This window comes from Labrus bergylta, chromosome 3 (genome assembly GCF_963930695.1).
Source record: "Labrus bergylta chromosome 3, fLabBer1.1, whole genome shotgun sequence".
Lineage (NCBI taxonomy): Eukaryota > Metazoa > Chordata > Actinopteri > Labriformes > Labridae > Labrus > Labrus bergylta.
Window position 1 is genome coordinate 22,946,534 of NC_089197.1, and position 216,113 is coordinate 23,162,646.

General features: G+C 38.9%; 9 protein-coding genes and 1 long non-coding RNA gene across 14 annotated transcripts; 8 read left to right on the plus strand and 2 right to left on the minus strand.

The window, feature by feature from the left end:
• Window positions 1-10,838: 10,838 nt before the first annotated feature.
• On the plus strand, window positions 10,839-24,094 carry LOC109975377 (calretinin). Its single transcript, XM_020625801.3, has 11 exons — window positions 10,839-11,035; window positions 18,284-18,360; window positions 18,942-19,031; window positions 19,329-19,409; window positions 20,552-20,608; window positions 21,201-21,278; window positions 21,736-21,791; window positions 21,880-21,919; window positions 22,587-22,640; window positions 23,252-23,323; window positions 23,496-24,094. The coding sequence occupies exons 1-11, from the start codon at window positions 10,942-10,944 to the stop codon at window positions 23,610-23,612; spliced, it is 816 nt and encodes a 271-aa protein (XP_020481457.1). The 5' UTR covers window positions 10,839-10,941; the 3' UTR covers window positions 23,613-24,094.
• Window positions 24,095-29,599: 5,505 nt separating this feature from the next.
• Window positions 29,600-40,941, plus strand: got2b (glutamic-oxaloacetic transaminase 2b, mitochondrial). Its single transcript, XM_020625592.3, has 10 exons — window positions 29,600-29,760; window positions 33,175-33,331; window positions 35,489-35,617; window positions 35,701-35,760; window positions 35,850-36,011; window positions 36,338-36,442; window positions 36,666-36,816; window positions 37,542-37,707; window positions 37,814-37,964; window positions 39,803-40,941. Exons 1-10 carry the CDS (start codon window positions 29,678-29,680, stop codon window positions 39,923-39,925), a joined length of 1,287 nt encoding a protein of 428 aa, XP_020481248.1. The 5' UTR covers window positions 29,600-29,677; the 3' UTR covers window positions 39,926-40,941.
• A 562-nt stretch (window positions 40,942-41,503) lies between these two features.
• Window positions 41,504-51,794, plus strand: slc38a7 (solute carrier family 38 member 7). The gene is made up of 12 exons (XM_020661130.3): window positions 41,504-41,605; window positions 42,625-43,070; window positions 44,060-44,113; window positions 45,239-45,383; window positions 45,867-46,008; window positions 46,100-46,198; window positions 46,344-46,401; window positions 46,495-46,609; window positions 47,121-47,268; window positions 47,891-48,090; window positions 49,413-49,464; window positions 49,693-51,794. The coding sequence occupies exons 2-12, from the start codon at window positions 42,816-42,818 to the stop codon at window positions 49,793-49,795; spliced, it is 1,371 nt and encodes a 456-aa protein (XP_020516786.2). The 5' UTR covers window positions 41,504-41,605; window positions 42,625-42,815; the 3' UTR covers window positions 49,796-51,794.
• A 138-nt stretch (window positions 51,795-51,932) lies between these two features.
• Window positions 51,933-60,223, minus strand: si:ch211-122f10.4 (Cathepsin A-like protein). Of its 2 annotated transcripts, none has more exons than XM_020661114.3 (11): window positions 59,914-60,223; window positions 56,417-56,528; window positions 56,196-56,333; window positions 55,955-56,113; window positions 55,633-55,724; window positions 55,060-55,144; window positions 54,814-54,966; window positions 54,591-54,739; window positions 52,929-53,091; window positions 52,745-52,834; window positions 51,933-52,640 (listed from the first exon to the last, which is right to left on the minus strand). In XM_020661114.3, the coding sequence occupies exons 1-11, from the start codon at window positions 60,081-60,083 to the stop codon at window positions 52,557-52,559; spliced, it is 1,395 nt and encodes a 464-aa protein (XP_020516770.1). In that variant the 5' UTR covers window positions 60,084-60,223; the 3' UTR covers window positions 51,933-52,556. The 2 variants fall into 2 exon arrangements, with proteins under 2 accessions (XP_020516770.1, XP_020516777.1); XM_020661121.3 differs by having other exon boundaries at window positions 54,591-54,736; window positions 59,914-60,222.
• Window positions 60,224-63,600: 3,377 nt separating this feature from the next.
• Window positions 63,601-68,668, plus strand: LOC110005860 (transcription factor E2F5). Of its 2 annotated transcripts, XM_020661138.3 has the most exons (10): window positions 63,601-63,767; window positions 64,218-64,374; window positions 64,656-64,765; window positions 65,050-65,205; window positions 65,504-65,547; window positions 66,429-66,493; window positions 66,571-66,886; window positions 67,055-67,102; window positions 68,136-68,180; window positions 68,451-68,668. In XM_020661138.3, the coding sequence occupies exons 2-10, from the start codon at window positions 64,219-64,221 to the stop codon at window positions 68,564-68,566; spliced, it is 1,056 nt and encodes a 351-aa protein (XP_020516794.1). In that variant the 5' UTR covers window positions 63,601-63,767; window position 64,218; the 3' UTR covers window positions 68,567-68,668. The 2 variants fall into 2 exon arrangements, with proteins under 2 accessions (XP_020516794.1, XP_029138756.1); XM_029282923.2 differs by lacking the exon at window positions 67,055-67,102 and having other exon boundaries at window positions 68,451-68,543.
• A 3,247-nt stretch (window positions 68,669-71,915) lies between these two features.
• On the plus strand, window positions 71,916-86,801 carry LOC109975460 (stereocilin). Its single transcript, XM_020625849.3, has 28 exons — window positions 71,916-73,020; window positions 73,400-73,424; window positions 73,512-74,061; window positions 74,487-75,371; window positions 75,462-75,524; window positions 75,608-75,733; window positions 75,894-76,060; window positions 76,148-76,334; window positions 77,214-77,329; window positions 77,608-77,740; window positions 77,834-78,016; window positions 78,297-78,335; window positions 78,418-78,594; window positions 78,940-79,089; window positions 80,016-80,074; window positions 80,251-80,374; window positions 80,525-80,607; window positions 80,704-80,839; window positions 81,292-81,482; window positions 82,600-82,690; window positions 82,792-82,963; window positions 83,127-83,296; window positions 83,545-83,700; window positions 83,803-83,945; window positions 84,277-84,425; window positions 84,660-84,757; window positions 85,868-86,015; window positions 86,208-86,801. Exons 1-28 carry the CDS (start codon window positions 72,033-72,035, stop codon window positions 86,294-86,296), a joined length of 5,598 nt encoding a protein of 1,865 aa, XP_020481505.2. The 5' UTR covers window positions 71,916-72,032; the 3' UTR covers window positions 86,297-86,801.
• Window positions 84,770-95,423, minus strand: LOC136178591 (uncharacterized). Its single transcript, XR_010665972.1, has 2 exons — window positions 94,357-95,423; window positions 84,770-85,999 (listed from the first exon to the last, which is right to left on the minus strand). It is a non-coding gene; the product is annotated as an uncharacterized lncRNA (long non-coding RNA).
• On the plus strand, window positions 87,644-168,487 carry furina (furin (paired basic amino acid cleaving enzyme) a). 3 transcript variants are annotated; one of them, XM_020625981.3, is made up of 16 exons: window positions 87,644-87,816; window positions 98,499-98,806; window positions 130,165-130,263; window positions 135,777-135,872; window positions 138,820-138,948; window positions 139,231-139,307; window positions 146,608-146,696; window positions 151,828-152,000; window positions 153,130-153,342; window positions 155,820-155,920; window positions 156,915-157,018; window positions 157,247-157,364; window positions 160,547-160,726; window positions 160,837-160,961; window positions 162,603-162,725; window positions 163,689-168,487. In XM_020625981.3, the coding sequence occupies exons 2-16, from the start codon at window positions 98,597-98,599 to the stop codon at window positions 164,294-164,296; spliced, it is 2,445 nt and encodes an 814-aa protein (XP_020481637.1). In that variant the 5' UTR covers window positions 87,644-87,816; window positions 98,499-98,596; the 3' UTR covers window positions 164,297-168,487. The 3 variants fall into 3 exon arrangements, with proteins under 3 accessions (XP_020481637.1, XP_020481642.1, XP_065809066.1); XM_020625986.3 differs by lacking the exon at window positions 87,644-87,816 and adding an exon at window positions 88,043-88,360; XM_065952994.1 differs by lacking the exon at window positions 87,644-87,816 and adding an exon at window positions 90,763-90,881.
• Window positions 168,488-170,609: 2,122 nt separating this feature from the next.
• fes (FES proto-oncogene, tyrosine kinase) lies at window positions 170,610-185,220 on the plus strand. Its single transcript, XM_020661034.3, has 18 exons — window positions 170,610-170,979; window positions 171,569-171,742; window positions 173,372-173,468; window positions 173,607-173,790; window positions 174,767-174,904; window positions 174,996-175,115; window positions 175,288-175,410; window positions 177,291-177,486; window positions 178,596-178,676; window positions 179,513-179,722; window positions 180,093-180,215; window positions 180,425-180,478; window positions 181,334-181,452; window positions 181,589-181,683; window positions 181,871-181,994; window positions 184,395-184,552; window positions 184,675-184,797; window positions 184,932-185,220. Exons 1-18 carry the CDS (start codon window positions 170,755-170,757, stop codon window positions 185,072-185,074), a joined length of 2,487 nt encoding a protein of 828 aa, XP_020516690.1. The 5' UTR covers window positions 170,610-170,754; the 3' UTR covers window positions 185,075-185,220.
• Window positions 185,221-198,975: 13,755 nt separating this feature from the next.
• On the plus strand, window positions 198,976-203,829 carry rhcga (Rh family, C glycoprotein a). The gene is made up of 11 exons (XM_020625668.2): window positions 198,976-199,274; window positions 199,602-199,794; window positions 200,632-200,782; window positions 200,882-201,029; window positions 201,152-201,318; window positions 201,407-201,544; window positions 201,795-201,931; window positions 202,153-202,277; window positions 202,481-202,554; window positions 202,659-202,732; window positions 202,836-203,829. The coding sequence occupies exons 1-11, from the start codon at window positions 199,049-199,051 to the stop codon at window positions 202,867-202,869; spliced, it is 1,467 nt and encodes a 488-aa protein (XP_020481324.1). The 5' UTR covers window positions 198,976-199,048; the 3' UTR covers window positions 202,870-203,829.
• Window positions 203,830-216,113: the final 12,284 nt, after the last annotated feature.

Here is a 216,113-nt window from a genome sequence, read left to right on the forward strand (position 1 = left end):
TGATATCACACTGACAATGATGTCAGACTGACAAATTTTTATCGAGGGGGGCTGGAACCGAGTGTTACATGCAGCTAATGCTACAGCTAACAGGAGGATGTAGGAGAAGTCGCGTTTCCGCGGACTTTGAATTTTTGCACATAGATGTGCCTAAACATGCACAGGACACATGGAAAACACACTAAAGGGCATATAAAATCAGAAAAAGCATAATATGGGACCTTTGACTGATGATGAACGATGATCTGTTATCCACTATTTAGTCAAATAAGTCTGGATTTGCATAAACTTTTTTGCAGTCATTAATGTTACTCAGAGAACATTTTCTACCATAACGTTGGTGATCCCTCACTATAACGCCACGATGAGATTTACATTTGTACATTTTTTGACATTTATGATTACATTTCCACTGTTTTAGCTGTACGTTGAGTTCGTTTCACAAATGTTAGCATGTCACTGCGTACATTTTGAACACCTTTAGCCTGATCCAGAAAACTATTAAAAGCAGCACAAATAATAAACCAGTTCACACACAATGGTCTTATTTTTCTGGCATGATTTTAATAAAGTACATGACAAAGAAAAAAAAATCATGAAGAAACTGAAGTGTTGGATGATTTTGTCCTTGTGGAGTGTGAATTTAAGTAAAGGATGACAGTAATGCTTCAGCTGAATGAGGAACAGAGAGGAAATGAACACACCACTAAGCAATCACAGAGAACATCTGCTCTCTGTCACAGCGACACTGCAGCAATGCAAACGAGTCCTTCTCTCTCCCTCCTGCAGCTGTTGTCTGATGACAAACCGTCTTTGTCTCTCATATAGACGGAGGATTGATCATCTGCAAGACAGATAGAAGACCGATCAATCTCTGAATTAGAAAAAAACATATATGAGCCATGTCACACCTGATGTTGTATACAAAAAACAACTCTTTTACAGTTTAAACTGGATAACAACAAATATATAAAAAGAAAATACCCCTGGAGAGTGTCTAGGGAAGTCACTGTCATAGCTTAAGGCTTTAAAATGCACTGCCCAAAGCAAAGCCTTCTGAGCTGTGCTGAACAGTCACTGATAGTGAAGAAGCTCAGCTATTTTCTGCAGTATTAGAGGAAATATAGAAATGGGAAATACTAAGAGGACCGCAGATAAGAAAACTGAACAGTAAAGATGTAATCCTGCAGGAATGTTGACTGGATGTAATATCAAGTAAGATAAAAACGTTCCTGCTTTTATAGACCGTTAGTGCTGCAGGTAGTGTTTGATATGATAAGTATACACTGAGCAATACAGGTATGTATTTTATCATGCAACTGTACAGAAAGAGAATACATTGTAAAATATATAAGGGGTGCATTAATTAATGCAATTTCATTTGAGTTAGAGCGATGGTTTAACATGAAGCTGTGGACTGTTTTGGTGTCAACAGGGAAAAATTAAAAAGTCATCACAGGAGGAAAGAGGAATTTAGGGTCACAAATCTGTCACCATGGCAGCTGTTTTCTACTCATAAACAACAACAACCAATTAACCTCTGACACCCGGCCAGAATTGAAGTGTCAATGCTTGTCGATTCTTGGAAATATTGCAGTTTAGTTCCTGTTCTAATGGCTGGTTTTATGGATCGAGTATGTAAATCATGTTCGATAGTGTGAGATTTATTGTCAAAGCAAAATGCTTTTGGGTCTTGTCTTCTTAAAATGCTAATCAGTTTAAACTCTCGTTGTGTCTGGCACTCCTGCTTTTCTTTCTGATAGTGTTGTGCAGAGAGGAAAGAGCAAAGAAGGCAAACAGAACACACAGCCTTTGTCTTTCACATGTTTTATGTCTGCTCTCACACAAAGTCCAGGTCAGTCAACTTCTTGATTCTGTGATTCTTTTAAATAACAGCCTTGATACTGTGCACATGTTCTCCATAACTATGTAGCACTGATGCCTCCAGAAATACGAGAGGCCCAGTGTTTGGAGTAAATAAACTTTACACTGAACCAATAATCATTATTGTCTATGATAAAGATTTTTCCATGTTATTGCTTCTGGACGAGATTCTAATTTGTCAAATGTTTAATCAGTTTATAGTTGACAGATACTTAACAGACTTAACGATAATATTGAAATGTTTCTCATAATAACGCCATGGTCTAAGACATTCCTCTGCAACACAATTACATTGTCTATTTTTAGTGATAATAATGGAGACATATTACAAAACCTCTGCAGAAAACAACACATCATCTCCTGATGTTTAAGTTAATAATCATATCTACAGACTGCATTAACACTCATTGTGCTCTCTGTCAAGAGGTCGTTGTTCTAAGTGAATGGAGAAAGGGATTATTTAACTCCATTGATTTTTTTTCTGCAGCCCACTGATTTCAGCAGAACTGAAGGTTTTTTTCACAGCCTGATGATTCACTGATGCAGCTCAGATCAAAGACTCTCAATGTGTGTCTTTGGTTTGGACGTCTGATGTAATAAGGAGCTGAGTATTACAGTCTCAGTGCTGTGGGTCAAACGCAGGAATTTGAGTAATTAACAACACAATTAATTTATTTTGAAGCAGTTCTTTAGTGAAAAAAACGCTGAATAAATGCTGTTGAGTTGTAAAAGAGAACAATTGGATTATAAGAAAGATACTTTTAAGTGTTCAATGAAAATGCATTGTTACACTATGTCTTTATGTTTTAGACATTTATTATGATGGATTTAAGCATAGAAATAAGGTAACTGATGACCGCAAGAGTCTATAAGGCAACTGAAACTAACAATGTTTCAAACATAAAGTAGTTTTACATCTATTAGATAGGCTTTCAGCTGATATTTTAAATAAGTTTCCATATTTCTCTGATAGGATGAGAATTTAAAAAAAGAAAGACTCAATTATTCATCCCCTTGAACACTGCCCAGTCTTGTTGAAGAACCAATAGCTCACTGTTTTCTATTCAACATTTTCTGTTTAAAACACAAAATGAAGCCAAACATACACATGCGAAGCTGACAAAACAAGTGTGTGAAGCGGCTGAGTGTTTATGGGTCACACATGTTGTTCAACATGACAGCTGGATTATGTCCCATATGGCCCGCATTGCTTTGAATTTAATTAGACTAATTTGTTTCAACACAGGAACTGATCTCATTGACTGTTTCTTCTAGCTTGAATAATAATGATCAACTCTTAATTGATCAGCCATTTTTAGTTGCTGTAAACTACACCAACACAATTTAATTTCCTCCCCAGTGAAACTGAACTGGTTTGGAGGGTGTCTGAGGCTCTGTTCAGACTGCATCAAATCAGATCCAAAAACAGATCTCTAAAGCTTTCACACAGTATGAAGCAGCTTCACAGATCCCTGTCTGGTCACATGATATGAACATCATCACCAGAGGTGTCAAAAGTATTGACATTCCTTGTCCAGGTAGAAGTATAGATACTGGGGTTTGAAAAGACTTCTGTGGAAGTTGAAGTATCAACTCAAGCTTTTTACTCAAGTAAAAGTGTAAAAGTACTGGTTTCAAAACTACTTAAAGTATAAAAGTAAAAGTAATGTAAGGGGAAAAAAGCTTAGGAATGTAAATTTATTGGAATGTAAATGTACAAACTTGGGACATTTCGCTCGAGTTCTCTTGAGTCTCTGCCACTGACATCTTGGTACTAGGCTACATATGTCTGCTATTTCCTTGCTGGAGTGTGAGGTGATTTGTGTCATGTGCAGGTGCGATGGATCGCGTACAAACCAATAGGGTGTCGGAATGGTATATGTTTATACTTCTCATCCAACCACGATCAAATTCACTCTATCCGGATGGTGCGATTTATTTGGATACGTTTTTTTCTTTTTGGGTTTTTTTTTTAACGATGACAAGCAGGAATGAAAACAATGAAACAGGAGTAACGAGGCTATTTTTAAAATGTAAGGAGTAGAAAGTACAGATAATTGCGTGAAAATGTAACAAGTAGAAGTAAAAATTTTACTTAAGTAAGGTAACAAAGTATTTGTACTTTGTTACTTGACACCTCTGGTCATCACTCCCTCCCACTTGACCATGGTGAATTTTACTAATATCTCCTGATGTGTTGGCATGCCCTGCCTTCACGAAAAATGTGACTGTTTGCGTTCTCACATGCAGCTCATCCTGAAAATGTTAGCATGTTCATAAACACCATAAGACGGACGACCACAGTTCTATGTGAAATTGTCAGCCGCCAATTCAAGTGTAGAGCTGAATTCTGACAGTGTTTCATGTGACTCAAAAGGCACTTTATAACAGTGTTTCATCAGCAAAGGGATCCACACTTGGGTGCGATTGACTTGATCCAAAAGTGCATTACATGTATTTTGATTTGCTTTCCAGACTATCCAAAGTAAATCCTGATTCAGTCCAGATCTGCTACAAATGAATTGGGGCAGTTTTACTGACAGAATGTTTTTCTGCTTTTACATTTCACACTACAAATTATTTAAAACAGCCTGTAAAGTTGTAGTTCCAATAATATTAATGAATAGATAAAACCCTTTATTTATGGTTGATATATTAATACAATTCATTTACTATGGTTTCATGGCATTTACAGTGAATATACATTCAGTGTAAATATAGTTCATTGGTCTCTGTCTGACTCAGTAGTTAGCTGGAGGGCACATCAATAGAGCGCTGCTCAACCCGCTGAATTGAATTGACTCAATAAAAGGGATTGCCTGTACGACAGGGGGTTGGGGTGCAGAGGGCACAAATCAGGCCTTGGGGACACTTGTTGTTGGCATTTCATATGAGCGAGCACACACACACACACACACACACACACACACACACACACATACACACAGCCCAGCCCTGTGAGGATATGTTTGCTCAGGTATGTATACTGCTTTTATATGTGCATGTGGGAGTGCTTGTTGTGCTTCAGTGCATTTGTTTATAGAGGGCTGTCAACACACAATGATTCATGTCATCTCTGAGCTCCAGTGCATAGACGTCTTTTCCCTGCATGTGTGTGATCCATGTTTGTCTGCACAGATTCATATCTTTCTCTGAAAAACACAGATGATGAAGAGTGGTCAGAGTTGGACATGATGGCTTATGATGGAAATCTGCCTGTGATGAAGACGTTTCAGGAGACACATGAGGAGAACGGAGATGACCACAATAGGGGTGCACTGTATAAATGGTGCACATTTTCCGCCTTGAGATTGAGTATTCATCTCAATTTATTGTATCTAAGACCTTGATTCCGTTGAAATGGAACAGAATCCAGTATTATCTGGAGAGATGGGGCTTATTGCAACAATCCTGATCACTGATTTATTGCTTTAGAAAATCAGACTGCAACCGTTGCACTTAGGGTTCCTCTGGCCTCAAAGTGACCTTAATATGCAGGATTGCATTAAGACAATTGTGCTACCTAATACAGACCTAGTAAAAGGTACTGAAAGGGACCTATGGTACTGAAAGGGACCTATGGCATTTACATCATCATTTTGGTAAATTAAAGAGCATCTCAGCTGTGGCAGGTAATCTACCTTTGTCACATTAGTAGTGTTTTGTTTTTTTTAGCAACAAGAAGCTTTCTGGTAAATGGTAAATGGATTTAAGATTGTATAGTGCTTTTCTAGACTTCTTAAAGCTCTTTTTACACCGCAGGTCACAACAACCCATTCATACCCGTTCACACACTGTGAAGAGAGGCTGCTATGTAAAGTGTCCATCAGTATTATCTACTCCAATTCATACACAATCACAGAAGCATTGCGAACAATTTATGGTTCATGACACTTCGACATGTGGTTGCATGAGCTGGGGAAAGAACCCCTGTTGAGAGATTGAACCACATCTGCCTAATTTTAAATATTTCAATTCGATGGACTAAAGTTGGTCGGTTAAAAGTTAAAAAGGAATAATGTCACCATTTTGGAAACTCTATTAGCTCAATTTCTTACTTTATCATTGATGAGGATAATGACATACATTTAATATTCAGCCAGTTAGCATAGCTTAGCATTAAGACTGTTAACAGGGGATAACATCTAACCTAACCTGATTTACTTTAAATTGTTTGACATGTTGTGACATATGCTGCCTTTTTCTTTTTAGACGTTTAACAATATATGAAAAATAATAAGCTTAAGAGGTGTTTTAGGTATATTTTGTTAGTTATTGACAGATACATGCTCTGCTCTAGTCTAAGCTAACCAGCTGCTTGGTTTAGCATCAGAGTTCACAGACATGAGAGTGGTTAACTTTTTCTTTTTACTCTTATTGCATGCTTTCTAGCTCACTTTCATTTATGTGTGCTTGACTTTTTCTTTAAATGTTTGGTTTTTGGAATCCATTCTGCCTCTCGGCCTCGTTGCAGGGCTCACTGTTGCATCATGAGAACAAATAATCACTCGTCGTCTCAGGTGACATTATTACTCGTGGAGTTGTTTTGGTGGTTGAAAAAAATGTGCTCAGCATCTTAATTGTTCCCAACGGGATGGCATACAGGGAGATGTTTTTCTCCCCCAAACCATTCAGCAACATAAAAAATACAATTTTATCATGTGAAACTGGCTGTCAAGCTTTCAAGCCTAATCTGTGAAATGCTAAATGGTGATGTTTGGGTCACATTGTGCTTGAGTTCGGCTCAGTTATCTCAGCAGGAGGCTGCAGTGTGATGTTAGCTCAGCTGCTTTTATCTGATATCATTTCCCTGTACAAATGGCATACAGTAAATGATGATGCTGTTTTTTTTTCATTGTGTGGTGTTTATCAGTTCCAGTGTTCTGCAGAGAAATTATCACAACATTATCTGCAAAACACACAAAAAAAATGGATTCTGCTTTATCTATTTTCAGCATTTCCCAACTCCAATAGTTTCTATGTGTGTTGTTCACACTACAGTCCACATTGTGCCTCTGATAAAAATGACTGATTACTGCGATGATGCTCCCTGTCACTCTAATTTACACAAACCCCACACTCCCACTCAGACTTCTGCTCAACCGTGTTCAACCGGGAGCAAATGTCTCTGCATGGCAGTCAAACCCAGAAAGCCTAATCAAATGTACATGCACCCTTCCACACAAATAATCGCACACTGTGATATTCATTCTTACCAACAATATGCTAATTTGGGGTTTATTGTTCTTTTCAGTGTCATAATGCAGTTTTGGATTTCTGTCAAAGTTGCGTCACTTCAGTGAGCAGGACTTTGATGTGATTTATTTTTTCATCCCTCAGCTGATATGTGATTGGCTGCATGCTGAGAAGTAAGGGATTGTAGAGTTAATGATGACAGGTGGATGATACAAACAGCCTGATTGCACAGCCTCCTGTTTGTGTTTAATGTTTCTTGATTATCTCTGTTGTAAATAGTTGGTGTAAGAGGTACCGTAGGTAGATTTGGTTTACAGTAAATGAATCGGCCTCCTTTCACATACAAACGACAGCACAGCACAGGATATAAAACAATGAAGTGACAACAGTGCTCAATATTAAGGGAATAGCCCTTAGGAAAAAGAAGATCACAAAACCCTTTAGTGAGAATAAGACTAATAAAAACTAGATAAAAATATACCATGGTAGGTACACACAATATGAAAGTAAGACTATACCACCATGAGCCATCAGTTAAAATAACACATCTCATGTGCGTATTGTACGCATGTTGTACGCGTATTGTATTTGCAATGATCTGCATGGAGTTATACTTTATAGCCCGATGTTGGCAGTTTTATGCATTGTGTGTGGAAAAGCAGGACTATAACATTCAGTTTTCTTCTTTTTTAGTCATGGTCAATATTCATCAATACTACTGGAAATAAACATCCACACTGTGTGTATGGATTTCCTTTGCATCACTTAAAGCTTCTTCTCCTCAGATCGAGCTGCCCTGAAGCTTCCTTGTCCCTGATAGTTTATTAAGGCTGATTTTGGTTGTTTCTGTGATTGTTCTGCTGGGCTCTCCTCAATGTTCTTCTCTCTGACCTGGGACATTATGTTTCAAACTCACAGTCCTGCTTGGATTTTTTCTGATGTCTTGAAGGGCTATTCATTTTTCCTTTTTTTTAAACCAAGGATTACAATCGTTGAGGAGATAACCAAAATGTATGAAAAAACGGAGTAAAAATTATGAATATATATATATATATATATATATATATATATATATATATATATATATATATATATATATTTATAGATAAATGACTGACTATTTTTTTTCTGAAATTGCAATTGTATAATATCCAAAGCCACTAAAAGTTGATATGAGGGCATCATAACAAAAAAAAAAAATTGCTGCCCAGCCCCCACACCCTCAAACACTGTCTGGCTCCATGGCAGTCCTATCATGTCAGGTGTAGATAATTTGCCAGGTGGGTCATCTCTTTGGCTCGCGTGCTGCAGATTGATCAGAAATGAGAATGAGGCACAAATAGATTCAACCATGGCCTCATGCTGGAGGAAAGTCTGCTGCACGCAAACATGAGCGAGGGGCTCATCGGACAGCTGCTGTCCTGAAACACACACACACACACACACACACACACACATGCACACACGCACACACACACACAAACGTACCCATAAAGGGTTATTTCTTTAAAAATAAATCTATTTTGGATCACTGTGAGTCTTTAAGAAAAGGGATGAGGTTGACAAATCAGCTTTAGTTTTTATAGGCACTTTAAGCTGAAGGATTTATTTAATCATTACAAAATTATTGCTTGAACACATATCTATTTTCTTAACATTTACACAGAGAGGGCCACAGCAATTTTAAAATCAAATTCAGACTATTTAATCTTGGATTGTATTTGAGATTACCTTATGGACAGGGTAGCACAGAAAGATTGATCATTGATTCAAGCAGGACAGATATGTTTGAACAGCCACAGACACTGGTGTTAAAGTCATCCAACAGTCACATTAATCCAGAGCTCAACTTGCAGCAAATAAGTCTCCAGTGTTTAGCTCAATAATGGTATATTCCAGATTCAGCCAATGTTCATTAAGTCTGCACTCTGATAAAAGGTTAGTATATTATTATGATTAAAATAATCAGTTCTTTCAATATATAAATGCGTGCAGGATTTATGCACTTGATCCTTGATAATTCTGCTTAACACCAGAGATGAGAGAAATTGTCGCTGCCTTTCAGAAAATTAAATCAAAAGTGACTGAAAAGCCTCTTAATACCTGCTCGCCTGCACCGTCCCGCTATCCTGCTTTCTCTTTCCATTTTAATTATCAGCTTTAAGCCAGTTTTAACTCATCTCAATTTGAATGATATATTTAATACAACATTAATAGGATTTCATAATTTCCCATAATTTGCTAACCACGCAATGCACAGTGACTTGCATGCAAATCTAACATCACAGCTGTCTCCTTCTGTTTTAAATTCATATATGTATGTGCATTGTAATGTTCATACACCTGCCTGTCTGCATGTGCAGCACGTGTATGCATCAAATGTAAGTACATGAGAGTGTGCATGTTCATTTCCCCTTGACAACTTTCCACTGTGAGAGGTTATCAGGTATCCATTAACATCTTTGTTCTCTATCCTTCATTGTGCCTCTCTGTTACTCATCCCATCACTTTAACTTCAACACGTTGAGCAGAGAGCGCTCATAGCTCTGCAAACAAATCCTATAAACTCCAATTATTATTCATACAGTTTAGGCTTTATGATGGGAGTTGCTATAAATAACTCCCCCTCGCTCCCTCCCCCTTTTCTGTCTTTCCGCATTCACATGCTGTAGTAGTACTTTTGCACTTATTCTACACACACACACACACACACACACACACACTCACACACACACACACACACACACACACACACACACACACACACACACACACACACACACACACTCACACACACACAAACACTTATTATCTGCCCTCTCTAACTCTCTCTCTCTCTGTTTTTTGTTTTCTTCCTCTCTGATCAGCCACACAAAGCTCTGCAGGGAGAAGATATAGTGTATTCTTCTTTTTCAGCATTCTCTCCATCTGAGCTCCCTCCCCCTACCTCAGCACCAAACCATACCATATATAACATCTTGTGAGGACAAAACCAGGGAGGGAGACGCACCACAGCAGGAGCGGAAGATGAGAAAAAGATAGGATGAGCGAGTGGCTCACCCTGCAGAATGAACAAAGCTGTAGAGGTGATTTAGTATAGCTGTTCAACATTTAAGCTGCTGCTGGATTTACGCCAAGTGCAGGTTCGATTGACCAAGGAGACTGAGTGCCCCTCTGACCTCCATGGGCAAGGAAGAATGATGAAGAGTGTGAAAGGTTTAGGGAGGGAAGGGGTGAAAGTAAAAGCTGAGAATTAAAGGTTGAGTCTAACATCTGATAAGGTACATGCAGGAGTGAATAACATAAGTGATTTGGAAGATAAATGTGATTATAAGATGCACATGACTGCACATTTCTACTGAGTTTTCTTCCAGAGGTGTTGTGACCCCTGGGATGTTAGGGTATTCAGGCTTATTTGATAATTCACCATGCACAGAGCTATACTATTTGAAGAGACAGGTGTGACAGATCCCATAAGATCTAAGCAGGGCGCGCTGAAGGATAACTAGTTTGATGTAATTTTCTTCTCACGGGAGCAGCAGGATTGGAGGACGTATAATGACCCTGCTGTGAAGCATGCAACATGGACAACAGTTAACAGTAACTCATATGTAAAGGCCAGGAGAGCCTTTCTACTCCTCCCTCTCCTTCTCAAACCTCCTACTGTAATTGGTCTACTGCATGCAGCCTCTCTTCACGCTGAGGACGCCCCCGTGTGGCAGGCAGAAGAAGCGCGCACGCCGCGGGGGGTTTAAAAGCCTGAACTGACGAGGAGCAGACCACAGTACCAAGGAGCTCCACACCGGGAAAAGTTTACCCCCAACTATTCCGCTCGACTGAAAGGACGGAGAAACAGCAGAGATGGCAACCCAAGCCCAGCAGCCGCCTCACCTGCACCTGGCTGAGCTCACTGCAGCGCAGTTCATCGACATCTGGAAGCATTTTGACGCAGACGGTCAGTGTGCAAAGAATTTCCAGTCTAAGGAATGCGGAATTAATTAAGAGAATTAAGAGTTAGAGTTTATTAGATGCTAAATGTAATACTGTTGGAGACATGTTTTATTTTTTAATAAAACATGTTGTATCTGTCTGTTTGTAGATAAAGTTAAATTATTCTTTCAATAATCGTGTGAATCTATTCTAAAAAAAAATGCAGCTTGAACATTAATAGTAATATCAGTAATTGCTTCTAGAAAACAATGCATTCGCTCCAAACTGAATGTCACATTTTTTTGGTAGCTATTTTAATTCAGCCTTGCAGATTTACTTGATTTTTTAAAAAGTAGGCTGCTTTGTGTTTTTGCAGGAAACCCTCATAATTGACATGTCAGTTATGCATTTTTTTTTTTTAATTGTTTTATATCATTTATTTTGGGGCATAAATATCTCTGGGATACTTCTTGTTATTTCAAAACTGTGATAATGATTCCATCAGATTTGAGTCATTGAGAGGAGGCTGGAAATGATGGAGAGGAAATAGAGTGGGGGGAAAGAGGAGAGAAAAGAGGAGAGATGGGGGTGTGATAGAGAAGAAGAATGAGAGGGTGAAGATGTTATGGGGAGGGAGGGATTAAATGATGCAGAGAGGAGGGAGGACAAAAGAGAGAGAGAGAGAGAGAGAGAGAGAAGGAGGGAGAGGCATGGAGGAGAGTGAGAAGGAGAGAGGAGAGTGGTGATTTCTACTGGAGTTTACTGGGAGGAGCTTCTCAATCTGGGAGCTTACTGGGAATTAACTGGATGGATGGGGAGTGTGTGTGTGTGTGTATAGGAGGAGGGGAGATCAAATCATGTACAGCTACTGAAAAAAGACAATGAATGCATAAAATGGAATTAAAGTATTAAAAGAAAAAGTTCTCACCAGCAGCTTTTCCAGAGCCTCTGGATTTAAAGAGATATATTATTATCCCAGATGCTCAGAACAACATCTGCTTCTTGAATCATAATTACAACTATTTGAATGATATTGTGATGTTCAATCTATATGCGTTTGAGCTTAAATGATACGTGGTTTTGATGAGTTCCTTTTTTATAAGTGAAAAAAAAAATCGGTTCCATCGTCTGAGATGTTAATATCAATCAAGGGGTTTATTTTTCACATATAATGTACAACCACAATGATATGTAAACACACAAACCCTTTAACTTCTATATTAAAGAGTTTAAACAGAAAAGGACTCTTACCAAATAATTACGCATGATTGGTGTGTTTCTGTTTGATAGGCAGACTAAAGCGTGATTCTCCTAGATTTAGTTTTTGCAGCGCCTCGTTATTTTCTTTATAACAGGGTAGAGCACAGCCTGCTGTATGTTCAGGTTATTTGCAGGAATAGAGATTACACATGAGGGGTTAACTGAAATTTACTCAAGCGTCTCTAACATCTAAACTGCACACTGAGCAAACTGAAGCTCTCCACCTACAGTATAGTGTCAGTCTGTGAAGGGGGCCATAATTTCCCCCTACATTTCACATGGAGTCAACAAAAAGCTGCATTGTAAGACTTATATTCAGGAGAAGATTGTCATTCTAACACCAACATGTCAGACCCTCTAACTTCTTCAGGTAGACTTTTAATTCTTGTTTGTGGTCTGGCCACATCATTGTTGTCAGCAAACTTGATGCAGAGGCGCTGCTTGTCAACAGGCAAGGCAGGCAACTGCTTGGGGCCCCAGACCAGTAGGGGCCCCAGAGGCCTGACAAAATGTAAACTAAAGCAGCCAGCCATAATGTGCAAATTTTTCAATGACAGTAGGAAAACTTCCTAAGGGAGCCCCATCTGACAGCATTCACTTTCATTGCCCTGCTGAACACTGGTTGAACGGCCCCCCAATTGATTTGTTTTTGCCTTGGGCCCCAATGGACTCTAGAATCACCACTAACTTGATGATGTTGCTGGAGTTAAAATTGTTTACATTCAGTGTGTACAGGGAGAATAGCAGGAGGCTCAGAACAAAGCCCTGAGTTGCTCCATTGTTAAGAATAAGGTATGGAGGAAATTGTGTCTCCCATGCTTTGGGTTAGAGTGAGGGCTCAAAGCCAGATCCCAGAGCTTACAGTGAATTTAACTAAATCAGCTGTCTTATTGGATTTGTTTGTTTTGTTTTATGATATAAACTTGAATTTCTTCGACTCTTACTGTTTGCGATAACGTTGGATCTTTTTTATAAACTGTTAATGAGTATATTCTTAATCAAAATATAAATTCTAGCTGTTCAAAGGTTAAACAAACGGGCAAATAAATTTAATTTAGGGAGGGCTGAAATCATTAAAAAAATGGAAACACTTGAAATAAGTGAAAAAATCACTGAATATTAGACACAAGTACAAATAATTTGAAAGTTGTGGTCTTGCTGTAATTGAGTGCACTTTAAAGCTATTGTTTTGAAATTACTATAACTGTTGTAGCGCCCATCTGAATATGAGCAAATCAATTGTACCTCTTGTACAAACTGAAAGCTCGTACATCCTTTGATAAACCCTTTCAAAACCATGTGAAATGGTCTTTATTTAACAATACAGCCAAACGCCGCTGTGTTCTCCCACATGTTTATAAGACAGCCTAACTGCAGACCCCCTGTTTCCATTAATGTTCTTTTAATTTTATCACATCCAAAGTTTTATTATTGAAGTATTTCTTGAGACTAAGCATCTAAACCTTACCCCTCACATTAATTTGGTAGTTGTAGATCAAAAGATGGTCGTCCTATTAATCTTTCTGATGAGTTTTTTTGAAAAGCAAGTATAAAAAATTCTGTCACAGGCAAGACATCATAACTCTTACTAGTTCTGAGGAAATTTGACTGTTAATCTGTCATTTAATGGGCAACAGAGCGAGACACATGATCTGAACAAATAACAAATTTAGTCTCACACTCTGATGAAGAAAAAACAGTCGACAAACTAATCAGTGCTTAATTAATAACAAACTGCTCCGCCCTCTGAGGCTGCAATATTTTTTCAAGTCACATCTTCAAGGAGCTCTCGGAGATATTCAGTTTAAGTGCTCTGCTCAAGGGCTGCACACTAATGAGGGTGAAGAAACCAGAGATAATTACTTCCTTACCTAGAGGGGCAGATCATGGACTGGATTACATAAACAACAACTCTGTTGGTTTTTAGGGCCAAAAACTTTGAATAAAAGATACAACTTCCTCTCAAGTTTTCACATTTAGAGCTTTGCCTTCATCTTCTGTCATGGAAAACCTTTTATATAATCATAATATTTCCATGTGTATAATTTCTAATAAGAGGCTCTGAGAACACTCAAGGTCAAGTTCTGCCTGCTCTCTGCATCCACGCTCAACATGCTGAACCTACTGCCAAGACACTGAGTCTTGTATGTTTACAAAAACAAGTCTGCACAGACATATGTTGAATACAAATTGTTCACAAAAAAATAAAGAAAACGAACAAACAAAAATAAAGAAAAGAAAACACCAAACTGGCAGGAAAGACTTCAGGGTTTGCACAAGGCCAGATTAATAATCAAATCCCCTAGGCTAACTTGAACTATAACAACCATCTCATACTAACCTCTCTGAATTGCAAAAAATCAGAAGAAAGCTTTTTTAAACAATAAAGGCAGATAAACCCCTATGCTTACATCAATGAACTGCTTGTTGAAGCTTCATCAAAACACACTGCTTAGGTTTGTCACAAAATAACACCAGATATCTTACACTGCAGACATACAAAAAGCACCATTCAGTTTGACATCAGGGCAGAATGAGAGAGTCTGAAGCACTGTCATGGGATGATTATCTCCAGCTCCTGTGATTAAGCAGAAAAGCTTCAGGTGATGGGAGAGCTCTTAGAGGTGAGGCAATATGGAGCAAGAGGGTGTGGCAGACCTGCAACACAAAACAAAAACAAATCCCAGTCAGAGGACACAGCACATGCATTCTTCGACATCCTTTTTTCAGTGGTGACCAGACCTGTTTATTTAAAAGACTAAAGAAGCTAAGAGAGCTTGTGGAGAGCAACAAACTTGAAAGCAATTCTCAGTCTTAAAAAAAGAGCTATGAGTAGTTTTCTTTGAGGAAAAGCCAATAACTACCCTGTATCACATGTATGTCCTGCTGTTTTATTTTGTAGTTTTTTTGCACCGGAATGCAAACCTGTTTATTTTTTTTTTTGCTGTGAAGTTTCCTATTTTCATATCGGGCCTAATCAGGATTTACTTGTGGCCACTTAAGGAGCTGTGGTTTTTAGCATCTCAACAGTGTCTTGATCCTTCAGTCCCAGAGATTGCAGCTTGGGCTACTTGGCTCTGTTTCTAAAACACTAATCACAACTTTTGGTGTTGAGCATGGTTTTGCATTTGATTGTCTTCTTTCTTTTATTTGAGAAGTACTTTATAACATCATTAATGAATGAGCTGTGCTTAGAGGAGATGTCTGACTGGAAAAAATAGAAGTTTCTCCCACAGAAATAGTCAGACTCAAAGTATCCCAGTCTTCTGTCCACTCAGTGTAAAACAGTCTATTTTTGGGGATGTGTTGGGGATGGATTGATGCATCAAGGCTGCAACAGGTTGTTGTCTTGACCACATCTGCAGAACAGCAGTGACTGACTGAAGCAGGGCTCTCGTTGGCTGCAGGGGAAATAGGACAGTTGGAACAAGATATAATCTTAAGGAAGATTTCCAGCATCAATATGATCCCTTGAGGGCTTTTCTTGACGCAACACGAGTCACGTGTTTTTGGCATGATTATTTTTGTTGGGTCTAGTCATTATGAGTTTGGCAGCTGGATTGTTTTCAACATGCCAGGGAGCGATCAGCAGTTGAGTGGTGTTAGAAAATGTTTCTGGAAGAAGAAGGCTGCATCTGCCCAGTGTGCAGTGGTGCGCTCCATGTGGCAGCTGAGATTTGTAATGCTGTTAGACTCTTGACAGCAAGCCCCAATGAACTGAGAACATTGTTGTGGGACTTTATTGCACATTCCAAGATTTGAACACACTTATACTCCACAATATCAATCTTTATTTGTATAGCACCAATTCATTACAAATGTTATCTCAACACACTTTACAAAAGGGCATGTAAAACACCTTACTCATTGTTATTTTAACTACGAATAACATGGACTACATTATCTGGTTATTGCTTTAGTGACCACGTTGTACTGTATTTAATCATCTGTTTCAGCTCTGGAGATTGGAATAATTGTAGAATCCAAAACAGTGAACTTGTTTTTGTCAGCTGGAAAGGTCAGCTATAGGAAGTAAAAGTCAGTTTAGATATTATTTTGATACTCTCAATCTTCCTGTACCCCACTGTACAGAATAAGCTGTTTGGAGCCAATAAGCAACTCACATGCAGCGATCAGTATTGGTAATATCAATACTTTAGCCCAGACTATGATATCTAAAAAAAACAATTGGGACGGATTGGCATGAGATTTTATCCAAAAATGAGTGTTCCCGAGAAGAAAAATACTATTTGACTTTGATTATCCCCAGACTTTTGTCTGGCACCACCTAGAGGTTGTTAGTTGATAACTTGATGACTAATAAATGGATTCCATGTTCTTGTCTCTAACAAGTTTGGTAATCTCCAAACTTTCCATATATTGGATCATTAGACTTGTACTTTTAAAGATAAGGATAAAGATAAACTTTATTGATCCCCCATGGGGGACATTTTTGTGTTACAACAGCTCTAGAAAACAGGAAGCAGGAATATAATTATTAAAATGATTTGACCAAATGTCTAAAAGCTGATTATATTACCATCATCCTTGTGCTGCAGTTTGCATTTAGTAATAATTACCAATTCATAATATTGCTTATATGCTAATCTAAGCAGGAGAACATGGTCGACGATAAACACATGCAAACAATAATGTCCATCTTATGAAACATGATATACATTTAAAGCCTTACCTTGTTTTTTGCTGATTTCATTTCTTACAGTTTTTCAAAGGAACAGTTTATACAGAATTTGATTGAACAGCTGTTCAGGGATAATCAAGCCATTACTCAGTTTGATTGCTCACCAATGATAATATATTCTTTTCAGTTTCAGTTTGAAAAATGAGAGAAAAATGAAACTAAAGCTGATTGTACAGTCATACTGAGGTCCTTGTTTCCACACACATAGCGTTGTGTTAGTACACTGATTTGTTAATATCTAAACAACAAGCTCAACCCAAGCACAGATGGTGACATGGAGCACCTATGACATGCAGTGATCAAATCAATCTGTGCAGGGAGATGAGGAGAAGCAGGGAGGCGGGAGGACATGATCAGGCTGTAGACGATGAGAGGATAAGAGATTAAGAGATGAAGAGGGGCTGGATGTATGCACTTTATGCTATGAATGTGAGTGTGTTATTCAGAATAAAAATAACAATTTGGTTATGGTCTAGTTTCTTTATGATAAAATACACAACCCCCCCAATCCCCACTGGTACTGTAGACAGATGGGACTCGTTCTTTTGATTAAAAAGAGAGTACTGAGTGTCCTATATGTTTCCTCCAACTCAGTAAATGATTATATCAAAACATCCCTGTTCATGTGGCTGTCCAAGAAGTTCAAATCTAAACACAGGGACAGAATGCCCCAATAAGCATCAATCTGCCCACTTTCACCCTCTTAGGCTAGAAAAGCCTCATTATACTGCTTACACTCCAACTGCACTGCTGGGCTCGTGTGTTTTGTTTTCTTCTGCTGCAGCGCATCACTGAATCTCCACAATCACTGCCACTGCTTATTGCCAACTTGGCTGAGATATATGGAAGAGGATAGACCGTAATCTCTAGATAAGAACTTGTTTTTGTGTTGTGTTCCTCCAGTTCATCAAAGTGAGTTTTCAATTAAAAGTTTTCAGTTTTGTGTAGATGATATAGGGCACGTGATAATCTGATATCCTGCTGTTGTAGCACTCCACGCTTTACTCTAGACAGAAATACTGAGGACCCAGACTTCTGTTTTGACTTGTACACCAAATACTCATTCAAGTACAGTTGTAAGCATATACAAATAGTGTATACAGTCAAGGGAAGCAGCTCGTAATGCGCAATATTGGGCCATTTTACAGAAAACTACAGACTGGTTTTGAACTGTGGATTATAGGCAACTGCTCCAAAATGTAAACCCACTGTGATTTTCAATCTTTTAAACAAATCTCTTTTAACTAAATCTAATCTTTTGAACAGTCACAAAGCTTCAGGCCACTTAAAAGCTTCATTGGTGCCCCACAGGAAACGGTTACATTGAAGGGAAGGAGCTGGAGAACTTCTTCAGAGAGCTGGAGAGGACCAGGCGAGGAGCTGGCGCGGTGAGCTTCATGTTACTTACTTTATTTTATTCAAAGTGACATACCTGTGTTTAATTCATACCTGTTCTTTTTTTTACTGTTTGAGTTTTGACTTCAGTCCACTTTCAGTCTGTTATTTAACAAAATGAAACAAGGACAAATTCATCAAAACTACCAAGGCAATGCTTTCTACTGGAAATTAAATTTACATACCATTAATTTGTTCAGCAAAATATCTTTTTGATAGGAAATATAAATGATGAGACATTTATCAAGCTTATGTTATCTGTAGGGCCTGAACATAAAGAAATATTTAATTAATACAAAACACTTACCAAAAAAATAATAATTTTTTTCCAATTGGAAACCTTATCTTTAACCTTATAGTCATTCAGTTTCATTGAAAAATTAATTTCTGCCAACATTTAAATTATTTCTGGGAAAACGGGTTGGCTTTGTTGACATATTTAAATTAGGTTTCAACTTGTGTATTTGTATGAGTTTAAAGCTGTATTACATTTAGGTTTATCTTGAAATATATGTATGTAAATAAAGCTCTATTATCATACCTCTTTTTCATCTGTGACTGAATGTGGTTGCAGGAGCCTTCACATGCTGCGTTCACAGAGAAGATGAGGGAGTTCATGGCTAAATTTGACAAAAACGCTGATGGGAGAATTGAAATGTCAGAGGTGAGAAAACCATTTGAAATAAGTTACTTCCAGATCATTCTGTAGAGACACTGTACATCAAAAGCCTTCTCAGCCCATAGATGCAGTAACCTGTTGTATTATTTTTTTTCTTTATCGTCATTTTGGATCATCTTGAAAATGTACCTATGGTTATACAGAGTTTGCATTTGAAATCTTTCCTTTGTTTGTAGTTATAGACCTGCTTTTATTGTAAAGTGTCTTGAGATAACATTTGTTTTGAATTGGTGCTATGCAAATAAAGATGGATTGATTGATTGAATATCTTCCACTGTGTAGCTGGCTCAGCTTTTGCCCACAGAGGAAAACTTCCTGCTTTGCTTTAGAGAATTTGTCGGATCCAGCGCTGAATTCATGGCAGTAAGTTTGTTTACATTCATCTGTGTCCCTCACTTTAATTTTGTCTCATGTCATGCAATGTGTACTCATTGTTACATTGAATGTGGTATGGTATTGAATCGTATGGTATTGTGCTGTATTTCATCAAAACGCATCGATCACATGGTATTAAACTGTATCTTATTGTATCATATCGTATCTGAGGTATCCTTTGGCATCATATGGTATCATATCAAACTAGACGTCTTCTTTTTCTCTCTCTAATTTAAGAAGTTTTTCACCAACTGCTGAATTTCACTGAGCTTAGTCATCTCTATGCCTCAAGCACTACCATCACAGTTCCTCCTATGGGACACATGTTCAGCTGCCGCACAATTCCTTCTGTTTCCCAACTAAGTTAGGACGACTTGTTTGTGTAGAAAAATTCCAGTGAGGGTTTAAATTGTTCATTTACAGATTGGATCTTGTGTCTAAAACTCAAACACCAGAAATGCACTTTTATTGTTCAGAGTCATGCCTGATGGCATGAAGAGAAATTAAAATGAAAAAGTCCAATAAACAACTTAAACAAACTGGATTCACAGTTTATAAAAACTCATATTTTAAATTAACAGATAAATACAGCCTGCTGTAAACTACACATAGCAGGACTAACCTTTTAAACTAAACTTATCGACATGCAAACAGCAGCATACATATTTGACACTTCTGTGAAAAAGCCACACTCCTTCCTCGGTTGTGTATGCTGAAATAATTTGAGAAAAAATAGTGAAGTGTCACACATCTGGTCCTCTGTGTTTCCTAGTAACATACCCACATTTGCTGAAAACCCTCCTGAACCCAAGCCCGAGGAGGGTTTTCAGTGGTGTGATGTTCGGGCTTCTCTGTAAGTTTAAAGCTATTCTCAGACAGCCATACATTATAAATGGAGCACAGCTTTCTGCTAGTGGAAGGTAGTGAGTGCTGGAGGGGGCTTAGGAATCCATCTTTGATAAGAGCTTGACAGACTATATTTAAACAATATCAGATGAAACCCTTGTACCACTGTCATTTGTCTTGGTTTTATTTTTTTCCACATGACAGGTACAGTATATTATGTATGATAATGTGGTGAAGGTATTGCACATTTCCTGTACTGTAACAGCATCCATCTTCTCCTGCAGGCCTGGAGGAGATATGACTCTGACCGGAGTGGATACATTGAGTCGAATGAGCTGAAGGTAAAACACATATGTCAAACTCTGCAATGTGCTAATTAATTGATGCAGAATCATTTGAACTACATGCCAACAACACAGCTGCTCTGACAGCAGTACAGCACTGAGGTTTCTGTCATTTAGGAAATCATGCTCACTCTGTTCCACAGCTGACCTATGAAGTATTAATAGTACTCATACACATAGTAATCAACAATCTGTAGCCAGGCACTAACATTTTAAGACTCTGTCGTTTTAGTTGGACGTTATCAATGCACACATGTTCTGTGTCTTAATGTATGGGTGTATATCAAAACAAAAAGGAATGGAGATAAAAAGGTGATATATGAATGTGTATTTTTATTTGGTAAAGAATCTGCTGGATCTTGTTTGAGAAGACGATTAGCTTCAGTGTTATGCTGAAATTGGTCCTTACGTACTCACTTTGATCCTGCATGTGTATTTGGCTCTCTGTTTCAAAGCGTCTCACATGAGAAACAAATATATTAAACTAAAAAATATAAATATATTATATATATATAAAACATATTTCACTGTGACTATTAACTTTCAATCACAATGCTTCATGTCATGATGTTTTTCCTTCTCTACCCAGGGTTTCCTTTCAGACCTGCTGAAGAAGGCAAACAGAAACTATGATGACAAGAAGCTCAATGAGTACACAAAGACAATTGTGAGTATCTTCGGGTGTAGAGTAATTTGTTTTATTGTACTCAAAATCATAACTGCAAGAAATAAAAGGTCAAGAGTTTGATCAGAAACCCAAACGCTTTTATTATCTATATTACTATAAACACTGACAAGAGTAAGGAAACTCGTAAAGGTAACTCTATGCAAAAAGTTTGAAACGGTTTCCACACACATAGCACATCACATCAACAATGTCCATACATTTCTAAATAAAATAACTTCACACCCCTAAAGGTTTCAATTTATAGTAAAAAAAAACAGCAGCATCTGGGTTTCCCCTCAAGCTTACCTGTAGTGCTGCACCAACATCATTGCTGCCTTGTAACTGAATATTTTAACATATAATATGTGTGAATAGGACCATTAATAAAAGTATTCAAATACTTTTCTTTTGCTGTGGTTTCTCTGATAAATTCTCTGCTAATCTTCTCTTCATGCAGCTGAGGATGTTTGATCTTAATGGAGATGGTAAACTGGGCCTCTCTGAGATGGCGAGGTGAGTGTGTTATATGATCTGTTTGTACATTTGAAATCTCTACATTTCAAAAGACTCTAACAAGATGAAACTTATTTTTTCACCACAGGCTCTTGCCTGTCCAGGAAAATTTCCTGCTGAAGTTTGAGGTAGGAATGAACTTAAATTGAGGACCTCTAACTCTGAAACAAAGATGTCACACGACACAGGTTATGACATTATTGTATCACTAGACGGTTATCATACTGAATGGACATATGGGACAGTGGAACTAATGTGTTTTTACTTATGTAAAGGCCTTCAGGAATTAAATATTACATCCTTTTAAAGTCAAAACAGGATAGGTCCTCTGGTTTACAAACAGCTTTTAATATCTATAGAAAAATGTATTTGATATTTGATAGTTCAAAGTCATGTCCTGTGGGTTTGTCACTTTAAGAAGAAAAGTAGTTTATCGCAAAAATCCACATATTGGTATATTCTTAGCTCGAAGGCATTTATGAATCTCATAGCCACAATGTTTTACGTTTGGAAGCTTTAGAGTTCAACATTTGTTGCCCCGTAATCTGGTCATACATCCCGCATGTTTCTTGTCATGCGTGTTCTCATACTGACACGGTAGCCTCAGTGAACAGACCCACAATTCCTTTGGGACAGAGGATTAGTCTGTCCAGTCAGGATTAACTCAACTCTAGTCCCAGTTATCATAATCTGCGTGGATTAATATCAGTTCTGGATCTGGTGCGGCTTTTAATGCTCTCTAGACATATCTTGTAGTTTCTAACAATTTTCCCTCTGCCTCTTTCTTTCACACAGGGTATCAGGCTCACTGTGAAAGAATTTGACTCCCTCTTCACCTACTATGATAAGGTGAAAACAGCACGCTTTTCATTGTTTGCTTTTATTTTGCTTTATCTCTACAGAACATGTTAAGCATGAAATTATTATTTTCTACAGACTGTGTAACTGATTAGGCACTGATACTTATACTACTTATATGTTTAAATATAATATTTACGGCTGTCCCAACGAGTATCTGAATTATGTTGAGTTTGAATCTTTGCTAGCAGCAAGATGTAGATTACCATACTGACACCATGGATGAGGAATTTGATACCAATATATTGGGTGATATCTTTCTTAGATCTATTTTCAATCTGTAGAGATAGATCAAAATATAGATATACACATTTATTGCGTTGATCCCTCAAATGCAGATGAAACCCAAATACACTTGTGGAAAAGATAGACAAGACAAGATGGTCACTGAACTGGAAAGTATCTGAGCATGGACGTGCATCACTGCTTGACACTCAGGAGAGTGTATAAAAAATGATCCATGCCCTTCTTTCACATGTGCTGAAAAATTGGGCATTTGAAACCTGACATTGTAAAGGTTGTTAGCGTGGTTGCAGAATCTCTAGCCTTGTTTTCACATTACATACTATATTTCCAACCTTATGCTGTCTCTCTCTCTCTAGGATGGTAACGGGTACATTGATGAACAGGAGCTGGATGCTTTGCTGAAGGACCTCTGTGACAAGAACAAATTGGTAATGAATAGTTAGTCTATTGATTGATCAGTTCAAGGTTATTTTCCCACCTGCCAAATATAGAGCAGAGATGGAACAGCTGCCTGAGATGTCTCTGCAGTATACTGTATGTTTTCACCATCCACAGAGCACTTTATAGACATATGTGTGTCTCCTGTGTTGTTTCTGTCAGGACGTCGACTCTACAGGGTTGGTGGACCACAAGAAGAGCATCATGGCTCTGTCTGACGGAGGGAAACTGTACCGCACTGAGCTGGAGATCGTCCTCTGCCGGGACTCCGTACTGTGACCTCCTTGCCTGGAACCCTGACACCTTCCCTAGCCATCTCCCCACAGCCTCCTCCATCCTACCTCCTATTGTAACCTGGTGCATGTGTGACCCTTAACCACGCTACACAACTTAGAGTGAAAACAAAAGTGCTCCTGAAAGCCAACAGTGTACCGCTGGCCCTACAGATTTAGCTTTCTTCCCCCTTTTAAAATTTTTTTTTTTTATGTTACATGCATAACAGTGAGACAGCTATAGGATCACTACAGGAATACATTTTGTGTTTTTATTTATTTGACTTGTATGCATTTGTATTTTTGCACTTATCTATATGTGTTCTTCGTCCATTTAATTTGAAATTAATATTTATGTTCAGTAGAATTTGTTAATTTATTTCTGTTTAATTTAATATGATCCTGTTTTATTTTATGAAGAGGCGTGTACTGTTGTATCAAAGACATATTAAAGATATAATGAGAGAATGAATAAATATAACATGACAACTCTTGTCCCAGTTTTTCACTTGCATTAAATAGTCATACTTCTCATCTAAACCCTGTTGTGTTACACCTGAGCTCTTAGAGGGATCATTTTAATTGTGCCACTGCTTCTACGGTGAACCATGTGTTTAATCTTCATTCTCAGCGCCTTGGAAAAAAAGATAATTCCCCCTCTATTCTGAGAGTTGTGTGGTTCCCGTGAAGACTGCAGATGCCCAGAGCAAGAGTGTTTTTCTCCAGAGTGCTCCACCTTCACTTTCTAATCTCCTGGTAACACAAAGTGTGATGTCGAAAAAGCTTGTGCTGCTCCATTTTTCATGGAGGAGACTCTCTGAAGCCCCTGTGCCACTTTGAGATGAAATGAACTGAGCAGGACAAGCTGAGCGATGCAAGACAACAAAAATAAAACAGGGTGATTGTCTCGCTCTCTCCACAAGTATACAAATCTGCTACAACACACTAGGAGAAAATAAGACATGACAACACAACATTTGCACTTTTAAATAATTGAAATATGTCGCCTTTCAGGGAAATGTGTGTATTTGATTCTCCGCAACCACACCGGAAAAAACATATTCTCTGTTTCTACTTCTATGTATAATATATGAAAGATTACATTTCTTTATTCTAGATTATATACAGAAGTTTGAACATTCACCATTAATGGAAAGCACAAAAGGCAGTTCTTTTTACAAGATGCTGCTCTAGTTTATTCCTAAAATTTGACTTATTCTATTTATTTTTACAAGAAAAAAGTAAATACCCCCATATTTCAGCATCATGGAACAGTCCACCTTCCATCAATTAATAATCAGCTCTTTCATCTTTAATTAAAGCCACTATCTTTAAAGCACAAACTCTCACACACACTCTTACTGCAGTCACACACACTCTCACACACACACACTCACACACTCACACACTCACACACTCACACACATACACATACACACACACACAAATACACACACACTGACACAATGAGCTGTAGTTTAGGCAGTTAACTGCTGACAACAAGAAAAAAGAGTTATATCCGCTCTGATTCCTTCACAAACATCAGTGAGAGAAATGAGACAAGCGAGAGGAACAGACAGATGAGCTCCCCGTCGTTATTTACCCCAACTGTAGTCGTGGCTGCACTAAACCCATGATGTGTGATGCTGTTCCAGGTTAGCATTTCTTGCGCCTTATCTCTCTTTTGAAAATCACTTTACTTGCCTCTCCTTTTCAAAATACCATAATGTTGGCTCTGAAATAATAAAAGAAAATTCAAATGCTATAAATATTACATTACTTGCACTAGAATTTTACACACACACAAAAAAAAACAGATCTCATGGGTGACTTTTTAGTCACTGCAGTGTTTTCTAAGATATGAATATTATTCTATTCCCCAAGATATTATATGCAAATATTTTTGATATTTTTGGATCTCAGTCTAATTGTGTCTGTTTTTCGACAGACACTTGGGACAATCTTCTTTTTTCCCCTCTGTTTCTTAGCGAGAGAAATCAAAGAAATCATATTCCACCATCCACCTGAAAAACTAAAGTTAAAAAAAAATTGTACCCAGTTCTCAAGTTGTTTCCAGCATTTGTTGCATAAAGTGTTTGCTCACAATGTTGTCATACCACACCACCTAGAAAAAAAAACCAAGACAAAACAAAAAAAATAATGTGCCTCTGAGTCAAACAACATTTTCCATCATAGCTCGGTGGCCCTTAAGAGTATTAAAAATAACGTCTTATTCAGTTAGATTATATTATATAGTTTTATTTCAAGTTGGGTGTGTGTGTGTGTGTGTGTGTGTGTGTGTGTGTGTGTGTGTGTGTGTGTGTGTGTGTGTGTGTGTGTGTGTGTTGGGTGTCTCAACCGGGGATTTTACAGAAAAAATTGGTTTGATGTGTTTGTGAAGCTTTGAGGATCACTGTTCATAATGGCTGTCTCACCAGTGAAGATCCAGTTGCTGTCTCACACCCTACTGATCTTCTCTCAGTCGAAGCACACTTCCACCAAACCTTAAGAAACTCAGAAACCATCTGTTATAACCTGAATCACAGACATAACAAGAGGAGAGCAGAGGATTCTATATATTTTCTGATTATTGAGTACTGCTATGGATGTATTGTGTTTTTTTTTACATTAAAATATTGTTTTATGACATCTTGATAATTATCTCAGATGACACAGTGTATAAAAACATAATATACTTGATCAATCTTGTTTCTTTTAACATAGAGATAAGTACTACATACTACATACTACGTACTACATACATAGAGATAAGATTATATTTCTTTCTCTTTTTCTCTTTAATTCTATTTATTAAAGATACAGTACATTAACCTAATAAATGCTCTTTAAGAGGAAAGCTAAGAAAAACTAAGATATGAAGCACAGTGAGAGACAACACACAAGGCGCACAGCCCACACTGTCAAAAATGATTACTGTGATTAATGAAATGTTATGTCTCGTGGTTTAGTTCTACTGCTTCACATCATTATATCATTACAGCTGTCTGTTGTCTCTCAAACTATTAACCCTCAACTATCAACGCTGTGCAGTGAAAAGCAGTAGCCGAGAAAATGAAATGTACTTGTGTTCTACTGTGAGCTTCATGCTAGCTTAATGTCAAATACATGGATGCAGATGTGATATAAATGAAAATAATAGTAAGTGCATCCATACAGTCTATACTGTAAAATGGGGATGAAACAAGCCTGTTCAACCTTCAAGTTAAGCTGTGAAACGTCACTCAGCATTACAGTCAGAAACACTTCTCTCTTATCAGTTTATCCCTTATTCTTTATTTGTGCTGCTCTTTTATTTTTAATGCTTCTTTCAGCTCTGCTCAATTTCTCCGCCCCCCCCCCCCTTCATCACTATTATACTGTCATTAATTTCTTTCTTTCATTTCTTTTTCAAACGAAAGAAGAAAAAAAATGCACATAACAAGCTGCTGAATAAACTGTGGAAATTACAGACAAAATGTCAGACACAAATCATGATTGTTTTTTAACGTTGTGTTTTCAAATGTCATTTTTCCCTACCATAACTGGCAGGTTTGTTGGTAGTGTCCATATCTCGTCCACCCATTGGCAGTCTCATGTGTGAGACTAATGCATGTCTCGCTCTGCCACTGTGTAGAGTTGCCAGTGAGGTACCTGTCATGCTGCAGAAAAAACGTTTCATGGACTTCCAGGCCCTGTTGTGTGATGCTGTTTCAGGTAGTTGTGCCAGACTGACAGTAGGTTTGCTGTTTCTGTCAACTTGTATGACTCTGAAAGTGAGAACATTCATGACATCTATCTTTGCTTAATGTGGCAAAGACAGTATACACACATATAAAAAAGGACAGAAAATACACTTTTACCTACTACTTCCGTGCGTTAGAGGCTATGATGAGTGTAAGGTGCTCTCCTCATTTAATGCTGGATTCATTTCATGTCTAATCTGCTGACACAGTAAATGTTGAATAAAATCTTAAGGATGTCTCCATCTGGTGGGAGGTTGGGGGTAAACATGTGCTTGGGCAAATAAGAAGCCAAAATTATTGACAATTTCCTGAATTGGTTTGGGGAAAAATTCAGCATTTCATGTCTTGAAACACTAATCATGACCATTGCATAAAAAAAGTTAAATTTGACCTACATGCAGATAGGGATGTCATTGACATTTGATAACAATCATTGAATCAATTAAATATATTACTAAAGAAATTTAAAAACAACAGCAATTGTGAAAGATAAAATAATGCACAAAGGAACCACAGCAACCATTCCGCTTTATGTTCAGATAATCAGGAGAAGTCTCAATAGCACACAGGATGAAGATCACTGGCACATAAATATGAGTGGAGCGAAAGAACCAATTGCAGCTTGAAGGATGATGTCGTTTCTACTGGGTAACATTGCCCTCAAGTGGACATATTGAGTCACTGCGGAATCCCATTCTTCCAGGGGATTTAATTCATTCTAACATCTAGTACCTCATAAAAATGGTCTTGTAGATTTATTTTTCTGTTAATGTTTAAACTAAACTTTTTGAAATCATATCTACCTCATAGCTTGTTGTATTTTAGTTTAATTTTAGAACATGTACTTGTTTAATACAGATTTTATTTTAGTGTGCTTTCTAATCTCTGCTTCCTTATAAACTACATTTAATCGAGTGGTAGACAATTGGGAGTTTTATCATTCTTGTTATTTTAGTAGAAGTTCATATGAGAAAACAATCTTTGTACTTCATTGCATTTATTTGATAAATGTTGTTACTTGTGAATCTACAGATTTGGAAAAACAATATTTAATTTAAAAAATCTTAAAATCAGGGACAGGGGTTGCAAATTAGCCAAGGCTAGAAATATTTATGCATGGCATCTACTTTGTACTTAACATATGAAGCAATGTTTACTGCATGTGTCCCTGTTAAATAAACGAATAATAATAATATATAAAATATTATATATCACTATAGATTAAGATACACTGACGTAGGTAAAGTAACTTTACTATGCAACATTAAATTGACAGGCCTAGATGTATTATCAAGATTGTCATGCAATAATAGGCATAAAAATGTTGGATGGACTTTGATATTACGATTACTTTTGGTCAGTTGTTTTAATAATTGATTCAGGCACAATTTTTGGAACACACAAGTTAAATTAATGACTCGATTTTTTAACATGCTGTTTTATACTTTCTTTGTAACGTCTTAATACCTCTTACGTTTTTAATATCATGAAGACATCATTATGCAAATTGATGAGTAAAATTAAAATAAACAAAATGTTATTGGATTTATGTTTGGGGCTTTCCTCTCCTTCCTTTGCTGCATTCTCCAAACAACTTTAGTTTAAAGATTAGCAGTCATATTGTAATTTCAGGCCTTCGTCGTGGGTCTAATATATTTGAAATTTTTATTGGAGGGATGGCCCCTTGAGATGCACCATCTCGTTTTCAAGGGGGTCCTCTACACAAATGAAAAGACAAAAAGAAACATTACATAGAAAACATTACAAGACATTAACATTCACACATACACAGAGCTCTACCACACCACCAACCCCTCCCTCACCCACCTAGAGATGCAAATATACATGCAGATATAGATGCAATAGTTAAGTTAATAGAGATACACCGGCCCTAGTTTCCAACGCAATTCAATGCAGTGATGCAAAACAGACATGCAATGCAATGCATGAAACATGAATGAACACATTTGTGCAGCTTAGAATATAAAGACTGTGTCAGACATGAATTACTTCTCTAGTGATATATAATATAGAAACCATGTATACATTTTACATACATTTTAGCAAGAGCTCATCAATCCACATAACAGAATCACCAGCACTAAAAACAGGAGCAAGCTGTTTGCAGATAAGAGAGGAGAGCTGTCTTGAAGAGGTGAAAAGAAGAAAAATTGATCTAAGTGACGCACTCGCTCACCTTCTATAAAACATTCATGGTACCGCTCCTCTGACGTCAGCGCGTACAAGCAAAGTGGCGCCGTCGTCGTCGAGCCTGCCCTTCACATCCGTCCACATCCTACCAGGCTCAGCTCCCAAGCGCAGCACAGCAATGGCCCTGCTCAAGTCAAACAAGGTGATCCTCTGTTTGGGAAACATTTCCCCATCCCTGGGAGCTTTTTCCACCCGCAACAGGTAAAATACAAAGAAATTACACGCTCGAAACCAAAGGACATGGAGACTTTCCTGCACAGTAACTTAGTCTGGGTATTGTAGCAGCGTGACGTGACATCAGTCTCTAATTTGAACAGCAGTCAAACTCGTCATTTATGGGTAAATGTGAACAGTTCACTCAGCAATCAAACTCATGCTAAGATTGAACAGCTCTGAGATTATCTCGCCTATATCAGCTGTGTTAAATAGACAGGGGTCAAATGGTTTGTATAGGCCCGGCGTGGTGTGTGAGGTTAACTAGTGTGGCGTGAGCACAGATGCTAATGTTCATTTAGATTTGTAGGTAAACGTCACAGATTTACTGACTGCACCTGTTGTGATATACATCCTCGTGTTGACCTTAGAGGTAACTTGATGGAGGTAATTTATCACTGAGGGTCGTTTCTGGTGAAAGTCACGCTGGTTTGTCAAGACGTCCCAGTTAATCCCTTCGCAAGGTGTGTAGAAGTGATCGTCAGTGTGTGGCTCGGCAGGTGAAGATGTGGTACAAATAATACATGTTTAAAACGGGCTCGTTGACTTGTTTCCTTTTTTTCTGAGGCGTCTTCCTCCAGGATTTTGCAGGGAGCGCGATTTGGAAACCTGTTTTTTCACCCCGTGCAGTTTGAGCTTAGCGACTTGTCGTAGTCGGTGAAGTCCTTGCGAGTTGATTGGCTGTCGTGTTCCGCCTTTGATCGCTGATTGGCTGATTTCTAGCAGCTAACGTAGCCATGGTTGTCCTTTCAGGGTCTGCTTGGAGGGCAAATTTGTTTTAGATTTACTTCGGCGCATTTATTTACAGACACAATTTTATATGTGGCTCTTGTAAATGTTGACGTTGTTTGTAACTCTCTCTGTGTATTTGTTATTTATTTTTTTCGATCCACATTGCTGTAACTTTGGGTTTGGTTTGTGCTATTGCTATCAGGTTTCTGTGTGGGCGTGTTACAGCGTTTGTTCCTCATATCTCATATTGAAACGCATTGTCTGCTTTCAAGAATAACATCAAATATAATAGGTATTCTCCCCAGAATTACTAACCAATTGTTTCAACAGTATTTGGTTGGAAAGGAAAACACCTTTTTCTTTCTGCCCTGTAACATGAACAAGGCCTCTTGTCTATTGGTCACTGATAACATGTCAGTCTCTGATGTTTGTGTAAATGCTGAAGTTTAGCTGTTCAAAGGTTCTGTGTACATACACTTGGCAGCTACGATCAGATCCATTGAACCCACATGCACTTACTTTCTGTAGCATCTTTGCTATAGTCACTACTCCTCACAAGTAAAACTCCAACAATACATTCACAATGTATAGAACATTAGAGTTACTTTATTCATGGCCATATAAATATAAATATTTATCTATGAGTAGATTACTATTTTACTTCTCTGTATAAACAATATCTTATCTAATCTTGAACTGTGAAAGTTTATAGCATAGTTGTCACAACAGCATTTACATTACACCATAAAGCAGCTCACTAAACTACAGTGTACATTATTTACTTATGGAAGTAATTCATGTCTGACACAGTCTTTATATTCTAAGCTGCTCTAAATGTGTTCATTCATGTTTCATGCATTGCATTGCATGTCTGTTTTGCATCACTGCATTGAATTGCGTTGTAAACTAGGGCTTTAAATGTGAAATCTACTGCTGTAAGTATCTGTGCTTCAGGATTAAATAGTGTACCTCAATCTGTAAAGCTAAACTATTTTTAGAATAGTATGAACTGAGTCCAGAGCCCGTACTTCTTATCATTATATTGGACAGCATATGTGCGACTCTTGCCCTTTTGCAAAGTGTTCCCTCCTAAATTTAGCTGCAAAGTTTAGATGATTTACAAAGTAGAAGAAACCTGAGACAATGTGTGAGCAGCAGTGCAGCGAGGCTCACAACTTGCAACAACCTTCATTAATCAAACAGATTTCTGATGGAATGCATTTAATGTGTTTGTCTAAAGAACAGAAGGTTACAATGATAAGAATATATCAAATACTGAGCAGTCCTTTAAAACATAGAAGCCAAATATCCAGCTGCAAAGCCGTAAGCTGGTTTAACAAGCCTTTAAACACCAATGAAAACAATTTGCAGTTTATTTGTAAAAAGTATTTTAATAACATTTAATGATTTTCTTCATAATGTTGACTGAGATAATCACTCAAAGAAGCTTTTCTTTTTTGGCTTCTTTAAACCATGATGACCAACACTATGAGCAGATGATGACTCAGATGTTTTTTCCAGGATATCACTCAAAGAATAACTACAGCCTGAAACATTTGTGCTAATGTGCCTGAAGTGTTGGGTGTTTTGCCTTGTATGCTTTTGCCATCATATACCAATATTTTCTCCAGAAACATTATTTTTTGACATTATATTTTATGAGAAATTGTTGCATTTGATGTTATATTGACACCTACACCAGTGTAAAGACTTTCAATAAGAAAGAAACATTTTTAAAACAATTGAAATGTTTTAAAAGTTATTCTAATGAAACCTGATGAAATATTTGATATGTTGTAGTAGCAAGTCGCAATTTGTTTAAATGTATTTAAACAGCCTTACCACATGCCATCTACATGGTGAGCTACAAATTGTGCCAGACAAGAGGTTATGAGGTCGGAGTGTCTTTAACGTCTACTCCTTCCTCTTCTCTAACTTCTGTGTTTGCACAGGTATTACTCATTTGGTTTGTTTGTCAGAATGGTTTATTAACAACATTACAGTTAGTGCGTTTATGAGAATAAAAACTATATATACACAACTTTTCAGCTTTCAATAACTTTGTCTCGCAGTGAGCAGCATGAAACACACACAACTTATTTTGATTATTGTATTGAAGAGGTTGGCAAAGAGTAAAAAAAGGGTAACACATGGTTTACAAAAAGGGCTTTCATAAATGTAATTATTTGAAATTACACATACTGTTGTTCTTTTATTATGGTAGAAGTTGGGACTTTGTGAACGCAGGAGTAATGACATAAGCAGTGTTTTTTTATGCCCAGATTATCTGTTACTCTTGTTTTTGGACTCTGGACCCTCTGAGTGGATATTGATGTTTGTTTCATGAAACACATTGAGTGCCCACTGAGCATGTGTTTCTTGTGTGCATTTATGTCGGTGTTTTCTCAGGTCACATGAGGAGTTAAGCTCACGCATTAAGTCTACACTTGTTAACCAGGAGCACGGCTAAGACGGACATCACATTACTGTAACCAGTATCACCTAATGCCATGTAATGTTAAGAAGTAGCACATGTCATGACCTTTTGTAAAGAAAAAATCAGTTCTTTAGTGCTGTACACTCCGATGAAGTGTTCAGTAAACTCTTGACTCTTTCCACTCTTTGTCATCCTGCCCACATCAACGTTCATATGATTTTGTGTCTTCGCAGCTCATGGTGGGGTGGAGTGCAGATGGGACCCCCAGATCCCATCCTGGGAGTCAGCGAGGCCTTCAAGAAGGACTCCAACCCCAAGAAGATGAACCTGGGGGTGGGAGCCTACAGGGATGACCAGGGCAAGCCCTTCGTGCTCAGCTGTGTCCGCAAGGTATGACCCAGCCCAAGCAAAAAAAAAAAAAAGAAATCATAATAGGAACTTGAGTTATGATTGAAATCTGAAAAGCAGTGGTTTTCAACCTTTTCGCAATAATAACACAATAAAGTGACAGTCCAGTCATTTCTCACTGTGCCACAGATTATTAATTTATTTTTTCATTGTGTGATCTTGAAACCGATTAAAACCTGAGAACGTCTGTGCACTGAGTACCCTGTTTGTTATTCACTACCTCCTGTCCACCCTCCTGTAACAGTGTGGTGCTGAAGCCTGGAGCGGCGCACGAATTGATTGACCGACCAACATCACAATTCACTAAGCTTGATTTCTTCGCCTCCTTGCTTTTAGTGTTTGTAAATGCAACTTTTGTCCCTGTTCTTTTAATCAAGAGTCAGAGGAGATACGATAACCACGTGACAGTTAGCCAGTTAGAGAGAGATTTTGTAAGATTTCTAAAGTTGTTCTGAAGAAGTTTTCTAAGAAGACTCTCCGTCAGATTCACCAACGTGTTCTTAAATTACTGATTAGTTCGCAGCTGTTTTTAACTACTTGTGTCCGTAAGTTGAAAGCATGTGCCTGTTGTTCCCAATTAGCGTAGGTAACTGCCCACTAATGCCCATAAAAGGGCATGAGTGCAGGATGCGTGCAGGGCCCTGCAGACATATAGAAAGAAATGCTGGTGGTAGCAAAAAATAATGTTGGGGAGATGGCTAACAGAGTGCGGAAGATGGCGCCGACAGAATACTGGACTCCTAACGGAGAAGAAACTGTTGTGAAGTGGAGGTCAGGAGAAAACAAGCTGTTTTATTCAGCAGTGTATGTAATGGTTACACAGGAACACACACACTAAAAAGACGCATGGGATGCAATAAACTCATATAATAAATAAATGTAGTGAATTTAAATGTCATGTGTATGTTTAAAAGACCACTGTTAAGTATTGTATTAATTATGGAACAAAATATTTAAAAGTAAAGCCTATAATATTATACAACTGCAGATTTCAATAAAATGCAATAGCCAGTCATGTTGACCGAGCCATTCAGCACTCAGATGTGCATTAGAGTGCTCCCGAGTGTTAGTAAATTCTGTTCTTACCAAATAACAAATCACCCATAAGAAAACATTGATGAATCCCAGAATCTCCTTGAAAAGTTCATAAGTAGGATTTAAGAACACATTTGTTCTTAAGAACGGTTCCTGAATGAGGCCCATTGTTTTTAAGAGCTCAACCCCTGAAACCACCCCTGTAAAGGTATGGCATAACAGCCTGTTTATTGAAGACGTGTAAGTTGATCACACACCTCTAAACTCTTTCCTTAATCGATTATTTATTGGCTACATTTCTAAAGCCAAGACCCTGAGGTTTAGAATCACTGCTCAAAAGAACCGTAGTACACCACTATTATGTGATTTTATTACTTTGGAAATGGAGGGATTACTAAGGTCATTTGATTGTTAATTGTTTTGAGCTCAGCTTCTGCGACCCTTAAAACCTTCTGTGTTCCTGAATCTCTAAGCATTCACTTAATTTGGGTTCAAACATACATCTCAATGATTTTTCTTGTTGCCTTGTAACCATGAGAATGTGTGTTATGCCTATTGATTAGTGTTAAACGTTCATGTATGTTATACAAAGCATGTAGTACCAGTCAGAGGTTGCAAGTCTTCAGATTTTTTTACAAGTCGACAGTCATGTGGTAATAGTCAAGTCGATGTCGAATAGTCGTTGATGAACTTATCAATAAAACCACATGAGAAGGTAATGCTTCTTCCAACTAGCAAAGATATTTATATGCAAAACTTAAGGCATATGCTGCTGCGAGCAGACAGTTACAGACCTGTAAAGAAACAGGAGGTTACAACAGCTACAATAAAGTATGCAACAATAACACCTGTGCTACAATTCCCTTATTAGTGAGTGCTAAGAAAAAAAAGTCAAACTTGGGGAAAGAAAAAAATGTTAGGTAAACAAGTGTTTTTGTCTACACACTGTCATAGTCCTGCTCAGTCACAGTTTTAGATTTTCTCTCCTGATAAGCGATTAGTTGACATGAGGCACAAAGCATCATCACACAGCTGTAAAGTCAACCTCTAGGACCAATCAAGGACAGTTGTTTTGTCTTAAACCCTGTTGATTTCCTATTATAGGCAGAGGCTATTATTGCATCCAAGCAGCTGGATAAGGAGTACCTCGGCATCACTGGTTTGGGAGAATTTACCAAGTCTTGCGCCCAGCTTGCTTTCGGTGCCGATAATGAGGTCCTGAAGAGCGGCAGGGTGAGTTGAGTGTTGTTTAAACCTCTAAACCTAGGTGACAGTTTAAGGCCCAAATAGATGTGAACTCTCTGTCCTCCCCACAGAACATCACCGTCCAGACCATCTCAGGAACCGGATCTCTGCGCATTGGAGCCAACTTCTTGGTGAGGACTTCTTGATTTCGTCACTTAGCACAAACAAACCTTTAGTTCAGTCTGGTCATCTCTAACCCGATCTTCTCTTTCTGTCACAGGCTCGATTCCATGGAGGTCCACGTGATGTGTACTTGCCCAAACCCTCCTGGGGAAACCACACACCTATCTTCAGAGACGCTGGCATGCAGCTTAAAGCATACAGATACTACGATGCTTCCACCTGCGGATTTGACTTTAAAGGAGCTCTTGAAGACATTTCTGTGAGACATTAATGATGATTTAACGAGGAGGACGGAGGGATATGTGTGGAGATGATTAAAAAAAACTCAGGGTTTTCTGACAGCTAGTTTCTTTTTAAATGATATTGGATAAATGAAGTTAAGAATCTTTTATTTTCAATTGAAAACATAATCATAAGAGTATTTAGTTGATTTCCTAGACAACACGTGACTTTCAGTTTAATTTGTGTTTAAGTTGTTAACTATTTTCAACATAGTCACCTGGTCTGTGGTTTGTTTTGGGAAGCCTTCAAACTCACAGTCTGTTATCTATGTTGTAGGGTTGACTAAATATTTTTCTGCCACAGAAAATCCCAGAGCAGAGTGTGATCCTGCTGCATGCATGCGCTCACAACCCCACTGGTGTTGACCCAAAGCCAGAGCAGTGGAAGGAGATTTCTGACCTTGTCAAGGTGAGTGTGAATCCTCTCTGTTAAGATTTGTGAAAATGTTGCACTTTACCGTTTTGAGAAAGTATCAGGACGTGTTTATCTCATAGTCTGATGTCTCTGACAGTTCAAGTTTCAATGATAAAGCCTGTAGCATATCTATCTGTTATCTCTTGACACATTGTTAACAAGTCATGTCCGTCTGCGTTATTCTCCTATCTGCCTTCTCCTTTTTTTCACGTTGTAGAAAAGGAATCTGCTCCCGTTCTTTGACATGGCCTATCAGGGCTTCGCCAGTGGAGACATCAATCGGGATGCCTGGGCTGTTCGCTACTTCATCGAGCAGGGACACAACGTCCTTCTGTCCCAGTCCTTTGCCAAGAACATGGGGCTCTATGGTCAGCTTTTTAAAAAATTAAAATATAAGTTATGACAACTTAAAGTTAGTAGGTTTTAACCTTTTTGTAATTTGTGATATTTTTTTCAATGCAACAAAATCTATTGAAATAAAATTGTATGTTACATAATGAGAAACAATTTTCATTACATCAACATGTGTTGTAGCTAGAGTTAATTTTATGCAAGCCACAGAGAAGCAATAAAACTAACGAAAGTCTTAAAATCACTGCATAATGTGAGACAAAGAAGTTAATCTTCACTTGATTGGTTATCACTGCCAGTTATACGATTTTAACTCAGGATTTTCTCTCCAGCTTTGAGTGGGCAAATAATAATTAAGAATTAAAAAAAAACTGTTTAATAATGTAAGAACATTGATATTCAGCATTATAAAAAAGTTCAGTCACAGTGAGACACCATTCACACTTTACAAACCGGTTAAGGCTCATCTGTTTTGGGTATCTACTCATGTCATGTATAAACTCAAAATGTTCTAAAACACACCTTACTGTTTATAAATGTACAACATGTTTATCTGACTGTTCAATTCTAACAATGTGGTGAGTCCATAATTATGCTTTGTGCTTATTCTTTCATTCATGATGCCTTCTCCTCATTATTGAACTTGGTTTAAGGCATGATAATGAGATTATCAGTTTCAGCAGCTTTACACAAACTCTTGTCAGAAATGAGTTTGTAAATATGTGTATGTTATTATTCCCAGGTGAGCGTGTTGGAGGCTTTTCTGTGGTGTGTAGCGATGCAGAGGAGGCGAAGAGGGTCGAGTCTCAAATCAAAATCCTCATCAGACCCATTTACTCAAACCCGCCCATGAATGGTGCCCGAATTGCTTCAACCATTCTCAACACACCAGATCTGTACTCACTGTGGTATGTGCTTTTTTGTTTTCTTTTATTTTTTGTAAAAACTCTAAAGGCTCAAGTATCCCTCTTTCACTGATTTCTTGATCTGTCTCCGTGCTGTCACTGATCCCAGGCTTGAGGAGGTCCATGGTATGGCTAATCGTATTATTAAGATGAGAGAACAGCTGGTGGCCGGTTTGAAGAAGGAGGGCTCCTCCAACAACTGGCAGCACGTTATTGATCAGATCGGGATGTTCTGCTTCACTGGCCTCAAACCAGAACAGGTACACTTACATTGTCTACTTATTTTACCACAGGGAACAAAAATGTAAATTTTCATAATTAAAATTGTACGTAAATACTTAAATGAAAAACTCAATCCAGCTCTAATATCTGTCAGTGTTTCCCCTTTCATTATATTAAGGGGTCCCGCCCCCCCGCCCCCCTTGAAGCTCAAGTAAAACAAAAATAATAATAATAATTTTGTTTATTTATTTATTTTTTTGGGGGCTTTTTGTGCCTTTTATTGTAGAGATAGGATAGTGGACAGAGTCATAAATCAGGGGAAGAAGTCATTTAAGGATACCTTTCTGATAGAAAAGTACAGCTGTCATTAAAAGTAACGCATGAACACCAAGATTCCTTCAAGTGTTTTTGTGTCGGTGTGTCTATTAAAAATGAAGCTACAGCCAGCAGCAGAGATCCGTAACCTCGTAGGAATGTTTGTTGTGTGGTATCTGTTCAAAGTTTCTGTAATACATTAACGATTATAATGTATAAATGAGTAAGCTTTAAAGGTGCTGATAGGTACCTTTTTTTTAAAGATTAAAAAAAAAAAAAAAAAAATGTAATGCCTAGTTCACCAGCTTGGATCACTGCATTAGAAAATGAATCCATGGTAACATTCATTTTAATTAAACACATACTCAGGAGCATTTACTTTGATATTATAATTTAGTATCAGTGGAGTTGCCTAGTCTCATCAAAGAGCTTGTGTTTTCACTTTGATCAGCTCTTCATTGAAAGTGGAAGGAAAAACATCGTATTTCAACAGATTAATGTACAGAAAGAGAGAGTGCTCATATTCTGGAGTTGTTACTTGGTACAAATAATAAATACCTGGTTGATTGATGTTTCTCTCTGTACATCTCATATACAGTGTTTGTAAATAAAAAGTTGACTAACTGAGAGTTTACTGATTGAAAGAAGTTTTTCTAGGCTCCTATCAGTCTTAACTCCTCAGCTCAACACTTCTTGGAGTAGAACAGTGTTTAACTAAATGGTGGGCTGCTGCCCCCTGGTGGGCGTCAAAAGGTCCTCCACCAAGTATGATTTTAAAAAAAAAAAAAAAAAAAAAAAAAAAAACTTTATTGATGAATTCATCATGAAGTAATCCTTACCCTGATCACTATGGTCATTCACAACTTCACACATTGAAGATTAGGTGAATGAAGAATTTTTTTCTTTCATTTTAATTATTTTCTTGTTTTGTGATTCTGGCAATTGTGATCTGAAAGAGAGCTGATGTCATGAAGTGTAATTGTCCCCTCAGTTATGTAGAGAAACTACAGATTTACACATACTGAAATGTATCTGCATTAAATGACATCCTCTGAAATACTGCTAATGCTACAATAAGTAGCATTTACGTGTTAAAACTTCTAACAACAAACAGACTTGGTAATCAGTCCTACACAATGCATTATTGGATACAAGGCATGACGGACTGTCTCTCCAGACTGAAGAGTCAACTCAGACCTGACAAGTATTAAGGCAGTCAAACTTAATGCAGTCCAATTTTTGTATTTGTCTTCTTTCATATGTAGAAGATCAGTATTAACGATCGATAAACTAACAGACAACTCCCTCTGTATATTCCCCTCAAATGTTGAAGACAGCTTAAGGGGGGAGGCACTGTGAGCAGATTGAAGTTGTTAGTGCATAGTCACTTCAATAAAGTGGAGAATAAATAATATTTGAGGAGTGAAAATATATAATACATATGATATGATATATAACCTATAATAAAATAATTAGTGTTTCTTTCATATGTTTAAAAGCCTGCTGCTGTGATTTTTGTTGTCTAAATATTGATGTGTGGATTTGTTTATTTGTCCTGCAGGTTGAGCGCCTTACAAAGGAGTTTTCAGTGTACATGACCAAGGATGGCAGAATCTCAATGGCAGGCATTTCCTCTGGGAACGTTGGTTACCTGGCACAAGCGATCCATGCAGTCACAAAGTAGAGTGGACCCTGCCGAGGAAGCTACAAAATCAAAGCAGACGTGTTAAAAGGAGCTTTGTGCGTCACTTATTCTGTCTCCTCCATTCCACCTTTAGAAAAGATTTATTTAGTTAAACATTTTCTTGATTGGATATTTTAACTTGGAATGGCTGCTGCTGAAAAACAGTTTAGTTTGTTTGTCTCTTTTTTTTTTTTTTTCTCAACATTTCACTGAACAGCTTCCCCTGCCACTCACTCTAAAACATCAAAGAACAGAACTGGGGATAATATAAGGCTGATAATTTGAGATGGCTGTTGTCTTGTGAAAGCCTGTAGGAAATGTGAGTTCTTTTTAATTTAAATGGTTGGGTTATAGCACTTTATGAGCTTGAAAGCACTGTTTTATTTCAAGATTAGGATTCTGTTTTCCCTCAGTTAATCAATTCACTGCTGGCTGTTCATCTGAGCTAATCAATCACTCAGCAATGTAGTCTCCTGATTACTTTACTCCTTTTATTCAGCAGGATTTGTCAACTGTTTGAGGTGTCTATCTTAATCACATGTCAACAGTCTCTCAGTAAGTTCCGTCTAACACCTGATTGAAAACAAGCACACAGACCAAAAAAGAAGTAAACTCAGAAGATTAAAATGATCAATACCCTGAACTATTTCCTCAATTTGTTTTTCCACTACTGTCCCAGAACATCCTATTTCTTAACCACCTTTTCACAATGGAGTCTTTATATTTGGTACAAATACAAATGTCTCTGTTTGGTTGATAAGGTGAGTGGAGTTCCTGATTGAGGTAAACATTAGACGGTTCATAAAGAAATGCGGTATACACATGCTTCATATTTTCTCAGACTTCCTGATTTACTGAATGTGTCTGTCATTGAGAGTGTTACACAAGTGGCATTTACAAATGTGGGGGTTGCCACAAGTCTGCCTATACTACCATGTTTTGCATTCTGTCAATAAATAATGGATCAGTGGTTATGTACCTTATTGAACAAACAATAAATGGTAATAGAGTCATGATCTGTTCTAATGTGTGTGTTTTTTGTACCTCCATAAAATGTCAATCTAGCTGATTTTAATTGATAGACTTCATAATTAGAATAATAATAATAATGGGAGATGTCTTAATGCTCATCTTCAAAACTTGTAATGTAATAGATTTTCTTTTAGTAAAACATAAGCGATGATTTTGAGAAATGCTCCTCATTCAAATTTACAAGAGTACATCTGGAGCTGAGCCTCAAAATCCCACTGAGTCATGGACACACAGAAAGCCCACCACCACTTGAGACACTCATGATTTGTGCTCAGATATAAGACCATCATTTATATTTCTTAGTATGAAAAAAGTGAATGAGGTGGGATTTGCTCCAAAGATGAGTTACTGATCCTTTGTATATAATTTTTATTATAAGATTGTATTCAGATGCTAAAGCCAGACATTAGACATTAAATACATAGGCTGCTGGTCTTTTTTTTTTTTTAAACCAATGACACACAAGGGTCTTCCCTCTTAGAAATAGAGTGCCATTACAAACAACTACAATACCCACAATTCTAAACAACCGGAAGAACAACCAGAACTCCAGTCACGTGACAAAGTGTCACATGATCCTTTGCTTTGTAAGCGCTGGCCAAACAGACAGTGGTCACCTGCGCTGGAGGAGGCTGAGTAACTCTCAAGGTACAGTTTCTAATTATCAGCACTTTTTTTTTTTTTTTTTTTTACCTTGACGAGATTACAGCGGATATAAAATGTATAGAAATGTTTATATATGTGTTTTATTTGGTGTGAAATGAGCGTGGTTGTATTTTGTGATCAGCTAGGTGTAACCTTTTCGAGCTAGCTATTGTAGGAAACAAAAGCCAAAAGCTTTGGCTGCGTTGACAGATGTTATTGTTACGTAAAAGAAAAGAAAAGCAACAATCTAATGACATTTAAAGACGGAGTGGTTAAACAGTACGTTTGTATGCACCTGAATGAGTGTTTAAAATAGGCTAGATTAAGTTAAACGAGGTCAGGTCTTCATCCTATATTAACTTCAGCTGTAGTTCTTCTACATTATCTTTCTGCATTATTAAAGCTTCTTATGGATTTAACAGGAGATCATTTATGTCAGCGTTGACGGTGAACTCTGTGCAGTGTGCCTGTTTGATTTGAGGATGTCTCCATTACTAGTCCTTGTTGCACTTTTGAGTTGAAACTGCCTTACAAGCTGCCATAGTCTTTGCTGGTTGAAGGAATGCACTCCTCAGTCCTCACACATCTACACTGGTAATGTATCAGGTCAGGACTCGCTCCTCACTGTGGGTGTTTGCTATTTGAAGATAAGATAGAAATAAACGAAAACTTATCTTCAAGGAACCACAGGTGCTTCAAGACTCTACAGAGAAACTTTGATATTCCCAAAATGACATTGTGGGCCAATGGCTTGATTTCATCAAAAAAGTAAATGCCCACCCGTTTACCATAGATGAGAAGGATGGGCTATGTAATCAGTTGATGTGTTTTCATGGATGGAAACAAAATTGACGATTAAGCTTGGGACTACTGGTTCTGCAAGAAAACACTGGAAACGTTTTAAAGATGCTCTCCTCACATGTGTTTACAACGTAGGCTTAATTCATAGGAGCACTTTATTTGTTTAGTTTTTTTGTTCCGTGCAAGAACATCCAAATGTAAACTAAAATATTTCATTACAGATACCTGCATGGCTCCACCATCAGACTGACGCTGGTGATAACTTTGAGAAACATCAGCTACCTCCTGAGGACCGAACATATCAACTGCCATTGACTTTTTCATCAACTTACTCCACTTGGATTCAGAAAGTTTGACACTCATTTTCTGGGGTCTGTAAGGCTGAGCAGACCGAGCTTCAGCCTGTGGACTCATGGCGATCAATGCCGATGCGGAAGACTGGGCGGGAGTTGGGAGTCATGACTCTGGAGAACGGGCCTGGCTCTTGCAGAGCCCCAGTGTGGATTCTATCCCAAATCCTGAGATGGAAAGAACAAGGAGCGGGGGGGTGTCTTCCTTTGGAGCAGTGTTTATTGTAGTGAATGCTGCCCTGGGAGCTGGTCTACTAAATTTCCCTGCGGCCTTCAACATGGCGGGAGGAGTAACTGCAGGAGTGATGCTACAAATGGTGAGGACACTATATATTCCCCCGTCCACAGGTTGTATTTCACCTCCAAACGGCCTCTTCCATTGTTTGTATTTGTTGTAATCACTCAGTTTGCGAGTGAGAGTAAGAAACCGCAGGATAATTCTGCTCCCATAAAAACCGTGTGAATGATCAACACTTTGTTATCTTGAGACCTGGCTGGTAAATTTGACAAACTTGATAGTTTTTTTTTTTTTTCAAATGAGTCGCTGAAGGGTCTTCTTGAGTGATGATTCATATAGGGCGATAAATCTAGATTTTCTAGATAAAGATTTGTGGACAATCGTGATTTTTCAAAAATTAAAATTAAAATGTTCTCTTCAACTTACTCCTCCCCTCCCCTTCGGGCCCCCGTAGTACACATCCTCCCCGCTCATTTACTTCCTACAGAGTGCCCCCAGGTATGTGGTAACTAAGTGCAAGTATTTTGCTGAAGTTTCTTGGCCTCATCTATACTTTTTTCTGTGCACTTAAACTGCATAGAGCTCTTTAAAAGCCAGGTTTACAGTCTACACTTTAACTTTGAAGGAGAGATCCAGGTTTCTGTATTCATCCTCGAAGGGTAATTCAGTTTGCTTATGTTCAATTTCACTGATAAAATAAAAGCAAAACTTGCTTTTAGTAATTTCTGTCATTTCCAGTTCTTTTATAGAAGAAGAAAAAAAAAATCATAAATTGTGTTTGGTGTGGAAAAGTCTGAGTCTTATTTTTAGACCATCCCGGCATATATCAGAAACATACATGCAAGGACAGATATACAGATATTCATTAATGTGCACATATTGGTATATAATTTGTAAACTGGTATATTGGTCAGGCTCTAATTTCAGTCAGAGTCTGGCTTTCATAGTAGGAAAACACCACTTTTCACTAGATGTTTAAGCAGGAAACTGCTCACTGATCGAACGTATACACAATCTATACAAAGGATAAGAAACTGTCATGTGACGTTTCCTGTTTCTGTGTTTCAGTTCATGCTGATCTTCATCATTACTGGACTGGTGATCCTCGGATACTGCTCAAAGGTTTGTGTCGGATTCTGCCGTGCCTAAAGTTTTAATTTACGTCTTTAATTTACTTCTTCACTTGTTTCTTTTAACATTTCATCCACTGTGTCCTTTAGCCTTCTATTTCAGACTCGTTTTCAACCAATTCAGCATTTTCTATGCTAAGCACTGGTGACATAATTGGAACAGTCTTGTGTAATGAGTGGTTTTAGCTAGTGTGTTGCAAAAATGCTCACACTTTCACTTCCTGGTGGCTCAGACTCAGTGCATCTTTCAATATCATTGGGAAAAATAAACAGGACTCCATCCATTGTTTTGAACAAAAAAACAAAAACATCTGATTAATTTATTTCTCTGTAAAATACATCCACAGTTTGAACTTTGTCCTGAAGCATTGGGGAATGGCTGACTCCGCAAGTGGCTGGACTTAACGGCCTAAGGCTAAAACTTTTTTTTGTAACCAGACCTTAAACAAAGATATCAACCCGGCTCCTTCTGTGGGTTAACTTGAGACACACCTGCTCGGATTTTGAGAGTGGCCATATGACCCTGAATCACTTTACAAATAGCTAAATAATGTCAGTATTCTCATTTTACCAGCCTGAAATATCATAAGCAACACAATGCCAGAAAACAAATACACTGGCAATTATTATACTCTAAAGTTCTCTTTTATTTGAGCTGGTGTTTTAAAGTTCACCACTGCACTGTTACAATATAAGCTTTACAAGTCTGAAGTCACATGAGCTTTACAAGCAGAACGCTGTGCTTGGTTTTTGCAATAGTTTGCAAAAATAAACAGCTGAATGAAGCTGCTGTGGGAGACTGGTGACAAAATAGGTAGCTGATCATAAGAGCGCTGTTTCTGGTAGATTTCTGTTTTTAAGACCCAGTGTCAGACTGTTGTGTGATTCTGAATCTGATATCCCTTTTCACAATGTGTTAATGTCCCATTTCACAGTGACAAACCTGACAGTGACTGATCAACCCAAGTGTTAATATTCATAAACTTGACTGTATAAAATGAAGCCTACACCGTCACACTGCACCTCACTAATGCACAATCAACTCTAGGGACAATAAGCATACATTTCTACTTAAAGACACACTTCCACTTCTGAATCTTCTTCCTGGTTTCTGCAGGTCAGTAATGAAAGCACTTATCAGGAAGTAGTTCGAGCTTCTTGTGGGAAAGTCACAGGAGTCATATGTGAAGTGGCGATTGCTGTCTACACCTTTGGGACTTGTATTGCTTTCTTTATTGTCATTGGAGACCAGCTGGATCGCTGTAAGTATCTCTACAATACAACTGTTCATAACAGCAACTTTTGTTCTGCCTCATTTTATCCGTTTTTTACTCTCATTGGACTCAGTTTAGATTTTCTGTAACAATTAAAACATGCTTCTAATAAGAGCTTAGCTTTGAGTCTGCTAATCTTATTGTTCCATCACCTACATTCACATAGTCATACATTTGAGTCCTATGTGCATTGATCTTAGGAAGTTGTGGTGCATAATAGGACTCTGCCATCATTGATGGGTGCAAAGAGCATCATGGATGTCACCAGTCAGTAAATGTGTCTCATGTGACAAACTCTGACAGTGCAGAATTATTATATTTTTTTAAGTGAACTGAATGGATTCTGACTTCAATTATTTTAATTGCTTAATTCCCTCCCAGTTTAAACCAGTTTGTCTTTGTTTCTTTGTCATTTTCAAAGTTTTTCAAATTCCTGTTTTCTTCTTTTTTTTTTAAATCCCCTTTTTGCAGTGATAGCAGCAGCGGGACATGAGGGTGACACAGTCGGTGATCTGTGGTACACCGACCGCAAGTTTACCATTGTTGTTACTGCAGTCCTGATTATTTTGCCTCTCTCGATTCCCAAAGAGATTGGCTTTCAGAAGTATGCCAGGTACAAATCTTAAACTTACTTTCTCATTTAGGATGAAAATAAAACAACCCTGTTTTTACGATCATGTCTGAGTTGGTGTTGCTCTTTGCAGTATGCTGAGTGTGATGGGAACCTGGTATGTTACCATCGTGGTCATCATAAAGTACATCTGGCCAGATAGAGAGATTACTCCGGGCTACATTCCCACCAGGTGAACACAACCCACCTGTTATGAAGTGAACAGCATTATAAAGCTTACAGCTTTTACTAATCATTTGAGCCTCATTAAGGCAGCAACATCTGCACCCTTGTCACCATGCTTTGCTTGAGCCGCTTATTTTTCGTGTTTGTTTCAGTGCTTCTTCCTGGACTGCAGTTTTCAATGCAATGCCCACCATATGCTTTGGTTTCCAGGTATCTCTTCTTTAGGTTTCATACAGTTCTAATAACTTTTCTTTGAACAGAGTCGAGCATTAATCAGATACATGTGTCTGTCTCTCTCTTCAGTGCCATGTGAGCTGTGTGCCGGTGTTTGACAGCATGAGCAAAAAGGAAATCAAACCCTGGGGAGTTGTAGTCACTCTAAGCATGATAATCTGTCTCTTCGTTTACACAGGAACAGGTAGGGTTGTGCACTTGTTTATTAAGTGTTTAAATATATAAGGGCTGTAAAACAAGGATTAAAAAAAAAAGAAGCAATTCATAGCTGAATTTAAATAGTTACGGTAATCACGATTAATCACATTTTTAAACGCTTGTTTGAGATTCCATTACGCCTAAAAGGACAAAGTGACAGGTGATTAATGCTACTAAAAAGATCAATGCTTTCATTTCAGACCTTAAATACATCACAGTTAACGCTGACAGCCCTTATATATATATACACACACACACACACACACACGTTATAAATGTCCTAATAACCTGTTTGATTAATTTCACATTACTTGTGAATAGATTTTATTTTATTATAAAACATTATACAGTCATAATAAACCACCCTATGTACGGATGTTGATGAATGATTAACATGTGATTGTCTCAATGTTTCAGTGTTTTAATGTCAGTTTAAATGAGGAGAGAAAAAAACTCTTATTCTGTGTCTACATCACATCTACCTTTTGTTCCATCAGGTGTCTGTGGCTTCCTGACATTCGGCTCTAATGTCAGCCAGGATGTGTTGATGTCTTACCCTCCTGATGATATCGCTGTGGCCATTGCAAGAGCTTTCATTGTCGTCTGTGTCATCACCTCTTACCCCATTTTACACTTCTGTGGCAGGTAAGATTTCCACTATTCTTCTCTTCCCCAGCAAACTCTTTGTCTCTCACTCATTTTAAAATTGCACAGACCTAAAATGAGTGATGTGTGCATGTTCATGTCAGTGCTCGTCTCTTTTACATGTACGTACTTTCTCTTTGCCACCTCATACAGTTATCATATCAGTTTCTAGTTTAGGCAGATGATACTCAGATTAATTTAACTGTCAACCTGTTTAACTGATTCATGACATCTACAACTGTATGTTTTGTTTCAAAATGTCCTGCAATTAATTTAGATATTAAGATTAGGTCAAGATGGTGCTAATGCAGAGATTTAATGGTCTTGGTTCTCCAATTCGTTAACTCTACATTGGGAAATTCTTAGTAGCATTTTCAATCAAAACCTCAATGTAGATATTTAATCAGTACAGTAGTTCAATCAAACTTCCATCAGCAGAAACATTTCTCTCTTTAAGAAATCTGGAAACTTCTGTTCATGCCTTCACAACCTTCTGATCAGACTGTTGTGTTTCCCTGCTCTGCATCAAAGATACAAATAGGCCCTGATTTGTGCATATTTTACTATGCAGTCAATGCAACATTTCCTCACTGCACTCTGGTGTGTTTGTGTGTCTTTTCAGGGCAGTTATTGAAGGACTCTGGCTGCGTTTCCAAGGTGAGCAGGTAGAGGTGTGTGTGCGACGTGAACAGAGGAGGAGGATCCTGCAGACGCTGGTGTGGTTTGTCGTCACCCTGGTCCTTGCACTCTTCATCCCAGATATCGGTCGGGTGATCTCCCTGATTGGAGGATTAGCAGCCTGTTTCATCTTTGTCTTCCCAGGTGACACTTCTCTCACTGTAAAGCCTGGCTCAGACTACAGGATAATTGTTACGATTTGAGGTCTGCTGTCAAGATGGCTTGGAACCTAGTATCTTCCTGGTTTATCTTGTAGTGTGAGTGGTATAAAGAGCCAATCTTTACATAACTGATCTGCTCGGAGATCGCCGGGGACACCCAGATTTATATCAAACATGCCTGAGATTTAGGATTTAAAATCTTGACGATTAAGTCATGAAAGGGTCTGGCAGAAATCTTGTGTGACGGCAATAATCACGAGAGAAAAGGGAGGATAGTTATAAGTGGACAGTTGTGGCGACTGGCAGCAAGAGGCAGCCCACACAGGTTAGCCAGACAACTTTAATGCATATGACGGTTACAATCTTACATCAAACTCTTGCTGAAGAACAGACAATGTTGTCCACCCCTCCCCACCCATTTCTTCACTTAAACTTGTTTAAAGGGGACATATTATGAAAAATCCACTTCGACAGTGTGTTTGAACATATATTTGGGTAACCTGAATCTACCGACCCAGAAAATGTGAAATAAACCCATCCAGTTCTTGTTAGTAGTCTGCATAAGTCTTACAACACAGATAAAAGTGCTCCATTTCAAATTTGCTCTCCTTGTGACATCACTAGCTGGATTCTGGTTAAAAAAAACAAAAACCTCCCCTCCCTGATATCTTGACCCATGGATTTCACCCTCAGCCTAGAACAAAACTCTTGCGAAGGTCTGCCATTGTATTCTCGCTACAGAGGAGTGATGTCTACCGGGAAAACTCAGGGGGGGGGGGGGGGGGGGGGCTCATAGCATTTAAAGAGACACACACACCAAAACTGAGCGTTCTGAGAGAGCTGGTTTATACAGGGTCACAAACCTCCTCTGGTGCTTCATTCATATTATATTTTGACCAAAGCACAACACAGATGTTTCATTTAGACCACAGGGGACTGTTTGAAAAGGTGGAAAAGGGGGAGAATATGTCCTCTTAAAAAAAGAAAATGGTTTTGTCCTCTCTACACAGACCATTGTAATCGCAAATTTAACTGCTGCTCCATTGTTTACATGAGGTCATGTGAAGTGGTGCGTTCGTCTGTTGGGAACGATAATCTAAGTAAAATCCTGTAGTATCTGATGTGCCATGATTTTCATATCTTGTAGTGTGTGCATGTGTATGATTATGGAGACAAATATCTGTTAAGATTCTCCTTATGTGTGTTTGGATTTTAAAACTCCTACCTGAGCAAGGCCTAAGCAAGGTTCAGATCTCTGTAAAATCTTTATGTCACATCGTAATGTCTGTCTCTTTAACTTTACAGGTTTGTGTTTGATTCAAGCAAAGTTGGCAGAGACGGACAACCGATCTGCAAGGTGAGTAGCAGATTATTCTTGCATGTCCTCTGTGTTATTTGGTAAATTTTAATTAATGACTGTTGATGAAGAAAAAGAATAAGAGGAACCTAACCACATCACAAATCCTGAGTTGGCCGATCTGTTTTCTTTAGAGATGTTTGATGTCAATATACATTTTTAAAATGTAGATTTGACTAGACATATTTTCTTGATTACATGTTTTTCTTGTTGATCTCTCTGGTTCAGCTGGCATGGATTGGTGGGCATGGGCATTGTCATGGTTACAATTGGAACTTTCGTCTTTGGCCTCACTACAACCAACTCCATCTATCAGGACGTCGTCAGCTAAAAGGAACATTTTCAGCATAGCCAGCAGAGTCTACGTTGAAGACGGGTGGGGGGGGTGTTTGACCCTGTGCTGCTATTTTTGAACTGATGAAGAAAGAGAAGCATTTCATGACACTCATTAAACAAACAGGTCATCTACATCATAACACCTGCCTGCTCCACAGCTCTTTACTCTGTCAGGTAGTCGGAGACGACTCACAATGCCAAGTGACTTTAGACACTTTGCCTTTAACTTTATGTAAAGTTTTATTGCATGTTTTTTTTTAATGTTTTAGTGATGTTCTTTTTTTACTTGAAGTAAAAACAGTTTTTGATGTTTAGTCACTCCTCAGAGGCACAGAATGACTTCCTCCATGTTGACCCTGTGCAGGCAACATATTCCTGATTTATATATGGAGCTGAGGACTTTATATCTTACAAAGTCTACGTCAAAATGATTTTAATCGTTACATACCAACTGTACATTCAACTTGCATGTTGACTAAAAACCTTTCTTTACATTAACATGCTGTGGCTCTCAGGTCTACTTCAGGTCCAGGCTTTATGTTTCAAACGCATATAGTTCATCAACAAATCATGAATTTGTCTCTAATATAAAAGAACAATTAATTGATAGATATGCACACATACAGTACATAGAGCTGTAGATAACAGCAGCATTACTGGTGGATGTGTTATTTGCATGACAGCAATTCAAGTGTTTAATTTTTATGCTAATAAGTACCTCAAAACAAGTTGAAAAAGTGAGATTTGGGGCAAAGGAGTGTGCTAGTATTTCATTTTTATATACATTTTGGAACTCATTTGAGATATTGTTTTCTTGGTGACTCATCAGTTTTCATACTTTAAAGTCACATGTGCTATGGTGATTAGTTGTCTTTGAGGTAAATCATTTGAGTAAGACATGTACAAAGTTAAGTTCTTGTGGGCCTGAATGCCTTCTAAGAAGATTCATTTTGTTAATATTGTACAAAATAGTTGACAGACAGGCTTAAAACTAAAGCAGCAAGCCTCCCAAAACACTATGCCTGGTTGTGCAGTGTGTCCGACATGAGCAGCACCACAAAGCACACGAACTCTTGAGGGGCAACAAAGAGGGTTGGAAAATGATAGTTTGTGAATGTAAGAGAAAAATGGATGTTCAAACTGCACAAAATGGTTTTCATATAATTTACAGACAACTGTTTGTCTGGTTGGCAGACAAGAGACAGCTTGACTGTCATTGGTGTCAAAACTCTTGGTGTGGGGTTTTATTTACTTGAATCACTTCCTTGTATCTCACTCCAATAAGTTAAAAAACCAAAGTGAGCTTTATGCGAGTCCTTTCCCATTTAGCTCTAATTAAACATGTTCAAAACACACATGGATTAATCAGACTGAAAGTTAAACAGCAAATTCCCCTTTAAAGCAGCTGAAGTTTAAAATGATAAAGTGTACTGAATTGATTGACATTTGTTTAATCTCCAAATCTTATTCTGGCTTGGATAAGAATGATCTATTCCACATCAATTAACTGAAGCCAGATTGAATACTTGTCTCTGGATTTTACTGTTTATCTGAGTTATGAAATCCTAAATTGTGAGGCTGTTTCATGTGAACACAAAAGACTGTAAAAGGGATTTCCACCCACCAAAAAGCAGTAACGTATTTAGTCAGACTGTTGGACCAAATACATGGAATATATTTTGAGGAAAGGAGCAAAAGCCAAAACAGTGAAGCTGTCTGAACAAAATGTTATTGTATTAACATTTATTTAAATCATTGTTGAAATGTTGATTGACGTTAATAGTTTAAGGTTGAGATGATTTTTTAAATACTGATGCTGCAGAAAATGTGATGGATTGACTGATTTAGACATCCGCTGTCTATTGATCAGAAATCATGTGTCCCTGCTGTCTCAGACAGAAAGTTAACATGTAAAATGTTCAAAGTACTTGTGGTTGAATGGAAATACTTGAACAAACTACCTGTGATATTCCAATAAATACAATCGAGGCATATGAATGAACCTGACATCTGTTTGTGACTGGCAGTTCAAACATTTAATAAAAAGACACAAGATACAATTTCACTGTTTAAATGAACCCAGTTGCCTTACATCATTTACTTCTGTTAATGAAAACAGCTCAACATCTGTACCAAGGACAAGAAACTTTGTTTGACAAGTACAGTGCAATCACAGTATATAGGTAAGGACATTTCTCAAGTATTTTATTCAGTACAATTAATATGAAACTGAATGGTGAGGTCAAAGGACTTTTTCAAATAGAGCTCTAACTTTCTCACATGAACCAACAAGGCAGCTGAGGTGTTTTTAAGGCTAATCAGAACTCAACAGGTGCTTCGAACTCCCCAAAAACTAGGCTCAGTCACAAATTCCTATACAAGGCCATGATAGATGCCCTACATCAAATGTATACATTTCTTTGTGCCTAAATGTTTTCAGACCTTCAACTTTGAGGTATTGGCTAAAACAAGGATGTTTAATCATACACCATTAGCCAAAGATAGTTGTAAACATCCAGAGCTGGAAGTGGCACTTTTATGTCACATAACATCCAAATAGAGGAAAGCCCATACAAGAGATTTGTCCTACTCTTTTTTTACTCAACAGATGCAGATGCAGTGACTTTATGAAGATATAATAATTAGTACTAACTGTCCCTTTCCCTTAAAAAAATCATCCTCCCTGAGAAAACAAAATGTACCATTTAACAAGTGATGAGTGCAGGTATACATCATACAGCGATCTCTTTCGAGGCTCAGTAGGGGCCATTTGTTATGAAAGACTGGAACATGTGGAAAGCTGGACTTGGAGCCCACTGAGGAACCATGTGACCTGCACCCTGAAACACAGAACAGTGGAGCGTCACAATAATGCCAACACATCATTGTAAAACAAAACAACTACGCTTTAATGACAGACACAAAACAACATGATACTAGTTACCTTGACTGTCAAGAACGTAATGTTGCCAAACTGTTGGTAGAAACCAGCAATCTGGTCATCATGCAGCCAGGGCTGGTACTTGGTGGTTGCCTGAGAACATTTATTGGTTGTATAAGAAGTTTATCTAGTTGTACTTTTGAGATTTAAAAAAATATACGTATTTTATCAATATGAAAGTTCCTACCATCAGGCCAAGGTCTTCAACAAACCACTGGTCTCCTAGGAAGTTGCATGCCATGTCAGTGTCTCCATTGTAGACGAGAGAGCGCAGGCCCAGAGAGAGCAGCTTGAGGTACACACTCTTCACTGACGGGTACAGGTTTGTGTACTGTGCTCCAACAACATCACTACAATGTACAAAAGAGTGCAAATGATCATGTGCTACATGTGTATCACATACTACCTAAATGCAATGACAGATACAAAGACAGCGGCCAATGAATGGTGCCTGAATTATAAAGCACAACATACCGGTACTTCAAAAACAATTTTTTTTTAAACATCAGTTATCATTAGTAGAATTTACCACCATGTCTCTTCTGTCTTTATTGTAAAATAATAGATTCAGCTTAAGCTGCTTTGTTTTTTGGAAAGAAACACCCAACAAGCTTAAATGAGGGAATCATGCACCATATTTATACTAGCAGGTCTGCATTCATGTTTTGGCTCAAAACACTGCCATGCAGCCTCACAGAGGTCTAACTATTGCTGTAGACTCTCTTACCAACACATTAAGTTATTTTATAAGGAACTGAAGTAAATCGATTTACTGCCTGTTTCTATTGTGCTTCAATTAAATGAGCATTGACATACATGTCGGGACACTGAAGATGCTATAGATTGATCATTGCCATCAACTTTTGGGTCTAACATTTTTCTAAATCTTTCCATAAAAAGTTCTCTTTTAAAGTCATGGTCTGGACTAATTAACTGTTTAATCTGTACTAAACCATCGGACCTGAAGCACAACTTTTTTTTTTTTTTTAACTACATTTAAACTAAACTTTATGCCCAACACTAGTTTGCGACTCCATAAACACACACACACACACATATATATATATATATATATATTGTTTTCTAGTCTTTGTATCTGTGTTTGAAATGTACCTATGACACCTGCTTTTCTCACCCTCTCCTCCTTATATCCCGCTATCACACCGTTTCTTGTATTTTGAGAGAACTGAGCTTTACCTCGACCAGTAAGAATTTTAAATCTGAGCTGGAATTGTGTCAGTAAAATAATTTTGAGTTGACCCAAAACCAAAGCAACTTTAAAACAGAACATTGCTAGCTGTGCAGGACATAATTGTGTCAGGATTCTGGTGGAGCCATCATATTGGGCTCTTCATTTATTTTCGGTGTCTTCAGATTGGACTGCGAGCTGCTATGATGGCTCTAAAGTGTGCTTTTTCTCGTAGTGATGTTCGACATAACTGCATTTGATGATCTTGAGGGTACTGACACAAACGAGGCATAGGCTACTGGTTTTACTCTGCCCGTGGGAAAAATGAATATATGAAAGTCAGAGTACTATCACTTGTAACAATTTAAAACTGCATTGGTCTGTGACTCCCTGGCCACTGGAATTGCTACAATAAAGACAAGAAAATCTGCTTTGTTTTGAACAGACTACCGTAAAAGCATCATTTGCAGTGCTGTTTGAAATAGAAATGCTCTTTAAAATAAACTATACTATTGTCTGGACTGGACAGCACCTGGGACTGGATTCAGACCAGAGTCTGCCATTTGGTGATGACTGCTATAAAGCATTAAGAGAAAAAAAATATTTGGATGAAAAGATAATTTTGAGGACTTCATAGGTGTTGCTTTTGTTCAGAGATACCTGCAGATGTCCCATGGTGGCAGCGTATCTGGGATGTGTAAAGCTTTCCTCACATCGCCTCTCCTCAGCCAGTTCCCCTGAGCCGTGCTGTTGATGCAAGGAGGGACCTCTCCCAGAAGCATGGAGGAACGGCCTGGTTCTGAAAACTTCTTTTAAAGATTTGTTTCCATTAACAAACAGGTATATGGGCCCACAGCACTTTTAAGCAGCAGGAAACACTCACCTTAAGGATGTGTGGATGTCTCCTAAAGTTCTTGAACACATGATTCATGGCCCTCTCATAGCCTTGGTGGGAACTTCTGCCACCCTCACAATCCAAGTACAGAGCATACTCATTAAGGCCGCTGTCGTACACAATACCAAAGGCGATATTCACCTGAGGGAGACAAGGAAAGTTCAAACTGAGTGAGTCACCTGGTACCATCAAGTAAAGGGCTCAGCAAATTTCTCAGGAACTAGAGCACCATACCATGGTTTTGCAAGTCTCCGAACTGGAGTTGTAAAAGTTACAGCCTTCTTTGTCACAGCAATTTGTGTTCAGATCACGCCACAATCTGTACATAAAAAAAAAAATATATATATATATATTACACCTTAACAATATTTAAACTGAATTAGCATTTCATTACTTTTTCAGCTTTGAAACAATATTTTAATATCTGCATTTTGGTTCAAGACGGTAGCATGAGCATTAGTACCGTTCGTGATGCGCCTGTCTATCAAACATACAGAGAAGGACTCGGAGGTAAACATTTAAGTATCTGCTCCTACAATCTGACAGTGAATACACGTTTTTTTTTTTCAGACTACAAATATATATACTTTTCATTCACATATGCAAGTTAATAATTTCTATAAACTCATGAAACATTGCAGAGAGCAACATTTGAAGTGTTGCAACATATCGAGAGTGCAGCCAGAAAGTATCATCTGCATGTTGTGTGCATTTTTTCCGAAAGATTAAGAGGAAAACACTTGGGACTATGGACAAAACTGCTCTTCAACAAACATATTCCCCAACAACAAAATAGGAGCCACTTACTCTTCTCCAAAGAGACCGTGATAGTAACCAAAGTAAATCAAAGTTTGGTCATTCAGAGCAAAGCTGCTGAGACCATTTCCCACTGCAAAGCCCTAAAAAAAAAAAAAAAACAGAAAAGAAAAGAAAATCAAGGACATATTAAATATTCATGTTGTCAGCTAAAATAAGAGCCTACTTTACAGTGAGGGTCTTAACTGAATTTCACAAAAGTGCCTGAAGGGTAAAGAGTCACTACAAGTGCAGAAACTGCATGCTTGTGGTTGCATTGACAGATGAGCAAAAACCATCTGAGCCACAAAATGATCACCCAAAAACATCTCACCTTGAAGTTGATTTTGGCAGCTCCAGTAGCCACGCGCAGGCTGAGGGTTGGTGCATAAATTCCACCATAGCTTTCCCCAAAGATGTAGAACTGGTTTTGAGTGAAATTTGGGAACTTTGCGAAGAAACTCTGCAAGGCTTTGTAATTATCATCTGCAACCTATCAGAGGAACACATGAGACTTATAATTAAGTAAGCTTTTCTTTACTTATCAAAGTTTGTCAGTCAATCACTGAACTCACCTGGTCATCATCAGTGGCATACTTTTGGTCATCAGAGTATGAATATCCAACTCCTGCAGGTGATTCTACATACAGCAAATTGGCAATCTTGTTCCAGCTGAATTTGTTCTCGTACAGAGTGGCCCCGTTGTCATTTACCTGAAAAGGAAAGTCAAAAGTTCATTTTCAGTCACTTTTAAACAGTGCACATGTTATGCCATTTACATAGTCAGTATGCTCACATGAAACGGTCCATTCTCTGACAAGAAACCATCCAGCGAGCTGCAGCCTGGCCCTCCATTCAGCCAGAGAACCAGAGGGTCTTTAGCTGGGTTCCCCTGAGAAGTCACAAACCTGCACGGGGACCAGGACCAAGGTTACATAGTAATATTTTAAAACATCACAATACTTCTACACAACACGCTCAAAATTAAAAAGGAGAAATAACTTTAGCCATATTTAAAACTTACTCAAAAGATGAGCACAATTGTTAGGATACATTTTAACACAGCAAACAATTAATGGCATGTTATGCCTATTAATAACATCAAAATTGCTAATTTAAAACAAAAGGTAACTAACACAAATCAGCATAATAATAACCATCATCAAGTGGCAATTATGCTCCTAAAACTGTTTATCAATCGCTATTGAACAACCAACGCAGAAGAAGAAGCAGGCACAAGAAAACAAGAAACGTAGTATAGCAAGATTACATAAGTGGAGCTATGGTGAGAATTTATGATCTAATAAATTGTAAGCCCCAACAAGTACGGTAAATTATCTTCAAGTTCTTCACAAATAGTTTCTTCAAAATTAAAAGGTTAATGGAGCTGTCAGTCAAACAAAGCCACACCCACATACAAAAGAGAAGAGGTCTAATCATGTCTCAATCACTAACACCTGTGTGGGTGTCCAGAGGCTTTAAAAGCTATGAGCCCATATTCATCAATAAAGGACCCTGGCTTCAAGTACTTGTAAAACATGTGCAAGCCTCATTAAGATGCAGAGAGAGACTGCCAATTATTAAACTGACCAGTCCATTAACATTATAGCTATAACTATAATGAAATGGGGAGCACAGATTACTTTAATTAGCCTATAGAAGTTGAGGAGCTTCGAGCTCCACTTTAACATATTTAGTGATAATAGATGTAAGGCTGATATTAAAAGTCCTGTGCCACTTAATTCTGTGTAGATTTTATTTTCCCCTCAACCACCCCAGTTCTAAATGAACCTAGATGTAACAAACCAACTTGCACAAGGCTACTGACGGTTCAAAATACATTAAAGAAACCTAAAAAAAATGCAGCATACCCAAGACTTTCCCTTTTCTCCTGTTGGACCGAACTCGTACTGAACCAAAGAGAGTTATGAACCGAACCATGTACCGCGACACCCCTGTTTAGAAAGTAATAGGCTACCGGGCTACATGAGTACTGCATGTCTACCAGAGTATTTTTAATTGGGTGACAAATTAGTCACGATGTAAATCGCAATCAATCGATGTGATCAAGTGCTATTACAGTTGACCACAAGGTGGTGATAGTGGTTAATCAGTAAAGCTATGAGACATGTAAAAGACAGACAGAGTTAAGATAGATGTAGACTAACTACATGTTACCGGCAAGAAACAACAGATTCGTAAACTGACAAAGGACTAAATATTCTTTTGCAAATGACGAACAAAACATGGTACCAGGAGGAAAATAAGCTGCGTGGTGGATTGTGAAAAGAGACATGGATGCTCTGAAGCCACCGGAGAGTTTGAAGCTCACGGGCAATGTCGACAGCAACTGGCGCACATTTAAGCAGCAGTTTCTTCTGTATATCGCGGCAATGGGACTGTAGATGACGCTGGATGCTAGAAAAGTAGCGTTACTGCTAACTATAGCAGGGCCACAAGCCATAGAAGTGTACAACACGTTTGTGTATGAAAGTCCGGATGATAAGGCCATGTTGGACATTGTGCTTTAACTTTGATGCACATTGCTCTCCAAAGAAGAACGAGACATACGAGAGATATATTTTTCGGTCTCGGATGCAGCAACGACATGAGCCTTTTGATAGCTTCCATACGGACTTAAGGCTAAAAGCACAGTCACTTTGCAACATTGAAGGACTCTATGATCAGGGACCAGATCGTTTGTGGCGTGGAGTATAAAAAAAGCTCAGAGAACGGCTACTGAGGGAATCGGAGTTGAAACTTGACGGAGCCATCACCATTTGCAAGGCAAGTCAGCTGTCTCCAATGCATGTGAGGACATTCAGCGAGAGAGAGAGAGAGAGAGAGGCGGGAACAGTCAACGTGGGTGACAGTGTGGCTGTTGATGCTGTCTCGGCGCCCACTGGAGGCAGTGTGAGTACGACAGATGAGGATGTTCAAAGCCATGTGAACATGATTTCTTCTGCTCTTCCTGTATCTGACACAAAGTCCAAACAAATAGCTGAAGAAACAGCAAAGGATACAGAGCTGCAAAGTGTCATTGAAAATATAAAAAAAAAAAATGGACAGCCTGTAGGTTCCTGTTTATCGTTTTATCACATCAGAGGTGAGCTGACTGTCATGAACGTTGCTCAAGCAAGACAGAATCGTTATTCCACAGAAGCTGAGACAGGACATCACCTGCCGAGCTGCTGGTGAACAGAAAGCTGCGTACAACACCGCCAAGCTACATCAAACAAAAGAGACGTCCAAAGCTGGAACGAAGACTGCAGCATCAGAAGATGAGGCAGAAGTCATTTTATGACAAAACTGCCAAGCAGCTTTCCCCACTGTCAACTGACCACAGTCAGGATTGAGGAACCTAATGGTTTGAAAAGTCTTTAGGCGAAACCGTCGCAGATTGTTAAAAAAAACGCAGGAGCTCAGTGAAGAAGACAGTGAGTCTCCTACAGACGACCTGTGGTGAGAAGATCTACAAGAGAAATCAAGAAACCTGATAAGACTGAACTTGTGATTTGAAAAAAAAGAAGTAATTAAAAGGTTATGTTCTTCAGTGTGTGAGCTAATGTTTTACAGACCTTTCAACCTGTTTTATGTTTATATAGAGGTTTGCAATGGCATGCCAAGTTTTCTAAATATTGATATGTTGCTACGACATGTTTTGGTAAGAATAGCACTGTTAACAAACCTGACACTTATTTTGTTCATACCCTGTTATGTTGCCTCAACAGGAAAGGGGATGTGGGGCGCAGTGGTTAGTGCACGCACCCCATGTGTGGAGGCTGTAGTCCTTCAAGCGGGCGGCCCAGGTTCAAATCCGGCCTGTGGCTCCTTTCCCACATGTCATTCCCTACTCTCTTTCTCCCTGATTTCTGACTGTATCCACGGTCCTATCGCTACAATAAAGGCCCAGAAAGCCCAAAAATAAATCTTTAAAAAAGAAAAAAAAAAGGAAAGGGGATGTGATGACCAAGTGCTGTTACAGATGACCACAAGGTGGTGATAGTGGTTGATCAGTAAAGCTATGAGACACGTTAAAGATGGACAGAGTTAAGAGTTAAGATAGATGTAGACTAACTACATGTTACCAGCAAGAAACAACAGATTCGTAAACTGACAAAGGACTAAAATATTCTTTTGCAAATGACGAACAAAACAGTCAAACAACAGCTTCAGTTGATTCACCGCCATGTTAAACATTTTAGCCTCGCCTACTTCACGACAAACAAAAGGTGGATATCGATAAGGCTTTATTGTGAGGTTACTCAAATCTAATCGGTTTCCGTGTCTTACCAGTAATGGAGAAACTTTCCGGGCCGAGCCTGCAGGTATCCAGACCACTGTCGATAGTTGGGTTTAAACGTCATGCCAGGCAGGTGAGTGACTTCATCAGGTGCGTACTGAGCCCGCGAGCCGTGCTGAAACAGGGCCAGCAAGCACACCAACAAACAACCGGCCAACATGACGGATTTTAACTCACTTCCAACTAAAATAAACCCCACACGACAGCGCGCTTGAAGGACGATGATCTCCGCAGCAACAACTTCCCTTCAACGTCCTGAAAGCTCTGAGTCCAAACTCAACCACACCGTCATATGACTGCTGCTGTGAGCCACGTGACCTGCACCTGACTCAATGCGGAAGTCGGACACACACTTTTCTTTATTGACACATTTCGATTCAACAAATATTTATTCAAAAACTTGTAGAGGATAAACCTAAAACATCAAAATACAAACTAAGACAAAGAACAAGCTTAATTAAACATAGTAAGACTGGTGGGGGGGGGGGGGGGGCTGTAGCCTATATAAAAAATACATTTAAAAATTCAAAATTTCAAAAATTATACATCAGGCAAATTAAATTTAGACAATAACCTGGAGCAAGGACAAAAACATACAAACATTTGGCACTAATCTTTCTTGCAAAGGAGTGGGACACAGTGCACTCTCCTAACATAATGACATCTATCCTTCTAATCATTTCTTGCATATGAGATTTAATTTGAATAAAAACTCATTTGGATTTTTCTTGAGAGTGATATTAAAACTGTGGAAAATGTTTTCTTCCATTGTGAACTTGTACGGGAATTTTGGCATTTCGGAGAGTGTAGTTAAACTCCAAAGAAGTCATTTTGCACCCTCTCAGTGTTATGTCGATTATGCAGGAGAAAAGTTTAGATTTCTTGGGGAATAATTCGATTTTGTAAGGTAAACATTTTATTCATAGATGTAAATATTTAAAGGTCAGACCCCACATCAACAGATGGAAGAATGAACTCAAGCTTTTTGCCAATAGTCTCTTCAATAGGCTATATTGAAAATACACACAGAAACTAGCTGCCTTACTGGATTTGTATGTTACTTGAATTAGACTCTCACACTTTATTTGTAAGTTTTGTTTATTGTGTTTCATACCATATCAGCGCTAGAGCTAATGTCAATTGTGGAAAACGTGCCTTAATGGTTGTCTGAATAGCCTATTGTACAATTAAAAAAAAAAGATTAACATCATGAAGACATGCATAGCCTAGAGTCCGTCAGGATTTATAAAGTTAATATAGGCTACATATCATGAAACACCAATAGAACAGGGCACTGAAATCATATTGTTGCGGCTTCATGCCCATGTTGGCAAATCAGTGGAAATGAAAAAGTGGACAAACTAGTCAAACAGGTAGGCCTCAGTACAGAAATTCGGAGGGTAATACCATTGACACATGGGGAGGTTATTTTAGCAAGATTACAGCTATTGGGCAAAGCAGTACACAGTTCACTACACTTAGCCTGATAGGAAAGCATCCAACTGGTCTCTGTGAGCACCATCAGGAAACAGAATCTGTTAGCCTTGTCATCGTTAAATGCACTAAACACAGGGTGGAACAGAGAGGGCTATTAAATAATTATCAGTGTGGATTCCGAAATTTCTTTTCCTGTGGATGCTCAGTCAGAATTAGAAACGAGGTGGAAAAAACACTGGGAATATTCCAGGTTCCAGAGTTGTGGGTTTGGTCGGACAAGGAGTACATGTACTAACACATATGGAATGGAGGCCTTAGAGTTCACCCAGCCCCTTCTCTCCTAGAAATGAAAATTGAATAGAGAATAAATAAAGAAGCAGTTAATTCAAATGTGTACCAGTTATTTCATTTACCTCAAAATATATACAGACGGATCAGTGAATGAGCAGGGGTGTGTCGAAATAGGTGTTTACATACCTGAATTTGAAATACCAGTATATGTCTTCAAAAGACTGTCAGACCAATCTGTATACCGCAGAAATAGTGGTAGCTATTATTTGTCTACAGTGGGTGGAGGAGGTCAGGCCAAATATGTTGGTGGTATACGCACAGACTTAATAGTTATCTTGGAAAGTATACAGATTTGGGGCTGCCTATCTGGTCCACGCTGCAAGCTAGCTGCCAATCACCTATGGCCTGTGGGCTACAAGAGTGTGTAATGTAACAATGATGAGCAGACGTATACAGGGGAGGTTGGATACCTGTCACAGTGGTGCCAGGACAACAACCTGCTCCTGAACGTCAGCAAAACCAAGGAGCTGATTGTGGACTTCAGGAGAGGACAGCAGAGGGATAACACCCCACTGAGAATTGATGGGACGCTGGTGGACAGGGTGTGCAGCTTCAAGTACCTGGGGGTGCACATCTCTGAGGATTTAACATGGACAACGCACATAGACAGTCAGGTGAAGAGGGCGAGGCCTCTATCACCTCAGACAGCTGAGGAAATTCAAAGTCTCTGTGAAGGTCCTGAAGACTTTTTATTCCGGAGCGGTGGAGAGTGTGCTGACTGGAAACATCACCCAGTGGTACGGGAACAGCACTGTACGTGACCGAAGAGCCCTGCAGAGGGTGCTGAAGTCAGCAGAGCGTACCATGAGTACAACACTCCCCACCCTCCAGGACATCTTCACAAGGAGGAGCACAGCCAGGGCAAACAGGATCATGAGTGATCCCCACCACCCAGGTAATGGACTGTTTACGTGGCTACCCTCTGGCAGGTGCCTTCGACACATCAAGCCGAACACAGAAAGACTCAGGAAGAGCTTCTTTCCTCAGGCTGTCCGGACTGTTAACTCCATTCTCCTCAGTTAAAAACATAAACAGAACTAAACAGAACAGAACTGTGACTACATGATGCACACACACCACACATTCCAATCTGCACATTGCACTTTGACACCCTGGACTCTTTACACACTGACACTTTACACTGTTTACATTATTCTATATTCTATAGTTTCTATATTCAAATAATTATTTTTCAAATTTTACATTATATTCTATTTTACTGTATATATGTGTATTAGTAATTTGAGTGTTTATTGCATGGCCTTGCGGAACAGTCTTTACATTTCACTGCACATCTGTATGAGCATGTGGCAAATAAAAATCTTGAATCTTGAATCTTGTAATTTAGTCGGTCACTAATAAGCAGAGGTATAAAGAGTATAGAATAGAATAGAATAGAATTACTTTATTGATCCCAAATTGGGAAAATGTGGAAAGTTTGGGATCAATAAAGTAATTCTATTCTATTCTATTCTATACTCTTTATATTAAAATATATATATATAATATATATATGTACTTTAATGACATTTTACTTAAGTACAAGTAAAAGTACTACTGAAAATATGAATTAAATGCAAAAAACTATAGTTGAGGTCAATACTGTACCTGACCCTCTCCGTCTTAACAGGAAGGGGGGAGTGAGAAGGGACCTAGTGGCTAAACTCTCTCTATGAGTCCTCATTCCCTAAAAAAGGAGACAGGACATAATTATTAGCCACACAAAAACAGGCTTTTAAGGCTTGATGCCAACTCAAATAATGATTTAATAAGTATGTGTTTAGGGGTGCGTTTAAAAGTGTGTGGTTGTTAGATAGTATTTGACTCTGCTCCTTCAAAGTTTAGGCTTTTAATTTGAAGGCAGATACAGCTACCGGAAATATAAGCGCCCCACTCCTTAACAGCAGGGGGGGGTTATCAGCAGAGTTGGGACCCTTGGGATTTGACTGTAAACACAGGCATTTTTTGTGTATTTTAAGAGTGGCTTAAACCTTTTGGCCTAACTTTATATAGACAGTGAAAGTTTCATTGGTCCTCGACGTTTGGACTGCCTCAGGTAAGCTTTACTTTCTCTGTGTACTGCGGGTACCGACAACATTTCAGGTAACTACCCAAGTACAAATACTTCTCCTAGTTTTCTCCCTCACCACCGAGCCCATTTTAGAAACCAGTTGTCATGCATGTTTTGCAGCACTTTTGTTAAATTAGCATTCATAAACTTGCACCAAAGTTCACACTTTGTTTTCAAGTTAGCGTTTCTTCGACTGAAAAGCTCACTATTCAAAATGTTAGCGTTTCCGGTATCACTTTTCGTAATAAAATCGATAAAAGAAAACTTTTCTTTTAATAGTACATTTTCAACACGAATGCACGTACATTTAGAATATATGGCTTGTATTGGATAAAGTGGCTTGTTTTTATTAAGTGAAATCTTTTCAGTCATGTACAACAGATCCAAATGGAGAGCCCAGGGGAAGTTCAAATGTCCTCATTTCATGTCCTGCAGAATGAATCCTGAAGATAGTCCTCTCAGCCCAAAAGGAGAAGCCGTTTTGGCAGAGCAGATCTTGTGTCAAAGGAGTCTGAAGAGCCTTCGTTTACTTGCCACGAGGTTTGTCAAGATGTTACAAGAAGCTGAGGGCGGTGTGGTGGATATCAGAGAAGTAAGTGACACTTTACCAACACCCTATATTTGAATTATGAAACATGCGCAAAGATTTCTATCCTATTGCTATATTCAATATAACTATTGTGTGCTAGAAATGCACACACCTACATAATAAGTGAGTGCTCCAGTTTAAGTTTTACCTGAGTTTTCAAAGCTGATTTGGACTCTCATTACCCACCTCAGTGTTCTCAGTTGTTCATTGCAGTCACCAGTTTTTACCTTGAGACACCCAAAGCATAGCTAGGAGATAATAGTTTTTTTTTCTTTTTCTTTCAGGCTGTCAGTGTGCTGGCTGTTGGAAAGAAGAGACGAATCTATGACATAACAAACGTGCTGGAGGGTATTGGTCTGATAGTGAAAATATCCAAGAGCCATGTAAAGTGGAGGTAGGTTTTAATCCTGCCTTATGTGCTTACAGTTAAACATGCATATACAGTGTTTGTGTGGCAAACATGTTTTATACCATTATATATTTGCTTTTCCTTGCCACTGCAACTTTCCTAAATGTTGCTTAGTGCTTTGTTCATGGTGGATTAATGTTGGGTCTTCATAAATAGTTTAACAAAGGGTATGGTCTTGACCTGAGCTTTCATATGTCCTCACATAACATTTGTTATGAATTTGCACTATACAAATAAAGATTGATTGATGAATTGATTTTCCACATAAGGGGAGCATTTCCAGGAGAAAGCTCACCGGAGTTTAACAGCAGACTGTTGGAGTTAAAATCTGAAGTGGAGGACTTGGAGCAGAAGGAACACACATTGGACCAGCAGAAGTTTTGGGTTGAACAGAGCATCAGGAACACAACAGAAGACTGCAGCCAATATCCTTTTTTTTTTTTTTTTTTTTACAAAAACTTAGCAAAGAGTGCAGAACTGTAAAGTTGATGAAAACGTTTCAATTTTCCTGCTTTAACAGTTCAATTAGATTTCATGAAACTATGAAAGACACAAAAATGAATGTTGGTAATTTATTAATGACACAAATGATTCCATTCTATTTTAAAGGTGATTATAAAGTCGACCATTGTGCAGTCTTCTTACCGTCTCACAAACGGACAGAATCCTTCAAATCTCTTCAATCTGATACAATATCTCAGTTGAACCTTAACTCAGATCAACTCTGACCTATGTGAATCATGAAAATGTCAGCGACTGCTTCAGTGGTAATTTCATATTTTTGCCTTTTTAATAAGTTATTCTAATGTTAGCATGTTGTTGATACAGATAAAAATGCAAAGCAGACAGGGCTGCAAGATTCAGTAGAGTAAAATACACAGCATATCTCTGCTTTTGATGAAATATTTCTTCATTTGTCTTCCGTCCTGATGGTTTTTGGGTTGCAGCAATAGATATATCTTTCAGTTAACTTACAGCTTGAGATTCAATATTTTTATCTAAATGTTTATTCAAATTATTTTAGAGGTATGTAAAACATATGAAACACAACAGGCTTTTCATGTAGTGCACATATGAGGGAAATCCAGGTTAAAAGCTGGTATTTGTCTTTGATTGCCTTTAATATATTTCTACTGGCCTAAATATCCAATGAAGTATTATAGGAGAATTTCCAGCTATGGGGAGTTTTGCTGTGTGTTGATCTAAATATATTTAAGTGATTCTGGGGTGCTGGTGGCGCAGTGGTTAGTGCGCACGCCCCATGTATGGAGGCTGTCGTCTCAAGCGGGTGGCCCGGGTTCGCTTCCCACCTGTGACTTCCTTCCTGCATGTCATTCCCCACTCTCTCTCCCTGATTTCCGACTCTATCCACTGTCCTATCTATCCATTAAAGGCCCAAAAATAAATCTTAAAAAAATACATGTATATATATATATTTCAGTGATTCATTGTTTTTGTTAGTTGCACTATTATCAGCATATCTGTACAAATACTGCTGTTTTAGGTTTGGATGTAACAACTTACACTGCTACAATAGTGTAAAGCTGTTACATTGTAGTGAAGAGTAGATGGAAAAAGAACCACCTACATGTCTTTTACTAAATTATTGAATTTGGATCAAGAATCTTTCACCCTCCTCTCTCTCCAGACCAGACTCTTCTGGCAGTACAAGCACCACTGGGCACACAGCTAGATGTTCCCATTCCAAAGGCTGTAAGTAGTTAATCTCTGAAAAATACATCAGTGTCTTCTTGTTGGACTGTTAAGTGAGTGCATGTATCCTCTTCCAGGTCTTAAACAGCCCAGCAAAGTACCAGATCCATCTGAAAAGTATAAATGGGCCAATAGATGTCGTCCTGCTTAACAAAAGCTCAGAGAGCTCTGATCGTCTCGTGCTGCCTGTCCCACCACCTGAGGATATTTTACAGAAAGCCAAATCAGTAATGGCCACTTCAGATGAGACACAAAGCATCATTTCACCTTTTCAGGCTTCTGATAATGTCCAACAAATCACAAAACCCTCCTGGCCGTCCTTGGAGGACTTTCGCCATCTTCTGTCATCATCACTCAGGAATAGTGAGCCACAAAGAACTGAATCATCTGAATGTGAGTCTTATGGTTTACACTTTTTATGAAGTGTGTTATTTGGTGATGTGCAATTGAAAAGAAGGTCAAAAACATCAGTTTCATTTACCAACTTTAGACTGTAAACATTCTCTTAGTTTACAGACTACAATATCTATTTGAGACTTAGTATGACGTTTCTTTTTCCAGTGCGTAATTTATCAGGAGAAATGGGAAACCTACTCCACCCAAACAAAGGTAGTGTCCCTGTTTTATTTTGTGTTTTAAAATGATTCATAACCTTTAGAGAGGACATATTATCCCCCTTCTCCACCTTTTCAAACAGTCCCCTGTGGTCTAAATGAAACATCTGTGCTGTGCTTTGGTCAAAATATAACATGAATCAGGCACCAGAGGAGGTTTGTGACCCTGTATAAACCAGCTCTCTCAGAACGCTCCGTTTTGGTGTGTGTGTCTCTTTAAATGCAATGAGCCCCCCTGAGTTTTCCTGGTACACACCACTCCTCTGTAGCGAGAATAAAAATGTCAGACCTGCGCAAAAGTTTTGTTCTAGGCTGGGGGTGAAATCCATGGGTGGCGATATCAAGGGAGGGGAGGGGATTTTTTTTTTTTTTTACCAGAATCCCACTTGTGATGTCACAAGTTGAGCAAATTTGAAACAGAGCACTTTTCTCTGTGTTGTAAGACTTGCGTAGATCACAAACAAAGGACTGGATGGATTTATTTCACAAATATATGTTCAAAAACACTGTAAAAGTGAATTTTTCATAATATGTCCCCTTTAAAGGCTTTATATGCGATTCTTCACACTTAAATGTAATAGAAATCAAGTTTATCCTCTGAAAATAACTCTGAGTCATGACTGTCTACAATGGGTGTAACACCTGAGTCCCACTGTCTGTGATGTTTTCCGAGTCCTATCTTCAGTTTGTTTATATCGCCCGGACGGCCGGCTGACTCCTCCCCTTGCAAATGAAAGTTGTTTAATTGAGGGACTAGAGAAAAGAAGAATAACATACTGTACTCACTGTTTAACTGCGTTTCTAGATCACAGTCATTTCAGGTAAATTTACGTGCAGTGTGAAGATACGAGCATAATAAAGATCACTAGCATTAGCATGCTAACACGACAATGCACTGCGAGTTGTTTTGTTTTCATGCTGGTGCTCAAGGGCGACATCTGCTGGATCAAAAAATCGCATATTAAGCCTTTAAACTCTGGTTATTTGATTGTTAACAAAAGTCTGATGAAGTATGTCTCTTCCTTTAGAAAAAATGAGAGAAAATTTATTTGCACAGCTAATGAGCTCTGAAGGTAAGTACTCTTTATTTTAATTAATATTCATTTTCATTAGATGCTGTTTAATGTAGTACACGAGTGGTGTCATGTTAAGAAGTAGTTCTTCATTAGATTATCTGTATGTATATTTAGTTTTTGTACTTCTGGAAACTTCTACTTTACTTAACTAACTACAGTTCCTTAATCAATTCAAAATGTACTGTCATACAGTTTCTCTAAGAACCTTGGTTACTCTTGACTCTATCAGGTACTTTAATTGATCTTGTTTCTGTCCCTGCTCCTCAGTGTTCGCTCCTCCCCTCCGCCTGACTCCGCCCCCATCTGAACTTGACTACCGATTTCATCTGGATGAGAATGAAGGCCTCTGTGATCTCTTTGACGTCCCTATGCTCAACGCGTAAACATGAACTGTAAGGCTTCTAAAGTCCATATTTGTACCCTGGAAATGTACATATCACCCTGTTTTAAAATATTTGTATGATTTAATAAACAAATGCTTTTCAGATTTTGTCCAATTTACTCAGAATCAACTTCAACTTAAAATAAAATGTATTCTGAGAAAACACCACAAACTGCAGCACAGTAGTTAAAATATTGGCTGTCAAAAATAATAACAAAGCCTTAGTCCAATATTATATCCATATATTTAATAACATTTATTTACAAAACTTAATATCACAAGTGAAACTTAAATGTTAAGAAAATGTGGAGTCTACAGCCATGATGGTCACTCTATGAGTTTGACTTTCATCCTCTGCACTGCATGCTAATTGGGATTTGCTGATAAGCAGGACAGTGCAGCTGAGACTTCTGTGGATGTTATTATTTCTGCAGGTAATGTGGAGTACCCCAAAAAACATATACAAATAGAAATTATGACCTGATGGTGGTGCTAGAGGACAAGTATGAGAATTCAATCATTAGGCGTCTTGTGGGAAATGACACACTTAATGAGTAAATTACTGAATAATCTCTTATCTTCCTGTAGTTGTAGCTCTTATCACTGCATGCAATTGAAAAAAAACAACAACAACAACCAGAGTACTGAGCATGAAGTACCTGAACAAGTAAAGAACGTGACTAATACATAATTCAGTTTTGGGTTTGCTGAATTTGGATGTGATTAAAAACCAGAACGATGAGAATATCCATTGTCATTGTTGACGTGTCATTTAAATAAGAGCATTGAAGCATATAGATGATGCATATTTTACATCATATTTTTTCTGCTAATGCTTTGACTTGGGCTACAAACGATCAGCATTGATTATCCATCAAACCCTATTTTTTAAAAACCTCTTTGTGCTGCTCTTGACAAACAAACTAGAGATGATTGACTCATAACTGCTACATTTAGAGCAAATTAACTTTTGTATAAATTACATCAAAATAAAAACATAATTTAGGTTTTTTTGAGTTTATTCTGCTTAAATATTTCCAAAGACAGACGAGGACGTGACCGAAAGTTGGATTTAAACCAAATATTCCAATCTCAACATGTAGTTTGATCAGATGATTTCTTCCAGCACGAGTTCCCTGCAGGGAGAGGAGGGACGAATGAAGGGGCTTAGGTTACTCATTTATTATTCCCGTGGTGAATCGAGCCCTGTTGTGCTGAGTGATCCCTGTTCCCCGGGGTATCAATAATACAGGGGGAAGTTATTGTCCTTGTGCTGGCCACAGTATTGTACAGCTAAAGCAAGTGGAGGGAGGAGGTGGTCCTTTCACTCGGCCCTCTAGGGTTTCAGGGCCTGCAGACAGTGGTCTGACTCTGGGGAGCCTGCTACTGCGCCTCGCACAGGGCTCAATTGTAAGTCTGCCTGACCGAAGGATATACTGTATGTGTCTAAATAGTGACAGCCCGCGCAGTCCTGCTGGCACGGCCCTGTCGGAAAGTCTACACCCCCAACAAACCCAGAGCTGCGAGCTGAGTCCCAGCTGACAGACAGCTCAATGGGGAACCAGTCAGTGGGAGACATCTGACAGTCAGAGAATGGGACAGATATGCTGGGTGTGATGAACATGATCCAGATTTTCACCTTGTAGAGCACCTAGCTGACTGCGGTCAAGCCAGCCCCCAAATTTGAAGTGCTCAAGTATTCTGATCTTTAAGCTATTCCGTGAACAGTATTTTGTTTGCTCCCGTTTCACACACGTGTATCTCACAGCCAGTTTTATGGTAAGACTTTGGCATTTATCACTTTTTTTTTGGAAAAAGGAGATTAATAACGGGGCAAAATCAGGTTGTCTCTGTCTGTTACTCCTGCTCGCTCTGCAGTCCGGATCATTTACCATAAAGATCAGAATACGTGGGCACTTCAAATTTAGGGCCGGCTCTCTTCACCATGTAAACTCGAGGAGCGGCTGGCTGCGTCCTTCCTTTAACCTCATGATTCTCAAAAAATACCGAGCTGGGAACGCAATATACGCATGTACGTCTATATTCCAATAGTAACTTAAATCTCCAGTGGGGGAGTTTTAGTTGGTTTTGTAACAGACTGAAAATGAATACTGATTTCCTCTAAGAGCTGGAAAAGCAAATGAGACATTCAGCACAAAGACTGAATATTCATGAAAAAAAATGAAAGGTATTCTTTCACTACAAAATCAGCCAAGAGATATGAGGTCAAACTTTGTTCACAGGGGTGGCCGAAATCAACACAAATCAAAAGTTACGCATAGGAGCTTTAAAGGGCTTAGGGCCTACGTCTTGATTTAAGGGAATATTAACACCCAATCAATGTCAAATAAAAGCGCCCCGACGACAAATTGTTCCACTTAAAGGCAACTATAACATGAAATATGAAGCCAAGCACCAACCCTAAAGCCCAGAGACAAAAAGTGCCCCAAACAGCCAAAAGCTTAATTGGCGAGAGAGAGGGAGGACACAGGTGGGAGGGGTGCAGCAGGAGAGAGTGAATGTAGAGAAAGTCTGAGTGATGGTGAAACAGAGAGTGGGGCACAGTAAGAGGACAGCTCCGAGCATGTTTACACTGCTGACAGCTTGAAAGGATACTAAAATAAATGAATGGATTCTAACTATTGGTGAGTTTGGAATTTTCTGTCTTAAATTGTGATTATTTTGAGGGACCACTGATGATAAAAATGCACATATACATTTGAAACAGGAACAGATGTATACTTTATTTTTGACAAACTCTAAGAATTATATATTAAGAATAATATATTTAAATACTTAACCTGAAATCCAAGGTTTTTCTTTGGTCACTCTTTTTGCATCCCATATTGACCTTCCATCAATTGTTTCTAGTCGTAAAAAGGGTTTGTAAATTAAGTAAATTACTGCGTCTTGTTTAAGTAGTCATTCAGTGAAAGTGGTAAGCTGATGTGGTAGCCGGTCATTAAGCTTTAATATGTCCTCTCTGCTGAGATACTTTACTCCTTGAGTCCATCTCATTGCTGAAAATGAAAAAAGTAGCATCTGTTTCAATCGACAAAAAAACACTCCTGAAGAGAAAGATGTGCTCTCTCTATATCACTGTGCATCATAGCATGAGATGAAGATGGCAGAGAAATGGCCAGAGATGGCTACACTAAGAATCACAAGCATCATAGTTTGTGCAGTTTTACTTGGACAAGGTTCGTCTGAAAAGACAGGTGAGTGCAACACCAAAGCAAAATGCTAATTGGAGTTTTTATGTATTTATTTCTACCCGGGTTTGTTAAGTCATGCTAGATTAATCTATTTCTAATGGGACTTTTTCAGGAGGTGGTAAAGAGGAGCAGAGAGATGCCATTCTGAAAGAGATTATTTCAAAATGGAGCACAGGAAGTGGTTGGAGTCCTCAGAAAACTCCCCCAGAAACAAATAAGGACCAGTTTGTGCAGCCTTGGGTGAGAAATATCATGGGGAGCCTAAAAACACTGTTTCCCAGCAAGAAGCTGCCCTCATTAAACAAGCCAATAGACAGGCACCGTCTCTCTGGCTTCCTCTATAATATCTCCCTGTACCTCCAAGAGATGGGTGCTGAGCTGGAGGAGGCACCTGCAGATACAGATGAGGAGCAGCTGTGGGAGAAGGTGCTGCATTTCTTTCTTCAGTCTGAAGGGAGCGCTGCAATGAACCAGTGGAACGGCCGGGTGCCACCCCGACCAAGTGTTAGAGTTCAGGACTGGTTTTTATCTCTGCGAGGCAGCCCTCACTGGGACTGGCTGCTGGGGCTGCTGCAGAGTCTAATCACTCTCTCAGAGCGTCAGCCCTACAGGCCCCTCTTGACTTACTTATCTCAGAACTGGAGGACAGTGAGTGCTGTGTTGGAAGCTGCTCTTCAGGCTCTGGTCAGCGGGACCTACGGCCAGGCCAGTGCTGGCCTGCAGGGCTTCATCTGTGCTCTAAAAGGCCGCAGTGACTGTGCCTTCAGTGTGAGCTGGCTTCAGCAGCTGCTGCATTTTCTAGAAACACGCAACTGGAAGCCTGTGGTCAGTTTACACCCAGCAGGAGAAAATGCTGAACACAGTAAGAGCTCCAGTACATTTGGACGATTTAAACCCTTCAGCCTGCCTCCTGAAGTCCTGAGGAAAGATGCTTTTTATGGAAATGCATCTTTTGAAGACAACATGGCCACAGAGGATGATCCAGACTCTGTGCAAAGTTTTCTGCTGCAAGCGTTATCACGTTCAGGTGGAGGAGAACGAGGGAGGCAATTGGCACAGAAAAATCTAGCTCTTGTGCAGAGTTTGGATGGGCTGAGGAGGGGCGTCCTGCACAGGGTGGGGAGTTCTGTTTACGGTAACCTAAGGAGAAAAGTTTCCCAAGCTACCATGGCACTGCTTGATGATGTCAGCAGCCTGGTGGACGTGCCACAGTCCAACGCTCAGGGTCAGTGCTCAGTTGGTGAGTAAGTGGAGCAGGATTTGGATTATGGATTGATTATATAATATTTACACAATACACTTAGGAAGTAACACACTTTCTATAAGCCTCAGTTTGGCCCTGGTTTCACCTGAAAGTAACAAGAGAGACAGTGACAGTGATTGACACTGCTTTACAATCTCTTATAATCACCCTGGCTGGTGAAAGCATCTGCTGTTACCTCGGCTAATCCCTATTTCCCTTCAATGATGTCAGTAACATTATAACCTGGGCATTGTTAGTCGAGCTGAACTGTTACATCAGGCATAGTTGTGCACTGCAGAAGCTTCCATTGGCTTTTTCCACAATCATTCACTTTGATTTGTTGTTAATGTTTGCTTTTTATTTGTCTTTTTAAAAGGTGACCTGAGGCAACTGATCTTATGGTAAGATATTTTATCCAGCCGACATAATTTAAAGATTTTGTTGTATAGATTCTCATTGCATTTGTTGTTCTTTTTCTGCAAACAAAGGGGAATAAGACACAATGTGACATGGAACACTGAGGCTTTGGATGTTGGGTCCCAGGGTCTCCCAAGCTCTCTCCCATTCCTATCCTGCCCCTCCAGTGAAGCAGATGAACCAGGATCAGGACAAAACAAAGCACACTCGCCTACAAAAACAGCCCCTTCTTCCAGAAAAATCTCCCTAGAAAAACGCCTTCATGAACAAGAAAATCGGAGAACAAGAGAGAGCATCAGTCTGCACAAAGAAATCGAGTACGCCACCTCTATTGAAATCCTGGAGGCAGCTTGTAATGAATCCATCCCAGGCTTGACTGGAGTGTCCAACTTCACTGTGTTCCTCTACTGTAAACTGTTTGAAGGGGAGAACGGCTCAGTCAGTTCTGCAGTAGCTCAGATGGGGCTGGACTTGCATGCCACATGCTCTGATGCAGCTTGGTACCTGTCGGCTGCTGAGGAGGACTTTCTTTGGGTTCATGTCTGCAGTGAGTTTTTCTCCCAGGAATTCAACAACACGGTGTGTGCCAACTCTTCTTTTTGGCTGCAGAGAGCCCATCAGGTAATCCAACATTAAATAACTCTGGGAGGTTAATGCACCGATTTGATACCATAAACTATGAGCCCCAAAAAGTCAACTGGTTTTCGGTAAATTGTCATGACGATAACAAACAACAAAAGTCTGGTGCTAGAAGTCAAGTAATAGTCTAACAGAGCAAAGTGTTAGCTAAGAGTGTTTTCCTACTAAAATTGTTTCTAAATTCTTTAAACACGCTAGTGTTGGAGTGGTTCATGGTGAATCTAATACTCAAGTCACTGGTTTGGAATTGAGAAATAAAATAAAGGTTTCGGATTATCACTTATATCTGACCAGGCGTCTGAGAATGATATTTGCTATTCTAATGACATTTTTCATTGTTTTATTTTTTTTACTTACACAAGTCCTTCTGCCTCTTTTTAAAATGTGTCTAACTTTAATATCTGCAGGCTGCACTGACAAAGGACTACTATTTTTTCAACCAAACAAGCATAGACGATTTGTGTGTGCAGCTGTCAGGAGAGGCCACAGGAGGCCCAGGACTTGATGAAAACTGTGTGGCTCAGTTGGGCAGCAGGATGCTTACTGCGCAGGCTTTCAGACACTGCTTCCTACCCAACAACTCTGTCTTGATCTCAGCTCTGTGCGGGAGACGGTCCCAATCACAGCATGCCTTATCAGAGGGCAGCTGGGCAGCAGCATACTGCTCCAAAATACCCAATTTCTCCATTGTTGACACTGTTGAGGTTGATTGTGAGTACAATGAATGGGATCTGCATCATTTCACCAACTCCACCCTTCTGCAGCTCTGTGGTCACACACACGGGTGGAGAGAGTACATTTGTCTAAACATCACGCTCTTTGATAAGCTGTTAAGATCAATGCCTCAGCTTGCTGATCTCTGTGCTGAGCTGCATGCAGAACTGGAGGAAAGGAAGTGCTTTCTGCAGAGGTTTTTTGACATGCTCCCAGCACGGTATGAGTTTGACACATCTCAGCTGTGTGTGGACCCGGCACCAATGCTGGTCGATGTTCTGCACAAGCTGAGTGTGTGTGAGGTCCAGGGAGGGGAGCGCGAAGGGTTCTTGTTGGCCCTGGGATATGTGTTCCGAGTCCTGGACTTCATGGTGGGCCTCTCTTCGGGACTGGACGAGGGTGAACGAGAGGCAAGACAAGGTTTGGGTCAGGCCATCCTCCTCTCCAGTCTCCTTGACAACACATCCTGGGCGGCGCTGCAGCCAGAGGCGTCCATGAGCATCCTACACACTGTTGGACGGTTCCTCCGCAGAGAGCAGAACACCACTCTAAAAGAGGACCTGCTGAGCTGCTTTAGTGTAAGATAGCCTTCTGACACACACATGCACACACGCACACACACGAACTGAATTGAAGAGTGAATTACTTTTCTTCTTTTGTTTCATCAGCCCGTCTTGTGGGACCTCATACAGAGGGACGAAAATTCATCTGCTCTCAGGGTTCTGCTGCAGGTATTGGCCTGTGCAGCTACAACAATAACAATTGGGCTTTCATACAGAACTTTGTATTAAGGTGAACCTCTTTATCTCACCAGGAATACCTCCAGATGCCAAGACACAGCATTCGCACCCTTGTGATGTCAGCTGAAAAAGATGCTGTCAAGAGATTTATCTCCCATATGCATCAAAGTTGGGATCAGTTACAAGTTGAAACCGACCAGGTTTGTTTTTAGAGACGTTTATTATCAAGCTTGCTCTTAAATGATATATAGTTCTTGTCTATCTTACTCTCATCTATCTATTTTGCTTAAATGAATGGTGCGGTATGCATAGTTAAAATTGAATGCACCTCAGTTTATATTTCTTTGTTGTTTCTGTCAGGCCTCTCAAAAAGAGCTGCAGGCCATGGAAACAATGACTGCTGCTTTCATTCAGAAGTTCCCACGAGTGACCCCGGAGCTGTTTGTGGACCTGTCTCAGTTCATTCCCTTCATGTCTGTGTCTGACATAATGAGCTTCCCAGCCTCCCTGATAGTCAATGACACTGTGTGAGTAACAGACTGAGGGGATACTTGTATTTAGATTGATATATATCCGAAAGTACTGACGCTAAAAGCCCATTTGTTTCTCTTTAGACTGACAGCCATTCGTGACCACAGCTCGGGGATGAAGTCCCTGCAGAAAAAGGCCTTTGTAAAAAGACTCCTTCAGTCCAGCGTGGTGGGGGATGTCCCTACATGGCCACCATACTTCCTCACTTCCATCCTCCCACTTCTGCCTTACCTTCCAGTCAGTCATTTTCAGCAACTGACTTCACAACAGGTTAGAGAGTTTCAAAGTCTTCAAACTTCTCTAGCATCTCTTATTTAGACATTTGTTACCTCAAACAGGGCCAAATGGTTGGTATAGTTTTCTTTTTACATACAGAATGTACAACAGACATGTTCAGGGGAATACTTAGAGTGGAGAACCGGACCATAAAATGGTTTTATGAGTTTAGAGAAATATGTAAATCATTTGACCTTGGTCTCTTGCTCTTTTTTCAGTTAAACCCTGAGAGGGAAAGTGCTCTTCACCACTATCTACTTGCCAACCATCACATTAAATCAGTGCTTTAATTTGCAATCTCAGAACCAATTGGCTATTATCTGATGATAATATAGCCTCTTAAAGTATGGGGACAATTCTGGGGCTTCTTGTGGTGGTTAGCGATGAAGGACTTCCGGTCAAGACTTCCTTCCCTGTGTGGGTCATTGTTTAAAGTTTGACCTGAAACTTGAGAAGTGATAATGCAATTAGAGCTGAGACACAACGTCTCAGACCAGTGTGTAATTCTGGCCTCTGTATATATCTGTTTATTTCTGTATATTCCTTCATATTTTGTGATGTACATATATTTTCAGTTTATATAATAGATTTATAATATATATATATATATATATATATATATATATATTGCTAATGTTATTTTTATCGCAGCAAACTCCGGCATTATTTTTCATATTTAATATTTACCCTTTTTAACGAGGCAATCCAGCAAAAGATTTTTTACATATTTGTACCGACATTCAGGGTGACAACAAACGTCTTAAATCTTGAAATGCTTGTGTCATTTGCCCAAATATTCTTTATTTTTATAGGATAGAGCAAATGTAATGTGTGTATAGTTGTCAACTTTTTTTTTTCTTTTTTGTCCTTTAGCTCACTCCTCTACTAGAGTTACTTGGCAACAGCAGTCTGGATGGTGTAAGAGGCCGTCATGTGCTCCGGACCCTTTTCAGCAGGAGGAAGAATCTGACCAGTGATTATATACTGAGGTGACCTCCAATGCTAAATGATGATAAATGAGTTTGAGTTCTGCTCTCTGCACTATTGATTTGATATGGCCTTTATGCTATAAGCAAACAAATACTATAACGTTTATCCGTTTGACTTGACAAAGGCGTTGTATCAGTTGATATAAACCTTTAGAGTCCCTAAATACTTTACATCCAAGATATTGCTGATTGGCATAAATGTCAGCGAACCAGCAGAGACAAGAATGTCCCCAAAATTCCTATAAAAAATAAAAGTAACAGGCATAGTCTTTTTGCAGATTAGGAGCCCTTGTCTGTTACTTGGATCCAGAGGTCCTGGGTTTATTTCTTCAAGATTCCTCTGTGTCCTCGGCTCTCTGGCAGCAGCTGGCTCAGTGCATGTCCAAGGGGTTCGTCAGTCCCAGCGGCAGGGTGAGAAGCACAAATCCTACAAGAAAACCTTCATTCCCACTAACATTTTTATTTCAATCTGACCCACTCTGTTTATCTGTGCTTCACGGTCAGCTGTCCTCGTGGTTGATACAAGCCGTCCAGAACGTTAACATCAGTAGCTCGGCTCCTGTAGAGCTGTCAGCCCTCAGTGGTCTGTTACCTCAGTTAGGGGTTTCCCCCCTGCTTTCAATCCCCTCACAACAACTCCTGGAAATCCTCTCACAACCAGGGCTACACAGATTCTCCCCAGCACAGGTGAGAAGAGAATTTGTTCCATATCTTGGGCTAGTGTAACAAAGAGTAGTTGTAAATACATAAAAAGTTGCTTCAATAAATCACCTGTCTTTTCTCTAATATGATGGAAGTACAATGCATCAACCCTCTTTACATGAAAGGAAAGCTAGCCTTTACTTTACTTTTCTAAAGGAAGACAAGGAAAAACATTATTTCAATATGTGACCTGTGACCCCCAAATGAAATACAACACTTGTGTTTTTTTTTTTGTGTGAAAAACCCATTCTAATTCTTCCTCCAGGCTTTTCAAATATTATCCAAGATTACAAAGGACATCCCTGTAAGTAGACATTTTTTAATTGAATTTGTTGGAATTCTGCCCACTGCACTTTCATCGCTGTGTTTCTCTCTCTCCCTGCCAGCTCACCATGGAGAGACTGTGCAGGCTGAAGCCCTTACTCTGTGGTCTCTCCCCTGCTGTGCTCGGAGACCTCCAGTGGGCTGAGATCAGTGAAACTGCCTACTGCCAGTGTTTGGAATTGCTGCTAACTGAGCTTAAGCCTGGCCAAAGAGCCATGCTATACAATGCAATGCAGGAGGTGACAATGCGATCAGCTGCCCTCAGTTCTAATTGCATTACTTCTCTTTTCATTATACCTCAATTTGCTGTGACTTACCTAGATGCCATTTGTCAAATATACTTACTATGGAGGAGGATAGACTTTTTGATAATTCAACCTCATCATAATTTGTCTTCTCAAAGATTTTTAAGAAATCTTAAGACTAACTTATTATATTAGAAACAAAAAACGTTGGCAAGGGAAACACAAATCTAATCTTGCACTTATGTTTCCAGAACATGGTCATTTGATGCACATCTTAAAAGCATCTAAAGGCTTCCAGGTTTAAACGTATGTTGTTGTTTTTGTGTTTTGTGACAACAGGCTCTACAGAGAGACTTGCAGAACGTCACTCAGCAGGTAAACTGTCTGTCACCATTTGTCCCCCTGAGGAAGCTAAGAGAAACCGTAAATGGAGAAACTGTCCTGAGAGATATCAGCCTCTACAGTGACATACTCTGGTCACCACAACAGGTGCATATTTTACCTCAGTCTACCTTTGTGTCTGATGTTTAACATTGCATTGATATAGCAACAAAAGGTCTGCAGTTCTAGACTAGAGAAGAAAATGCTACCAGCTCAGGTCCCATTCATCTGTAAGTCATTGGACATGCTTCAGATGAGCCTTTCAGGATATTAATACTCCATACGCATCAGCCACCATCAGGCTAATTAGTTTGGATGTTGTACAATGGAGTGGAGGAGTGTAGCATAAATTAATAATGGCTACTTTTAAAGGATTTTGTCACAGCCAAGAGTGTATTTCATACCTTGTTCCTGGCCTAACTAGACCTTTACAAAATCAATAAAGACGACCCTTTTCCATTCGAAGCTGCACTTCTATAAAATATAGCACAGAACATTAGACATTATATATTATATTATAGTAAACCTAGAGTTTAATCCTCTGAGATCGTGTAAGCCAAGCAATTTGTGTAATTCAAATCATATAAAAATACTTTTAGAGATTGAAGTTACACTTGTGCAAAATGTTGCACAGTGTGCTCATGTTGTTAATTTGTGCAATGACGATAAAATGCTCCATTCTATAAGCATTAACTAACTTTTTTTGCTTTATTATGCCAAAATATGGGTCTGATTTGTGAACATGTTCATGTCAGTGAATGTTGGTCAACAACAATTAAAAAGGTACCATACCAATGTTTGTTCAGGTTTAACCTCCTACATTTTAAAGTACCTTTTGCCAGCTTTACAGGCAGCCAGCGTGAAAACCATCTTGCCAGTTTGTATGATTTGAGGTGCTAAAGTTACATCTTAGTCTTGTATAGAAACCACGATGTTGTTTAGATTGTTTTCAGTCTAAATGTTACACAATGAACTGTAAACCAGGGTGACAATGCTGCCACTGACACTGTTTTTTTTTTTTTTTTTCGGGACAGGCTCAGCTTTTGTTCAAAAAGATTCATGAATTCAAAAACATTTCTGACAAGATGATAAGGTGAGTTGGTTTTAATACACCAGGACATTGTCAACGAGACTTTAATCATTGCAGAATAATTTCCTGAACACACAATAAAAAAATCACACATAAAAACTTCCAGAAATAGTCATTTTGAAAATCTAATACTCACAAAATTAGCCATTAACTATGTATGGCCTTTCTTTTGCATGCAGGGATCTGGGTCATATTGCCAGTGGAATGAGTTGTGACTTTTTGCGGCTTTGGAGCAACGATACAGATTACACAGAGCTGCTCCAGTTTGTTACTGAGCTGCCTGGATCTATGAGACCTGCCCTGGTGAGAGACAAATAACATAGCAGCCCTCAAACCCTACATCACAGTAACTGATATGCAGCAGTGTAGCATTTGTTTGCTGCATGTCTTAAACAAACGAAAAAGACTGTTGAATTCTAACTAGTTCAGATTTGTTTTTGGCTGTGTAACCAGCGGAAATGTATCGTAAATGAACTGAGGAAACATCCTGGACTCGACCTCGGCGCCCCGAGCTCTGGATTTGCTGCAACATTACCGTGAAGTATCTCCTTATTTAAAAATATATTCTGCTCTTTACCTTCTTATTTCATAGTTTATTGAAGGATTTACACCCCTGCTCTGTTCTTTTTCAGAGTGACAATGATAGAGACAATATCTAATGTCTCCTTCAGAGCCATCCTCAACTACATTCAGGCAAACTTTGCAGATTTCCTCAGACTGCCACATTACAAGCAGATGAACTTAGCAGAGAAAGCTGTCTCTGAACTGGTAAAACCCCGACCTGAACTATACTAACCATGAATAAAATGCATATCTGATTTCATCTGCAGGATTTGACACACTGCTATGTGTTTGAGGTAGGAAAGTGTGTCTTAAAACAGAAATCCCAAATTAACCTCTGGGTAATAAACCGGCACAAAGAGCTTTAAGCGCACTCTGGAGACAACTTAGAGATGCTATTCTGGTGAGAACAAATCTGGGTTTGCGTCAGTGAGTGAGGGTGAGTCATGTGTTTGATTTGTATTAGCAATTTAACAGGACAGAAGGGACAAACTTCTTCGGTTCTCAAGCAAGCAGACACGAGAGGCAACTGATGGAAAATTCAGGACATAACCTTCCTCATCCTCTCAACAGCTTTTTACAAAAGTGAAGTCATAACAGTGTGAAATCCTTATAAACCAGGGTCACTGACTGTATGTGGTGTGCTGGGCTCTTCTTAGGCTGCAGAGGAGATTGATGGCACCATGCTGGACATCTTAGGGCCTTTGCTGCCTTTCTTGGACCGAGACAGTTTGGCTCTGGTGGACCGAGGAGCTCTGTCTCTGCGGCTCGAGGAGATGAGAGGTTTCTGTCTTCCTAAAGAGGCCCTGAGAGACATTAGTGCCCTGTTCACACAGAAAGACCTGCTCGGGTAAATAAACATATCTGTTGTGAATAACATGACATAAGCTGGCTATGACACTCAGGGAAGTAATATGTTGAGCATTAATTACAGTTAATGGTAATGTATTGACTACACTCTTTTAATCAAAACATAAACAACATTTAGAGTGGCATTTTAAAGCAATCTCTAATAAAAAATACAATGCTTTATTATTATAAAGAATACATTAGAAAAATAATAAACTGATAAACAACTTTATATTACTTTAAAGGACTTGACAGTTGATTGAGTATATAATCGGTAAGGGTGAGTGGACCTGCGGGAAAGGGGCAGAGGATCAAAATCGAACCTGTGCTGCCTGCTTCAAGGACTATAGTCTCTGTACATGGGACACGCAACCCATCTGCTTGACCAACCAGCGCCAGAGCATGCTAACAGTTGCTAATGAACTAAGCACAGAGCACAGCTGAGACTGAATTGTCATAATTTCTGTATGTGTAGAGTCATAACCTAAATGTATGGATTTCTGTTTTGATCTAAGCACTGAATGTTATTGAATGGACGGCTGTGGTTCAGTGGTAGAGTTGGTCGTCTCGCAACCGGAATCACTTGAGGAAGTGTCCTTGGGCAATACAATGAACCCACAGGCTGCTCGGGCTGCTTGGGCTGCTGCATCAGCGGTGTGGAATATGCATGAAAGGCATTAGTTAAAACTTATGGATATTTTACTGGGTAGCCTCTGCCATCAGTGTGTGGATGTGCTGTGAACGGGTGAACGTGGCCTGCGGTGTAAAAGGCGCTTTGAGTAGTCAAAGGACTAGAAAAGGGCTATTCAAGCTCAAGTCCTTTTACCACTTAATGGTAAAGATACCAAAGTTATTCAGTAGCTGACATCTTATATGAGTAGAGGTAACAGTTTTTCAGCCTTAAGGCTATATTGCATGCTTAGACATTTATACACAAGAGAACATAGAGTTTAATGCTCTATGCGTTTGAACTCATATACAGAATAACAATTTCTAAAATAAAAGTGAAAATGCAGAGTCTTTATTTTATAAAAAAGCCTGATAGGTAATTGTGTGTTTGAAAGGTGTGGCTTTTATGAAACGGCAGTATTGGTAAGATATTTGTATTTGTCTGATAGGGAGCCATCTAAATGGCAGGTGGGGGATGTTGAGCTTTTGGGCAGGCTGGTGTTTTCTCTTTCAACAAAGCAGATTAACTCCATCCCTCTGGTAAGCTTCAACAAGTGTCAACCTTTTCAAATAATTTAACATCATTGCATTATCACTGGTTTTCTTCAATATGAATATGTCATATTGTTTCTCCTGCACAGACGGTGTTAAATAAAGACACAGTGGAGCAGGTTCTGGTGGGTCAAAGTCACTGGGAGGACAGCATGGTCGGAGAAGTCTGTGTTACTCGGTGTATGGATAAGCATCGTCACAGAAGACAGACTCAGAGTCTCATCCGAGGGATTGTCAAAGCACAGAGCAGGAGAGCCAAAGGTTTAGTACTGTTCTTAAACTGTGACCAAGACATTCTATCGTAACATACCTGTGACTGTTAGTGCACCACTCCACGTGTGACCTACACAGTAGATGTGTGTCAGTAGAAATTGTTTATTTGTGCTCGTTTTTTTTTGGAGTTCACTGGCTTCTCTTTAAGCAGTGCCAGTTCCAAGCTGTGCAGACATCAGGGGGACGTTTCCTTCGGCATGGACGTCCGCTCAGCTCAGCAGCATGTCACAGGAGGATCTTAAAGAGTGTGTGGAAATCTTTGCTCAAGACGCTTTGTTGAGCTCTGAGCAGCGACGTGCGTTGTGGATGAAACTCAGACAGGTTGGTAAACACGTCTTTTAGATTCATTTAAAAGTAAAGGCTCAGATATAGAACTCTTTGGTTTTTATTTTTTATTTTATAAACAATCTGTTAATCAATTTTATAATTTTAAATTTTCATTTTGTTTAAGATCTCCTGTTTTCTAAAGCTGTAAAATGTAAAATTGAAGATGGAAAATAGTTTTAAGGATAGCTATATTTTCTGTTACCTGTGATTGAAACACATTCTTGGTTCTTCGTTCCATCCAGTTCTTCAGTCCAGTAAGGGAGCTGAAAGCGGATCAGGTGCTTGCTCTGGGCTCAGTGGTGACTGAGCTGGGAGAAAGAGAGCTGCAAGACACAAATCTCACTGATCCTGGTGTGTTGGCACATCTAGGAACGATGACAGACTGGAGCCCTAAAAAGGTAAACTTTTTTGGACTGTTTTGTTCAGATTTAAAAAGAATATCATATTAATACTTCACATGTTAATTAGTGTTGGTTGTGTGTTTCTATTTGTTTGGTAAGATAAGAGCAGTGATTTTAGGTGTGATGCGAAAACGCAAACTGAAAGTCGAACAGTTTACAGCTGTTGATCTGGCAACATTTGGCCATCTGATCTGCGGTCTGTATCCCTCAGAGATCAAAAAAGTGAGCGCCTACAGCCTCAGGTCAGTCAAATACCTAGTACCTACACACACACACACACACACACACAACCTACTTGACAGAATGCTGACGCTAAGCAATTAGCAACTGATCCAATTCTATCATCAATAGCAAAAGAAAAGATAAACACTGATAGAGATGCACCTATAACTTCTTATACTGCTATTTATATACAAGCTAGTATGTACATCTGGACGTAATTGTATGCTCAGCTTTCTAACAGATGTTACCTGACAGGAGAATGGCACATCTCTTAACTCCACAAACCACATGAAATCATTTTGCATACCCTCAGAGGAGGAAAAGTCCTGAATGCTTTTCCTCAAACTGCAGTATGGCGGTCCTGTTCCTGCGGGAGATGTCCCTGCCCTGCACAGAACAGCAGATGGAGGTGTTGACAAGCCGTTTGTCCAGACCTGAGGCCTTTGGTCCAGTCAGTGCTTGGGGACCAGAAGTTTTCACTGAAATTGGGACACTGGCAGGTGCAGCAGAACATATTGTCTCTGGGGTATACATTTTCTAATAAACTTTTTCCCTAATTGTTTTTGCACAAAGGGAAGAGGCAATGATAGCTTTTGGATGGATAGTTTACAATTACACATTATATTATATAAAACAATACAACCCCGGGGATGTGGAAGTTTAGGAAAACTTTTCCTGTGATGTGATTTGAGAAACATTAATTATCTGACTGCAGTGTTTATGTCTCTGTCCAGTGGGCCTGGAGGACATGGTGCTGTCAGCTCTGGTACAAGAACAAGTGGAAGGAATAATCCCTAAAGCTATTGCTCTGATGTCTAAGAAAAAAATGGCAGTGAGTTTCACCCAAGATTTCAACTTAATTTATTCAGGGTAAACTACAGAGGGAAGTTTTGCTGCAGTAAAGATGCACAAAATTCCTAATATGGCAGCAAAGCAAAAATGGCTGAATTTGAGATATGATATTCACCTTCTAGGATATATATTGTCACACAATAAAAATGAATCAATAGGCTTTCATAAATAATGATATAGTGACATGTCAATATAGGAAAGGCACCGTTTAAGATAATTAAGGTTAGAATACTATGACAAGTCAAAATGTTTGCAATGAAAAAAGGAATTAAGTATCAGGAGTACTTGAGTATGAGAAAGATATTTATGTTTCTCTTACTTAAGCTACTCTTTAAAATACATGAAACAAAATAATCTAGAGAAACAGAATATGAAGGCAGGACATAATGTTTGGAGTATTTCAACTTTCATGTTGGGAAATGGATGTCGACAGCTGGCCTGCTAATGAGTCTTAACTCTGTGCAGCTTAAAGTTGAGGATGATTAACTGGTGGATGTCATGATATATTAGTTCAAACTGGTTAGTTCAAGCTTACATTAACATGTTTTTGTTTTAGGGGAAGAAAACATGACTGACTTGATTGAGTGCAAATTATATTGAGGGTTTGATCAAATTGGCTTAAGGTGTTTAAAATTTCATCTTGACTGCAAAAAAAGCATCACCTACTTGGAAGACATTTCAAAAATCAAAAGCACACAGCACAGTGGCTAATGGAAAGAAAAGACAACTTAAGTTATTGAAAAACAGAGATAGGGACTGGCTCAAAGAGTAATGAGCAACAGAGCAAGCAGCCTATGCTCTAAAAAAACCCAGAGTAGATAAAGTAAATAGTGGACACAATAACAAACATATTGGAAGAGTGAGGAAAAGAAGCTGCAGAAGTGGACATGTAAAATGTAGGATTTGATTAAAAGAAGTACATTGATGGTGTGTTCTAAATGTTGAAGTGTTATTTCTTCCCAAAAACTTTTTCTTCATTGTTTAAATACTTCAAAAGGTGTGAAAATAGGGTATTATCTTTTCAAAGGTTCCTCATTTCAAAGTGTCCTGCATAATTTGTTGGTACTTGTGTTGACTGTGTGTCTGAAAGGTTGTGTTCAGTGAACTTCAGCTGTCCTGGCTGAGCGCTGAGCAGGCCTGGGCTGTCACTGAGGAGCAGTGGGAAGAGCTGGACATCAAGCAGAGACATGCTGTTGGACTGGCCAGATACGAGGGAGATGTCCTGTTGGAACAGAGAGGTGTGTCTTTAAAAGATGAGGGTGATAAAATTGAATTTAGATGAGCTTTTCACTGGGAGTCTGTCGCAGTTAATTAACTAAGGGAGTGTTTGGGAGTGCATATATTTGTATTATGGTTACACTTGTTTCCAATTAGATTTTATGTTGTGTTTATACCGGAATAATAAATGCTTTTTTTGTCTTCTCCTGCAGGACGAAATTCAGCTCCGGCAGAACTGAACACATACAGCTTCTCTTTACACTCACTGCCGCTGTGTCTCTTATTATGGCAGCTAATTTAAAATGTTGGAAATAATTGAATTTGCTGCTTGACGTCCTTTGGTATCAGCGCATTTGTACTTTAAATAAATATTTTGGACTGTTCAAATATCTTTCTGTGTTGTTCCTTTCATTTACATTGCTCTTGTTTTTCCCTGCAGGATGTGTTTCACTTAAATGTGAGCCCTCAGCTCGTCAATATATAAAAATGTATGCAGTTACTATTCAATGTATTGTATTCATTTGATGGAAACAAAAGAAAATCATACAACAGTTGAAAATAATTGTACCGAGGAAAAAGGGTTTTACAGGATGTGTTATTAAATACATGAAGTCAAACGCCTTGAGTTCTTCCCTTGAACAGACTTTGAATCTATAAAAGTAAAATAATCTTTTTCACATATATGAAAAACTTCCACCTACAATCACTCCATCTGACCTCCATGAAGTTGCTATTTTCAATTCCCTTCTTTATTTGGACTAAATGTATTTATTATTTAAGCTTCTTTAAAAATTCTACGACGAAAGGTTCAACTATAAATGAATATGGTTTCTGTATTTAATGACATAAAAATTATAGTAGTAGCAAGAGGTAAAAAAGTAGAACAAAATAATGACTTGTCTGATTTATTTGTAATTTTGGGAAATTTACTAATCCTTCCTGATCCTGCATGTTGGCTTTTTACTAAACTGGACAACAACCATATTCATCTGATAATGCGTGGAAATTAGAGTCAATGACAATAATAGTTTTGCCACTTAAGCAGGTATTATGTTGTGTTTCAAAATGTATTTTATAAATATTGTTTGCCCTTTTTAGACAAATCCAATAGAGACTCAATAGAAAATCAGATGAGAGATAGAGTATGTGGCATGGACATAACAAAGGCCACTGTAAGCCACCTTGCTTTATTTTTCAAAATAAAATAAAGTAAAACAAATTGGGTTAAAATTAATTAAAAGGAAATTTATAAAACACAGAAAACCTTTCTATTATATCAGGCTATATATGGACAGATTGACAATTAAAATAACTTGGCAGCAGCCAAATTAATTTACACTACAAATTACTTGATAGATAAAAAAAATACCTTAATTAAGAATACACAAAATCCCTTAGCATACTCAATAAATATGATAATACATAATTTAATAGAACAAACTATATAAATAGACAAACGTGATAATGGTAAACTGTTATCTTAGTTATAAAACCAAACATCTTGTTTGGCGTCTCCCTATCTCCACAGCCTTTTTCAACATGTGGGTGCAGTACAGCCTGTGGCCAGATGGTGGCGGTGTAGCAGCGCGACCGGCCACTGGTAGATGTTGCTCTAACGGCCCCACTCTGTCCACGTCCGTGACGTATTTCCTGGGGCTTGTACGGACCACTCAGCGGCACACCAGAGGAGTATCATGACTATTTATAACCAGCAATTCTCAATTATCAAATTTTCAGTCGCTACACCGTACAGTCGTCGGTTTTAACGCCACGGTGAGAGACAACAACAAGCCGGGTCGAGCAGGATGTAAGCGGAAGCTGGTAAGTTGAGCCGATTGTAAGTTTCCCGTCTGCTCTAGCTCGTATTTTTTTACTTGTTTGGGTTGCGTGGTCGGCGAGTTTGCCTTGTTTTTGGCTTCCGACACAGGACAGGATAGGACGGCGTGCTGTCTTATTTTGAGCCCGGTTGCTGTGAGTTTGTTTGTGTAACGTTTTGAAGGGGGAGCTCTCGTCTCTCACACACACACACACACACCGATGTGACGTCGACTGCGCCGCGTCCGGTTCCTATGGTTGTTCCTGGGAAAATTATGTAGTGATTCGTGATCCAAGCTGCTCAGTAGGAGTAAGTAGTAAAAAAAAAAAAAAAAAAAAATGTGTGCAAGTGGCGGTCGGAAATGCTTGTCAGGGGTGGATGAGAGGAAAGAAAAAAGGGGGAGGCACCTGTGAGACGAGGCAGGTCGGTCAGCCTACCACGGTATCAAGTTTACGTTAATCACGGCAAGGTACACTTTCAGACATATTCGTGAAGCGGAGGAGTTCTCATCAGATCAGATCCAAATAATGACTACGTGTTGTTGTCAAGGTGAGTCAACTCGACCGCAAACCCATACTCCTGTCAGCTGATGTGTTTAAACCTCTTAACTTTAGCTCAGAAACATGAAAGAGTTGCTTGCAGGCCCGAGAGAGAAGTTTTCTTGGTTCGTGATCTGTTACGTTACTTTTAGTTAATCTCTGGGTCTTTCTGCAGCCCAGCACGAAAAGCTGTTTAAATGCCAACTCTTGAGAAAGCTGTGATTTAAATTGGCATGTGCTGCTGGGCAATTGGACGTAGATTCCTGAAGCTCTGAACTCCGACATCAGATGTTATCAGATCTACAACAGACAGCTCATGTTGGGATCGTTTGTCAAGAAAGACTCTTGCACAGTTTTCACCTTGTGAAATGCTGTCCTAGGATGTGACGAACTTTCTTATGGAAAGCTTAATTTTGTTAATGTGAACTAGGCTTTTGACGTTTAGTGTCAAAGTAGAAAAAAAATAAGCTGTCTCAGGTGTGGGGAAATGTGACGTTTGTGCTCCCAGTACACTGTGATTTGACTTCTAGGTTGGAGTAATATTGAGCTGCTCATGATTCTGGATAAGCACTAGTAAAATGTTGTGGAGCCTTACTGTAATTGTACGCACTGCAGATTAGCAACACAACCCAAATACAGACAGATCTATGCATGTCTCTGTTTCAGGAAAACTGAACACATTAAGGGTAAAGTCTAGGACAAGACACATTAATGCTGACACTGTTGCCAAAAGTGTGAGGAAGTAGATAGAAGACAATGCTCAGAAAAGGAAATGTACCAGGAAAACAAAAGGACAGAGACGTTTTGTTATATTTTGCAAGCAACTAATTGAGCTAAAAGTCAACACATAAAACCTCCAAAGGCCTTTACAGTAAACATTCCCATTAGAATGCTTATTTGCACAGATGACGGACGCTATAATTTGTTAAACAGCAGTTGTATCTAAACCCTTTAAACCCTGCTGTGATCATATGTTTGGTCATGGTTACATAATCTAAAAAGTAGTTAAATAAATCATTTAATGTTAAAAACAACAAAAGTGAAAACCTATACTTTACTGCTCAATGCTCATGATAAAAAAAAAAAGTATTCATTCAAATGGACAAAAGAGTGGGGGAAAAGGTGTGGGTTGAAAAGATTGTTTTTTTTTTTCAAAATCATGTTTAAAGGTTTTAACGCTCACAATCTTCCTCAGATTGATAATGTTCCTACTCTTAAAAGGGGAACATTCCAATATTTGTCCATGTTTGATTACCTTCACTTTTAGCAAATATGGACTTTCATCAGAGGTCCCAAAGCTCAAATTGTGCAACAGTTATGTTTTCAATAACAACACATGGAATAAAATAAAAAAAGAAGACAATATCAAGGTTCTTTTGTAGAAAAGTTAAAGGAACAACATGTAAGATATCTATACTGAATTAAATCATAAACTGACCGTATTATATCATCAGACATTAAGGAAACATGCTATTTTGAAATACTGGCTTCTCTGACAACAATGCAGCAGTCCGTATGTCTTCTCCTTTTAAGTTTAGATTCTCGTCCAAAATGGTTTGTATTTGTTTTGACCAGAGAAGGTAGGCAGTTTAAAGACGCCCCCACACAACTATTTTGGGCGCCCCTCCGTTTGCCAGATATGAGACCAGTTATCACGTCGAAACTGCAGAACAAATTTAAAACACTATCTGCAGAGCTGCATATTGTTGTAGTAATGATGTGGATCTTTGGCTATTGGCTCTTTGATTTGTTTAACTCAGTTTTATGGTACAAATGATAGAAAGCAGAGTTCAGTGTTTCAGAGAGGATGTGCTGTGGTACATCTTAATATTATTCTGGATGGTTGCTATGAATCAAATAGTAGTTTGCTACCTATAACAGTTGTTTGCACGTTTTGTGAGGGTGAAGTTGTTGGTGTAGGGATAAAATCAGTCATTGTCCAAGTAACAGCAAACAAATGAATATTTATTAATGTCTGATATGATTTCCATGTTGTTATTGTCATCAGTGTTGCCGCACCAAGATTTTGATTGAATCCTTGTCACCATTTGAGAAGTGGAATTATGCAAGATATGTTAAGTGTTGGGGTTGTTTTGACTAATCTCTTATAGACTGATGAGGTGTGAACTGTTTCCTTTTTTAAATCGTTTTGATGATTTTGGTAATGAGGCTAGTATTATCCTTTGGGTTTAATGATACTTGGCTCATTATAATTAGGTATAGTTTTCTTCTATTACAACCTCTGTTATCACAGTCGGACATATGGTACCATTAACTGTGCTACCACTAAAGACCACTCACAGCGCTACACTCAGCCTCTCCTTTGTCTCCTAGAACAGTAATGTCATTGGGTAGCTATAATCCCATGGTGTGTGGTTTTCACACTGACGTGAAAGAAACTGAGTGGTTGAGCACCCAGAGGAGGTCACAGGCGCCTGTACTTAAAGTCATTGTGAGTCGCGCAATCAAACAGAGGTTTGGAAACAGTCATTCTATTTACTTGGTGCGTCAAGGACAGAGGACAAAGTTGAGTAAGTTGTGCTGCCAGATGTATCTTATGCTTATCTATCCTTCCTGTAAACTTATTTCTATTTTAGTATTGAACTCATTTAGCATCTGATAATTATGTTACAATTGCTGGATTAAATAATATCCCCTTTTAAATAGTTTATCATCCAGATGGGATGGAACTTTTTGTCTTCAATGTCATTTGGAACTGACACTTACACTGACAAAAAACAGATATAATGGTGGATGTGGATCATTTGTTACTAAAACGAGGCTGATTCTAATGTGTCTGTAAAATAGGTCAAGTGATGAGGAAATGATTGAAATAGAGGCTATGGGTGTCACTTTATGGTGTCATATTGGAAGCCTGTTCTAATTTCGTAGACACTAATTGCACCCGGTTCCTCCTGCTCTACCAAACATTTTTACTTGTTAAATATTTAGTTGTCTATGTTTTAAAGTCACCTATTGTACTGGTACCTATTCATGTGATGAGTACTTACTGTGGTAATGTCTAGTGTGGCTTGTCAAACCCACATACATCTAGTCTGACCTGTATGCTTGTTGTTTTCTATTAATACCGGTGGCTTCTCAAAAGGTCCATCTTAGTGGAACATGTAATGTAAGTGTAATGAAACAAGTAATATGATACTAATTAGATGAGATGTAGGAAGTTGGACGTTTTTTTTTTGTGTCAAGTGTCTAGTCGACTACTGAAATAAGTTGAGTGACAGTATACAGCATTGGAATTGTGGGAAAATGTAGCACAATGTGCAAATATCCCACAATTCTGTGGTTCTTATAAAATGGCTTTAAAATCACCAACAACATGTTGACGACTCTCACACTTGAAGTATGTTGGGTGATGGATTTAATGTCCCGGAAAACAGAGTTCCAGAGAGGTCACAATAAGTTGTTGCCAACTTTGTCATTGGTATCATTTTTTGAAGTTGAAATTGACAACTCCATTGTCCAATGTAATAAGCATGTACTTTGTATGATGGCAATGTTTTTTGTGTTATCTAAATGTAAGAATTCAAATATCTGTTTCGATCATTGTTAAAGTGGTAATGTTACTGTGACAGTGACTATAGTATAATGTCCATGTACAGGTTCAGAATATAGCGACAACTCAAAGTATGATGTAGTCCAGTACATCACCATCACTAACTATGAGCACTTCAAGAAACAGACAATGGATTTAAACAGCTCTACAAAAATACTGAACATAATGAACTTTGTAAAAGTACATCTCAAGGCAGGGCTGTTGTTTTGAAATGCATCAAATAGTACATTTCTGCTCTTAACAGTGGCCACAGTATGTATTGGATCTGTTAGACAGGGGAAAGAAAACTGATGTTGTTGATGGTGTTGAAATGCTGAAAGCCTGCATGAATCAACATCGTCCGTCAAAGGTTGGTAAGCAATGGAAAGACGCCAGCTGGCAGCAAGCTAAGCAAATTATCTGCACCTAGTCTTGCCAGAAATCAGTGTAACCATTGCCCCAAATCTCTGAAATTAAAAGACTTGCAGTCGCTGTAGGCAGCTGTTTATCTGATGCTTAGGGAATTGCTTTAATATCTAAATATCTTCCTGAAAACAACACACTTTACTGAATAATTAATTAAATTTATAACATATTTTAAATTACTTTTGGAAATAAGTAGTTTTCATCTTCTTATCAGCTTCCTTATTCAAAGCACTACATTGGCATTCAATTGGGTAATTGGAGTACGTTTTCATGTAAAATAACTTTGTGATGGAATAGTGTTGAGTGTTGTAATTGTAGGGTGAGTTATACTTGTGCATGTTGTTCATTGGATGGCTGATACAGGAAATTCTGGCTGATAATTGAAGGCTGTAACACTTGCTAAGGATGGCAAACTTGTCCCACAGTCAGTAGAATAAAGAGAGCAAGAGTTACTGTACAGAGTTAATATAGCTATATTTAAGATTTAAGATGTTCTCAATAGACTAAAGGTGCAACTGACCTTAGTGACTCTAAACATTAGCCTAATATAGATCCCTATATTATACCCTTTTCACACATCTCCTGAAAAACTCCGGAGATTAGGTTACCGGTAGGGTATATGCTTCAGGCTATATATTTTTCACGCGGCAGCATATACTGCAGAGAATTCATCTCGAGCCAATAGAAAGAGAATGACGTTTATATACAGTGACTGCCTAAAGTGTCTGCACGCGACCTCTACGATCTCCGTGCACGTAATTAAACAGCTGCATTCTGTTTTCTGTTTGTCAGTATGTTGTTCTCCTCTCTTTTTGTGGATGTTGTCATTCCATTGGATTACACATAGCATTGATATAAAGGCAAATATTCTCATTATGACGTCGTGTAGCGGACTCTGTTGCTTCAGCCGCTACTTCCGCGTTGTTTATTTACGTCATGTCTTGCCTCAGAAAATCCCCCGATCCCCCTCCAATCTGACGGGGAAAGTCTACAGCTGTGAGGAGCATATGTGAATGGCTAGGTCGGGAGAATATCCGGAGCGGTCCTCCTATCATTATCTAGCTATTATCCTGAGTGCATATGTGAAAATGTAATTGCGTTGTGACAATTTATCAGTCAGAATTAGGCCTGAATGAAAAGAGAAAAATATGCGATAACGAAAGCTTTGCCATTATACTTGGCCTTCATTCAATATGTAAAATGTACACATGTTTAGTGAGAGAGGAATGCTTGACTACTAGGGGTATGCATCTCTCCCTTATAAGACGATTCGATATGAATCTAGATACATGGGCTATGATACGATTCTAAGAAGATACAATTTAAGATTAAATGATTCAATGCGTTTTGGTAGGATTCGATGTTTCGATACAATGCGATGCAGGATGATACAGATCTTAATATTTGCTTAACACAGACATTCCATTCCACTCCATTATGAATTAAAACAAACCAATTTTATAAAAGCTAACTGATGGAAAAAAGGAAGACAATTAATTTCAGAACTATGTCTATTCTGTCCTCACGATTGCGTTTCTGAGCAAGGCTAGACAGATAGCGAACAAAAACTCCAATAAAACCGTTCTCTTGAACAGAGTGGCTTTAGTGATGGTCGTTTCTATAAAACTGAAAATACAGTACAAATATTGTGTCAATATACTGCACATGTAAAGCATACACACATGAAATGAAACTGTAAATAGTTAAATGTATGATGTAATAGCTTGAGAAGAAAATATGAATTAAACTACTTTTTAAATCCTTATGAATTGTAACCCCATGTATTCACATGTAACATTGCTGTATAACATTCTTACACACATTTATTCAGCAGCTAAACAACTCTGGAAAGTGTCAGTACTCTGTAATACACATACAACATGACACAGTGCTTCAATGTTAGCTATTTAGCAGTTAGCAAAACAGATCTCCGTGTTTACTCACAACTGGAGGCTTAATGTAATCTTCATAAACAGAAATATCTCTTCATAAAAATACATTCAAACAATATATGACATGTTACTTACGGACATATCCGTACAACTCCAAGGTATAAACGTACGGAGATGACTGTGCTGCATGCACACCGCACTCTGCTCTTGGTGTAAATGAAACGAAACTGAGGATGAAAATGAAACTTAAGAAAACACAAGCGATACACAAAGTGTCCACCAGGGCGGTGGAAAAATGCCAGTAAGGCTGGTTATACAGGAATCAGAATAATGTCTTTGTGTTTATTTCATCACAGGTCTTATAGCCAGATGAAGTAACATAACAATAACATATCAGCCACATTTCAATGAAAACAGGATACAATAAAGTAGCAAACTATTACCACAAGGCTCAGCTGTGAAAAAAAAAAAAGTCAATTTTTAAAGTGCAACTCTGCTGCTAACCATTCTGAATCTGAATGCAAAATCATTAGCTTTGTGAGCACTGCAAAACCACTAAGAACACTGAAAACACAACTGTCACATCATCAGCCCACACTTCAGTTACTCTTCTGTAAGACAAAATAGTCAATCATGGATGCAGCTTGCACTCACACAAGCCTATTTTCATTATTTACACAACTGTTACCAGCAGTTATAGTAGGCTCAGCTGTAAAAAATAAATGAAGATAATAAAATAGATTTTTAGAGTGCAACTCTGCCATTCACCAGTCTGTATCTAAATGCAAAATTACTAGTTCTGAACATTGCACAGCCAATAAGATAACTGAAAACAGAACAATCACATCATCACCCTCACACTTTAGTTACTCTTCTGTGAGACAAAATACTTATTGTGCTGAAACAATATCCCCTGCAGTGCTGAAAACTCTTTCTGAAGCCACACTGGTGGCTGGTATACAGAGGTATTTTTTTTGCAAGAGATGACAGCAGCGGTAGGTCTGCCTGTGCTTTCCACCATTGTAGTGGGTTGTCATTCAAGGGCAAAGGATTCCGCTCTCTGTACCTCATGACTTCCTCATTGGCCTTCTCTCTTGAAGGTCTTGCTTCTCCAAACAGCTGGTCCAGTGCTGCCCTTTTCGGTCAGGACGGAGGACGGTCATCACCTGAAGAAACAATTACTTTGTATGACTGGTGTGGCATGACTCATCTTAAAAGCTTTTCTTCTTGCACCTTAATATTATATATAAATCCTATTCTGCAAGGCCTCACAGTGTAAAAAACACACCTTATGGCTCATCCTGGATCTGGGGACTAACTGTGCTGTTGTTGGCATCTCCGTCAGCAGGGTCTCTTTCAGCTGCCCCTGTCTGCATCAGACTTCTCTGAACTGGATGTCCCTGACTGGTGCTATCCACAGTTTTCTGGTAATAATCAGTGCATAAAATCACATAAAAATATGTTTAACAAAGTTAATTTACTGAAAGGTTAGATTAACTAGTAAAATTGTGTAGTACAGTTAAATGTATTGATATTTGTACATTAAAATGACCAATCTAGCCATTGTTGGAAAGCACTTTAATAATCTATTTTATGTTGAGTGAATGATATTTGTTGGGTAGTTACCTTGTTAGTCAGGGCAGCAGCTTCAGCTGACATACTGATGAATATCCTCTCAGCCTCATGGTCACTCAGGAATGGCAAGGATTTGAAGCGAGGGTCTAGAGCAGATGCCGTATGGAGGAGGTCATGGGACTGAGTGTACCGGTTCTTAAAATCATTGTTAAATACCCTCTTCATCTCAGCAATAAGCACAGTGCCTTCCTCAGATGTCTCAAATTGTTTTTGAAGTTTTGCTTTGAGTGGGGCAATCATTGAGATTGTGGGCTGCTCATCATCACACATGATAGTAGTCAAAACTTTGACAGGTGCCATCACTTAGACTATGTCCTCGGCGTTGCAGATATCATTCTCATTTAAGAGTGTTTACCTCCTCCCCTTTTCTGAGCTCCCTTGACATGAGTGTGGCTAAAACAGCTGGTTGCTGCTCCAAAAAGCGTTCCAACATGTCATAGGAGCTGTTCCATCGAGTGGACACATCTTGAATGAGCTTATGGGAAGGCAAAGCCAGTTGCTGCTGTTTTTCTCGAAGGATTTCAGCTCCCCCTATGTTGCCATGCAAAAATCCAACTACCTTCCTCACTCTTCCCAGCAACCTTGCAGCAGTGTCCACTTGAAAGGCTTTCTGTGAGGCTAGATTTAGGGTGTGAGCAAAGCACCCTAGGTGGGGGGCCATCTCTGCTTCTACTCCAGCTACAATCATATTTCTGGCATTGTCAGTTACAAGGGCTGGGTTCTTAGTCAGCAATGTTCCAGTCGGCACAAGCCTCTTTCAATAAAGCGCCCAAGTTTTTCCCAGTGTGTGACTGATTAAACACTCTTGTTTGTAAGACGTGACTCTTCAACTCCCAGTCCGGAGAGATATGGTGCACAGTGATCATCACATAAGAATTAGTTGCCAAAGATGTCCACGCATCGGTTGTTATTGCCACTCGTTCAACATTACACAGTTCTTTTTTAACCTCCTGCTTTACTTTGTTGTACAACTCCAGCACACATTTGTGAAAAGCTGTCTGCTAGGTATCTTGTACCTTGGCTCTAACGTGTGTATCATGTCACGAAACCCATCACTCTCCACGACACTGTATGGTCTTAAGTCCTTAGTGATAAAACAGGCTATAGAAGCCGTGATTACCTTGGACCTCGCTGAATTGTGGCTGGAGTTTTGGCTGGAAAAAGTGTTGAATGTCCGAGCCACTTTCTTGCTTTTCGTTGCATGTGCTAGCTATGCTAGCTGTTTTAGCTCCCATGGGTTCGTCTCCCCCCACATATTGTCCTCCATGTCGTCTCACCAGGTGAGTGTTCAGATTTGTTGTACTGACGCTATACTTGATAGCAACTCGGCACAACTTACAAATAGCCAGAGTTTTATCTAGTTTCCCATCCTCCTTGTAAAATCCAAACGACTTCCACAGTCTGGATTTCAAGTTTGATGGCGCATTGAAAATGTCGTCAGTGTGCCGGTGGACATGTTGATTTGTTTATGTTACATCTTGCGCGCTAACTTTACTCTCGTAATCTCGCGAGAAAGGTCAATGCGAGAGAGATTTCACATCGCCTGAGAGACACTGTAGAAATGCAGCGGCTCAGCTTCTGTCAACCGATTTTTAATTTAATAATCGATCTATTGACCGGTTGATGGTACATTTAGATCGACCCAGGGTTCCATATATCGATGTACTCGCGTCTGTAACATTTAAATCGGATTCCGATGTATATCGGTGAATCTTTACACCACCATTGACTACAATTAAAGTATTTTATTTGATGGGATACTTTCAGATATTTGTAATGTGTTTATCGCGAAGGTTTATACAACGATAATGATTAAATTGAGCAGCCTTAGTCGGAATTCAAAAAGAAAAGCTTCAATCAAATCAGCATAACACAAAAAAAATGTATGCTGTGGTTATTTTTTTGACCCTTTCAATGTTTATGGTCATTTGTTTCCTGCAACCATTCAGTGCGGCTGCCACTGCTGCCTCAAGCTTTTAATCTCCACCCTCAACTGTCTGTCTTTTTTACCTTAAAGTGTGAGACTCTCCTGTGATCCCTCAGTATCTAGGGCGTAGACCAGCTTTCCCACACACACTTCTCCACCTCTGCTGCCTGCTCAGTAGACTTAAGCATTTTCCTTTCACAATCTTCATCTTCTAAATCCTCCCATGGGAGTGTAAACACCAAAATTTGCTGCTGTGTGCCTGACCGCAACATCACGTCTGGTCTGACTTCGTGCCTACAGTCTCCTGTGGGATTATTCAATGCCTTGTATGGCTGCTATACAGTTTATTTGCTCCTAACAGCGGTTGGGTTTGCTCTTCTTCCATATGGACGAAACAGATTTCAATTTTTTATGTAAGACTTAAGTTGCAATTATTAACAGATTTTCAAAACTGTAAACTTTTCTACAAGTACTTTTTTTTTTATTCCTGTCTCTTCCTCATTCCACGGAACAAGCAACTGTCAAGGAAAACCAACTGTTCATAGTTTATCCTCATGGGAATAGTATCGCCTTGGATCTTGGCATGTCTAGAGTTTACGGTCTTTGTTGTGTTACAGTTTTAGTGTCATGATGGATCACAAAGTGTGATTCAGGACTGTAAACATTCACTTTGCAGATATGTAAACCCTGCATTGTTTCTTTTCTTCACTAACAGGTGAGCTGTGACTGCCCCCTTCCTTGTCTCTCCGTGCACCTGCATGAACCGTGGGCAGCTCGACCTGTCGCAGAGACTGTGCTGCACTAGGAGAACCCATGGCTTCTGGCCCTCAGTCTTCCTCTCTAGACCACAGGCTCAGGCTGCTTGAGTTGCTACTTGGGCCTCTGTTGGTCTTGTTGATTTCTGGGCTGGTACCAGCACAAGGACAGAAAGTCTACACCAACGCATGGGCTGTCCACATACCTGGAGGTCAGGAGGAAGCTGATCGTATTGCCAGTAAACATGGGTTCATCAACTTTGGACATGTAAGTAGAGGCTGCATTTTTACTTAGTTTTTTACCCTGTAATTGGGTAGGTATGCTGCGTAGTGCTTTGATTTAATCAAAAATACAGTAGTACAAGGGCCACCTGTGAATGTACACCCAACAGTTTGACTAAGCAAATACAGTATAGGAGTTGTCTGCTTCCTGTAAGCTTGCAGACAGATCATCTTGTTGCTATGTAAACAAGGTTCCTTTGTTTTTTGTTGGTCTGTTAGACTAACTAAAGTGAAAACAATTAATCAGGCTGTAATATTGAACGTGTGACTATAAGTGGCACCCAGGTACAAAACAGCTCATCAGTGCTTCACTGTCAGAAAAGGAGTACACTCATTCAGTGGTGTTGCATTCTTGTTCTCTGGCTGCAGTGTCGCAACAATCTGGATACTTCTATTCAATTGATAAACACATTCACAAACATTCCTTTCACCACAAAATGTTTTCACTCCTGGTTGTGTGTGTTGTTTAACCGATTATGAAAATAGTCAAAGTCACATTCCAGTGCCGGGAATGGTGTGATTACTGAGACATGCACTGGTTAGACGAGGCCACGAACTTTCCTCAAACATGTACAGTGCTTAAAGTGTTGACATGCAAAATGAATTATGTTGATCAACCAACTAAATAATAGACAAAACACAGAATGTATGGTATGATCTGTGTGTATGTGAGAGTAAGAATTTTCACGCTGGACATTCGCTCGCTCATTTATGCTGAAATATATTTAAAATGAAACATCAGGGGCCGTATTCATAAAGCTGTACAACGAGTTGCTCCTAGTGACAGAATTCTACGAAAATCCCTAGAACCATGACAGATTCTAACTTAAAGATAGGACTAGATCAAATAGCAGTATGTTAAAATAAAAATGTTTTTCACTAACCAGCCTAGGAAGTTTGGACAATGATGTTGAATTGATCCAAAACAGTTCCCATTTGCTTCTTTTACTTAATAAAGTTTTGAATTATTAAGATCTTATTATGCCCACAGCTCTTCAGGAGCAATAGATGTGAAACTAAAAACATTTCCTGTGTTAATTAGTTTATCTATTTTAAAGACTTCCTGTTTGACAAAAGCTACACATCATAGGACCTTACCATTTCACAGAAAACAATGAAATGCTTGTTTAACTAATCAAGTCTTAAGGATTTGTCTCTTTTTTCATCTGAATAGATTTCTTCAGCTTGTGTTCCCTTGGCAACTTTATAAAAACATCTTTTAGTGTTCACCAGTCACTTTATTCTAAAATGATGGGTACAGTGAACTTTACTGCTATAACTATATGTGTTTTTGGCTTTAATCCAAAAGCAAAGGCTAATATGTCTTTAATGTTTTAAATTTGGACGTATGTATTTTGAACTAACACTGCAGATTCTCCTTTTGACCACAAACTCTTTAAAAGAATGCTTCGAGTATCTTAACATGCGTGTTCGATTGACCTTATTGTACTGGACAAATGGGGAAAGGGAGATGTTGATGATGTTGAATGTCAAATTAAAACATTTAAAGTGCTTGATAATCAACAACATCTTTATGGTCATCTGTTCCTACTAACTTCAATGAAGACATGTAACCACACAGTAGAACTATAATTTTCTGATTGCACAATGTACTTTAAGACCTTTAATTACAGAAATTGTGACTTCGGAGTAACTGTTCAGTGTATAACCGGAGTATGAGAATGGTTTTCTTGAGCATTTTTTACGACTCTGAAAGTGGACATCAAAGCCTATGAGACACCCAGTGGCCATGCAGATGTTCAATACCATAGTCTCAACTCTCAAAGAGCTGTGTTCTGTTTGCTCCATATGGTCTTCCTGGTTATCACCAGGAATGTAATTTGTGCTCTGACTCAGAATACAGACAAATGAATAATCCTACACACAGAAATCCTTTAAGTATGTGTTGTCTGTGGAGAGCAAGGAACCCAGACGAAGCAATGACACCCATGTGGTTGTAAAACTGCATCCTGGAGGGGAGGTGCTGGTTTGGTCTGTTCCAGCAACTTGCTTTCAAATTTACGATTTGTGGTATGGAAATTTGACTTTTGTCGTATGTGATCTGAGCAAGTTTGACAAACCACCCTTGACAGCATTGAAAGTGGTAAAATTGTATTACAGGGGCTTTCATAATGAAGCAGTCTTAATGAAGTCAGCTGGATAAAAAGCAGAGAGAAGCTTTGAGCTTGCTAGAATCTGAATCTTGGGTTAAAGCAGATGTTCAAGGTTAAGACCAAAATGGTTATTCTTCTTATTAAACCAGCTTCACACGTCAGATTCTTGATCTGGCATACGTTTCTTGCTTGTGAAAGAACCAGGTTCAGACCACCCACAGTAAGGGGTGGAGCAGGAAAGCCACATCCGACCCGTGGGTGTTTGGCTGAAATAACTGTATACCGTTGTGTGCTATCAAGGAATCCAATCAGTATCATGAGACATGCCTGCATCTTGTTGTGTTTGTGCACTTAATTCATCTGCTTGAGACTTTTGTTGTGTTTAAGTACATAACTTTAGATAAATGATGATCATCAGTCAACCTTCTTTTATTGTTTTGGCTTTAATTAGTGAACTTCAAAGCTGCAAGGTTGACGATTGGTTTGTTGATTAAGTGACAGCAATTTTCATTTCGGTTTTTCAATTTAAATCATTTTCTTAAAAAAAAAAAAAAAAAACATGTTCTGTGGTTTCTGGGTCTTAAAAGTGAACATCTTGTAATTTCTTTATAGAATAAAACAAACCCTGGTTTCATGATGTGAAACATTCAAAGATATCACCTTGGACATTTGGAAACAGTATTGCGCATTTGTCAGTTTTCTGACTGTTCCTTTATTCATTATTTCAGGGAAGAATCAATTAAGTAACCATCATTCAGTTAACAACCTGTGACACTGCAGCTCTGGATGCAGGAGGCTCTCTGTTGGACTCACTCAGTGTGAGATGTAGCAACATGACATCAGCAACATAAACCTTCCAGTAAATGATATGAAACAGTCACATCTGTTAAGTCCAGGGCCTGTTTTTGATGCTTTTGATAATATACTTCTCATTGATTAAAAGTCATTATGTCAAAGCTGGTAACAAACAAATATGCCATTCTGTTTTCTTTTGCCTTTGCTTTTGGGAAATGCACAGTGCTCTGTGTGAGTCATGTGTGGTTAGGCATGTTGAATGTGTGTGTGTGTGTGTGTGTGTGTGTGTTTCCAGGTGTTTGAGTTAGGCAGGAGGGCTTGAGGGAATGATCAAAGACTGCAGCTGGGCAGGTTTTACTGCTCTTGTGAGGTTTCTTTTAGAAATTCTCATTGTCCTCACACCATGGCTTCTTTACATACTTTACTCTAACATCCAACATTCAAGTCCCTCCCAATCCACTCTGACCCTGTATTTCAGCATGCCTATGAACCCCAAACCAAGCCCAGCTCCAAACAGGCTGTTTCTGTGTCTGTAGCTTTTAATGCAAATGAGCTATGACTGACCACGCCCCCTCTCTGGAAGGGCTTAGGTGGCTCGGGCTTTCTCGCTCCGTGCCCTATTGTTTAAAGTGAGAAGGCAGACTCTGAGGGCAGGACAAACACCTAGCTGTGGGAGTGTCACCCACCTGGGTTACCTCCCTTTGTGATGTGGGGAAAATCACCAAATGAACTTCTTAAGCACACATTTTCTGAAAAGTGTAGCAGGCAAAATGAAGATGGTGGATTATTCTCATAATTGGGATAATAATAATAATTTGCATAATATGTGACCTTTTTAAGATATTTTTTTTCACATGCAGATTGGCAGTGAAATGCAATTTAAAAACGTATATTTTTTCTCTTGGATCAACACGTCATTCACAAAATTATGAAGAAATCCCTTCCAGCAAATGGGATGTGAACTAATTTCTTTAGGTCTATGAAGTATACATGATCTTTAATAAATAAAAGTGATAATTCAAGTGCCCTCATTTCTTTTTGGTTTATTGAAGGGTGAAAATGTGGCCTTACATGAAAAAACAAATGTGTTGCTTGGGACTCATAACTAACCTGGGGGACCTAAAGCCGCCCCTTCATAAAGCCAGCAGTTGGGTCGGTTGGGCTGTAAATTTTGGCCTTTTATTTTTTTTTGAGCGAATGGCTGTTATCCCTCAGGGTTGTTTTCTGTTTGATTTGGCTTGTTTGGGTTGCGTTACCTTTCTGACTAGCTGTTGATCTTTGGACGTTAGTCATGTTCAACATTTTGCTCTTCTTATTTATAGTCTTCAATTTACGGGACACTTCATTCGCAGAAGTACTGCCTGTGGAAAGATTTTAAAAGTCAAGTCAGATTCACTGTTACATGAAAATATTTGACTATTTTGTGTCTTTCGCTTTTCCATGGTGTTTTTTTAGGATTAACAGCTCAGACGACTGGCTTGTCAAACGGCTGGCTGATTTGATGCATCTGTCTGTCTTTGTTGATGCTTTTCTTTAAGGTCTGGTTGGTGTGTCGAGGGGCCAAAAGTCACCTGAAGTCTATTTCTCATTCTGTCACTTCTAATCAGTCAAGGCAATGTGACAGAGGAGTTGGTCTTTTGCCAGGGAGGAAACTTTAAGGCCATGTTGTCTGGCAGCAACAAATCATTTCAAACCCTCATGGACTCAGTGAGCGGCAGCTGTATCTGCTGAGGTTTACCTCCACTTTGCTTTGTCTCTTACTTATATATATATTTTCTATCCTCCTTATTTCTAAAGGAGCTGAGATAGATAACACCTGCAAAGAATATGAATATTAATGTGCCTGAAATGAAGCAAATCTGTTCTAAAAGTAAAAGGTTGCTGTGACCAAACGATGTGCAATTGGATTACACCCCTCACTGTGCCTCCACTTCTACATTATGGGGCCATTTAAGAACAAGGAGAATAATTAAAACTAAGTTAAAGTCATAAAATTAAGAAACAGCTGACTCACACAGTCGTAAATGGGCATTAACTGTGAACTTACATCTCCTGATGGTTATTTTACATTTTAAAGACCTTTTCTTGCCCACATCATCAGACTTGCGTTGCACTTTTTCAAGCGGAAACTTAAATTTCTCTGTTATGCCTGGTTCAGTTGCACCTCCATTACGTGGACCTTTTAATAAATAGGGAAAGGGGATCAGAGGAATAGCTAATAGCAGTTGGAGTGATAAGGAGCGCCGACAGAAGTTAAATAATCTGAAGAATTATTATTGTAGTGTAATGCATGATTACATCGACCAGAAGAGAAGATCAAAGACGTCTTTTAGAAATGCTCCTACAATGTGCTACCCTTTCTTATTGGATCTGTTCAATCAATTAAACTGTTTTTCATGTCATACTGACAGTTTGAAGTAAAGGCTTTGAGTCTCAACTTTTAACAAAACATTGTCAAATTAAACCAAGCCTAATGTTCATCAATTTACATCTTATTGCATCTATGATGTTTTGAAAAAACCTTTTACATTACCACCATAATAGAGAGGTTGCATAATCATAATTTTAACAATTTAATAAGGTTTTATTTTTAATGCAGTTTCAAAGTAAAAAAAAAAAGAATTTCCCCTTCCCCTCCCCATCAATAAAGTAAATCTTAATCTTAGATTATGCATAAGGGTTGCAAAAAGCACAATCTCCAAGAAAGATTATTTTTTCCTGCTTCCTCCTTTCTGAAAATGAAACAGGTAACTGGTCCTAATTCAGGAAAAAAAGACATACACTTTACAGGAGCCTTTATCCGCTTAGATTTTTCCCTACTAGAGGTAGTCGAAGAAATGTGATAAATAAATAACTCTTCCTATTCCTGCACGCACTTCAAAATAAAACGTAGCATTTCTCATGAGCTTGTCGCTTCCCTTCGTATGAACAGAGGTTGCTGTTGCCAGTGGTGTACAAAAACGTCTGTGTGTGTGTGTGCGCCTCAGCGCTGTTTCCAGGCCAAGTTTCTTCATAGCTTGTCGTGCCGGTCCACCCCAGGGCTTTGCATGTGAGGGAAGATTGTGTTTGCCACACTGTACCCTCGCTGTGCTCCGAAACACCATCTTGGCCATTTTCCCCTTCTTTTCTGAAGTGGTAACACTCTTTTATGGAGGAATTTAATATTCTGTTCGGTACAAGATTAAAAGAAGGAGCAGAAAGGGATTGATATTATCTGTACTTGTGATGAAGCACATGAAATGACACTCTGCTATCGGTTACTCGAGACAGCACTGCACTTAAAGCAGCCTCTGTAAGAAGTTCACTTTAATCTAGCTCACAGTTTTCTCAGTAGTTCAAAAAGATGTGATGGAGGAATGAACTTCTAATCCCTTCCTCCCACATCTGGTTAGATTTTCAGCTTTTTTTTTTTTTTTACAAGCTACATTCTATGAAAACCCCCTTTAGCATCGTGCAGGATGAGAAGCACATCTTAACCAACTACTTTAATATCTTCATCATATGATGCAATTGCATGAAACGCTTGCTGCGTTAAGACCATATTTACAGGCAAGAACATTGTTTCAAAGTTTTTCTCTTAGTAGTGCAAATGTGTTTGTCAAGCAGACCGATCTGTCCTTTATTTTCCTTGGTAACACAGTCAGTATGCCATTAAGCATCCTAACATTATCAAATATCCAAAACCAAAGACATTATCAAGTCTCAATTCATATATGCTATCCATCAATAAACAGAATTTGTCTGGCCCCATTTATCTACAACTCTTACCCCTACTCCTATCAAGAAGGGTTATAGGTTCAGTGAGGGCAGGCAAGAGTTGTTTAAAAGTTTTAAAGTTCTGCAATATTAAATTTAGGCTGTGCTCATGATCTGCTGACATCAAAGAAGCAAAATAGGATGTTTAAGACCAATTTGTTGTTGCTTACTGACTGCTGGATACTATGCCTCACCTGCAGCACATCCATGGTTTCACAATGGTGGGGTAATTCTTGGCAGGAATGCGGCTGTGGCTCAGTTGTTAGAGTCGTAGTTTCTTAACCGAAAGGTCGAGGGTTCGATCCTCAGCTCCTGCAGCAACATGTCCGATGTGTCCTTGGGCAAAACAGTTCACCCCAAGTTGCTCCCATTGCTTTGTCTGTGGCGTATGAATGAGATTAGTTACTTCTGATGGTGACTTTACATAGCAACCTCTGCCATCAGTGTGTGAATGGGTAGGTGTGACATATGATGTAAAGGTGATTTGAGTAGTAAGAAGACTAGAAAAGCGCCATACAAGCTCAAGTCCTTTTGCCATTTCTCGGCATAACACTGGCACGGCGCAACAGGACTGTGTATGTGTGTGTAGGGCTCCCTCTGTGTATGTCGTGCCTTTTGCACTCTTCTCAGCATTGCGTAATGACATATCGCGTTGAATGCACATAGTGGGACACCAATATTTGTGCCTTTGTGGGTGCAATCTTTAAATTCAAAGGCAGAACTTTGTTACCGTGCTGTTGCAGAAACCACAGTCTGTAATGTAAGCGGCGTGTGACTGGTTATGCTAACATTTTGAAGTGAAGCGATCCCAGTGACTGCTAATCCTGACTTCATGAAGCTACTACTTCACATTAAGATTTAAGTGTTTATTTCTATTTGGAGACTTCTACGGTGAGGTGAGAGTCGTTAACCTTTTAATTGAGGTGAGAAAAAACAGCAGTTGGGTCCTTCTTCCCTTCTCGGCTGTTAACACTTTGCACAACCTTTGTGGTAACTTGAGTAAGTTCTCTTTGTTTTGTGGGTAAACCACTGTTTCAGGATTGAACATGACGACTAATAAGGTAATAATGTTTGTAGTTTCTGTAGTTTTCAGATGAAGTAGTAGAGGCATCTTTTATTGGACAAGATGATCCTGTGGTACAGTGTATAGTATTTAATATGGTGTAGGTTGTGTTAAAGTATGGTTACTGGTTATTTTTCATTCTCTCTACTTTTTATACAATTGTTGTTTTATCTCAACTGCAAAAATAAAGGTTCCACTAAGATGATAAATTAACTTACTAAAATATGAGCATGACAGAAATGGAGCGGTATCTCAACAGTTAATCATTGTTTTATCTGGAAATTAGACGACGACTTTTATGTCACCAACATTTGGCTGACATTTGTGTAAACTTCCAACCTGTCTCACATTATCTTTCTATAGAGATATTATTGTGTGAACTTCAACACCTTAGTTTAGAGGTGCGGCTCCGTAGTTAGTCCTGTCCTGCCTGATAACAGCTAAATACTTTCTGACCCATCTCTCAGTTTAAACTTTGTTGCAAAGTACATCCAGTGTAAACTTGTAAACATCAGAAATGAAGGCTGAAGGTATGGACTAAATAATTGGACTCTGGAGACGTGAGGCAATTAACTGTGGGGGGGTTGAAGAAATTTGCTGGAAAGTCTTCAGACTGGATATGATTGGCCCGGAGACGAAGAAGCTGCCTGCTGAGTGCTGAACGGAGGTGCTCTGCATGATTTGTTCAAACCCACACAGGTGCTTCCTCTTTTTTTATTTTTTTATTTTTTTTAGTGCGGCACAGCCATCACACACAACTTGGCTACCAGAATTGAGACGCATAAATACCTTCATAAAGCCCTTTCAGGATTAAATCCATGCTTCTCTGCTTGCATTTCATCCCGAGCTGCAGCAAGGTGTGAAATAAACTTTTCAAATGTCACAAAAAATGTGACTTATTCGTGCTTTTCCAGCCGCTGCATTGAGTAATTGAAAGAAAAAAGAAGGTTTCTTCGACAAACATTTGCAGTCGTGTCAGTAAATACGCCTACATGAAAAATGGAGGGAGCCTTTCAGGAATTAATTAATATTGAAAAGGTTGTTTCTCATTCTTGTCAGCTAATATCTGAAGTGTTTTATGCTCTAAAGGTGGAAGAAAAGATGTTTTATGATATTCTAATATAAACACTAAAGGAGCTATTAACTGAGGAAGCACAGAGATGGGTAGATAAAGTCAGCCCTTACTTTATCATTATGAATATGATGAATATCCTTTCATCTCTGTGTGTTAAATACTTATTGACAAATGAACACCTATAGCCAACCTATAATAAACTGCAATTTTACTGCATTTTATGCTAATGCAGTTCTCTATATTTGCCCTATTACAACCATAGATGCTATATTATATACACAAGGGGTGGGGTAAAATATCAAAATGGAAATATATTTTAGTCCTGACTTGTGTCATTCTATCATGTATTGGTACCAAATACTGATACTTTGATTCAAATAAAAACAGGGCTCTTAACAGATTTCCCACATCACTACTTCATCACTCCTTACAGTGGCACTTAGAACATGAATAAGAGCAATGTGCACAGAAGTGCATTGGCTGAAAAAGAAGTTGACAGCGTGATAGGAAGAATACAACGGGATAATGTGGAAAAATGGTGGAAAGAAGTTAAGAAATGCAGCACAATAAGACTTGAAACTGACATGATCACATTGCAGTGAAAAGTTACAACAATCCTGCACTGTACCCTTTTTTTTTTTTTTTTTAAGGGGCGTTTTGTTTTCTTCAATCAATCAGATATTGAAATGTATTATTTTACGCTAGTCTTGCAATTGATCAATTATGGCAGTCATGTTATTCTAATTGTGGAACACTTATCATGGGGCATTGCATTGTATCATATCATGTGATGTTACCCTGCGATTGCTTCCTCTAGTATACATGACACACAAACATTTAGGATCCAAACCAGCTATTACATCAGCATCATTGTTTCTATTCATCCGTGATCTGTAAGTATACCCAGATCGCCACTCAGGGGTCTTTGAGTCAAGCATGTGGCTCAAACACACCAGCTGTATAGATTGCCACCTCTTAATATTTTATTAAGCTCAGGCATGTTTTGTAAGCTGGTTTACTTGTGCGATATCTTCATGAATCTTTAACACAGCACTCTGCGCAGTGGATCTGGCCTAGTTTAACCAATGAGAGCTCATGGCTCATACAGACTGTGCAGCCCTATAGATCCAGCAGAGCAGGGCCCTTGGAACAGCTTTGAAGTGCAGCGGGGATAACACTGCAAACACAGTTCAGTCAGAGCTGTTGTAACGGGAGCCTTGTTTGGTACAAACTCATTAAGAGGCCATGCTTGTCATTCAGAGAGGAATGTATCATTTCTCATCTTGGTGTGGTTGATCAGCATAAGAGGGTGGTGCATCTCTTCAGCGTCTCTGCTCCCACTGTCTTTGGTCTGTATGTTGCTGTCAATGAGAGAGCCTCCCGCTATTCCTCGCTTGGGCCTCTCTCTTGTACGAGGCAGACTCTGATCTTACTTTATCACAGTGCAGCCACTCTTCTTAGAGAGTTAATGAACTGCAGAGATTGACTTATCCCGGCTGCTCTGTCAGACACTTCTATGTTTATAGGAATGACTTTAGAGCCAATACGCCTGGAATTCAATCTTAGACCATCACAGCCCCAAAGCAACACTGATTCAGTGTATCAGATAGGCTAAAGTCATTTTCACACATGCACTACTGAAATATTTCTAGAAAATTTAAGGACAGCCTGTCGAACATGTACCCCAAAGGGGGGATTTTCCCTGTCAGACTGCTCGGTGAGGGTAAGGTGTCTCCAGAGGCAAACCATAATGTAAAAGGGAAACTGTGGAAGTAGTGTGTATTATTTACAACATGCCCAAGATGGAGCGTGAAATAACTTAAACTATAATGACAGTATGTGCCTTTAGATCAATGGTATGGGTAATTTACTTTGCTCTCTTTTCTGTTATTTTTTCAACATGTTAAAATAGCAGGAAAAAAAGGGCTTGCTGTCAAAGCCACATTTTGTTTCCCCATAGCTTTAAAACATGTTGAGGCAATTCATGAAGGCAAATCTTTATAAATAGCTTAAGGTAATAAATAGATGACATTGCATTTCAAAAATCCAATACTTTTCACCAAGGTGAAGCAGAAATGCCAATATACATTAATGAGGGATATGATTCTTCCAGATAAATCAGGAAGATGTTAAATGTTGACCCAAGAGAATTATAGATATCGATAACAACACATTTTTAAAGAAACATCTTCAGGCTTAAATATGTGATGATACTTTTTATTTCCAAATATCTTATCCATGCTAATGCTTTTCTTCAGCTTGAACTCAACCGTTTTTGATGAACAACGACAGTGTTGAGCCATGTTATCTTATTGTGATTATGTGCAGGCTGTGCATGTGCTCTAGACTACAACACTGCGTTAGCTGGCGGCTAACTGCACAGCATACGACACGCTTATAAAGTATAACCCAGTTTTGGATTAGTGCTTTGTTTCCCTGTATCCTAATTTTAACATTTCAATTAATCCCATCGTGAAAGGCTGAAATAAAAGCAATAAACAAGAATTCAATTATTTTGAGAAGTAAATATTTCTTACTCGGCATTTCTACATTTCACCTGTTGGAAGGTGACATGGGTGTAATAATCTTGCTGTCACACTATTGAGAAGTAGTAGTAGAAGAAGTAGAAGTAGAAGTTAGCTATCATCTTCCCTCAGAATGATTGGTGCCAATTTAGTGGTTAAAAAATGCTTTTTAGATTCATTCTGCCGGGAGTGACATGTTGCAAACATTGTTATTGTGTAAACATTGCAGCAGAAACTGAGTAGTATAATGTACACACTTTAATATTAGTTTTTTTGTACTGCACTTAGTTAGTGAAATATTGAACAATCTAAGCACAAACTGTACATTTTTTTTCTTTTACATTTTATGTGTTTAGATTTTCTGTATCCTTTTTCAAATGGCATTACTCACAAAAAGAAAAGATATCACAACTTTATTTCCCTTACTATGCATCCCCATCAACCATGCAAACATCCTATTTTATTTCCTGGTTTTACAAGTAATTCCTGCAGCACTTTATATTATTCAGTTCTGACCTACTTTGTCAAGTATGTCTGTACTGTACAAACTGTACAACCTATAGAGAAATGAAGGAGTACAGAGCACCGCACTTCAGACCGTCTGTCATCATTCAGCAGCAGCAGCTTTTCATAGCCACATATCACACAATTTTTAGAGCTGCTAAACAAGTATGACAGCCAGATAATTGTCTTTTTTTATTATATCCATCTTTTAACAATTAGGTGTTATGTCAGAACTAGGGAAACAGCCTCCAGTATGAGGCATTTTTAAACTCACATGTCCTGTCCCTCAACACAATGATGTTAGGTCTTTTTTTAGCACAGAGAAGTCTGTGCTGTTCTTTGGTCTAGTGTGTATGCAAACAACTCTCTAACTCTAAAGATAATTCTGTTTTGTCCTCAGAAGTAAGGGGAACAATAACTGATGCTCATAGCATGAAACATCCTTCACCCAGACAGATTGGTTCTCTCAGCTCTGGTTGTCAGGACTTTCATTATAGCTCATCCACTGATAACATTTTGTGGCCATGTATGTGTTTGTCTTTTTAGATGAGGTTATTAATCTAAAGGACACCACATCAGGTCAACTCAATAATTGCTATCATATGATAAGCCTGCCAGCATTAATAATATTAAAGGCCTAGATCAGGAGGATGATGTAAATGTCTAGCGCTTGTTTCATTCATTCTTTCTTTAAAAAAACTCACTCTGAAGACTAAGATGAAAACAAACAAACTGGTCAGCAGGAGGCCGTCTCCAGCCTAGAGCAGAGGAGTGAACACCCATACTGGGAACTGCAGCAGTCACTAATAGGCTCTCCCATAGAGGAGCGATGGGGGCTGGGATGGAGCAGAACCACACACAGGTCACAGAGGCTGTAACAAAAGCCAGATGTGCTGAGAGGACGTCAAAGTTTGCAGACATGCATCTCTCTCTGGTTTTTGCTTTTTTTTTTGGTCACATGTATGCACATGCACACACACACACAGCACAGGGAGAGTGAGAGTTGAGGTATTTAAAGAATGTCAGCTCTTAAGTGGAGAGATGTACTTTCTGTTGTTTTTTTTAAATTAGATTGAATAAAAGCAGAAGGCTTCACTTTTGATCATCACATTTTACTCTATGTTTCCCTCACAGAAAATAAAAATAAATCACAAGTATCTGCTTGGGAAATATTTAAACAACACTTATTTTTGGGGAAGTTTGTTCCCTTTGTTAGTGTATCTAATTTGATCCCCATTGTGTAGCTTACTGATTGAAAATGCAGGGAAGGACGACTATAATTAAGATGTCTTAAAAAACTTCATCTGGCTTATAAGAATAGTAGAGCTTCCATAGTAGAAAGACTGACTGAAAAATAATGACTGAAAAGTTTGAGGATTTGGTGTTTATCACTGTATCGATAGCTTTATCGCGGGCCACATTTCTCATATATTGTATTGGGAGCTACCCTCCCCTTTTGCAGAGCATGTTAAAGAAGACTTGAGGTCAAAGAAGCAGGCTTTCGGCCACTTAAGGTCATGAAATGAAATCCTGGACAAACAGTTTAAATCTGGTTGGGGAAATGAACACATCACTCCAGGGAAGGGAGCCAGTTCATGGGGCCGTTAAACAATGCAATTACCCATCTGCTCCAGTGGCCAGATAAGAGATAAGACTGTGGTTATGCTAGGCAGCTTCCAGGTGTGAATGTGTTACTGTGGCTGTGAAGCAACCTCCCTGTTAAATAACATTAGTGAAGGCTTAAGTTAGATTAATACATGTTATTTAGAGATATTTACCTCAGGCTGGTGTCTGAAGAAAATAAATGATTTATTTATTTCTAAGGGTTTTGCAGATATATCGGGACATGTTGTTCTGCTCTGTGTTGGAGGTCATTGATCTGTTTGTGCAAGAAGAAGTTGGTTTTGGCTTGGATCTCATGTCATGGGGAACCTAACGAGGACAGGATGCTCCTATCTAACCAAACCTGTGCACTGCAGGTTTGCTTTGCAGTTTGAAAAGGGTAAGATCTGATAAGCCTTTTACAATGAAAACAATGAGGTGAACGTTTAAAAGGCCCATGGCCTAATGGAGGACGCAGTATGAGAGGAATGCAGTGCTTGGGCGGAGCTTTCTTTTATGACAGCAGCAGGGATTTGTTGTTTTTACTTTGTAACAAGAGTCCTGCTAAGTTGTAACATATCTGTAGTTTTGAGCGGTTTGGTTTCAGCAGTCAAGCAGAGATGCTGGGTTTAGATTTCAGATCAGGTGTCGCTTCGATTGAGTTTGTTTCGCTACACAGGAGGGAAGAACAGGTTTCTTTTTGAATGGATTCTGGCTCTTTGTGACTATGGGGATCAACATCTTAATTACATGTGATAATTATACTTTGTCTTTGTTATCGTGCACATGATGTACAGCTGTGCCTGCCATTACATTCTACTTGCAGTGTTTCAAAATAAAAATCCATGGGACATCTTGTTTTTATCTCAGCAGTTGAAGCCTTTTTATTTTTTATCCTGTATGACCTCAAGATGTTGATACAGTTTATTCACATGCCATGTCTGCCAATGAAGAAATCTTGTGAAAATATTGTTTGGCACAGAGTGAGTAATAAAAACATAAAACAAGCAAACCTCTCTCTCTCTCTCTCCCTCTCTCTCATGATTTTGAATCACCTCAAATCCATTTCTCAGTTTTTATTTTTTAGCGCTTCCAGTCATGCTGAGACTGTTTCCTCATCGCACTCTGAGTAGGTGCTTGTTTGTCTCTGAACGTTTCCAGTAATAGTTTGGTAACCTTCCAACTTGGCAGGCATGCCTCCTAAATGCGAGGTAGAGTTATTTTTTTTCTCTTTTTTTTTTTTCTCTTTAAAGATGTTATAACATCTGTTTTATTGATGTGACAGCCTCCACATGGCATCCCGTGTTCTTTAGTTTCCATTGAAATCCTGAAAGTCGGCCAGTTTGACGGTCAAGTGACACCAGCATTTAAACTCAGGGTTTCTTTCTAGGTCATCTTTCCATGTTACAAAGGAGATGGGATTTATGTTGCCAGTGTACATGATCAGTTGTTGGTGTGCGTGTTTGTGTGTTCATAAATATTTTATTGCTGATGTAAGCTATGCATCAGTGAGTACGTTTTCCTTCCCCTCCCCCACATCATCATATACAGTATGTGAAATCAAGTCCCCTGACGCCTGCCATTGAAGACAGAGATTGTCGTTTTAATGGTGTGAGATGATTTTGCTGACTTAAGCTGCCCTGGCTGAATTTTAGGCCTCATGTTGTTGGTTTGAAACTGAAGGCGCTTGTCGTAATAGGAATGATTAACAATACAATCCTCTTGATGGCAGTTTTTATTTTATTTTAGAGGTGCTAAAAAAAATCCTTGAAGGAACTGTCTTGTGATTCTTTCATTACGTAGGGTGGCTTAAATCAGTGTGAATGTTTAAGATTTTAATGAAAATCTTCTTAATTCAACAAAAAACATATGGGCCTACAACTAATCATTTTAAATATAGACTGAATTGTCAAGATTTGTGTTGTCTTGCTTTATAAATGTCATAAAATGGCGTTCATAATTGAAGGTGACATCTAATAATGGTACCCTGGTTGTACAAAAACAACGGTTCAATGTTTGGAATTCAGCTTTCTATATGATGTAAAATGTCAATTTCAGTTTGGATATCTTTATTCACTGAATGATCACTTAAAGATCAAATAACAATAAGTGTGAACTCGATTTCACTGTCAGCCTTAATACATGTAAATAAAAGCTTTGTATTGTTTTTTGGGGGATTATATCTTTAAATATAAAATGTTTCAACCGTTTTTTTCCCCACTCACTTATGTTAAGGTTTCCCACTGAACATGCGTACAGCCCCCTTTCTGTGGATTTTTAAATATACCCATTATTTGAAAAAGCTTCTCTTTATTACTCTGCATACAAACTGCAGCATGTACTGTCTGTACACCATGATAATCTAAATCCTATTATAAACTCTACATGATCCTGAGCTGAGGTTAGATAGAGCTCTAAAATGATCTCAATTCCTGCCTTATTCATCACAGCATAAAGAAACTGGGCTGCACAGGAAAGACTGAAGAGGTTGTTTTGTGACTGAGAAGTGTCCATCTGTTTGGATGTTTTTCTCTGGAGGCTGCTCCAGCTCGGGGATGTACCAATGTTTTGGACAGGAAACTGTGGTGGGGGTTGTTGGTGAGCCTTGGTGAGTGAATCGCTCTCATTCCCAGGGTGGCAGTCTAAACGACTTCAGCTCTCTCTCCCCCCCCCCCCCCCCCTTCAGTCTGCTTGGTAATACCCTGCTGTGTGGCACAGTGGAAAGACTCCAGCGCCCAGGTTTCCCTCAGGGTTTAGTGCTGCCATTTCTCAACTTTCCAATAAACAAGTAAACCTGGAGAACTGCTATTAGGTGCATTGCAAAGAGCTGAGTCCTCCACTGAGTAAAGCTTTTCCAGGCAAGTGGGTTCAGTGTTTAGTCCACAGACAACACAAAGTCTCCCACTGCTTTCCTGTAATACTTACTGTCTATGAAATAATCTCTCTTTCTCTCAACAACCCCACCCCACACCACACACACACATGCGCACACACTCACAGCATGCAACCTCTTACTATCCTTATGCTCAGGTTGGCATGTTTTTCTATTTTTGGAATGTTCTCAGCTTTTGTTGTTCTCCCAACCTACAATAACCTGTGAAACTACTGTGACTTGTTTCTTTAGGTTACAGGGAATGTGCATTGTTTTATTTATAGTCACCATTACACACTGAAAGAAATTATAATAACCTCTAACTCATAATCAGCTTCTAGAATATCTTAGTTTTTTTCCACTGGGTTGTAGTTATGGTAAGAAACATGTTTACCGACAAAAGGTTATTGTTAAATAATCATATCGGTCTGCAACATAAGAAAAAAAGTGTAGAAAGTGTTAACAATCAGACTGAGCAGTGTGATCCAATAAATAACCAGTTAAACTTAGATATTGTTGTCAGACTCTAGGAAATAGTTGTGGTCAGCCTTCCTGTCATTGTCCCAGCCTCTGTGCAGCGGTGTGGTTTGGGCAAACCGAGCTGAATCCAGCAGTGGCAGTCAGCTGGACACAGTCAGTGTGTTCTGTGCTTCAGACCAGACTCTAAGAGAAAGGAATGTTCCCCCTCTGTGCAAAGTGTGACCTGAAAAATCTCCACTGGACAGGGACACAAAGTCACACAGACATGCACATGTGTACCAAGTAAAGCAGTCTTAAACACCTTTCAGGTCCAATGTTGGCAAAAAAGCAACACAACTTCACCAAACAAACAATAAAGTGTAATCTTAGCTATGATAACTTAGATTTCAATTAGTGTCATTACAGAATGTATCCATCTACGGTGTTTACATCCATTCATTGACTAATAAAAGGGAGGGAAAGTGAGGATACTTTCCCAGAAGAGAAAAACATCCAAACAGATGGACACTTCAAAGTCACAAAACAACCTCTCCATTATTTCTTGTGCAGCCAGTTTCCTTTATACTGTGGGCAGGGTTGTTTTCAACTTCTAGCATTTTGCAGTAAAAATACCATTGTTGGAATTGATTGTGGTGTAATTGCGCCAAGCTTAATTCTTTTCATCTCCATCTCACATGGATGCCCCCTGTTGGTAAAAAATAATGTATCCACAGTCCTTGAATGTCACTGAGAGTTGTATCTGGCCAGTGGCTTCAGTGTTTTGTTTTTAGCCTGCTGTGAGTGAGATTGAAGAGGTGGATGTGGCCATGAAGAAATGCGTATTGTCTGTGTACTCAGACAACATGGAGCACATCCTGTTTCATTCAGGACTAGTCTGGTAATACAGTGATGTCTGCTGGGCTGTGCTGTTTTATGGCCATCTTTAACAAGGTCACTCAGACCTGTGCCAAGCACACTTGAGACTTTTCTCCTTGTGTAATAGAAGTTGTTTTGTCCTTGACGTAATTGTCTGCTAAGGGGTATTTCCTGGCTCAAAATGAGGCTGAGGTAGTAACTTTGTTACTGTTACATGCAACGTTAGGAATTTTTATAACTGTGTAATTGAAGAACAGTCAATTCTCACATTTGGTAGCTGCCACTCTTTTAATATGCCGGAAAGATCCTGTTCACACTGAAGAAATGAACATGGAGGAATAAAGATACTTTTAAGTTTAGGGTTACTTGGTGGTTAGGAGCCTAGACTCTCCGTGACAACAACATTCAATCAGTGCTGTATTTCAGAGAACAGACTCTGAGGAACCAGCTGGGACGGTGAACATCTGTGCATTTTAATTGATCAAATCAGGTCAAGCACACTGTCTCTCCCAAACTGTAAAATATCATTATCTCAGCTCACTTTTATGTGAAAGGCAATCTCTCTGAAACAGCTGGTCCCATAGACAGTTGGATTGAAATATACAGCAGCCTGATATTTACTATCCAATTTGGAAAACAAGAATAAGGCATGAAACTCTTGATTCATTTGTTATTTTTAAGATTCATTGTTAAAGGGCACAGACCAAAATGCCTCTGTGTTATTTAACCAATCAAAGCAAGTTTCATATAGCAGTAGATCGCGTAGCTGGGTTGCTATCAGTGCAAAGCAGTTAATTGCAATTTCATCATTATGGCGATATGAGTGATTGCAATAATGAAATTGCAAAAGTCTGAATTTATTGCAATGATTGATGATTTTTTTTTAATTAAACAATGCTTTTTTACTTAGGTGTGGGTTTAAATATTGGATGGAGGCCTGAGTATAAGCATTTTGATACAGTCAGATGAGGATTAATCTAACTACTCTCATTAACTGCGTCATTTGTGCAAAAAAATGTGTTCATATGCACAATGAATAGGTACCCAACTGCGTTAGTCAAACACGGGCCGAATACTGGCTAATGGTCCTTCCACTTTGCTAGCAGTGTCTCTTCAAATGTAATACTGTGTTGTTAAGGGTAAAAAATGGACCATAACATGATATTAAATGTTTAACCTTTGTAGCGGTAGCTCACAGTGGGTGTGATTAGCCTTGTTAAAGACTACGCTTAATATTGGCTCGATCATTGCTGAAAATGTCCTGGAAAATGATCTCTGGAAAAGAGTGGGAACCCTGTTAAAAGGTGCCTATTTAGTAGTTAGCGGTTAAAAAAAGCCTTTTGGATTCACTTTGGATTAAATGTGAACCAATTAAATATTTTGGTAATTGCACGTCATATCGTTCTTGCAATGTTCAGAAATGTTATATACATTGCATTTTTTTCTGGTGTCCTGCAGGTATTATGGCTGGTTCCAGTCATCTGGCATTTCGATCATCCACAAACTGTTAGCCTGCCATGTTGTAGAAGACACAATAAGTTTAATATTTTATCATTTTCAATAATGGATCGAGAACATCAGACATCAGCTGCAGCCATCTTGGTTATTTGTACAAATGCCTCAATTGTATTCAACTTACCTATTGAAGATTAGTGGATGTCACTAAACCCAATATGAATAAATAAGGTCTAGTAAACCTGCCTGAACAAGACCCTGACGAGACCAACCGTGAGACAAAATTAGACATGAGTTTACATTCATCTTGATCATAAACTACACCAATGAGAAATTCTAACCAGAAGTTTAGATGAACACCCAGAGTACACTTTGTAAGGTCTCTGTTGAAGTTAGTCATTTGACTCACTCTCACAGCTCTTTTTCCTCGTGTTGTCTTGCCTTAACTGAACTGATTGACTGTGATGTTTTCTGTGCCACACTCGCATATATTATTGTGGGCAATACGTTGCTTAATGGCTGTACACTTTCCACTGACTGGAACGACTGTCTGATTGATATCAATTTTTGTTGCCGGACTGCACACAGTTTCATTTGACAGGGAGATAAAATAAAGGCGGACAAGTCATATGAGTTTAATGTTCCTTGACAAGGCGGTGACTGCTTTTCATTCTCATAATGTAGATGAGAGCGCAGTTGTTTTGCTCCACGCTGCTGTCTACTATGAATAATTCTGTGTTGTAACTGCGTTCAATATCATCCCCACGGTTGCTGAATTATTTGGTTGGACGAGTTCATTTGTTCATACTGCCCGGGGAGTGGAAATTATGAATAATTTTGTTGATCGACATTCACCCACATAAATGAACACATCAAATTTCTCTTCTGGAGAAACAAAAGTGGTCCATCTTGTGTGGCAGCAGAGGCGACTGCGTGGTGACCGAGTCTGTGTGTTGCTGCTATGTTGATTTGCTTTTATACGATTAAAGAATGATGATGTCAAATAAACAGTGATGACCCATTAAAAGCCCAATCCAGTCCGTCTGAAATAGACCTGCTTTCAGCTAATTTCAGTTCCACTTAATTGCTGTTGACAGTATTTTCAGTCAACTTCATTATAAATAAGAGCACCATACTAATTGATGTTTGCTCATTATTTTCAGGGCATTAAACACATAGCACCATGCAGATTTAGTTCAAGCTGCAAGGACAAACCCCAGCTTATGTTTCATTAACTCATCTGTTTAAGTGCTGTGTCAGTCGTGCATAGAGTGACTTAAAGCCGACCTGTGGAGTTATGTTGTAAACAAACAAAAACTCCTGATTTGCAGCCAGTGTGTCTCACAAAATTGCATTGTGAGTTTGTCGTGCATGATCTGAGAAAATTATGCATCAGGTTTGCACATTGTTCAACATTGATAAAATATGAAGTGTAAATACACAAAAGTTAAAGATATGCACATTACTTTGACCTCTCAGTGAACATGTCTATTTGCTTTTCTTCATGTTTTATACAATGTGTTTTCAACATGTTCCTCCTTAGTCCAAATACCAGTCAATCTGATAGTATCTAAAAACTAGATTGAGTTTAATCTAGACTGCAGCCAATTGGTGTGAATGAACCATTCTACCCTGGCCTCAATCCAACAGGTAAAATTTTCACCTGCTGAGAGCAAGAGCTCTCTTCTTTACATAGAATCATTTGTCTCATTCATTTGGATGAATTCAGACTTTTGGGATTTGTTTATTGCTATTGTTCAGAACGTCACAATGATGACATTGGGATTAAACATACAGCCCTATTGTGAATATCCTCAAAACATGCTGAGTGCCTTTTTTTCCTTTCTCCCCTAGGGTTTAATCCATGTTGAATCGCTTGCAGTCCTGCAATTCTATACTTTTGCTTTCCCATAGCTACAACACACATTTGTGTAATGTATGTTCATGAGAAAAACCAAAAGGAGATCCATTACATTATGTCTTTACCCAATACTGAACCATTACCAGGAGCTAAACCACTGGTGGTCTTCAATAAGTATTGTCTTAATGCCATTATATTACCATTATTTTGTTCATGAAGTTATATTACCATAACTAAGTTTATATACATGAAATATAGAAATACAGCATTTTATCTTGCTGTGTTATATATATATATAATAAGTTGTTGTGAGGATGAATTTTCTTTTTCCAATGTACTGTCCAAAAAGATATTCTTCACATGGTTATCAGACCCAGCCAGTATCTATGTGCTACATTAATCCAGGGTGTAGCATGCTACATTACAAGTAAACTTCGAAGAAGCCTGAGATATTCAGGGAAATGGTCTTTTACTCACAGGATGTCCTTTGTTCTCTTTCTACAGATGAATTTTTAGAGTGCATTCACAATGGTGTGTGACTGTTTCCTGGTGTTATTCACACAGTCAGCCATTAGGATTTTTTTAAATCATCAGACTGCCTTTTTTGTCAGCCTATTTTAGAACTTTTATATGTGTGAGCAGACACAGGATCAATTTCTTGCAACATCAATTTTGTGCCTATTTCTGCACAGTTACCTGTGAAATTGATGCTGGAACAGATTCAAGCGCGTGTGTGTGTTTGCCCGTGTGTGTGTGGCTCATGTGGCTATTAAGCACAAGGTTCTCATTCTTGGCTCAAATTCGAGGGAGGAAGCAGCAAGCGGATTTTTTTCAAATTAAGAGGTCTGCGATAATATTAAAGACGCAGGAGACTCCAGTTTGTAGTTTCCCCTGGAGCACGGCAAAAGCAGAACAGATAAGTAATGACCGATTACACAGTCAGTCATTCAGACAGCTCGACGTGCTGGACAATTTTTCTATAATCACCCAGATGAAGATAACCATGCCAAAACATCAGTTTTGTCTGGTTGGTGTCATGTTTTGAAAAGGCTTATGATGCTGTAAAAGAGTATAGCGCATACAAAAATCACTTTTGCCTTCCTGTGGTAATCTCTTGCACAATTCACCCATATTTTTCTTTCTTGCTCAACAAACAAACTGAAGAATTTTTTGTTTTTTCCCCCTGAAAAAAACAAATACTTTATCATAGACTTAAACCCTCTTTGCCCTCCTACAGTAATACCACATCGTCAAAGCTGAACCTTTGGAACCGGTCTCCATGTAAACCAAACAAACAAACAAACAGTCTTAGAGGGCTTCCCCTCTACAATCTGTGCAGAGGATCTTGTTTTGTTATCCGTCTTTCTTTCACCCCACTTCCCCTATACAGTGCTGAGAGGAGGAGTACAATGAGTGGGAGGTTTTTTTTGTACAGCGAGAGGGATCACAGACTGTAAATGTGTGTAGCCTCGGGCGTTGGCAGCAGCAGTGGCTCGATTTCATGTCAGCAGTGTGCAGCAGGACACGTTGCAATAACCAAATCAGCTTAAAGGACAAAAGCATCTTTGAAATATATCATTTAAAAAAATGTATATAAATCAGTTACATCGTTTTCAGCAAAAGTGCCAAGTGAAGTAAAATCCAATTTCTCTATATTGTAGCCACTTTTTCATTAAAAGAACTTCACCAAGTATTATATCCTGTCCAGATTTTCCCAAAGTTACTCTCAAACTGCTGCTGCCGTACACCTTTGGGAGACCCTTCTGACAGCCCATTTAATTGAAGTGCAGAGGGACCGGTTACCTGCAGTAGGCACAGAGACTAAAATTCCCAGTCCTCTTTGGGGGGTGAGAGGACACTGATGGAGATTTGTTAGATGGAGACTTTTAAAGAAATTAAGAGAGAGCAGCTTCCTCAAATGCACCCTGCGGCCCTTCACTTGGTTGGAAGAACCTGTTTGGTATTTCTGTCCTGTAGCAGTGGTCTATCAGCGCTGCCAGAGTAAAGAGGGTAGATAAAATTAGACGCTAAATCTTATTAGCTCCTGTCCCAATGGCAATCACCTTTTGCACTGTCTGCTTTGTGAGTGTGTGTGTGTGTGTCTGTGTGTGTATGTGTGTGTCAAATGAAGGTGAGGAAAAGCTCAACAGGTGATTAATGAGATTTGAACTCTCTCACATTGGCGTGTGTCCTTTCAGTCTTTGCATTTATAGGCCCTCGTGTAAAGCCCCTTAATAGCCTTGTGTGAACTTCCTTAACTTGCCTTAAACATCTTTCTTGCAGTTTGGAAACTTTGCCTCGAAGTCAATTAATGTAAAATATTGACAATCACGCGAGGAGACAAAGAAATCAGCTGAAACATTTATCTTTGGCTCTGCTCAGTTTGAGTGTCACCCCTGTATGAGTATTATCTCTTATTATTCATTAGTGCACATTAGTTCTGTCCCGCCCAAGATTTATGCAACAAGCTTTTACGTCTGCTTATATAATGGTGTTTATTCCATCACTCTCAGCAGGGGGTCCTAGAACTGACAGACTGTACCTCATGAAAAGCAAAATAACTTGAAGGAAAAAAAGTGAAATACTGTGTCATAAAGAAAGTGTAGTCTTTGCTTTTCATTAGTTGCTGTGAGGAGCTTTTGGTTTGTGAGACACCCTCTGATGAAGTCCATCTCATCTGGATAGTGGTCTTGTTTTATACATACTTTAGTTTCTTCTGATAAAAATCTCATCCTCCTACTTTTAACACCCAAACTTATTTTATTTAAAAAAATATGAACATGCTGATTCTTCAACTTCTGTTTCCATACATTTGAATATAGAAATAATCCATCTTGTTTGCTTTTGAAGGTCATGAAAACACATCATTATTAAGTCTGTTTTCTAACCAGGTAAAATCTCCTCCCAGTAGCTTTAATTAAGCATTATTAACGTACATTATTTAGAAAAAAAACCCATCTTCTACAGTTTTCTATTGACCAATATATCACTGAGCATCTTTGGTTTTAGAAAACAAGATTGGTCATATATTCACTTGACTTGTGTTTGAAGTTAATTTGGTTTCATTATAGTGTTTATAAAAAAACATTTGGCCAGAAATCCACAGGAAATAGTCAAAATACTACTTCCCTTTCACTAGTTTTTTAGAGTGTGAATTTGCTCCTATTGTCGGTCATTTTTACTGTACGGTCTCACTCAGTTTGAATTCTCACATTAGATTTAGTATCCCCTCATGGTGTCAAAAGCAATCATACAGTATGCACTCCCAGGGATACAAGAGCCTCCCTGATGATTAAAACCTGCTTCCTCCCTGTCCAATTTCCTCCATCTCAGTTTAGCTTTCTCTTTCTTTTCAAAGGCACACACACACACACACACACTCAAAAACTGGGTAAGTAGCGATGGATACAGTTGAATTCCTCCACTAATGAGGATGAGCTCATAAAGGCATCTGCATGAGAGTGGGGGACGTGTTTGGAGAGATTATCTCTGAACTGTTACTATGACTCCTTATGGTTTAAACTTTAAATGTCCAATAGACTGATTATAAAAACATATTTTCTTTTTGGCTGTGACAAGTTTAAAAGTGGATGTAATAAGAGATTCATAATGTGTGGAGTTATGTGACTCTGATCACACAGCAGACTGTTGGACCACTTCTGTCTTCTCTTCCTCTCATTAACGAAAGTGTCTTTTACAAAGGCCATTGGTAGGAATTTCCCTTTTTTGGAATTCATGAGAATGATTAGAAAAATAGCTTCAAATTAGCCGCTCTTTACTTTCCATAAAGACATGAATTTCTTTAAAGTAGGGCACAGTAAGTGAAGTCATTGCATGAGTAGTGTTGAGGCTCTTGAGTTAGGGTAAAAGGGTATTGTTAAAATGTATCACTTAGATTCAAAAACTTTTGTCATAATTTATTGGATAATACAGTAATAAATAACATTTTTTGTTTAGTGCACCCTCATTTTCTTTTTTTTCTTCACTTGGAGTTAAAAGTAACAAAATAATTGGAGTTGGTAGAGTCGTCGCCTCTCAACCGGAAGGTCGAGGGTTCGATCCCCAGTTGAGCAACATGCCCGATATGTCCTTGGGTAAGACTCTTAACCCTGCATTGCTCCCTCTGCTTCAGTGGCGGTGTATGAATGGATTGTTGTTGTACCTACTCTCTGATGTACGTCACTTTGGATAAAATCGTGAATTGTAGAATTTTAGAATTAGTTTGATCTCAGTTGAGTAGTATTTCATTTCAAACATTCATTGATATATGTTTTTAATTTTTGTTGTTGGATGATGCAACACCACACTGCGGCGGTCTGGAAGATGATAAATTAAAAGAAATGACACAGAATTACAGAAGAGATTGAGACTAGTAAATTCTTATTTCATTATATCCAGACGCTCAATCTCATCACAGTAGCCTCTAAAGGAGCATCCCTCTGCTGTTGTGAGTGGTTCTTGAAAGATTAAAAAGAATAAAAAAAACTTCTCAGACTGAGGTCAGAAACCCTTTCACTGCAGCACCTGTCCTGATAGTGCTGCTCACGATCAACCAATTATTTGAGATGACATCTGACTCCACCCTGAGGCTAAAGTTGAGGCTGTCAGCCTGTCAGTCAGTCAGGTCTTTGAGGGAATGAGACAGTTCAATCCTAGGCCAGAGTCAAGGCTACTCTTTCCTTGAACTATATCGGTTTATATTTTTTATTGTCAGAGGTTTATTTAAAGAAAAACATATTTGAGAATAAATAGCTTAAGGGGAGATATTCATAAAAATAACAGAATTCTTATTACTTAGCTTTACAGGTCATTGGCCATGATGTGTGAAAGGGAGTGTAGCAATAAAGCACATTTCTTCTCCTTTCTTTAATTATAAACAATGTGATCTCTCTGTATGTCTAAAAGTGCAACAGAGGGGGTTTTAAAGGCATATATATAGCTGAGCCATGTGCGTGTCTGGTGCTTATCTGACCCACACAGAAACATAAAAGACTTGCTCGGAAAAGTTAGTCATCTGAGGACGGCTCTCATCGACCCGTGAGCTAACTACCCTGCAGCAGTTCTGCCCTGACACTGTAAACTTTTTTACTCCCTGGTCCACTCCATAAAGCCGAGGTGTGCTGCAGCAGATGAGTACAAATGCGGATACCCTGCAGCATACAAAAAGGGATTTTTATTTTATTTTCAGTGATGTACACTGTTTTTTGTATCTTTTATTTATTCAATTATTTGATCAGAAGTCTTTGTACAACTTTAACATTAACTTTGTACTTATCCAATAGAAGGTAATAAGTAGTAAAAGTGTCATGGGGTTTGCTCGCATTGCATCATATCACAGTAGGATGTCTGTCACTGTGTTTCCCTGATATGATGCAGGAACCCTATCAGCAGCAGTTACCGGGAAGGGTAAGCTGTCCAAGTTTAATCAAACATGACTGACAATTAGAACAGCAAAGAGCACACACACACACACACACACACACACACAGTTCTCTTACACTACAGGAACTCACTGTAGCAGCCTGTTACCTCGAGTTAGCCTGAGCTGGTAAATAGCTGTGACATCTTAAGTTCTGCCGTTGTTTTGCATACCAGAACACTTCTGATAGAGGTTGTGTAAAAGTCATTCTGTATTGTGACATTGGGATTTTTTATGCAGTGTTTGGCTGGTGTAAATAAAGATGTGTGTTTACTTTAACATGTGGTGACTGACTTTTAAACCTCAGTATTGTTAAATCAACAGATAAGCCCCACAGCAGAGGACACGGTTGAAGACACGAGCTTGGTTTGAGGCAGACTGCAGCACCATCATGTCTAACCCTTTTTAGAGCTTCTTTGTGGAAAGAAAGTTCAGTAGTGTCAATTTAACTATTAATTATGCAGCAGCTTAACACATGTCAGATATTCAAAATCACAATAGTGCTGTACACTGAAGGTATTTTTCCACAGTGCTTACCTCAATCAACTCCATATATTGCATTTCTTGTATTGCCTTTTAGACATTCTCCAAACTAAGTGTAGGGAGAACTGGGTAAACAAATAAAGATTGATTCCTGAGGTTCTTTATATGTAAGAGTCAAGCATTTGTAGTCTTTGTCCATTTTCTCTGTTATTGTCAATAATAAATTGAGACATTAAGTGGAGGGTTGGGTGCATGGGGGGATTTAAAGTAGAACTTGGAGCTTGCTCTCCTTAAAAAGTTCTCAGCTTTGTGACTCTACAGACTCGAACTGACTGCGTGGAAAGATGTTTTTACTTTGGAGCCACGATGGTGCAGAGATTGTGACTGAGTGACTGATAGGAAGATTGCGGTGGAGGGAAAGCTAAATATCTGCAAACATCGCAGAGTTATCTGATGGAAGCAGACAAATGTATTTACTGTGAAAGTAAACAGCATGGATGGAAAGTTTAGAAAGAAGGAGATATAATAATATTATATGTCAATACTTAGAGATCAGTTATTCAATTGTCCAAGAAATAATAAATAAGCAAAATATATTTGTTTATTCATATGTACCTAAGGGTTTGAATATCTGTTGTATTTCTGGTGATTCAATTCTCAGTTTAATAATTTATACCTGTGAAAAATCACTTTGTGATTATGATTTATAACAACCAGTCAGGATTGCTGTAGAGTCTTGAGGCTTTCTGACTCCGTGTTTGTAGCTCCGATACTGTCATCAACTTTCAGCCCCCGTCTGCAGAGACTGCAGTCAGTTGGGTGTTTCCTAGCTGTCCTTCCTAATTAAATTCCCCATATGTCAGCCTCCTATTAACTCTGCTTGTTTTTGTCAACACCATTCAAAGGACTAATCTACCTTCTTCAGAACGATCAAGGTAGACAGTGGGCAGTGTTAAGAATCTTAATCCATATTTTCTGGATTAACACAACAGCGGAGGGTGACCTGCAGCGTGTTTAGAATGGCTAGTGTGTTTAGAAATACACAAGCTTGTGTTTGCCTTATAAAGCTTCATAAACTCAATGGTTTACTCCAAATTATTTAGAAACATTTAGACAACTTTAGTACAACATCCCCTACAGTAGTGCATGAGGAAAATGCTACCAACATCCATTTTTTAAATCTTGTTTTCCTGCTTGTTAAAATCACAACAAAGATGCCAGATTAATTCTAAAGGTTAATGAGCTCTGCGAGACTGAACGACAGCCGCAGGACAAATAATGAAGGGTGGAAAATAATGGAGCGAGAACATGCAATAATGACTAAGTGTGGTTTGGCAGAAACAGCTGTGCAAACCCATTTTCATGTGAGAGGTGAAACCTTTTGCTTCTGTGACCTCACCGAACTTAATAACTAGTATCCTTCATCATCATACAACATATGATGAACGTCTTAAGGAGCCTATATGTTACTTGTGCCAACCTAACCTTATGTCTAGAAATCCAAATTGCACTTAATTGCTAAAAGGGAAAATGAAATTTGATGAAATTTGACTGCAATAACAGCCTCCTCATGCTGAAGAACTAAACTGCACATGATTTGTTCTTGACCTTCACGCTCTCTCATGGGAAAACACTCTCATATCTTTAACATGCAGCCAAAACATCTTTCACAATTTGTCTCCAGACACTGTTTGTCTCTTTGTAAAACAGAATTGTGTCAACAGTCACAAGAGATGAGACACCGGACCCCTTTTCATAAGTGCTTTTCCCACAAGGTAAATTTGGGAGGCAAGGAGGGAGCAAACATGCAAACAGACCAGCAGACGATGATTTTTCCTGCTGCCTGTTCCCGTGCATTTTAATGAAGTTGATGGATTAATGCTTTACTTCAGTAATAGGCCCACTCAGAGAGCACCAGTTAAGACTGTTGTGCTCCATCAGTGCCCAGCTTATCACATCAGTAATGGTCACTCACAAAGCCTCATCCGTCTTTTCCCACATCACTTTTCCATCCAAATGTCTTTGTCGTAAAGAGCCTTTTCCCAGGGAAAGCGGTTAAACCTCACTGAAACAATGTTGTCTTGAGATAAAAAGGCTGACAAACATACGCTCTTAAGTGTCGCTGCTGATTACCAGATGAGGATTGAGCTGCAGGGCGGACGTTTAGCTGGAGGGGAAAAGACCTAAGTACACTTACTGAGGTGTGTGTGTGTATGAACATATGTTTAAAACAGTTGAGCTGTTTTTATTGTCCACTGTCCAGTGACCTTTAGTCCTGTGTGTATACATGTGTGCATTCATGCATGTACAGCATGCTGTTTTCTTGTTTTTGTAATCTTGGAACAAATCTGTGTCCATTCTGAGTTCACTCTATCTTGACTTATGTTTGTTAAGCAGTTGTAGTAATTACTAAAGTTTTTGAAAGTATTCCTTTTATTCCTTAAACTTGATCTTTCTTCAAAAGGTGGAGTCAGTAGAAATCAATTTTAAAGAAGTATGCATACGCTGTTTTAGAAGTTCAAATACATTTACCAATGAGTACTGGACTTAATTTCACATTACATTTCAGGAGTTATTTTCGAACCAAACATAACACACACATTCTCATCCTCAGAGAGGGATTTTAGACAGCTTCTCTTTTGACAACTTTCAGAAGTGTGCGAGCTTTGCTACACTTTTCACACAGCTTTCCTTAAAAGCAAAGATAGCAATTAGCAGAGGAAGGGAGAGAAAGTGGTTTTCAAGTAGACGGAAAGCTAAAGTGGCACTGTTACATAAAACTCTGCATGTGTTGTGGCTGTCTAACAATCTGTTGATGGTGCTTCTTTTGGACACATTGAGGTCTGGCTTCTACAGAGGATTGCACAACATGGTTCCTCACAGGATGATGAGTTTACAGAGAGGCTGTTTCTTGGATTTTAATGTTCCTGACATTGAATCCTGATGCATCTCTGTTTGAGAAATCTGTCCATCAGACTGCTTTGTTTGTGCTACAGAAATATCATTTACTGCAATGTGTTGCATATGGTGTCAAAAAGAATACCTAAAGATCTGTAGCATAAAGCTTTATTTATTTATTGAAATAAGTTGTAGTTATTATTTAAAGAATTGACTAAATCTCCTGTTTGAGCCTTTTCTTTCAGTACATATTTGTACTAGTGTTAGCATTATTTAGAATTGCTTAATGAATCCTGTTTCAGCTTCTAAACCACGTCTTTGATCAGTGTCCCACCTCCCTGGCTCTTATCTGAGCCGACACAATGCACCCACTACCTGCTCTTATTCTTCTCTTTCACAGTGGAGGTACCATCAGCCTCGCTTAATGCCTTTAGATGTGAGCTTTTTATCCTCTTTAACCTGCTGCATTTTCTCTTTGGTCTCATTCTTTAACGGTTTCACACTCAGCTAAATATCACTGTAAAGTGTGTCTTCCCTCTTGATTATTGCCTCCCCCATTGTCCTCTGATTTTTGTGTGCAGGGGCATTTTGTGTCAGCTTGCCTGGAATCGGCATGTTTACTGTGATTAAATGGGAGCAGAGCAGGTTTGGGGGACTGAGCCGTGACTCTCTTGGAGTGTAGGAAAGTTAATGAACACACTGCAGCACTTTACTTATACATCAGCATTGGTGGAATTGCTTGAAAAATCTTCATTTGTTTCTTTTAATTCTCTGTTTTTTCACCAAATCTCAATATTTCTGTGACCCATAATTACAATCTGTTGTGTACTGAAATGTGTGTGCAGTGTATTTGGTTAATGACGCAGTCTTAATGCATTTCCCCATTTTCTCTTTAGTGAAATGAATTAACAGTTCAGAGCATATGAAGCATAACACTCCATGCTAGTATTCAAAGAAGGTTTATCAGTTCGCTGATGAGCACAATATTTAACGTTAAATGTACAAATATTTCTTTGTACTGGTTCTCAGGGGGCTCTGGGGAATATGGACCATCAGTCAGGTTTCACACAGGAGAACATTTCAGTCGGTATTGTGCAAGGATTTGGAGACAGTTATTGGGAGTGAAAATGGAAATAGTATTTTGTATTTGCGAGCTCACCTTTTATGGCTAGTGCAGCTCATTAGCATCACCTGGCAGCACAATATGCAGAAAAAATGATTATGGCCTGCACTGATTGTAGAAGGATTCATTATACACGTATACCCTGAGTAGAATCTGGCTCCAGCATTTATGGATTTCCCTCAGGACTTCTTTTACTTGAGTGAAATAAATAGGGCTTCCTCTCTATGCATTAAGCTGATTTGGGTCCATAGATGCTGAGAAATGATACTGTGGTGTTCAGTAAATGTATTTTGACATAGTTATTCAATCGGAAACAAGGGTACAGGTAACAATAGCAGAGTGATTTCATCCTTGGTAGAAGCTATTATCACATGAGGAGGTGTTATCAGACTACAGAGAGAGGTAGTGAGATTTTTTTTTTCCTTGTGTGATAACTGATCTTATCTCTTTGTTTTTCTTTCCAGGCTTTTGGTGATTATTATCACTTTCGACATCGTACAGTGTTTAAGAGATCGCTGTCGGAACACAGGGGAACACAAGTCCGTCTGGAACAAGACCCCAAGGTAAGAGTTTTATGGACTGTGTGTTCATGGCTCTGAGTCATGGTCTGGTGGTGTCATTGTATGTGCAGCTGTGGTGGTAACTATCCCTTCTCTTTGTTTAGGAGAGACATTATACTAAATCATGTATTAGGAGCACTTCTCTTTGAGCAGTCGACCTAGTAGACGTCAAATTGACTCGAATGACTTAAAGCTAGGTTACTTAAAGCTTGTAAAACACATTTTATTTATAATGTTTGTTGAAGTTTTGTATTGTCTTCTAATGACCTGCTGTTGTTTGCTTCCAGTTTAATGAAGTCACTATATTGTGTAGTGATGTTTACAAACCTGAGCACATGGTTTTAAATATTAAATGTTTTGTATATTTGTGTAATTTTTATACAACAAATCAAGGATATTTATGACTCTCTAGACCAATTTAAAACGTTAGAAGTGATCTGCGGCCTTGGCAGAGGGTCTCAAACCTGCCCCAAACTATCACTGACCATGCTGTCTCATTGTTCAGCTTAATAGAACCAGTGCAACAACTCCTCTTTGGGAGTTCCTTTAACTCTGCGGCTCAATTTCCTGTTGTTGAATTCCTTTTTCCCTACAACATTGGAGGGAAGGAAGAACCTCTTTAGTAAGGATCGGCTCACTTTGTCAGTAGCTACAGGAATTTACAAGATTTTTGTTTAGTTCATTAGTATATTTATTCAAGGGAGTTTGCATAAAATGCTGTAAGAGTCTTCAGTTTTTTATCAAAGCTCATGCATTTTTTATGATATATAGACCTTCTATTGGCTCGATTTTTGCTCTTAGTTGAAGTCCAATCAAAGCTGTTGGAGCTGAAGATCTGCACAAATTTGACTCACATTTGCAACAACTACTTTGTTTTTGCAATCATAGAAGCATAAAAAATGGATTCCTTATGGGAGTAAATTTCAATTCTAGAGAGGCTGTCCCCTCAGCTTTTAAACGGTCGGGATGAAGCCTTAACAAAAGGGCCGGTAAACTCCTTTTGAAGAGGGTCTAATTGCCGACAAAAGCACCTGGACCTCTGCCAGGTCTCATAGATTGGCTAACAGAGCTCTGTTAATAGAGTCTATTGAAGATTTAAAGCTCGGGTCTATCTGGTACCTACACGCCTTCCACTGTCTTCTGATTTGTTCCCTTGTTGCTTTGTTTAGAGGGTTTGCTTTACCCTGTGTTTTTGTTAGTTGAAAGAAACATTGAACTTAACCATCTATTGTTTGTTTGTGGTTGGGCTCATAATTGCGGGTTTCATTACTGTGGAAGAATAGTAGCAGCTGTGACATGTAAAAGCTTTAACATAAATCTGAACGTCTGATCTGTTCTGTAATTGATGTCATGTTCCCTTATGGGTATGATGCCTCATTTGAGGTTTCCATGTAGCCTCAGAGGGAGGATGTCATGTTTGTATAATGAAGAAGGACAATTCAGTGGGTGGGCATAATCAACAAGCGGGGATTTTTTATTTTATTTTATTTATTTAGTAGTTTGTTTTTGACAGAAAAGATCCTCCACCTAAACTTGAAGCGAGCAGACTGTGTGAATATTAGTTGTGCACATGATTTGGTTCAACACAATACAGACACGGTGTTCCATTTTCTAAAGCTCATTTATACTGACATCGCTGTTTGTCAACTCTCGGACTCTGTGTTCTGTCAAACTATAAAATATTTTTTTAACAAACAGAAATTAGAAAAGTTTGTTGTGTCACTCCTGCCAAAACTAAGAAATCTGCTCTGTATAAATGAGTTTGGCGCTTAAAAAAACACAGACTGTGTGACTTTTTACTCGATGTGAAGAGGGAAGCACACATTTTATTGATCTCAAGTCTAGTTTAATAATAAATTCACCACTTTTCATTTTTCAGAACAGTTCGTGGCATTTAATATTAAAAACCATTTGCATGCACTGTTAAAGGTGCTATCAGGAGATTTGTTCCTGTAAGTGAAATGATGAGTTTTGCCCCACAAAGGGATCAGTAAAAGTTATAACGCTTCTTGTATACAGCTTTCATTAAGCATTTTTCTCAGGGCTGATTATTTTAGAATCCCTGTTGTGTAAATAGTGACTACAGACACCCAGGGCAATTATGTGTACCATTATTTCATTAGGACTGAAGGAGAGTCTTGCCTTTGCTGTATATGATGACATTTTCAGGAAAGGTGTTTGACATTAAGATTACTGTTTGCACAATTGAGCCTGAAATATCTGGTGTTGTTTGCCTTTTGACATTTGTGGGGCACAACCTCACCGCTAGTCCATCAGCGCCACAGAAGTGGGGTTTTTTTCTCTGAAGTATTTTTGAACCAAGGCTCTATTCTGGCATATTTGGGGTTCTTAATGTGCAAAAAGGTTTTGGAATTTCCCCATGCATCACCTCAGCCAGTATTGACATAATGAGCCACAGTGGTTACTGTGTGATCCAAGAGGGCAAAGTAAGCCACTCAAAGAGGTCTTCCTTGCCACTGACCGGCTCAGATTGTTAATCTCAACACCCCTGGGAAATTCTAACCCACATTATCATCGTTGTCTTCCTGCAACAGGTCACCTCTCTGCAAGAATTCGATGTGTTCGGTTGAAGAATCATACTTTACAACGAAATGGTCTTTATCGGTAGGGATCCTTTCCTAAGTATATCAGTCTCAGCCGGTCTTTGTCAAAAAACCTCTTCTGGCACTTAACTTAGAATTGCGGCTTGCTAACTATTTTGGGCTTTACTAGCTGAGGAATATTCTGGAGAAATTCTAAAACGTTGTTGTACTGTTTGGCCCATTAAGACCTCAATCAGAGCCCTCGCTTTAAGCAACAATCACCTATTAAGAGGGTCAGTGAAACAAATTACAAAGGTACCTTGATAGCTCTACAACTGCTCCTGTGACCTAACTACACTTGTTTTTTTATGTCATGTCATGACAACTTGTTTCAGGGACAAATCAATAATATTGGACTAAAATCTTTGTATTTACTAAGGTCAGTAAATTGACTCCAGTTTTACTCGTGGGGGCACATAGTTAGTCTAGATAGACCTAGTAGCATCCCTGTTACATTTCTTCTGCAGCTGAAGTGTGAAAAGGGAAAGGCATGCACAGGACGCATACATATCATGTTTTTATATAGGGTACAATACCAAGGGAAATGAATATCACTCCATGCACCACAGGGATAATGGGTTTATTTGAGATGCAGGTTAGATTGAATGCAAGCTATTTTAGCTGCATGGCGCATAAACAGTCAGCTGCCTTGCACATCATTTTATACATAACTACTTGTGTTGCCCCAGATGACAACTCATTCATAAACACCACGTCGTTTTTCTTAAGAAACCAAAAATGTTATGATCAGCAGTGAAACAGACACCTACCTCACATACGTGTGAAAACAAGGTTTCACACAGGATTGCATGATGACCAAGATTACAAAGGAAATGGAAGAGGGGAAATAACACACTACTCTATTACGCAAGTGAAACGAGCTTTGTGTATCTCACTGACAATCTCACAGACTATGAAGATGCATTTGGTCTCTCTCAAATTCTCAATATATATATAAAAAAACAAGTCTTTGTCTATGAGACAGTTTGCTTTTCTGTCAATGCTGGCGTTTTGATTAATACAGGAAGCTTGTGTGAAAAATAAGGTCACTGGCATTCAAAAAATGCCCGTCTTTTTCTAGACCCACCCAGTTTCCAACTAATCAGTTGTTGTAATAAGGTCACAAATGAAAAGCTTTGAGAAACTCTAGAGATCTGAATCTATCCTTTTTGAAGTTGTGATACGGTTAAGAATAAATTATAGATTGAGAGGACACATTGTTACATTCGAGCATCCAATGTTAATGGAGTTAGATCAGTCTCAATATTCACAAATGCACACAGAAGGATTCACAAATGTATTTCATTCTAAATGTAAATAAATCTACAAATAAAAAAATTATATATGCCACCACTGTCTGATTGTCGCCTCAATTTAGATTTTGTGGTTTGATCATCGATTTGTTTCTGTGTGCAATATGTCCTGTCAGAGAATACATTGTAATGCCAAATCTAGAAGACAAATAGTTTAATTATGTGTTTTATCTCTTGAGTTGCAAATGAGAATATGGATCATTGAGCGTAAAAAAAAGAAATCTACGATCAGTTGACTGTAGGCAATATCTTACAGATCAGATTTGACTATTAAATCCTTAGCAGTGGACACCCCTACCCCCCTAACTAGATTCATCTTCTTGTTGCTGTGCTGCTGATGAATTTAGCCGAATAGAATACAAGACACAGGCCTTTGTTTTCTGAATGTGATAGATCAGATTCATTTTTCTTCTTAAGCTCCACATGCTGACAACACTAGCGAAAGTGAAAAATTGTTGTGCCAGTCTCCCATTTTTAGAGATATTCTTAATTTATATTCTCAGCATCTACTGTAATGAGACTGTCAGATCCCCTGTTGGTCCAAAAAACTGTTGCCTCTCCCCCTTTCTTGGTTATCTGCCCTTTTCCATCTGCGCAAACACAGACTGCTTCCTTTTATTTCCTCCCACAACTGGCAACTTTTTTTCACCAAAAAAGCATTTGCTGACACACAGTTTGTCAGCAGTAGTTTGAGTTTTGACTCATTGTGTCAAAAGCCCCATCTCACAGTGGAAAAGTTTAGTGTGGAAATCTGCCACAGCTGTACCTCCCACTGCTGACCTCATCCTCCCAGTAAGAATCAACTGGAAATGTCTCCCCCATTTTAAACTCACCAGTAACAGATATGAGACACAGATCTGACGCCTCACACACAAACCTCTACTCCTTGAAGATAAACGATTCCGTTATAGCGTTTTATTATGCCAGTGTTGAATTGGCATCGTTTCATTGTTGCAGCTAATGTGACCTTCATCACTTCTTGTCTCTTTTTTACTCTTGTGTCTCTGGTGATCTGCAGAGAGAGGGAGAGGTGCGCTGTGATTCGGTCGTCCTTCACATGAGGTGCTCCGTCCTTGCAGCAGGCAGCTCTCTGTCTTCTTTAACCGACATATTTTGTTTCTTTTCTGGTCCACCCAGCCAGTTTTTGCTGTAAAGCCAGCACGATTCTGCAGAGGGAGTAAGATGCAGGCTTACTTTCCCCTGTATGCAAAATGCCTCTGTCAACACTTTCTGCAGGAACTCACACATTGGGAAAGCCAGCTGCAGACCGCATTACTGTTGTTGTGAGACTCGTACTGAAAATGTACTTCTGTGTGTTTGTTCTTTGTGCGCATATATGTTAAGATTCTCTCCGAGTGCATATTAAATCTTTGTGCATCTCATTCTACAACAATCTAGACATTTAATTAGCCTGCTGGTGTGGAGTCTCATTAGTGATTAGTGAGGGGTCCTCGATGCCCCGTTGTCTCTAGTCTCACTTCGTCTCACGTCATCTTGCTGAAAATTTGCTTTTGCAGCTTGAGTATTTTTCATTGCTGAGTATCAATTCAAAAGTATGTTTTTGTACATGTTTTTGTTTATTTGTGCCATCCTTGTTCAGGTAACTTGGGCGGAACAACAGGTGTCAAAGCGGAGGAAAAAGAGGGACGTCTATGTGGAACCTTTGGATCCTAAGTTCAGAGACCAGTGGTACCTGGTGAGTATTAAACATGAAGCTAGGTGTGTGTGTGTTTGTCAGACACAAATCAGCATTGAATACTTGTTGAGCTTTCTAGCCACTGAAAGTCAATAAAGCTAATTAAATCTGTGGTGATGTTGTTTCCTCTGCTGTCAAAACACAAGCCAGTGTGCATCCAGTATTGTATGTCTTGGTGTGAAAGGCTGACGTGTGTCTTGTTTGCAGAAGAAGTAGCACGACTCTGTGCATGTCTCTGCTTTTGTTCAAGCATTTCCTTTCAGTGAAGATACTCAGAGTGTCTGTGATTTCCGAATTGCATCCCTTTTCAATTTTTTGGTTGGCTTGAATTTTAAGACAGAAACAAAGAGAGAAAGCAGAGAAAGTGGAGGTGATTCACCTTGAAGCGCTCTTGTTCTCAGCTGATTGATTTTCACGTTTGACTAGAGGAATGTCACTGATTCATTGGCCTGTTAGAAGCAGCTGTAACAACCCCTGAGATTTTCTCTTCAGCTCCACTCTTCCTTCAATTACTGCGAGGATGCTTCAGGCAAAAGAAGACTCACGCTAATGCAAAACAGACTTGCATCACCAGTAGTTCAAAATGTCTCGGCTTTGACGGAGGCAGGCTGACTTCCCTTGTTGCAGTAGTTAGCAGCAGCTTGAAAGGCAAATGAGCAGATAAAAGCCTGCCGCCTGGTTTTATCAATGTTACTTGGTGTAACAGCTTCTGACTTTAGTCACAAGAATTGAAAGTCGTTAACTGATAGCCGAGTAAATCCTGTCTGTGATGGATATGGATTTGGAAAGGTTTTGTGTCAAATTTAGGTGCTTGTTACTGTCTTTCAGGAATGAAAGTGCAACCTAATAACATTTTAATTATCAGTGAATCTGCCACATGTTTTTTCAATAATGTTTGGGCCATTAAATGTCAGGGCAAAGAATGAAAAAATAAAACATTCAGAGCATGAAATGATGTTCTCTAAATGATTTATTTTCCAAGAAGTACACCATGTCCAGAGGATATTCCTCTGACTGTCAAATTGATGACAAAAAGTATACAAATCCTCACATTTGATAAACTGCACTCAGCTTTTAACAGTAAGGGGGAAATCTACAGCTCATTGCAGCTCTGGAAACTGTTGGTACAGTTTTGGATGACAAAATATAAAGCAGCACATTTAAATAATGTATGATAGGAAACTGGTTACAAAGAAGCAGAGAATGCATAATGTTCTTAAACAGTATCATTATAGCTCTAGTAATGTTTTTAAAGCAGTGCTGAACATGTATGAGAGTAAAAAATTCAAAACTAAGATTGATTTCTGTCTGCATCGGCAGACAGCCTGTGAGGTTGTAAGCTCATTAAACAACAAGAGATATGAAAACTGGAGCAACAACCTTTGCTATTCTCAGATCCTTTCCACTGGTGGGATCAGCTGAGCTCTGAGCAGAATGTAAATGTCACCATTTCAACAGTGACACAAAAAAGTACAGTTGAACATGTACATTGTTAACAAAATGAAAGGCAATGTCAAGTCAGCATCAAGTGTTGGAGATACCAACATTTCTTGTTGCTTCTGTTTGATGCAAATTTAAGTTTGTCCTTTATGTAACAGGAATGATTTCCCCAAATACAATGGAAAAGCTTTTTATCAGTCCTGAGACAGTTCACTCTGAATGTACATGTTGGTCAAACCATCTTATTAACCTCCCTGATGCAATATTATGAACATCCAAGAAAACCAATTCAAATGCTAATTAGCTTCTTTTTAACCTTAAATTATCTGCATCAAAGCTTTAGATGAAGTGTCATTCTTGGTCCGGTATAAGAATTTTTCCTTGCATCAATATTTGTTTGTGAATTATAAGCTGTTTAAGAGAAGAAGAGAAAAAAAGTTATTTATTTTTGTAGATATGTTTGCATGCTTCAGGTGCAAAGCAAAGTCCCCTGGGGTCAATAAAGGTTTCATTAATTTAGAAGCACAAAGATGAAGCAAAGGTTGCCGGCTTACAGAAGTGTGCTGCCTCTCTGTCCTGGCAGAAAATAAATCGGGCCTCATTAAAACCAAACCCAGCCAGCCGGAGGAGGAGAGTGTGGGTGGGTCTGTGTGCAGGATGTCCTTTGTGGACAGATACTAATGGTCAGCATCTGCTACTACAATGAATGTTTGAGTCTTTTTCTGATATCGAAATGATAGGACAGATTCTTTTCCGACTGATGAATCATAGATTTGCCTCAAAGCTGAAATCTTAAGCCGTAGATCAAGCTCTCAGTGTGCAGGAGGAATTCTGATAGTAAGGGAAAAACAAAAAAGACGTAGTTTTAGTGCAATATCCAAAATGAAACCTAGACACTCAGCAGATCCTACACATAATGCCTCTACAATCTGAATCAGCATTGCAGATCACAACATTCAGCTTTAATTGATTTTCCTCTCAATGGTTGAAGTGTGAATGACGTTGCAAGGTTGGAAAGCAAACCTTTCCCTGTGTGACGGACTGCAATTCTAAGCGTCTGAAAAAAGAAAGGGGTGAGCTTTGAACTCGATTAAAAGCAGGCAGGGCTTTGGACCAAAGGTCAAGCTGAATGTCAGAAGCGTATCAAAAAGCATACAGAATCATGACTGGGTGCTGCTGCTCTGCTTGATATTAAATGCAATAAATGCTTGCATGCTGTGATGCTTTTTGGAATAGAGATACTCTTTTTAATATTGTAATACCCTTTCCCCCTCATCTAGAAACTTTAGTGTTTCACTGTGAGGGAGAATGACTGAAACTCAATAAGCAGCCCCTTTTTGTCGCTGATGCTGCTGCCTGAAGCTCACTCCTCATCTAAATTTCTTAATTGATTGTCTTCTATTTTGGAGTAAGCCCTTCAGGGTTTAGTTAAAAGCACAGTCCTGTCAACTCTCAGGTGTCCCTCAGATAAATGAGATTCTAAGTTATTTGCCTTCTCCATCCTCAGTATAACAGCAACCACCGTGACCTGAATGCCAAATCTGCGTGGCAGTTGGGCTACACAGGTAAAGGGGTGGTGGTGTCCATCCTGGATGATGGGATAGAGAAGAACCACCCGGACCTGAGCCAGAACTATGTGAGTATGACTGGAATGAGCTGAAACAGAAATCTTCTCACACAGGGACGGCATGAAGTTGCAGCAAAAAGAATAAAGATAAAAAGAGAATAAATGGAGCAGATTTTGAATCAGAGATAGTGACTTCTTAGAACTGAGCTGAAGGATTTTAAGAATCATGTCCACCCTGAAAAAATAGCAAGTTTAATATTTTGCAGATATTTGCATACTTAGAATTTGAAAATAGCTGTGTATTTTTTTTCTACCTCACTCTGACAGCTTATCTTTTATTTCTTCTCTAAGGACGAGAATGCCAGCTATGATGTGAACGATGGCGACCCAGATCCACAGCCTCGATACACGCAGCTCAATGACAACAGGTAGAAACATCCAACTATGATGTGTTTTCTTCTCTTCTCCTTATCCTCCAGACTGCCCTGGAACCACAAGCATGTTTTTTTCTAAATGTCTGCTGCATGTGGAAGTCATGTCAGGATGAAATTACACGTGTTCATTAATTCTTCCCCCTCACTGTCTGAAGGCTGACAGCTGATGTGTAAATAAGCATGTGGTTGTTAATCACCCGCTGCCGAGTCAAAGGGCCACATTTATAGGAGACAAACTAATTAAAGGCCAAAGCCTGTGAGGTTTGTTTTGTCCAAGACATTTCAATTTTCCTCCATTTCATGCTTTTTAATTTCCTAAATTGCACAATTACTTCCTCCATATAGAGCTTGCCCCCAACTTAGAGTTTGTGGTTTTCTTTTAGCCTCTTAAGCCACTCAGTCACCCCCGAGGCATTTCTGCAGCCCGGCTAAGTCGTGTAAATCTACACATGGATTAAGGTAGTGTGTGAAGAAAACATCTTTATTGCAGTGGCCTCTGCTGATGACATTAGGAGTTGTTTACCACCGCAGTGATGTCTTGCAGAGAATTGATTCAATTAAGTTCTTCAGCATTAATGAATCAGCAAATCTCTTGGTGCTTGTCTTCCTTCATTCACACCACCTGCCTTGTTTGACTTGAACTTCTGATTAGCTTTTAATCTGCCAGTTTGTGGGGCACTGAGAGGCTTTTTTGATTATTAGGCTCACTATGATAACAGGTGATAGACACAGAACAATAGTTTGTCATGGATGAAAATCAAACACCCCCAGTAGGCACAGGGTCCTGGAGTGGGCACCATGGATAGGGAAGCCAGGTGGAGAATGACCGTAACACACTGCAGCTTTGCCAGTACTGTATAAAGTCTTTAAAGGCTTTGTTAAACGTATCAAAGGTGGAAGCTGACTGTAGTAGGTGTTCAGTTGTTTTCAAACTCAAAATAGAGTGAGAATTTTAGAAAAGAACTTCACACATTTAAAGTCATCAGTAATACTTCCTCTAAACATGGAGACAATTCAAATGATAAGCCTTTACTTTATACTTCAGCCCAATTCTAGTGTTTTTTTATGATTCTGTGCCAGTGCCTGTAAATGTTTTCACCACTGCCATCAACAAAACCCTAAATGGGGAATTTCTTGTAGAAGAATGTGGGAGAACATCCCTGTGGTGCAGCTCCGCGGATCCTCAATCTATGCCAAAGCACGCATAAGCTCTTCTGGGGGCTCTCGGTGGCCCAGAGCCCAGCCGAGACACTCACTATTGATGTTTCCTCGTTCTGGCTGCTCCTCTTTCCAACCCTCGCTCACCTCAGCCCTTATCTCTTGCCACCCAGCTCTCTGTGGCTTCCTCATGGCAGGATGAAATGTGAGGGAGCATATTTGTGTACGTGTGTGTTTCTCTTACTTTGCAGTGGGTAGGTGCAGATGCATGTGTAAACAACCTGTGGGCGAGCATGAAAATGCGTGAGGTTGTGTAAGACTGTAAGTATCTGTTCCTCGCAGAAGCCCAACTCTGTTCACCTTCATAAAGCTGCCTTTCTTTCCCAGCATACAGGAAGCAGTGAGGATGGTTTAGCAGCAATGTAGCCATTCAACGACTTGTTTATCTAAGATGGCATGAGATCCAGGTTTTCTTCTGACTCATATCAGGATTCTTTTCAAATCTGCATCTTTTCACACTTGAAACTGGAAGTTTTCATTTTTGTTCTTTAGGCTTACCCCCAAAACGATGGAAAAGTGTCATATTTATTGCACTATTCAACATGAGCAACAAACATTACAAATAATCTTGACGTATATGTGCTTCATAAAACATTTGGAAAGTGCCAAATGACTAAGCAAAAATATTCAGAAATGTTGACACACATTGTGAAGGATCGATTTAACAGATCTACTAACAGAAGGCAGATTCATTTTCACTAGCCCCTACATTTATCCCTCTCTAGACACTTTCATCATACCCTTCTCTTTACCATCTTCTAAAAACATGTCCAGACCTTTTTTTTAATCCTGAAGGCCAGCTCATTAGTGAACTGGCAGAACCATTACTAGACTTAAGAACAAGCAGAGCAAAACAGTTGTTCCGATGTACCTTTGAGGCTATGTGCATCCAAAAGACTAATGAACAGCAAACACTGCTATCTGGCCTCTAGAGCCTCAATGATTTTTGTAGAAAGTAATTAAGCTAATGCAAGAGAGAAAAGGCAACTGAGTGAAATATGTTGTGTAGCAGACTCTCAATGGGGCCAGGAGTGGGACTTTGAAGATAAAAAAAGATCAATGCAATGATGGACACAGGCATGGGCTGGTAATCTGGCATTTCAGTCAAATGTCAGACTGGCTAAAAAATAGTTGTTGGGGGAAAAAACACATCACTGTCTGGATGCACCACTTGATGTTTGAACTGCCTATCTGATGAGGCCTTACATGCTCCCAAAATATATAATGGGCTGCCTATACCTATATGTCTTTGTGGTGGTGGTTCCGACTTTTGCTGTCCCCATCACTTCATATTAGATCTGGGGAAAAGGTAGCTTCATGTGGAAAGGGTCAAAGAAAAAAAGAAAATCTTACGGCTGAAGCGGCAAAATAATTTCAAAGCTGCTGTGAGGATTTTTGAACAAGTTCTGGAACACGATGAAGATGAAACTGATGCCCCTATATGACCTACACAAGCAAACCAGACCATCAATGAGTAGACAGATTTTTTTTTAATGCCTGTAACCAGTGTTTGTCAGTGTCAAATGAATGAACACAGACAGGAAGTGTTGCTGTTAAAGGTCTTGGTTAACATTTTTCCAGTCCTTCAACAGACACAGTTTAAAACATGTTCATGACAATAGCATGCCTCTTGAGCAGGTCTCCAAAGAGAGACAGTGTAGGTCCTGCACAGTGATAATGGCTCTTCCAGCTGTGGGGATGAATACTGATCATGTCGTTGGCCTCCGGGCCTGCGGCCAACTGTAACCCGAGTTAGTCTGTGTGAGTGGAATCTGCCATGGGGATTGTCCTGGCCTGTAATCGGAACAAGACTTTACTGAAATTCTCCTTTGTTCACCATAATCTCTTATCATCTACGTTACATTTGAGGCGTGAATCCTGAGATTATTGCACATTGTCTCTAATAAAAATAAAAATAAAAATAAAAGGGCTTTTATAAGCCTTCACAATCTTCTCCCTTTCTCCTTTCACAGGGAGAACTTTTCCATGAGGATTTGTTGGGCTGGATTAGTGAAGTCATAGAAGTCTTTCAAATAAAAATCATTTGCTGTTCTTACTGTGTGTTGCCTCTTTAAGGGATGCTGTAAATTTTGAACCTTTTAATCGCTATGTGAAGAGCTTGCATCACATTGGAAGTTTGGCAGACACCTACACTATTTGACTATTGTTTCACTTGGTTTTGTTTTAGTCAGGGAGCAGCTTGACCTGTATTCAGTGATATTTATGATGTGTCTTCACAGTACTGTGTTAATTTTTTCAATTTAAAAAACAGTGTGAGGATTAGTGTAGGGAATAGCAGGATAACTCACAATACGATACACAATATACAATAAGCACAATATGTTGACCACGATAAGGATAATATCACAATCCAGCTATTTTGTAATAAGTGATTTATTGCAAAATAATCGTATAATGAAACATCATTGATAATCTGATGAAAACACAATTATGACGCTGACTTCTTCTTTTATCCTGCTGTCAACTTTTTCTTTGGCCAATTTACTCTTGTTCAAGTTACTCTCACTCATGACTTAAGCACCACCATGAGGAGTCATGAGGTAGTGGCACAATGAATGAAATTGTCAGGGAAATTTGTTAAGAGTACCTCAGATTGTTTTCTTTGAATATCCATATTTGTTATTCTTTAATTTTAATCAGGACCATGATATATTGCCAAATCAATTTTCCCCCAAACCCAAGTAATGATGCTTGTGACAAATTCTTGACAAAGTCTTGCTATTAAAATTAATAGCAAATTGTCCCAAACTGGCCAAACCAGACTAAGTGACTTCTAACAAAATGTGCCTATGAAACTACTGTAATAGTGTTAAGTTCAGTAAGTAGGTGTTGTTGTACTAGAACACGAGGTCATTGCTTGAGATCAGATCAAGTTAAATCTTTTCCTCAACAAATCCTTTAACAACCACTTGTTGAATGACTGGCCAAGATATTAAAGTCTTTGACAAAAACCCAAATGTGTTTTTTTCTTATTGTTAAAGAGCACTCGTTGAAAACAGTCATTGGGATTTTAGCTTCAAGCAGAATTCTTATTGTGCTTTGAAGAAGTGGATGCAGTTGAGAGTGAAGACATCCCTGTGAGTACCAGTGAGGAAATAAAGCCTGTGAGTGCCTGTATGTCAGAGAACCATCTATCAGACAGATATTCTGGCAGTGATAATTAATCCCTGGTGCTTGTTAACAACTGATTGAACAATGATGTGCTTGTCGTGACAGACAGCTCTTTGTTCCTGCAGACAATGTCCGGGACTATTTTCACTGCAGCCCTTCATGTGATGATCTCCAGTGCAGCTGTGCTGTCACCTCTCTCCAGCCTCCTCTCTAAAACACACTGAGCCTAGAGGTTGGATCCGGGTCTGGTTTCATGTGATGTCAGTCTATCTGTAGAAATGTGTACGCACAGAGAAATTGAGGATATGAAGTCAAACCTTGCTCTTATTGTCAGAGGACTGGTGGCTCCCTCAGGCGTCTCATTGTGACTGCTCATTCAGTTGACATATGAACTCACACAGTCAAGGCTTCTAATTAGCTATGATATAATCCTGCATATGGGGATTAGTGCCATACACTATTAGAATCATTTGTGATATAAATTAACATTTACTAGTGTAGTGAAGCATCATGAAGGCTTAAGGCTGTGTGTGCACATAATGTCACGCTGATAGATTAATTTTTAGAAAGGTCAGAGCAGGTTCAAGATTATTTTATTAACTGTAATACATGTGCTTTAGATAGTCATTATCCTCTATTTGGTCCTTGTCTGCTTCTGTGCTCTCAGATCTGAGGCATTTTGTTTTGTCAAATTTACACATCATACATTTTCCAACTGTTTTTTGGAACACATTATGTTTTGTTTAACAAGGAAAATAACAGGAAAATGTATGAATTATTGATATTTAAAAGTAATCTGAAACTATTTTAGCAATTCCATCCATTGCCTATAGAGCTTATACTGTTAAAGGTCAGAGGGGGTCGGAGGCGAGCTGTCATTGGATCAGATCACAGCTTTATAGAAAAGGAATAGGGCCAATTTTCTTTTAGTTCTGAATGTTTTTCTCCACCATCACCTAAAGAGCTACATTTCATTGTAAAAGTAATTAGCTGAACTAACCATCTTGATTCCTACCAAAATACTTCTGCACCTAATGATTATATGGAAATTAAATGAAAATGATTTTATGTTACAGACCCCTTAGTAAATTAATAGCAGCGAGCAGGCTGCTTTCACAAGTACATTTCAATAAAGTGTTTGACCCACTGATGCACTCTTCTTCATATTCTTATTGACCCAAACACTGAGTGGGAGCAGTAGAAGGATTCTTGTATCCATTTTATCACTCCTGGGAAAACCTGATTGTGCAAGTCTTTCTTGCATAATCAGTTACAGAAACTGAGAGCTTCCACTCCGTATCAGCATTTGTATGCTATGAATCAGTGTGCCATGTAAGTGACTGTAATGAATGTGTCAAGAAGAAATTTGGAAAAAGGCTCAGGTGAACACTGAAGTTATAAGCCTATGCATGCTCTGCATCAAATACAGACACCTGAGCTGCTTCTTATCTTCAGCTACATCACAAACACGGATGCTGCCTGTCAAACATCAGACTCCAAAGTCAACAGACTAGCACTTCCAGGAATGTTGAGATAAAGTTCTCTGAGAGTGTGTGTGTGTGTGTGCGTGCGTGCGTGCGTGTGTGCATCCGGCAGACCTTCGCCTTTCGGGTCTGACTTTATTCAAATAAAGTCCTGTGACACATTCGATTTATGATGCTGATTTGGACTGGGACATTGTCATTAACCTCTGCTCTTTTTAGCTCACCCCCGTGTCTAAAAAGATCTCTCAGGACCTGCTGAGGAATTATAATTCTCTGACCTTGTGTCATTATACCAGTGTCTTTAATGAAAGCAGAAGTCTTCAGAATACTGTGAATAAGACAGCTGAATAAAAACAGGTTTTGGCTTTTGTGACCTCGGACTTCTCTATTGTGAACTGTTTTAATTGCTCTTCAGGTAATTTGATTTCTGTGATTGATGTATTATTAAATCAAATAACTGTTTGTTAGAAAGCTAATTCATCTGAATAAAATGGCGTAGGGTTTAAACCGTACGTGAACATGACTGCTCCAGCAACACTTCATCAAACTACATCTTTATTCCTTTGAAACAGAGATCACATAATGCGTGTTTAATACTCATTAAACACTTAAATGAAATATATTTAATTGCAGACTACCCTTAAATTAAATTTCCCTTAAATCCTGTCAGTAAAAATAATACTAATGTGTCAGAGGAGGATATGTACTGCATCCAGGTTGTTTTTGGTTTGGCTTGATACCCTGACTGCCTTAATGGAGGCCTACTGGCATAGAAAGTTCCGTCAGCAGTGAATTTCATGCGTTTCTCTTGTTTCCTGGTGTGGCACAGTGTTTCCGAGGCTCCAGCATTCCTCTCTGTTAAGGGCTGCACTCCAGTGGGGGTTGTGTTCAGGTTTGAAGGGCATTAATGGTGCAAATCCATCTGGCAGACCATGAGAGTGCACCTGACTGGAATGTGATGATCAGCTCCTCTGTAGCAGCTCCTTGGATCGCTACACTGCGATGCCTGCAGCTAGAGCTTACTACACGGGCCCAGGTTTAATAAAACAGCCATTGTAAAAACAGCAAATCTTATTCACCCCCTGTATGTGTGACATGTCATCTGATTCTTTAGCTTGTCTCAAGGCCCTAAGGCATTCGAAGGTCCTTAATGCTAGAAGGCTATAGATAATGAACAGTGGTCTACATTGATAGACTGAATGTTTTCTTTTGGACTGATGTGGGAATTCATATTTGCTTTAAAGAATTGAAGCCAAGAACATTTCTGAGTTAGCTTTTTCTCTTTCTACATTAGGGAAGGACATTTTTAACATAAGCAGCTGTTTTTAGAAATGAATGCTACCTCTGTTGTCACAGTTTACATAGTAAAACACTGTCATTAGAATAATGACTCTTGCACAACGATAAGTGGTTTGCTATATTAATATCCGTCTAATTTCCTCTATCTTTCCTCTTTCCAGGCATGGGACAAGATGTGCAGGAGAAGTTGCTGCGGTGGCCAACAATGGATTCTGTGGAGTCGGCGTTGCCTACAATGCCAAGATTGGAGGTACGGTCAGCTCAAAACAAGACAGTGATTTATTTGATCTCCCGTAAGGAAAAACCTTGGTTTCATTTTCTTTTGTGACTGACAGAACTGCTGAAATACATGTTCTGTAGCAGGAGTTTTAGTTTCAGTCCTTTTCCCGGGCACTTCATGCCTCTTAATCTTTAGCATCACCAAAGTCTCACCATGTGACTCGCCAATACACTGTTCAATTCAAGTTAAAAGTTTTTGATGGCTAATTTTACGGAATCTTCAATACAATACAAAATTGTGTTGTCTGCATAGAGATGCCCATGACAACTATTCAAAGAAGAAACAATGTCAGAAATATATACCATGAAGAGCATGGGACCCAAGACTGAACCTTGTGGCACACCTCTATTAGTGAACAAAAATTCCTATTTACGGTGACCTAACTTAACAAGTGATCCTGAAACGGGCACATGCACTTTTAGGGCTTGAGTTGGTTATTTACTGAAGATTCCATAACTATTGCAAGACAGGGTAATTTGGGATGGGACGATAATTGTTTAAATAATCCCTAGCATCACCTTGATGCCAGGGAACCACATGTGCAGGTTTCCATACATTCTTCACCGTAAGTGTATTAGTTTTTTACATAGTAATGGTATTGAAACATCTTTATTGTCAAGTTTCAAAATGGCAGTTTTAAGGCAACATGTTTTCACTTAATGTCAAATTTATATGTCAGTATCTACTGAAAAATGGTGCAGACAAAACATACTGCACACTTTTAGCGTGTACTTTTAGCATAATCCTATAGCTACAGTGGAGCGGAGACAACATAAATAGCACAGTTGTGTTAAAACCCTCTTGACAAAAGCACAGCAATATCGGAATATAGCTGGCTTTGTAGCAGTTTTGCTGTTTCACATTATGTTGTACAGATGTAGCTTGTAAACTGCTAACTCACCATGTTCAGGGACGTCTGAAAGAGACGGAGGGCTTGAAGATGCTGTCTTCAGTTTGTTAAAGGCAAATCAGGAATCTTTTGAAGTGATGCCACAGACAGGCTGGCGTCAAATCGTCAAAAAAACATTTGTCGAGACCTTGTTGTTCCCCTGCTGTGGTGTCGGCCCCCTCTGCTCCTGAGCCACACTCACTTAAATGTGTCACTTTAGTTGAGAATATTTCATCACCCATCGACCGTCACCAACATTATGCCATGCAGACTTGTTTTGCCTTCCACTGCTGAGCTAATGAAATAAATACAAAATATATCTGGCCTGCACTCTGTCTCTGTCACTTTATCTCATTGTTTTTCATCTGACACATTTTTCTTCCCAAATTTTTGTCTAGAAAGCAAATGACCAAACATTTTTATTTTTTTGTGGTGGGTAAAACTGAAACTGTGTAAGCGTTGTGGCAGTGCCAATGTTGTGCAAGCTTGGAAATGAAGACTGAGTCAGAGAGGGATCAAGGTTAAACTCAAACATCATTTTTTTAACAAGTCTGTGTACTTATACTCACTTTGTGTTTGCTTTAATGTCACCTTGTACTTTCCCAAACTTCAGCAGGCGTACATTTTTGAAGACAAGGTGTGAATTTACTTTACAAACAGAATGTGGATTTAGATGGCAGATGATGACTACAGAGTGGCAATGTTAGTAGAAAACATCATATTTTAATTATGAAAGGATTTTATTATTTTAAGAACATTTTCCTCTGCCAGAGATAAAAAGACAGAAAGATGAATCTGAAAAAAACTGAAGTTGGGAATGTCGAAAAATATATTTAAATATTAATTTGTTTGTTCTAAAAAGGATTTGCACCCTGATGTGTTGTTTTGCTTCTGCCTTCAGGGAGAGCGCTTTTTTAAAACTGTTCTCGTTCTTCAAAAGAATCTTCAGTGGCTTTGTGATATTCAAAAACAACAACGTTGATTTGTATACATTTTTCATTTGAACAACTTATTTTATTATTATTTCATAATGTTTTATGTAAGCTTTTTTATCCCAGTAGTTATCTAAATTAAATGGGATATAAAGATCAAAGCTCATTTTTTATTTTTTTTGCATGGTCACATTTCTACTACACGTGCTTGTGTTTTGTGTTTGCTTATAACTTGCTCCTGTGCTGAGAATGACTTGCAGTGTCTTATGCTTTGATAATGTGTAGTGTTTTAACTGCAGGAGCTCCTTTTTCCTGGTGCATGCTTTCATTACCTCTCCGAGTGTTATAACTTGAGTCTTTATGATCATTCCAGATGGCAGGCAGGAACACACCACATGGCATTCAACTTTTTTTAACACAGCCAGTAGATGTGTGTGGGCATGAACATGGAGCAGGAGGCAGCCTGGTATTTTGATAAATCAGTAGAATCAGAAAGATGTATGCATATTATCTCTCAGAAATACATTAGCATCATCTATAAATGCCAATTGAATAGCTTTGCTGCTTGCTATGTCAATAAATGATTTATGGCTCAGAAAGCATCAGCTGCAAACTTCTACTCATGGAAAAGCCTCTTTGTTAACTTCATCAGCCATTGTTACAACACATTAGATTCCATTTAACATAGCTAAACAGTTCTTGGTAGCTGTTGCTGATGGCTAGCTCACTAGCTACTGCCGCTTAACTAGCTGCACTGTTGGTTTGGACAAGTCAGTAGGATGCTAATGATTTTTTCAAAAAAATCCACACAACATTTCAAAACTGACGGAGCAGATTCAAATCTCTGACAAGGCCGTGTTTAAACCACAAGGACTATTTTTCTAACACGTAAAAACTCAAGCTTAAAAATATCTAAAATTGAAGCAGTTGTTCAAATAAACAAATCTTATTTCCAAACATTTGATTCCTCCTTCAATACTTATTTCCATCCTATAAAGTCTTAGTTTGATTTTTTGATATGTGAAAGTAAGCTCATGGTGCTCATGGTAGCTGGTGAAGGGATGAATTACTTCCTGGTACGAGGAGCAGTGATGAGCCAGACCTTCACTTATCACTGATCTGACCCAGTTAAAACTGAGTAGTCCAGATTTTGCAGGTCAGACATGAACTGTAAACAGAAAGCCAGCTTTCCCCTTAAACATCAAAAACCAAAATAAAATGTTTTAAATCCAAGCCAGCTGGGCCAGTTTAGTTCTTCTGGTGGCCAGGGAGAATTTATTAGAACGGCTGAAGACAGGAGCAGCAGTGCAAAAGCTTCTCTGATTCCTAACCTGTCCACTTTCCCACCAATGCCACCTGCTGTACTGTAACATATTATTCACCCAGGAGACTCCTGTGAAATATTTCATGCTAGATTCAAACACATTTCGGCTGGCTTAGATCTTCTACTATACATGAGTGTGTCAGGGCTCAAAGAAGTCCTTCAGGTGAACTGAAAGAAACCCCTCAGACTCGACAAAAGGACAATAAATATAACACAGAGTTACTGCAAATGTCAGCTCAGAGCTCCCCTCCCTCAGGGTCTCCACCAAGGCTATTTTCAGGAATTTGTTATCTGTCTGTTCGGTCAACTTACATGTTATTTTTCAAGCAAAAATACCACATTTTGGGAAATATTTGTACAGTCATTCTCAAAAGTACTTTTGTTTAATTTTATAACCTTCAGTTCAGACTGAGCCATTCCAACTGTTTCCACGTTTTTCAGTCTTAAGACATGCAAAGCAGAACTATGCATGCCAGTTTTAGGTTCATATGTTGCGTACGGACATGAGTGCATTCAATCGTCTCATCTCACTAAATTCAAGAAAAAAAAAAATGTGAGTATCACTTTAGGGATTATGTCTAACTTCTACTTTGTTTGAAACAAGGATGAAGTCTTCTCAAATGGAGGCAAAAAGAGCAGACAACAATTAAATCAGATGTAAAATGTTAGAAAACTTTAATGTGAGCAAGAGTTAATGAGCGAAAATTGTTTGTTTGACTAAGTAGACTAGAATCTGCTCACTTTCTGTTAAGCCTGTTGACATTGATTATAATTCTGCCCTGTGCATTTTTTTCATCATCCTTTATTTCTGGTTGTAGGGATGGATGTTTTTCTTTTTCTTTTTGAAGGGTACTGAAGATACTTGAGTTTAGCGAATCACATGGTCCTCTCACAGAAATGCAGGCTGCCATGGAAACACTAGCAGCTCATCGTGTGTTTGATGCTTTTGGAGGACTTCAAAGACCCAGAGCTGAGTTCTGTTAACCCATAAAGATCAGTGTGCAGTTACCTGACATGCCATGCATAAACTGAGAGAAATTAGTTTGCATTTAGGGTATTTGATTTTTCACCACTTTCTCTGAGGGTGCATGTTTGGAGACGGGGGAAGAGTTCTGTTAAAGGAAAAACCCTCTGAACTTGAGGGGAAGGTAATAGGCTTCAGCCAACAACAAAAACTCCCTATGTGCCTTTCCTGCATTGTTAGCGTGTTCAATCTCGTCAGAAAACAATCAATGATCACTTTCAATCATAAATCATCCTTTTTTGAAGACTGCTGATATGAGTTTGGTTTTTACTTTTGTTACAATAAAAGAAAGCTGGTGATCAATACTCACTTATACCAATTCTATCCAGGCGTGTTGAGGAACACGTCTAACTCTTTATTTCTTTCTTTCTTTCTTTCTTTTATCTCTTTATCTGAATCTCCAGCCTCAGAAATTGGCGTCACACTTGAGGAGGCAGCTCACCCACAATGCTGTTCATCTCATTCTATTTCTATGTTTTACAAACTGGCTCCAGTACTGGAGTGAATCAATAGAGTTGGCGTTGATTTGCATGGTGGTGTAAATGACAATATTAAAGTGAATGCCCAAAAAATACACAGCAGCATCATGTGCTGCAACACTACATGTGCGGTACAGGCTGTACAACATTGCAAAAAAGTGTGTAAATATGAATATCTGACAGCACTGCAGCGTTGCTTTGTGGCTTTGTATGCCAATCATTGCTGTACATGAGCACACAGCCTGGTCTTCACAGGGTAATAACAACATGAACTAGCACTGACATGCCAGATGTGTCAAATCTTTAAGGTTTCCCTTTAAGAAAATCCTTAAGTCTGTTATCAAGAATTATAAGGGGCTGTGTGATTTAAGCTGCTGTTATGATATACATGTTATGTCATTCTGTGCATCTGTATGTTAATGTGTTTTTTTGCATGTGCATATGCGGCTGCAGGTGTGCGCATGCTGGATGGTGAGGTGACTGACATGGTGGAGGCCCAGTCTCTCAGTCTGAATCCCCAGCACATCGACGTCTACAGCGCCAGTTGGGGCCCGGAGGACGACGGCAAAACTGTGGATGGACCTGCCAAACTTGCCAAAGAAGCCTTTCTGCATGGAGTTACAGAGGTGTGTGTGTGTCTGTGTGTGTGCGTGCGTGCGTGCGTGCGTAATTATTTACAGCCTGTGTGTTGCTTTCTTTCAGCACTTAGTAATTGAACTGTTCAAGCATGAGAGGACAAAGCGGCAGGAACAAAGCAGTTTCTTTTTTACCCTGACAATTATGTATGGAAGGGAATGTCCTGTGAAAGCCACCAGGGAGGAAAATCTTGGAAATTATTTGATGCAGCCCTGACGGAAAGAACGAATAAAAATTTCCTATTTTTTTCTTTTTTTAACTTGAAGAGCTTTGTGTATCTGCCAGCTCATCTTGTTTTTGTTTCAGCTCTTTCAATTAGACTATACATGGTCTCTTAAAGTGTAAATCAAGGTTGTTTTTGTCTGATCACGCGATTAATGGAGCTTCAGAATGTGTCTTTGATTAGCATCTCTTATCATGGCGCTCCAAAAACATGCCTAACAATATTCACGAATAACTAAAGATATATTGAGGGCGCTTATCTTAATAAACTCGTCTGCAAGTATCCTAGTAATCTTTATATTAGGGGACCACATGATCATGTCACAAGTCCATCTAGTTATTCAGTGGCAATCTCTTGAATAAGTCAGGATATAAAAATTTTCACATCCGCTCTAGATGAATAAAAACATCCAGCCAGCAAACTGACTCCTGTTACAGAGCTATACGAGTCTTGGCATGTACCACAGAGCTGATTGAAAATGCTGAAACTGACGACACAGATACTTACCACAGTGATGGTGCTGTCAGATGGTGGTGCATAGCTGTGTTTGATCAATGCGGAGAGAGACAGTTCCACTCAAAACAATAAGAGACTCTTAGGTGAATATTATTGCACTTCAAAGGCTGAGAGGTTGGATGATTTATCACACAGTGCTTTTTTCTAATGCATTGAGGTCATGTGATATTTAGTTCTTTTTAATTTATGGGGTGACCACACAGCCCTTGTGATGGATGCTGACTTTTAATGGGCCTGTTTTTAAATGAATTTGCCCTAGTATAATTGGTATTCCTTTTCAAAGATTGAATGAGATGAATTTCTTTCTGCTTAGTGCTGGTCCAAGGACTTGATAATAAATGAATGAATCAATAAATCAATTTCTGTGCATCTTGCTCCAGGGTCGTGGTGGTTTGGGCTCTATCTTTGTGTGGGCCTCTGGTAACGGAGGGAGGGAGAAGGACAGCTGTAATTGCGATGGCTACACCAACAGTATCTACACCCTGTCCATCAGCAGCTCCACCCAGAATGGGAATGTCCCCTGGTACAGCGAGGCCTGCTCCTCCACCCTGGCCACCACCTACAGCTCGGGGAACCTCAACGAGAAGCAGATAGTGAGCCATACTTGTGTTCTTTGTGTTCTTTTGTCCTTCACAGACGTCCTCCAACCATAATTTATTAAAAGTTCTCCAATAATCCAAGTAATCAACAACAGTTATAATACGCAAAACTTGGGCCATGTTTTTTATTTATAAACAAACAAAAGGATGTTTACATTTAGCGCTACTCAAAACATATTTTGTGTATCCCTGAGGTCTCCCAAACACATTGAATTAACATCCTGTTTCATAAAACATTTGCAAAGCAAAATTTGTACATCAATGTTTACTTCCCCTCAGTCTCTGTTGGCACACTGCTGCGTCTTCTTGCATCTTACAGCCACCTGCAGAGCACAGAAGTACCTTGAAACCATTGGCAGCACTTTGTATCCTTTCAGCCACATCTGTGTGCACATGTACGAGGCAAACATCACAGGCTCACACCAATTTAAAAAAAAAAGGCTCCATATTTCTCGGAGGTCACAAACCCTAGTAGGAACAAAAATCACTTATCAAAGGGAAAAAAAACATGAGTTGATTCTATCCTCAAATTTGAGCTGAAGAGGGAAATTAAGAGGGACAGTTTATTGAAGCATAACTTTCTAATCAGTGTAATCTGAAATTACATTTTACCAGGGAACTGAATCAGTTATTGAGCTGTGTTTGTGAGTCTTACATTTAGATACAAAAAAGATATCTTTTGAGTTGCATTATCAGAGTTACTCAACTTCCTTAGAAAGCTGCCTAAAGTGCTTCTTGATTGCAGTGTTTTTAGTTACACTTACATTTAGTACAAACATTACACGTTGTTGCAACATTTATTATCACTTTATTATAAATGACTGTGATTATTTTTCAAATAGACTGGTTATTTATATCTAATACATTTCATAAAGTATTTTGGAAAACCCTCACTGAGCCTAACGGGAAGCCTTACAAATTCAGCCAATTGTCTACAGTCCAAATAAGCTGCTTAATATCACATATAAAACAAATACTAATAAAGATTCACTTTTTGAAAACTGTGAACTGCACAATTCTTTCCCTATATCTTTTAAAAACAAAATTATCTTTTGATAGCGGAAATGTACACATGTATTTTGCTTTCCAGGGACTAAAAGAGTAATTGAGGAACAGCTCAATACATCCAGCTGAATAAAAGAATCACATTTAGAATCACAGCTTTAAATCAAACCTGCTGTCTGAAACACAACTCTTCAATTTTTCTGCCTTTTCTTCACTCTTCTTCTCCATTCATCCCGTCTAGGACCATTAAAGCTATTATGAATAGTGAACGGCTGAAACTCCATCTGGCAATATGTTGCTGCTTAACATCCCTGTCACATAAAACCACACACACACACACACACACACACACACACACACACACACACACAAACACAGTCTTTCCCTAGCAGCCAGGCTGACTGGACAGACAGCTTATGACATCTCTGTGACATGTGGCTGGTCCCTTAATGCTTCACTGCTGTACTCATTTAATTGTGCTGTCACTCATGAACCCGGGAATGAAGCGATGGAGTAAAGGAAAAGAGAAAGGGGTTGGACCTCTGGGGGTTAGGCAGCCGTGAAAATCTCCTGTTTATTATGCTCATATTATCCTTCTCCTTCAGTTTGGAGTAATGGGGATATGGGAATCTCCTGAATGCATAATCGGACCATTAAAATCAGTTCTGCCAGTGCATTTATTATTCTGTTTTTATTCGGTTAAGCGACCAGTTTCTGGAGGCAGTGCACTGGTCAGCACAAATAGAAGATCTTTGATATTAACTGCTTTGTGCATCACATACACAGACCTCTCCTGTAAGATGACACTATGGGTGACTGGGGGCTTTTCACACGACAACGTTTTCTAACCTTTATCCTTCCTGAGATGGATTTTGCAGAGTACAAACATAACGGTTCTGCATCACCTCGCTATGTATTCATGCAGCTCCAGATATTCACTCCAGAGAGCTGCCCTGTACAACCACAGCCATTCTCTTGTCTCATCTAAAACAACATGGATGCTTTCAGTCAGCTCACTCGTAGATGTTAAGAGAGGGTGAGCAGAAATTATCAGATTTCCCTCCTTTAAATTTCCAACTGGCCCACGGAGTCATGCTGAGGACTTTTTGTTCCTACACTCAAATCTTTTGAAGGTTTCTGCCTCGAGCAAATACATTTGATAAGTACGAGACGAAGCGAGCGAAATATCAGGTTGCTAGAGATTTCATATTTTGTGGATACATTCTTTAAAACTGAAGGCACAAGAGCAGTCCTGGTAAAAAAAAAAATAGAATTCAGAGACTGTGTATTGGCCAAAAGAAATCAGAGTGAATTAGTAGAGGGTTATGTCTGTATATGTTAACTTTCTAACAACATCAACAAGTAAAGTCCAAGCCCTGAGGCATTCTGATAGACAGAAAAGTGCAAGAACAACTTTCAGTTTTTGTTCGAGCTGTTTTTAAGCCCACCATGTTCATCTTCCCTAGGTGACTACAGACCTCAAATCAAAATGCACAGACTCCCACACAGGCACCTCTGCCTCTGCCCCGCTGGCTGCTGGGATCATCGCTCTCGCCCTCGAGGCCAAGTAAGTGCTTATCATCCTTTTTCTGCCTGGCAATCCTCCTCTAGTTATTCAGTCTCTTTCTCATCCTCTCTATCAGCATATTTTCCTGACTTTTGCTGATTAAAATCCTTTTATCCTATGTAAATTTAAAGTGTTAAAATGAATGGACTCAGGATTAGAGTGATTTATTATTCTACAGTAAGTCATTGGTCATCTTGCATGCGAACTAAAATATTCAGAAAAACCCTGCTATCACTTTTCTGGCACATCGTTTTAATTTTTTAATGCAAATTGGTTATTAAATGGCAATCAGAAAAACATAATTGTTCTTTTTTTCTGCACACACTTTCAGACAGCTGATATTCCATTGAACACACTTTTTAAATATCTGCCCTAAATTGCTTTTGGTCTGTTTTTTATCTTTAGTTCTGCTTGATTATCCCATGTTATGAATTACTTTTAACCTCCCTGCCTGACAGATTTCTGCAGAGAGTTTAGAAAAAAAAAAGGAGCACAATTTGATGTTAGCACTAATCATTCCTATCCAGTCACGCAGCACTAATGGAGGGACAAACAGGAACAGCAGAACTACTGAAAACGAGTAATTAGTCTTGTGGCAAAACAAAGTGAGGTGATGGAAAAGGATTGCAATTAGGGGTGGATGTGATGAGAAAATAATCCAGCAGAGTGACTATGTAATATAATTCGTTCTAATAAATCTGCAAAAAACAATTATGCGTTGAAAGTTAAACACAACCATGACCTCATGTTACCCCAATGTTGTGGCATTTTCTTTTCATCTTGTATGGCTGCAGGCTGGAAAACACTTTTGGAAACATTTAGCTAAAGGGCAGGAACTGGGTTCAAACTCATGTTTGATATAGATTAAGTGTTATACAGGAGAGTGTGTTACTGTTTCCTCATTGTTTTCTGTCCAGCTGTCCACCTGTTTTCACTCCTCCTTTTATGTGGCTCTGTGCGTCTTTGTTTGTGTTTGCATATTCACATGTTCCAGTAAGAACCTCACCTGGAGGGACATGCAGCATCTGGTTGTGCGAACGTCTCACCCTGCCCACCTGCTCACCAACGACTGGAGGACCAATGGGGTTGGCCGCAAAGGTATGGCGACTGCTTTCAAGTTGTCTTCTGCCTTCTTCAGTCTTCAGAGGTCTTTGATGCTAATGACTATGTTATAATAATGAAGCAAAAATGTCCATAGAGGTGATATGAAAGCTGGAAAAAGACATGCACACTGTTTAGCTCATCTCAAATATCAGTGCTGGCAGAGTGAGGACACTGCTCTCAGTATGCAGACTTTCATGTGTGTTTCCTCTCTTCTCGCTACAGTTAGTCACTCATATGGATACGGTCTACTTGATGCCAGTGCAATTGTGTCTCTTGCAAGCACGTGGACCAGTGTGGGACTACAGCGGAAATGTGTGATCACCATGGTCTGTGACCCAAGGTTAGTACACTAAACACTCGCAAACATTTAGATACCCAAAGGTCATTGAATCGATGTGAAGACTTTGATCACAAATGTCCACATGAAACAAAAGCTATCACTTGTTGTTTAAATAAAGTTTAAAACTAATTAGGTCTGGGGCGCTGGTGGCGTAGAGGTTAGTGCGAGCACCCCATGTATTGAGGCTGTAGTCCTCCAGACAGGCGGCCCGGGTTCGAGTATGACATGTGGCTCCTTTCCTGCATGTTGTTCCCCACTCTCTCTCCCTGATTTCCGACTCTATCCACTGTCCTATCTCTTTAATAAAGGCACAAAAAGCCAAAAGATCTTTAAAAAAACAAAAGTAATTAGGTCTAATAAGTGATCAGTTCATATCAATTTGAACGTAACCCTTGTGGCTGAATCCTAAACTTCCTGGTAGAATTAATTTAGTTCATTTGAAGTGCATCTGCTGGCACTTGAGAGACAGGCTTAAGTTATTGTGAGGCAGTGCCTTACAACCTTTCTTTAACACACACTTCTCCAACTCTTGATTTAGAAAAGACAAACTCCCCCAAAATACACAACATACTTTGTATGCAGAAAATATCAATAAGGACGAAACCACACAACTTAGTCTCCAGGCCACACAGACAGAAAAATATTCACACAGACGGAGAAAGACAGCATGCAAAGTACAGTACAGAGGGAGTGAGAAAAAAGAAGAATATTCTTGGGACGGTGCAAATCAATTCAATGCAATGAAAGACAAGTGAGAGAGAGACACACAGACACAGTTCCAAGGACATCTGATGGTCCAGCAGAGAAGCCAGGGTAAAACAAGAGAGTCAAAGGACAAAAAGTAGGATACAATGTCAGAGGGAGGGAATTTGATCCTAACAATAAACAGCAGAATTGATGCACAATGAATGTATGATAAATGCTGCAGATTGTTTTGTTTTTTCCTCTAAACCGTTCTTTGAATTAGTGGCTTGAAGTGGTTTTGGATACTGAAATTAAACTGGTCAAAAATAGACTGAAGATGTAAGAGATGTTCAGGTCTGTTTGAGCTGTGATGTCTTACTGCAGTGACACGTTCTGTCTTTACCTGTTAGTTGAGCGTCTCATTTGTATCTGCGTGCAGGCGCTCAGCTCAGCTCCAGATGTAGCTTTAAAAAAAGGAAAAGATCATTTGTCATTTCTTGTTTTCTCTACACTGTTGAGGCTCTTCGTTTCTCATCAGCCATCTTCTTTCTTTTTCTGGTGGCGTCAGAGTCAAAACGCATTCTGACACCCTCTCTTCATTATGCGCTCCCTGCCACTTCTCTTGCTGGGCCTGAGCTTTCTCTCTCTTTTTACTGCAGCTGTGAGATGCTCAAAGCAGATGGTTCGAGCGTCTGGGAGCAGCAGTCGAGGCAGGTTATTCAATTTAGATTTTTAGGTGTTTAGCTGGCTCACTTATCGAGAATGACATGAAATGAGTCAGCAGGTAGGCGCTCATGTCTTTCCAGCCGTCACTTACATCCAGTCATCATGAGTGTGTTCAAAAAAGACACATATTCAGGGACACTGCAGTAGTGCATGAGGACATAAAAATCCCCACAATTCTCCCTCACAATTGATCTGGGCTTTTGTAACAGATGATGAATTTGGAGTTTTAAGAATACTGCTTCTCTTTAAGAGAAAGATTTGTTAATGGATTCAGGAGTGATGAGCGTTTGCAGGTCATTCTGTTGAATTGAATTGGTGAATTTGAAATAGACTAAGCATAAAGTACAAAAGCATTATGCATGAAGACATATGAGCGTACTGAGAGAAGTCTGCACACTGTTCTGAACAAACTTGATCCAAATTAACATTAAAATGTTTCATTATTTTACACTGGAGTGCTGCACAGTGAAGCTCAGGAATGGATTGATGATTTAGAAACACTCTGTCCTCTCCAAAGCGTACTTAGCCAAATGGATGGCATTCCCTCATGTTGGCTGGAATATTTTGGTAGCCCTGAGATGCTTTATTCACACTGCATTAAGATCATCTTTGTGTCTCCTCCCAAGGATTATTGCACTAAGCAGATTTAATTAAAAAAAAACATTTCATTAATTATTTTAAATATGTGATAAATGTGTTGGGAAATTTTCTTCATGCCTGATCTGCTGGAAGCTGCAGAATGCCATGGAAAACAATAAGCAGAAGGCATATTAAAAAGATAGATGAATTCTGTCCATTCATCTTGAGTGCTTGTGATTCTCAACATCAGAAGGATTATCCATCATCACTGAGGTGATTGTCACCTGCAGCTGCTACTGAAATGTTTATCGATAAAGGTCCAATGTTGTCGTCTCTTTTTGTTGGCCAGTTGCCCTCATATATTCTCGTTGATTCAATGCACTGACTGAATGGTAGATTGCCAGTTACAGGTTGGACTCTCTCTCTGTGGGTGCTCGTAAAACAGATGCCACGACTCCAGCAGAGCCACAAATGTTCCTCCCTTAGACCTTAATTCATGGACGCCTGTGCTGCAGCAGTCAGCTGGCAATCATAAATCAACTTCAGCAGCCATTTGTATAAATTTCCATTCCCTTCTCCAAGGTTTTCTGACTCTACCTCGAAACACCACAAAATACATATTGTATTTGCCCAAACATGCAAATGTGGGCTGCTGTGTTGCTGCCAATTTGCATCATAAAATAATGTGGGCAGTCACTATGTGACTGGCTGGCATCTAGAAAAGTGCTTCACTATATTAACCTTTCCACTGTTTCTGTGTGAGGCTGCTACAAAGGTCAAGAGTGTTTATGAAGTCTTTTAAAATTTTACCAGACTGAACCTGGAGGGACCGTGTCTTAAACCAGAGTGACAGTTTAGTGATCACAACACATCGGTGTCACTAAAAGCCAACACCTTTCTCCTCCTCAGTATTGTTACGGATTCAGGTAATCTCCTAAGCGGATTTGGAGGGAGACTCAAAAAAAAAAAAGGGGGTGCTTTATTTCCACAGAGGACACTGGGTCTTCAGGTTGTGAGACATTAATCCTGTTCAGGCCACAAACTCTTCACCCTTCACAGGCTGGCACACAAGCCAGGAGCAAAATGTCATACTCACACACACACTTACATGGACTCTGGTCGTGTGCTTGTGAGCTTGGGATAAGCTAATGTACTACTCTTGTCTTTTTATGTCATTTTCTCGTGTTTTTCAGGAACATCGGCAACCATTTATCCATAAACAAGAGTGTGGATGCCTGCTTTGGAACAGACAGTCATGTGACCTCACTAGAGCACGTCCAAGCTCGCCTCACCCTTTCCTACAACCGCAGAGGAAACCTAGCGATCCACCTCATTAGTCCAGCAGGCACACGCTCCACGCTGCTCCACCCCAGGTACAAACACACAGATACACAAATATTTAGACTGACCGTATGAAAAAAGACAAACGGAACAAGTAGATAAACGCAAAATGTTATCACTCGTGCTCATCTTCCTCCTGCAGACCTCATGACTACTCCTCAGAGGGGTTTAATGACTGGGCATTCATGACCACCCACTCCTGGGACGAGAACCCAACTGGGGTGTGGACACTGGAGATCGAGAATGTGGCCGGCGCCAGTGACTACGGTAAAGCATCTTTGTTGTTTATTTGTTGAGTACCTGATCTCTTTGTAGGAGCTGTGAAGCTGAATCTGAGCAGAAAGTGCAGGACTTCACTAAAAATGTACTATTTCATACTTATCCAAACCTGAACATTCACATTAACATAATTACAAAAGTCAGAAATTATCCAAATAAATGACAGACATTTTATTTTTAAAGCAATATTTTGGCTGTGTCCAAAATCACTCACTTATTCCCTAGTTAGTGAGTTTAATGCAGTGGACTATATAGTGCACTCACTCAGAAAAATTAAAAAACATTTCGGACACTACTCGTTCACTCGCCGGCCGCTGACAGTGACATCATTGTTGTCGTGCCACTAAAACGTGCAGCTTAACAACAGCAGAGAATCAATAATAACGGTAAATAACAGCGTGAATTTCAGTGATGACATTTACAAATAATAAATACATGTAAAATATAGAATTTTACATATGAGACATATTTTCGGACCAAAACTCAATTATTTATTCCCCTGGACTCTGGTCTCATGTCTGTCATCGTCATTAGGACAAACTAACATTATTAACGTTGAAGATCTTTTACTCTTTATTTAAACCGATCATAGATTTCAGTAAAACGCTCCAAATAAGAACTTTATTGCCGAGTCAAACGCCACTCTCTTTTGAACCACAATGCATGCTGGTATATATGGCTCAAACAGTGACCATCCGTCGTACTCTACTTTTTCACAATGAATTCTGGGATACATTGAGTGGACTATAAAGGGTATGACCATGTTCACTCAGAATTTGGACTGCACTACAAAATGGCGTGTCCACTATATACCGTAGTAGTGCACAATATAGTGAATAGGGCTTGATTCAGACACAGCCTCTGTCTCTCAGTAGGTGCACATTTTACCTATTGGCTGGAGGCCTGTGTATAATGGCCATGCTGTCATACCATTTGGATGCAGATAGAGCTCAAGCTAGCTATTAGCTGCCCTCAGCTTGCCACTTTAGTAGCAAAAAAAAAGTTTCTCTTTTCATTTGGATTCAGGAGGTATGTGTCGCAAACACAGGTATTATGTAAAACATGAAGTACAGCAGGTAGAAATAAAAAAACTGAGGTATAGCTTATATGCACTCTTTATCACACTTGATATCATTATTGCAATATTGGACGATAAAATGAAACGTTGCAGATTTTTCTCATATCATGCAGGCCTAGTAGAGTGAATAGTTCTTTATTTTTGTTTGCCCTTGGCTCGTGCACCAGTGACCTACAGCTTCTAGACATCGCTGGTCCAACTACAACAACACGCTCAGAGTCCAAGAAAGCCCCAGAAAACAGATGAATGTGCCACAGCTCCCTCCTCAGTGTGGAGTCATTATAGAAAGTGGAACCTCACTTCATGATCCCTCTCAGACTTTCACTTTAAAACACTCCTATTAGGCACAGAGATAAATCATGCTGTCTTAAATTGAGGCTCGTTTCCTGTCACTTTATGCCAAAAAACAAAGAGTCACCAATAAGAGAGGACACATTTACTTAATCCAACCCTAGAGGTGGCACGGCCTTAATGTTTCTGACAGCCCTGCTTTACTTTGCGATTAATTTCACTTTTTTTTTTTCACCTCTGTCACTTATCTCTCCTCTTAGGCACTTTGACCCAGTTCATCCTGGTGCTGTACGGCACCGGCTCAGCGTCCTCCAGCTCCTCTGAGAAGGCTCAGCCTGGTGACGGCAGCTGTAAGACCTTGGACCTGAGGCAGATTTGTATCGGTAAGACTGATTCTGCCACTGTCACAACATCTGAGGTGGAGTGGGGTAATTAATGTGTCATGTTGAGATTTGACATGTGAAGCAGTGTAGACATTATGAGGTTAATAAGATGAAATATTATACCATGCTCACTGTGCAGCAGTGTGGGCAGACCTCTTATTGCAAACGTCATCTGATTATGTCGCTATATTATCTACCTGCAGGTGAGATCAAATACAATTTCTCTCCAGGTCCCGTTTTAATAATCTCATTTAAATTTAAAGATGTCCATTCTGCCCGCCTTTATTCTTAATACAAATTCTGCTATAGGCAAGGTCTCCACATACTCTCCCACCTCGTGCGTGTGTGTAACGGTGACAGTCTGACCTCTACAGGCTGTCAGAGGCACTTACAGACAGCAACAAATACGGAAATAAATTGAGGGTTTAAACAATTCTATAAATAAAGTTTGGTCCTCATTTGGTTATAATAAACTATGTTTTACATAAGGGCTGTCTGACAATTATACTCTCTTCTGTTTATTTAAAAATTGACAAAATCCTGCAGTGTGTTAGATTTCGCTTCTTTTGTTGGCTCACACTCCTGTTTTCAGCTCTGTTAGCTTCCAGCACCAACAGTCTGTTAATTGCCTTTAAAGACAATAGTCTGCATCTGGACCCGTTGCATATGAAAAAGGCTGTGTTGATCTTTAAGATGCTGCACAAATCTAAAACTTTTCATCATTATCTTTTTCTCCCCGAAAGTAGCACTAACAAAATGGCGACTCCACAGTCAGTCTCACACTGACAAGATACCAAACAACCCTAGCATGAACATTCAATGAACACAATTTAGACACAGTATTTGTTGCCATACAAACTATCCTCACTGAATCTGAACTTTCGTTTCAGGGTTTCTTCTGACTGATGTGTAAAGGTAAAAAGTTGTGTGTCTTCTTATGTCAGTTTTGTTTCTCTGTTACAGAGTGCAACACGGGCTACTACCTCTTTCAGCAGGGCTGTGTGAAAGAATGTCCTGCAGGTTTCTCTGTGGGCTCGCACCCTCTCAACTACATTGTGGGAAACTCCATAGCACCGGCTTCCGTCCCCACTTGCCTGCCCTGCCTGTCGCCCTGCCTCACCTGCAGCAGCCTCAGCAGTCAGGCCTGCCTGTCCTGCCCCCCTCACAGCTCACTGAACCCCATTTCTGGAACCTGCATGCACCAAAACCAGTTCATGCGTGAGTCCCCCGGTAGCTTCATGGTCGGCCAGGGGGACCCCAAATCGCAGCTCCAACTAAGCTCCCGGTTGCCCATCACAATCGCCGTGCTCAGCTGCATGGCCATCATGGCCACCTTTGCTGGCATCTTCCTGCTGCTGCAGCTGCGCTCCGGTGCGATCATCAAGCTGCCCTCCCTGGAGGCCGGTGGCGGCTTAGGGGGCAGCTTCAGCCTTGGGGGTAATAGGGTGGTGTCGTACCGTGGAATACCAACAGTGTGGGGGGATGACGGGGTAAACACAGACTCCGAAAACGAAGAGTCTGATGTCCACAACGAGAGGACTGCCTTTATCAAAACACAAAGTGCTCTTTAATGCCTCCCAACACATCCCTCCCACATCCCACTTTAAAACACCCCCCTTGGTGTCTTCAGTCACAGTCTTCTCTGGTTTTATCTCTCTTTCTTTTTCACTTATGTCTCTGTCTTACTGGAATTTCTTTGAGTCCTATTCAGGACCTCGTCATCCACTCTGCGGTGAGAGACTGTGGCTTGAAGCAGCTGTCTCTCAGAGTTGGAGGGATGGCCCCAGCTTTGCTCTGTTCACACTTGGGCGCACTTCTATTAAACTGGCTCTCTCCCTCCTCTTGCCCTCAATCACTAACAGTGTCCATCTGTGCGGAGTCCATTTTCCCCTCCAGCTCTGTCTCCTATTTTGTTACTGTAAACAACTGATTATGGTTTGCTTTCTTTCTCTTGATTCCTCTTTCCATCAGTCTGTGCAGTAGCCAGATGAGATTGTTGAATGAGTGCGTGTGTCTGAGCGAGCATGACTGTGTAAATCTGATGCAGTGTAGTGCCCTTTTTAAAGAAGCTAAAGCCGGTCCTGTCACATTTACTACCGAAGTGATAACACAAACTTGTAATATGAGGCAGTAAATCGGATTAGGAGAGACTGATTCTCTCAGAAGTGTTGTTTAATGGCATCAACGTCTAAAATCTGTCCAGAAAAGCTCCACTGAGCTGAGCAATTTAGAAAAATTCACAAATCAAAAGCATTACAGTTGTCAGACTCTAATGATTTCTAATAATGTGTCACCAAAACAGTCTGAGAGCTTTCTGAATATCTGACCTCTTTCTTTTTTAAGATGAGATGTTTCATATTTACCTAAAAACTAAAATCCATCTCTCACTAAGTCTTTCACAGATCCATGTAGTTATTCATCTCGGTGTGATTGGGGGCTTCAGTTCTCTGTTTGTTCACACTATCTGCACAGATCTCTTTGCTCTGGCCAAACAAATGTTGGAGTCACACATCCAGCAAAGCTTCCTTCTTCCTTTTGGGATTCCAGATGATCTACTCTCAGAAATGATAAACTCTTCTGCACTCGTAACTTCCGAGCTGTCACAGGAGGGTATCTAAAAATCTGATACATTTTAAAAAAAATAAAATAAAGGCTACTCCATCAACCCTGAGGCACAATCCCTTCCAGGGATATTTAAGGAGAGAAAGTTGAGGAGCTGATAGAACAAGTTGTGACTGAGGAGAACAAGACATTCAACTTAAAGAAGCTGTGCAGACACTTTAACAACAAATCGAGGCTTCCTTTTTTTTGTCAGACAAATTAGCATTACAGGAACTCATTACACAAGCCTCATATTATATAACAATTAATGAATGTGTGTGTGTGTGTGTGTGTGTGTGTGTGTGTGTGTGTGTGCAGGTTTGTTAGTGCATATGAAACCAGAAATCCACATCTGCCCTCTAAAGTGAAGGTTTCCTCTCCTCCTTCATCTCTTTCACAAATCTTAAATACACTTAAAAAATGCTGCATTGAGACCCCACTCTCTTTAGTGTCTCTGTACTTACCCTCCAGTCTTCTTCTAATCTGAATTTCAGATTATGTTTTGAGCGTACTCTGCAATTAATTATATTCAGACCGAAAGTGCAGAAACTATTTATTCAGAGAGATTTGAATCATACCTTCAGGGGAGATTGTTTTAAAGTGATTTTTCTCCTAAGCTGGTTATTGTCTAAAATATGCATCTCGTGATTCAATCCAGAGTAGATATTTTCAATCCATTGAGCTCACTTTTTTTTTTTTATATAACTTGCATTGATTTTTCATTTTGATTTTTCGTTTCGTTTCCAGTAGTAAAACAATGGAGCTTGCTGAGAGAGGTTGTCATGGTGATGGCGTGCATACAAAACTGCAGCTGCTCATCCTTTTATCTACCTCTCATATCATTCAGCAAGGGTTAATGTGCTGTAATAGGAGCTGTTATATAATTATTGAGGGCATATTATATGTAGGTCGCTTATGGAATCATGTTTCCTGAATGATTTAGGAGAATCTACATGTGATTGAGTCAAACGTATTTAGGAGCATTTCTGAAACTGTAATGCTGCTGTGTAAATCCTCGTGTCCTGAATCCCCATCTCCCCTGGAATTGATTTTCTTTAGGATCAGCATCAATGGGCTGTCACACCTGGGCTCTAAAAACCTGTTGTTGAAAATAAGATGGGTGAAAGGATCTTTTATAGCTCTTGTTGAGTGCTAAATCAACTCAGTTCCTACCCAGAGTTCGCTCATTGACTAAGATCTTTTTGTTCTTAAGTTTGACAATCAAAAGATAACCTTACATTGACGCTGAGAAATGTTCATCAGAACACAAAAAACTATTTTACTACTTTTGGTAGAAAGCCTTCTCAGAAGGTGCTTTTATCTGAAATATGCAGAACTGAATGTGATGCCAATTGCTAAACAACGAAAGAGAAAGCTAGAGAAAAAATGAAAAGAAATAAAACAGAACAGAAAAAATAGAGTTTCTATCTTAGTCCTGCCAATATCCTCTTTAAAATAATGGAGAAGGTTTTCTATGAAATGCTCTCAATCACAGCACTGAGACAGGAAGCTTGATTCGTCTCAGACGGCCAGTACAGGTGAAGCAAATTTGGCTCATCACGGCAGTTTCAGCCAGGAAGAACTAAAGCGTTTTGAAAACCCAGCTGAAAACGAGGATTTTATAGAAAGTGCCCTCTGAAGAAGTGAAGCTAATGTGGCTGCAGAATAATGAGTGTGTGCTGCACAACTCGGTGTGATGTACATTAGTGCCTACTGCCATTTAGGCTCTTATTAGCCCCAGTTTAAGGAGGATGCTAATCTAAAAAATGTAATAACTTGAGCCACAGACTCTGTATCGACTTCCCAGCGTGTTGTGTAAACAATGGATTATGGGCTAATGTGGCACCAAAATCGCTTCCATTAACTTCAATTCTGGATGCTCAGTTAGCTTTTTTTAATCAGAACTGTAATGTGGGACTCTCTCTGATGTATTTATGAGTATAGTCATGTCTGTATTTTCAGTTGTCCATTTTTACTTCCAGAAGATTTGTACTGCTTCATGAAAGACTATAGCTGCCCCTAAAATGAAACATTTTGGGGTGTTTATTCAACTCTCTTCTGCCCTCTAGGGCACACACAAAATGATTTATTCATTTTGTCTTCATGTCTCATCCACTACAGCCTGAAAACTCAAAAGTTTAACCTGATTAACTCAGAGCTTTGTGCATTCAAGTCTTTAACTTTTAAGAGAGGCGTGAATGTGGAAAGCATTAAGCAGCTGCTGAAAAACCATTCGCAGCGAGCTCACTCTTTCACTGCAAAGATGTGATGGAAACCACACACTAAAAAAAGAGGTTCTCTAATTATGCCAGACAGCAGCACACTATGAAAACTCTACCACTCAACTGGCACCAAAATGTGAAGCCTCCTCATGAAAGTAACAACAACGTTGCTATAAAATAATCTGCAAATCCAAATTGTCTCCTCTCATGGATAAAGATAAGAGTCGCTCATGGGGAGGATGAAGGTTTTTTTCTATCCAGCTGAAATATTTAAAGCTCCATTTTGCTTCATTCCTGCCTTAGGATGTAGTCAAAAGTGATCAATATGAAGTCAGATGGAGTAAATAGGAGCAATATCTTTGGCATAACCAAAGACAATCATTTGAATGCTGTCTGTTTAGCGTCATGACGTGTTGCGTTCAGGTTTTCACAGTCCATCGATCCCTTCACTTGTGTTCAAAGTGTTTTGTTGATATGATTCTGTCATCTCTGCCTTTTTTGGAAGACCTGCAGCGACAGCCTGTATGTTCAGCAGCTGTGGAGGGGGGAGGTAGAATGTATCCCATCCCCATTAACTTAAGGGCTGAATCAGATGTGCGTGTGTGTACGTGCTTGTTTTAGTAGAAATGAAACACTTTGTGAAGGTGTTTGGGGCGTGGTCGGTCAGAGTATTGACCTCCTCCTGCCTCTTGTTGCAGTTTCTGGCTTGTGGCTGCACACAGTACCTTACAGATTTGTGACCTATGAATAATGTACAAGAATGACTATCTAACACGGGACAAAACTCTAAAATAAGGCCTATTTTTGTACTATATGACTGGTGCAGTGTAATTTCTTGTAATTTAAAGATTTTTTTGCTCTTGGTTTTTTTTTCTCCTTTTTATTTAATTGATGTCAATTATAGATTCTACTAAAAATAAAGATCTATGCAAATTTAAATGTGTTTTTATTATCTTTATTACACCTGCAAAAATGTATTTATATTCTGTTATGAGTAAAGAATTTGATTTGAGGAGTGCGGGATAGCCTCGTGATTAAGTTGCCACTGTGGGTTCTATCCAGCCTCGCTCTGCTGCATGTCATTCCCCATTCTCTCCTCCCAAAAATTCCTCAAGGCAAAAATGTCCAAAGAATATCTTTAAAAAAATAAATAAACACAACTGAAGATAAAGTAAAGATCATCCATAATGCAGAAAACTGAACTAAGAGAGGGAGTTAGCTATAAAGCTAATTCACATCTGTGGTCTCTGGGCAGGTAGATCCAAAAAAGACATACATTACAATAAAAACAATGCAGACTTAACAGTTTATCACATGAAAAAGACATAAAACTACAATGCATTCCCTTCAAGTTGGTTCCATACAAGGTTTGCATCACTGCTCATAGATTGGTTTGCCTTGAGCCATGTTTCAAGTTTTGTTTAAAACACTGAAGCATGCTCAGACTCTGATATGACTGCATTATAGGGGATTTGAGTTCCACTTTTCTGTGGTTCTCAATGAGAAAGATGATTGTCTGAAAATAGTGTTTGTAATTTAGCTGATCAGTCACCTCTTGCTGTTGCCCTGGTCCGCCTAGCATTGTTCCTGCAGAGTGCCTGATCATGAATTAATGTATACATAAGACACGGCTGCAAAACAAAACAACAAATTGCAAAGTCTAATTATACTTGAATGATGTTACAATGGTGGTACCTCCTTTTGTTTATAGCAAGAGAACTTTCAATGTATTTAAGTTTAAAACTGAACTTAATCTATTACTTCACCCTCAAATGAGTTACTACAAACTTCAACCATATTGCCCGGTATGATACTACTGGCTCTTGCTGTCGGCTGTGGTGTGCGATCGGCTTCATCTTGACCTTATGTAGATATTGTATCTAAACACGAGAGCAGGCATTTCCTCTGTGGTCTCTAAAACCTGCCTGAGCTGCTTCGTTTATGCTCGTCTCTTCTATTCACCCTTTCTGTATCATGAGTGCGTTTGATGATTTATAGCTATTGTAATTAAGCCAATGTGTTTACAACTGAGAGGCTGCATACCACACAAACCACATCATAGATAGAAGTAATGAAGTGAGACGCAGTTCACATAGTGGTATAAATAGAATGAAATGTTTTTTCATATACAGTGTATATAACAAATATCTTCAGCAGTTTTTACAGCCTGTTGTGGTCCACAGCGATAACCAGTGTTAAAAAAAAAAAAAGAACAGAAAGAGAAACAAAAAATCTTTTTAAAAAAACAGCCATTTCTCACCGTTGTGTAGCACTAGGCTAACTAACTTTTTATTATTTTCTGCTATTTATGTTAAGTAGATGAGCATGTTGAATTCAGCAGTAAAACCTGCACCTGTCGGCGTCAGACCTCAGATCACTGCAGGGAAACCTCAACTGGAGCCAGGATGCTTAACCTATTCCCCACCTGTTACACAGGCTCATTAATAACACCAAGGCATAATGACTTCACATGTAAACATGAAAATACTTGAATGTGGAGAAGGTTATCAGATCATGTACTTAACTCCAAAGTAGATATCCAACTATTTAAAAATGCAAAATGAAAAGGACAAGTAACACATTCAAAAACACTTGTGTACAGCAAGATGAACTTAAAGTATCAAAATGGATTGAGATGGCTGCTGAGATGGTTTGTTGTAGTATAATACCAAAATAAGTACAGTCTATGTATAGTACTGAATTTGTATAACTTTTGCACTGCAATCATCATATTCCCATTTTGATTAGAAAGACTTTACATTTAAAAACATAAATGTACATTAGATATGAATAAGCAAGCAGAAATTAACTCAAGCAGGATATAGTTATAATGTTTTAAAATTCAATAATGCTTGCCTCAAAAATTTCCGCTTCCACTTTTTTCCATCCGGTATTTTCAGCATTTATGGTCAATGTTTTGCTTCAATAGATTAGTTCCTATTTTGAAAGCAAAATATCTTTTACAAGCACTACAACTTTCACACTGACATGAGGAAGTGCTGGCTCACATGAAGCTCTGTACTTTTTTTTTTGCTCAGGGAAATGAAACCGTTCTGTGGTCACTGAAGAATAACTGCTGTTGGTCATTAGCAGCTGCTTTACTTCACCACTCTGTTTGTCTCACGCTCATGAGAACACAAAAGGTTCTGTAGGACGTTCTGCTTTAAACAAATCCTTGATAGGGAGGAGAATTTAATTATTTAGAGATGGGATTTGGAGAGGATCTGTGGTGCCCTCAGGCACATGCAGCAGTCATGAGGCTGCTGGACTCAGAGCTTCACCTGATGGAGGTCATGAAGAAATGGATGGGTCAGCGGGCTAAGAGTGAGCGTGAGTTTTCTGTGCAGCTGCACCACATGGCTACCATGGTGGAAAAGCTGGACCGACCCCAGACCAGTGCAGGACTGGACTACATCAGCCAACTCAACAAGGTGAGATCACTAAACTCTTAAAATCGACTGATAACCCTTAACTCTACTGACTGGCAGTGAATGATGCATAAAAATGTGACATCCGTTTATCTGATATCAGTTTTCAAATCAAAGATGAAGCCTTAAATATTTTAAACAACAACATTATTGTTTCCATAGAAATACTTTACTTCTTGTCCAACTCAAAAAGACTTATCCATTTAAAATATCTTTTAATTTCATTACAAAATGTTTAAAGTCCAAACAGATACTATCAGAAATTTGCATCCAGAAGGTCATGTTGGCAAAAAGGCTTCCCTGATCAAAAGTTAGCATGTATATTAGCTTTAAGAATAAATACATGAATCTCAGAGAATAACTGCAAATAGTTTTCCTTCTTACTGGTTAAATACACACACGGAAGGAAATAGTTGTCAAGTAAGTCTTGCTTATCAAAACCAGTTTAAAAAAACATCATGACATAAATAGAGAATAAAACATGTGAAGGACTGTGCAGCCTCTGGTACCTAGTGAGTTCTGCTCGAGCTTTTATAGTTTTCTGGTTCAAATGACTCGATGTCTCCCTGACCCTTTGTTCCCTGTCTGTCAGTCGTGGGGAGTGCTGGTCTCTCAGACTGACCTTCTGAGTCAAGTGATGAAGAGGCGCTCTGAGGATCTGCTGAATGGTCCCCTCAGCAAACTGACACTGCTGATCAGAGACAAACAGCAACTCCGCAAGACTTACGCAGAGCAGTGGAACCTGCTGAGGCAGGAGCTAAGCAAGGTGAGAGAATAACACTGACACACACATTCACATTTTTAGTGCACCTTGAGGACCACCATTGTTGAGGATGAAGAGATTTTGTTTTGTAGATAAGCGTCCGATTTATGTGAACATGAAAAAGACTTAAAACAAAGAAAATGATGTCATACGTGTGTGTGTGTGTGTGTCAAACAAACAACACACACACACACACACGCACAGGTCAACCACATGTATACAATGAGCCAAAGAGGCAATCTAATCTTTTTTTTAGATTCTTCCTTCTTAGGTGGGTGTTATTTCTGTAGTAGATGAACAATGATGAAAACGTGAAACAGACTGTGGATCATCATAGATTTATTCAGCCATGGTCAGACAACACAGAAACAGAACACACATGGCTGACAAAGTGCAGACCATCGCTGACCCATGCTGACCAAGATCTCACAATCATTGACAATCATTGGCAAAATGGCCAAGTCTTCATCACACAGTGTGGCTTATATTCTGCTAGAAGGTACAGCCCACAAATTCCTTTCCATTTGGGTACATCACTATAAAACAATAAAGATGACATGACTCTGATTTGTATACGTAACAGATGTAGACTCTTTGTCTAGCAAACAGTTGGTTGGCTCCTATCCAAACATAGATCTGCTACAATTGACATGTTTCACCATATAAGGTTACAGCTTTACAGACCCAAAAGAAGAATTACTGTGAGATGGTTGACACAATTTAAAGATATGTCCACAAAATTATCAAAATGAATGAATCCATGAAAATACGTACTAACATTCCTTAAAAAAACAAAACAGTTGTTGTTCAGATATGTGATTACCGATACCGAATGCTGCATTGCAAACTGAGTTAGAAATACAAAATTACTCGTTGAGCAGGGTTTTCGTGTGCAAGTTTCATATTAATTGTTATTCATACTACCTCGTCCATTAACTGGACATTTTCCTTTTCAAATGAAACATCATATGTTTTTACCAAAGAAATTGTTAGTGTGAAAGTGTTACATGTATTGCAGAACTCTTTTTTAAAAACTGTATATGGTTATAGTTGATTTTTCTTGGGTGTATTGTGTTTACATTGCAGTAGCAGTTTAAGAAACAGACAGGTGTCCATGAAAAAAAGTTTCCATTGACTGTTAAGAGGATTCAAAACTGCATTTTGATGCTATTTCAGACAGTGTCTTCTCTGCACTGCTTTAATCACCCAACAAATAAAAAAGAGGTGTTAATTTCCGGTAAGTCATACCGGGGCTCATTATGTTCAGTTTACTTGTATGTCCTTTTGATGCAGACCGCAAGCAGGTAGTTTCTTGTTATGTGTGCATGTGAGTTTACAATAGATAGATTTTATGCTGTGATTACAACTTTAAAACAATGTCTGAGATGCTATCTCAGACAGGTTGGTTATGAGATGTCGCCAACAGCAGCACAACAAAGATTAGATCGTTTCCTCACATGTCTTTTCTTGCTTTTCTTGTTCCTCTACAACACAATGTAGAAAAGGCAACTGTCAACTTCCGGTGTTAAACATTTTTCACACTCATGAGGGCAGCTTTTAACCACACTAATAACACTTATCCTTGTACCATTTATTTCCCATCTGCTGCTGTTTGTCTATGTGCTATCTCAGGTGACTCAGACGGAGCTGGAGAGGCTAAGGAACAGCTACAGACAGGCAGTGAGAGATGCAGCTCAGGCTAAGAGGAAGTACACAGAGGCTTACAAAGGTAGAGAAACCTGGCATCACTTACTTCTCCAAAAACAATCAGTTTCATACTGATGGCCATGGTCTGTCTTGTTTTAATATAGTCTAAATGTCACATGTTTTTTCAACGTGACATGTGTCCTCTCCTCTATGTTTGCAGATAAAGAGCGAGACAAGGCTAAAGAGCGTTATGTAAAGACTTCACTGAAACTCTACGAGTTGCACAATGAGTATGTGCTGTCTGTGCGAGCTGGTCAAGTTTACCACCAGCACCACTACAGTCAGATCCAGCCTGCTCTGCTCAGTGCTCTGCAGACCCTGCAGCAGGAGATGGCGCTCATACTGTAAGATCACATTAATTGAAGAGTGTTTGCATGTTTATGGAGAATGAGATGGAAAACAAATGACATCAAGAAAACATGTTGAAAGTCTTTAAAAAATCACACACAAAAAAAATCAAATGTTAGAAATCAATAAATTTAAACCCAGTAAAATAAGACCATACCAAAAATAGATGTGGAAAAATCAATGGTTACAAAAATCTGAATTTTGGATTAAAATTGCTTAAAATGAATTGCTAGATTTAAAACAAGGTTCTAAGCCTCCTTTTAAAAAACAAAACAGCAACATATCCAAATTGTGAATATGAAAGAAAAATGCAAAGATTGTTGCTGCTTGTTTGTATTCATTGTTTTCTGTTTGCATCGGGAAGACAAATATCCCTCCTATTAAGCACAGTTGACCTCAGAAACACATTTATTTAACTATATCAACCTTCAAGATTTCCAAAATTACATTAGTAATGATTTTTGTGGCATTTCCTACAAACTACAACTATACAACATTTCGACCTTTTAGGGAACGATTACTTTTATTTGTACAAAATAACACTAATTCAATTAGCAGAAGTGTGGACTTTTCTTGAAGTAGTGAATGCCAGAAGAAACACCCAATTCATTACTCTGATTAAGTATGTAGATACAAATTTAAAGGATGTGAATTGTTTCAGATTCATGCATAATTTTTTTCAGATCGAAAAAGTCAAATGTTTGAATAGAACTTGCAGACATTTTGAAACATCATTCAAATTAAATAGGCACAAATCACAAGTAATTATGTATGAATAATATGGGTATGCTTGCCGTTACCGATCTGGAAATTATTCTGTGGGAGTTTTGGAAAATACAAAGTTAGCTATATGTAGCCTATGTGTTTTGAATGTGGCTAAAACTTACATAAATGATCCTTGAAGTTACTGAACACGCTATCATGTGAGTATTTTTTTTTTTTTTATGTTGCCCTTCCTGACGTTTGAACTAGAAAGGAGATCCTGCAGGAGTATTTCGACATCTCCACTGTCCTCCATCATGAGGTGGTGCAGATCCACAGGGAGATTTCTTCTGCTCTAACAGCAATCGATCCCTACAAAGAGTATGAGAGCTTCATCCACCAGAGCAGGTAGACTGAAGCGAAACTTCCCCTCAGACAGCAATAATGCAGTCATCTAAGCTTACCCTATGAGACTGTGGACTGTGGTTTGTGTTTGCAGGTCTGTAGGGGAAATTCCATCATGTGCAGAGTTTGAATGTTGTGCTTTGGAGGAAATGGAACGGCTTAATCCTGGAGAGATTGAACTAAATGATCTCACGCTTGAATCAATCCAGCACAAGTGAGAACAAACAACACAATCTCACACAATTGACTCAACTACGATTTCCTTTTTCTAATGTTTCAACTACTTCCCCCTCTTCACGTCTCTTGTTCTTTTTGTCTCCTATTTTATCAGACTCTTTTGTATCAATTGCTTCTTCTGCTCAGTTCATTTTTCTGTCTTCTTCCAGACTGACCACTGTAGAGGAGGAACTGCTGGATCTGGCTCGGACTCTAGGCTCTCAGCAGACAACGGCGGAACAGCTAGAGTTGGAACTGGAGGCAGAACAGGAAGGTGTCAAGAGGGGCCAAAGGTGAGTGGACAAAACACTTAAGTTGGAATTAGTGATGCTCTGATGTTGCATTCAGCGGTTATAGTGGTGGTTTCAAAATGAAACCAATGCAACATTTGTTGCTGTGGAGACAAATTACCTTTGCCACCGAGGGCAGCCCTTCCATTGAGGAGAGTTCAGGGTGCTCTTGGCCGAGCAGCAGCTGATAGCATAGGGGCTCTCAGGAGGCTGTAGGTGCTATATGAAATATTATACAGCGATATGGTCAGAGTTATGGAGCTGGATACTGTAATTTGTCTTATTTGATAAGGCTGTCTGGAGGTGTTTGAAGTTTACAGTCCTATGGGAGTAACCTGGAGGAAAACTGTGTTTGATTGCACAAAGATGGGAACTTTTAACGGCAGCAGGGGAGAACATATGGTGGTGAAAGTGAGGGAAGTACAGTTTATGCTGCTCTTTGATTTGTGTTTTGAGGAAACATTTTGTAAATCAACAGTGACATGCTGCAAAAGGATGACCTTGTGTGACCGGTTGCAGCTAAGAATCTGTTTACTTCTGTAAACGTGAGACCGAGCAGGGTGGCTCGGTTCCTAATAACCATTACTCTGAGATTTTATTTGATTTTTATGTCTCGTCAAATCTCGTCAAGGAACAACGTGTAAGCCCTTGACTTACACATATCTTTAAAGCCTATAAACAATCACACTACAAGGTCTGTTTGTAGCTGCCATAAAGGTTTGGACTCTGACATCATAACTTATAACTTCATTCTCTTTAGAAGCTTAAGTTCAAATTCCCTTTGTCTGAGCACTATAGTACTTCTCTTACATACTAGCCCAAAAGTTTGAGAGATGTTTTGACATTTTGTTGAATATGTGTTTATGCTGGAATTGTAGATGAGAAAATTAATACCACTGTCATTAAGATAGATAGATAGATAGATTAATTGATAGATAGATAGATAGATAGATACTTTTTACTGATTCACTGATTACTATTTTGGCAGTAAAATGTCAGATAAATGTGAACGTTTTATCTAGATATAAATTCAGCCACTATTATAAACTCCATTTTTACAAAGAGAATATGAAACCTGTATCATATTTAAGCAGCTCTAGAATATTTAGAAGAGAGAGGTTTTTCAAAGATTTATTTTTGGGCTTTTTCGGCCTTAATTGGAGAGATAGTGGATAGACCTGGAAATATGGGACAGAGATTGTGGGGAATGACATACGGGAATGGGAAAGGAGCCACTGGTTGGATTCACACCAGGGCTGCCCACTTCAAGGGCTACAGTCTCTGTACATGGAGCATGCAAATGAATCACTTTTCCACATGCGCCTCTTCAGGATTTTATAAACAATCCATCCGTCATTTTGTCTCTAATCAAATGACTTGAAAATAACTTTTTAATTGACTGGCTTGGGTTAAAAATAGTTTTGTAGTTTTAGTACTGCTTGGTTTCTGGGTCTCCGAACTGTGTGCATTGCACAAGACTTATCCTGCATTTCATTGGTCATTTCTCTTTCAGTGTTTATTAGCCATAACAATCCAACAATTTATTCCATTATTGTTTTTTAAAAGTCTTGTTTTACTTCACATGCAGGGTTTTTGGTTTATTAAAAGTCTGCTGGGTTCACATGCTGAAATCCAGGACAAAACTCACTAAGCTGTCACTAGAGTATCCTTCTTAATGATTAGTCGATAGAAGGCATCTGCAAACCTATTTGCACAGACACACTTATTATGGATGTAAATGTGGTCTTGTACTCTCTATTTATAACCTTTGTGCTCTGGCATTTTATCGTGCAACTTTTTCAACAATTGCTGCCATCTAAAAATGGTCCCACGGCTTCATATTCTAATCTACCCAACCTACATTTCTTCCCCTCTTGGTCCAGGGTCTACCAGTTCAGCAAGAGACATGTGCTTGAGGAGTGCCGGCAACAGGTTGCGCTGTCTCAGGGCGTGAGAGCCAAGCTGGAGGCCCAGAGGCGTCTTATGAAGGAGAAACTGGAACAGCTGGGCTCCAAAGAACCTCCTTCTGCTCTGAAGCTGGACCCAGACACTGTCTCACTCTCATCCAACGCAAGCAATGTAGTCTAAACTTCCTTTGTCTATTTAGCTCATAATAAGTTCTGCCAAACTCAGGAAACAGGCATAGAAAAGAAAGATTAAATGTGGGATCATGGGAAATTGAAAAAAATGTCTTTAGAAGAAAAAAGTCTTTACATTAGATATAAAGTAAAAGAACAGTGTTTGTTTGTGTACTTTATATTAACCTAAACCAAACCATGACTGCTTTAGAGGTTTTTTTTGACCAGAAGTGGGAGAAAGTCAAAACTCTCAATTCTTGGGCCTAAATCTTAAACTGACTGTTTAGCTGCTGAAGAAGTTAAATAATTATAAAACCAGAACCAACACGGTCACTAAATGTACAGATATGCATTATTCCTGGAGAAATAATGTGAGATGTGCCACTTGTTTATTGATTTTTACAAATATAGAATGACGTTTTTTCCCCCCTAAGAAAATGTCGTTACTAGAAATGTAAAGATTAATCAAAAAATCGTTATAAATCGATTCAAAGGTGTCAAGGTTTACATCGCTACTCTGAAAAATGAATTGCATTAATATTGTGAGCGTCAGCAGCTGTAGAGCAGAGGCGGTTGGCAGCTGCAGAGCAAGATTTTGAAATTGAGGACGCACCGCCGTCTTTTTAAGTAAAAGGCTAAACCACACTGACTAGTGGGTTTGCAGCCCCTTAAGGAATCTTTTCCAGTCATAATTTGTCTACAGTCTCTTAGTAAAAATAAATAAGTAAATCGTGAGAGAATCGTATCGTGAGTTGAGTGAATCGTTACATAGTTGTTACCATACTTACACTTTACTACTTAACTTCTGTTCTCGGCAAACCATAGCTTAAGCTGCTGCTAGCAACATAAAATAATTCTTGCCTTCACTGACTCTTTTTTGGACATTTTTGCCTCTCTGTTGTGTTTAGTTTTTACTATTTCCCTTCAGTTTCATCAACAGCAACAATGATGAATGCAGTGTTCTCTTCTTCTAATGCTAACTGATTAGATGCCATTAAAATGATCGAATAGAAATATGTGCATCTGTTGGAAGAGTAATTTGGCATCATAATACAGTTTTAAATCATTTGGCTTGTGGACCATATCAAGTCAACACTTTTTGTTTTTCAGGACCACAGCCAAATTCCTCCCAAAGTCCTCATGGATGGTATCATTAACAACCTGAGTGGCTTTTTTAAACCTAAATGTGAGGTAGGTATATCTGTACATTGAATCACATTGTGCACACTACACAATATTTCTTTCTACAAATGTTGTTGAAGGATGTTTTAAATGAGGGGACACTGGTTCACTTCCTCTATCTTTTACCTCCACTCTCTTCACACTTGTTATGTGCGTGCCCTCAAACCTCAAGCCACACTAAAAAACAATTCATCATGTTTTGGAGAAAATGGGAGCGTATGAAACGGCACGGCTGAGCCTCTGAGCTGAGCTCGTTCAGACACATCTTTCTTTGGGGTCTCATGCTCCTGAAAGCACCGCTGGACTGTTTGAGCTATTTTGGTAAAGATGCTATACTTTTGAAATCCTGCCTGACCTAAAACAAAGTTGGAAACTCAGGCAGCCAGTTTAAACCTTATCATAGCTGACAGATGATAGTACACACAGAGCAATAAACCAGCTGCTATGCTCACAAACTCTTCACAGAAAAAGGCCTTGTGTTGTTAGTCTACCAGTTTTCTTTTCTCAAGATGATCTTTTACAGAATGTACACATACAAAATAAATCAGTTTGCAGCATGTAAAATATCATCTTGAGAGAGTGATATTTCTGTCTCTTCTGAACTGGACTTCCAGCCTGGATTACTGCTGCTTTTCTTTAAGTGTGAACTACTTCTTGCTGCCCGACTCTACCCTACCCTGGAGGGAGGGGAGGTGGTCAGACTTTAAAGCATAACAGACTCTTCTTTGAAGCATCCCCATCTAATCTCTGCAGAATCACCTTAAAATCCATCCTCTACCACTTTTGATTCTTTATTTATTCATGTCAGCTTTAAAGCGTCTGCTTTTCTCTCCTTCTGCCTCCAGGCGCCTCCTGACCTCCCCTCGATGCATAAGTTCGACCGTCCTCTGGGCCAGCAGGACTGGTACCATGGAGCCATTCCCAGACCCGAAGTCCAGCAGCTGCTGAAGTATGACGGAGACTTCTTAGTGAGGAAGAGTCAAGAAAAGCAAGGCTATGTGCTGTCTGTGCAGTGGGAAGGAGCCTGCAAGCATTTCCTCATTCAGAACACAGATGTAAGTCAATCTGCTAAATTAAACAAAAACAAAAAAGGATCTGCAGAAGTACATATATCATATGTGCACTTTACATAACGTGTGTTTTGCAGGTCAAAATCACATACTTTGCTAAAAGAAAGTTGGTGTACTGTTTCCTACCCTTTTTTTTTTACCTGAGAGGAAGTTGAGAAAGTACAGATGTAAATACTAAAATGTTATTTTTTACATGGTGTTTTTTTCTGCAAAAATCCAAGCTAGATTAGCTATTTTAAGCACTATGTGTTTTTGACAAGTTTTTCAGTTTTTTTGCCTTCTCAAATTCTTATGAAGTTTGTCTCCTCTGTGTGTTTGCTAACTTCAGTGAGTGCTTTTCCTTGTGTGTCAGTAGAATCTGTACCGTCTGGATGGAGAAGGCTTCCCCAGTATCCCACAGCTTATCCGTTATCTACAATCCTCACAACAGCACATCACCAAGAAGTCTGACATAGTGCTGAAGAAGCCTGTACTGAAGGTGCTGCTGCAGCACGCAAACACTGCTTAACATCTTCAACAAACAACTCCAGCTCACTGTTCGTTAAAGAGATGAGCACGATGTGCAAACCGAAATGTGTTTTTTTAATTAACTGTTTTTCCTGTTTTGCTGTTTTCACTGTCCAACTATAAGAGTCATTATTACAGTATGGGTTTCTTATTTTTCATTTCTTTTTTAAACCCATTTAGGACAAGTGGGTCCTGGATCATGATGATATTGTCTTGGGACAACTGATTGGACGGGTGGGTGAACTCAGCATCTGTTCAAGAAAAATAGAAGTGAAAGGGGAAAATTATTATTTTATTGATTTACAATTCTTTATAATTCTTTTTTTTGCCTATTTGTAGATTATACATGAGTGTTCTGTTATTTTTCACATCTTTGACCCTAATTTCTCACAATGTTGTGAAGATATTTGCTGGAAACTTAGTGTGATTGCTGTCAAACAGCGAGAAAAACCTGCCTAATGAATCAAAGTAAGCTTTTTCAAATCGTTTTACAACCTGTAAATCATACGAGTAGTAGTTTAAACAAACATCATGAGTAATCTGAAGACCGGATTGGCAGGTTAAAGGAGTTCTCTATAGTTTACAGGTCTATGTTGAAATATGACTTGTGAAATAATCATTGTTCATGTCTTCATACTTGCTCTAAAGGAGTCTCCAGTAAGTGAGGAAACACATTTCACAGGATTTTTTTAAGCACTTGTAGTTTAAAACAAAATTAGGAAATTACTAATCGTGGGAGCTAACTGTTCAGTAAGTTAAATCACACTGCTAAACTCTCATACAGGCTGCAGTTAAGGAAGCTTTGGACATTTTCTTAAACAGACCTAGAAAGTGCTTTATAAAACACATTCACCTGTGAGCAAGAGAGAACATGAAAAGCATCATCAAGTAATAGAACTTTCAGTCTTCATGTTTGAAAGTGAATATTGTTTTTGACAAAAGTTCATATCCTTCAGATTTTACGTCCAATTTAACCAAACCAAAGGAAAGACACTATGAGTACAGCACTGACTTGCCTTTTTATGTTTACCCAAGTGTGATGTTTAAAATTGTCCGACCTGCTGTAACACTGATGTTTTTATACTACAGGGTAACTTTGGAGAAGTGTACAGTGGTCGTTTACGCTCTGATAACTCTCCTGTTGCGGTGAAATCTTGTAAAGAGAACCTGGCCCCAGAGCAAAAGAACAAGTTCCTGATGGAAGCCAGGTTAGTACACACACACACACACACACACACACACACACACACACACACACACACACACACACACACACACAAATGCATATACTGTAATCACTAACACACATACACAATCCTCTATGCACTTCTCTTCTGTGTCTAGGATCTTAAAGCAATACGACCATCCAAACATTGTGCGTCTGATCGGTGTGTGCACTCAGAAACAGCCCATCTACATCGTCATGGAGCTCATTCAAGGTAAACATGACCCTGCCGGACTCCAGGTTTATATGTCTAAGCTTGTTTGCCCAAAACCTTCAAGCTATATTGTTCTGATATTCCCCACTTTGTCCCTCCATCATCACTCTCTAAAATGTTTGTGTGTGTGTGTGTGTGTGTGTGTGTGTGTGTGTGTGTGTGTGTGTGTGTGTATACACATCACAAGGTGGGGATTTTCTCTCCTTCTTGCGGCATGAGGGTCACAGTCTAACGCCGAAGATACTGGTCAAAATGACAGAGAATGTAGCGTCTGGCATGGAGTACCTGGAGAGCAAGAAGTGCATCCACAGGTTGGTCCGTCTGCTAATAAATTAATATTTGTGAAGACTTAAGTCAGGGTTGATGAAACAGTCTGAGCAGCAATAACAACTCCCCAAACCCTGAACTTTAACACCAAAATGAGTTTTTTTTCATCTCCACAATCAGAGGATCCAACTGATGAGGAAAAGTAATTCAAGGAAATTTTGTGTTGTCGAACAGGCAAGCGACTTTTATAGTGCTGTCATTTTAGGGCTGGAAAGTCAAAGATGGGGAGTTTATTGAAGCTATACCAGTTGTGTTGAACCTTAGGCTTTTAGTTCATTTCCACTAGACACAAGTTTATTTTGTGTTTTTTTTAAAGCAGCAATAGTCAGCAAGAAGTTATGATAGTGGAGTTAAAAGTAAAAATACATCTTTGAAATAACATGTAGGCTATTAGCCTGTTGTCCCATAAGATGCCACACTGAGCTAACAGCCCACAGTGAGCTCGTTAGCTTGGAGAGCCTGGAATAATATCCCACTTCAATAACTTTTCAGTGGTAAATTGTAAATGGACTCGAGCTTGTATATCACTTTTCAAGTCTGACTACTCAAAGCACTTTTACACTGCAGGTCACACCTACACATTCACGCACTGATGGAAGAGGCTGCTATGTAAAATGTCAATCAACATATTAACTAATCCAATTCATACACATTCATTCACTGCAGATGCAGACGAAACAGCAATTTGCAACTTTGGGTTAAGCGTCTTGCCCATGGACACATAAGACATGTGGCTGCAGGAAAACTATAAACATATAACATGGAAAAGCCAACTTTCTAACAGACAGATTGATATTACAACATAAACAAACAAATTGTCCTTAGAACAGAGGACAGTGTTTTTATGTGGGGATTTCTCCTTTGTGGTGGATCTAAAACCACTATGATTAAAAGAACCCTGGAAACATGAAGCACAGCAGCGCGCTGGAAAATAATAATAGTATCAGTGAAAATGTATTTTGTTGTATATAAAAACATGTTCATTCCTTCATGTTACTTACCCAACATTTACTTCACTCTGTACTTTCCGTTCAACATTTCCCCATAAAGCGGTCAAACAGTAAAAAGCAGAGGAAAAAGGCTGTTGAGTCTTTGAATAGGAAGATGGATCCATACCTGTACTCAACTGAATGTTTTTTTTTTTTGTTTTGTTTTTTTACTTCAAGACAGATCAGCAATGAATTCAACTGTGCATTTTAGTCGGTACATTTGTTGGATGCTATCCTTTCCTTTCCATATTTACTTTCAAAACATAAGGAACATGAGCTAAATCTTGGCTTAAAACTGCAAATGCCACAAATAAATGTCAGAAAACCTGTTCAGAAAGCCTAAGGGCAGGGGGGGCTTTTTTAGTTTGTTTGTCTTTTTTAAGAAATGAGACAAAAGTGGTGTACAGTTGGCAGAAGATGTGAATGAATGCTTTGCTGACCTCAGTTAAGTTCATTCGTTTTCCTCAGAATAAAAACCACAACTTCAATGGTTATGTGACTCAATTTTAATAATTGATTTAATGCAGCCACAGAGTACACAAATATTTAATATTATTTCTTCAATAATTCCTCCTTTTCTACGAAACAACCAGTATTTCAAATATTTATAAGATTAAGCTTAAATAGTGTCTTGTCAATCCTATTTTAGTCAACAATAACAGATATCTCTCTACACTGTTGCTGGAGGGTAAAAGTCTGTGGTTTAGAAAGAGAATCAGTCAACGTTATATAAAACTCTTAAAACGATTCTTTGTGTTTCACACTTGTACTGTAGTGGGAAAAGAGAGAGAGAGCTAATGAAAGCTGCTGAAATGTTTGTGATGATTTATTTTTATATAACTTCTTTCACGCAGATTTTGAAACGGACTAACAACCCTGACTTTAGCTAAGACCCTCGCAAGGCTACATAGAAAACCCCCGCCTTCTAAAAACCTTTCTTTCAAAGCATTCATTAAAAGAAAAATCATGACAAACCAAACGAAAGATTTGAACTCCTGATCAAATTCGCTCTATGAAGACACTGTCTTTAAAGGGATCTGTTGTAACCTCTGTGGTATTGCGTTGCTCTGAGAGAGGCCTCTGTGGAGCTTGTTGATGCTCTGGAGGAGACATGAGTTTGCGACACCCGTCCTCATTACAAGATTTCTTTACTGTTTGGCCGGCGACGGCTGATCAGAGCAATTTTCGGTAGTTGTTCAGCCTCTAATGCTGTATGTCAAACTGCCTTAAATGATACACCAGAGACATGAAAAGAACACTTGTTTACCGGCTCCTTTTTGACCTCTATTTTCTCCTTACAAAGCATGATGTTTTAGTCTTTTTTGTCTCTGTTTTTCATCTTCCTCTGTAAACATCCCTCTTACATCCTTCTTTGTGACATGTCTTGTTCTTAAGGGACTTGGCAGCAAGAAACTGTCTGGTTGCAGAGAAATTCTTGGTGAAGATCAGTGATTTTGGGATGTCACGACAGCAGGATGACGGTGTTTACTCTGCAGAGGGGGGCCTCAGACAGATACCTGTCAAATGGACGGCTCCTGAAGCCCTGAACTATGGTAAATTATATCAGCCCCTGCCTTGCATACTCAACCAGATACACTTCTGTTGCCTTTGCTGATAGTAAATTAATCATTCTTATGCCTTTGCCAACAATGCCCTCTGCTGGTGATTTTTTTAGGCCGTTTCACCACAGATAGTGACGTGTGGAGCTTTGGCGTCTTACTGTGGGAGACCTTCTCTATGGGCCTGACACCCTACACGAGCATGTCTAACCAACAAACAAGAGAAGAGGTTGAGAAAGGTAAAGACTCATACAAGGCACTCTTAAATCATGGGCCTTCTCTTCCATGACAATAATGCCTTTTCTTTCTGTTTTACATATTTTTAGCCAAGATGTTCTCCTCACCTGTTGTGATTGTCTGTCATGTTTTTCAGGATACCGTATGCCAGCTCCACACAACTGCCCCATGGAAATCTCCAGAATCATGAGCAGCTGCTGGCAGTATGACCCCAAAAAAAGGCCGTCTTTTAAGATGCTTCGGACTGAGCTCAGTGCCATACACAAGAAAATTACATGATACAAGCCTGCCTTTGTTATTTGTTTGTTAGTATACATCTTGACATGCAGATTTGAAGCAAAATAACAATTTATCTAAAAAATATATTTTGTGTGGAATAAACTTGAAAACTGATTTTCTTTTAGACTAGTAAAATATCAACCAGTTGGTGGCAGCATTCTTGTTTCTTTAGCTCTTCTCCTGTATGTATGTTGTTCACGTCCTCTAACTATGGGCAAAAAGCTATATTAACACATATTTTTGATAGTCAGACAGCTGCTTACGAGGACTCAAAAGTTGATGCAGCAAGCACAGACATGTTAGTCACAAAATGATGACTCTTTAGAAGCAATGCTCATTATGTCTTATGATGTTATCTGACATGTTATGAAGCTATGAGTCATATCTCAATTGAGCCATGTATTTCTTTTAGCCTGTAGCAGGGTTTTAAAACTCAGGACTATGTATTGGGCATACAGACTGAACTCAGGGCATGAGGCCAAAAAAGTTCAAGTGCGCAGCCAGGAGCATGGTAAAACAGGTAGAGCAGGACGTCCATGAGGCAAACCGAATGAGGAGAGCAGGTAAGGAGGGCGGCCAGGAGGTTTCAGCCTTGCAATCAACGGAGAAACAGGGACAGGTGTAGGCCAGGCCACCAATAGGGATAGACAGTGGGCAGGGCAATATTCAACATTAAGACAGGGGCAGGCAGGGCCTCCAGTTGGATACCAGGAGTACGGTGGGCCGCTGAGGTGGAACCAGGAGTTGGCCTTGCCCTGGGCCAGAGAACCAGGAGTTCTTAATGCTCTATTTGAAACATTCTGTTACAGAGCCTAGAACAACAAGTTGGCATTACAGGAACTTTAAGTTGGTTTGAATCCTATATATCAGATCGATCTCAGTTTGTACACATAATGATACGTTTTCTTTGCACACCAAGGTTAACCATGGAATTCAACAAGGTTCATTGCTTGCACAGATTCTTTTCACCTTTTGATGCTTCCTCTGGGTAATATTATAAGGAAGCACTCACTAAATGTTCATTATTAGGCAGATGATACTCAACAACACATATCAATGAGGCCAGTTGACGTCAATCAGTTTTTAAACATGCCTTAAAGACATTTGGATCTGGATTACCAGACCTTTTTCTTTACAACTCGGATAAGGCAAAGGTTTTTGTGCTCGGTCTAATGATATGACTTTCGGTGACATCAGCCTGTCATCCAGCACCACAAGAATCTGTGACTGTTATTTGATCAGGATATGTTCTTCAACTGCAGCATAAAAGGACAGCCATGTTCCCCTTCACAACATCTCTAAAAACAGGCATATCCTGTCACAAAACCATGCAGAAAAACTAGTTGATGCAATTATTATCTCTTGGTTGGATTAGTTAGACTCCCAAAACCACTCAGAACTGAACAGTCTTCCAAGAATTGCCTTCCATTTTCACAACAATGACTTTTCATAATTTTTATGAAACAAACAACATTACCATGGATACCTTTTAGAGAAATGCCTTTGAACTGTTGACCTGAAGTTTCAGTTGTTCTGTTTATATAAATATGGAGACCTGCCAGTCACAAAACACCATTTAAGTACTCATATGATCAAAAAACAATCCTTTTTTGGTGCCATCAAGGAAACATTATTTGAACCCTATACAGATACTAATTTAGCATTTATTATTACTTTAAAAAGTATGATAAAAAATTCCATTAGTAGCCCACATGGCTTCTCCTGGCCCAAGTGGCCAAGTAACCTCAACCTTAAAATATAATACAGTTAACAGCCAGACCATTGGGTCTGTCAAAAGAGTAACTTGTACATAAAATAAACAAAAAATTAATTTTCATAAATAAACTATAAATGTCTTTTTGGATTTCTTGTTGCAGTTGACAAAGAATACATATTTTGAATTGCCACTTATGCTTAATATTTGCAATGTAGCTTATAATACTGTATCCATTAGGTTATTTTTACATTGTTAATCCCACTTTATATTTGTTTTACTAAAAAAAAAATCTGCTCACCTTGCTCAGGTTGCCTCTCAACCCCCACACATACCTCCTATCCCTCCTATATCTTCTTAAACATACCCGCCTGCCCCACCTCTTTCTGTTCCTTTCTTACTGTGCTTCTTCTCTATTCTCTCTCTATCATCAGTTTGTCATCACCTTAACACATAACTCAAGTTTTAATTCCTTTTCAACAGCGATCTGTTAATACAGCAGCTGAGTTGTGTGAGGAGGACGCTTGGAGTTCATTTAGTGGCATATCAAAATGATCAAAACCAATAATGTATGTAATGTATGTATGGAATTACATCCGGTACAAACCACAGACTATACAAACATCTGCATTACATAAACAACGGCTTAAGTTGGCAGGTCAAAGAAGAACCAACATATTTAGAAGCGGGACATAAAAAGATTGCTTTTCAGCACAGTGCGGCTGTCAGTGAACGAGAGGGGCAGAGCAAGTGGAGTGTGCACTTATTGATTGATCGTGTTGTCTCTCTCCAAAAATAAATAAATAATAAAATATATTGACTGTTAATCTGGGTGTGATGCCCAGGGAAAGTTTATGTATCTAATATGCTCTATGTTCATTACCATAGTAATATTTCTATTATTGCAGAACCTAGTGTGAATAAAACTACATTTCCACAATCATGAGGCCCCCCATAGATGATGAGGCCCTACATGTATGTACAGTGCATGTTCTGTGTGTAGAGAGGGGCGGCCCCCCATATTTGAGCAAGATGACATTTAAATAATGCATAACAGTTGTTTTCAGTGTTTTGTATGATAGTATTATCTTATAGGCTACACCCTAGTTACAGTACACCTATAGTAATAAACAGTTTGAAACTGTACTGTAAACTTCAGTTTTCTGAATTAAATTCATAAATTGGAGTACACATAATCTAACCTTCCTCTGTGGACATTTTATATTAAACAAAAATCTGTTTGCTTTTGTCTAATTTAGGTAAAAGAAATTGTGTGTCAAACAGTACAGCTGTTGATACTTGTTGCTGTGTAAGTTATATTGTTTTCTGAAAACCTGGTAATATTGCAGTCTGAGGTAACCAGAAGATAAACCTTTTGGGTTCCCAGAATGGTAGTTTTTGATTATCTTGTTTTCTGATGGATGCTGGAGGACTAAACAGTCCTACCAACAGCAACAAACTTTAATTTTTATTCATACAATATTCAGTTATTTAAAAAAAAAAGACACAAGAAAACCCTCAAATCAGATTAACTTCATTGAGACCTGTGCTTTTGTTGAGGCAGGGCAGGTGACATTTTTGGGTGACACTGACATGTCCCATTATGTTTAAAGTCATGTGGAGGTTACATTGCACTGACATCTGAAAGCAAAACTGTTGCAACCCTCTACCATCTGGTCCTGAATAGCCTTCTCTCAGTGTTAGAGGTGAAGCTACTGGGGGATTATTGTGATTGTGTATATTGTGTGTCCTTGAAGCCTTATTTATATAGATAAGCATCAGCATATTTTTAATATTTAAGGGATTAGGCATTACCTGCTACATGCTTTCATGCCAACAACAATTTGAGATTAATACCACAGAGAATGAAAACAATGTGGATGTTGCTCATCTTCTGTATAAAGTTTGCTTAATGGAGACTTCTTCAGTATTACATCAGGAAAGTATAGTGAAGACAAATATGAACTGCCTTTTAGAGTGTTTCTTGGAACTGACTTATCACCAATCAAGTTTCTATCGTAGATAACATTCACTGCCCCTTTGCTGTTACCCTGCGTATACAGAATCCTGAACTTCATCTCCCCCTTTGATATAGATAGTGTTAATGAGATTTAAAAAAAAAAAACTCTCAAATGAAACAGTGAAAATAAACAAAAAATAACTTTAAGTAGGACTTCAGCATAGACTGCACTTTGTCCAGAGCAACGTAAGGATATTAAAGTCTTCTCTGGGGCTATAAGGGTCTTATGACCTTAGCCCCCTTTTCTGCCTGTGAATTTGTGATGAAAATTTTTATGAAATGAAACCTTAAATATATATTCATATTTCACATTTACTGAGCCGGCCTGAACACATTCACATAAGTAGTCTTTGAAATGCCACAGCGCAATCTATTGGCAAAAAAAAAAAAAAAGAGTGCGTCTTAATAATTAACTTAACTTTCACTTTGGGGAAAAAAAACAGGGAGTGCACAAGACACACTGTATGAGAACGGACACTACATTCACTGGCTTTGAGGACAACTAATTCTTCAGAAGTGGAAAGAGAAAAGACTATAATCTTATAAGTAATCTCTGCTCTCACTGAGTGATCCATAGGCGTTATTTAGTTTCCATCACCAGGCGATGAATTAAATCATCACATGTAACAGTCCTGTAAGCATACGCATGGTAAGAGCTGCTTGTAATCATTACAGACTTTAAAAAAAAAACTTGCTTAATGATTATCTATAGAAATTTATTTTACAAGGCAAATAGTCTGTCATGATAAAATGCAGCAGTTAATTGATTCATATAACTAGATTGTAGAATAACATTATATTACACAACATTTCATCACATGTGGCGGATGGTTGAGTTTGTCTTTAGTTGTCCATTATATAATCATGTTGTGGTTGTAAAAGAAGTCTAATATGTCAAATCTAAAACATGTTAAGGTCTGATTATGGGTCCATCATTAGCAGCTGTTTGACCTTTTTAATCCAACTATGAAAGCTGCTGTCACAGTAAGCAGGCGGCAGCAGACGCTGAGATGCCATTGCAAGATTTCTGGGCCCACAAACCGGACAGGAATTCATTTATACGTTTGTTTTGTTCCATGGTGATATACAGGCTTATACCATGGCTGATAAGATTCAGTGGTAGGCTTGACATAGAGGAAACGTGAGCCATGTCCACAATCAAATCTCTATCTGTTTTTGTTTCACCAATGATAACTGACTACTTGAACAAGGCACTGCCTCAGAAAAAGGTTTTCCCGCAGTGGAGAATGCACAGGAGGACTTAGGACAATATGATACTGATAGTAACGTGACTGGTGAACAATTCAACATATTCAAATCAATACATATTGAGACATGGATGTGTACAGTAGATATAAATGGCAAATTGACTTATATACCACTTTTCTAGTCTTCTCACAACTCAAAGTGCTTTTACATAAACCATGTGAATGGGTCACATTTATGCATTCACACACTGATGGCAGAGGCTGCTATGATAAGCCACCAACTGCCCATCAGTGTTAATCCATTTCCACAAATTCACTCACTGATGGCATTGCAGCGGAAGCAATTTGGGCTGTAGTGTTTGCCAAAAGACACTGTGACATGTGCTTGCAGAAGCTGAGGATAGAAGCCACAACCTCCAGCCAACGCTACCATTGAACTAGAGTTGCAATTTGTAGCTGAACTAGATTGGGAAAAAACCTTTGCTTTGTGACTTACACATTGCCTTTGCACCAATTTGACAAAGGTATTTAATTTACTTGTGTTTCACACCTCAACTCAAATCAACTTCAACTTTATTTGTTCCTGAAGGGCAATTCATCATTAAAAAAACAGAGAAAGAAAAGAGACAAAACACATGTAGAAAGCTAATGAGGTAAATAGGAAGGGGCACTGAAAATAACAGCAACAATCGTTGACTGATGCTCTTAGCAGCTTCCATTACAGAGAAAAAAATAAAGATCCAAGTCAACAAGAATACAAACAGGTCACTAAAATATAAACCTTCACTGTTAAAAATTCATCAATTGTAACATTTTAACACAGTCAAATACATACTGTACAAAACCACAATAATATCAGCCTACATACATGAGAGAGAGAGAGAGAGAGAGAGAGAGAAGAGAGAGAGAGCGAGAGAGAGAGAGTTGAGAGAGGAGAGAGAGAGAGAGGAGAGAGAGAGAGAGTAACTGCTGACAATGTTTCCTACACAGATTGACCAAAGCGACACAGCCGAGGTCAGATACAAACTCAAACACAGTAATAGTATCAGGATCACTGGTACCAACAGCACAACTATCTCCCCTCCCCGACTTGAATTAAAGAAGGAAATGGCGCTGGGGACAAAAGAGTGCCTGTGTTTATTGAGGAACTGACAACTGAGAACCAGAAAGAAGTAATTGAAACTCATAATGAATGTGGTGAGCACTGACTGACGGGATGGATTTGGCTTTTTGCTGAATATGATTATTACCTCGGCACTAAAGTTGTGCCAAAGAACTCACACCCGCCTGAGTCACTCCACCAGGCATGTTCTGTTTAGAAATCCCCACAGCTGAAATGCCTCAAAGCTGGTAAGCAATTTTGACAGAATAGTAATAGATTTTTGCTGATTCTAGAGTACGATTCAAATATTGTAAAATCTAAAGCCCCTATGAGGGTCTGTGCACCCTGCAAGCAGTTAGGTCTTAATTTACTCTCCTCTTGAGAGAGTTGAGAAAACCTGCAAAGTGGAAGGTGTGGCCCCTGTCATTTACTAACGTGTGTGTGATTTATTTTCTTTAGCTTCTCCAACTGATTGTTCAACAGTTTTGCAATTAGAAAAACACCGTAGGCATTGCATGTTATGCAACTCTCAGCTGTCAGGTGACTCTCCCATGTTGTAGAGGCGTGGCTGTATTTGGCTCCAAAACATTAAACTAAAACTTCACACGGTGTAGACAGCTCAGTATATATAAATTACTTCGATTAGCTGCTGCTCTGCTTTGACTATTTGAAACACTAACTGTTTGAATAGGAAAGAAATTCACCCAAGATTCCTATTTGGATTGTTCCCATTATTGATAATGAGTCCATTATAATTTAGATTCAGACATTGGGGAGAGAGGGAGTGGAGTGAAAGGAGCCACAGGTGGAAATTGAACACGGGCTGCTTGCTTGGAGGACCATAGTCACGAGGCACGCTCACTAACAACCGTCACCACCAAGTTTTTGGGTTGTTTCTTTTTGCAATCTCTGCAAAGTCACGCAGTGGCAATCCTATTCTCAGGGATAGTGTATTTCTGATCCATTTGTTAAATACGTTTTACTTTTTATAAAACATTTTGATAGTGCCAAATTTGCACTGCAAAAACCAAACCATAGTTTTGAATGGTTTAACCCCTCTAATGTGTGAGAAAGTTGCACGCACCTTTTGTGTTAGCGGGTCAAATTTAACCCATTATTTAAATCAGCCTAAAATACTCTAAAAACAATCATTCTCACCTTATAACTAAGTTATTATGCAATCATATCCATGCAAAGACTGGTTTAAATTGAATTTGTATGGTCCCATGGAACTTTAAAGCTGCAATATACCACTCATTTTCAATTTTAAAAAATATATAAGTTCATGCTTTGTATTTTATTGAATATAAGTAAATAGGTATTTATGTTATCTGACTGCAATAGACTAATACTAGAACAAACTGTCTAGAATGAATTACTTGTGATTGTTTAAAAAATGTATATTTTTAACCATAGTGACATCTGTGGTGTTAGGGGTCAAAATAGATTTATGTTAGAAAGAAGGTAAAAAGCCATTTATTTTATATGCAGTAAAACCATATTTTATTTATTTTGCATAACAAATCAGGTGTAAATTTAACATGAACCATTGTGTGTGTGTGTGTGTGTGTGTGTGTGTGTGTGTGTGTGTGTGTGTGTGTGTGTGTGTGTGTGTGTGTGTGTGTGTATCTGTGTGTTTTCAAAGTAAAATCACTCTCATGACCAAAGATATGGTCAATGGCCTCATAGATAGTCAACTTCTTGCTCATGATGAAATACACTGCATGCTACAGCACAATGAAATTGATATTAACTTAAACAAGCCTTATTTATAGATACTAATTGCGCGAGAATTCTGTATAATGTTGTTCATGCCCCTCCTTCTCAAGATGACACCTGGCTACGAGAAAAAATAATGTGGAGCCAAAGTGTGTGCAGCATGTGTTTGTGTGTGTGCGTGAAACACTGAGGTTCAGTTTTGGTTAACATGTTTCAATTTTCTGTGGAAAAAGTTGTGTTCCCATGCGGGGAGGGTGCCAGGTGGATTGAGGGTTAAAGAACATGAAGAAAGATTGTTTTAACTTTGCATTTATAGTCTCACTTTTGTCAGCTTTGTCAAGTTGTTTTCTGACTTGCCTGTTATCAGGGCACTGTTTTCTTCTTCTATGTAATTTGATAATAGAGCTGCAAAATAGTTTAGTACTCTGTAGTCCAGAGTGTACCTCGGGAATAATATATAAGTCTTTATTTCACTTCATTTTTATCTGAATCTGCATTTAAATTTAAAACAAAAGAAAACAATGTATGTTTAAAAAACAAACATAAAACTGTCATTATATTTTAACTGGTTACCTTTCATACAGGTGTACGTGACTCTCTGCTGCTGTCTTCTCCTTGTTTTCAAATCAAGCTGCTGTCCCACCAGAAGGACAGTCGACATACTACCTGCAGCTCATCTTTGTTCAAACCAACAGACCTGGATTTTAAACTCTGTTGAAGATTAAAAATGACAAACTATGTCAGGTTCAAATGTAGAAGATAAAGCAAGTATTAGGTATTGTGTCTTAAGGATGAAGGCCCTTGAAAACAGAATGCAGACACAATAAGGTTTCCAGGTGCTGACAGATACTGTGGAATAGTATCTACCAAACTGGTAAATAAATAACAGTAGAGGTGAGGGATTTGATCTGTGATCTTGTTTGTAACAATCAGTGCATGCAAATTTAAAACTAGTGTTAAGAAGCTTAATCTTTGACACATGTAAACCACATTCTGCAAAAGTCATGTTCCTCAAGATAAATGATTTATTGCACATGCATCAGTGAAATTCTTTTTTTTAGTCTATTTTATTTCAAGTCTTTGGCATGTGCAGCTCACACTGTGGTCATACGTGAGTGTCTGTTGCTCAGAGTCAGTGACGGAGGCACAAGAGGCTGAGTGACACCTTCGGTCTTGTGCTACATGTGCATGAACTTTAGTCACACGATGAACCATGTGAGATTCAAAGATGCTGCTTGACAAAGTAAAACTTGTGCCTTCTCTACTCAGATCATAACACTGTGACAGGAAGGGGGGGGGTTATCTGCGGTTCACATCATCGTCAGAAACAGCCGACCGTCTGACGCTTCTTTATCTGTGTGGCATCTCACTGTGTGCGCTGCTATGTACCTGTAGAGTTCAAGAAAATTCTTGTCAGGTTAGTCACACCCCTCTGGCGGCTTTAGATGGATCAAAACTAAAAATACTTGATTGACGTTTTATTTTAACAGAAGTCAATGATTCAAAAGAAAGCAATTACATAATAAGATGTGCTGTCGGGATACATTTCATTTAATGGGTTTGCCTTTCATACAACTGTGAAAGAGATTGAAGAATAATAAAAAGATGTTGTTATTGAGATGAATGACGAGACTTGTAATGACTCAAAATAGGCTCTCAGTAATGTGAGGGAATTAATGATTTGATACCTCTTTAGTTTGAGCATCAATAACTTGACATGGTGAGACAGACACTGATGGAGGTGTGTGTTGACGTTCGTGAAGTAATTTAGGTTTTGCAGATAATTTGAAAGATGTATTTTGGGGCTTTTTGTGCCTTTAATTGAGCGATAGGACAGTGGATAGAGTCGGAAATCGGGGAGAGAGAGTTGGGAATGACATGCAGGAAGGGAGACACAGGCTGGATTTGAACCTGGGCCGCCCACTTGGGAGACTACTGCCTCCATACATAATTAAAAAAAAATGTGCATGTGGACTTTATACAGTTCATATTTACTTTTTCAATCAATGTTAAACTTGAATGCACCTCATTTGACTCCGTTCAATTGTTTTATAAGAGCTGAGATTCAGATGTTTGTAAACGATAGCCACCATTCAGCAGGCCTGACTGGATGCCATAGTATCAGTATTTTTATAGACTAGGCTGGGGCCAAAAATGAAAGGAAGGACACTAAAAAGCTTTGTTGTTTTAATAGTTGCAGTGCACTGATCTGTGTGTCACTTACCTTTAGATTGACAGGCCCTCACAATATCTCCAGCAGCATCATTCCTGTGCTGCGTGACAGAGCATACCTCTCAACATGTGACTGAGAACATAGCTGAAATGTCTTCAACTGATATGATCTGAGGCCTCCGTGCAATCCCTCTGTCACATGCTCACACACACTGACAACCCTGTACCATTGCTGCATTGTTGAAGTTCAATAATCATCATTTCTATTAAAACTATTCAGGTGTTCTGCAGTTTTCCCAGGAAACGATTTTTGTTTTATTATTCATTTCAAATGGATACAGTCAGTCCCTGCTGAACCCTTTAAATATTTCATCCACTCACCCATCCATCCATTTTCGTCCACTTGTCCAGGGGCTGGGTCACAGGGGTAGCAGTCATTGTCCCAGACCTTCCTCTCATCAGCAACATTTCCCAGCTCCTCCTGGGGGGCGGGGGGGGTCTCTTCAAATACTCCCCTCTCATGTCTGTTTCTGCAGTGTTCTGTAACAGAGCTTTTAACATGGCTTTAGGATTAAACTTTGACATTTGGAAAAGGCAAAACTGAACCCAAAAATGTATTTCAATTCTTAAATATTTTAATTACAACAAAGAAATGTCCAATGACTAACTTAAGGTCTTTCTTTTCAGTAGTCCTCATAATTTGGCAGAGACATCTAAGGATGCAAATCATCTTGAACATTAGTCTCCACAATTTTAAACTTACATATAACACTAGTGAAAAAATCTAACAATAGCAATACCTGTTTTGATACCAGGCAACTTTTAAAAAAGTCCTAAGCTGCATATATTGGTAAGTTCCTTGTTTTAATGACTAAAAATGGCAAACACACTCCTGATCACAATGTCTCTTTTGTCTGCGGCCGCTCTGGTTTAGATATACTGTATATGACAGAAGATCTGGAGGTTTTTAAAGCTGTGGTACTTTTCTCTAAAATATTGGAGATTGTATTTTTTTGAAACACATGATATTGAAAATAATCAAAGCAACCAAAATGTTGACAAGCTCAGGTAAGAGCACAAAGAAACAAAGGTTCAAGAAACCTGGAAAGATAAAGTGAAGAGTAATATCTATTCATCAGTTTTTTTTGTTAGGCACAATACATGTAGGCATTCACATCTAATTGAAGTGCAACCAATGCAACGTTTATTGGACTTCTTGCCATGGGTAATTTGCAGTCCTTGTCCCTGGTTATGCTTTTAGGAAATAACACATGTAAGAAAACAAACTATTACAGCAGACAAAGATAAGCAGTTATGTAGATGCATAAAAACTAACAATAAAGCAAACATAGACACGCAGGTAGATGATAATGAATAAGAATAAGAACAAAGAGCAATAACTGAAATAACACCTTTGAACAAACAAATAAAGGAGAAGTAAAATATGCTGTGCTATATTACACATGTAACTTTGACTGACAACATGAATGTATGTTAAAGCTATCATCAGTTGACATTAATTCAATTACAAACATACTAAACTCAATCTGCATTAAAGTTTAAAGTTTTGATGCTTGAGAGACAAAGACATTTTTCTTTTTACTTGATGACATAAAATAACACATCTCAAAGTACTCTGCACCACAAAATAAATGGATGATACTGTTTTACTGGCAGAAAAATCTGTAGAAATGTTGAAGGAAAATGTCAAAATCTTAGTATGAATACTCAAATTCATCGAATTCGAAGTGACCACTTAGTGAGAGCCTTACTCAGTCTGGCGTGACATGCTGCTTATGTCGAGTATGTGAGCTGAGTTCGAGATCAGTCAAGCTGGTGTTCAGAACGTGGTGACATAATCAGTAGTACTCAGTAGTACGAAAATAATAAGTAAGAATAGATGTTTTTGAAAAAACAATGTTATTCTATTTTTTTTGTCCCCAGTTTGTGTTTTTTTACATTTCAGAAATGTACTCATTGAAAAAAGCATTTTGTTCGTTGTGAATACACCTGTGACAAGGGAGGAGGAGCTGAGACCAAAAAGAGAGGGAGGAATTTTCTTTAGTCTTTAGATAGATGTTGTTTTGTAAACTGACCTTTTTGAAATTGAAGGTATACCTTTAACAACACGTGATTCTTTTACACTGTGTCTTAACATCCACCAATGTGTCACTGTTGTCACTTATGGCATAAAGGAACAAAGACTTGTGCATGTATTGACCACTACATTTCTTCACCAAACACTGCGGTCCTACACTTTTATGTAGGGGATTTTTCTTTTAAATGTAAAATGCATCTCAAGACATTCCAGTGTCTACTTGTAGTTTGGTGTACAACTATAAAGTCAGAGGCAAGAATTCAGTCTTTCATGAAAGTTTAATTTTTTCCAACAATTGCAATAGACACTTTGTTAAAAAAAAAAGGGCAATAAACAACTGCAAAAAATACTGCATATAAATTATGCATCCTGGTTAACATATCTAACAAGAAGCTTAAATCACAACAGTTGTACGTCGCTGCAGATTTATCCTCGTGATTGAAAAACACACCTGCCTGCCTGGTGATACATTAGCAAGTAGCACAGAAATATGTTCAACTTTACAATGACACTTGAGCTCTCTATTAAAGGTGAGTCACAGGGTGTGCTGTAAATATTACCTTGAGTCCTGAGCACGCCCAGTAAGATCATCAGAGGAAAGATTCTCATCAGTTACTTATAATCTTTTACCTAATGATTGGATAATTGAGTGTGTTGGAGAAGGGAAACAGATATCATCTGGAATGTACTTTGTGTCACAGAGATAAAGCAAAGCGCTGACATTTGATCAATCCTTAAACTGGAATCTGTGGTGATAGATCGTTGTACTGATTAAAAAGCACAAACAGAGACAAAGTACATGTGATTCAAAGAAGGAGGAGGACACAAACAAACGTGATGTGCGATGCATTGAATTGTGGAGACTATGCTCAGCGTTCTTTCATAGCTAATAAAACCAACAAAATCATGGATGGTGCATTAGAGCTATATGGTACATGTTTGTTCATATTCAGCTGTTGTCAATACTGTTTTTGAACTTGAGTTACGGAGTGTTGAGTTACAAGTTTCTTTGAGTTAGAAACATTGTGGTTTCATAGGATTCTGTTTGACCACTTAACCTCCTGCTTGCCTAAGTATCCATTAGTAAAGGGTCCCTAACGAAGCATTTTACCACTTGCTTCTACAATTGAGAGGCGTAGTGGTTGGCAGCAGTGTGAACTTGATGCCCAAAGCAAACATTCATGTTCATTAAACCCTCTGTTAAAAGTTATAATACAGAAGAAGTATGTTGCTGTAATAACACGAGTTCCACCTTCTAGTTTTCTGCCTTGTGTGCATAGTTAAAGTAATTCACAACTGAATTCAGTATGCAGCGGAGGTGATGATATACACTCTAAGCCTGACTGACAGGTGTTCTCTCCCAGACGCAGCTTAGTGCTCTAATGATCGAATAGCTGACACTCGAATAAACATTTTCAGTACACGTCCAAGTGAACAGTCCTAGCAATCATTATGTCAGCTACAACACTGGGTTTAATTCTATAGCTTGTTGCCAATTGTGCACCGTTATATTGAGGCCTGAGGACTAAAATGTTGTAAGATTGACTGGGCTGCTTGGTGAATTTGAATATTCTTTAATTATAATGAATAAATAGTGCCATTTCAAGCTAAATCTGTCCCAACAAAGAAGTTTACTGAATTATTTTTTTGTTAATAATACATACATGCCTGAATTTTATCAATTTCCTGCTCCTTGCCAGGGTGTGTTATCAGCTGCTTGGCCTCGCTCTAGCAGCAGGAATAGGGCCGAGCACAGGAGGAGTGGCTAACCTGTTAACAGGAGAGGTGTCTCAACTACACGTGTATGAGTGGAGAGTTAGGGCACACCCCTTCAAATTTCCATAAATATAAATGTACCTGCTGAGATGCTGTTGGAGGTTACAGCAGAGCGAGGACCAGGCTTAAAAGAGAACAGAACATCATCAGCAAAGAGTTGTCACCATGGGGAACTGCGGAGAGATCATGAGCGGTTTTTTTCTCCGACAAAAGAACACCAATGTTCGTATCAGTCTACCGGCTGTCTGCTTCGTCTGGCAGCTTGCTATGATTGTGCTATTTGGGGTTTTCATTCGGTATGATGAGGAGTCCGACGCACATTGGGTGGAGTTCAGAAAGAGTCACAACATCAGCAGTGACATTGAAAATGACTTCTACTTCAGATATCCCAGTAAGTAAAAACACCAGACAGCCTGCAATAATTGATGAACCTGTCATTTTAAATGTTATATATACATTTCATTTCAGTCAAGTCAAGTTTGTTTATAAAGCATATTTATAAGTTTTACATCTGCAATAATATTCTTACGACTGCAATCTACTCTGATAATAGATTCAACAAAATCTTAATTTAAATGCACAAACAAAATAATGAATTATAAGTCTGTGATTAGTCTTTTTTTTTGTCAAAGTTGTTTTTTTTTTTATTCAAAGTGCTAATTATTCTGAAAATGGAAGTAATTGTTGTTAAAGAATCTGTTTCTTTCCTTCTGTCCAGGCTTCCAGGACGTCCACGTCATGATCTTTGTTGGATTCGGTTTCCTCATGACCTTTCTGAAGCGCTACAGCTTTGGAGGTGTGGGCTTCAACTTCCTGATTGCCGCTTTCGGGCTGCAGTGGGCTCTCCTCATGCAGGGCTGGTTCCACGCCCTCAACCCAGAGACTGGAAAAATCACCATTGGAGTAGAAAGGTAAGTCCCACATTGTCATGTGTTACACCGTGACACGTGAAAATGAAGTGAAGTGGAATTACCTGGGGGTTGTAGAGGTTCAAGATGTAACACAAAGACAAAAGCACATTCTTGAAATTTTCAGAGTTTGTTAACTTAATAGTACCGAGACTAGTTTCTTTTGTCACAGCTGTCAGCACATGAAAACAAATTATTTTCTCTGGTCTTGCCTCTGGGTGTTCTTGAGGCACAACAGTCAATCTTATATCATATGTGTAAAGTGCAGAATGCAGCTCTAAGGTCTAATCACTCTAGTTTGTCCGCTGCAAATATGCTTCAACTTGTGTAGGAAATCACATTTCAATGCATTCATTCAGCACTTTATTTCTGCCATTCAGCACCATTATTTGTCTATATGTTTTAGATGTTGTTTTTCTGTCATATATTGTTGCTTTTTAGTTATATATCTGTCTTTTTATTTTAGCTACTTGTGTATTATATCTTAATGTGTTCTCTGTTGACTTTTCTTAGCAAAAGTTGTACTTGTATTAGCAGCTACTTGCTTATCAAATGCAAACCTCTGACTGATCCATCAGTGGTCCAGTTTAACTGATTATCTTTCTTTTTTATTGTTGAGCATAAATCACTCATGACATCACTAGGCACTCTTTTACAGTACAGCACACACAGCACCCATAGAACAATGTGATGGAATAACAATTCTCTTTAAACAATAGCTTAGTTTTAGTGTAGCCAATTTGCTAACAAATTAAAATTCATATGACAGAACTATTTGACATGCGCTAAAATGTGATCAACTCTTGCTTTGTCTCTGTCCTTTTTCTTGTCCCCACACAGTCTGATCAACGCAGACTTCTGCTGTGCTGGCTCTCTGATTGCATATGGCGCCCTCCTGGGGAAAGTAAGCCCTGTTCAGCTGCTGGTTGTCACCTTATTTGGCGTCACATTGTTTGCTGTAGAGGAATATATCATCCTTGATCTCCTTCATGTGAGTCTCAACAAACACAATCATTCTGAGGGAACATAGTCATTTTTCAATTCTCCTTTCAATATTTGAAATGTCTTCTTTTTGCTGCGTCTTCTACAGTGCAGAGACGCCGGAGGCTCCATGGTCATTCACGCCTTTGGCGGGTACTATGGTTTGGCCATTTCCTGGGTCCTCTACCGACCAAACTTACACCTAAGCAAACGCCTCAATGGATCTGTCTACCACTCTGATGTGTTTGCCATGATTGGTGAGTGACTGGTGATTTCTCTTCACACCTCAACACTTTTCAAATAACTTGTTCTTCAAGACTCAATCATTTACTTTGACATCACGTGTTGATTATAAATGTATTCATTCTCTCCCCCACAGGTACACTGTTCTTGTGGATGTTCTGGCCCAGTTTCAACTCGGCCATCACAGACCACGGTGACGGACAGCACAGAGCAGCCATCAACACTTACCTGGCCCTGGCCTCCTCTGTCCTCACTGCTGTGGCCATCTCCAGCATGTCTCAGAAGAAAGGAAAACTGGACATGGTAATGCTCTATCACTGGAAAAACCACACCCATGGCATATAACATCTGAGTGTTTCTCATGACTGTTGTGTAATTTGTTTCCTGACAGGTGCATATCCAGAATGCAACTCTGGCAGGTGGGGTTGCCATGGGAACAGCAGCAGAGTTCATGATCACTCCCTATGGCTCACTCATAGTGGGTTTCTTCTGTGGCATCATCTCCACATGTGGCTACCTGGCTGTCACGGTGAGCCTGCATTCCTTAACATATTGTTGAAAAACTGTTTGCTCCATCACTGCATATAGAAGTTATTAAACTTTTTGATTAGTGACATATCCTTAGATTTAAATTAACTACCCAGAATAAAGTGTATCAATATAGCCAAATAGGTAAGAAGTTAGATACTAAATGTACTTGATGTCCTCTAAATTCTTAAAATCGTGGCATTAGCCCTGGTGTCAGTAACTAATACACAACTGTTTTTCTCTTTTTTTAGCCATTCTTAGAGAAATATTTAAAGCTTCAGGATACATGTGGTGTCCACAACCTTCATGCTGTGCCAGGAATGCTTGGTGGCTTTATAGGCGCCATTGTTGCTGCAGCTGCCACTGAAGATGTCTACGGTAGAGAGGGGTGAGAGACCAACACAAAACTTGAAATGCATATATGCTTTTTTAATGTGCATATATATATATATATATATATATATATATATATATACATACATATATACATAAGTTGAGATACAGAAAGCCAGATTATACCTTATTATCAAAGTTCTTCCTCCAATAACACATATTTGACTTTTTTTTTATCAAACCTTGGATTTAAAAGTTTGTGTTTTTTGCCAACAGGTTGATAAACGTCTTTGACTTTGAAGGCGAATTTAGTACCAGGTCAGTAGGAACTCAAGGAGGCTTCCAGGCTGCTGGCACATGTGTGGCCATTGTATTTGGACTTGTTGGAGGAGCAATTGTTGGTGAGCTTGAGAACTTGTTACTCTAAATCATTTGTGGAGTTAATGTAATAGAAGCATGTTACAGTTGGGAAAAGATGAGATAATTGCCCGGAGGATGAGGCTAGATAATCTTACTTTATGTCTTTGAAATAATTCTTTAAAATGAATAATTTTAATTAATGACTTGAACTTGAAGTCATCTATTGTTCTCTCTCTCTTTAAAGGTTGTATCTTGAGGTTCCCAATCTGGGGCGACCCTGCTGATGACAACTGCTATGATGATGAAGTTTACTGGGAGGTAAGACTGCCTGCTCTTTTAGAAAGCTGGACAACGAAATCACTCAGATAAGACTCTGGCTCATTATTCAAACCTGTGTGTGTCTGTGTGTGTGTGTGTTTCAGCTTCCTGAGGATGAGGAGACCATCCCTCCTGTCCTGGAGTACAACAACCACATGATTCACAAGCACCAAGACATGTACGCTCACTCACACCTTTTCACACTCCATTTATCATTCTCATTCATTTTCTGAATGAATTCTAAACGTTATCATTTAATATTTCTTCTTTTTGTTCAACAGATCTGAATCAAACTTCTCTGTGGACCAGAGTTAATGCTGCATTTTCCCTGATCCACCCCTAACATCTCTTTGAACTTGATGTAGCAGTGATCTACAGTAAAACTTCACTAGTTTATGAAGAGGCCACTCTCTCCATAATGGGCAATTTGACTCGTAAAGAAGAAGAATTTTTGACACATGGGTTGTCTGCTGCTCTTGTCTTGCACCATTAACACCTGATTGAGTTGTGTAGCACCTAAGTTAATGATTGAAGTGTTGCTGCACAAAAATGTGCATAATTATTTTCATTATAAGAAAATAATTGTGAATCAAACCTCATTTGTAGGTGTTTAATGACCTGAAAATATTTGAAGTCCGGCATGAGAAATCAGAGACACTCTGTCAATGTTGATATGAAGTTCATTCATAACTGTAAATCAGGGCATGCACATCTTCATCTTTAATGACTATAAAAAATCTAGGCCTCTGAATTGTTGCATATTGTCATTGATGATTTAGGTAACATCATACTTATAAATAGAGAGTTTATTTACTGTGTTTGTTCAACTGAAGGCATCAAGTGATTAATTGAAGGACTCTATTATTGAATAATTAAGCTTATTTAATCATTTATTTTAATGATGTATAGTTCTTTATAAGCTGAATGTACATATTGTTATTTTGAAGCAAAACTTGTTCTTACAGGGGAGGTTTTGAGCAGATTCAGAAGCTATGATATAATTTCCAGTGATTTGTTCTATTGTTGAATGTGACCGAAATATACCATTTATGATTGCATGTGACAGTTTATTATGTGTTTTAGTTGAAAATGTTCACAAATCACCTGTACATGCAAATAAATCCTAAAGTTATTGTGTTGTCTTTACATCTGCTAAAATTGTTCTTTTTCATCATGTACTGTAAATATGAATATAATTATAAAACACAAGTATGATAGTCATGTGACAGTGGCCTTCAAAAAGAAACAAAAATGAATAAAAAGCATGAAATCAAAGGCATGTCTCAATGTGTTTCAGTGTTGCTGTTCATGTACAGTATTATGTAGATGTACAGTATATCATGGGCAATTAAACTATAACTATGAAATCCTCCAAAAGTTACTGTCAAAGTCAATTTTCCCTTAAAATGAAAAAAAAAAAAAAATCAAAAAGGAGTTATCCAGAGCTAACAAAGAAGAATACACGCTGTAAATTGCAACAAAACAAAAGTTTGGAGTGCTCAGAAGCTCAAACGGCATATGGTGAAAGTGCTCTTTGGTGGGGAACAGAAAACAAACACACACAAAAAAACAAGACCAAAAAACAAGTCTCTCTTCTGAAAAAAAGTAAAAAAGCCCTTTTTATTTGTGCCTTTGGTTTTGGCCATTTACATGCTGTAGTTTTTGTCTTGTTTACAGATGTTTAGAGCAGTTAAAATGGATTCACTGACAAATTAGAAAATAAAAGTTAGTTGTTTGTTGTAGTTTGTTAGTTGGGTTATAGAGTTCATGTTCATTTTCAGACTTGTCAAAAATACAACCATCACTTTTTAAAAATATGTAAGAATAATCAATGCTCAACATACAACTGTAGAAAACTATTTGTCTCTATAAATAATGAGCTTAATTGTCTCTAATATTTAAATGCATGAAACACATATAACAAATATCAACTGACCTTCTTTGAATTTGTTCCCTCTGAAATGCAGTAACATTGTAAATCCACAAGGTGGAGGTACGATGCCAAATGTGCAGAGGATAGTGATCTAATATCCAAACAAAGTTCAACCCTAAATTCAACATTTTGATTTAAAAAAATAATAATAATTTGTTATCTGTGGCAACTTTACTCTGGACTGGCACCAGAACAGCATCCAGAGGGGGACAATCCACTTTTCTATTTTCTATTTCATGAGAAAACCTACTTGACTCATACACTAACAGATGTCTCTTTCTCTGTGAAAAAAAAGTAATTACAGTTAAATATGTGTATGTTTGAATGATTAAAAAACAACACATGTTGTATCACGGTCTGTCATGTTCACAAAATGTGAATTTGAAAGGCTATTTTTTGAAGTGGAGATTGAAAAGAGCTGAATAGGAAACTGTGAACTAGAATCCTGAACTTCCTTCCTTCCAGTTTGACACATTAAGTCATGTGACTTTGATGGTTTAAGGCCTCTCGTCATCATTGGGTCCAGTTTGTTTAACAGATGAATATGCTATAATCAGTGGAGAAAAGTCTTCCCCTCTATAAGCTTACCACAGCTTAAGTTGGGTGTGTGGAGTCAAAAAGAGTTAAACCGGGTCCTTCAGGTCATCGAGGGCTGCCTTCTGGCCTGCAGGGATCACGTCTCTCTGCTTTCCTTATTCTGATGGTAATGAGCCTCGGACTGGTCAGTCAATAGGGTCATTTCCTGACCAGTCACTGTAGCTTTTAATGAACTCTATACATTGAGTGCATATGAGCTTTGCTGCTTGTCAGGTGGCAGAAACTTCATAGAGCGAAGACGTCAACAAGTAATTTAAGGAGATGTCTATAAAAACACTGATGAGTTTAAAGGTGCACTATGGAGTTTTGGGAGAGAAATATGAAATTTGGAGAAGTGTACAGATTATATGGTATATGTTCATATACCATATACAACTCTATACACAAACTGTCCTCAGAGGAAAGTTTGGTCCCTGTAACACTTTTTGAAGATAAAATGATACTTGTAACTCTCCTGTTAGCTTTTTAGCTCCAAACAGTGTTCCAGGGACTCATTTTTTGCTTTGAGTAAAGTTTGTTTACTCAGTTCAGGAAATATAGCATAGAATTGTTTCACTTCTCCAATTACCTCTTTAACTTTACCCTACTATTGGCTTTCCCACAGATCTGTTTTAATTATATGAACTTTATGTACTAATTCCAAGACCTCATTCATAAAAAATGTATTGTTTAGATATTACTTTCCAGTGTAATGTTAAGCAGTCAAGTTTCTTACGGTATTGTTGGTTTATGTATCATTCAAGTGTTTGTACTGGACAATTCAGCTTAAAAATACAATTCCCTTTAGTTAGATATTTTTAGCTTGTTTTGGACTCTGGAGAGACAGACGTGTGAAAGTTGTATGATGCCTTGCTTAAGAACAACTGTTGAAGTCTGATGCATTGCCTGAAACGATGTCACTTGAGTCAGACAAGGTTGAGGCTGAAGAATACACATTTGAAAATGGAAAAATAAACTGTGCAGGTGGGGTGTTGGCAGAAGTGAGCTTCTAAAAAATATTTCACTGATCCATTAAAATGATGCTGAAACCCTCTGTAATCTTGGTATTGACTAATCCCTTGACCAAATGTATAACATTTTCTTCAGCACACAACGACATGGAAAGACTGTCACACGAAAGTATTTTAAAATCTGTGTTAAACATTCATTCATTTATTTTGGTATGACATGTTGTCGGCTTTATTTGCAATGACATTAACCTGATATTTATACTTATAAGTGTGTTCAATAAAACACATTTCCATTAGATTCAAAATCTTTCCCCAAACCTAAAATGATCAGAATTTAGCGATATAGAAACCAGATAAAAAACATTTTTATCTCAATAAATTTTTTTCTTTTTCAGAATGTTGTAGTTATTTTTTTTTTTTTTTTATGATTGTGTCCAAGAGTTAAGTGACAGACCCACTGTAACTCAGCTGTTTCCCTTAAATCACAGTGCAGTCCGGCCTTGCAGGGACCTGATGCCAGAGGAGAGTGGAGAACTCCTCTTGTGAATCAACCAACCCTGGGGAGAGTGTTTGTGAAACCACTTGGTCCCCTATTGTCCTCCTGGGACTGGCCTCCTCTCAAAAGCTGCAGAAAGCCTGTAATCAGATTAAAGGTTGCAGGGAAGGGGAGGGGGGAGTTTTGAGGCATAGCGAGGACGTCTTGGAAGTTCTCTAATCAGTACCTGCCATTGAAGTGCAGAAGAGGGGTTAAATAACGCAGCAGTAGGGGAGGCGGGTGCCAAGCTGGAGGGACAAATTGGCCTGTTGTTGGAGGGGGATAATGGGACAATGAGGGAGGGGAGTATAATCAGGGGGTATAGAGGGAAAGAGAATAGGTGCAATGGAAAAAAGGAGGAGACTGAAGAACTCCAAAGGCGGTGGCCTTGTCCCATCCTGCCCTGGCAATTATATCACCTTTGTGAGCTGATTGGAGCTCACTGGAGAGTGCATGGGCTCTCAGATGGACGTTACAGCTGATGATGGAGATACCAGGGGCTCTTATGGTCTGAACAAAACTCAAAAACCCACTCCTGAAAAACTCCTGCCCTTCAAGAGGGTTCACACAGACAGCGACAATCATTAGTCACAGCTTTATGATACACATTTAACTATGTTGTCTTATTTAAAAAGGAAAATCACAATGAACTGAAGTTTTTTTGTTTTTTTGAGGCAGTTTTCTTTTCTCATGACAATCTACAAACAACCCTCATGTTTGTGGTTGAGTTAGATTGAGAAATTAAAACTTTAATGGAAATGTAGACTTACCCCTCTGACTGTCCAGACTCTGGAGTCATGATGTAACATCAAAAAGACACCCTGCTGATAACCAAACTCCACCAACATCTCTTAAGAATCCTTTCTGTCATTGTGCTTACTCATCTGAACAACCGGCATCACTAAAGGCCAATTCTCTACTTTTTTTATTCACTCAACAGGAGTCCATTTGTTGGGGTCGAAGGGGAAGGTCTCAGGGGGGACGACCTCGCCGGCAGCACTGCTGAGGAGGAGAAGCAGAAAAGTACTATTCATAGCAGGGGATTTCTTTGGTTGTGGTACAAAGGCCACTGGTTCCCTGCTGGAGTAAGAGAAGAAGAAATGAGGGGTGCGTTAAAACATGTGCGAAGGATCAAACTGAATGCTTTAGCTAATTAGGTGCTCCACCTGCCAGAGCTCTAATTACAGCATAAGAGACTGATTATTATAGTCCAAGCAAAGAAAATCATTTGATTTTCTGCTTGGTTTTGGCTTATTGCTGATATTGCCGTCAAGCGCAATACCCTTAAAATCATGTCTATATTTAATGTCAATATAGGACTGACTCTCAAACTGCTGTAAACCTGAATTCACAGGAGTTTATATGAATATTTTTCTGACCTAATTTAGGAACACTTAGGGCAGATAAAAAGCATCTAAGAGTCTTAAGTGAAGGACACTTTGAACTATTTCCACAGGTGTTGTTACGTGTGAAAATCGTGATCACATTCCACAGATTGAACAAAGAGATGGGTTGAGTAGTTAAAAGAAGAAGGACCTATCCATCCTGCACTTTTCGGCAGTTTCGCAAAGGTGCATCAAGTAAGAATCTTTGGGGCTGTGTGGAGCTCCTGGGTTAATAGAGAGCGGAGATTTAAATAAAAAATGTGCGCAAGGACCATTTGCAAGTCTCTAACTATGTTGTCTTGCTTGTTGGTCTTATTAGACCAAGAAAGGGCACTTGGGGGTCACTTTCTCAGCAATATCTGATTCATTTAACACAGAATTATGCGCAGGCCCTGATGGTCTCTTTTTATTACCATGTCTGGAAACACATATGAAATTGACCTCAAGCAGACGTGTGTATGAGATAAATATCTTCTCTCCCTGTGACTCATCCTGAATTCACATGAATTCTCAATACAAACCTGTGTATTGAAATAAGGTTTCTATATAAAGCATTGTGAAAAACAATAACTATTTTAAAGAAGCCGAGGGATATGACATAGACCAAAACAGTTAATTGCAATTTTTGGATCTTAAAATAATTTGAGTGAGATATGATGATAACATCAAATGGAGGAATGGATGGCGTGTGGAAAGAGCAGGTCATATTCACCACACTGTAAACTCTCCCAAAACAAAAATACTTTCTGTAACAGAAGAAAAAACCTTGATAATACTCTTTGATAAAGACCCTATTTGTTCAAGACTTACTGTCTTACCTTCCTTCTTTTTCTGCCTTAAGGTAACTTTTGTTTCTGTGGCTATTATTTTTCATCTTCAAGAGCGGCTTAAGAATCCTTCACGTTATTGTATGTAACCCACTCAGCAGTCAGCACTTTACCTTTTTATTCTTCTTCACTTGTTTTCTAAACTTCCGGAAAAAATAAACAAAGTGGGCTGCATGGCAGACTACTGTTACTAACTCAGGTTGGGTGTAAAGGACCCATTTATAGCAGCTTGACCCTAACAATCTGAACAAATAGGTGCATTTTACCAACAAGTGTTTCTTAATTATTGAGTAGGATGCATGGTTGACAAAGTGGTATGGAACATTACAGGGCTCGATATACCCTGTGGCTTCAAGGTGAAAAGGTCCGCCCAAACGTTTTGATTTTTTTAAAGGAGATTTATCAAAGATAGCAAGGGAAGGAAGATATATTTTAAAACAGAAAATGTATTTGTTAAAGTATTCTGAAATTAAAAGCGTGTTCTTTTTCGAATGTTAAATGGGTTCAAGTAGTCGCAGTATAATCCTCTGCTAATATTAGAAGGCAAGGCAAGGCAAGTTTATTTACATAGCACATTTCAATAACAAGGCAATTCAAAGTGCTTCACACAAGACAAAAGCATCATGACAGAGGAAAGAAAAGAAACATTAAAATAGAAAATTTTAAAATCACTGAAATTATTAAATCTGAAAATATGTTAAAATAAAACTAATTTAGATGAAATTAATTTAAATTAAAAAATAATAATAAAAGTAAAGAAATTTAAATAGTTAAAAAAAAATATAATAATTACAGTACAGAGTAAAAGTTTAAAATCTTATTAAAGCTGATTAATTAAAGGCAGCTGTAAACAGGTGTGTCTTCAACCTCGATTTAAAAGAGCTTCAGCAGACCTGCAGTTTTCTGGGAGTTTGTTCCAGATATAAGGAGCATAGAAACTGAACGCTGCTTCTCCATGTTTGGTTCTGACTCTGGGGACAGAGAGCAGACCTGTCCCAGACGATCTGAGCGGTCTGGATGGTTCGTAATTAATCAGGAGGTCACTCATGTATTTTGGCCCTAAACCATTAAGTGCTTTATAAATCAGCAACAGGATTTTAAAGTCTATTCTCTGACAGACTGGGAGCCAGTGTAAAGACCTCAGAACTGGACTGATGTGATCCATTTTCTTGGTTTTGGTGAGGACTCTAGCAGCAGCGTTCTGGATCAGCTGCAGTTGTCTGACTGATTTTTTAGGCAGACCTGTAAATACACTGTTACAGTAATCAAAACGACTGAAGATAACAGCATGGACAAGTTTTTCCAGGTCCTGCTGGGACTTAAGTCCTCTAATTCTTGATATGTTCTTCAGGTGAGGGTAAGCTGATTTGTTAATTGTCTTAATGTGGCTTTTAAAATTTAGGTCTGAGTCCATCACTACACCCAGATTTCTTGCCTGGTCTGTGGTTTTCAGTCTTACTGACTGAAGCTGCATGCTGACTCTTAGTCACTCCTCCTTTGCTCCAAAAACAACAACCTCAGTTTTGTCTTTGTTTAACTGGAGAAAATTTTTGCACATCCACTCATTGATTTGCTCTATGCATTTACCCAGTGCTTTTATGGGACCATGGTTGCCTGGCGACATTGTAAGATATATTTGTGTGTCGTCTGCGTAGTTATGATAACTTATTTTATTGTTTTTGTATAATCTGAGCTAGTGGGAGCATGTAGACGTTAAACAGAAGAGGCCCGAGGATGGAACCTTGGGGAACTCCACAAGTAATTTTTGTTTGCTCAGATCTGAAGTTACCTATAGACACAAAGAAGTCCCTGTCCTTTAAGTAGGATTCAGAAACTTCCACCAAGTTTTCCAGTCGGTCAAGTAATATATTGTGGTCAACTGTGTCGAACGCAGCACTGAGATCAAGTAAAACTAAGACTGAGGTTCTGCCACTGTCTGTGTTTAAACGGATGTCATTAAACACTTTAACCAGAGCTGTCTCAGTGCTGTGGTTTTGTCGAAAACCTGACTGGAAGACATCGAAACAGTTGTTCAATGTCAAGTAGAAATGTAACTCTAAGATGAATCAAATTCATCACTGCTTCTCATATGAAGATGAATACATTGATGAATTAATGTATTTTGTATGGTTTTGCTACTGCATCATAGCACTGTTAAGTCCAAGGCAGATTTCCCACTGGGACAATAAAGTTAATTTTAATTTCAATCTTAAGAAATTAATAAATTCCTGCATGCAAACTTTAGCCAGGTGCACAGGTGACTTTTACAGTGTCTCTATCATCATCATCATCAAATTCATGCTGGTGAGACACACTGACAGAGAGGGGGCAGTCATCTCACACTGCACACTGTGACTAGTGTAGACGAAGGATGGGAGGGAGAGTCATTGAGGAAAAGGAGGGAAATGGGGGACAGGAGAGTTGGGGGGGATGATTCTCCTGAGAAGGGAGGGTGTTTGGGTGAAAAGCAACAGCATATGTATTGTTGGAGGCCCTGACTCGCCACCCTGGAGAGCTCCCTGTTCCCACGGTTTGCTCAACAAACAAACGCACCCTCTCAATACACACACACACGCGCACACACAAACACACATACACACCATGCACCCGCACGCAGTGGTGATGTCATTAATTACCATCAAAATGAGCATGACAGCAAGCAAGTGTGCGTGCGTCTGCCAGCGAGGCTTTGTGAGTGTGTCTGTGTGTGTCTGTTGTGTGTGAGTTGGTGTGTGAGTGTGTGTGAAGCAGAGAGAGGGAGATGTAGGGAATGGAAAAGAAAGAGACCATTGTCCATACTGAAATAAAGAAATCTCCACTGAAGCATTGTAAATGGAAAAGGCAGAAAAATGGACCAAATTCGTGGAGCTTTGAGTGCGAGCTGGGCTGTCACATCTCGTCAGAGACGCACAAAACCTGATGTGCACACACTGCCCTGACTGGACACAGAGACACACTGTGGCCCTGTGATTGTGTGCTCTCCTTGTGAAATTCAGCCTCTTTCCTCTCTGCCTCTCAGGCACTGAGATCCTATTTTCACGAACGCTCAGGTCCTGCATGTGTATTTGTTTTTTTTGTGTTTTTTCAAAGTAAAAAAATCTTCAAGAACTGTCATTGCAGGTTTTAATCTTATCATGCAATATCTCCTCCTTAATTGATATAGCTTATGCAGCAATCCTATTGAAATGCACCACTTATCTCCCTTGTATCGGTACTACTAAGTATCTTTGTGTGTGTGTTAATATATTTCAAAGTTTGTAGAATTATATGAATTTGTAAGGATCTATGAGAGTTGCGATTTGTCTGCAAATGTCAAATTTGAACTTGAACTTGAACTTGGAACAGTGCAAGCGGTCAGTTAAGTGAAATATAAAGATTATATCAATTTTGAATTTGAATGCAATTAAATCATTTGTGAACAAAACAAACCATAGTGTGCTTATATAAAGGAAGACTGTCGATGTTGTCCTTGAACTTTAGCATTAATTCAAAAGAAAACTGCTGTTTGGTGACACATTTCCACTATTCTGAAGCCTCCGCTGAGGCACCATATTTCAGCCCCATTAAACGCAAACGACGGACAAAATTGTCCTTTGCTCGAGCTACAATTGCCTGTGGCCTGCAGTCCTTTACTTAAACAGCTTTATACGCAAGGCCGTCACATCCTAGTAAACATGATGTAAACACGGCTCCGACAACAACACAGCCAGCGGGACTCAAGCTTCTCACTCATTGTCATGACTCAGAGAGACATTTATAGAGGATATACTTGCCTTCTGCTATATGTATGTGTAAAATGCAGTGTGTGTGTGTGTGTGTGTGTGTGTGTGTGTGTGTGTGTGTGTGTGTGTGTGTGTGTGTGTGTGTGTGTGTGTGTGTGTGTGTGTGTGTGTGTGTGTGTGTGTGTGTGCGTGTGTGTGTGTGTGTGTGTGTGTGCGTGTGTGCGTGTGTGTGTGTGTGCATGTGCATGTGTGTGTGTGTGTGTGTGTGTGTGTGTGTGTGTGTGTGTGTGTGTGTGTGTGTGTGTTTGTGTGAAAAGCAGATCTTTTGTCCAGCAGCCTGGATCACTGAATGGAGCTTTATTAGAGATCATTAGTTTTTCGCAGAGAGGGCCTCTCTGAGCTCTGGTTGTGCAGTGAACCAGGCTGAAGGCTGAGATTATTGTCGAATGTCCAGCAATGAATGCTCGGTATTCCTCCTCATCAAAGTTTGCTTGTATAATTGGTATTTGATCTCTAGTATGTGAAAAGAAGCCGTGTTAATTAGACGCTTTGATTGGGACGTGAACGGAAGAGAAACAAATACGAGCTTTGTTGTCTTCTCCCCTTTTCTCCTCTCAGGGTTTATGTTTCTGCTGAGCTGGATGGTTTTTGCATCCTGCTCTGTGTTTGGGAAAGTCTGACCCATGCTCCGAATCATCACGGTGCACTGAAACAAAGATCTGCAATAAGGTTTTGAGATGAAAATTTGAAAGTGTTGTGATCTTGCCCGATACACTCCTTAATAAGAAGCATTGTCTTATTTTACTATGAGAGAAGGATTCTGACATCACTTACTTTTCAATACATTATGTTAATTGGATCTGAGAGATCCAAGAAATATTCAGTGAAAAAACAAACATAAAAGCACAGACACCGTTTCCTGAAATAGCCTATAAAAATGTTCACAACAAATCGAGATCATTTGCCTTTAATGTGTTGCGATTCATTATAAAGCAAAACAACATATTTTTCTGAGTTAGTTGAAGCTACTATCAAGAGGTAAGTTGTGTGTAAATACTGAAATATAACTGAAGCAGGGGTATATAATTCACAAACGTGAGCGTCTTTCTGTTTTGCTTCCCTAGTTTAAGGAAGCACACACACACACACACACACACACACACACACACACACACACACACACACACACACACACACACACATCACTGAATGACTTATGGAGCTGGTTTAGGTTATGTAGGTATTCAGACTGGTGACTGTGCTGCTGCATTCTTAAGGATGTAAACCCAGGAAGGAGCAGGAAAGAGGGTGATAGAAGAGTTTAAAGAGAGGGAAAAGAGTGTGCTTTGTGTCCAGCAGGTGGTGCTACAGACAACAGCATTTCTCTTTCCAAACCAAGATTGAAAGACTTTACACTTCAAAAAAGTTAATTATTTTATACTTTAAACATGCTGTCATTAGCAGCACTTACCACCCTGTCACAGAAAAAAATCAACCCATGTGTTCATTAAAATTATAAAGATAAAAGATAGACATAAGGTCAAGAAAGAAATGCTCATGTTGGTGGTTAACAAACTTGTTAAGTATTAATGTCTTCCATTTTTAACAGTGTTAAACTACAGAGTCATGTTTTTCTTGAATGTAAGTTAGGCTATTTAAATGTTTAGGGAAAAAATGTATCTGTCAGATAAATTGAAATTATCCTTGGTGAGTGGAAAGACAAAAAAGGTAAAAGTAAAATAAGAAAAAAATAAGTGGATACACATTAAAAGAATTGCAGCTACAGTTTGACTCCCTAGGTGTCAAATAAATCACATTTAGACACATTTTAAATATAGGAAAAATAATCATTCAAGAGGACTTCTTATGAACACATTTACCTTTGGAGGTAACATGATCACATGATGAATTTGGATTTGATTATCACGTTTATTGCCTATTGTTAAGTAAATGAAGCCATAATTTAAAATAATTTAAATTTCAGAATTACAACAAAGTCATGTTGAAAGTACATACAAGCATGTTTCTTGTTAGGGGAAGTATCTGCAACTATTTCCAATCTATTCCACAAACTCCTTTAGCTGGTTGTACGGAAGTCTTCTGAGAAATCAATTTGTGAGTAAAACCTATTAAATCTAAAAGTAAAAATCACATTTAGCTTGTTCTTAGCTTTATTATAAGACACATTACAAGGCCAACAAAGCTGTCTGGTGTGATGATCTCCCTTAAAACACTCCTTCAAAAGAGATTGATGAAGAATGAAATAAGAGACACTGTCTGACTCTCTGGCTGCTGTTATCTTTGAAGACTATACCCCACTGGAGACCTTCTTTACAGTCACGTCTGTCTTTCTTTTGTTTATTTGTTCGTTGAATTGCTCTTACCCAGCATGAACGGATCTTTGTTTCACCAACTCCGTTATAACTCATGAAAAAGATTATAAGTCTGGCAGGAAACCAAAATGTGAGACAAATGGCAAAATTGAACTCTTTGGTTATAATCACTCAAAATATTACAGAACAGTTCAAAAAAAAAAAGTGAATTATTCACAAACCCACATACAACAGGTACATGACAAATAACATCTGGGAATAAGTAGGATATAACCTGTCTCTACAGGAGTTCAGAATGTGGTTATTTTACTATAAATTTACTCAAGAGTGTCTGGACCAAAGCTGCAACCAGTGTCAGTGTTGTTCTTAAGCTTAATGAGATTTTCATCTTTCTTCTATTTCAAAAGACTGAATAATAAATGGAAAAACCTTTTCCTAATTATGTGGAATGGAGGCTTATTTAGCAGCTGAAAGAGAACTTGCAGAGCTGCAGCAGCTCCTTAAAGCTGCCAAATACAGAGCAGTGCTGATGAGGTGAGAAGCAGAGAATGTCTAAAACAAACTGCAGAGGGGCTCGAGCAAACAGCCAGGGGCTTCAGATATATTAAATTACCATGATTGGGACTTAAGGCATGCTTAGAGCCTGTTTGAGAGGCTGGGGAGCCTCAACGCGCAGCCATTCATGTCTGGGGAGCCGGGTCAATAGGTTGGGGAAGTTCACAGGACCTGATTCTATTCTTATGCAAACGAAGAGTACAAGACCTAAAGCTCACTCAGTTGGAAGATATAAATGACTGGAGCATCATCTTCAGTCCTCCACGCACACAGAGCTGCTCTTCAGCTGCAAGTTCAGGATTCATGAGGCAGAGCTGAGAGGTCCGAGGGAAGCCTGAACGTCAACCAACTACACTGACAGTGTACATGAACCAAAAGTGAACGACAGAAACAACTTAAAAACACTCACATCCATGGGACATGCATTATTATTAACGAAGGACTAAATCAACCAAATACAAAAACTGAAATTCCTGCCTGACAGGCACAAAGCAGCAGTCCCACTGAAGAAGAATCTGATGTCATGACTGGCTTTTTAAGCTTTTAGGACCAGGTGCATCTGATTGAAATCAGTCTCAAGAGCTAAACAGTCATCTATGCACACACAAATACAATAACAGAAAATTGCATTGATTGAAACAAAGTTTCTGTTCTCTGTTTCTGACTGTTATTAAAATGTTTTAACTCTCTGCCCAACAAGAAACATTCCTTCCCGTTTAAAA

Excerpts from the sequence above, each read along its gene's own strand:
- LOC109975377 (XM_020625801.3), top strand. The coding sequence starts at position 10,942 with ATGGCAACCCAAGCCCAGCAGCCGCCTCACCTGCACCTGGCTGAGCTC. Across the intron at positions 20,609-21,200 it reads TTGAGTCGAATGAGCTGAAG|GGTTTCCTTTCAGACCTGCT; the intron begins GTAAAACACATA and ends TTCTCTACCCAG. Across the intron at positions 21,279-21,735 it reads ATGAGTACACAAAGACAATT|CTGAGGATGTTTGATCTTAA; the intron begins GTGAGTATCTTC and ends CTCTTCATGCAG.
- got2b (XM_020625592.3), top strand. The coding sequence starts at position 29,678 with ATGGCCCTGCTCAAGTCAAACAAGGTGATCCTCTGTTTGGGAAACATT. Across the intron at positions 35,618-35,700 it reads AGGTCCTGAAGAGCGGCAGG|AACATCACCGTCCAGACCAT; the intron begins GTGAGTTGAGTG and ends TCCTCCCCACAG. Across the intron at positions 36,817-37,541 it reads CAAGAACATGGGGCTCTATG|GTGAGCGTGTTGGAGGCTTT; the intron begins GTCAGCTTTTTA and ends TATTATTCCCAG.
- slc38a7 (XM_020661130.3), top strand. The coding sequence starts at position 42,816 with ATGGCGATCAATGCCGATGCGGAAGACTGGGCGGGAGTTGGGAGTCAT. Across the intron at positions 43,071-44,059 it reads CAGGAGTGATGCTACAAATG|TTCATGCTGATCTTCATCAT; the intron begins GTGAGGACACTA and ends TCTGTGTTTCAG. Across the intron at positions 46,199-46,343 it reads CCGGGCTACATTCCCACCAG|TGCTTCTTCCTGGACTGCAG; the intron begins GTGAACACAACC and ends TGTTTGTTTCAG.
- si:ch211-122f10.4 (XM_020661114.3), bottom strand. The coding sequence starts at position 60,083 with ATGTTGGCCGGTTGTTTGTTGGTGTGCTTGCTGGCCCTGTTTCAGCAC. Across the intron at positions 55,145-55,632 it reads CACGGTCTCTTTGGAGAAGA|ATTGTGGCGTGATCTGAACA; the intron begins GTAAGTGGCTCC and ends TTTTATGTACAG. Across the intron at positions 52,835-52,928 it reads TTGAAGACCTTGGCCTGATG|GCAACCACCAAGTACCAGCC; the intron begins GTAGGAACTTTC and ends AAATGTTCTCAG.
- LOC110005860 (XM_020661138.3), top strand. The coding sequence starts at position 64,219 with ATGAATCCTGAAGATAGTCCTCTCAGCCCAAAAGGAGAAGCCGTTTTG. Across the intron at positions 64,766-65,049 it reads AAGAGCCATGTAAAGTGGAG|GGGAGCATTTCCAGGAGAAA; the intron begins GTAGGTTTTAAT and ends TTTCCACATAAG. Across the intron at positions 68,181-68,450 it reads ACAGCTAATGAGCTCTGAAG|TGTTCGCTCCTCCCCTCCGC; the intron begins GTAAGTACTCTT and ends CCTGCTCCTCAG.
- LOC109975460 (XM_020625849.3), top strand. The coding sequence starts at position 72,033 with ATGGGGAGCCTAAAAACACTGTTTCCCAGCAAGAAGCTGCCCTCATTA. Across the intron at positions 83,946-84,276 it reads GTGAGCGCCTACAGCCTCAG|TATGGCGGTCCTGTTCCTGC; the intron begins GTCAGTCAAATA and ends CTCAAACTGCAG. Across the intron at positions 84,758-85,867 it reads TGTCTAAGAAAAAAATGGCA|GTTGTGTTCAGTGAACTTCA; the intron begins GTGAGTTTCACC and ends TGTGTCTGAAAG.
- furina (XM_020625981.3), top strand. The coding sequence starts at position 98,597 with ATGGCTTCTGGCCCTCAGTCTTCCTCTCTAGACCACAGGCTCAGGCTG. Across the intron at positions 135,873-138,819 it reads TCAGAGACCAGTGGTACCTG|TATAACAGCAACCACCGTGA; the intron begins GTGAGTATTAAA and ends CTCCATCCTCAG. Across the intron at positions 155,921-156,914 it reads GCTCTCGCCCTCGAGGCCAA|TAAGAACCTCACCTGGAGGG; the intron begins GTAAGTGCTTAT and ends CACATGTTCCAG.
- fes (XM_020661034.3), top strand. The coding sequence starts at position 170,755 with ATGGGATTTGGAGAGGATCTGTGGTGCCCTCAGGCACATGCAGCAGTC. Across the intron at positions 173,469-173,606 it reads GTACACAGAGGCTTACAAAG|ATAAAGAGCGAGACAAGGCT; the intron begins GTAGAGAAACCT and ends CTATGTTTGCAG. Across the intron at positions 180,479-181,333 it reads TGGGACAACTGATTGGACGG|GGTAACTTTGGAGAAGTGTA; the intron begins GTGGGTGAACTC and ends TTTATACTACAG.
- rhcga (XM_020625668.2), top strand. The coding sequence starts at position 199,049 with ATGGGGAACTGCGGAGAGATCATGAGCGGTTTTTTTCTCCGACAAAAG. Across the intron at positions 202,278-202,480 it reads TGTTGGAGGAGCAATTGTTG|GTTGTATCTTGAGGTTCCCA; the intron begins GTGAGCTTGAGA and ends CTCTCTTTAAAG. Across the intron at positions 202,555-202,658 it reads ATGATGAAGTTTACTGGGAG|CTTCCTGAGGATGAGGAGAC; the intron begins GTAAGACTGCCT and ends TGTGTGTTTCAG.